This window comes from Lepus europaeus, chromosome 14 (genome assembly GCF_033115175.1).
Source record: "Lepus europaeus isolate LE1 chromosome 14, mLepTim1.pri, whole genome shotgun sequence".
NCBI classification, from domain to species: domain Eukaryota; kingdom Metazoa; phylum Chordata; class Mammalia; order Lagomorpha; family Leporidae; genus Lepus; species Lepus europaeus.
Window position 1 is genome coordinate 19,561,517 of NC_084840.1, and position 279,998 is coordinate 19,841,514.

Consider the following 279,998-nt stretch of genomic DNA (forward strand, 5'->3'; position numbering starts at 1 on the left):
CCCCGGCGGGCGGCGGGCGGAGGCCGCGCGGGCCGCAGGGCGAGCGCGGGGTGTTGCCCTCACCCGGCTCCGGCCCCGCACTGGAGCCGCCGCCGCCGCCGCCGCCGCCGGGAGGGCGGGGCCGGAGCCGCCCCGCGGCAGCGGTCAGCGACCGAACCAGGTTGTGCCCGGGGCGGCGGCTCCGGGCGGACGGAGGTCGGGGGCGCGCGAGGCCCGCGGGGTCTCGCTGGCCGAGATCACCCGGGGCAGCTTGGCCGAGCACCTCCTCCTGGAAGCCTGCCGTGACTAAGTAGAATCCCGGAGACCCCACCCCATTCCAGAAAGGAAAAGGAAGCGAATTTTACGGTAACCAAGACCCAGGAGGGCGTGTGTCCTGCGCGGTCCGCACTGGCTTGGCCGCCTTCTCAGGGTCTGAATCACTCCTGGGGTCTGCGCACTCCCCTCCTCTCCCCTCCCTGCTGCCCCTGGAGCTGCAGCTAGGTGCGCACGGCACCAGACTCCAGGGAATAGACAGCCAGGGCGACACCTGCCTCCGAAGGTGGCCAGTATCTGCTGAGGGCTTCCCAGGGATTTGACCCCCATTCCATCTAGGGAACTCCTGCTCAGCCCTCCAGAGCCCACCCCCTCCAGGAAGCTGCTGGTCATTCCTGCCCAGGTGTCCACACGTCCATCTTCCACGTGTCAGGATGGCTAGTGAATCACCCTCCAGGGGCGCTTAGCACACCTTAGTTACTCCATTGCTTCGCTGGGCCCTGTGTGGCTCAGGGCAGGGCCTCACCTTACTTCGTCTTTATGGCCCCACGCATACCTGGAGCACCAGGCCACTGATGACACCTGTGTGGTCGTCGCTGAGCCACAGAGCTGTGCTTTGGGACCTGGTTTGGGGGCACGTTAACTGGAACCCTTGGCAGCACCGGGGTGACTCCCCAGATAGCCCAGGTGCTCGGCCTGGCGCTTGTAAGGTGTTGCCCTCTCGCAGGTGGGGAAGCTGGGAGTATCTCCATCCTTGTGCTCAAATGCAGGAAACTGGGAGGGAGGGAGGGAGGGCTCACTGCATTCTTAGAATTGTACCTAGGAGCTACACTGAATCTGTTCTTTTTGAATCCCATTAACACGCGGATTGTGTTACAATAATTATGCATTTGCTGTGGCCCTGAGAATCTAATGTATTAATAAACTCCTTTAATTAAAAATAAATAAATAATGCTACCTCCAAGCAAACAAATGTGGGAAACTGAGGCGCGGACGAGGGGAGGGGTTGGTCGCCAAGGAAGGCTGTGGCTGGGAGAATCTGCCTTCCCACGTCCCAGGCCAGGGCACTCTCCATGACATCATCCCACCTCCAACGCCGGAAGTCAACTCTGCCAACACACACAGGTTGCTTCCTGGGTGCCAGGTGTGGGCGGAGCCCATCTGTAGATGCAGAAGAGAAGCAGGAACTCAGAAATCCCCGGCTCAGACCCCACAGATTCCGTGTCGAGAAAGTGAAATGAAGCAACCGGAAGTGGAGCCGAGGCTCCTGGGGTCCCTCGTTCCTGGTCTGGGGCAGCTGGGAGGAGGAGCGGGAAGCAGGCTCCTCCCCCGGCTCCAGCCCTGGGCTCCACCCCTTAGTCTTGTGAAACACCTGTAGCTCTAACCCTGCTGACGGAGCGCGGCCACCTGCCCAGCCCCTGCGCTATCCTAAGATCTGAATGCTGGAAGGCCTGCCAAGACGCCTCGAGGGAAAATACCAGCAGCCAGGGCCGCACTCCCAGTCCAACCTGAGCAGCCAGTGAGGGCGGCTGTTCGGGCTGCTTGTGGGTGCGAGGAGGGACAAACGGACGTGTGTCTGAGAGCATGTGTTACACCCCTGGCTTCTCTGAGGGGTGTGGGGCTCCTGTTACATCTCTAATCTGACACTTCTAGAACATTTATGTAGACAAGAACAGCGGTTGAGATTTTGAATGTGTTTTGTACTTGTTTGAAATAGGAAATCAGGTTTGAAAATAATCTTCTGTGGTATATTCTTCCGGGTTCTGTGTATACATTATAATCGGTACAATGGCATTTTAGCAAAAGAGCTAATGATATGCAAAACAGAGTAGGAAGCCCAAATAAAAACAGCTCAGCTATTCATTCAACAACTGCTGGTGAGAAGGAAGCAGGGTTGAAATATTAAAACCTGGAGCAGGTGCCGTGCCCACATCGGGGGCCTGGATCGGAGACCAGCAAGTCTGCTTCCAATCCTGCCTCCTGCTGATGCCCCTGAGGCCACACGTGCTGGCCAGAGTGCCTGGACGCCTGCTGCCCACGTGGAGAGCCAGGTGCAGCTCCCGGCTCCTGCTTCCTGCCTGGCCTAGCCCAGGCTGTTGCTGGCACTTGGGAAGTGAACCAGTAACAGAAGATCTCCCTCCCTCTCTCTGCCTTTCCACTAATTACATGATTTTTTTTCTGTTTCCCCTGCAGCAAGTTTTGCTTTACCAATTTACAAGGCAACAAGCCCCTGGAGAGAATATATCCCGAATATTCAACAATTGTTCTGATCCTCTCCCTCCTTTTGTTTCTTAGTCATTTAAATACTGTTTTGCTTCTCATTTGGTACCTAAGGGAGACTTCTCCAGAGCCAGCGACATCAAATCCCTGGAAACTATAAATGACGCCTTGTTGGGAGGAAAAAAAAAAAAAAGGCTTTTTCAGGTGTAATTAAGGATCTTGAGAGAAGGAAGTCAACCTGGATTAATAGGGTGGGCCCTAAATCGAATGACAAATGACCTCAGCAGAGATCCCTGGGTAGGAGTGGGGTCCTGGGCAGCGGTTAAGTCCTGACGTGAGAGCCCCACATTCCACACTGGAGAGCCCGGCTGTTTGGCTTCTGACCCAGCATCCTGCTAATGTGCATTGTAAGCAGCAGCAGACAATGGCTCAAACATGTGGGTCCCTGCTAGTCCCATGGGAGACCCAGATTGCGTTCCAGGATCCTGGCTTCCGCCTGGCCCAGCACTGGCTGTTTCAGGCACTCGGGCAGTGAACCAATGGATAAAAGATTCTCTCTTTCTCTCTCTCCCTCTCTTCCTTCAATCTAAAATGTTAATAAATAAATACAAATTTTCAAGAAGAGATGGGAAACTTCACAGAGAAAGGAGAGTGGCATTTGACCCGGCAGTGGCCACAGCTCAGAGACTGCTGGCCACTGCCCAGAACTGGAAGAGGCACAGAACGTCTTTCCCCCGGGGGGCTTCCAGGGGCTGCTGAGCCCTGACCACACCTGACTTCAGGCCCTGGCCTCCAGAACGGGAGAGCAGGAATCTCTGTGGTGATGTGTTACACAGGCGGGGAACGTGAGTGAGGACCGGAACAGGCGTCTGTTATGTTGACCTGTCCACTGTCCACACTCCCTTCTTGGTCCATGACCCCCTGTGGTGGTGTGTTACACAGGCGGGGAACGTGAGTGAGGACCGGAACAGGCGTCTGTTATGTTGACCTGTCCACTGTCCACACTCCCTTCTTGGTCCATGACCCCCTGTGGTGATGTGTTACACAGGCGGGGAACGTGAGTGAGGACCGGAACAGGCGTCTGTTATGTTGGCCTGTCCACTGTCCACACTCCCTTCTTGGTCCATGGCCCCCTGTGGTGATGTGTTACACAGGCGGGGAACGTGAGTGAGGACCGGAACAGGCGTCTGTTATGTTGGCCTGTCCACTGTCCACACTCCCTTCTTGGTCCATGGCCCCCTGTGGTGGTGTGTTACACAGGCGGGGAACGTGAGTGAGGACCGGAACAGGCGTCTGTTATGTTGGCCTGTCCACTGCCCACACTCCCTTCTTGGTCCATGGCCCCCTGAGTTTCCTTTGGACATCTACCCTTGGCCGTGCTCAGCTCACGTGTGTGTGTGTGTGTGTGTTGGGTGGGCTGGCCCATTGGCCCATGGGGAGGGGGGCTGTGACACAGACTTGGCCCCAGTGGCTGATCCAAGAAAGGACTAACACACAGCTCAGACCAGACCCACGGGTCTCTGGGAGGAAGCCCCTTCTTCTCACAGAGGTGAGAGTGAAGCCCGCAGGCAAGGACGGCCCTGAGCCCTGAGCCCTGCTTACAGCCCTTAGCCCTGGGTCCGGCTTGCTGAGGAGGCTCCGCCCTTGGCATGCCCACTTCTGGATGCCAAGAAGCACACCTCTTTGCTTTCACCAGCTTGGGTGCGGTTTCTGCCCCAACAACTCAGAAAGCCTCGACCACGACAAAGGTCACCGGTGCGGGAGTCACGTGCACGTCTAGTGACTCTGCAATGGGAATTTTCTCCCTCGGGAAAAACAGGCTTTAGGACAAGGAAGGGTCTTAGTGAGCACCTGGTGCAAAGCCCACATTTTTCCCATGGAGGACACCGGAGAGGTGGGGCCAGAACTCAGATCTTCTGAAAACCTGATCAGTGCAAGGCTCTGTGAGCAGACAGCTCTTCCAGCATTTCAACCCATTTGGCCAAGAGACTCACATGATAGCAGGATTGGAGCAGAGTCCTCAGCTAGCCTGCTACAGTCATGTGCACCTGCAGGCCAGGCCACCAGGCAGTCGTGACGTGCTTCCAGGAAGTAGGAAGCAAAGGAGAGGAAGCAGGCGTTAGAGATATGTTTGCATAAATATAGAAGTGCCCAGGCAGGCTAGTGGCTTAATCAAAGTTCCCTAAAGAGACAGGTTTGGGGGGCCAGCGCTGTGGCATAGCGGGTAAAGCTGCTGCCTGCAGTGCCAGCATCCCATATAGGTACCAGTTCAAGTCCCAGCTGCTCCACTTCCCATCCAGCTCTCTGCTATGGCCTGGGAAAGCAGTAGAAGATGGCCCAAGTCCTTGGGCCCCTGCACCTGCGTGGGAAGACCCGGAGGAAGCTCTTGGTTCCTGGCTTCAGATCAGCTCAGCTCTGGCCGTTGTGGACTTTTGGGGAGTGAAGCAGTAGATGGAAGGCCTCTCTCTCTGCCTCTGCCTCTCTGTAACTCTGCCTTTCAAATAAAATAAATAATAAAAAAGGCAGGTTTTGTTACAAAAACTGCTGCTCTGGGGTTGGCATGCAGAGAACTGTAGAATTCTGAGGTTTCCCGGCAGTGGAGGATGGCCCAAGTGCTTAGGCCCTGCACCCGCATGGGAGACCAGGAGAAGCACCCGGCTCCTGGCTTCAGATCGGCGCAGTGCCAGCCGTAGCAGCCATTTGGGGGGTGAACCAAAGGAAGGAAGACCTTTCTCTCTGTCTCTCTCTCTTTCACTGTCTAGCTCTATCTGTCAAATAAAAAAAAAAAAAAAAAAAGAATTCTGAGGTTTCCCTACAGCCTGGTACAGGTGCAGGGTGGCAGCACCACCACCCTCCTTCTATTCCCATCACTCTTCTCATTTCTCTCTCTCTCTTTTTAAATATTTTATTTATTTGTTTGAGAGGTAGAGTTATGGACAGTGAGAGGGAGAGGCAGACAGAAGGGTCTTCCATTCCGTGCACCTGTGCAGGCTGGCCAGGAAGGGCTTCACCGGGAACAATGACATTCGAACAGAGGCTTGAAGGAAGGGAGGAGCACAGTGTGTGCACCGGGGACAGCCAGGCCCGGGCGGTGGAAACAGCAAGCCCGTGGGTCTGCAGGCAGAAGCAGCTTGGCAACGTTCGAGAATTTCAAGGAGGCCAATGTGGCTGGAGCAGGGCCAGCAAGGCAAAGAACGGGAGGAGGTGACGACGCAGGGGTTGAGGGAGGCCGATCATTCCAGGCCTTTTATTCTAAATGAGGATACATGGTGGGCTTCGATTGTAGGCATGGCGCGATCTTTACATCTCCGAGTTTTTTAGAGGATCCTCTGGCTGCTGTTTGGAAGAGGGTAGAAGCAGGTTCGAGCTAGGAGTTTATAGAAGCAATGCAAGCGAGACGTGGTGGCTTGGTTCAGGATGCTAGGAGAAATGGTCAGACTCCAGGTGTCTTTTGAAGGACAAACTGATAGGATTTGCTGCTGGGGTGTAGTTGGGCTGTGAGAGGCAGGGAGGTGTCAGGGCACTTCCAAGGCACGTGGCCTGAGCCCGGGCAGGAGACAGCGGCCACGGGCCGAGATGGGCGCGTGCTGCAGGGAGAGCAGGCTTGGCAGGTGAAGTCGGAGATGCCTAGCAGATGGCCAAGTGGGGGATACCAAGGAGCACCAGGCTGCGTAAGACTGGAGACGACCTGCCGTGACAGCTGTGAGACCGGCTGAGATCACAAACTGTAGGCAGGAAGGGAGGCGGCCAAGATCCAGGGCTGAGCGCCGGGGCACTGCAGCTTCCAGAGGTCCCGTGGACGAGAAGGACCCTGCACAGGAACTGAATCACGGGCAGCCCAAGGAGCAGGGGTGGGGAGAGTAGGGGACACGAGAGCGAGCGGGCCCTGGAAGTGCGCCCTCGCAGGAGGAGGGGATGTGCGCGAACAGAGCTGAGTTCTAGAAGGGCCGGGGGTGACCGGGGGTTCTGTCTGAGCAGGAAGCGGCTTGCACTCCTGTGTGGGAGGGTGGGAGATGGCCCGGGCTGTTTTTAAGTGGGTCTGAGGACGGGCTGGGGAAGATGATGGCTTTGGCTAATGAGCCCTTGCTCACCAGGCATAGAGAGGAGAGCGCCTGAAATGTGCTTCCTTCAGCTCCAGCTCGCAGAGCCCCTGCTCGGCTTCTCCCGGGCCTGACGCCAGGCCAAGATGGCCGGCTGAGTTTTCCTGCCAGGACTGGGTCCCGGAGCAGGGAGCTGGCACAGGCAGCTCCCCTGGAGGCAGAGTGGGGAGGGGGCTGGAGGGGTGGGCCAGGCAGAGCCCTGAAGAATGGCCCCGTGGTCCACCTGCTGCTATTGCTCCTCTGAGTTTCCCCTTGGTCCTGTGGCTCCGGCAGGCAACACTCATCTGCACTGGTTTGGATGTCCTGGGTTTTGTTTTTTTTCTAGAAAATGGCAGCTGGTGCTGACTTTGGCATTTCCTGGAACCAACACAGCATTCGGTTCAGTTTAGTTCAATGAACTTGGACGGCACCGGTTTGCCCCCATTGCTATTCAGAAGCCGTTCCTGCCTTCAGCCAACCAGCATCTTTGCCTCGTGTCTCTGCCACCCACCAGCCTGAGAGCCGTCCCCCACACTCCAGCCCCCAGCTCCTGCATCTTCCTCTCCCTCCCGCACCTGCCCCTCCTTCCGGGGGGATTTCGGTGACAATGTGAATGGACCATCCAGTGTCCTAACCTCACAATACCGGAAGTCCTCAATTTCCTCAACTCCAGGGGTGCCCACTCCACTCCCATAAGCTGTTCATACCTGAGACTGTGCCTCGAACCTTCTCACCGCTAAATTTGCTCCAATGTTTCTCCCTAAACTCATGCAGATGTTTGAACCCCGGAATCTTCTGTTAAAAGTTAATGAATGGGCCGGCGCTGCGGCTCACTAGGCTAATCCTCCGCCTGCGGCCCCGGCACACCGGGTTCTAGTCCCGGTCGGGGCGCCGGATTCTGTCCCGGTTGCCCCTCTTCCAGGCCAGCTCTCTGCTATGGTCCGGGAGTGCAGTGGAGGATGGCCCAAGTGCTTGGGCCCTGCACCCGCAAGGGAGACCAGGAGAAGCACCTGGCTCCTGCCTTCGGATCAGCGCGGTGCGCCAGACGCAGTTCACCAGCCGCAGCGGCCATTGGAGGGTGAACCAACGGTAAAGGAAGACCTTTCTCTCTGTCTCTCTCTCTCACTGTCCACTCTGCCTGTCCAAAAAAAAAAAAAAAAAAAAAAGTTAATGAGTGAACTCTGATGGTTGATGGGTTAGGATGGAGGCTTGACCCAACAGTGGCATCTGAAGGTGGGGTCTTGGCTAAGTGATTGGGTTGGATTAGGTTGCTTGGGTGGAGCCCCATGATCCAATCGTGAAAAGGCGTGAAAAGGAGAGATCACATATAGGATAGAGGAAAGGCAAAAAGTGCCCCCTGCATCTCTGCTCCAGGCTGGCCGTGTGGCCACTCCCCTGCCACCGCCAGCTTCCACCAGGTGCCAGACCCACGGGGCGCCCAGTCTTACACAGCGAACCTCCAACTACAACCCAGCCTGAACCTTCCATCCGGAGCTGCTCCTCTCAAGGACGTTAACGTCAAAGGAAGCTGATGCAGGAGCATCTTTGGAAGCACAGCTTTGGTTCCTGTAACGCCCTCGTCCCTCTCTTCCTGCCCCTTTCACCCCTGGAATTTCCTCCTAATCCGTCAAGCAGACTTGCACTGCCTCCTGCGTGAATCAGCACAAACCCGTGGCCGACGCCACACCCCCTCCCCAGCCCACATCCTTGTCGCTCGTCCTCGGCTGTATCCCCACGGCAAAAACTGCACTTGTCATTTATCCGCATCTCTCAGATGCCAAGCCTTTGGAGGACGTAAATAAACCCACGCCCCCACACAGTCACACTCTCCAGCCTTCCGGGGCCTCTCGCCGTGCGTGCAGTCCTGGTCAGCCGCAGACCTGACCGTGACGCCAGGACACGATAACAGCGCTCAGACACAGACAGCCTGGCCAATAGCCACTTGCGCCGGCCTCTGGGCTCACTGCGACCATCTGCCCTGCACTCCCGCCCGTGTGTCTCCCTTTCCACAGCGGACCTCCCTGCCTGTCCTCAAGCCCCTAAGTGCCCACCCGTTGCCGGCCCCCCAGAAGCCTCACCGCACCCACTGCCTGGTCCCCGTCTCTGCTACTTCTGCAAGCCCTCCTCCACATCCAGTTCTTCCACTCAAGCCTGTAACTGGGCTCAGAATTTCCATCAGAAAAGCAACACAGGACACCCAACTCCATCAACCCCCGTCCCGGCTGCCTGTGCCCCGCTCTCCTTCCTTTCCCTTCCAGTTCCTCAAAGGAGTGGCCTGCATGCTTGGGGAGTCTCAGTCCTCACCAGTTACAGTCTGGTGTCTCCCCCAGCTCAAGCTATTCCAGCAAAGGAAAACACTTGCCTCTGAGTTCTAATCCCACCTCTCTGACGCGCGCGCCCGCTCTGGCCCTGCCCGCTCCCTGCACTGCAGGCCTCCTATGTGCCCCTGAACTCGGGAATCTGGCCTCCTGTCTTCTTTGTTAATGGTGTGAAGCGGGTGGGGACCTAACCCAGTGATGGTGTCGAGGTGGGGCTTTGGGAAGAGATGAGGCTGTGCTGGGCTGTGCGGATGCAACAGCTCACAGCAGCTCTGTAAGGAGACATGCACCCCACACCCCCCACACACACCCCTCCCCCGGGTTCCATCCCCTGAGACTCTGCTACCTGCCCTGCCGTGTCCCGTGAGCTCCACCACCCTCAGCAGACTCCAATGGAACTGCCTGACCCTGGACTTGAACCTCCGGACCTGAGCCAAAGCAAACCTCTTTCCTTCCTAAGTAGCTTGACTCCGGTGCTTGGTCATAGTAACGAGAAGCTGCCGGCACCGGCGCCCCAGCCCTCCTGAAGCGCTGGGATTCCGTGACGGTGCCTTTGCGCGCTGGCGTCCTCGGGTGGGAGGAGCCTTCTGCAACCACTTCCTCCTTCCAAACGCAGCCCGGGAAGAGCCTGGCAGACTCCTGCCACAGGGCAGCTCGCGGCGTTGACTGCCCCGTCCCAGTCCACACTGAAGCTCCTGGGGGCGGGGACTGTTGCATCATCAACATTGGGCGCCACCCTCGGCCACGCCCTCCCCTGGGTCTGCAGCACACCACCCTGCCCTGCCTGGATTCTCTCTATTCTGGTTATGCCCTTCTCTAGGCAACTCCCCGGCGCTTTAGAGACCACGTACGTGTCGCTGGCTTCCGATTTTCTACCTGAATCTGATCTCTCCCTAGGGCCTCGCAGGAGCCTACCCCGCCGCCTGCTCCGCGCCCATGTGCACATTCCGCAGACTCTAACTTCACGTGGCCGGAAGAGAACGCTTCCTCTGCACCTCCAAAGCTGCTCTCCGGTCCATCCTCACAGATGCCAGCAGCGATGCTCACCCCATCGCTCAGCCCTAGCGGAGCAGGGTGTGGCCGGCTGCCCTGGCTGGCCTGGGACTCGTTCTGTGTCCCAGGAAAACCCTTCATCTCAGGCAACCCAGGGTGCTCGGTTATCCTACCCGGGAGTCACCTCTGATTGCTTTCTATGCCTCACATCCCACACCCAATCAACTGAATTCCCCTCCAGATACCCAAATCTGCCCTCTCTCCACCTCCACTGCCACTGTCCAGGCTCCATCTCGTCCTACCTAGGCCACCCCAGCAGCCTCTCTTTAGTCTCCTGTCCTCTGTGCTTGGTCTGCTACATCTTTTTTTTTTTTTAAAAAAAGATTTATTTATTTATTTGAAAGGCAGAGCTATACAGAAAGGAGAGGCAGAGAGAGAGAGAGAGAGAGAGAGAGAGAGAGAGAGAGAGAGAGAGAGGTCTTCCATCTGTTGATTCACTTCCCAATTGGCCACAATGGCCAGAGCTACGCCGATCCAAAGCCAGGAGCCCGGAGCTTCCTCCAGGTCTCCCACACAGGTGCAGGGGCCCAATCACTTGGGCCATCTTCCACTGCTTTCCCAGGCACATAAGCAGGGAGCTGGATCGGAAGGGGATCAGCCGGGTCTCGAACCGGCGCCCACATGGGATGCTGGCACTGCAGGCCAGAGCGTTAACCCACTGCGCCACAGCGCCGGCCCCTCTGCTACATCTCTTACACATCAGCCAGAGGGCCTCTGTAAAGAGAAAATATAACGATAGCACCCCACACCCCCAGCAGTGACAGCTCGTCAAGGACACTGGGTAAATCTAAATTTCCCCCTGGAAGCCCCCTGTGATCTCGCCCCTGCTCACTCAACCACTGTCATCCCACCCCCTCCTCCCATCCACGGAGAGGTCAAAGTTCACCTCACCAGTGAGGCCTTCCCCAGTCACCGTACCCAAGGGTTTCTTGCTCATTCCATTGTATTCTGTGACTTCTCCACTTAAGATATGTGCTCCGTGAGAGCAGAGACCTTGACAGCCTTACTCCAATCTGTGTTCCCAGCGCTGGGCCCAGAGCCTGGCACACAACAACTGCTCGGTAAATATTTGCTGAGTAAATGAAAATTCAGCACGTGGGACAGGGCCTCTCATGGTAGTCAGAAATGATATCGCATCAACAAATTAATCAGCCAAGCTCTGCACTCGGCCTTGGGCCTATATAATCAATAGCATGTGCTTCTTCTGGAGTTTGTAGTCTACCAGGAAACAGATGTACACGCCCCTCACACTAAATGGGCGTCACAGCTAAGACTGTGCTGGGGAGTAACACGTGTCTGATTTTCTTTTTTTTTTTTTTTTTTTTAATTTTTTGACAGACAGAGTGGATAGTGAGAGAGACAGAGAGAAAGGTCTTCCTTTTTGCCGTTGGTTCAGCCTCCAATGGCCGCTGCGGCCGGCACATCTCGCTGATCTGAAGCCAGGAGCCAGGTGCTTCTCCTGGTCTCCCATGCAGGTGCAGGGCCCAAGCACTTGGGCCATCCTCCACTGCCTTCCCGGGCCATAGCAGAGAGCTGGCCTGGAAGAGGGGCAACTGGGACAGAATCCGGTGCCCCAACCGGGACTAGAACCTGGTGTGCCAGCGCCGCAAGGTGGAGGATTAGCCTGTTAAGCCACGGCGCCGGCCTTGATTTTCTTAAATTAAATGTGATCGGCTCCTCCCACTGGGGCGGTAGGAAAGTGTCCAAGTTGTCACTGAACTGTCACCACTGTCCCCAGTGTCTAAAACATCCAGGAAGGGCCCTTCCTCTTCAGCGCCCCGTGCTCCTGGCTCTGGCCTTCACGGGGCTCCGGAGGGCTGACTGCTTCCTGGACTTGGGGGGAGGTTTGAGATGGAGGGTTCTGGGCGAGCAAAGTATTGACCCTGGCGACTCCCAGCGAGCTCAGGGGAATGCGCCCAGCCTGCCTCTGCCCCGGGCCCCACCTCTCTTCACCTCAGCACCTCGTCCTGCCCTCCTCCTCATCCTGCAACATGCCCGCCTACCTCTCTGCCCGGGGAACGGAGACGTTCACGATGCTCAGCGACCCACGGGAGACCAACGCACCCCACTCTCAGATCTCCCTACTCAGTACCATTCCCTCCCTCCTCGTCACCGCTGATGGAGTCGATCCGCTGGGATTTCTTCTCTCCCTTGAGCCACCACACCCTGCCGAGGGTTCCACCTCCACGACTCCCGTTTCCAGTCTAGCCACCCCTTCAGTGGAGCCCTTTCCTCATACCTAAACTTGTACAACATCCAACTTCATGCTCTGGTTCCTCCCCCACACAGCCCATTGACCAAATGATCCGAGAGCTAATCCACAAGAACCAGTCACCCAAGTTACTCCGGTGGCTTGGCGCTCTGGGAACAACAGAGGACAAATCTGCTGGCGTGGCACTCAGACCCTGCCTGGCACACCTGACCTCCCCTCCCCTTCTCTGCACCCGAGGACCTACCCTCAACGCCGCCAGCCTCTTAGCTCTCCCACTACCTTCTTATCCTTACCTCTCCACTTCCCTCTACAGCTACCATTCCTTCTGGAAATGTCCCGTGTCTCCTTCTTCTTCCCCTGTCCCGTTTCCTCCACGTCCCCTGGAACAGAAGCCCTTGTATGTCAAAGTCCTGCTCAAACTCCATCAAACCCGAGCAGGAGGAATAAGCGCTCCCCAGGAAAAGGAGTGGAGCGCTGCGGTTAAAGGCACGGACCTCGGAGCTGCACCGAATTCAGCTGCCAGTTCGCTGCCATTCCCGAGCTGTATAACCTGGGTACGTGACGGTGCTTCAGGCCTTGTCCTTGTAATCTGGGGTCTATAAAATACTATGTGAGTGGTGTTTGTGCCAAACAAGTCCCAGGAATTTTTCATGTATCATCGAAATCTTCCCAGCTACGCTATGGGATATCATTACCCAAAGTTTACGGGTGGCCCCTGAGACTCGGGTAATGTACTCAAGGGCTTGCAGCTGGGGGAAGTGGAAAGCCGGGATTCAAGCCCTGGTGTGGATGGACCAAGGCGGACTTCTCTGTCCTAGGAAGGAAGCCAGAGAGGCCCCGTCTCTCAAACTCACTCTTGTAAAGTTGAACGTCACTCACCACTTGATCCAGCAATTCCACTCCCAGATTTATTTTTTAAAAGTGAAATCAGAGGTCCACACAAATGCTTGCATGCAGTTTTTCACAGCAGTTTTATTCATAATAGCCACAAACTGTAAACAAACCATTATCTATTGAATGAATACGTTGTGGTACAATCAGACGATGGAATACTACTCGGCAATAAAAAAGAATGAACCACTGAAACTCTCAACAATTCAGAGAATCTCAGAAGCATTGTTCTATGTTAAAGTAGACACAAGGGCTAGCGCTGTGGTGTAGTGGGTAAAGCTGCGGCACCAGCATCCCATATGGGCGTGGGTTTGAGTCCCAGCTGCTCCTCTTCCAACCCAGCTCTCTGCTATGGCCAGCAGAAGATGGCCCAAGCACTTGGGCCCCTGCACCCACGTGGGAGACTCAGAAGGAGCTCCTGGCTCTGGATCGGTCCAGCCTGGGCTGTTGCAGCCTTCTGGGGAGTGAACCAGCAGATAGAAGACTTTTCTGTCTCTCCCTCTCTATCTGTAACTCTACCTCTCAAATAAATAAAAAAAGAAAGTAGATGCAAAGGCTCCATACTGTGTGTATGGTTCCATTTTTATGAAACTCTAGAAAGGGCAGAATAGTGTTCAAAAGCAGATTAGCGGCTACCAAAGCTGGAAGTGGGCAAGGGCAGAGAGAGAGAGAGAGAGGTCTTCCATCTGCTGGTTCACTCCCCAGTTGGCTGCAACGGCCAGAGCTGTGCCGATCTGAAGCCAGGAACCAGAAGCCTCTTCCGGGTCTCCCACTGGATGCAGGGACCCAAGCAGTTGGGCCATCTTCCACTGCTTTCCCAGGCCATTAGCAGAGAGCTGGATCAGAAGAGGAGCAGCCAGGGCATGAACTACTGCCCATATGGGATGCCGGCACTGCAGGCCGGGGCTTAACCGGCTATGCCAGAGTGCCAGCACGTTACGTGGTGCAGGGAGGGAGGCAGTAGACTGAAGGAGGTTGTGGATGATGTCGCTTGGGTTAAAGAACAGCGCATCGTGCAACTCTTCCTGCTCTGTGCTGAGGGCCCGTGTGCCGGGCAGTCGCGGTCTGCGGGAGGAAGCGCAAGGGCAGACACGTGACAATTCCAGGGAAGAATTCTGCAGACACGGAGAGGCAGGCACCGCTGGGGGGCCTTTAGATGGAGAGGAAACCCGAGCAGGGGGCAATATCCCTGGGGGAGCCGGGGGGCAGGGGGGTCTGCGCTCAGTGGCAGGGAGAAGGGCTGCTGGCCCAACAGTCTATCCTCCCGTTGGAAGCAACCTCGGAAATTAAGTGCAAGCCCTCGCACCTGCTCCAGCCCTGGCCTTCCCAGCAGTCCCTCTCCTCCGTAATCCAACCCACGGCTCCTCCCCAACGGTCGCTCCCTCCGGCAGGACTGGTTCCACCCCGGGGCAGGCTGAACTGTGGCTTTCCGCACGTTGTCCTGGGGTGGGACTGTGTTCAGAGGTGAGTGTCCAGGAAATGCGTCCCTCAGAAGTAAGGCAAACACAAAACAACAACAACATCCCCAGGTCAGTCCTGGGGGCAGAAAGACAAACCTGATTACTCAATCAAATCAAGTAGAAACAAAAGGAACAGAGACCACGACAACACGCTTGAAAGCTGCCTCAGTCACAGCAGGACAGGGCAGTTAACACGCATGCCACACACACACACACACACACACAGCTTCAGAGCCGTGTACCTGCAAGGGGCTAGGGGACAGCCCCTCGCCTAGGTCCCTTCATGTCGGCCCTTTGGGAGCCAACACCAGCCTACCAGGGAGCAGGCTAGGGAGCTCTCTGCCTTGGCTGTTACTTCCAAGATAGCCACATCAGGGCGAGCCCCTGCCCAGGAGTTCTCGGGACTTTTTTTCCTCCTCCTGGGCGGGTCACGTGTACAACTCCTGTCACCACGCGCAGTGACTCTGCAGGCTGGGCGCAACACGACCTCCCTGACGCACAGGAATGGACTTCCAAGCCACGAGCTGAGCAAATAAGTTATTGAGATAAAGCGCTCACTGCACAGGCGCTCACCCACGTCCCCAGCCCGGATCCGGCCCGGCTCTCCCTCCCGTCTCCCGAGTCATCAGATTCACTTTATTTTCTCTCTGCTACAGAAGAGGAAAAATCCCTTCATTTGTTTGTGTTCACACACAAACTGGTTCTCCCATAAAGCACAGTTCTGGGGAGGGGAGTTCCCACAGAAAGGTGGAGTCCCAGCGGGCCTGGCAGGCCTGGGGTGGGCGGGGCAGGCGGCTAGCCAGCCCCAAGGGAGCAGCGGTTAGATCAGCAGTAACAGGCACCCGGCAGGCAGGCTCAGACGCTGAGCCACGCCATCTGGTGGAGTGAGCGGGGCACGGCTGGAAACCCAAGGCTAATCTTTGGCCAAAAAGCAGTGGAAACTAAGCCCCAGGTATGGTGGGCAGCACATTCTGCTGCTCGGATACAGTAAGTTAGTTCTAGAAAAGAAAGGTCCCAGGTGACTTGCTCACATATTAAATTCATAAATTAACATGCACCTTATTAATGACTCTCAAATTAATTGGCGTGGTATCCCCAGCCACATTGAATTCTGTAATTACATTCTACAAATTTAGTTAGCACTTACTGCGGCTTTTCTCTAAGGACCCGCACATTCTGCGACTCTACGTTATCTTCCACTGTGGCACATTTGCTTCTGATCAGACATCGCTGTTGAGGAAACTTTACTAACTAAAGTCTATAGGACACACTGGTTTTAAGAAAGACTGGCTGCTCCACTTCGGGTCCAGCTCCCTGCTTATGTCTCTGAGGAAGAAATGGCCCAAGTGCTTAGGCCCCCGCACCCACATGAGACCCGGATGGAGCTCCAGGCTCCTGACTTCTGCCTGGCCCAGCCCCCACCACTGCAGCCGTTGGAAGGGAGTGAACCAGTAGGTGGAAGATCTCTGTCTCTGTCCTCTCTCTCCCCGTGTGTCTCTGCCTTTCAAATACAATCTGTTGTGTTGTTTTGTTTTGTTTTGTTTTTTAAGATTTATTTATTTATTTGAGAGGTAGAGTTACAGAGAGATGGAGAGAGAGGGAGAGGTCTTCCATCTGCTGGTTCACTCCCCAAATGGCTGCAACGTTGGGAGCTAGACGGATGCAAAGCCAGGAGCCAGGAGCTTCTTCCAGGTCTCCCATGCAGGCGCGGGGGCCCAAGGACCTGAGCCATCTACTACTTTCCCAGGCCATAGCAGAGAGCTGGATTACAGGTGGAGCAGCCGGGACTCAAACCGGCGCCCATGTGGGATGCCAGCACTGCAGGCGGATGCTTAACCTACTATGTCACAGTGCTGGCCTGAAATACAATAATCTCAAAAAAAAAAAGAGTTGTTACTCATTCAACAAGTATTTACTGACCATAAAAACAAAGGTTCTAGGTTCAAGGTCGTAAACAGCAAGATCCCTGACGTCACGGAGTTTCGAGTAGCGAGGGTGGGGTGAAAAGTCGAAGTGCAAGTCGAAGTGCTCATAAGGGGCTCAGCACCCTGTCAGAGGCCGGGCTCAACACCCCGCTCTGCGCCTGCCTCCAGTTCCTGCTCATGCACACCCTGGGAGGCAGCTGCGATGGCTCAAACAGCTGGGATCCTGCCACACACAATGCCAAGTGAACCAGCAGACCGGAACTGTCTCTTTGAGCCTCTCAAGTGAATAAATAGGAACTATCAGTTTAAAAAATGTTAGCAAGATGAAGTCACTGTGAGTATAAGGTAAAAAACTAATGTGAGAGACAAGGGGAAGGGGCGGGGGGACAGGGCAGTCACTTGTCTGTTAGAAGTGACATTGGAGGGGCTGGTGCTGTGGCGCAGTGGGTAAAGCCGCCACCTGCAGTGCCAGCATCCCATATGGGTGCCAGTTCTGATCCTGGCTGCTCCTCTTCTGATCCAGCTTTCTGCTCTGGCCTGGGAAAGCAGTAGAAGATGGCCCAAGTGCTTGGGCCCCCTGCACCCATGTGGGAGACTTGAAAGAAACTCCTGGCTCCTGGCTTTGGATTGGGCCACTGGGGAGTGAACCAGCGGATGGAAGACCTCTCTCTCTTCTCTCTCTCTGCCTCTCCTCTCTGTGTAACTCTGACTTTCAAATAAATAAATTTTTCTCAAGTGCTTTATTTATTTGCCAGATATAGTTGGACAGTGAGAGAGAGAGAGAGAGAAAGGTCTTCCTTCTGTTGGTTCACCCCCCAAATGACCGCTACAGCTGGCACTGCGCCGACCTAAAGCCAGGAGCCAGGTGCTTCCTCCTGGTCTTCCATGCAGGTGCAGGGGCCCAAACACTTGGGCCATCCTCCACTGGACTTCCCGGGCTACAGCAGAGATCTGGACAGGAAGAGGAGCAACTGGGACTAGAACCCAGCGCCCATATGGGATGCCAGCGCCGCAGGCGGAGGATTAACCAAGTGAGCCATGGCACCAGCCCCAAATAAATCTTAAAAAAAAAAAAAAAAAAAGAGAGACCCTTCAACTAAATTGTCATTTTGTCCACTCACACAAAGTGAGCGGAGAACCACCGGAGGAGGAAGGTGGGTGGTGTCTGCTCCAGTGGTTAGGGTGCCTGCTGTACTGGGTTCCAGTTCCAGCTCTGCTCCATCCCGGCTTCCTGCTAACCACACCCCCCTGGGAGGCAACAGGTGACAGCTCTAAATAGTTGGGTCACTGCCACCTCCCTCCTAGGGTCCTGGCTTTGGTCTGGCCCAGCCTTTACTGTAGACACTTGGGAAGTAAATCAATGGATGGGACTCTCTTCCTCTTTTTCAAAGTAAGTGAAGTAAAAAGCAACAAAAGAAAAAAACCCAAAACCTTAAAAGTTGCTGCAAAGCTTCTTCCCTCACAGCTCAGCTGTGTCTAGGGTTCCCTTCTCACGGCAACCAAGCCCCTCTCCACACCTAGCTTCCCCTCTTCCACCGGAGACCAAGGGGTCTGCTCTGCTTCCGTGGTCACATACAACCCACCCTCACCCCCCATTGCCCGTACACAGTGACGTCTCTGAATTCCCCGACATCCAACCTCCCACTGAAACGTGCGAGCTGAAGGCTTCCTAGTCCTGCTTGATGGTCCGGAAGTGAACAGGGTCGGGGACAGCCTATGCATCGTACCTACTGTTTCGGATGTCAGGATCTGGCTGCCTCCGTATGCGGAAACCACAACCAACTGGCAACTCTACAAGTCTTGCTGGAGCAAATCCAGGAAGGATGCTTCGAGCTGATCACAAAGCAACTAAGTACACAAGAATCCTAATTACTGGTGTAGGATCTCAAACAGCTAACACTGGTGTCACCATCAGTTAGATGAATCACCAAAGCCTGCTTTATAGGTAAAAATTCCCTAAGCTTGTCACCTGAGCGGCACACTTTTTTTTTTTTTTTTTTTTGAAAGCCAGAGTTATACAGAAGGCAGAGTCCTCCATCCACTGGTTCACTCCCCAATTGGCAGCAACGGCTGCAGCTGGGCTGATATGAAGCCAGGAGCCAGCAGCTTCTTCCAGGTCTTCCATGCGGGTGCAGGGTCCAAGGACTTGGGCCATCTTCTACTGCTTTCCCAAGCCATAGCAGAGAGCTGGATGGGAAGCAGAGCAGCCAGGACTCAAACCGGCGCCCCTATGGGATGCTGGCACTGCAGGCAGCAGCTTTACCTGCTATACCACAGCGCCGGCCCCAGCACACTTACATTTTAAAATGTACTGAGAATAATATCTACCTATCACCATACTATTAGTTTTACAAACAGGTATGTTGTGTGAAAAAAAAAAGATATTTCCATCTTTACTTTTCAAAGGCACATAGTTGGGAATCCAAAGTCTTCAAATGAGAATACGTCAGATACCAAATTCCCAAGTCCATGTGTAACTATCAAAATTTTCAAGGTTAGCAATTGAATACTTGATTCGAACTTTCTAACAAAGTAGGCCGAGGGTAGGTACAACAAAGAATGTAGCCTCATGTGAATCTGAGTATTTTCACTTATCTTCCTGGGAAGAGCCAAAAGCACATGAATTAACCCAAAATGGAAATAAAATTATAACCTGTGGCTGTCATTTGTTTGCATTAAGCACGTTATTTGCATTTTCTTTCTGCAGCTAAGAATACGCGTGATTTCTCATTAGCCAGGGAGGTCCCAATGCCCTGAATTGTTACTGTCCTGTCATCTGTTCACACGCTTGCAATACTCCCATGTTTTGTTTTTTTCCCTTCAGGGTAGTTTTTGCTTTTACCATCACATTTTTTCAATTTTGCAAATGGGAGATCATGGTCTGCCCAACACGTGGATATCACTGCTTCTGTAAACACTATTTTACTATTTTTCTTTGCAGAACTGGAAAGCCAATTTTATTAAGCATTTATTTTCTTGAAAGGCACAGTGAGAGAAGAGAGTATCTTCCACCCACTGGTTCACCCCCTAAATGGCTCCAACAACTGGGGCTGGGCAAAGCTGCAGCCAAGAGCCAGGAGTCCATCGGGTCGCCCACGTGGGCGCAGGGACCCAAGTATTCGGGCCATCTTCCGCTGCCTCCCCAGGCACAACAGCAGGCAGCTGGGATTCTCACTGGTGCTCGGTATGGAACCTGCTGTGTCACATGGGCCTCAGCCAGGCCAATTTTACAATCACCAGTCTCAGACGGGCCGCTCATACTACAAGAGCCAAATTCTCCCTTCCATTACTAAAACGTGGCAGTGATAATACTCCCCCTACCATTTCGCTCCTTCACTAGCTAAGGCACACTTTACACATCACGTAACTTTTTTTTAATTATAAAAATTTATTTGGAAGAGTTACAGAGGGAGAGACAGAGAGCTCTTCCATCCGCTGGTTCACTCCCCAAATGGCTGTAACAGCCCAGGCTGGGCTAGGCAGAAGCCAGGAGCTTCTTCCAGGTCTGCCGTGTGGATGCAGGAACCCAAGCACTTGGGCCATCTTCTGCTGCTTTCCCAGGCACAACAGCAGGGAGCTGGATCAGGAGAGCAGCCGGGTCTCAAAATGGCACACATATGGGATGCCAGCTCTGCAAACAGCGGCTTAACCCACTGCGTCACAGGGCCGGCCCCATCACTAAGTCTCTTAAACCATAGAAATGTATCCTGCGTAGGCCGGCGCCATGGCTTAACAGGCTAATCCTCCGCCTTGCGACGCCGGCACACTGGGTTCTAGTCCCGGTCGGGGCACCGATCCTGTCCCGGTTGCCCCTCTTCCAGGCCAGCTCTCTGCTGTGGCCCAGGAGTGCAGTGGAGGATGGCCCAAGTGCTTGGGCCCTGCACCCCATGGGAGACCAGGAGAAGCACCTGGCTCCTGCCATTGGATCAGCGCGGTGCGCCGGCCACACCGCACCTACCGCGGCGGCCATTGGAGGGTGAACGAATGGCAAAAGGAAGACCTTTCTCTCTGTCTCCCTCTACTGTCCACTCTGCCTGTCAAAAATTAAACAAAACAAAACAAAAAAATGTATCCTGCGCCTCTGAGTGAACGGCACTGCTACAAGAACGCCTACGTAACCCTGAAAACCCTGCTGAGCAACTCCAAAACCGATACTACACAACATATATAAAGTCGAACCAAAATACCATGTAACACTTAATTGCAAATATATTTATTACCATTTACAGATTAGTTAAGTTATATACACAAATAGAACTTTAGCTACAAAATCCCAACTGGTTATGTGTAAATCACTGGATCTGAAGAAGCCGATTTAGAAGTCTCCTCATTGCCCAGCTTCACCTTCCTTAAATTATAAAAAAATACAATCTGACAGTTTGATTTCAAGTTAGAGATGAAGAGAGGTGTTCTCACACCTCAGCACTCCCAAGTGGACGTTCTGTCTGGACACAGCCTTTCACACGCTACAGTGACACTCAGAGCACCAGTACAAGACTTGAAACGTGGAAGGTTTAGTTAGGAGCCCCAGGATTTCCTTCTAGTGTTCCCACAACAGACGAGATTGGGACGGAACTGCCGAGAATTCTGATTTTCTGCTTCAGCCTAATTTTAAGATGGTCTTTCTCATCACCGTCTGCTCGCTTCCACGGGAGCGTGGGATACGCGAGAATGCTGAATGACGCCTGCACTCGCCGGGCTGCGAGGCTGCCGTCCCCAGGGAAGATGCCCCATCACCTTCAAACGTGCAGGGGGGCCACACTTCATAAACGCAAAAACAAAACCTGCGCCCCCGAAATAAAACAGCATGCTGCAGCCTGGTTTTACAACAGTGCCCACACGGTGCCAAAGGCTGCTGTCCACGTGGAGGCTGCTGCCTTCCAGGGGCCGCGGCCGGGCTTGACTCCGGCCTGCTCGCACGCTACGGCCGCAGGCCCTGCAGATTCCAACCGTGAGCGTGCTGTACTCCCAGCGTGCTCCACGTGAATCCACACATGAGCACCGGAGGCAGTCTTCAGGGTGAACCAGACAGGTAACGAAGACCAGGTAGATTACACACTGAGGTAGGAACCCCGCAAGCACCCAGAGGCAAACTTCACCCCCACCTAAGTTCGAGATGAAGAGCTCACCTATTCTGCTTGTTTTCTGGTATCCCTGGTAGACAGAAGCAGCCCCTTACAGCCGTGGCCAACACTCCCTGTCGGAGGGGCCCGCCGTGTAGCGCTCACTGCGCGGAGCAGGCACCCTGCAAACACTCTGGCCCAGAGCAGCCCTGGGCTAGAGGTGCCAGGCCTTTCTAGGTGGTAAATCCCTATCTCGGGAAATACAGGCTTGGCCATTATTTTTCTTTATTAACGTAGCAGAACACAATAAACCTGGATACTGATGGAAGTTTCTATTTTACATTTCGAATTTGAAAATTCAGAACTGCCCATTTCCAAGTTTAGTGTCACCTGACAGGTTCTAAAAGTGACAGTGCTGAGGCACGAAACTACTAACACTGGGTCCCTGCGGAGCGCAGACAACAAAACCAGAGGACGCGGAGATGCCGCCTCCCTGCTTCCCAGGAAGATGCTAGGCTGTGACATCTAGAAAATCAACGCCTACGACAGTCACCACTCTGAAGAGGCTGTACACTGCTACCTGCTGAAAGATACAAGGAGCCACATTCAACCGCGGCGCTCCCTCTCAGGGTCTGGGCAGAGCCACCGTCAGTGCTCACAATCTGGCAGAAAGCTACAGCCTCCCAGAGCAGAGGGGTCTGCAGAGCCGGGCTTAACAGAGACAAAGACACTGCCCACTTTGATCCAAAGCCAGTTTTAAAGAAAAACAGAAGTGATACAAGATCATGTCCTTTAAGCTGATAACATACACAAGATTATTTTAGCCTTAATATACACAGGCCGCATCACTGAAATTTTAAAAAGATACAAAAAGAAAAAAAGAAAAAAAAAAACCACACGTAAAAGTCCATAATTTCAGAATGTTGGGGAAAAAACAAACAAAACCAAAGTAATAGCAAGCTCAAAGTTCTTAGACAGGTATATGTAATTTAAATTAGAACCAAAAATGGGCTTTAAGCCCTATAAATATTATTTCCCTTGGAAATAAGTTCTGAAAGTGCAAAATTGTAACGCAAAAGGTCCCCTTTGTACTTCAAGCAAGCAAAGGAGAGGGCGGATTAAAAACTGTACTTCCTTTATTATTAGGGCTGAATTCAAACCTGGGTGTCTGACGGGATTTGCTGCAAAAAAATAACAATTAAACTAGATCACTGGATCCAAATTACATATCCTCTAAAGAATGTGGAAGGACAGCTGCCAATGTTTGTTTTAAAGAACCTCTGGAGTAAGAGGTAGAGAATGTTAGGCTCCAGGCTGTCAGCTCATCTCAGCACTGCCCAGAAACGTAAAGTCTTTCGAAGCATGTTTCCTGGAGCCTGTCAAAGACTCGCTGTCTGTGCTCCAACGTCAAGCAATAGCCAATAGCATCTTCTGTTTCTTGGATTCGTTTCTGGAATCTGCATCCATCCCTTGCGAATTCTTCCCATGGTCCTTTGCGATCCTCATCACCACTTATGTAATACTCAGTAACTTCTTCCAGGAAGGTCACCTATAAAGACAAAGACTAACTTTAACAATGCTCTAGAATCGCACAACAGGCACCGGGGTCAGCAACATCTCATGCCACCACGCACGTTACCAACGACATAGAGTTCTGAACACACGGAATTTGGACCGAAGAGTGACCGAATGCCACCTGAATCTTTCACACATACTCTCACGTATCTACCCTATCTCTGAACATTTCATCTGTCCATGTATCTATTTATCTATACACATACACAACAACAAAATGCCCAAATCACTTCTTGGGCTTTTTATTAATAAAAAAAACACAGATGGGAAACTGAAATTTTCCTATTATTAAGCCCTGCTAAGTGAAACCCTTAGGGAAATATAGTTCTCTGATATTCTTTCCCAAAAATGACAAAACATTTCAGCAATAACCGCTACATCTCTAGAAGTAACTGTTTTCATTGGAGCACAAAGGCGTTAAAATTTCACTGATTTCTATTCTTTTCTCCTTTTAAAAAAATTTGCATTTCTAGTTCTTCCAATTTTTGGATCAACAGTATATAGTTCTACTTTTATGACTTTTGTAATCAGAATATAGATGAGAAAGTTACTTAGTAACAAAGTTCAGCATATTTAAGGAGGTGTTACTAGAAAAAGGTCTGGATGAAGATGAAAACTCTGTATTCAGCACGTGAGCTCTACACTCTTGTACACAGACTGCACACCTCCCTGATCTGGGCTTGGGCCCATAAGTGTTTCAGGTTGGAATTTTCAGATTTGGGAATAGTTGTGTAGACTTTATTAGTTCAAAACCCTTAATCTGAAAATCCCAAATGTGAAACACTCCACAATCCAAAATCTTTAAAAAAAATTTATCTATGTATTTGAAAGGCAGAGTGACAGGGAGAGCAGGAGCAATCTTCCCTCTGTTGGTTTCACTCTCCAAACCGCCGCAATAGCCAAAGGTGAGCCAAGGGGAAGCCAGGAACTCCAACCAAGTCTCCCACGTGGCTGGCAGGGACCCAAGCACTCAGGCTGTCTTCGCTGTCTTCCCAGGCAAAAGAGCAGGAAGCTGGATTAGAAGTGGAGCAGCTGCCTGTGGCACAAATCCAAAGCCTGTTCAGTGTTACGTTGACACTCAAAAAGTTCAGATTTCAGAGCATTTCAAATTTCCGATTTTTGGATTAGGGAGGTTCAATCTGTACATGAAATTGTCACTATTATAATACATATGATGCCATGTAATGCGTAACAACCCCCACTCATTACTACTTAATTTCCAGTAACGAACCTTCTAAAATATCAAACTCCAAAAGTACTTGCTTTACAGTAAGTTCAACAGTTACATCAGCTAATCCCACGTGGCCAACGACTTTCATTCCCTTTACATCAGGCCCAGGAACGCCCCCGGGGACAATCAGCAGGTATGTAACATCTTACTAGATATTGCATTCTAGCCATGATTCATTCATCGGGCATTAAAATAAACAATACAAACAATGTCTACCACATGCCAAGCTCTTTGCAAAGTCTTACACTTATCTCATTTAAACCTCACTTCAACCTTAGGAGGCATGGGCCCTCTATCCCCTCGGTACAGCAGATAGGATCCAAACAGTCCGCTCTACTGTATTAGGCCATGACACACAGTATGCTGAATTCCTAGATCTGAAAAGCCTCCATCTAAGATTTAGATGCTCCCCATTACTGCCATATGCCTAAATAAGGGCAGGTGGTCAAAGCTGTCAAATGTTATCACATTTAGATACAAAATCAATAAATTTTGCTTCTTGTTCAAGTCCGGGATCTACTTCACCCATTTCACCTTACTCAATGAGCTAAAACAAGACACCAGACTGGCCTGGGCCATTTAAAGGCAACACAAGAAATCTAACTTATGTATCTCCATCTTGGAATACCCTGTACAAGAGATACTAGCATTACTGAACAAGTGACTGATCGAGGACATGGGAGTCCAGGTCCCCGGTCTGGCTGTCTCCACATCCCTTGGTCCTAGACACTCAGGAGTAAGGCAGACAGTCTCCAGCCGCCGTTCTCATTCACTGCCCCACTCTGGCTCTAACCAGGTCATTCTGTCAGGGGCCCTTAAAAGGATCAAGAAAGCTCATTTCTTACCAGGGCAGCTACAAAGTACATACTGAAATTCAATGTTTACACGACTCACCGCGTGTCCACAGCTAAGACCCGAGATTACACCCAGAGGTATGTTCTTCCCCAGGGATAGTTTCAAAGTTTGAAGCCGGGCAGCACTTGAAGCTACCTGATGCAGCAGATCCTGACAGCAACAGTCACTCTCCCACTCCTGTCGCTTTCCAAAGAAAAGGGCAGGAAAGTACAGGAACTTTTCCTCTACAATAAGACACCTCTGTGTTTGGGGGATTTTCAGTTCATTGCTTCAGCTGCAGGAACAATCTAAAGATTTCCAAAACAAAGCCAACCCACAGTGTGAGGGAAGGGTAACTCTCCAGGAGGCTTAAGATTAGCCCAGGACAGGAAGCAACTACTGAAGATAAGCGACCACGATTTACTATGATGAACTTGAGCTAGCCACTGCTAGCCAGTATGGCTACCAGCTCCTGTACCAACTATTAACCAAAACCCTGTACTGTCACCAGCTTCTGACACCGACATTAGTTACCCTCTTTCACAGAAAACCACCAGACAGACCTGACTTGCTACTTGGAACCACCACCCCCTGGGGTCTAAGGGTCAAGAATGAAGACAGGTGGTCACACAAACAAAACACTTAGGTGTTTGCAAACATTAGGCCCCATTTTAAAAACTGGTAAAACTCCATGGCAATCATACAGCCAGCCTCTGGAGAAGCTCTCCATCTCAGCCCCATGGGGGTACACGGTTTAATATTTCTGCTCCCCTAACACTAAGTGAGTAACGGAAGCTTCCAGGCAAACTGCCCCAACACCAACCCAAGTGGGAACGGCACTTGCCGGCTAACGTCAAGACACTGGCATCTCTGCTTCGGCAGGAACAATGCTCTACACGGAGGAATAAACAGGACTCATTCGCGAACTTCTCAACCCAAGTCTAAGCCCTCAGAGATCTTCCTCGAAAAATGCAGGATGAGGTCGCCCACCAGGGTCACGCTGCCTGCCCGCCCCCTCATCAGCATGTCACAGGGAAGAAACAAACCTTTTTCCTTTTGCTGTGTGCGTGCCTCTCTCCAGAAAGACTCCTGCGCTGTCCCAGGCCTGGACACTCACTTCCTGGGCTCCCTGCCTGGTGCACCCCACCAGAAAGCAAGGCGCGACCCCCAGCGATGGCCACCGTGGGCTCAGGCGGTCTCTTCAAGTCCTGACAGCCCTTCCCCTGTTTCCCTGACGTCTGGAAGGGAGCCCTAAAATTAAGCAGGTTGTAGGGGTCATCGGAATGACAGAAGGAGTTCCACAGTTTGAGGCTCTCGGCCTCATCTGCACTCGAGCCCCAGTCCTCCCAGTCCTCCTCCTCCTCCCCAGAGTGCGAGTCGGGGGTCTCGGGGGGGCCTCCCAGCTGGGGCGAACTCGCCCGATCCGACTCGTCCGCCGGATCCGGCTCGGAATCCGAAGGGGCCGCGGGGACCGCTCTGGCGGCAGTCTGAATCGTGGCCGTGAAGTTCTGCAGGCTGTAGGGATCTACGCTGAAGAAGGAGTTCCAGAGGTGAAGCCCCTCCGGGTCCTGCTCGAGGTCCGAGTCGGACAGCGAGCTGTCACTGTCAAAGCCATCGTCCTCGGCCTCCTCGTCCCAGCCCTCACCCTCCGAGTCAGAGCTCGTCTCCCCGTCGCTGGAGGCACCTCCCAAAATGTAATCTATCAGTTTGTTACTACAGGCCGGCCTGGCAGAGGGGGGCAGCTCCTCTCCGTCCGAGGAGTCGGCGGCGCCCGTGTGGGCCTCCCCCGGCACCTCCCGAGCGGGCCAGCTGCCCGGAGCCGCCGCGTCCCCGTCAGTCAGCAGTTCTACTTCTCCCTCGGCGGGCTCCTGGGAGGTCCCAGGGTCGGATCCCCCGGCAGGGGGGCCAGCGTCCTCTCTGCGGGGCTTCGGGTCCAGCCGCAGAAGGCTGTGCTCCTCCTCCAGGCTGTGGTAGCCGTGGTCTTGGTCGGGGGTGGGCAGCTCCTGCCCCTTGCCGGCCTGCTGCAGGAACTCCAGCCGCTTCATGCGAAGATGGTGGATCTCGGGCAGGCCTTCCGTGGACGGGGGCTCCGCACTCAGCGGCTGGGGCCGGCCCGGGTCCTCCGGAAGGCAGCCGCTCTCTGCAGCCAGGGTCTGGAAATCCACCAGCTCGCCACCTCCGCCGCTGCCCCGGCAGCCGACCTCTAGCAGGGGCAGGCAGTCCAGGCAGGAGGGGCTCACCACGTAGGAGACCACGCTGATATTGCCCAAGCGCTCGACGCTCAGCGGCCCGCAGGGCGAAGAGCCAAGATGCCGGTCAGCGAACACACGGGCCTGGAGGCCGCTGGGCAGCAGGTCGACGCCCCACAGCCGCTGCTCCAGGAGCAAGGTGTGCGCGCCGGGGTCCAACGCAGCGCCCTTGGCCTTGAGTTCCAAGTCTAGGGCAGAGGAGCACCGCCAGTGCAGCCCCTCCTCCAGCCAGTCCAGGGCGCTGGCGACCGCGCTCTCCGCCGGGGCCAAGGGCTTCTGCGCCGACGGGGCGGCCGGCTCCTCTCGCCCCCTCCAGGTTCTCAGGGCGCTGTAGCCGCCGGCCAGCCCCAGCCAGCGGGTCGGAATCAGAGCCCCGAAAAGCTGGCTCCAAAGCAGCAGTCGGTGAAGCAGGCCGGGCAGGGGCGCGAGCAGCTGGGCGAGCAGCTTGGCCCAGGTGCCGGGCGGCGGCGTGCGGTCCCCGCAGCCCTCGGGCGCGGGCGTCAGCGACTCGGACGGCGCCGGCCGCGGCCGCCACGGGAGGAGGGAGGGCAGCCGGAACCAGGCGCGCGCCCGAGGCCCGGGCCGCGGCCCCCGCTCCACCTCCATCTTCTCGGCACTCTCTCGGGCAGCTGCGCGGCTGGAGATCGACGCGAGTCGGGATCCGAAGAGGTCTACACAGGCCCGGCCTCGCCCCGAGGCGGAGTGGGTGGTCCAGGCCGAGCCCCGCGCCTGCAGAGGGGCCACAGAGGGCGGCGGCCTCGGCCGCGAGAGGCAGAGCACAGAGCCGGGCGGCCAGCGCAGGCGGGGGCGGCGGCCATGCTGGCGGGGACGAGGCGTCCTAGTGCGCGCGGGGCCTCGACAGCATAGGTAGGAGAGCTCCCACGGCGGCGGCGGCGATGACTCTTCCAAGAGACGGCCGGCTAAAAAAAAACCCCCGCACAGCGCGACACCGGAAGGGATAAGGAGGCGGCGGGCGCGGCTGGAAGCGAAGCTCAAAATGGCCGCAAGGCCGGCGCAGAGTCAGGACAACCCCCGGCCGCCGAGAGACGCAGGTAGGCGGGGCATCTACGCATCCGCCCCCGCGCCGCCCAATGCCATTGGCCGAGCCCTGGGAGGCGGGCCTTCTCGCACTTCCGTGTGGCCGCTGATTGGTCCCGCGCGATTTCCCTCCCGGCTTCCTTACTCTCCGCAGAGCCGTTCGCGAGCGGGAGGTTGCATCAGCCGGGCCCGGGCGCTGCGCGTGCGCAGTGAGTCAGCCGTGGGCTCCCGCGAGGCCGCGCCTCGGCGTGGGGAGGGCGAGGGTTCCGAAGCGGCGGAGGCGTCCCCCGCGCCGGTTCCGCGCCGGTTCCGGCGGAGTTCAGTGAGGGGCTTGTTTGTGGCGTGGAGCCGTGTCGCAGTCCGCGTAGGTGGTTGGTAGCGCGCGTTTCCCACGCGCAGACCCACGCAGGTGGAGCTGTGCGTGCCGCGGGCCGGGCCTCCCTGTGGGCGTGGCGGGGCGCACGAAGCCGCAGCGGGGACCCGCGACTTGGTCCCCCGGGCCTGGGCACCCTCCGGTGCGCCTCCCGGCTCGCCTGTGTGTCCCGAGCGGCCAGACCCACGGGTACAACACGTTATCCCGGGAAAAATGTGGCTGGCGGTTGCCGAGTCCGATTCCCTGTGGAGAGTTTGGCCGGAGTCCACGGCCCGACTTCTGCTCGCATCGTTCCCCGGGACCCACGCTTCAACGTTCAACTCAAATGTCAACGTCTCCTTCCAGCCTCAGCTGAGCCTCCCGGCCAGACTTGATCCCACCCAGCCAGGTTTTATTTTTTTCTAAGATTGATTTTTTTTTTTTTTTTAGATTTTATTTATTTATTTGAGAGGTGGAGTTACAGACAGTGAGAGGGAGAGACAGAGAGAGGTCTTCCATCCACTGGTTCACTCCCCAAATGGCCTCGACGGTTGGAGCTGCGCCGAGCTGAACCAAAGCCAGGAGCCAGGAGCTTCTTCTGGGTCTCCCATGTGGGTGCAGGGGCGCAAGGACTTGGGCCATCTTCCACTCCCCTCCCGGGCCACAGCAGAGAGCTGGATCAGGAGAGGAGCAACTGGGACTAGAACCGGCACCCATATGGGATGCCGGCACTGCAGGCGGAGGATTAACCTACTGTGCCTCAGCTACGCCCCGATTGATTTCAAAGGCAGAGAGAGGTCTCCCGTCAGCTGGTTCACTTCCCAGACGGCCGCAATGATACTGTCATCGCAGCTCCCTTATGCCCCAGCCTTTCAGTCCACTCCTTGCTTTGTCACTATGGACACCACATGACCCTGAAAACAATTTTGTTTAATAATTTTTACTTATTTGAAAGAGAGAACTTTCCACTGGTGGCTCACTCCTCAAATTCATGCAACTGCCAGGACTGAGCCAGGCTGAAGCCCGGAAGCCAGTACTCAGTCTGGGTCGCCGACGTGAGTGACAGGGACCCAAACACTGGAGCCATCACCTGCTGCCTCCCACAGGGCGCATTAGGAAGCTGAAAGCAGCAGCAGATCCGGGACTTGAACCCAGGCCCTCCAAGGTGGGGTGTGAGCACCCACCCCTGAAAACAGTTCCTCAGAGCGTGTGAGTGGGCCTCCCTCCCCCATCTGGCCGTCAGATGCATGGTTTCATTCTCCCTGACCTCGGAGGTTGTTCTAGGGGAACAAGTGCAATCAGAAAGCTTTGAAATCGTGAGAAGGTGTGACTTTGCCTTGGGGAGAGCGTGGGGGACCCAGCCTACCTGAGCCGGTGCCTCCAATGGCCACAGGCCAGCTGGCCTGGCAGGCTGACTGGCCCTGCAGGAGATGAAGGCCTCAGGCCTGCTGGCGGTAACCTGTGGACCAGGCCGGAGAGGGAGGGTTCTCGGCTCCTGCCTGTCTTTCAGAGGCAACACATCTCCAAGATCTGGTTCCCAAGTTTCCCACATTCTGCCTTCCACCTCCTGCCTGCAGCTCCCTGGCCCAGAGCCTTTCAGCCGCACAGTCTGGGAGACCGCAGACCTTGCCATTGCCACTGTTTTGGGATCCATCTCCCTCTCCCCTTCCTTCCTCCATCCAGTACTGAAACTGTCCCCTTGCCGGCGCTGTCGCGAAACAGGTAAAGCTGCTGCCTGCAGTGCCGGCATCCCACATGGGCGCCGGTTCTAGTCCTGGCTGCCCCACTTTCGATCCAGCTCTCTGCTATGTCCTGGGAAAGCAGTAGAAGATGGCCCAAGTCCTTGGGCCCCTGCACCTGTGTGGGAGACCCGGAGGAGGCTCCTGGCTCCTGGCTTTGGATCAGTGCAGCTCTGGCCGTTGCAGCCATTTGGGGAGTGAACCAGCAGATGGAAGACCTCTCTCTCTCTGCGCCTCTCTGTAACTTTGCCTTTCAAATAAATAAATCTTTAAAGAAAGAAAAAAAGGAACTGTCCCCTCATTAAGACCCTTTATTCTCTGGACCATCTACTCCAGGGTCTCTGGCAAATCCCTAACCTCGTGAAACCAGCTTCCGGCCTACACTGTCCACACCCTCTCCACCCATCAGTGCTGGGAACAAACCACTCAGCCGTGCCGTCCGCTTCACTTCCTGTGCCTGGCGACCGACAAGGAATCATAGCAGTGCCAGACCTCCCACCACAGATCCCAATAGCTTCGCTTGTCCTACCCCCGAGACGGCTCACAACACCTCTTTCCTCATTTCCTGCCTTCTCCGTAAGTACATGCTCTTGACCTGGAGCCATAGTTCATAACTTCATTGAGAAGAGCGAGACAATTTCTTTCTTTCTTTCTTTCTTTCTTTCTTTCTTTCTTTCTTTCTTTCTTTCTTTCTTTCTTTATTTTTACTTTTGACAGAGTGGACAGTGAGAGAGAGACAGAGAGAAAGGTCTTCTTTTGCCGTTGGTTCACCCTCCAATGGCCGCCGTGGTAGGCGCGCTGCAGCCAGCGCACCGCGCTGATCCGATGGCAGGAGCCAGGTGCTTCTCCTGGTCTCCCATGGGGTGCAGGGCCCAAGCGCTTGGGCCATCCTTCACTGCACTCCAGGGCCACAGCAGAGAGCTGACCTGGAAGAGGGGCAACCGGGACAGGATCGGTGCCCCGACCGGGACTAGAACCCGGTGTGCCGGCGCCGCAAGGCGGAGGATTAGCCTAGTGAGCCGCGGCGCCGGCCTTGAGCGAGACAATTTCTATAAACCACCTCAGCTTTCCCCACCCAGTCCACCTGCGTCGGGGCCTACCGTTCTGCTCTCATTCCCGCCACAGCCAAGGAGCCCCTGACCCCGTCCTCTCGCCCTCCAGGAACTCTGGCCGGGTCTTCTGTTCTTTCCTGTAACCTACAAGTTTTTCTCACTGGTACATTATTCACAGTAACACAGCTTCATATCTTTTTTTTTTTTTTTTTTTTTTAAGATTTACTTTGTTTCCTTGAAAGAGCTACAGAGAGAGAAAGGTCTTCGATCCGCTGGTTCACTCCCCAGTTGGCCGCAACAGCTGAAACTGCACTGATCCGAAGCCAGGAGCAGGAGCTTCTTCCGGTCTCCCACATGGGTACAGGGTCCCAAGGACTTGGGCCATCTTCTACTGCTTTCCCAGGCCATAGCAGAGAGCTGGATCAGAAGTGGAGCAGCCGGGACTCGAACCAGCACCCATATGGGATGCCGGCACTGCAGGCGGCGGCTTTATCCCACTACGCCACAGCACTGGCCCCATATCATCTATCTTAAGTATTAAAAAACCAAAAAACCCACTTGGGTTTGTGCTCCTCCGAGTTCCTGCACCACCACAGCTCAGTTTCTCGAGTTGCCTGTGGTCATGGCCTCTGCTTCCTTCCCACCTATTCTTTCTTCAACCAAATGTGGCCTTCATCCCCCCTTGTCTCCACTTGGTCTCATCGAGGCCACCAAGGGCACGATGCCACTTCCAGACTCTATTACGAGGGGTTGAACTGTGCCCCAGAAGGTGTTGGGGTCCTAACCTGCAGGGCCTGTGCAGGTGACCCTATGTGGAAGCAGATCCTTTGCAGGTGATCCCGTTAAGATGAGGTCATTAGGGTGGGCCCTAGTCCAGAATGACAGTGTCCCCCTCAAAGGGGGAAAGCTAGCCCCAGCCCCGCACGTGCACACAGGGAGGATGTGACGTGAACGAGACAGCAGAGGCCAGGGCGATGCATCCCTAAGCCAGGGAAAGCCCAAGATTGCTCACCCAGCACCAGAGGGTGGGAGGGGCGAGGAGCCGTCTCCCACACAGCCCGCATGCTGCTGCCTGTTCCTCTGGCACTCGCATCCCCAGAGCGCCGAGACGTGCGCGTCTGATGTTTAAGCCATGCGCTCTGTGATCCCGCTTCAGCAGCCCTGGGCGCCGAGCCTGTGTCTTTTCTGTATGGTCCCAGTTTCAGCGGTGGGTCCTGCTCCTCCTCTCCCTCTTCTGTGTTGGTCTCCTTCTGTCCCCGTCTTTTCTCCTAGCCTAGATGGTCTGGCCCAGCCCATGGAATGAAATGCCACCCAGAGGCTGAGGATTGCCATGATCCAAACCCAAATAGGCCTCCCCTTCAGGATTCAGATTCCACCCCACTACATCCCCACATGGATCTCTGTCAGCTGGCTCACATTTATCATGACCAGAACAAAAATCTTCTTAAAGACATATTCCTTTGAAAGTTAGTTACAGGGGCCGGCGCTGTGGCACAGCGGGTTAACGCCCTGGCCTGAGGCACCAGCATCCCATATGGGCGCCGGTTCAAGACCCAGCTGATCCAATTCCAATCCAGCTCTCTGCTATGGCCTGGGAAAGCAGTGGAAGATGGCTCAAGTCCTTGGACCCCTGCACCCAAGTGGGAGACCTGGAGGAGGCTCCTGGCTCTTGGCTTCAGATCGGCTCTTGGCTCCAGTATTGCGGCCAGTTGGGGAGTGGACTAGTGGATGGAAGACCTCTCTCTCTCTCTACTTCTCCTTTCTCTGTCTAACTCTTACTTTCAAATAAATAAATCTTAAAAAAAAAAATAAAAAGTCAGTTACAGAGGGACAGAGAGAGAGAAAGAAAGAGATCCTTCAGCTGGCTCACTTTCCTGAAGGCCACAAACAGCCAGGGCTGGGCCAGACTGAAGCCAGGAGCCTCCTCTGGGTCTCCCACATGGGAGCGGGGGCCCAAGCACTTGGGTCATCTTTTGCTGTTTTCCCAGGCTATCAGGAGGAAGCAGGATCGGAAGTGAAGCAACCAGGACATGAACAGGCACCCATGTTGGATGCAGGCGGCGGCCTTACCTGCTATGCCACAGCACTGACCCCTGAACAAAAATCTTGACTCAGCTCCACCCGGCCCCTTCCCCACCTCAATAATGCCTCCAGTGCACTCTTCACCCACCCGCTGAGTCCCACGCTTGGGAGACACACCTGCCCCCCAAGAAGCCCTCCAGGCTCTACCTTCACAGTCCAGTTTATTCAGAGTTTGAACATCTTCCACCATCTCCAGGCAATCATCATTATCCTGTTAGACTGTTACCATAGCCCTCCCTTCTACTTCCATTCTTGTTTCAAACAGCAACCAGAATGATCTTTTAAAACGGGGGCGGGGGGAGGGAGGGCCGGTGTGGTGCTATGCTGTGCTGTAGCAGGTAAAGCCCTGGCCTGCCATGCTGGCATCCCATATGGCACTGGTTCAAGTCCTGGCTGCTCCAGCTCTCTGCTAATGGCCTGGGAAAGCAGTAGAAGATGGCCCAAGTCCTTGGGTACCTGCACCCATGTGGGAGACCTAGAGGAAGCTCCTGGCTCCTGCCTTCGGATCAGCCCAGCTCTGGCCGTTGTGGCCATCTGGGGAGTGAACCAGCAGATGGAAGATCTCTGCCTGTACATCTCTTTCTAACTCTACCTTTCAAATAAATAAATCTTAAACAAACAAACAAAAAAAAATGGAGGGGGCCCAACATATGGCATAGTAGATACAGCAGCGGTGCTGGCATCCGTGTGGGTGCCTGTTTGTCTCTTGGCTGCTCCACTTCCAATCTGGTTCCCTGCTGGTGGCCTGGGAAATTCAGTGGAGGAAGAGGGCCCCTACCACCCATGTGGGAGACCCATTTCAGTCCTGGCTGTTGCAGCCATCTGGGGAGGGAACCAGTGGATGGAGAATCTCTCTGTGTAACTCCTTCAAATAAATCTTTTAAAAAAAAAGATAAATAGGGGCCAGTGCTATGGCTAAGCCTCTGCCTGCAGCGCTGGCATCCCATATGGGCTCCTCTTCTGATCCAGTTCCTGCTATGGCCTGGGATAGCAGTAGAAGATGGCCCAAGTGCTTGGGCCCCTGCACCTGCATGGGAGACCCGGAAGAAACTCCTGGCTCCTGATCCGCTTGGCCATTTGGGGAGTGAACCAGCAGATGGAGGACCTTTCTCTCTGCCTCTCAAATAAATAAGATCTAAAAAAAAAAAAAAAGAATAAAACAAAGTGGAGGGTGGCAGTGTGTTTCTCAAAACACTGGAATGGCAGCTCCATCACACTAAAAACCCAGAGTTCTGATTGACTAACACTCAAAAAATTCAGGGAAATTGCATACAAGAATTTCAAAATAATTGAACCAAAATAAACTTAACCTCTTAATTCCAGTTTTTCCCTGAACTTTTTGAAGCCCCAGTGTCCCACTCTGCCCCGCCCCCTGCGCTGTCACTGTCGGCCTCCCTGCACAGGACCCGCCTTCTGTTCCCAGCAAGCACAGCGCCTGAGCCTTTGTCTGGCCGGGGAGGCCAGCTGTGCTGTCTGCTGAATCGATCAGATGTGTCAGCCGAGTTCCAGCTACCAGAATTCCCTCTCCCCACCCCCACCCCAGAAAATGCTGCCTCATTTCTGACCTTTCAACTCCAAACTCATCCTCCCTGCCCCCACCCCTGTCCCAGCAGGTCGGGCTTTCATTTTTTTTTCCCTCCTCTCTTTGAACTCTGAAAACCCCTGGGCTTCTTTGGTTTCTCCTCTCCGGGGTAACCCCCCTTGCTTACTCCCTCAGCCGGGTTCAGAGTTCTACCCCATTTGGCCACGAACTATCCCTCACTAAGCCTCTCGCCAGATTCAAGTTCTAACTTTAGAGTGCTCCACAGGGACCTGCCTGGAATGGTGGTGCCTCACAGCCTCCTGGGAAGTCAGCAGGTGACCCCTCCTACCTGGACACCCCAGAAGACCTCCTGGCATGAAACCCGACTCCCCAGTAAGCACCTTGAAAGCTGCCAGTAAAACAGGGGTCACATCACCTCCATCCCCCAGCTGAGGCTCAGGTGCCAAGGTCAGAGATTGTAAATGGGGCTGGCAGGACATCACTAGGCGATAGGTACACTTAAGGGCAGAGAGGGTCTTTTTTCCCCTAAGCTTTATTTATTTGAAAGTTACAGTTACAGAGGGAGAGAGAGCAAGCGAGCTTTCATCCTCTGGTTTACTCTCTAAATGGTTGCAAGGGCTGGAGCTGGGCCCGTCCAAAGCCAGGAGCTTCTTGGTCTCCCTTGTGGGTGCAGGGACTCAAGCACTTGGGCCATCTTCCTCTGCTTTCCCAGGCACATTAGCAGGGAGCTGGATCGGAAGTGGAGCAGCTGGGGTTTGAACCAGCACTACGCCACAGTGCCAGCCCCAGAGGATGATCTTAATTTGCTGCTGTGACCCCCCAGCCTGGTACCTAGCACAGGGCCAGTACGGGACTCCAGGGGCGTCTTCCACGTTGCATTCTTTGTGAATGCAGGTGTGCCAACAGGTAGCACTGATCCACACTAACTGTTGGCAGAATTACTGACTGAGCCATATCTGCCTTCCGAAAAAAATGGCATCATGTGGATTAAGGCACTGAAAACCCTAAGACACTGCATCAGCACAGGGATCGCATGAAACATTGCCGACAGGGCCAGTGTGATGGTGCAGTGAGTTAAGCCGCCACTTGTAATGCTGGCATCCCATATTGGAGCTCCAGTTCAAGTCCTGGCTGCTCTGTTTCCCATCCAGCTCCCTGCTAATGCACTTGGAAAAGCAGCGGATGATGGCCCAAGTCCTTGGCTCCCTGCTACCCACATGGGAGACCCGGATGGAGCTCCTAGCTCCTGGCTGCAGCCTGGCCCAGCCCTGAGTGTTGTGAGCATTTGGGGAGTGAACCAGCAGATGGAGGATTGAGATCTCTGCCTTTCAAATCAATCAATCAATCAATCTTAAAGAAAAAAACAATTGTCCAGTGCAGTGCATTAGGGCCTATACCCATCCCCCACCTGTGAAACGCTGTACGAAGACGCTTTAGTCTGAACAGTTAAATGTCGACCAGTGTTGGAAGTGGTATTTGTTTTTCTCAAATGTCATTTATTAGAAAATACAATTCCAGACAAAGTAGGAGATACGAGGGGTCGGGAAGTGGGTACAGGACTGGGACGTCTTCAGCTCAGGAGCACAGAGGGCAGAATGAAACGCGCTACAGGCCAAAGAGCCAGTAACGCGGCTGTGGTCCACTGCTTTGGAAAAGCTCCCCCGACTGCCCGCTCCCCGGCCCCCAGCCCCAGCCCCGGCCCCGGCAGCCAGCCTCCCCCAGCACTCTTAGAAGGAAGGAGCTGCCCTGGCTTCCCAGGTACGGAATGAGTCAGCACGGAGGGAGCTGGGGGGGGGGGGGGGTCGGGTTTCAGAACACCCCTGTTTGACAACTCTCCCCAGATCACTCCTCTTTTAACAGTTAACATCAAGTTCAAAGTCTCTCCCTGCTTTTTTTTTTTTTTTTTTTTCCAAGCAAGACAACCCTTTGGAGTGAAACACAAGAGCAAATTTAAAACCCATCTGGTAGAGAGTGAAGAGACCCAGTCTCCCCCTTCCAGCTCCTGGCAAGGAGACCACCTGGGAAACTACAGGTGTGACAGAAGCCCCTCCCCGGCCTTGCCTCCAGGCTACATTGGTTTATGGCCCCACAGAAGGAGAGAAATCCTTATAAAAAGTGTGAGGAAAGGAGTTTGGGGGAAAGAAGGGGAGTGTGAGGAGGAGAACGTTCTAGAACTTTCTGGCCACGCTGGCACGATGCCCCGGGAGAGACTCCATCTGAGGGCTGAGGCGGTGTTCTGTCCCCGGGGAGAAAACGAGGGAGAGAGCTATGGGGGAGCACCCCAGCGTATCCGCAGGGACCAACGGCCCCCAGCAGGGGTTGGGGGAGAAGACAGCGTCCAGCGCGGGGTGGGGGACCCTAGGGGGAGGCCGCCCCCCCCCCCCCCCCCCGCGAGGAAGGCCCTCCCTCCCTTACACACAGGGATGGCACTGCTCTCCTTTGGAGGCAAAATCACAAAGGCCCAGCGACTGCCGGCGTCAGTCTGGCACGGGCAGCCCTCCCGCCCTCTGCGACCTGCCCTTGGAGACGGGAGGCTCCGGCTGAGGACCCACTGGGCCCCTCCCCACATCATTCCTGGAGCTAGAAAAACAGAAAGCAGAAACCTGGAGAAAAGTCCAGTAAGAACCTTAGCCATACAAAACGTCCAAAGGCCTTCCTCGCCTGCTGCCACGGACGGCCACGGACGGCCACGGCCCTTCCTGCGAGGCTTCCTGTCCCAGTCAGGACCACGTTACCATTTCATTCTTTAAAAATAAAAATAAAAGCTATTCACCCCTCCCTCCGCAAACGTGACGTCATCCAGCCCACCCGCACACACCCACACCAGGCATTGCTCCCTTGACACAAGGTAAACTTAAAACAACGCTGCCCCTCACTGCTGCACCCCGTGGGCTCTGCAGAGGTAGGGGCAGCAGAGCCGGGCCCTCCCTGGCCCAGGGCACACCAGCCCAGGGCCCCGCGCCCTCGTGGGGCGGGAGGAGGAGCTGCGCCGGGGAGTCTCCTGTCCCCCAGGCAGGGTGCCGGGCTCCTCAGGTCCCCGGGCTCCGAGATCCCAGCGCGAACCAGCCGGTCTTCTCCTGGGCCAGGTCGAGCTCCCGCAGGCGGATGTGCACCTCGCCGAGCAGCACGTTCTCCCAGAAGCCCTGCTCGCTCAGCACGCTCAGCTGGAGCTCCCGCTGCTGCAGGTCTCCCTTGGGGATCCCGTCGTACACCAGCTGCACAGGGCCGGGAGACAGGCTGTGGTGAGGGGGAAACAGGGCCAGGGCAGCGCGGACGCCCGCGGGTTCTGTCCCCCAACCCTGCAGAGTCCGGGGGAACACGCAAGGCCCCGAGGGGCCAAGAGTGGTCTTAAACTCCTTCTAGGCACAGAGTTCAAGCCGCTGAGGGCTTGTTATCGGGGCCACTGTTCGATTTCAGCACAGGGCCAGCAGGCTCCCAGGCCCAACTGTGCAGTCCCAACCCCCAGGGTCAGCCAGTTTTACGTTCAGGGGACAGGCAGTGACTACTCTGACACTTGGCAGCCGCGGGTGAGCGGTCGGTGAGCCTGGCCCTGTTCCTGGCCAACTTCACCTCCCAAGATGGGTGAGCTGGCTGGCCCGCCCCCACGCACCATCTCATTGTAGGTGGGGTTGCAGGTTTTCCGGGCCACTTTGGTTTTCCTCTTGGTGGTTTTCTGAGGGTCGGGAAGGAGGTATATCTTCACGTAGGGGTCAGGGTCATTCCCATCCTGGAGCAGTTGCTACAAGAGAAGTAAAGATGAAGATTCTCCTATCTCTGCCTCCACGTGCCTGTGAGCACCGTCACCCACGCTCGCTCCCACACCTGGCTTCCACCTGCTTCTCCACTGTCTCCAGGAGACCCGTCACGAGAAGGCAAGGGATCCCCATAAACTATCGGCTGAATGGCCTGTTGCAACAAGTCCGGGCTCTGGATCCGATGCCCTTTTTTTTTTTTTTTAAGATTTATTTATTTATTTGAAAGTCAGAGTTATACAGAGAAAGGAGAGGCAGAGAGAGAGGTCTTCCATCCAGTGGTTCACTCCCCAGTTGGCTGCAATGGCTAGAGCTGCACCAATCTGAAGCCAGAAGCCAGGAGCTTCCTCCGGGTCTCCCACACGGGTGCAGGAGCCCAAGACCTTGGGCCATCCTCCACTGCTTTCCCAGGCTGTAGCAGAGAGCTGGATCGGAAGTGGAGCAGCCGGGTCTTGAACCGGCGCCCATATGGGATACTGGCGCTTCAGGCCAGGGCGTTAACCTGCTGCACCACAGCCCTGGGGTTTTGAGTGAACCCTTGCGTCCCCGGGCATCTTCCTGCCAGCCCACCATCCTCTCCATCTCTTGTCATTGAGTCCCCTGAACCCTTAAGAGGTGGGGACATGAGTCAGAGGGATTCAGGTGCTTGCTCAAGGCCAGCCACCCATTAATTTTTTTTTTTTTTTTGACAGGCAGAGTGGACAGTGAGAGAGAGACAGAGAGAAAGGTCTTCCTTTTGCCGTTGGTTCACCCTCCAATGGCCGCCGCGGTAGGCGCGCTGCGGCCAGCACACCGCGCTGATCCGATGGCAGGAGCCAGGTGCCTATCCTGGTCTCCCATGGGGTGCAGGGCCCAAACACTTGGGCCATCCTCCACTGCACTCCCTGGCCACAGCAGAGAGCTGGCCTGGAAGAGGGGCAGCTGGGACAGAACCGGCGCCCCGACCGGGACTAGAACCCGGTGTGCCGGCGCCGCAAGGCGGAGGATTAGCCTAGTGAGCCGCGGCGCCGGCCAAGGCCAGCCACCCATGATTCACTCAGCCTGACGCCGTAACGCGTCAGAGCATGCCACACTCTGCGCAGAGCCCTCAGGGACTCCCGTGGCATCCAGGGGAGGAGCCAGGGTCTGCCCAGGCCTAAGCCCACCACGCCCTCCCCTACCTCGCCACCTGCTCCTGTCCCCTGGCTCCATCACCGGCTCCGGCCCCTGGGCCTTTGCAGATCCTGACGCTGGCCATGCAGGCACCATCCCCAGTGCTTCTGGGACGTCCCACTCGGTCTGCTCGGAACAGTCTTCTTCTCTCAGACGTACAGACACAGCCCCGCGACCCCCGGCCCTGCCTTGTTTGTGGCGCTCCCTGCGCACACTGCCCGACCTGCGTTCTGCCTGCAGCTCTCAGCACCGTCTGCCATGCTCCAGGTTTACTTCTCTGCCTTTCCTATCAGCATGTGAGCGCTCCAGGACAAGGGTTTTGTTTCGTTTTTCCCCACATCAGTGCCCAGCATAGAGCAAACACTCCGTGAAGCCAGCATCCCACATGGGCACCAGTTCAAGTCCTGGCTGCTCCACTTCTGATACAGCTCCCTGCTAATGCACCTGGGAAAGCAGCAGGAGATGGCCCAAGTGCTTGGGCCCCTGCACCCATGTGGGAGACCTGGAAGAAGCTCCTGGCTTCGAATTCACCCAGCACTGGCCGTTGCAGCCATTTGGGGAGTGAACCAGCAGATGGAAGACCTTTCTCTCTCTGTAACTCTGCCCCTCAAAAAAATAAGTCTTAAAAAAAAAAACCCTCAATGAACATTTGTTGAATGACTGAATGATGGTGTGAGTGAAATCAATGCTCTCTGACTCATGCTCCCCCTGCTGCATCCCACTGCCCCAGCCTGCACAAAATGCCCAACAAAGTGCCGTACTCAGTAACAGTTCCTCCTCCATTCACAGACTTTACCACTGACCCTACAAAGTTAGCAACTATGCTGGAAGGCTGTCATGTGGCTGCCTGGTCACTGTACCGGGCGGTAACTCCCTTGGGCCTCTCCCTCGTAACAAGAACCAGAATTGCCCCATAACACCAGGCATGACACGCGTCCCCCTCTTTAACCTCCGTACCAACCCTGAGAGGTAAGTCCTAGCGTCCACGTTATAACGAGGCTGGAATAACCGGATACTTGCCAAAGACCACCGCTAGTGAGAAGCGGTGTCTCGCATCGCCTGGCCTGGTGGCCTGACCCTCTGTGGCCTCTGTGGGGGAAGAGCTCTGGCCAAGGAGCAGCAGATGAGAGTGCAAGCGCGTGGGGCTGCAGGCGCACTCACCAGGCCACGAATGTGCATCACCATGATGAAGAGCTTGTTGTTTTTGTAGGAGATGGACAGCTTCACCTCTCCTCCCACCTTCCCGACGGGCCGGGCCCACGTGCCATCTGTAGAGTCACAGGAAATGAGGAGGGTCCGCAGTGAGGCGCCGGCCAGGGGTCTCTCCACGTCCAGCTGCCACCAGTGGAGTCTGGGTCATGGCTCCGGGTTGGCTGGGGCTGGCCAGCGTGAGGGTGGGACAGGCACCCTCTGCTGATGCCAGACAAGCAGCTGTGGACCCCAGGAAACCCCGCTCCCTGGACAGAATACAGGGGAGCCGGAGACCAGGCCAGGAGGGGGCAGGGGAGTGGCTCCGAGGAAGGCTGTACCTGAGGACTTGGGAGCCGCGCTGGTGCCTGCAGCCTTCTCATCCCGGGGCAGCGGGTGGAAGAAGGTGTAGACCAGATCACTCTGGGACGCAAGCACAAACAAGGCCACGCCTCAGTCCCACAGCGGCCCGATAACCAAAGGAAAACCTCGCTGCAGACTGAGAGGCTACGGGGGCGGGCGTCCGGCTCAGCGGCTAAGGCGCCAGTTACGATGTCCGCGTGCCCCCTCGGAGTGCCGGGTTCAACACCCAGCGCCAGCTCCTTCCTGCCAGTGCACACCCTGGGACCTGGACTGAGGTCCCGGCTCCTGGCTTTGAGGAGCAAACCAGCGAAAGGACGCTCTCCCCCTGCCTCTCAGATGTATTAACTTTAAGGGAAAGGAGGATTCTGTCCCAGCCTCAGAGCACGACGAAGCTGTAAAGCCCATGCTTGCGTATGGACAAACGGAGGGAACACGGAAGCTGGGGTCGAAGGTTTCTTGAAGTAAGGGATTCCTGACGACTCCCTTTGGGCCGCTGTAAGATTACTGCTATGATCGAGACAGAGCTAAGTGGCTGCACACACTCGGCCCTCACACATCTCTCCTTTCCTAGAGAAGAGCCCCTTCCTCAGGCTCCGATCGATCGCTGCCATCCCTGGGGTCGAGTTCCCGTGCCTGACCGCGCACTGCTTCCCACCTTCCTCCTCCCCAACCCTGCAGACCCAAGTCTTCCCTGCATCCCAGGCAGGCTCCAGACCCTTCCTCCCTCGCCGTGCCTCCCCCTCCGCTGCCAGCAGCCGGGCCGGCCAGGAACAGGGGAGCACCCACCCACCTCGGCCACCTCGGGGGCAGCGTGGATCAGGTGCCAGATGTAGCCGTTCAGCTCCTCCTTGCGCCGCTCGGCCACCGCCTCGCCCCGGGAGCGGCCAATCACGAAGCGGCTGGGGAAGCTGGCGTGGCAGGGTGGGCCGTGGGCGCAGGGGGCGACGGGGAGGAAGGAAACAAAGACAGCAGGCTTGACTCACACTCTGCTTAGGCGTCTATCCTGCAGCCCTGTGCCCCAGCAGCCTCCCTTCCCAGGGACTGTCCCTCGCCCCAGTGTCCCCTGGCTCCAACCTGCGCCCTGGGCTAACACTTCCTAGGACCCCAGACCAGAAAACGAACAGCTGAGTAGAGGCCTGTGGCTCCCCATAGGTGCCTTGGGGGCTCCCATCGATATAAAAACGTGAAAAATCCTTTAAAAAAAAAAAAAAAGATGGGAAAATACACAGAACAGTGCATCGGCCATGTTTGAGTGGCAGGCGCCAGCACACTCCCACTGCGCATCCTGCAAAACCACGACTCCACGTTCTAAACTCCCCTCGGCGTGGCAGCCACCATCTGTTCTCTGCCTCTATGCTGGGTAACCCAGATAAGTGGAATAATAGCGTCAGTCAGCTGTCCGTGGCGGGCTTGTCGAGCACAAGGTCTCAAGGCTCTTCCATGTTGGAGCAAGTGCCCGCATTTCCTTCTGTTTAATGCTAAATATTCTGCTGCATAGATCTTCCACGTTCTTGACTACCCATTTGAGAAACAGCTTTAAGTCTTTAAATGATCAGGAACACCTTCAGATCCAATCAACCCGCCCGCTTCCCTGCCCCAGCAGGTGGGCCCTTGTTGTCAAGGCTGGAGTCCGGAGAGTCTGGCCAGCAGGGGGAGCTCGTGCTACGGAATGCAGTACCAGGCCCAGTACAGCAGGTGCATCTTTATAGTCTAAAGGGGCCGCTGTGGCCCTGCTCAGAGCCCCACTCCTGCTTCCTCCCCAGAGTCACTCCGTGCTGAGTGGTGGGGACGGCTACCTGGGCAGGAGGGAAGAAGGAAAGAGCAGCCGCAGCTTGTTGTGCAGCTCCTGGAACTCCTCAAACGTGCGCTGGATGTAGGTGGCCTCGTGGGCGCTCTCTCGCATCACCTTCACCACGTATATCTGCAAAGGCCCAAACCTTGGAGGAAACCCACCAGACGCCCTGCACCCGGCGAAGGGGCAGGTGAGGGGGCACAGTGAGCGACTCCGGAAGGAAGAGGGCAGAGCGTCTCCAGCACAGATGGAGACAATGGCCGCACACAGGCAGGAATCTGAAAGGTTGGGCCTTTGCCCCAGAGGGAAGACCATGCAGCTCCACTCCCTGAGCTGGGCAGGGGAGAGGCAGGCGGCCCGGGCTGGCTCAGTCAGCCCCACTGGGCAGGTGAGGAACAGCCAGGACCCCCAGATCTGGGCCAGCGGGCAGCAGGAGGGTCAGGCGCGAGGAGACACTTACATAGCCCTTGTTGGGGTGGAAGACTTTCTCATGGCGACAGAGAAAAACGTCACTGATGCGGCCAGAGCTCTTGACGGTGTGTGTTCGGGGGGCAAAGGAAAGGGTCAGGCGGTCATCCGAGCCCGTGAACTTCATCTGAGCCAGGTTATGGATGAAAAAATTGAGCTTTGTGGCCACACTGCCCAGGCTCGACTCAATCAACCTGTTGGTGCCGGAGGACGGGTCAAAAGGATGAAGAACGGGGACCCCGACTCCCGCTGTTGGAAGGCACGGTCCCTGGCTCCCGAGACCGAGCGGCTCGGATCCCATCACTTCCCTGGGTGGGCCCTCACAGAGCGTGCGCCTGGCACACTCTTAGGTCATGGCATTTACTCCTGGGATTTCAGCTCCAAAGAGGAGGTGTATTAGAGCCGAGAAATTTACTTCTCCAAGCTCCCCAAAGAGTACACAGTAAAACGGAGACGTCGCCTATAAGGACAAGACTGTAGGCATCCGTACGCAGACATGTCCTTGGGCTCACAGCATGTGCCTTAGAACACGGTCCCCTACAGGGAAAGTGACGCGGACTCCTGTGTTTGCACAAGGGGGAGGGGCCTGACCCAGAGCACTGGAGACCATTACGGAACCCCTGTTCTGAGCTGCCCCGGAGACACAGCCTGTGCCCTGGTGAGAACAGGGGTGAGAGCGATGCTAACGCCTACCACCCCTATGCAAAAGCTTGGCACAGGTGCCGTGAGAAGCAAGGTGATCATGTAAGTCAGCAGCAAAGCCGGGGCGGCCAGCCAACGCTGCTGGGCGCAGGCTCCACCCCTGACTAAGCCTTGCCCGTTCCTCTCACCCTGCCCCTGCCAGCAGGGCGGCGCTGTTTCACCCACTGTTACCTGGTGAAGTAGGTCGTGGCGTTGGCCTCCGTGTCCTGAGGCCTCAGGGCGTCGTACACGTACTTGAGGTCCTCCAGGTCTGAGAGCTCAGGGATCCCACAGGACAACATCTGCAAGGAGAGGGAAGGGGGAATGAGGGTGCCTGTGACAACGGGCAATTCTTGCTGCTTCCCTACCTAAAGCCGGCTTCTCCAGCCCTTCTGGAGGGTAGAAGGCAGGCGCTGCAGGCCGTGGCTGGCAGGCCACAGAACTCCAGGGCCGGGAGCCGGGGTCAGACACCTACGCGGACACCACTGTCCCCAGGCAGGCAGGGTCCCTGCCTTCATCTGGGGCGGCAGGTGTTCCACCAAGAGGGGACCCCAGAAGTCGTCTGGAGCAGGGCACGGGGGCGCCAGGGGCCAAGACGAGAGGGGCGGGGCTCCTCACCAGGCCCAGCAGGTTGAGGAAGAGGTGGGTGTGCTTGCGGATGAGGTTGTAGGCTTGGCAGCAAAGGTCCACAAAATCGTGGAAGCGGCTGGAAGGCTTGTCACCCCCGTTGATGACATACGCCATGTCCGAAGTGAAGACAAAGGGGGCACGGTCCCTGGGCCAAGGGGAACACAGAGGTCAAAGGTCAGCGCAGAGGACGAGGCCCAGCTGTGGCTATGGCAGGGCGCGTCCTCCCTTCCAGCCCGCATGGTGCTGGACAGACGGGCGCTCTCTGACCTTCTCCTTCTCCTTCTCTCTCTCTCTCTTTTTTTTTTTTAAATTTATCTATTTATTTATCTGAAAGAGCTACAGGGAGGGAGAGGTCTTCCATCCGCTGGTTCACTCCCCAAATGGCTGCAACGGCCAGGCTGGGCCAGGCCAAAGCCAGGAGCCAGGAGCTTCTCCTGGGTCTCCCACGTGGGTGCGAGGGCCCATCTTCCTCTGCCCTTGCAGGTGCATTAGCAGGGAGCTGGATCGGAAGTGGAGCAGCTGGGACTTGAACCGGGGCCTGCGTGACCTTTTCTTCTTCTTTGCCTTGCCACCTTGAATCCTAACAGGTCCCAGGAGACGGACATCCCACGGACGTCCCACATCCGGCGCTGGCTGCTCCCCGGAGAGCCAGCAACCCCTGTTCCTGGAGAGCTCGGTAGTCCTGCTGCTGCAGCTGGGCTCACTTCCCTGCGCTCAGACCCCAGCGAGGAGGGAGAGCAGCTGGCCCCACTGGCCCCACTCGGCCCAGGGACCACGCTCTGAAGCCAGCCCCTGCTTGTGTCCCAGCGCTCGCCTGCCTCTGCCGACCTCCACGCTGCTTACCGCTTGATGTTGCCGAACATCTGGGCGTGGCCCAGGAAGCGGCCGAAGTCGATGTGGAACATGTGGCCCGTGGTCTTCAGCATGATGTTGTCGTTGTGTCGGTCACAGATGCCCAGGACGTAGGTGGCCACGCAGCAGCCGGCACAGGAGTAGATAAAGTTCTCCACGGCCTGGGAGGAGTGAAGGCGGACGGGCACGGACACGTAAGCCGGCACAGAGGGACTGTGGGAGCCACAGCCAGGCCCTCTGAGCCAGGCCCGGCCCCTCTGAGCCAGGCCCAGCCCCACCTCACATCCGCCTAGATACCCTACACCTCGCACTACGGATAAACATGTGTGCGCACGTGAGCATCCCACGAGCAGCTCGTGGAAAATGGAAGGAGCAGGTGAGCCTCTTATGGTGAGAATATTTTTGAAATCCATGCATTGGAACGGGTCTTCCAAAAGTTCATGAAAAAACTTTCACAGGGATTTTAAATATTTTTGTACCAATATAAACTTTAAAAAAAAAACAATAAAAAGGATTTAGTTATCTATTTACTTGAAAGAGTGACAGGGAGACAGAAGGAAGGAGAGGGAGAGAGAGAGACAGAGAGAGAGATCTTCCACCTGCTGGGTCACTCCTCAAATGACTGTGATGGCTGGAGCTGGGCTGGAAGGAAGCCAGGAGCCAGGAACCCGACCACTGGAGCCATCAGCGCTGCCTCCCAGGGTCTGCATTAGCAGGAAGCTGGAGCCGGGAGCTGGAGCTGGGGATTGAACTCCACCGCTCTGATACGGGACGCAGACCTTTTAACGGGCGTCCTAACTACCAGGTCCATCCCAAATGTATCCTTCACTCCCTTTTCCACAAACATTTTGAAAGACCCTTATAAAGCTGTCTCGCTGGGGCCAGCGCTATGGAGTAGCAGGTAATGCCACAGCCTGCGACCCCGGCATGCCGTATGGGAGCTGGTTCAAGTCCCAGCTGCTCCACTTCCAATCCCGCTCCCTGCTAATGGGCTGGGCCCAGCCCTGGCTATTGCAGCCATTTGGGGAGCAAACCAGCAGATGAAAGATGTCTGTCTCTCCTTCTCTCTCTGTAACTCTGCCTTTCAAATAAATAAATCTAAAATAAAAAAAAGAAAAAAGAAATCTCCCCTATCCCCTGGAGTAGGAGATGGGAGGTCATATGAACAGCCCCACCACTCCTGGGGAATGTCGCCTTTGCCCGCGCCTCTCCCTCTGCCAGGGAGGTTGGCTGGGGAGACCACGGGCCACTCGAAGAGCCCGGAGCCGCCCTGTCTGCACTGGGGAGACCTTCACAGACAGGAAGTCACCAGGACACCTGTTCCTGCAGCCGCAGAGACAGGCACGTGCCGGGTCCCTTCCCCACCCTGCTCAGTTCCTCCATCCTCCTCCTGGCCCCAAGCCAAACTCCCATTCCCGGGGTTGTTGGTCACAGGTAGGTGTTGATCTAATTAAAATCTCTGCACCTCAGAGAAGAGCTGAGGCGTGCGGACATCTGACACCCAGCTGCCACAACACCACAATGTGCTAGGGAAATTTCACATTCGGAGCAGGAGGGGCAGCGAGCATCGGGGTCCACGGCCTTTAGTCTGGCTGACATCTGCCCCGGGACTGGGAACACACGGAGTCAGCAGAGGCACATCTTTCACCTTCTTAATTCTCTCTGGGGAGCTGCTGTTTGGTGCATGGAATAAGACCCCGCTTAGGACACCTGCTCCGTGTATCAGAGTACCTGGGTTCGAGTCTCGGCTCCACTCCAGGCTCTGGCTCCTTGTTGATCTACACCTCTTCTTCCTCTTCTTCTTTTTTTTTTTTTTTTTTTTTTTTTTAAGAACACAGGTATCTTTTTGTTTTTATTAGGATTGATTTATTTGAAAAGCAGAGTTACAAAGAGGCAGAGGCAGAGAGAGAGAGAGGAGAGAGAGAAAGACAGAGAGGTCTTCTATCTGCTGGTTCACTCCCCAAATGGCCACAACGGCCTGAGCTGGGCCGACCCAAAGCCAGGAGCCAGGAGCTTCTTCCAGGTCTCTCACATGGCTGCAGGGGCCCAAGCACTTGGGCCATCTTCTGCTGCTTTCCCAGGCCATAGCAGAGAGCTGGATAGGAAGTGGAGCAGCTGGGACTCGAACCAGCACCCATATAGGATGCTGGCACTGCAGGCACTGGCCTTACCCTCTACGACACAGTGCCAGCCCCCACCCTTCCTGTGTCTCTCTGCCTTTCAAATAAAAACAACTCTAAATTCCCTCTGAGGTTTGTAGAGTTCCTAAGGACTCAGGAAAGACTGCCCAGGGCAATGCTAGGCTGTCAGAGCCTGCTAGGAACCACAAAACTGGGAAGGCAGAAAAGCTTGCCCTCCGTGGTCTCCCCCCACCTCTCGCAGCTCCTCGGGGCCCTGCAGGCTTCCCAGCACTCACTGGCACCTCCCTGGAGCGCATTTGCTCATCCACTCATTCCCTCCTCCCTCTGTCCCCCAGCCTTGGGGATCTTAGCTCCCAGTGCCTCCTTGGCCGCCTCACAGGGCCACTGCAAAACCAGCTACAGAGTACCCTCCCCATGCAGCTACTTGTCCAGTTACAACCAGATGCCTAACTCACTGGAAACTGGAAAGTTGGCACAGAAACCTCAGAGTTCACCTTCAGCAATGGCCGTTTCTGTTTCTGCGAGCTGACAAGGAGTAAAACCGGCAGCCCCCAGCCTTGAGCTGCGTCTCCCTCAGATCCTCTGTCCCTGATGACTGTTCCCACCTTAAACTGCTCCTGGACAGCTGGCTGCCTGGGGCAGGTGGCACTCCGTTCACAGATTCCTGCCGAGAAGGCTCAGGCATCAGAGAGGGGGCGGGGCGCTCTCCACTCCAGGGATCTCACTGCTGGGATGCAGGGTGCTCTGTTCGCTAAGTAGGTGGCCGAGAGCAAAGTCCTTCTGGTCCCTTTCTTCCTGGAGTCACGGTAAGAAAGCGCCGCACCCTGCGGGCAGGGAGGCTGCAGGAGCCAGCAGCTCTCTGGGAACCACCGAGATGAAGCCTCTGGTGGAGCCGGCCTCCCTCTGCGCGTTCTCCCTGCACACACCTCCATCACTTCACTAACTTTTTTTTTCTATTTATTTGGGGGGGGGGGGTACTGGCTCTCACCTATGGTTCACTCCCCAAAGAACTGCAGTGGTCTCGGCTGAGCTGAGGCCGGGAGCCAGGAGCTCAAACAGCTCTCCCACCTGGGTGGCAGGAACTCAAGTACTTGGGCCATCCCTGCTGCCTCCCGGGGTCTGCCTTAGCAGGAAGCTGGAGCCAGGAGCCAGGACTGAACCCAGGCATTGACTCTGGTATGTTACATTATAACATATGTCATATTGTATTATGTCATATTATATATTATACATTACAGAATATTATATGTTATATTATAACATGTATTATATATTAAAAGTATCTTAACCTCTAGGCCAGACACCTACCCCCATCACTTTTATTATGATTCTTTTTTTTTTTTTTTTTTGACAGGCAGAGTGGATAGTGAGAAAGAGAGACAAAGAGAAAGGTCTTCCTTTACCGTTGGTTCACCCTCCAATGGCCGCTGCGGCCGGCACATCGTGCTGATCTGAAGCCAGGAGCCAGGTGCTTCTCCTGGTCTCCCATGGGGTGCAGAGCCCAAGGACTTGGGCCATCCTCCACTGCCTTCCCGGGCCATAGCAGAGAGCTGGCCTGGAAGAGGAGCAACCGGGATAGAATCCGGCACCCCAACCGGGACTAGAACCCGGTGTGCTGGTGCTGCAAGGCGGAGGATTAGCCTGTTAAGCCACGGCGCCGGCCTATTATGATTCTATTACATCGGCAAGGACTAATCATAATTCCAGCACCTAGCACAGTACCTCATTAAGGGGGGTGTTTTTATTCCATTGATTTGAAATGCAGAGCTGGCCTGGGCCAGGCTGAAGCCAAGAGCCAGGAACTCCACCCATGGACCAAGTACCGGCTCCCAGGCTCCTTAGCAGGAGGCTGGATTGGAAGCAGAGGCAGGACTCAATCCCAGGCACTCCAATGGGGAGTGCGCTCCTAGCGGTGGCTTAACCACAACGGCTGCCGGCCGCCTCTCGGCGAGTGCGCACTGCTGAACAAGCACCTTAGCATGAACAGCGCAGGGGTGGGAGAGCGCGACTGTGACTGCTCTCCAAGGGCCGGGACCCTGAAGAGGACGGGGTGGGTTTTGAGGGTTGGGGAGAGGAAGAAACAGCCTTCAGGGCAAAGGGGGTGCTGTCTTCTACAGGTAGGGAGGGAACGCAAGCGGCCCCCTGCGTGGAGAACTCGGGGTGCAGGAGTGGAGACTGCAGGGGTAGATGGGGCTGGGCGCAAGGCCGTGAAGGTCGCACTTCCCTGCTGCGACACGGGGAGCCCCTGCAGACTGGGATTTAAGGACGTTGCAATGGTTTGCACTTGGGAACAAGAGTTGAAAATGCCTGAAGTCGAAAATGTAGCCCACACGTGCCTCCCACTGGACATCAGAGCTCAGCCTGGCCCTCTGACACGTGTCAGCACACTCACACATGGCTGGGCAAAACCAGTGAACACAAAGCCCATTTTACAGCTAGGTCCCGAACATCCCCAGTGACCGATGGAAGACATGGGATACGGAAACACGAAACACAGCGAGCACGGAGTACCCGCTGTTCCCACTTGTGATGGCGGGGCTGGCTGGGGCGTGCCCAGCACCATGGGGGTATCCTGCCACACATCGCCGGCCAGAGGAGAGACCCAAATTCAAAACTCAAAGTAGGGTTGCCACTGAGCATGTACGGCTTTTGCAGCACGGTGAAGTTGAGAAATCTTGAACTGAACCATCCTAATTTGGAGACCATCTGTACCGAGGCTGAGGTGTGGGACAAAGGCAGGGGTGGGGGAGACCAGCCAGCAGGTGGCTCCGGAGTCCAAAGCTTGGGGGAGGGAAGAGGGTAGGGGGAAAGGGATTTGGCAGTCATCAGCCTGCGAGTGTGGCTGAAGCAGCAGGAGGAGGGTGCAGGGCCCAGTGGGCCAGGAAGGGAACCCCAGGGAGACACAGAGCAAGGGGCCATTAAGATCACCTAATTACACATTCACCCAGACAGCTTTCTGCTCCTAAGCTGGCTGCCTCCGCAGGTCTTCCCCCAGGAATACAATGCATTGATCAAGGTCAGTTAGTAATAGCAGCCTCTTGAAATTAAGTTCATGTAAATTAGCATCAGTCTCACGTGAGCCTGATTATTGCACCTGTTCCCAAGGAACCCAGGCTCTGCAGTCAGGAAGCTGTGGACTGGCCACAGGCACAGCAGGACCCCCGGGCCTGGCCCCCCAGTAAGGCTGCTTTACCCTAACGCGATCAGGAGCCAGCGGCCCTCCGGCAGCCTCTGCCTCCCCGCTAACCCCAGTCCCAGCATCCAGCACAGCTTTACCACAAAGCAGCTCTGTGACTTAGAGCGAGTGAGTGAATCTTGCTTCACACGGATGCAAAGAAACTCACATGCTATCTAAAGTGTGTTCCTCCCCACGCCTGTCCCGTGAAATACCAGCAAACCCCTCTGAGAGCGCGAGGGCGGCGTCAACCAAGCCCCACCACTGGGACACCAGCTGGCCGGGGGGGGGGGGGCTGCAGGAAGCGGCCCCAAGCCACTGGCAGGGGACTCTCCAGGTCAGCTTCCAGCAGCCTCTGGACCCACCCCTGGAAAGCTGGAGGCACAGCTGTGCCCTCTGGCGTGTGCCGGCGGCAGAGCCAGGTGCCCGGCCGGGCGCCCCGTGGCCCGCCTCGCCCTCCGAGCCCCTCCGTCCATCCTACCTTCTCGTACTCGTCCTCCCCGGGGTTGTGCTTCTGCAGCCAGTCGGCCAGGGGCCGGTCCTTGAAGGAGCCGGTCACCCCGTGCTCCACCTGGATCTTCCGCAGGGTCTCGGCGTTGGGGATCATCTCCACCATCCCTGGGGAGCAGGCACCGGGTCAGGCTCCGGAGCAGAGGCAAGGGGGACTGCAGGGCTGGGCTGGGGGCTCCCCCAGAGGCAAAGGCCGGGGGCACTGGACAAAGTCTGATGATAATGGGGGATGGGGCAGAGTGGGGTGGCCAGGCCCATACCCCCTCCTCCAGGCTGGCTCTGGTCTCCCCACTTCACGGCCACTGCTCCTTTCCTGCTGCCAGCTTGGATCATGGGCATTTTCAAATGTATACAAGAATCAGAAGGGTGGTTCCATCAATTCTGGGGTGCCCATCACCCAGCTTCAAAACGGAGCCACCTTGCGCTAACGTCACTCCCCACAGCCCTGGCTGGAGGACTTTAAAGCAAATCCCAGACATGTTGCCTCCCCAGTGGGCATTTCAAGTGTAATTAACAAGGACATAACCACGACACCACTGTCCCATCAAAAAAAAAAAAAAAATCAGTGACCATGCCTTGAACGAGTCTAACCCACACTACATCCCAGTTCCCCACGGCTGTCTCAAAAACAGTTCTTTATAGGAGGTTTGTCTGAATTGGGTTCCAAAGCCTACCCTCCCCCCCCGCCCTCCCCCACCCCCAGGCCCGGCTCTCGGCTGACCTCTGCCCCGGCCGGTGGAGAAGCAGCGGAAGATGACCATGCGCATGTCCAGCCCCTCCTGCACCCAGATCTTGCTCATGATGCGGATCATCTGCAGGGTGAGCATGTCCTGGCGGAGGTCGTCCCCGCACTGCGAGGAGGGAGAGCGAGGTAGAGCGTGACCAGACCCCATCCCCCCGCCCGCCGCCTCCCACCTGCCCCCAGGAGAGTCTTCACCCCGCTCCCCCACAGAGCCAGGGGCAGAGTCGCCCTGGCTTTACACACGGCCCTGTGCTCCCCTCCATCTCTCTCCCATGTGTGGCCCCCCGACTCTCAGGCCTTGGAGAAAACTGATTGTGTGCACCCCGGCTTCGGCACATCCGCACAGCATAGACAGGCTACCACGGCGTCGGGTCGCCCCACTCCATGACGTGCTGAGACCAGCACATCTCAGAACCGGGGAGGTACCAGTTAGGAGGGAACTTAGGGCTCGCCAGCCCACCCAACACCAGGTGTGCCTTTTGGGTTTTGTTTGTTTGTTTATTTACTTACTTGAAAGGCAGAGTGACAGACTGAGAGAGACAGAGAGGATCTTCCTTCTGCTGGTTTACTCCCCAAATACCCGCAACAGCCACGGCTGAGCCAGACTGCAGCCAGCAGCTTGGAACTCCACCCAGGTCTCCCGTGTGGGCGCAGGGACCCAAGCACTTGAGCCATCACCTGCTGCCTCCCGGGATGCATTAGCAGGAAGCTGGACTGGAAGAAGAGGGGCTGGGACTTGACACGGGATGCGGGCTGCCCAAGCAGTGACTTAGCCCACTGCATCATAGTACCACCCCCCTAATTTCCTCCTTCTTGCCCCTGCCGCATGGTCTCTCAGTCTCCGCTTGAATACCCCAGGAGACAAGCAGGTCACTACCTCACCCACTGCACTGCTGGGTAGCTCCTAGAAAGCACTTCGGGGGTCAGGAGTGATGGTGCAGTGGGTTGAGCTGCCACCTGCGATGTCAGCATCCCATAGGACCAGCGCCCTGCTAACGGCTTGGGGAAGCAGCAGAAGATGGCCAAGCGCTTGGGCCCCTGCTGGCCATGTGGGAGACCCAGATAGAGCTCCCGACTCTTGGCTTTGACCACTGCAGCCATTTCCCCGGCCACTACGGCCATCTGGGGAGTGAACCAGAAGATGGAAGATCTCTCTCTCTCTCTCTCTCTCTCTCTCTCTCTCTCTCTGCCTTTCAAATAAATAATAAATCTTTAAACCAAGAGACAGCACTTCTGCACCCGGGCTGTCAGCTGCTCCCCTAACACACCGTGCTCAGCGCTCTGGAGCCACGCAGAGTTAGGGACCCCCCTCTCCTCCGCTGAGAGGCAGCCTGAAATGGCGGCACCAGAGCTGCCCTGGGCTCCTCCCCCTCCCCTCGGGCCCCCAGGCCCGGGCGCGCTCACCTTGAAGATGACACGGATGTTCTCACCCAGCGGATCCACATTCTGGAAGGAGAGCTTGAGGGGGACCGCGTTGGAGTTGAAGTAGGAGCAGTCCTGCAGGGCAGAGCACATCCTGCCGGGGTCAGCACGGCCATGCCCCGGCGGGATGCGGCCGAGACCCCGCCCCCCGGCCTTCCAGCTTTCCCAGGACCCCAGGCCCCTCCCCTGCCCTCTTCCTGCACCATCCGTTTGTTAAGACCTCAGCTCTGGCCCCGGAGCTCCCGTCCCTTCAGTTCACTGTGCCCACGACACATGGCCCCCTAAACCTCAGCTTGCCCCTCTGTAAAATGGGGCGACAATAGTACTGACTTCATAAGAGTTGTGAAGGCCCACGTGGAGCGCTTAGAACTTTGGCGGACAAAGTCTCCGTAATGAGTGTCGACCGTGCCACCATCCCCGGCATCCTCAGGGAGCGACGTGCCCAGCCAGGCCCTCCACCCTGCTCGGCTCGGGTGAAGTCCGTGCATGCCACCTCCAGGGCCACGTACACGCCCTTGTGCCTCTCCTCTCTCTACAGCTGGCTCAGCGGGGACCGCGCCTGCCCAGCCCTGCCCCCTCGAGGGCCCAGGTGCACCCGCCACTCACTCTGGGCACGATTCCCTTCACCAGCAGACTGGGGCTGAGCGGCAGGCGGCACGAGCCATTGAGGGCGAAGAACTGTCTCACCTCCTCCAGGCCGGTGCGGAGGATCCCCTGAGAGGGCGGGGGAGGGACAGCAGGGTGACCAGGCTTCCTGGGGAGGCGGGTCTCAGTCGTGGTTGCTAGGGAACCACCTCCAGGAGGCCCTGAAGTGGGAGAACCACACACACACACACACACACACACCGGTGTCCAGCCGCGAGCCTGATGGGACAGGGGAAGCTGGCCACACAACGGGCAGGGCAGGCTGTGTCTCCAGGGGTGAGTGTGGCTCAGCTTTGTACCAAGGAAAGCCATCACCAGGGACATTTCCCAGCTTTGGAATATAAGCAAGTAGGCCCCTGTTGGCCTCGTATAGGGCTCTGTACCCACAGACGAAGGGGTCTCCTCTGGGTGGCAGGGCTTACAGCTCAGTGACCAAAACATAAGTGGACTTCAACTCTCACTTGCCCCTCTGCGGGGTGTTCTCGAGCAGTGAACAACTTAAACAACCGAGCTGTGGTCTGCCTGTGACGGAGTCGCCTCCTCCTGGGCTCTCCCCCCACCAGGCTCGCTCACCTGCCGTGCGGACGGGGCGGTCTCCCGGATGTTCTGAGCCAGTTTAGCCAGGGTGTTGACGAGCCAGCACTGGCGGTTGAACTCCTCGCGTAGCCCTTTGCCACAGCAGCACAGCAAGGCTGCCAGCAGGTACTGGTACCGGATGCTGAACTGGGAGTCCTTGAGGCCGTCTTTCAGCAACCTGGCAGGCAGGGGGGCGTGGGGTCACCGCTCCTCCCGGATACCAGGCGGGGGTGCAGCTCCAACTCCCGGAAAACCCACCCCAAACTTGGGAGCAGAAATTCCTCTTTAAGCACAGCCCCTACACAGGCTGTCCCAGGCTGTGCCTTCTTTCTTTACTTTTATTTAAAATAATTTATTTAATAGGCAGAGACAGACACAGTTATAAAGAGAGAGCTTCCACCTGCTGGCTCACCCCCCGCCCCCAAATGCCTGCATCGGCCAAGGGGGCTGAAGCCAGGAGCCAGGAATTCAATCCGGGTCCCCAGCGTGGGCAGCAAGGACCCCACGACTGGGGCCATCGCCTGCTGTCTCCCGGGTTGCACATCTGCGGGAAGCTGGATTTGGGGGCGGGGCATTCCAATAAGGGACGCTGGCATCTTAACCAGGGTCTGAACGCCAGGCCAAGGCCCCCACCCGCCTTTTCCAGCAGCGCTCAAAGCCCTCTGTGTCTCGTCTCTGCTCCACGTCTCTGCCACGTGCAGGCGGCAGGGAGGGGCAGGGACGGCCCGCCCCATGTTCCCGGGGTGCACTGAGACCCCCAAGGAAAAGATGTGCCTCCACGGCCACAGGGAAAGGCAGCTGGGACAACTCTGCCGCTCGCCCCGCACGCCGAGGGGCACGCGCGGCTTTACCAGAAGAAGTAGTGAGTGACTCGCAGGTCCGACACGGCCCGTTTCAGGAGGAAGCGCACCAAGGGGCTGTCCAGGTAGCACTCGTACTTCAGGGCCTGGCCGGGGCAGAGGGAGAGGCGGCGTGAGGCTCTACCAGTCCCGCAGGGGACCCTGGGCTCTCAGAGGCAGAAGGCACGCTGACTTGGGTCGGGGCTGTGGGGCGGGGCAGCAGGTGCGGAGAGCCGGCCCACCCACCTGCACCAGCTGGGGCAAGTAGTCGAGCAGCTCGGCGTCGGCGAGCGAGCCGATCCACTGCACAGCCATGCGGCGTACCTCCTGGTCCGGAAAGCTGCAAAACAGGAGCCAGTGCCCTGACGCCCGGCCTGCCGGCTCTGAGGCCAGCAGGGAGCCAGGCCCCTCCACAGCGGGCTGCAGGAGCCCCTAGAGCCTGCAGGCCAGCACCCTGACACCCATGCTGCAGGCTCTGAGGCCAGCAGGGAGCCAGGCCCCTCCACAGCGGGCTGCAGGGGCCCCCAGAGCCTGCAGGCCAGCACCCTGATGCCCGGCCTGCAGGCTCTGAGGCCAGCAGGGAGCCAGGCCCCTCCACAGCGGGCTGCAGGGGCCCCCAGAGCCTGCAGGCCAGCACCCTGACACCCATGCTGCAGGCTCCGAGGCCAGCAGGGAGCCAGGCCCCTCCACAGCGGGCTGCAGGGGCCCCCCAGAGCCTGCAGGCCAGCGCCCTGACACCCATGCTGCAGGCTCTGAGGCCAGCAGGGAGCCAGGCCCCTCCACAGCGGGCTGCAGGGGCCCCCAGAGCCTGCAGGCCAGCGCCCTGACGCCCCGCCTGCAGGCTCTGAGGCCAGCAGGGAGCCAGGCCCCTCCACAGCGGGCTGCAGGGGCCCCCAGAGCCTGCAGGCCAGCACCCTGACACCCACGCTACAGGTTCTGAGGCCAGCAGGGAGCCAGGCCCCTCCACAGTGGGCCGCAGGGGCCCCCAGAGCCTGCAGGCCAGCGCCCTGACACCCACGCTACAGGTTCTGAGGCCAGCAGGGAGCCAGGCCCCTCCACAGCGGGCTGCAGGGACCCCCCAGAGCCTGCAGGCCAGCGCCCTGACACCCACGCTACAGGTTCTGAGGCCAGCAGGGAGCCAGACCCCTCCACAGCGGGCTGCAGGGGCCCCCAGAGCCTGCAGGCCAGCACCCTGACACCCACGCTACAGGTTCTGAGGCCAGCAGGGAGCCAGGCCCCTCCACAGCGGGCCGCAGGGGCCCCCAGAGCCTGCAGGCCAGCGCCCTGACACCCACGCTACAGGTTCTGAGGCCAGCAGGGAGCCAGGCCCCTCCACAGCGGGCTGCAGGGACCCCCCAGAGCCTGCAGGCCAGCGCCCTGACACCCACGCTACAGGTTCTGAGGCCAGCAGGGAGCCAGACCCCTCCACAGCGGGCTGCAGGGGCCCCCAGAGCCTGCAGGCCAGCACCCTGATGCCCGGCCTGCAGGCTCTGAGGCCAGCAGGGAGCCAGGCCCCTCCACAGCGGGCTGCAGGGACCCCCCAGAGCCTGCAGGCCAGCGCCCTGACACCCACGCTACAGGTTCTGAGGCCAGCAGGGAGCCAGGCCCCTCCACAGCGGGCTGCAGGGACCCCCCAGAGCCTGCAGGCCAGCGCCCTGACACCCACGCTACAGGTTCTGAGGCCAGCAGGGAGCCAGACCCCTCCACAGCGGGCTGCAGGGGCCCCCAGAGCCTGCAGGCCAGCACCCTGATGCCCGGCCTGCAGGCTCTGAGGCCAGCAGGGAGCCAGGCCCCTCCACAGCGGGCTGCAGGGACCCCCCAGAGCCTGCAGGCCAGCGCCCTGACACCCACGCTACAGGTTCTGAGGCCAGCAGGGAGCCAGGCCCCTCCACAGCGGGCTGCAGGGGCCCCCAGAGCCTGCAGGCCAGCACCCTGACACCCATGCTGCAGGCTCTGAGGCCAGCAGGGAGCCAGGCCCCTCCACAGTGGGCTGCAGGGGCCCCCAGAGCCTGCAGGCCAGCGCCCTGACACCCACGCTACAGGTTCTGAGGCCAGCAGGGAGCCAGGCCCCTCCACAGCGGGCTGCAGGGGCCCCCAGAGCCTGCAGGCCAGCACCCTGACACCCATGCTGCAGGCTCTGAGGCCAGCAGGGAGCCAGGCCCCTCCACAGCGGGCTGCAGGGGCCCCCAGAGCCTGCAGGCCAGCGCCCTGACACCCATGCTGCAGGCTCTGAGGCCAGCAGGGAGCCAGGCCCCTCCACAGCGGGCCGCAGGGGCCCCCAGAGCCTGCAGGCCAGCACCCTGACACCCATACTGCAGGCTCCGAGGCCAGCAGGGAGCCAGGCCCCTCCACAGCGGGCTGCAGGGGCCCCCAGAGCCTGCAGGCCAGCACCCTGACACCCATGCTGCAGGCTCTGAGGCCAGCAGGGAGCCAGACCCCTCCACAGCGGGCTGCAGGGGCCCCCAGAGCCTGCAGGCCAGCGCCCTGACACCCACGCTACAGGTTCTGAGGCCAGCAGGGAGCCAGGCCCCTCCACAGCGGGCTGCAGGGGCCCCCAGAGCCTGCAGGCCAGCGCCCTGACGCCCCGCCTGCAGGCTCTGAGGCCAGCAGGGAGCCAGACCCCTCCACAGCGGGCTGCAGGGGCCCCCAGAGCCTGCAGGCCAGCACCCTGACACCCATGCTGCAGGCTCTGAGGCCAGCAGGGAGCCAGGCCCCTCCACAGCGGGCTGCAGGGGCCCCCAGAGCCTGCAGGCCAGCACCCTGACACCCATGCTGCAGGCTCTGAGGCCAGCAGGGAGCCAGACCCCTCCACAGCGGGCTGCAGGGGCCCCCAGAGCCTGTCAAAGCCAGCTGAGGAGTCAGCACCCTTTCTGGATGGCACCCCCACCCCCTGCCACATCAGTCTACCCCAGGTCAGGGAGGATCAGCAGGGCGCCACGCCCTGGTCTGGGGGACATCCTTGGGTGCGGGGTTTTATAGGAGCCCACACTACTCCCCGACCTGCCCCGGCAGAATCGGTGTAGCAGAGACCGGCACCATGGCTGCTGTGAAAGTTCTGATTACAGAGAGGCAAGGAACCAAGCCGGGAATCCTGGTCCCATGGAGGAAAGGCAGCCTAGGGGGCCTTCTGGGGCCTGTGTCCCCGTGAACCCTTCGGGGGAAGAGGGAAGAAAGCGCTCTTCCAACAGAACCGAGTGGCAGGGGTTTGGCCTTCACAGGTTTATGTATCTGTCAAAACTCTTTCTCCAAAAGGAAAAAAAAAAATGAAATACTGAGCTCCAGTTAAGGAGGTGAGGGCTTTCTGCAATGTATTTCAAGATGCATAAAAAGCAAGATGGGTGATGGATGGGCAGAGGGGTGGAGGGACAGTCATGTGACACAGCAAGTCAGGCCATGGACAGCATTGTGTGCAGCAGGTTAAGCCGACACTTGCAACACGGGCGGGCGGCATCCCAGATGGGAGTGCTGGCCCAAGTCCCAGCTGCTCCACTTCCAATCCAGCTCCCTGCTGCTGTGCCTGGGAAGGCAGCAGAGGACACTCCCAAGGCTTGGGTTCCTGCCCCGACGTGGGAAACCTGGGTGGAGTTCCTGGCTCCTGGCTCCAGCTGGTTCCATTTTTCAATTTTATAACAATACTGGGAGGGAGGGGGCGGGGAAGGGGGAGGACAGACAGAGAGAAAGCAAAAAGGCAAAAGAGAAAAGCCCAGGATATTCACAGCCCCCTCCATTCTTCCCCCCCAACCGTGGGGCTGGCTGGGGCCAGGATGGGCAGTGCCAGGGAACCAGGCGGGAAAGGTGGGTGCCGGAACTCACGTGGCATGCAGGAGCCCCAGGGCATCCTGGTGGTTCATGGGCGTCCACTGCTTCAGGAGGGCATAGACGTCCGGCAGGCAGGCCCACTCCCAGCTGGGGGCGCTGGCGAGCACCAGGGGGAGGGAGCTCACCTCCGAGTGGCAGTAATAGCGCTTCTCCCACAAGCGCTTCCTGTCGGCCTCCGTGAGCCTGCAGGGCGGGGTGGGTGGGGTGAGAGGGCAAAGTCAGCCAGAGGGTGAGGCCCCCCAACTCCGTTGCAGGCCCCACCCTGGTTGCACCCACCACCTACTCTTTCTGAATGCCTGGGGAAGCCAGGTGATTCCTGGGCGGAGCCAGGCGTGGGAAGTAGGGGCCAAAACCTCGGACTGGATGCAAGGATGCTCAGAACCTATGGGCCTGGGGCACCCCCTCGGCTGCTCCTTCAGGGGATGCCCTTGGGGCACCAGGCCCACGTGGAACCACCAGGGGGCAGAGGTCCCCACAAGGTCTGAGCTGCTGAGTGCCTCCAGTGGCCACCTGTCAGGTTCCGTTTTTTTTTCAACCTTTATTGCACACTCAGTAGCATACAACTTCACCTTCCAGGACTACAGACACAACATGAGCATAAACACAATTTCACAGAAACACTAAAACAGAACGGTAACCTGGGTGAGAGAAAAGACACCAGAGGGTCTGGGAAGGTTCAGAGGCTTGAAAACGTCATCAAGGTAGGGACCGATGCTGTGGCATAGCGGGAGAGGATGCTGCCTGTGACCCCGGCATCCCATATGGGCGCCGGTTCGAGTCCCAGCTGCTCCACTTCCAATCCAGTTCCCTGCTAATGTACCTGGGAAAGCAGTAAAAGACGGCCCAAGTGCTTGGGCCCCTGCAACCACAGGGGAGACACAGATGAAGCTCCTGGCTCCTGGCTTCGGTCTGGTCCAGCTCTGGCTGTTGCAGTCATTTGAGGAGTGAACCAGCACACGGAAGATCCCTCTCTCTCTCTCTCTTTCAAATAAATATTTAAAATAAATATTTTTTAAAAAGAAAATATGATCAAACTAATAATTTAAAAAAAAATATTCATCTGAAAGAACTACAGAGAGAGAGGAAGAGACACCGAGAGAGCTGACTAGATCAAGCCAAAGCCAGGAGCTTCTTCCAGGTGCAGGGGCCCAAGCACCTGGACCATCAGCAGAGAGCTGGAGCGGAAGTGGAGCATCCGGGCCACAAACCGGTTCCCCTACAGGATGCTGGCTTCGCACGTGGCGGCTTCACCCGCCATGCCACAGTGCCAGCCCCAAACGAATCTCTTGTTTCATGTAATAACCATACCCCTCGGCCATCATGCCTTCAGTTCCCTTTTTATGTGCGCCTCTGTTTCTGTTTTTGTCACTGCATATCTGCACCTCTCAACACCCCTGCCGTGAGAGCTCGCTCCTGTGCTCTCTGGGAGAGCCTTTGAGCAATTTTCAAGTGCGGAAGTGCAGCTGGCAGCTGTGTAGGCCCCGAGCTCATCGGCCTTGCCTAGGATCAGGTGTCTGAGGGCCGAGGGAGGAGCTGATGAAGCGAGGGGTCAGCAGAGAAGAGGGGGCAGGAGCTCGGCAGTCGCTGGGCTCCCCGGGGTGGGACGGGAGGGAGGGAGAGGAACACAGCTGCCGGTGTTTCCCCCCACCCACACCCAGCAGGTGCACGGGGCTCTTCAGGGGCCAGCAAGGTGGACGCTGAATTTAGAGTGCAGGCTGGGCAGGGGCCTCGACCACACCCGCCCACGCGGCTCTCCCATCTCAGCCCTCCTTCTCCAATCCTGATGGAAGAATCCTGATGGAAGCAGCAGCCCTGAGGATGAGATCAGCCCTGGCTCACGCGAGAGCCGCCAGCTGGCCTTGACACCTGATCCTTTTTTGGAAAGTGACGGGGGACAGAAATATGCCAAGCCTGTCGGCGTGGAAGGGGCAGGACGTGGGGGCAGGGAGGTGAGGATGGCCAATGCAAGCCGTCGATGGCACATCTGGGGTGTGGGTCACAGCTCAGGTCCTCTGAGGTGGCTGTGCCTGGCTCAGGCCCCCCAGCGGGGGAAGGCGCATTCCCGGGTTTAATTTCCGGACCTGACCTCTCTACTTGTCCTAGTGTCAGCTCACTGAGAAAGGCCTGGGGCCGCACCACTTCCTGCCTAGGTGGTGATGCATCCCCCCTGCCCCCCCACCCCACCAATACCCAACTCGCACAGCAGGACAGGGGCCAGGCCTGGCAGGTGGAGGTCAGAAGAACCGACGCAGACTCCCCAGGCCTCACCAGTACAGGGACTCCTTGCGCATGATGTCCTGGAGCTTCCGCTGGTCTTCCTCCCGGAGGCTCCCAAACTCATAGCGGGGGCTGAACTCGTCTCCAGGGGGGCTGGTGAACTTGATGTCAAAGGCCGAGGTGGGGAAGTCAATCTGGGGGCAGGGGATAAGAGAGGGGAGAGAAGAGACGGCATGAACGGGGCCCCCACTGGCTGGCTGCCCACTTTCCTGCCTTGCTCCCACCTCCCTTCCCCTTGGGCTCTGCATAAAACACATGACCCAGGTGGACTTGGGGACCCCCGAAGTCCCTTCCAGCAGGAACTGGGAAGGAAGCAAAAGAGGGGGAAAGAACCAGGGAGGAAGCGGCTGGGTTGAGATAGAGCCAGGGGAAGGGATGGGCCCCAGCCCAGAACCGTGAGCAGCGGGGAGGAGGCGGGACCACGTGCTGGGTAAGGGCCCTACCAACCCTAGGGCCTGGGACACCAGATGTCCACCTTGCCACAGTGGGTTCAGAGCTCAGCGAGCCTCTTCTCCAAAGACGTCCTACTTTCCCTCCTTCTGGAATTGCTGGTTGAACCCTAGCTCATGCCGGGCATTGTTCTAGGCCCTGGGCACAGGGCAGTGAGGCAGACAGACAAGGCTCCTGCCTTGGGGCAGGCGTTTGACCTAAGAGTTAAGAGGGTGCTCGGGACACCTGCACCCCCCTCACAGTGCCTGTGCGAGTCCAGCTTCGTGGCTAACGTGCACCCTGGGAGGCAGCAGGTGATGGTTCTCAGCTCCTGGATCTGGCCTGGCCCGTTCCTAACCTTTGCGGGCATTTGGGTAGTGAGCCAGCAGACAGAAGCTCTCCTTGGCCGACTCTTAAATAAACTAACTAAATAAATAAAACGAAAAACAGAAACCCCGCCTAGGCAGCTCTCATTTGATGCCATTTCGATTTCATTCACTAAGGACTCTGATATTCCATGCTCCGTAGCAAAGACTCTCAGGACCACAGAAAGGGGAACCAGGAAGCAGGACCTAGACCTTGGACCTGGCCAGCTCTTCCTCCACCCCTAGGACAATGGGTCCACCCTACAAACGCGCAGAATGACTGGCCAGGGGGAGGGGACAGCTCAGCCTTGATCACAGGGGTGAGGGATCAACACAAAGGACTCCCCAGGATGGGGCAGGCCTCAGACCCTACATGCGGACTCCTTGAAACCAAAGGGAACCTGCAGGAGTTGGGAGCCAGGGACCCCCGAGCCTCTAACCACATTCACCCTGCGGCTCCCAGCACACCGTCCTCTCATGCCCAGAGTCCCAGGCCCCAGTGTAAGGGGGGGAAACCTGCAGCTGGCTCTGGTGGGGTCTTACCTGCAGGATGACGCTGTCCGGCTGGTGGAAGTTAGGAGCGCTCCAACGGGCGCTGGGGTTCTCCTGTGTCGCTGGCCACAAGCCCAGAAGCTTCCGGCCACAGGTCAGGACCCTGAGGAGGAAGGAGGGTGGCGCGTGCCAACAAACCCACCGGCTAAGCAGAGGGTCTCCCACCTGCTCCTCCAATCCCAAACCTGCTTCCTCTTTGGAAGCCACCACTGAACTCCCATCTCTCTCATTCGCCCCATAGACCACGGCCTCTGCCTTCTTCCAAGTCCTATGAAAGCCCCCCCCCCCGCCCCGCTCCGGGAGGCACCACACCTGCTCTGCAGGCTTGGGGGCAGGGATACTTCCTGAGACAGTGGGGTTGGGCTGGATGCCGGATGGCAAGGCCAGACAACCTGCTTCTGTGTGCCACCCAGCAGCCGTATGCTGCCAGCCCTGCCCGGGGCTCTTGATCTACACTGACAGTCCTGGTCACTAGCTCTGTGTTTCAGCCCACTCCACCAGGGCGGTGGCCCTCTGGACTTCACCAGGGAGCCCCACACGGCCAGCCCCCTGTCTCTCTTCCCAGCCCTCCCTCCCAAGCCCGGCTCGCAGCTGTGCTGGGGCTCACATACTGCCTGAAGTTGAAGAGCGGGGTGGTGACCCAGCCCAGGGCTTCGGGCACCCGTCGCTGCTTATTGGCCTCCGAGGAGCTCCCGGGTGGGGGGATGGGCAGTGCATAGAGAGTGGCACACAGCAGGGTCTCCCGAGGCAGCCGGTTCACCTGCACTGGGAAGCAGATCCTGGGGAGGACAGGATGTGAGTCAGGAGGGGGCACCCTCAAGTGCAGGGGGGGAGCTGGGCCTTCCTCTCTGAGACCAGGCCCCAAAGGGAACCTCCACGGGAGGCCTGGAAAGCACCTGCTGATGTCCTTGGAGCCCCTCGGGGTGAGGCAGGGGGTCCCTGCCTGCAGGCTGCACATGGTCAGAACAACAGCCCAGGTGGCAACTGTCCCACACGCCCCACACTGGAGCCAGGCTCTGCCTCTGGTGTCGGGACTGGGGGGAGGGGGGACGGGGAGTGTCCAAGGCTGCTCCCGTCCCCTATTCCATCCGCAGTTCCCATGCCTCCCCGACTTGAGGCTGCTGAGAGCCACCAGGAAGAAGCACCCCGTATGCCAGCCTTGCTCACCCCTACCCCGCTGCACCTCTCCCACCTGTCCTCAGGTCTGTGCTTGCCCCAAACACGCTCAAAGGCAAGGGGATAAGAAGAAGAGGTTTCGAAGGCTCTGGGCTGGGACAAGGCCAATTGGCAGAGCCCAGGAAACCAGATACAAAGCCCACCACTCCCCCTGAGTCACGCCCAGCCACACCCTTCAAGTTCAGGATAAGGAGCCTTGGAAACAGAGGGAGGACCCACAGTTACCTTTCTGGGAAGCCGGCCCCAGGCCAAAATCCACAGTCACACCCTCCTGGCCAGCCCCGGGTCCCAGAGGCAGGGCAGCGACCCCAAGGTCAGCAGCTTCGCCAGAAAGCAGCCTCCCTGCCCGCCGCCCTCGCTCCTCCGGGGACTCTGCCCCGGCGAGGCCCTCCCGCCCATCCGCCCGCCTGCCAGAGACTGGCATGGCCCTGCTCGGCCCCAGCTGCCTCGACCCTAAAATTAGGGCCCTCCAGCAGCCAGCGAGGCCGGGGCTGGGCTTGGCTGGAGGTGACCGGGCTGGCGGCTGGGCCTATTTTGAGATCTCGTTAGCTGATCCCTGATGCTGCAGTGTGAGGGGATCAGCTGACCCACAGCAGAGGGGACAGAGAGCGGGTCCCAAGCACCTTCCAGGAGCGTGTCCAGAGGGAAAGGGGCCCACGGCCAGCCCAGACCACTTCCCCTCAGTGCTCGGGCCTATCTGGAATTCTAGAACCTTCCCACAGACCTCCTCCTGGGTCCGTCAGGATAACCAGGCCTTGAACTTAACTGCCTGCTGGAGAAACCCCTCTGCTTCCTGCAATTCATTCCTCGGCGTCACATCACAGATGCCGCCTCCTACAGGAAGGAGTCCTGGAATGTGCTGGCTTCCTGGTGCCACCACTCACAACCCTGGGCAGCTTCACTCAGGCCTGTGCACCTCACTCTCATCAGGGAAGAGGGGAACACCCTGTGTGGGGTGTGCACACGGCGGGGCCTGCACAGGAGCTGGGCCACACACCCCGTGTTTTCATGTACATGGATCAGCCGCCCGGCCGTCACCTGGAACAGAGAAAGCGGCTCCCAGGACAACGATGAAGAAGGAAGCACCGTGCCAAGTACTTAACCCGCAGTGCCCTAAGTGTGCCTCACACAGCACTGGGGTAGACCTGCTGCCCTCGCCACTCCAGGCTGGGTGACCTCCAGTAAGGAGAGGGCGCCTGGCCCAGAGCCGCATGGAGGCCTCCTCCCAAGCGGCTTGGTCTTGACCATGAAGGACCAAGAGACCTCCCCGGGGCACCAGGATGTGCAGGGTGGAGATGGCGCCCTCTGCAGAACTCTAAGCGAGAAGGGACCACCTTCCAGGATCAAGGTGACATCTCCATGGGAGTGGAAGGAGACCACTGGGCGGGCCGGGCCGATGGGGGAAAAGACTCAAGGCCAAATTTTGGGTCCTCCCGAACACGGAACGGCACAACTTGATGGCGGCAACAACAGAGGCCCGCAGGGACCGTGAAACGCAGGAGCCACTGACTGCCTCCACGGGGAGTCTCTTGGCCCAGCTGTGGCTACACCCGAATGGCTGATGTGTGAGGAACAGGAGAGGCTCTGCGTGCCCCGACGTCCGCGTGCAAAGGGACCCAGCCCTGCCGGCACCACCTCGGCTCTTCCTCTACCTGTCTCGGAGGTGAGGTGGCTTGCTGACCGTCTCAGGGGAGGACAGAGCACCATAGACGGGGCACGGGGCCCGCAAACGCCCGCCACGCCACCCTCTGGGGCACCCTCTCCTCCACCCCCTTCCTGACACTCAATTATGGTTCAGAAACGGCGATTGCTGCCTCGCTGTGCTGTGGCCTCACACTGCCAATCACGACCTGCCTCTCTCGTGTCCGGACTGCAACCACCTCTGAGTTCAGCAGATGTACCGACTTGAGAGCCCGAGACCCAGAAAAGCCGGAGAGAACACGAGACGAGGGTCAGGACCTGCGGCTCCAAGCCCGTGCTCCCCCCGCTGCACAACTCCCCCCAACCCGAGCAGCCAAGAGCACCGGCTCCTCTCTGGGTTCTAAGGACACCCTGGGAGGAAGGGAGACGGGCGGCTTGCATTTACGTGGTCCTTCGCGGATCCTCACACAGCTCGGGCGTAGAAATACGCACCCCCAAAGCTGAATGGCTTGTTGGCTCAGGGCTAGCACCAGAGCCCCAGGTTTAATACAGGCTCATACCCACGGTCCTGGCCTGCTGATCTGACCCCCAGGGCCGCTCCTGAGGGTGAGCAGGTGGGCAGTGGCCTGGCCCCGCCCCGCCCTGCCCCGCCCCAGGGGAGGGCTTACTGCTGGTCCCAGACGATGAGGTGGAACAGGTACTTGGAGAAGTGAGCCCTTCGGGTCTGCAGCGGGCTGCACAGCTCCTTGCCGCCGTGGCTGAGGGAGCAGGAGAGGTAGAAATCTTCATAGCTACAGAGGAGAGGGAGCGGGTCAGCACAGCCAGCTCCCAACTCAGCCACCCAAACCTGTGTGTCCCCCGAAGGGCAAACCCCATGTGCCCCGCCAAGACCCCTCTCAGTCAGGGGACTGTAACGTGAGGTCAGGAGAGCGGGCAGCCCGGCTGATTTCCAGACACGTGCTCAGCGACCCGCAGCTCAACCTGGGTCCCTCGGCCCCGTCACACCCTCCGTGCTCAGCCATGGCTTCTTTTCCTTCCATGGAACTGGCCTTCCAGCCTCCTCCTTAGAGTCAGGGGCCTGTGTGTGCACATGTATGTGCGTGTGGGTGTGTACGTGTACGCAGGCGTGTGTGTGCATCCAAGTGTGTGTGTGTGCATACAAGCATGTGGGCACAGGCGTGTCGGTATGTGCACAGGCGTGTGTTGTGTGCATACATGGGTGGGGGAGGAAAGCAACATATGCCACCATGAATGCCAACACATGGGGGTCCCTGTGGCTCGTGACAGGTGCCTGACAGAAGAGGTCAGAGAAGGCCTGGGTTTCCCAGGCTGCCTCCTTTGTTCCCAGCCAACCGCCCAGAGGAATACATTAAGGAAGGAACAAAGAGATGAGGGGAAGAGGAGGGGAGGGGGGCAGGGGAGGGGGTGCAGAGGGCCTGTTCCCCCAGGCCGCGGACCCAGCAGAGGAGCTGAGGATTCCCAGCGATCTTGCTCCTCCACCCACCCCTGCAGCCCGGGGAACCCCAGACAAAGGGTCACCCCCACCTCCCCGCCCCGCCCATTGTGCACCCACAGGGGAGCGCAGTCACTCTCTGGGAACAGGCCATCTGTCGCCCGTCTCCCTCAGCTGGCCATGGACCTGGCGGGGGCAGGGACGCGGAGCCAGAGGGAATGGCAGCGGCTCGGCTCGGGGTCTCCTAGGGGACCCGCTCTCTCCTCTTCAGGGACGGCCTGGCCCAGGTGCCCCTCGGGCACTCGGCTCACCGCTCAGTCCCACAGAGCCAGGCATCCCAAGAGTGAGGCCGGCGAGGTCAGGTGTGGGCAAGGAGGGGGCACGGGAGTCCAGCTCAGCTGGCCCGGGGGGCCCCTCAGCCCGGCTCACCTGGCGACCCAGGTGATGGGGATGCGGTGGGTGGCGTAGACCGTGAAGGCCAGGGCCCCGGAGAAATGGCAGGCCTCCTGCACCAGGGCGTGCTTGCGGCTCCCGGGCGCCACCGTCTGGAAGTCCGCGTTGAACGTGTTGCAGTACAGCTCCACCAGGTCCAGGATGGCGGCCGTCAGGGCTTCCACGACCTTCTCTGTGGCAGGGAGACATCGGAAGGGACGCTCGTGAGGCCTCCACCGGCCCCATCTCGTTGCCATGGCACTGGCGAGGAGGGGCCAGCCTAGGACCGGGGGTCCCCCAAATACCAGACCGTCTCTAACAGCCACGACCAAGCTCCCCCATCTTTGGGGCCGTGAGCTTTTCAGAGTGATAACTGCTCAGTTTTAAACACGGTCTTCATTTTTATGCATTGTTACTCATTTAGTGCTAAGAGGTCCTGCCTTTTAGGAACTGACAATGATAACAACCGCGGAGTACTTCCAACGAGTGGATGCTGCCGATGACGCGCTGGTCCCAGGCCACGTGGTAGGCACTGTGAGGGCCACAGCAGGGATCCCAGCGAGAGGGGGCTTTGACAGCAAAGTCCTGCTTGAAGGGCTCAGTGGGAGAATCCTAGGGAAAAGTCCCTCCTCAACCCATTCCAGATTGGAATCACAGGGCTGTAGGCAGCCCAGTGGACACGTGCAGCCTCGCCCGCCCCCATGTCCATATTACGCCACCTTGTCACCCTCCCCTGGGGATATCACGGGCAATGACATGGAAGAAGGAGGAGAAAGCGCGTGGTGGGAAGGAGTGCACTCTCCAGCACACATGCGCACACGCATGCGCACACATGCGCGGTGAACTCAGACACGCAGGTGCAGAGGCCCGGGAGAAAGAAGCCTGCAGAGCCGCCGTCCGCGGCTGCCCCTGCTGGACACAGGTGGACAGGAGCCCCTCACCTCGGTTTTCCCGTACAGCCAAGACGCTGGGGTCCTGTAAGGGAAAAAGGAGAGGGAATGGGCTGCAGAGCCATAGCCTCTGGTGTCACAGCTGGGGCCGTAGGGGCCGGACTGGGCTGAAATGGGAGGCGCAGGGCTGCCCCAGGCTCTGTGATGGTCAGGATGAGGGGACGGAAGGCGGAAATGGTCAGTGTCCTGCCAGGTGAGAGGCCACTCAGCTGCCGATCGCCGTGGCCCCGGTGCTGGCATGGAGACCCCTCTCGGCGGGGATGTTCCCCCAGGCCTGGTTTGCACCCTGATGGATCCTCAAACTGTAGGCCCAAGCCCAGCAGGCCCAGGGGCAGGCCCTCACTGGTCCTCAGCCCCAGGAAGAGGGGCCACGCTCGGCAAACGTTTTGCTAGGGTCCAAGGGACTGAAGCACGCGGACATAAAAGGTGGAGGGTGGGGAGAGGCTGCGTAGCGAGCGCGCACGGGGACACGGAGCAGTGGGCAGCTCGGGTGGCCGGCAGGGCTGCTCCCCCTCGCCAGCCGGCGCCCGGCCCCTGTACCTTCTGGATCGTCGGCTGCATGCGGGAAGGGCAGGGGGGCAGCTGGTTGAGGGCGCTGGTGATCTCAGGCGTTTCCACGGCAGCCAGGGCGTTGCAGATGGCCTTGACGGACTGGACCACCCGGTCGGCCTTCAGCGGGAAGTCCCCCTGCAAGCGAGCAAGCGAGCAGCGGCCCAGTGAGGGCTCCTGGCCCCCAGCCCCCAAGGTCTAGAGAAATGAGTGGGGAAGAGTGGGGGGTCATGACCCTCCAAAATACCTAGCAGAACCCATGCTTTAGAGACCAGTATCCAACACCAGCAAATGCTCTGGCTGGCCTCCCTGCCAGCAACAGCCTACCACACTCAAACACACAATCAATGGGACTTGGCCCTCCATGCAAGACCCTGTCTGCCCACTGACTCACTTCTTATAACCTCACGTAGAATTCCCAAATGTCACCCCGGTCCTTAGACCCGACACCCCGCTTTGCCCTGCCCGTGGGCTCCTGCAGCTTCCTCACTCACGATTCCCGATGACCCGCATCCATCCCCTACCGGCTTCAAGGGGAGCCATCCCCACCATGTACCCTCCGAGTCTACTGCCGGGCAGCTCTGGCCATTTGCTTAGTTTTACGTGACTCTTCCATTTTGCCAACAAGAACACAAGCTTCCTGAGGGCCAGCACAGCCTCTAGCTCAGGGCCAGACCAGCGCTGGACAGGTGTTCAGAGAGCGCCCTCTCGTCACCCATGCATACCACCAGAGGCTGCTGGCGAAGGGACTTCGGCAGTGGGCAGAGGGCTGAACAGGACAGCGTGCCCAGCCCTGCCAATAACAACCATGAACTTGAAGATCATTGCCAGGCTTCCTTTAGTACCGAGGCTGCAGCCTCCACGTGAGTCCACGTGGGGAGGTCTCCAGCCCCGCCCACCCCACCGCACATCTGGGTCCTCCTGCCCCTGAGGGGTGTCCACCTGCGACACCTGCACAACAGACCTCTGAGGCCAGGGGTTGCTCAGAGCCTGCGCCCCTCACTGCACGCTCGGGGGCCGCAGCTGGGGCACAGCTCTGGGTCACTTAGCTCTGGACGAGCCCCACTGCAGAGAGCGGGACCAGGGCTCAGGTCCTGACCCAGCCCTTCTCCCAAAACCAGAACCCCTTTCGACCTATTTGCCAGCCGCTCGGCAGCCAGCAGTCTCGGTGCACCCACGAGCTGGGAAATAAACAGAAGTGTCTGAGCACGGATTTCTGGTGTCTCCCCAGAGCCCTCAGCGCCGGCTGATGCCAGGAGGATGGGAGAGGGGACGGGGGCAGGGGAGGGGGCGGGGAGCCGCACTCACATCAGCCAGCAGAAAAGCATCCACCTCGTTGTGGTAGGTGTCGAACAGAAGACTCAGGGCCTGCCTGGGGAGGTGGGGGCAGGGAGAAATCACAGGAGAGGTCACAGAAGACCCAGGGCCTGCCCAGGAGCCTCCCTCCTGCCCTCCTTCTCCTCCACTCGCAGATCAGACCCTGATTTAACGTGGTTCCCACCCTTTGCGTTCACCCTTGAAGACTGGAGGCACAGCCCCTCCCACTTGGCCATCTCTGGCCCAGAGTATGATGGCCGGGTACCGAGGCAAGCGAGGAAAGGGGAGTGGGCAGCTGGCCTAGTGGTTACAACGCCAGTGGAAATACTGCATCCCTCATGGGAGTGCTCTGGTTCAAGTTCAGCTCTGCTTCCAAATGCAGCTTCCTGCTAACGTGCACCCGGGAGGCAGCAGGTGATGGTTCAAGTAGCTGAGTCCCTGCCACCCACATGGGACACCAGGATGGAGTTCTTGGCTCCCAGCTTCAGGCTGGCCCAGCCCCGGCCATTGCAGGCACTTAGGGAGTGAACCGGCCCATAGGAGCTGTTTCTCTCTGACTCTCTCTCTGCCTCTCAAATTGAAAGGGAAAAAAAAAAAAAAAAGGAAAAAGAATGGATGTTGCCTGACAACTCTTAGACCCAAGCTCCTGCCACCTGCAAGGACCTCTTGGCTCTAACAGAAAAGCAAGCAGGCGAGTCTGCTGGCAGCCTCTCCCAGTGCCGTTCTGGACCACATCCAGGACCGTCCCCCACCCCCTCACCTGCTGATGGTCTGTTTGACTGGCCTCTCTTGTAGATGGACGAGGTAGTTCAAGGTGGATGGGCTCTGGTCATCGTTCACCTGTGTATGAACAGTGCCGTCCTCATTCCAGCCCAGTGCCCCTACCTCCTGCCTACCTGTTCACTGTTGCCCTCTGACGCCCCACCTTCCCAGCCCCCTGCAACCACCCGCCATGCCCCGCACGAACCGTCCGGGCCAGGTCGCTGCGTACGGCCTTCTGCTCCATCAGCTGTAACCGGATGTCAACGTCAAACTTGCGGCAGTACTGAATGTACTCATGGCTGCCCAGGGCATGCTTGCTGGTGCGGCAAGGGGACAAGACCGTTAGCATCCTGGGGGCTCAGCGGGAAGGGAGAGGCCCACCCGAGCCGTGGGGAGAGAGAATCGGGGGGAAGGTGGAGAAGCAGGGGGTGGCACCTGCTGTGGCTCCTGACATTAGGGTCGCGCCAGGGGAAGGGACGGAGGTCAGTCTGCACTGAAGCCACCGACACACTTAACCCTTGGTCTGTGCAAATATTGACTCGCCTGGGTTATTACCACCGGTGTCACCATCACTGGATCCCTGCAGAGTAGGAACTCCTGGGGACAGTGGGGACCAGCCAGACTAATAGGGGCAGCTGTTTAAACCCCATTCTCTTGGCTTCAGTAGAAGGAGCCAACGGGAGGGTCACTGCTCAGGCTCCGAGGCGGAAGCTCTGTGAGTGTCACCCTCGTCCCACATCACCAGCTCAGGCCCAAGGAAGCCAACCCAGCAGGAGCCTGGCCGGGATGTCCCCACTGAACTTCTGCGAGCCCTGCCTGATGGGGAGAACCCTCACAACTCTACAGACTTCCTGGAGACGCCCCTTACAGGCTGTTCCCACTACCCCAGCCCCAGCACTCACAACCCTGTTGCACAGCAAATTTAATTAATGCTTATACAATGACCTTGATTATAGTAACCTTGGAACTGAGGGGGTTAATGAAGGAAGCTTTTGCTATAACCCTATGACAGTGCACCTAAGAAGCTTACTTACCTTGATAATTAAAAACTTAAAAAATGTTTATTCAGATGAGAATCAGTCATTAACTTCAAAGAAAAAAAATCAAAGGTAAATAGGTATTCCCTGTTGGATTTAAACCTAAACAATGAGAGATTAGTTTTTTATTTGTGTATAACTTTCGAAAGACCTAACAGATTACTGTCTTTCTAATTCATTTGTTGTTCTTTGCTGTTTCTTTTCTTTCTTTCTTTCTTTCTTTCTTTCTTTCTTTCTTTCTTTTTTTGACAGGCAGAGTGAACAGTGAGAGAGAGAGACAAAGAGAAAGGTCTTCCTTTGCCGTTGGTTCACCCTCCAATGGCCGCCGCGGCCGGCGCACCGCGCTGATCCGAAGCCAGGAGCCAGGTGCTTCTCCTGGTCTCCCATGGGGTGCAGGGCCCAAGCACTTGGGCCATCCTCCACTGCACTCCCTGGGCCACAGCAGAGAGCTGGACAGGAAGAGGGGCAACCGGGACAGAATCCGGAGCCCCGACCGGGACTAGAACCCGGTGTGCCAGCACCGCCAAGGCGGAGGATTAGCCCACTGAGCCACGGCACCGGCCTCTTTGCTGTTTCTTAAACGTCAGACGGGAGCTAGTGCCATCATTTCTTGCTTCTCTGTGTAACTACAAATTTGAATGTGTGTGTGTGTGTGTGTCCTTGCATTGCTGTCTGTGTGGCCTTTCCACCAAGGAACATTTGTGACCTCTCTTATTCTGTACCTTGCACAGGAAAAAGGGTCCAAGGCCACATTTATTTCAATGTCCTCTTTTTTTTTCCTCCAATTTAACTTACAGGATTTCTCGCTTTTTGCTTTCTCCTTTAAGATGAGATGGAGATTGTTGTTTCTTGTTACTTTATTAGCCTTATTAATGTTGCCTTTCCATCAACTCAAAAAGTTGAGAGTTTTTAGGTTGACAGCCACTGTGGGGAGCCATGACCTCCATAGTGAAGTCGGTCGACAATACTTTCCTACAGGAATGATCTGTGCAGCTCAGATTTCAGGCACTCATAACAGTATCCTTTCTAAGTACATCGTATCCATACATCCCTGTGTCTGATATTTTGTGATGTTAAGGAAGTAGTAGGAAATTGTGACCTTCTTTTTTTTTTTTTTTTTTTTGACAGGCAGAGTGGATAGTGATAGTGAGAGAGAGAGACAGAGAGAAAGGTCCTCCTTTTGCCATTGGTTCACCCTCCAATGGCCGCTGCGGTCGGCTCATCGCGCTGATCTGAAGCCAGGAGCCAGGTGCTTCTCCCGGTCTCCCATGCGGGTGCAGGGCCCAAGCACTTGGGCCATCCTCCACTGCACTCCCGGGCCATAGCAGAGAGCTGGCCTGGAAGAGGGGCAACCGGGACAGAATCCGGCGCCCCAACCGGGACTAGAACCTGGTGTGCCGGCGCCGCAGGTGGAGGATTAGCCTGTTAAGCCACGGCGCGGGCCGTGACCTTTTCTGTTTGATGAATTTTCCCCAAATCAGAAATACCACAGTAAGGTTTATCATCATGCTTGTAACATTGCTCCATGAATGCAATCGATTGTTTTGTAAGTAAACATTGGGCTTATGACGTGAAAATGAGGTGTGCGTCTCTCACACCTGTCACACCGGCACTGCGGAAAACCAGCAGAGACTGCCGGCAGCCGGAGCAGGCAAGGACATCCTGAAGGACTGCAGTCCAAGAGGGGAGAAAGTCACTCTGCCTGCCAGACGAAGTATATTCTGAGGGCTGCCTGCTTGTGCCACTTGATCTCAGCTTTTGGGGGTCAGAAATGTGTAAAAGAATTAAATTGTAAGATGGTAAACGCTTTGGGTTTATTTTGAAACAGTCTGCTGCTGTAGAATAAAAATATCAGCGTTAACAGTAAAAGTCTGATGTAGCCTCCTTGTGAATTCCATCTACATCTAAAATATCTGGAAGAAAACCTACTGGTAGCTTTTTTTCCCTCTAACAAGAAGTTAGAATTTTCTTAATTATTTATTCATACTTGCACTTTTATTATTTTAACAAATTTTTAAATGACCACTATGATTATGAACTAGGTTTGTGTGATCGGCTTCTGCTCATTCATAAAACTTCAGGCAGGTAAATATCATTTTAATGATAACCAAAAAGTCTTTTAGAGGCCAGCGCTGTGGTGTAGTGGGTAAAGCCACTGTCCACAGTGCCGGCATCCCATATGGGCGCCAGTTCTAGTCCCAGCTGCTCCTCTCTGATCCAGCTCTCTGCTATGGCCTGGGAAAGCAGTAGAAGATGGCCCAAGTCCTTAGGCCCCTGCACCCATGTGGGAGACCCAGAGGAAGCTCCTGGCTCCTGGCTTCGGATGGGAGCAGCTCTGGCTGTTGCAGCCAATTGGGGAGTGAACCAGTGGATGGAAGACCTTTTTCTCTCTGCCTCTCCTTCTCTCTCTGTGTAACTCTGACTTTCAAATAAATAAATACATCTCTTTTTTTTTTTTTTGACAGGCAGAGTGGATAGTGAGAGAGAGAGAGACAGAGAGAAAGGTCTTCTTTTGCCGTTGGTTCACCCTCCAATGGCCGCTGCAGCTGGCGCATCTCGCTGATCCGAAGCCAGGAGCCAGGTGCTTCTCCTGGTCTCCCATGCGGGTGCAGGGCCCAAGGACTTGGGCCATCCTCCACTGCCTTCCCGGGCCATAGCAGAGAGCTGGCCTGGAAGAGGGGCAACCGGGATAGAATCTGGCGCCCCAACCGGGACTAGAACCTGGTGTACCGGCGCCGCAAGGCGGAGGATTAGCCTGTTGAGCCACGGCGCCAGCAAATACATCTTTTTTAAAAAGTCTTTTAAAAAATGGCAGGTGTTAATGCAAAAGCAGCATATACTAATTCAGTTTTGCTGTATGATGATGGTCTTATGGAAGTTACATAAGCTTTGTTTTATCTTAACTCAGAAAAATGTGTGTCAAGAGTTCTGGAATATGTCATAGCCAAGAATTTTTTCTACTTAAATATGTTTACAACTTGTATAAAGCAAAAAAGAATGTGTATCACTTTAGTGAGCAATATAGTTTTGCTCGTATTATCTGATGTTTGCCAAAAGAATAAAAGATAATTTGAGTTAAAAAAAAAAAAAACCCTGTTGCAGAGGAGGCTCAGGGAACACTGTGGCAACCCAGCCCCCTCCTCCCCACAAATCACCCCTGGACCAGGAAGGAACCCAGGCAAAGGCAGCAGTTACGCACAGCCCCCACCCCAGTGCCTACTTCCAGCCCTGGCTCCTGGGCTTTGCACCCAGCTTCCTGCCTGTGCACCCCAGGAGGCAGCAGGTGCCGGCCTCAGTACTGACGTTTCTGCCACCAGGTGAGACGCCTGGATGGAGTTCCGGGCTCCTGGCCTCAGCTTGGCCCAGCCCTGGCTGTTTCAGGCACGTGGGAGGTGAACCAGTGGATGGATGAGCTCTCTCTCTCTGCTTCTCTTTCTGTCACTCTACCTTTCAAGTACAATGAAGATAAATAAAAAATTAAGATCCCACATTCTTGCTAAAAAATCAAAGAAGAAAAGAAAGGGAGCTGGGAGAACGGGCAGTGGGAGTGCCACCTCCAGGCCTCCAACCCAGCAGCTGCGAAACAGAAGCCGGAAAGGGGCTTCCGGCCTCGGCAGAGCCGGGAACCTGGGCCAGAAACGGCAGGAGGAGCACAGGGGCGCTGTTTGCAGAAGCCAGGCCGGGTCTAGCTGACACCCAGCCGGCTCTCCACATCCCGAGGCGCCGGGGTGGTCTGGGCCCCGACAGGCTAAGCCTGAAGTGGGCCAGAACCCAAGGGCGGAGAGGCTGGGCTGTGGGGCTGGGCCTGGTGGGCAGGTCAGAGAGGAAGGAAGAGTGTGGTGGGGCGGGGGGGGCGGCGGCAGGAAACCCAGCCCTCTCCTGGGACGGCTCGAGGTTCTTATCTGAGAGCAGCCGGCATCCTGGACCAACACTCCCCTCGGTCAGCCCCTCCTTGAGTCGGGCAGGGCTCAGAAACCTGGGCTTCCTTGGAAATGAGATTTCTGCAACCCCCAGAGGGCCCTTCCCAGCCTGGCCCAGGGCAGCTGTCATGCGTCAGAGGCCCGGAGCTGTGCTCTTCTGTTGGGTGGGAGGGTCGTGGGCATCAGTCCCCTAGGAGGTCTGGCTGACCTTCTCTAGAAGGGGCAAGGCCTGAGAACCACAGACCCTGTGCCACCTCGCTGGGGCTCCTCCAACACAGGGCTTGCAACACTGTGGGGGCTCCAGGGTTGGGGGTCCTGCCAGCATGTGTCTGAGCCAGAGCCCCAAGACTCCCAGCTTTGGGCTGGTCCTCCCCTGCTGGAATGTGTCAACTGCCCATTGGGTCGATGCCACCTTTAACCCTCAACCTGCTGTACCCAGCCCCCAGAGACTCAGGCTTTGCAAGGGGATGTGGCAAGCCAGCATAATGATGTGACCAGGGCCCGGGGGCCTTCTTCACAGTGGCTGCCTGGGGCTCTCTGTGCCAGGAGACCCCGCATTGAGGACCCTCCTTATTCCTCCAGGGAAAATCAAGGACAAGAGCAAGCAGCACACGGAGATTTGAACGGCGTCCGGTGTCCCTGGAGTTCTGCCCTGTAGGGTCATGTGCCTTTCCCTGCCCCCATTGTCCAGATGAGGACCCAGAGGCCAGAGAGGGACCTCCAAAATCCCTAAGGTTGAAGAAGTCAGCCAAGAAGCGAACTTCAGGCCTGACCACTGGACAGCAACCCCGCATCCAGGCCCGGAGGCCAGACAGAGAAAAGGTTGGGGGGTGGCCCTGAGCTCGCACTCCTGAGAAGTGAGCCACGGGCAGGCCTCTCCTGGCCCGGTTCCCAAGACCTGCTTCCCACAAGGGGCCAGGGTCGGGGGCAGGAGCAACAAGGGGCCAGGGTGGGGGGCAAGAGCAACTCTGCAGCAATGGGGGGAGGAACGCAGAGCTCATCTGTCTGCTGCCGCCCAGCTATGCTCCCTGGGTGTGGGGACCTCGACCCGGCCTCCTCTGCGCCCCGCCTTCCAGAGCCACAGGGGTGCCCCAGCTGGCCCACGCCAGGCTTTCCAGGGAGCCTGCTCTCTGCAGAGAGCACTGGATGGCGAACAGTTGGAAGTGAGCCCCTGTGGGAGGATACCCAGGACAGCAGGGGAAGAGGGAAAGAGAGTAACTGTCACTTCTCCCCTGGGTCCCGCAGGGCACTTCTGCCCGGTCCTTCTGCTGCCCCGGGCCACAAAACTATCCCACGGACTCCAGCTCAGGAGACACAAGCCTGGCCCCATCCCCCAGATGCACATGTCCCTCTGCCAGTAGAAGCCCACAGAGAGGACCTACACGTTGCCTAACCCCAGCTCCAAGCTCTTTCCACAGCAGCTCGGGCGCAGGAAGCCAGCCAAGCCCGCTGGCAGCTGGAGCTCCTGGGGAAAGTGCGACGTGGCCGACAGTGTGCCCAGAAAGCAGGAGTCCTGGCCGTGGGGCTGGGGCAGAGCTGCCAGCCCTGCTCCCACACCACGCCCAGGAAGCCCCTCACCACCTTCCCAGGCAGAAAACCAGCGCTGCCCCCTGCGGGCGTGGCCCCAGCTGTCACTCACTTCTGCAGGAACTCCTCCAGCCCGCAGGGCTTCAGCACAAAGTCTCCCACGTCCACTTCCCTCAGCTCATCATGGGTGTAGCACAGGGTCTGGTAAATGAGCAGGTCCACGGTGGAGGAACCTGGGAGGCGTAGGCAGGGGGAGCCATGACGGGGGGCGCTAGGGGTAGGTGAGGTTCAGCTGCCCCACCCCAACCCGCCATCCCCAGCTAAGCATTCCCAGGTCTCACCACCCACCTGGCAGAGCAGACAAACAGGCTGGGCCTGGGAAGCTGGCTGCAGAGCCAGTCCCCCAGAAGAGCATCCCCACGGCCCCACAGCTGGGCCACCAGGGGGCGGGACTCAAGGGCGAAGGCTCCTCCGGTCCACACTTACAGTTGCAGGTGAAAGTGAGCGGCTCCCGAAGGCTGTCACACAGCACGGTCACCTTCAGGTTGACCTCGTCCCCCAGGTGCTCTGGGCTCGGGGTGACGGCACTCCAGACGTAGCCGGTGAGGGAGTAGTCCTGGATGTCGCAGCCGGACCGCAGGCTGTCCAGGAAGAGAGGGAAAGGACCCTCAGCTCACTATGCCTCGGACAGCAGCGGAGGAGGGGGCCCCTCTGTCCCCGCTCAGTCGGAAGACTCGGGTCTGCCGGCCAGGATGGGGATGGGGGAAACCGTGCTTCTCACATCGACCACAGTTGCAAAATGTTTCCCCCAGTGGAATGGCGGGGATGACTCCAAAGTGACAAAGTTTTCCATGCAAGTGTAACAGAGAACTGCTATGAATCCACTTCCTGGCCAGCTTAGTTCCAGATGACACGCTTAGCTCCATTTGGGAGCATTTACTCCAAAGGGCCACTGGGTCAGAGCCTCAGGTGATCGGGGTAACCGGACTGTGAGATGGAAGGCTCAGGATTTTGTTAAAAAGGTGGGATCTGGGGTCGGCGTTGTGGCACAGAGCTAAAACTGCCACCTGTGCCGCCAGCATTCTCCACCGGGTGCTCCACGCCTTCCCCATGCCAGTTGTCTGCTGATACAGACCTGGGGGGCAGCGATGATGGCGCACATAGAATCCCTGCCACCCATGTGGGAGACCTGGGTTGGGTTCCCTGCTCCCAGCGTCAGCTTGGCCCAGCCCTGGCTGTGGCAGGCATCTGGGGAGTGAACCAGCAGATGGGAGCTGTCTATATCTTTCCCTCTCAAATTTAAAAAAAAAAAATTTTAGGCTGCCACTGTGGCGTAGCCGGTAAAGCCGCCACCTGCAATGCCAGCATCCCATATGGGTGCCATTTTGAGACCTGGCTACTCCACTTCCAATCTAGCTCCCTGCTAATGCGCCTGGGAAAGCAATGGAGGACAGCCCAAGTCCTTGGACCCCTGCATCTACGTGGGAGACCTGGAGGAAGCTCTTGGCTCCTGGCTTCAGACTGGCCCAGCTTCAGCCCCATTGCAGCCATTTGGGGAGTGAACCAGCGGATGAAAGCTCCCTCTCCCTCCCCCCGCCCCCCTCTCTAACTCTGCCTTTTAAATAAATAAATAATTTTTTAAAAAATCAGTTGATGACACTTGTATGGGTTTATAAAAAATTTCTTTTAAATGTGGAACTTCTAAGATTTAAAAAGTCTTCAGACCTCTTTCTTAGGAATTCCCACAGCAATGAACTGAACTTTATTTACTATGGCTCTTCTTTCCTAAAGAAAGTTCTGGGATGGGTGACCCACCTCCCCAGCCTACACAACCCTCCCAAGCCCCATTCTTCAACTCTTACACATCCAGCATGTGGCAAAATGCGGCAACCTCCTCGTCTCTCTCCTCTGAGACCTCAAACAACTCGTGGCCATTGGCAACAGCGTGGGGCCGGGAGCCCACCTGCAAGAGAAGAGCAGCTGACTCAGTGCCCGCTCGCTCGTGGCACCCGCCCCGCCCCCCAGCAAGGTCCTCCCTGCTCTCCGTCCCAGCGAACAGACACCCAGACAATCCGGAAAATCCAGAAATACATCACCTGCTGTCCCAGGAGCCCCCAAAGCCAAGATGAGAAAGAGGACTGGAAGCCAAGGGTGTGGCCAGACCCCCAGGAAGAGAGAGCTGTGCTGATAAGCTCAGTGTGGCTGCGTGGGCGGTACACGGCATTGTTGGACCCAGCAGGCCAAGGGCTTTCTGGGGACTGCTCCCAGGGGCATGGCAAGGAGCTGAGCAGGCAGCTGCTTCTCCCAGCCCCTCCGCTGAGGCTGGGGCAGGTGGGGTACCCAGATGGATCCAGGGAGCCTTGGCCCTGGACAAAAGTCCAATATCCATAAGCCCCGGGGAGCCAAGCAGAGAGAGACTAAGCACCCGCACCGCACTGGAGGACATGACTCAGACGCGCATGCCTTCTCATTAAACGCTATTTGAGGAAGAAAGTGCCTGGGCAGGAGAGAACCTGCTAGAAGGCTCAGCTCCTCCCGGCTCCCGAGGCTCCTGGTTCTGACTGGCTGGAACGTTGGAGAGCTTGCACCGGGCCCACCCTGTCTCCTAGAACCCGTGGCTGGTAGGACTCCCACACAAGACCCCAAGCTGTCTCCATGCAAAGTTGCTCTCAGCCCCCAGGAGGGTCCCCAGGAAGCCTTCAGATAAGGAAGCTGGGGGCTGCTGGTGCCCGCCCGGGTGCCAGTGGGGTGAAGCCGCAGTTCTGACGTAGTCCCAGGCTGCATCCGGTACAGGCAGCGGCTTCCCCAGCTGTTTCCGGGGGGAGCCTGATGCCGGGGTCTGCGCTCACCGCAAGGCCAAGGCCGGGGCGCATCTCACCTCCGGGGCTGCGCTCTGTCTGCTCTGCCCCTGGGGGCAGGCGGGGCGCATCGCCACATCCTGCCTGCTTCCTCCAGTGACCCCTTCCCCTTCGTGTCAGCCTGGCTCCCCGGGGGCTGGGGAGGGTGCACGCAGAGGTGGGGGCAGTTGGCATGTGAGGCCTGGCTCTGCCAAGAGAATGCCTGTGTCCCAGTCAAAACAATAGTACCACTGTCAGCAATTAACCCACAAAAGACAGAGAGACAGCGAGAGAGAGGGGGAGGAGGCACAAGAGAGAGGCAGAGAGGGAGAGAACAGAACGGCTACTGGAAGCCATTTTTACACCGTTTCAGTACCACTCCTTGGCACTGTAAGGAAACAAAAGCCACTTACGTTTGCCCGGCTGGCAGGCGCTGGTGGCATCACCCGAAGCCGGCTGGGGGAGTCAGCCAGGGAGAGGCTGGCAGTGGGGGGACCAGGCTGGCATTTGGAGCCAACCGTTTCCAGGGCTGGCTCCACGGGCCCGGGGTAAGGAAGATCCCTCCGGCTGGCAGCCCGGCGGAGGCGGGGCGGCGGCACAGGCCGAGGGCGCAGGGGGTCCCCCCTCCAGGCAGGCTGGGGAGGGGAGGACCAAGGCCGCATTTCCCCTAAGCACTGCGAGAGCCTTTGCTTCACCCTCGGTTCCTCAGGAAGATTCTGAGCCTGCTCCCTCTCCGGGCAGGGGGCGGGGTGGGGGGGCTGCCGCAGAGGGACCACCAGCGGCTAGCCCGAGCTGGTGAGCAGGCCCAGCTCGGTGCGAGGAACTGGGAGCTGGGAAGAGTAATCTCCCAGTCCCTATAAATAGCAGGAGCGGCCCCACCTCCGAGAGCAGCCCTTTAAAAAGCCCCGAGCGCAGGGCCACGGCCTCTCCCAGGAGCCGAGTCTGCTGCTTTGGGGGGCATTGTTTCAGCCCAAGGCTGCACACGTGGCGCCAAAGCCCACTGCTCCTCGGACAACATCAAAGCCGGAGACGGGGATGGGACAAGGTGGAAGGCTTAGCTGCCATCAGCCACTGGCCATCTCTCCGCTCTGCCGCCAGCCCTTCCACGGGCCGGGGGTGAAACGGGAGCCGCAGCCTCCGAGTTCCCCCTGGGGAGGCGCTGCTGCCACCGCGCTGCTGTACCAGAACCGAGACCAGCGTGCGCTGGAGGCCACCGGGGCCGCCAAGCAGACACCGCCGTCTGACACCGTGTTTGGATACAGTCGAATCGTCACTGTCACGCCGCTTGTTTGTTCTAAATGCTTTCACTGGGAAAAGAGAGTGGCTGGAGATGGGGAGTGGTGACAGTTGTCCAGCAGTGTGAAGGGGGCTGATGCCACTGACCCGTCCACTGAGAAATGGCTGAGGTGGCCGGCTTGATGGTATGTATATTTGATGCTATGTATATATGAGAGAGAGTGAGTGAGCAAGAGAGCAAGTGTGTTCTTCGGATCAAGCGAGACCAGGGTTGAATGCCAGCTCCCCCATTTCTTGCTGGGGGGCTCTGGACTCCCAGGCAGGGTTGATGTGCAGAACCGGACCAGGGTCTGGCACGCAGCAAGCACTAAAGAAGCAGTTCCTATCATGAAAGATCTTCATCACCACACAGCGCTGTGGCAGAGCAGGGACTTGGTGAGTAGAAGCCACTTGTTCAGACCCACGGGGCCACTCAGCCACAGTTAACAAGATTCCCCAGGTGCAGGCGTGTGGCACAGCCGTCACGCTGCTGCTTGGGATGCTCACATCCTATAGAGTAGTGCCTGGGCTCGAGTTCTGGCTACTCCACTTCTGATCCAGTTCCCTGCTAAAGCACCCTGGGAGACAGTGGACGATGGCCCAAGTATTTGGGTCCCAGCCACCCATGTGGGAAACCCCAGTGGAGTTCTAGGTTCCCAGCTTCAGTCTGGCCCAGCACCGGGCTGTTGCAGACATGTGGGGAGTGAACCAGAGGATGGAAGATCTCCCTGTGTCTGTTTCTATCTGTCTGCCCTCTAGCTCTCTGCAATCCAAAGAAAATGAAAATAAATAAAATTTTTAATGGACCACCCAGCTCCTAACTCAGTCCTGATATGATGTAGTGCACACACACTAAGAACCAGGATTAGAATACACTAGAAAGGCCACTGTGGCCAAGATACACGAAACTCGGCCCTGAAGACAAGCCCTATCTCCCCTGGGTTCTCCGACCCCTCAATTAAGACTACTTGGGGGGCAGCATTATGGCACAACAGGTTAAAACGCCAGTCGCAATGCCCACATCCCATCCCAGAGTTCCTGGGATGGAATCCTGCCTCTGCTTCCAATCCAGCTTCCTGCTAACGCGCCAGGGCGGCAGCAGGCAATGGCTCAAGTGCTTGAGTTCCTGCCACTCTACGTGGGAGACCCAGCTGGAGCTCCTGACTCCTTGCTTCGGCTTGGCCCAGCCCTGGCTGTCACAGGCATTTGGGGAGGGAATCAGCAAATGGAAGACCTTTCTTTCTGTGTCTCTCCCTGTCACTCTGCCCTTCAAATAAAGAATAAACAAGCTTAAAAAAAAAATAAAATAAAAACTACCTTGGATCTCTCCCAGGCCAGGGCACGGGGACCCAGTGCCATAAGCAGAAGTGGTGGTGGGGGGGACTAAAGAGGTGAGGACTTGGATGTGGAGCAGCAAAGGAGAGAGGGGGGCTGGCCTCATCTCTGAGTGACAGGACAGGGGGCAGAAGAAACACGCTAGGAGCCTCACCGGAGCAGCGGAAATCCGGCGGTTCTTGCCAGGCGTGGCATTCTTTCGGTTGGCGTAGCGGGAGGCATAGGTACGTGGGGGCACCTGCGGGGGCATAGTCTTGCTCCGGGCCACGGGTTTCCCAGGGGTGTCCTTGCCAAAGTCCAGAGGCCCTCGGCCCTCCTTCCAGTCCCGGGTGGCATCGCGCAACAGCTCTGCGTCATAGGTTGACTTCAGGTTGAGCCTCGTAATGGCGTCATTGATGCCGTCATAGTCCACAGGCCCCAGGAGGCACCCCTGACCCCCGCCTGCTGGCGGCTCGTCCTCTTTCAGGATCTGAGGACCTAGCAGCTTGCCTGGCGGCTGTTCAACCAAGGAAAACGTGTTGATGTCATTGGGCTGGGAGGTCTTGGAGGGTGAAGGGGACCCCTTTCTGGGAGGCAGAGGAGGGGCGTCCCAGATAGAGACCCGGGGGGGCAGAGGGGGTGGGGACAGTTTCTTGCAGGAGCCATCTACGTCTGCTGGTCCTGGGGACAAGGAAAGGCCCCCATCAGAACCATCAAAAATATAGAGATAGTCTCCAGACAGGGAGCCCTTGGGCCAGGGATCCGGGCCAGGCTGGGGGCCCTGGGAGGCAGGGTGGCCAGGCAGCCCTTCCTGTGGGGAGAGCGAGTTGTAATTGAGGGTAGGATCAGAGCCAGAGAGACCGCGGAAGAGCTTGAGGTCACTGCGCCTTCCTGTGGGCTTACTGTAGAAGTCCAAGGCAGGCTCGTCCCAGCTGATGAGCGAGCGGTCTGCGCTCTGCTTGGCCTTGCTCTCCTCCTTGTCGTGCCGGAGCCGGGACAGGGCATCATACTCCATCTGCAGGGCTTCGGCCATCGCCAGCTCCTTCCGGCTGATGCCCACCGACTCCAGGGACTTCCAGTGCTCCCCATCGCCCTGAGTCGAAGACATGGTGAGGACGGGGGGCACAGGAGACGAGGACGCCTTCTACTTCCTGCCGGTGCCAGGTCTGCGGGGTTGTGGCATGGTGTCTGGGCACCTGCAGACAAGAGGGGAGTATAAGTCATTCAGTCAGAAGGAGAGACTTACCAATAATCTGGTGTTGATGACATAGCCTGGGGCCGCACCTGCTTCTTCGGTGCCCACAGCAGATGGAAAGAAACAGAAAGATCCCAAAACTGCTGTATCTATCAATCACACCCAGCCCCTCCCCCATCGGTGTACACGGGTCTGTGTCTACACATCCACATTACAGCGCCCATCCATCGACACGCATCTCCATCTCTGGTCCCTAGCCCACAAACGTCATCTCTCTCTTATGTGCCCTGAGAGAGACACACATGCACTTCCATCCACCTAGAGGAAAAGATGGGCAAGAGGCTCTTCGGTCTGTTTAAAGAGAGCTCCCACGCCTCCACGTGCTGCTGGTGGGGAACGCAAACACTTTGGAAAACAGGCAGCTTCCTAAAAAGGTAAACAGACACAGATACCTACCACATAACTCAACTAACCCACTCACGGTGGTCCAGGAGAATGAAGGCGTATGTCCACCAGAGGCACAGACCAGAGTGTTCGCAGCAGCTCTGTGTGTAACATCTGAAACTGCAAACAACCCGATGTCTGTCCACAGGCGAATGGATTTCTTAAATAAAATGTGATATGAATCGAACACCACTCGGCAATGAAAACCAGCGAATTATCGCTGCAATAGCATGGATGTATCGCAGATTAACCGTGCTGAGTAAAAGAAGCGGCCAGAGTGTGAGCACAGGTGAGTCCATCAAATTCTGGAAAACAAAGCTAATCGACAGGGACAAGAAGTAGGCTGGGGAAGGAGTGCAAAGAGATGCAGTGAGGGCCGGCGCTGTGGCGTAGCGGGTAAAGCTGCCGCCTGCAGTGCCACATGGACGCCGGCTCAAGTCCCGGCTGCTCCACTTCCGATCCAGCTCTCTACTGTGGTCTGGGAAAGCCCTTGGGCCCCTGCACCCGCATGGGAGACCTGGAAGAAGCTCCTGGCTTTGGATTGGCACAGTTCCAGCCTTGTGGCCATCTGGGGAGTGAACCAGCAGTTGGAAGACCTGTCTTTCTCTCTCTCTCCTTCTCTCTCTGCCTCTGCCTCTCTGTAACTCTGCCTTTCAAATAAATAAATAAATTTTTAAAAGAGAGAGAGAGAGAGAGAGAGATGCAGTGACCAAGTGGCATAACTTTCGGGGCCGAGGAGTATGTTCATGATTTTGATCATGGAGGAGCATCCACCAGTATGTTCAAGTGTCAAAACCTATCAAGCTGGACTTTGTGGATAGCGTATGGTAGGTCAATCACACCTCAATAAAGCTGTAAACGGAACGCACAGCAGGGCCCTATTAAACAGACTTCATAATTACTCAGACTGCACAGGCTCCTCCCAGAATACACCATTGCATGCAATAAAACAAAGCTTGCCAACAGGTGAGGGCCAGGGCCAGATGGATTACAGATGTGCCAAAATACTGACGGACGCTGGCCAGCTGCCTCCAGCCGCACGCAGGCCCTACACTTACTCGGGCACTGATATCCTTTTCTTTAGAAGCCACAACATGAAAACAGTGAAGAGGCACTGGACAGTTGGTCATAATGACAAGGTTAGTCTGCGCTGTGGTTCTCAATCCAGCCACACATGAAAACTCGGGGGACCTTTTTTTTTTTTTTAAGTTTTTAAACTTATTTATTTAGAAGGCGAGTAACAGAGAGGGAGAAATTGTCCATCCTCTGGCTCACTCTAAATGCCTACAACAGCAAGGGGTGGGCCAGGCAGAAATCAAGAGGCAAGAACTCCATCTTGGTCTCCCATGTGGGTGGCAAAGAACCAAGCACTTGAGCCATCACCTGCTGCCTTCCCAGGAAGCTGGGTCAGGAGCAGAACAGCCAAGACTTGAACCCATCGGGCAGTCCATCAGTCCCATATGTGACGCAGGTGTCCCACGCAACAGCTTTACCTACAGCCTACAATGCCAGCCTAGGGGGATTTTTTTTAGAGTACCGATTTTTTTAAAAGATTTATTTATTTACTTGAAAGTCAGAATTACACACAGAGAGGAGAGGCAGAGAGGTCTTCCATCCCTTGGTTCACTCCCCAATTGGCCACAACGGCCAGACCTGTGCCGATCCGAAGCCAGGAGCCAGGAGCTTCCTCTGGGTCTCCCACGTGGGTGCAGGGGCCCAAGGACTTGGGCCATCTTCTACTGCTATCCCAGGCCATAGCAGAGAGCTGGATCAGAAGAGGAGCAGCCAGGGCTCGAACCGGTATCCATATAGGATGCCGGCACTACAGGCCAGGATGTTAACCCACTGTGCCACAGCGCCGGCATCTAGAGTACTGATTCTAATACGAGGGGCCGGAGCTGTGGTTAGAAGGTTAGACCTTCACTTTCAGAGTCGGCATCCCACATGGGCACTGGTTCTAGTCCCGGCTGCTCCACTTCCGATCCAGTTCCCTGCTGGTGCACCTGGGAAAGCAGCAGAAGATGGCCCCAGTCCCTGGGCCCCTGCATCCATACAGGAGACCTGCAAGAAGCTCAGGGCTCCTGGTTTCAGACTGGCCCAGTCCCAGTGATTTCAGCCATCGGGGGAGGGAACCAACAGACAGAAGGTCGATTTCTCTCTCTGTCTCCTTATCTCTAACTTTCAAATAAATAAATAAATATTTTTTTTTTTAAAAAAAGAGATTCTAATTTGATTGGTCTGTGGCAGAGTAATGGTGTTTTTAAAAAACTCCCCCGGCCGGCGCCGCAGCTCACTAGGCTAATCCTCCGCCTTGCGGCGCCGGCACACCGGGTTCTAGTCCCGGTCGGGGCACCGATCCTGTCCCGGTTGCCCCTCTTCCAGGCCAGCTCTCTGCTGTGGCCAGGGAGTGCAGTGGAGGATGGCCCAAGTGCTTGGGCCCTGCACCCCATGGGAGACCAGGAGAAGCACCTGGCTCCTGCCATCGGATCAGCGCGGTACGCCGGCCGCAGCGCACCAGCCGCGGCGGCCATTGGAGGGTGAACCAATGGCAAAAGGAAGACCTTTCTCTCTGTCTCTCTCTCACTGTCCACTCTGCCTGTCAAAAAAAAAAAAAAAAAAAAAAAAAAAAACTCCCCCAAGAGACTCTAGTCTGTCGCTGAAGCTGAGCTGCATGGACACGGATGTGCACGTGTTGGGGGGGGGGGGCGGGGATTAGGTTGGGAGAGGTCAGTGTGAAGTGGTCACCACTGTCCCTGGGCACCAGCAGCCAAGAAGTTTACAATCTCGTCAAATTCTCAGACATGGTCATTGCACCATCCTGCTTTACCCACCAGGAAATAAACAGGAGAAGCACATCCCTCCTCCCGACTTGGAAGCTGGACATGTCAACAGGAACAAGGTTCAGCTAGATTCATATTGTTTGTTTTAGGATTCATTTACGTATTTGAAAGGCAGAATTAACAGAGAGAGATCGATCTTCCACTCATTGGTTCACTCCCCAAATGGCTACAACGGCCAGGACTGCGCTAGACCAAAGCCAGGAGCCTGGAGCTCCTCCCAGATCTGCCACACGGATGCAGGGGCCCAAGCACTCGGGCCGTTTTCCATTGCTTTCTCAGAAGCATCAGCAGACGGCTGGATCAGAAGTGGAGCGGTCAGGACGCAAACCCTCGCTCATATGGGATGCCGGTGTCACGGATGGTGGCTGAACCCACTGTGCCACAACACCGGCCCCTCAGCTAGATTCCAGAGTGGCAAGTTCTATTAGATTTAAAACAAGGCAGAACCGAGGGTGGGCTCCCAGGCGCCAGGCCTGAAGGGCCATGGCTGGCCCAGGACACCTGACAACAATGGCACTTCAGGGTCAGTTCCCTGAGACAGAAGGGACCAGGAGCAGCCTCCAGGGATCGGCGTGGTTATCTCATGAGCCCACGGCTTTTGAGGTTTCCGCACCCTTCCACAGCTGCTTGCAGACCCCTCCTCACCCTCAGCGGGCACCAGGGAGTCTTGCAACTTGGAATTCCAAGGAGCCGGATAGGCAGATGGTGAAGCCCAGAACCTGGCTGCTGGGGGCTGGGAAGGAGGTCCCAGGAAAAGAAGGCCCCAGCACGTCACAGACAGGAGCCACCAGATAAATGCTCAAAGCTGGACTGAGTTTAAGCCTTTTGATCCAGAAGACGATGTGCTCAGCCCCGAGCAAGGAGAAGCAGGGCACTGAGGTCGGCCTCAGCCGGGCACCACGCGAGGACAGCGGAGGCCCCTGGAGGTCATCCCTCTGCCTCCGGCCGCTCCTGCGGCACCAGCTTGTCCACACCTGCACTCAGCCTTGCCTCCTCCTGTGCGGTACCCAGGAAAGCAGGTCCCGCCTCGCAGGCAGGCACAACCCTGTCCTTGCCCCTCCCCTCAGAAATGCCCCATCGATCCACCTGCCCTCTCCCGGGTCTCCAACCCCTCCTCCTCATCTTGTTTCTTCACTTCTGTGCATAATTGTGCCTCTTCCTGTGGACGGGAGGACGGATGGACAGACGGACGGGAGTTAGAAAACTAACCCTAAATCCCTCCCCTGGACTCTCTGTTCTTCCTTCCCTTCTGAGCCAGCTCCAGAAGCGAGCGGGAGACACTTGATGTCTACACGTTCTCGCTTTTCATTTAATTGCTCTTTTCTTCAGATCTTTTTAAAAAATATTTATGTATTTGAAAGGCAGAAGTGACAGTGAGAGGGAGAGACAGAGACAGAGATCTTCTATCCGCTGGTTCACTCCCCAAATGGCCACAATGGCCGGGGCTGGGCCAGGCAGAAGCCAGGAGCCAGGAGCTCCACGCAGACCTCCCACACGGGTGGCAGGGACCCAACCACGTGAGCCATCGCCTGCTTCCTCCCACAGTGCACATTAGCAAGTAGCTGGGTCAGAAGTGGAGGTAGGACTGGGAGGTGGGTGTCCCAAGTGGCAGCTTCATGCCTGCAGAATTGTTTACCCTTGAACTCGCTGCAAGCCAGCACCTGCCCCAACAGGCCACCGACGGGCTCCAGCAACAGTGCCGGGTAGCACAGCGCAGAAGGCATTTATTCCCCCCTGCCCAGACACTGCGCTGCTCTGCTTCCTTTCGCACAGGCTGTCAGGGCACTGTGGCTTCCCCTGTTTCCCACTCTTTTCTGTCTCCCTCTTCCTTTGTCCTGGCTGACACCAGGACACCCTGGCTCAGACACCCCTGCCCTCACCATGTTCAGGCAACCTGCTCTCTCCTCGTTTCCCAGTCCTGCCACTCATAGGTGGGTGATCCCGTTCCCATGCGCTTGCCCACCCACATCTCAAAGTGCACGAGGTCCTTTCCTCCCAAGCCCTGCTCGGCCCTCCCGGTCCCCCGCTGCGATGAGCAGCGTCACCCAGTCCCTGGAGCCAGGAACCCTACAGTCCCTCTGCATTCCTCTCGGGCCCACTGACCAAGCCCTCCCATCCCCAGCCATTCGTTCCCAAGGACTGGAAACCTCTGTGACCTGCTTCAGCTTCTCCCTCCGGAGGCACGCCTATCCCAGCGCTAGCTGCCTGTGCAACTTGAGCTCAACCTTGACCTTGCTCGGACCAGAGTCTCCAGGAAGCGTTGCTAGAAACTCTCTGATGGGACTGCTTCCCTATCCTGCCAAGAGAGAGGTCCTGAAATAGTTCAAAGTCTCACATTTATGGATCTGCCACCTCCACTCACTCAAGTTCAAGATTCACTTCAGTCCCACTGAGAAAAACGAACCCATATGGAAGGAAGGGCAGTGGGGCTTTTCGGAGACAGTGACCGGCAGCCAGGTGGTGCCCTTCCTCAAGGTCCTTCAAGTACAGGCCAGGGTTTCTAGACTACCTGGGCTGGGCTTGGCACCTCTAAGCTGGTGCACAGGTGAACAAGGAAACCTCACCGAGTGACCTCCAGCTCTGGATTCTTTGAGGCAAGCCTACTGATCCTCTTCAGTCACATCTCTCAAGGGACTCCGAAGTCACAGGAAATAGAACGAAAGGTCCGAGGGCGATCCAAGCAGCCCTCAGTCCTGCGGGTCTTCCCACACTGGAATTCAGACCAAGGCAAGCCGAGCTACGCCACGGGAACCACCATCTTTCTAGCGCTGGGGCAGGACGCCACCTACAGCCTCACCACAGGGAGGCACGCCCAGCCCGCTAACAGGAGGCCACCCTGGCAGCCGCTCCTGCCCACAGGCTCAGCACTGGCTCACTCTGAGCCAACAGCATCCTCTAGGCTCTGGGAGGCCCCCCCAGGACTCCCCCCAGGGCAAGCAGAGGCTCAGCCAGGTACCAGGAAATCAGAGGGGGGACGGGTAGCAACCAGTCCCGACCACCCTGGGGCAGAGCCGGGGGCTTCCCCTAGGAGCTCAAGCCTCAGGGTGAAGAAATAGGAGAGTGCAAGCTGACAAGGAGGGGCGTGAACCAGCCCAGGTGAGCAGTCCACACCCACCTCTGACATCCGCATTGTCACATGATACTCCATAAACACGGACAAGTACTAGGGGTTGGTCAAGACTCCCCCCCGCCCCACTTTGGACAGGCAGAGTTAGACAGTGAGAGACAGAGAGAAAGGTCTTCCTTCTGTTGGTTCACCCCCCAAAAGGCCGCCACGGCCGGCGCACTGCACTGACACGAAGCCAGGAGCCAGGTGCTTCTCCTGGTCTCCCATGCGGGTGCAGGGCCCAAGCACATGGGCCATCCTCCACTGCACTCCCTGGCCACAGCAGAGAGCTGGACTGGAAGAGGAGCAACCAGGACAGAATCCGGCACCCCAACCGGGACTAGAACCTGGGGTGCCGGCGCCGCAGATGGAAGATTAGCCTAGTGAGCCGTGGCGCCGGCCAGTCAAGATTTTTTTTTTAAAGAAAAGTTTAAGGAGATGGAGATGCCGACCAAATTTTATCATCATACCCTGGATTATCACACTGTAGTCCATAAATATGCACGTTAAAAAAATAATGAGATGATGACTGGATAGAGGGAGGTATAGATAAGTGATAAATACAGCAAAACAGTAGTTCTTGGTTTTTTTTCTAAAATATTTATTTATTTGTTTGAAAGGCAGAGTCCCCGCTGCTCCACGTCCAATCCAGATCTCTGCTACTACATCTGGGAAGCGATGACGACTCGAGTATCTGAGTCCCTGCTGCCCACGCAGGAGAGCGGGATGGAGTTCCTGGCTCCTGGTTTAACCCTGGCCCAGCCTTGGCTGTTACAGCCATTTGGGGAGAGCCAGCAAACGGAAGATTCATTCTCTCCTCCCCCCTCTCTCTGTCACACTCTGCCTTTCAAATAAAGAAATAAATCTTTAAAAAGAGAGGGGGAGGGAGGGGAGGGAAGGAGAGAGGGAAGGAGGGAGGGAGGGAAGGAGGGAGGGAGGGAGAGGCCATGAATGGCCCCTCCTGGTGCTCTGCAGTCGCTGGCCATGGCTGTGTCCCTCCCAGGGTCTCTCTGACAGCAGCTGCAAATCGTCTCAAAGGCCAGCTAGGGCCAGCTTCCTTTCACCACCTGCGTGCACTAATTGTTAACATTTTTCCACATTTGCTCTCTTTCTGCTGAACCATTCGCAAGATGCAAATCCTTTGTCTTTAAATATTTCAGCCTGAATCTCCCAAGAACTAGGACATGTCTCCTACATAAACACAACACCGTTAGCACGCCCCCACATTCAACACTCACACGATACTACTAACTAATTCCAGTGACTGCACTCTCATCTCCGGTGGTCCTGACTCAGCGGAACGAGTCCCTGGACTCCGTGTATTTCAAAAGCCCCTCAGCAGTTGGGGGCTTTGATCCCACACCCTAGGGTCTCAGAATTCTCAGGATGACAAGAAGGGACTGGGTGAAGGGACCCCAAAAAGCACCAGGCAGTCAGATGGTAAGGGAAGAAGACAGCCTTTTGGCTGAGCTGGTCGGTGCCAGGGTCCCAGCATCACCAGGCACCAAACTCAGGCCCCACAGCTGCCCACAGATGGCCGGGGGCTGGCCAGGGAAGCAATGGGGTGAGGGCAGAGCCACACAATGGTTCAGAGTCAAAGGGTGCAGAGAAGGGGGGCATCCCCTCCAGTGGGGCTGGCTCTGTGCCAGGGCGGGTGCAGCCCTGAAGTCACTGGGGGGAGGGACGTCCTGCTGTCCCTCTGAAGCCGCTCTGCATGGGACTGAGAGAACCTCAGTGGGTGTGGGTCACCTCCTCATCCTGACCACAGGACTGGACCCCAGTGGGCGGGGAGTACCAGCCACGCGCCATGCCAGGCACCTGCACATCCGAACACTGGACATAGTCACAGGACGGTGGAGCAAGTCCAGGGGGCTTCCGACCTCACACTGGGGACCGACATACACAGATACCACAGGGCAGGCACTGCATGCCCTTCCCGTCTTCACCAGCAGAGACAACGGCCAGCTCTCAAGCTAGGGGGTGACAAACGATGGAGGGTCTCAAGCCCCCAGCACTGGCCAATCCGACTTCCAGGGGTTTGTTACTAAGGGAAGAGAACTTGTTCTAGGCATTTTAGTGCCTCCCCTTAGGGCAGGCAGGGCCCAGGAGTTGGAAGCCCTAAGAACTCAACCCCTCTGGCTTCCAGACATTTCCTTTCCTGCTTCTCTCTATTCCCCCAACACCCACACCCAAATTCCCACCGGCTTTGCAGCCGGGGACCCTGACCCCGCCTCGGCAGCCACACACCTGCTGCCTGGTCCCACGGGTCCCTCCCAGAGAGAGAGCACGCCCTGCGACTCCTCCAGCAGGACGCCTGCCAAGGTCAAGCAGGCCAGCTCCCTGCCTCCAGCAGATGTGTATGTGAGCCCTGCTTCCTTATTTAAAAGCCCCAGGTTTTACGCGGCCTAAGAAGCCCGTGCAATATCAGATCCATGGCTGAATCACGTGCGCCCACAGTGTCTCTCTCTTCTCCAGGCTGCTCCCTCAGCACCTCTCATCGAGTCCCAGATGTGGGGAGACAGAAGACAGCCACTGTGTTTTCTCCCGACTCATCGTCCCCCCTTCTAGCGTCCTCACGGCCAGGTCAAAGCGGCCCCGTGTGGCTCCGTGTTGCCCACCATGCCTCTCGTCCCGGGGTGCACCTTGCACTCGCAGTTTGAAGCCAAAGCAGATACTTAGTAAAGGGCTTCCTGGGTCCTAGACGAGCAGAGTGACAGGTTTTAGGAGCCTGGGGGACGTGGTTAGAGACCAGGTCTGCAGGCACTGCTGGCTTTAACTCAGAGCCCACGTGTACAGCCGGTGCCGGGCGCAAGCACACAGAATCCTTGCAGATCGGAGCTCCTGCCACGCTGGCTCCAGGTTCTGGGCTCCGAGCATGACGAGAAGCAGGGATGGAAGAGGTGAGGCAGCCGTGGCTCCTCTCTAAACTTTCCTTCCTCTACAGCCTGAGATTTGGATCGCGCGGCCGGGGAGCAGCAGCTGGCAATCAGCTGAATGGAACATTGGGCGGAGAGGGAAGAAAAGGCTTGGCAGCTTGGGTTTCCAAGCTAAGAATCATCCAGGCAGCCAGAGCTGCCACATCTCCTCTGTCTGCTCCCCACTTCCTGCCTTTGGCTTCCTCCCCGCTGTCGACACGGCCCCAGGTTCCCTCTAAGGAACAGAGTGGTTACGCTCCCTCGCCCTCCAGAGAAGGGTGCAGGGACAGGATGGGGGGGGGGGGTGTGCCTGGACGATGACCTCCCCTTACCGACCTTGGCCTCCAGTAAGGGACTCGTGAGGACATCTCTCTCCGTGCAAGTTTCGCACCAGCACACCCCAAATCAGAAAAACCATGGCCACATTTCCAAACTGCCACTACCTGCACACTGAAGACATGGCAGAGGGGCCACGGGAGCACACAGGAAGCTGCTCCCAGGGGGCTGGGACCCGGAAAACAGGCGCCCAGGGACACAGCCGCTCTCTCCAGTCCTGGTCCCCGGTCCGTCCTCCTCCTCCTCCTCCTCCTCCTCCTCACCTTCCACACACTATTTGCTGGTAGCCAGCTGAGGTCTCCTACAGGGCCCAGCCGGTCACCTCCTGCCCCAGTTCAGCTTCCCCAGCTCCTGTCCTTGGCAATCCAGTTCCCCAGGATTCCTGCTTGGGCGGGGACTTCTCCTGGGAGAAGGCCAGCCCACAGGACAGGGTCCACAAGGCAGGTGGCAGCGGCTGCCGCCCAGCCAGGGCACTAAGCAAGGGCAGATCAAGCAGGGAAGGCCCTGCTCCGCCCGGACAGCCCACCGAGGGCAGCAGTGCCCCCCAGCTGGGCCAGTGCGTGGGCGTCTGCAAACAGCAAGGAGGCGGTGCTGAGGGGTCCAACCCCCCCACCGCCCCCGGCCAGCAGGGGGACCCGTGTCAGGGCAGAGGCCATGGAATCCCGACATTGCGGCCACCCTCTGGGAGAAGGGCATCGCTGCCAGAGGCCAACACTTCCGGGAGCGCCTCCACCACACCCGCGTGTGACAACTCTGCGGTGTTTCGCAGCGGCGCCTTTCATCTGTTCCAGTGGAGGGCGGCGAGAGCCACTAGGCAGAAGTGGCTTGGCCCCGGGTCTGTCCCTGGGGCACTGCAGGGCTAGGAAGGACCCATACACCCGATGTGGGGAAGGGTCTCACAGTGGCGACACGAGGTACCGTCCGGGCCCTGGCACAAGCACACACTTGGCACTGACGTGCCAGGGCCTCGGTGCCCAGGTGATCACACACACGGAGCCCTGAGCGGGCCAGCAGCCCCATGCTGTGGTGCTACCTGAGGGAAGGGTGGGAGCCAGCGGGCTGGGACAGACGTGTGTGGGCTGACAGACACCTGCTGGGCTCCGAGGAGGGCCGAGGTCAGTGAGGCAGAAAAAGGCAAGCCAGTCACCCATGGGAAACCGGATGAGGCCCAACCAGGTCCTCACATCACTTCGGGGACAAGCTCCGTCCCTGCCTCTGGGGGGCGAGGGGAGGGCAGTTCAGTGTTGTCACGGTCCCCCAGCCACCACACATTCCAAACCAGCAAGCCAGGGCAGGTGTCGTCTCAGCGACCCAGCCATGGTAACCACGTCACTGCATTGCCCCCCCACACCCTGTCTGCACGCACCCCCTCACCCCTCCCCTGTACTGCACGCCACTCACCCCATCCCCCAAACACACCCTCCAGCCCCTACCTTCACCATGCTCACCTTATGCCCATCACACCTCCCCTTGACACCCCAAACCCCTGTGTCCCCTCAACTTCCGCACCCCTTCCACCTCCACCTTCCCACACACAACCCCCTCCCATCTCCAGTTCCCTGAGGACAAGAAGCTGACCTAGGCCCCATGACGTCACATTCCCAGTGTCAACGGGCAAAGAAGTCTGGGAAAAAGATGGAAAGTCAACCCTGGAAGAAAAGAGAAAACAGGTGCTGTCAGGTAGGGGGTGGCCCAGGCCTCTTGGGCCGCACTTCCTCCTTCACGTTCCATAAGCTAGCTGGGAAGTGAGTCCCAGGGAGACACGGCTAGGACAGGCTGCAGGTACTTGGCCAGGATAGGCTGCAGGTAGCTGGGAGGCAAGCCCCAGGGAGGCATGGCCAGGACAGGCTGCAGGCAGCTGGGAGGTGAGCCCCCGGGAGGCACGGCCAGGAAAAGGAGCTGCAGACAGAAGGGGTCAGTGAGGTGATGCCTGCCATTTCCTAAGTCAGGAAGGCATGGGGAAACTTCGGGATGCCCTGGAGGATGGGGAGCACAGGCTCTCCAGCAAAACCCTGTCCTTTGTCCCTCGGTCCAGAAGAAACCATAAAAAGCAAACAGCACCAAACAGTCACACAGGGGCGTGGCAGGCCAAGGTGCTGGCCCCTCCTGGGGACATCTGTATTTAAAAAGCCGAGTCTTTGTTTTGAGACGGCAGTGCCCACCCCAACAGGCCTTAGATGTGCCAAGAAGGTTCCCATTTTCGCTGGGAGCTACAGTCCTGTTGGGGCAGGCAGGGTGGGTCTCCAGGGCATGGCCTCCCCTGGTCTCAGCTCCTGAGCCCAGAAAATCTCTTATCCCCCCTAAACACAGTTCCCACCACGAGGCGACCTGTCCCTTTAAGTCGCTGACCCCCGCTGACCCCTGCCCTTGGCTATTGTTAGCCCAGCCCCATGCAGGTGGCTCCCAGGCTTCCCCCAGCTCCCAAGCTGGAAGCCCCCACTCTTCCCGGCACCAGGCTGGAAGGACATCCTGCCAGAGTCAGACAAGGACACTGACTCCGGGGTGAGGCTAAGGGTGAAAGGAGAAACCCACTCGGGATGCAGGACCCTAAGGAGACCTGAGAAGTTAGGCAGTCCCCGAGATAGCCTCTGAGGGTCCCAGGATCCCCAAACCTGAGTGGCAGTGACCCCGATGGTGCCAGGCAATGGGGGGTCTCGCCCAGGTCACCCCCTAGACCTGCCACGGCAGTAGCTCTCGGCGTTCCCTGAGCCCTGCTGGCCTGCTCGTGTGCAACCAGGGATGGGCTTCCCATGCCCCAGTTCCCAATCCCACGTGACTGTGAAGGCTGCAAAGCCCTGGCCAGGGCTGGGTGCACCTGCCCCTTCCTCCCGCCCCCTCCCAACTCAGCATGCTCAGAAGGCCGCCCTGGTTAGTCCTCCTCTTGCTCCTCACCCCTGACTCCCAGCGTGCTGGGTGATTACAGCACCAGCCTGGGCTCCGGGGAACAAGGCCAACACCTCTGCCTTTGTTGCTGATAAAACAAACCTGGGGCATCTTGGTGCGTGGAGGGTCACAGAGATTTTCAAAGGAGAAAGTGGCTTTGGTGGCACAGAGAGTGGAGCGGAAAGGACTCGCGTCAGTTAGTTTTGGTGTTGCTTTGTTGCCCTGACGCCTGTCTCTGATGGCCTCTCCGACCATGGCCACAGGGAGGGCCCGAGGGAGACAGACCTCATGTGTACCCTGGGCGAGGTCTGTACTGGAGCCCAGGCAGAGACGGGGCCCTGTGGCCCAGCACAGCATTCCTATTCCGTGAGCCCCTTCTTCACGGCTCGCTTGCCCGTGTGACCCTCTCCCAGGGTCTCCCGGGTAGCCACCATCAGAAGCTGCGGTATGACTGTCATGCAGGCCCCCTGGAGCCAACACGCCTACTTGTCGTCCTTGCAAAATGTGCCCCGTGAGTCCCTTGGGGGGCGGGGGGGAGACAGGCACGCAGCATGCCTGCAGTGAGGGTGTACGCTCTGAGCAGAAGGCAGGCAGGGAGGTGGGGAGGAGGGGAAGGCTAAATCAATGGGGCCATCTGAGAAACAGAGGAAGGAAGCAGGCTTTTTGCTCCCTCTCCCCCGCCCTCGTGACAGGTATTGTCTTATTTAATCCCCACTTCAGCCCTTAGATTATTATTCTTATTTTATGAATGAGGAAACAGGAAAAGGATTGAGTAATTTGCCCAAGGTCACGCAACATGTGAATTATAGAACCAAGAGCTAAACTGAAACTTGCGTGAGCTCCAGACTCATCGCCTTCTCGGCATCCTGCCCCAGAAACCCAGGCCCAGTGCACCTGACTGTGTTCACACCGATGCTAGCAACTCCCAGACGCCAGAACACCGCACTCCCCAGGCCGCTCCAATCACACACACAATGCACTGTTTTTGCAGCCAAGAGAACCGACAGCCACAGAGATGGCTCACAGATGTGAGCCGCAGAGGCGGGAGCAGAGCCCCCCACCCCAGCACTTTGCCCACCCCTCCCAGTCTGAACGTTCCCCACGGAAGGGGAGCCCAGCCTTCCGGTCCTGAGCCTGCTGAAATGGGTGCACCCCTTCTCAAGCCCCCCGTGAGCTCCCTTTCCCCAGCAAGCCTCCACCCTGCTGGTGCCTCCGGGGGAGTGAAGGCCACGGCAGGTGGAGACACTCCACGGGGTGACTCGAGGGCCCCCCGTGCTGCCCTCCAGGTTGGGGTCACCTGCATCAGCACGGCCCAGAGCACACTTCTGAGAAGTTGCCAGCTCTCTGGGTGCACTCTATTTCAGTCTGTTCTCAAGAAACCACATCCTCTCTTTCTCTTTAATGCAATTTATTTTAGGCTTTATTACTATTTTTAATTGATAAATCATAATTATATATATCTACGGGGTATCTATTCTCTAAATTTAAAAAAGGGGGGTGGGCCTTTGGCCTAGCCGTATCGGGGTGCCTGGGTTTGCTTCCGACTCCCCTTCCTGCTAGGCTCATCCAGGGAGCAGCAGGCGATCCCTCAAATGGTTGGGTTCCTGCCACCCACACAGGAGACCCAGACTGAATTCGCAGCTCCTGGCTCAGTCCCCTGGCTGTTGCACACATTTGGAGAGAAAACCAGCAGATTGGAGCTCTTTTTGTCCCTCTGTCTCTCTCAAATAAACTTTAAAAATAAAAAAAATTAAAAAAAACAAAAACAAAAAAAACACACACAAAACGCTGCTTCTGAAAGCCCAGAGTGGAGATCTGACGTCCTGGCTAGGACGCCGAGATAACAGAATCGCCTTCTCCCAGCTTCTTCCAGCACCCGGCTTGCAAACGATCTCTCCTTTCCCGGCCAGAATTCAATCCACTCTCAGGGTGCTCTGTCACTTCACCCCCCTTCCCCTCTGGAAGACAGGAACGCGACAGGGGCTGGGCCGTCAGGGAGGCGCCCACATGCAAAGGCTCCATCGCCACCACAGTATGGGCTCCAGGTCAGCTTGGGACTTGAGACAAGAAGAGCTTATGCCTACTTCCTCTACCTGGCAAGGAAAACTCGGGCACTCCCTCAAAATGGCAACCCCCTAACCCCCTGCCCCTTGCCCTAACGCACTCTGGTTTCTTCAAAGGACATCAGTGAATCAGAGCAGGGCTGGGGGTGGGATGGGCTGCAGACTGACTTGCCCTGGTCAAGCTTATTCCCGGCGGGCCTGGCCAAACCGGTGAGCAGTGTGGGGAGTGAACCACACGTGGGGAGCAGCTCTCACGCCTGGCACTCACCTCCATGTGTGAGGCCGCAGGAGAGGAGGGTGATGGAGCAGAACTGAATCTCCAGGGCCCACAGGGGCAAAAAGTGGGAAACACTTCCCAGAAGAGAAGAAACCCATGTGTAAGAGGAACCTGTGGCGTGCCATCATTAGCCTCACGGCGACGAGGGTCGGCTAGGGAGAGGAAGGCCCTGGAGGAGGGGATTGGGCAATATCCTGAGAGGAAGTAGCAGGAGGAGCGGTACAGCTGAAGTGGAAGGCAGTTTCCCCCTCCGCCCTCTCGGAGCCTCAGGTAGGGACTGACCTAGCAGTTAGAGAGAGAGAGAGGGAGAGAGAAAGAGATCTTCCATTTGCCGCTTCACTCCCCACATGGCCACAATGCCAGGGCTGGGCCAGGCTGAAGCCAGGAGCCAAGAGCTCCCATGCAGGTGCAGAGACCCAAGCACTTGGGCCGTCTTCCGTTGCTTTCTCAGCTGGATCAGCAGGGAGCTGGATCGGAAGTGGAGCAGCCGAGACTTGAACTGGCACCCGTATGGCATGCGGACATCACAGGCTGTGGCTTAACCTGCTATGCCACAGCGCCAGATTGTTAAAGATCCCTCCACACACGGCTTCTTATCTCAGCCTGGAGACCGTGGAGAACTTCTGTCCTCTTCCTTTTCCACACCCTGAGGGCCTCTGTTCCACCCCTCCAGTCTCCTTGGCCAGCATGGTCCCGGGGAGAGTGGGTCCCATTACCAATGTTCTCAGGAGAGAGAACTTCCCAACAATGAAGCCGCTGCCATGGTCAACACAAGACTCTAATGTGTGGAAGGCCATGTTGTGACCCGTGGGCGAACATCAGGTCCCAGCACTGCTGGTCACCGTGTGACCTTGGGAGAGTCGCTTCTCAGGCAAGGGACGGCCAAGGTGCTGTCCAGTGTACATGCTTTATGTGACCACAGGGAATGCAACAATAGTCCCTCCAAGGTCAGGGCGGGGGTGGGGTGGGGTGGAAACAGGTGCGCCTCAAGGCGGACAGGAAAAGACCAAACCCGAAATCTGCCGTAATTTTCCCAGGGCCAAGTCCCAGCCCTGCCGCGAGGGGCTGGCCTCATGGTTTGACCTCAATGTCTCAAGACTTCTCTATCCATGGAAGGGGAGAGACAGAAATGAAAACGTGTGGAAGAGCAGCTAAGGCTGGAAGGAAGCCAGGGAATTCAACCCCCAGACATGGGCTGGACGGGGGCTGGGGAGAGATTTATCCCCCAGGGTCCCTGTCCTTGCGAGGTTGCTGCCTTGTTCCCAGATCTCATGGGGACATTTTTTGGAGCCGATCAGGAATCCACTGCGGATGAATTATTCCACAACTCCACTGCCCCTTTCTGTTCTCCTGAGACCCGGTAAAACTCTCCGACGGTGGCACTGAAGCTCCGAGCACGCGTGTGCAGTGAGACTCCCTGCTTCAAAACCCGCCGCTGTCATGCGCCAGGGGCTGACCTCAGGAAGCAGTAGCTACTCCATGATTTGCCAGCTCAGCAGCAGCCGGCCTTCGGAAGGTGTCTGTCTCTCCCCAGTGCCACACAAATGGAGGAAGCTCTCCTTCTCTCCCATCCCTGCTGGATCGACCTCAAACAGCCAAAGAAGTTACCTTGGTATTGTCACATCACTCCCACCTTAGCCAGAAGGGAGAGGTTCCAGAACATTCCCTACTTCAATCCTCGGCAGCCCCCCTCCCCTGTGATGGACGCTAAGCCTGCCCAGGATGAAGAGGGGGCGTTCGCAGGGCACCCTGCAGCGTGCACACGTGCTATAGGCATCTCCTGGAGAGCAGGCCGTCTGACCCTTAAAACAACCCCGCAGGTCACAGACGCTCCCCCACTCACTTTACAAATCTGCAAGCCAAATCTTAGACACCCTCACACAGCCAGGCAGGAAGCCAGGCCGGGGGCTCCTGATGGTGTTTTCCCAACTATGATGTCCGAGCAAGTGCACGTCCTCAGAGCGGGAGGAGCCTGAAGTTTATGGCCAGTAACACACCCTCCAAAGGCACAGAGATCCCTTCATTTTTCTTCCTGCTGGCCTGGGCAGGATCACGGATATGACCTGCATAGCACCAGGCTGAGGCTGAGCGAGAACACCATAAAAGGGACCAAAGGCCCTCAAGGGTGTGGAGTCTTTATTAGAGCATAACTAGGTCACTGGGCGAGCCCGAAGCAGCACCCCAGGGGACAGCCAGGGCCCCTGAGACACTCACTCTTCTCACCCCCACCCCCGGCTTTCCCTCACCCATGCTTCCAGTGGAGAGGAAAACGGACAAGCTGCTCCCTGGCCAGCGCCGAGAGCTTGATCAGATTCAGACACACACACCCATGCACACTCAGCAGTAAGCTCAGAGCCATGGAAATCAAACCTTGGGCTCACCCAAAGGCCAAAGGAAAAGCAGCCACAGCCCGGGTCCAGGGCTCCAGCCCAGAGCCACCGTCTCGTCAGACGCTGGCTGCCAGGCAGAGCCATAAAATGTGCCTTCACTTCATTTTTCCATGGACACAATACCAGATGGGACCGCCAGGCTCTGGAGGAGCTGTGCTTCCAAAGGCTCATGGCCTCTCTGCTCTGGGATCCGCAGCTGGAGTTGGGAAGGGGGCGGGGGAGGATCTGAGGTCAGGCCCTCTGGGCTGTGGCTTCTCCCAATATCTCTGCAAAGCCTAATGCAGCGGAAGAGCGAGTCCCTTCAGGAACTGAATTCGGTGCAAATTGCTTACATGTGCTTGGCCCCACCCCAGACAGTCAGGTAGTTCAGACAGAGAACCAGGGCTGGTGCTGGCCCAATTCTAGGAGCCGGGGTCGCTGCGTGTGAACGAATCCGGGGCCCTGCTGGCATTGGCCAGCCCAGGGCACAAAACTCCCCAACAGAGTTGAGAAAAAAATATCAGGGCAGCCAGAGACAATAGAAATTCCATCCCAGGCGTGACCGGTGCAGGGAAGCCACAAAGACCCCACAAGGGGGTGGAAATAGATGGGGGAGGTTGGCTTGAAGGGGGAGGAGGGTAACAGATCCTTCTCTCTCTCCTCTCTCTCATACACACACTCCCTCCAACCCCAGCCAGCCAGGGTGTGTGCGCTAACCTCATACATTTGTTAACCTCTTCCCACAACCCAGGAGCCTGCCAAGCCCATCCCACCCCACCCCAGCTTGGCAGTGTACTCGGCTTCCCCCAGCATCAAAGCCACCGCTGTCGAGGGCTGAAAACGAGGGAGGAGGGCAGGCCAGGAGAGCAGCGCCTTCTCAGGGCGCAGGGACCTCGGGCGGAGGGTCCCTCTCCGGCTCCCTCTGCTGCAGTGCCCTTATATGGGAGAAGCCAGTTTTACCCTCCGCCTGGCGACTCCCCGGCCCAGATGCCGACTTGTCACACAGCGCACGGCTAGGCACCCCCTCTCAACCCCACACCCCACCCCGCCCCGCTCTGGGGCAGGTTTTTGCTTTTTAATCTCTCATCTTAAACCGACAAACAAACCTCCAAGCCATTGGTTGGCTGCGATCGCCCCGCGCCGGGCGCCAGGAAGCGTGTTTGGCGAGAACGGGGTGGGGATGGGGGTGTCCGGAGCTGCAGAGGCCCCGAAGCGGCGGGCGCGGGGCGCGCAACCTGCCGGGCGCTGCGGGCTGGAGCCGGGGCTCTCCCCGCGCCCCCCGCTCGGCCCGCGGCCGGCAGCCCTCGCCGCTTCCATTGTTGCACCTCGGCTGTTGCCATGTTGGAGCGAGCGACAGCCCCGGCCTCCGCCGCCTCCGCCGCCGCGGCTCCCGGGCGCTTTGCAGACCCGGGGCCGGCGCTCCCGGGCGGCTGCGCGTCCTACCTGCGCTCGGCGGCGGGCTCCGCGGCCAGACCCGACGGGTCGTGTGCTCGGCGACGTGGGCTCCGGGCGTCCCTTACAGCCGCGCGCCGCTTCCCGCCGGCTCCCCGGGCAGGGAGAGTGGCTTCGCGGGGCGCAGGGGCCGGCCGAGCGCGCGCGCGAGCCCGCCGTCAGGCTACTCCGGGCGAGACAATAGCGCGGGCGGCGGGCGAGCGGGGCGAAGCCATCTCCCGGACGCCCGGCGCACTGCACGGCGCCGCCAGGCCCGGCCAGCCCTGCCTGGACAGCAGCCGCCCGGCCGCCGGCCCCGCCGCAGCGCGAATCGGCCGCGAGCCGGAGGGCGGGGCGGCCGCGGGACCCGGGCCGCCGCCCCTCGGCCCGCCCTCCCCGCGGCTGGGGCGCGCGGAGCTCCGCAGGGCCAGGGGCCGCCGCGGCCGCGGGCGGGAGGGCTGTGCGGCGGGGCGCTGCTTCCCCCTGCCGGACCCCCTGGGCAGGGAAGCCAGATGGCTCTGCTAGAAGTGCCATGGGGGCAGGTCTGGGTGCCCAACCTGGAGGCAGGCGTGCGTCGGGGAAGCTTCCAGCAGCCGGCTCCGCGTGGGTCTCCCGCCTTGCGGCCCCGGGGACAGCGGCAGACACCCCGAGGGGCAGCACGGGCGACGACCCCCCGGCCCGGCCAGGGTAGGGGGACAAGCTGTCACCCGGCGTGTTTACGTTTAAAAGGTGCCCTCCCTTGCTTGGAGCGGTGGTCTGTAGAATTTTCCCGAAGGCTCCACCCAGAAGAAAACTGAGAGCTGGCCAACTCTTCTTTGCATTTGCTTTGCATAATACCCATGAAGTCTGATCTCACAGGACATTTCCCCCAGTGTCGACCTTGTCCCCACCCCAACCACCAGACACCTGGGTCTCTGCAGCCTCTTCAGGTACCCAGAGCTGGAGCCTGTGCAGCCCTCAGGTGCCCACTGGCCCTGCCAGGGTTCCCATGGAAACAGCTGCCCAGTTCCCCCTTCCCTCAACTCCAGGAAATATTTGTGAAGATGCTGCTATTCCGGTCTGTCTGGGGTTCACCAGAGTTTAAAAACAGAGAAGTCGCAGCAAGACCTTTAAAAAAAAAAAAAAAAGCACCTGGGGCCTTCCACATTCTCTTTGCTGATAGGGAACTCTGCGGCATACCCAGAGGTAACTCTCCAGGAGACACGGTCGTAAGTCATCCTAGCACACTGGAGTCATAGGACAGGAAGAGCCAGCACCCAGGAAGGGCAGGACTGGTAACCGGCAAGGAATCTGAGCAGCTAGAGGAAGTCCCGGCCAGGGCAGAGAGCCATACAGAAAGTGAGTTCTCTCTCAGGCTAGTGTTTGGTTCTCATGTGTAAGTTGAAATCTGGGCAAATAAAAAGGGACTGACAGCAGGTGACCCCGGGTGAGGCAGGAGGAGAAGCCGTAGGGAAGGGCCCTGGGGTTGAGTTTGTGTGCTTCTCCTCTGCCCGCCGCTGTGTGACCTGGGCTGGGCCACTTCACTCTCCCAGCACAGAGAGCACGCGGGCCTCAGCTCTCACCTACCACTCAGGGCTGCGGTGGAAATGAAAGTGCAGGACGCAGGTGCGAGGTTGGAGCCTAATGTGAGTGTCGGCCAAGGCCCAAGTGTTCGAGTCTCGATCCCCAGCGTCTTAGTGTGAATGGATTAACGGTGAAACTTAATGGAATTATGGTGTCTGAAGGTGGGGTCTTGGCAAGTGATTACAGCTGGATTAGGTCGCTAAGGTGAACCCTTGCGATCCAGTCTATGTGGCTGTAGAGACGCACAGTGGGCACTTGCATCTGTTAAGACAGCTGCACCCGTATCAGAGCACTTGGGTTTGAGTCCTGTCTGCTTCTGTTCCAGCTTCCTGGGAGGCAGCAAGTGATGGCTCAGGGACAGGGGTCCCTGCCACCCACGTGGGAGACCTGGATGAAGCTCCAGGCTTTGGGCTGGCCCAGCTCTGGCCATTGTGGCCATCTGGGGAATGAACCAGTAGGTGGAAGATCTCGCTCCCTCTCTCTCTGATACTCTGCTTTTCAAATAAATAAGCAAATCTGTTTTTTTTTTCCCCCCCAGTGGAAAAATACAGTTAGTGAAGCATTTTGATGACTGTAGTGGCCTGGCCTGCTCATGTACCCTCATGCTCTCCCTGCCCTGTCTGCTTACTCACGCTTGAACACATTTATGACAGCTTACTGTAACTGTCATCAGGCCCACCTCAGCAGCCAGAGGGAACACAGTGGTATAGGGGCCATGGGTGGGTCTTCATTGCTGGAGGAGGAGGCCTGTGGCCGAGAACTCCCAGGAGGTCAGCCCAGGGTGCTGCGGGAGGAGCAGGTCAAAGGCTTGGTAATGCAATTTGGTAAGAAGAAACATGTTATCAAGAGGAACCGGTGCATACCACAAAGTTGAGATTTCTGAAGGTGATGAAGCAGCCGGGTGTGGACAAATGGGGCCGGGCAGGGGCGTGAGCAGGGGGGACTTTTCTGGCGTGTCACAGAGGAGGATGTGAAAGTCACACCGCACACTTCAGCTCTGCCTCTTCAGGTCCTCTGGACCCCCTGGCTTCCTGGGAGCTGACCGGGGGGGGGGGGGGTATGGCATGAGATGGGGTGAGGAGGCCAAAGAAGGCTGCATATTTATTCTCAGGACCCTTCTCTGTGAAGTCACGTTGTGGGAGGGGCTGCCACTCAGCTACAGATCACAGCTCCCAGCAGGTGCACTGCCTCCCCCACTCCTCCTCCTCCTCTCTCTCTCAGTTCAGATCACCACTCCTTTCCTTAGCCTTTGAAGACTAGGGCTGGAAGTGCTGCCTTGCTGCTGGTCCCAGTGCACCGAGCACTCTTCCTTGTAGCTTTCCTCTCCCCTACCAACCCTTTATAAATTGTCTCTCTATTCTTTAAGCTCTCCTGAAATCACCCCACATTTTTCAATGTCCTGTTTGCTTCACACCAGGACCTGACTGATGCAGGTCAAAAGGTACAGGCTGGATTCTTGCTAATGCACCTGGGAGGCAGCAGATGGCCCCTGCCACCCATTACAGGAGACCCGGATGGAGCTCCTGGCTCCTGGCTTGGGCCTGACCCAGCCAGGCTGTTGCAGCCATTTTAGGAGTGAACCAGCAGATGGAAGGTCTCTTTTTCTGTCCTGTGCTCTGCCTCTCAAATAAATAAATAAATTTTAAAAAACAAACAAAACTCCCAAAGATCCAGTCTGGGGGCTCAACAAGGAGACCATGGCTACATTCTGGCTGGCAGAATCGAATCTGCCAGAACTGTGGTGGAGAGCCAACGAGACCGACAGAGATGAAAGACAGCAGAGAGGTCACATCTGGAGTATCTAACAAGGCGCTGAATGTAGGAACCCGCGGGGTTGTGGGGTTACTCCCCACTTGATGCTTAAGAATTGGTAGCTTGGGGCCGGTGCTGTGGCATAGTGGGTAAAGCTGCCTCCTGCAGTGCCAGCATCCCATATGAGCACCAGTTCAAGGCCCAGCTGCTCCACTTCTGATCTAGCTCTCTGTTATGGCCTGGGAAAGCAGTAGAAGATGGCCCAAGTCCTTGGGCCCCTGCATCTGTGTGGGAGACCCAGAAGAAGTTCCTGGCTCCTGGCTCCTGGCTCCTGGCTCAGCCGGAATCCGCAGTACCCATGGAGCGTGAGCAGTCCTAGCTAACACAGGCTCCAGGGAGTCCCAAAGAAAAGGAACGCATCCTTCCCAGAAGCATCTCAATTAAAAGGATAGAAGGCAGTGGGTGAAGGGGGAACGCAGCAGCAAATGGGGAGATTGATTTACTTATTTTAAAATGGGAAAGGCTTAAATACGTTCCTTTCTTGAGGTGCAAGACCAAGAAGACAGAGAGATGATGATGCTGACGAAGATGAAGAATGGAAAATGTCCCGGGGGAGATGGCAGGAGCGGGACCCATGCATGCAGGGTGGAGTTGCCTGGGCTGTATTGGAGAAGATCGGTAAACCTAGAGGCCAGAGGATGAGAGAATTGGTTGCCACCTGATGGTCTCCAAGCAGTCTGCTGAGATGGAAGAGGTCAGGAAGGAGTTGCAGACTTAAGGAAAGTGGTTAAGGGTCAGTTAGCCCCTGAAAGGAATGAGAACAGTAGCCCTTTAGAGAGAGAGTGAGTGGGTGGACGGCTGGCATCAGATGTCAGCTGGCATCGGGTGTTCTGTGTCATGGCTGCAATGAGAGAGCACCATCATTTTCTTCTGCAAGGCCTGCAGGCCCAGGGGTAGGAGGTGAAGTCAGGATTGGGGTTTGCACTATAGGGACAGTAGAAGGATAAAGGGGAAGGAGGATTCCTGCCTCCCGGCGGTCCGGGGAGGAAAGGACAGCCCCGAAGCAGCTGCCAATCTTGCAGGCAGAGTCCAGGGGCCTTGCTACGAGTTTCCCCACTGCCTGGAAACAGCCTCCTGTCCCAGCCCCCACCTCTGTCTCCTTTTGTGGCCATCTCTCCACTTGGCCTGCAGCAAAAAGAAATGTCCACTTCCCGCCCTCTGGAAGCTCTACATGTGTTACTTTACAAGGCAGGAGGAGTTTGAGGGTGTGATTCAATCCAGACCCCAGAGCTAGGAGAGGCGCCTGGGCCACTCAGGTGGACCCAGGGCAATCGCGCCGGCCCCGCTGCATCGAGGGCGATGCTCACAGACGATCAGGAGCACGCAGCAACACAACGCCGCCTGGGGACCGAGGCCCTGAGCCAAACGCTGGGAAGCTCCTGCAGGAACCGGAAAAGACAAGGGACAGACTCTCCCCTAGGGCTTCTGGGGAGGAGCGCAGCCCTACGGATGGCTTGATTTTAGCCCAGTGAAACCTGTGTTAGACTTTTGAACGAGATAAAAAAAAATGCACTTGTCATTAGTCTGCTAGGTTTGCGATTTGTGATGGCAGCCATAACAAGCGCTGCAGGTTCTCCAGGCTGCTCCCCTGGGGGCCTCAAAGAGCTCCAAACACACACAGCAGCCAGCTGACATTGCTGGTCTACTTTTTTTCCTGTCCTGGGGAGGGGACAGAGGAGGAAGGCAACTAGACTGTCAGCTTCTTTAGGCTAAGGAAATGTCCCGTGACTTCCTTGCCCTCATGAATTGCCTAGCCCCAAGCTTCTCCTTAGTGAGTATTTAGCAAATCAGTCACTGATGAAGACCTGGATCGAGTTCACGAGAAGATAGAGAGTGACGGAGCCAGGCCACGGAGAGCTGGGGAGTTTAAGGTTTCAATGCTAGTGAGAAAGGAACAAGGCCACTGGCCAGGGAGCAGGTGCCTGAAATCAGGGGGAGAAGAGGGGATGGCGCATGCTTACCTGAGCCCTATTCACTCTGGGGTAGGACTAATCCGTGAAACAACTTCAAGTGGACATTGAGAAAGGCAGTGTTGGTAGCATCTTACTTTTAAAACCCTTTAGTAGACTTTCTTTTAAAAGACTCAAATATCTCTGGGACCTGAATGGACCTTTGAGATCGGTGGAGGTGCTGCAGATATTCTGTGGATGGATTCACTTCTTTACTCCCTTAACATCTGCTGCTTTTGAGATCAGTCCCAGGGCCTTGGCCGTGGCATAGCAGGTAAAGCTGCTACCTGTGGCTACGGCATCCCATGGTTTGTGTTGGTTGTGTTGTGCTGGTTTGTGTCCCGACTGCTCCACTTCCCGTGCAGCTCCCTGCTGTGGCCTGGGAAAGTAGCGGAAGATGGCCCAAGTGCTTGGGCTCCTGCACCCACGTGGGGACCTGGAGGAAGCTCCCGGTTCCTGGCTTTGGATCGGCCCAGATCTCGGAGTTGCAGCCATTTGGGGAGTGAGGTAGTGAATGGAAGACCTCTCTCTGTAACTCTGCCCTTCACATAATAAATATATCAAAGAGAGAGAGAGAGAGAGAGAGAGAGAGAATGGGAGGGAGGGAGGGAGGGAGGGAGGGAGGAAGGAAGGAAGGAAGGAAGGAAGGAAGGAAGGAAGGAAGGAAGGAAGGAATCCCACATGTTCCCTACACCTTTTAAATGACCCACAACATTTGGGAATTACGCGTCCCAGTCTCTCAGCTCCTTAGGGGGTGCAAAGTCTCGGGCTGCTGGCTTCCTGGTAGTTACCGGGAGGGCAGGTTAGAGGTCTCACTAGGAACCCAGGCTAGTCTCAGTTTGGATTCATTAGGAGACTTTTTTTTTTTAAAGATTTATTTTATTCATTGGAAAAGCAGAATGACAAAAATAGAGAAAGATTTCCATCTACTGGCTCAGGCCCCAAGTGTCCACAACAGCCAGGGCTGGGCCAGGCTAAAGTCAGGAGCCTGGAACTCCATCTGGGTCTCCCATGTGAGTGCAGGGACCCAGACACTTGAACCATCTTCCTCTGCTTTCCCAGGTGCATCAACAGGAAGCTGAGTTGGAAGTGGAGCAGCCAGGACACAGGATGCCACAGGCGGTAGCTTAACCCGCTATGCCACAACACTGGCCCCATTAGGGGATTCCTTAGAGCAACTTCTCTGTACCATGCATCTTGTAGTGGTCTCGGCTCCAAAGACTTCACAGGGATGAGAGAACACTGGGTAGAGGATGGTGCTGTGGTGCCACAGGTAAAGCCATTGCCCAAGATGCCAGCATCCCATATGGACGCTGGTTCGTGTCTCCGCTGTTCCACTTCCGTTTCAGCATCCCTGATCCCTGACTCACCATCATGCTGATGGCCTGTAAAAAAGCAGCGAGGATGGCTCGAGTGTGTGGGCCCCTGCACCCACATGGCAGACCTGGAAGAAGCTCCGGGCTCCTGGCTTCAGCCTAGCCCAGCCCTGGCCATTGTGGCTGTCTGGGGAGTGAACCAGTGGCTGGAAGACCTCCCTCTCTCTCTCTTTCTCTCTCTCTCTCTCTGCCTCTCAAACGAATAGATGAAAAAAAAATGTTTAAAGAAATATTTTAAAACAGAAGCACGAGACTACTACGCCAACCTGTGAGGTTAGCCTGCCCTCTAGTGAGAAAATTAAGTTACACAGCCTGTGTAAAGTGAAGCTTGGGGAACGACAGCACCTGTAGGGGTGTTCGCGATGCAACGCAGGTGCAGCAGATTCTTTCCACTTTGCAAGGTGTGCAGGCCAAACTTGCAACTGCTGCCCGCTGCCCCCAAGGGAAATTATTCTCCTTCCCTGACGTGGGCCTGATGGGCTGCCCCGAGCCAGCCCTGCCTCCCGGCACCCCAGATTCAGTTGCTCACCGTCCCCCACATGCAGCTTACCCTCCCCACGTTCCTTCCACACTTACTGTTCCCGAGCCTGGCTGTGCCTCGCTCACTGCTGTGCAAACAGTAGGTGCTCAATGAACATGGGCCCACCCCATTCCACCTAGTTAGCTTCCAGCGGCTGGTTTCTCATCCTAAAGGAAGGGGTATACGTCGATGTCACGGCCTGCGGGCAGGGAAAAGCATGAGGGCCCCTTGTCCCTTCTCGCCCGCTCACCGAGGCCTGGGCACCCGCCATCTCTCTTCCCTCCAACGTTGCAGGAATAACTCGCGTCCACGTCTTACTCGTAGAAACCAGGCAAGGCGTTTTCCCTCATCTAACGAAGTGGGTGCCCGAGAAATATGTCTACACAGAAAATGTCTCTGGCCCTAGGGTTCCCTCCGACACCTCTGCCAGCGGGGAGTTTGGACTCCACTCCGATCATGTGGTTTCCTCGCTGAAAACAGAAGACCTCCCTCCACCCTCGCTCTGTAAGCCCTGTGTTTCTGTCCATCCTTAGCAGAGGGCTTGAAGCTGTTACTGCACTTGTCTCTTGGTGTTCAAGTTGCCCTTGTAGACCGTTAGCAGGATCCACGTGCATCTCTACTCCAGAGGTACCCGGCGACCACAGTTAGAGTGGGTGATCAACGAATGTTGTTTGAATGACATCACTCCAGCCTGGAGCTTGTTGAGTCGGGCTGTTCTAATCTGATTCACAGTGGAAAGGGGAACAGCGTGGTAAAACCCTAGATGAGGAAGATATCGGAGAAGTTATCGCATGAATTTCCCTCATTTTGTAGATGTGGAAGGCCAGGCCAGTTTAGGATCACACAGTTTGTGGCTGGCCTCTGTTCTGGAAGAATCGGACAATTGTAGGAAGACAAGCACTCCTCCAGCCGAGGCCGAGCTAGTTTGTCCATTGTGTTCAGAAAGCTCCAATTCCCAGAAACAAGAATGAATTCCCTTATCAGCCTTAAAATTTCATCACCCTGTGCTCCACGCCCTGTGCGTCAGGGTTGATGAAGCCGATTTTGAGAAACACGAGGCTGGTGGGGCGATTTTTATTTTTAGTCCTCCACCTGGTGCACAGTAACACCCCCTTGGGAGAGGGTTCATGGTGTGGAAACTGGAAGAAAGGTAGAAATCCCATCGAAGTCCAAATTAAAGGTCTGAGCCCCACTCGGTCTTGACCCAGGCTCAGCCTCCCGCCCCATTACCCTGCCCGTGTGAAGGGAGACCTAGCTGACGCCCACCTCATCCGGCGCTTGGAAATGGATTTGCCACGGACACTGTGTGATCTGGCCGGAGTGCAGAGGCCCGGGCAGCGGAGAGAGCCACGGGGGCAGGAGAGGGTGCAAGGCTGCCCGCGTTCCTGGAGGGTGCTACCGCTCAGGCCGCTCTGGAGTCACTTACCGAACTCGAAATAAGAAAAGAGCTTGGGGAACCCATGACTTACGTGCTCGGAGCCCCCCAAAAAGGAAAAGGCAAGTGTTTGTTTTGCATGAAAAAAAAAAAAAAAAAAAGCAAAACAGCACCACCCCCACAATCCGGGAAAACCTGCTCTTGTTGCGCGAGAGAAAACAACCTGTTAGAACTATATCAAGTAAACGCACGGAGACACCCGACGCAGAGCGCCCGGATAGCTCAGTCGGTAGAGCATCAGACTTTTAATCTGAGGGTCCAGGGTTCAAGTCCCTGTTCGGGCGTGCCTTTTTTTTCTTCCAAGCGCTGAGAAGTGACTTCCGCTCTCAGGTGGAATTCGTCCCTGCTCACCGAGCGTTCCCACGGTTACAACCTGAAGTGAATTCAGTTCGTTTTTCATTGATTTCCGCGTATGCAGGATAAGCGTCCTCGGGTCGCCGGCTGGTGTCGAGGGTTTACGCGGCGCGTTCCGGGCGAGGAGGCCGGCGCGGGGGTAAAATGGCACACGCAGGCTCTCCCCAGGACGGCGCCGGCTCCTTGTGGTCATCCTGGAACGCACTCGCGTCCCAGGAACCCAGCAAGCCACACACCTTTCAGTGTGAATTTAAAAACAGGAAAAAGTGGCAGCGCCCGAACAGGGACTTGAACCCTGGACCCTCAGATTAAAAGTCTGATGCTCTACCGACTGAGCTATCCGGGCTCTCGCGAGAAGCGCCACCTACCGCGCTCTCTTACATGGGAACGCGCCCGCGGACGCTCCGACTCGCGAGCCGCGGCTCCCGCCCCGAGCGGCCCCACCGCCCGCTGCCCCTGGCGGGGTTCCGGGGTGCAACCGAGGGCCGGGGCGACGGGCACGGTGGGATGCCGCTGTCGGAGCGCCCCGGCCCACGCGGGAACAGCCCGACGCGCTGCTCTGCACGCGTGCGGGGGGCGAGGGGCCCGGGGCCCGGTGGGGCGCAGACCCTCGCGGGGCTCCCCGAGGGGCACCCTGTCGGGCCTCTGTTACCCGGGCTCGCGTTCCCGGAGCTCAGTCCTCAGCCGCTTTTGCAGCGAGTCCTGCGCCCAGGGCGTGGACTTCGTCCTGCAGCCGTGGGTGAACAGACCCGCGTGCAGCGGAGCGCCGCGCGGAGGGACCCGGCCTCTGCAGCCTCCCCGGCGCGCGTGGCGAGACGCTGCCGTGGGCCGTGGGCCGTGGGCCGTGGGCCGGGCCAGCCCGGCCGCGCCCGGGGGTGTGGGCGTCCCCGCCGAGGTCTTAGCGCATCGCAGTGGGGACTGGCCGGCCCCACGGAGTCCGTGTGCGTGGGGGAGTGCACCCGCCTCCCACGCAGCACCCAGCAAGTGGCCCCCTCACGGCTGCGCTGTGCTGTTGCTTCCAGTGGCTTCGCCCACTCTGCCTTGGAGCCCTCATCCTTTCTAAAGACTTCACTCAAATGAAGCTTCTAGAAGCCTTCAGTGATTATGGTCTACGGGAAGGGAAGGGTGATTCAAGAGCCTAGGCTCCCATTTAGCTTACAGATTCCGTATCAGAGCCTCAACATCCATTGTTTCAATGGAAAAAGTAAGATTGGATCTCTGTGTTACAACAGGCACAAAGTAATTCTGAGTGGGCTAACGGCCCAGATACGAAAAGCAAATCTTTGAATTTCTGGAAAAAAAAAATTATGCATGAGACAGGGAATACTCTGCTAAATAACAATATACCAAAAAAAAAAAAAAAAAAAGCATGTAACATAAAGAAACTTACTGGTAAATTTCACTTCATTAAGAAAATTTGTTTATCAGAAGGCGACATTTAAAAAGTTTAAACAAGTTATAGTGTGAGGATGGTGTTTGTAATACACCGAATGAAGAAGGATTGGGATCCAGGTTCTGTAGAGAGCTGCTATAAACCAATAAGAAAAGGCAAACAAGCCAATAGAAGAATGGGAAAAATCTATGAACAGGCAATTCAGGGATGAGGAACCCTAAGTCAATAAATATGGAAAAATGTCCCTTATTAATAGTCATGGATATATACCCACCATAAGATGCTGTTTCACACCTACCCGTCTTTTTTTCTTTTAGTAATCTGAAAATGCCAACAATTGACACAGATGTGGAGCAACAGAATTCTGATGCCCTTGTGTCAGAAGTGCAAATCTCGACAGCCGCTTTGGAGAGCTCGTTGGCATGAGCCAGCAGGGTGGACATGCGTACGGCCATGACTCAGTCATTCCTCCTGAGTGCATGTGGAGACAAGCACAGGAAAGCTGAGATGCACTGTAACACTTATTAAATATGAACAAACACTTTAATATTTATTAAGCTTGAGACACTTAAATATTTATTAAGGAGGAGACGAATAAAAATCGTGGTACATAACAGAACTCTTAAGGGCTGAGTTGTGTGCCCCCCATCCCAAAGTTTGTGTTGAAGCCCTAACCCCCAGCACCTCAGAATGGGGCTGTATTAGGAGATGGGACCTTCAAAGAGGTGATTAAAGAAAGATGTGGTCTTGTGAGTGGGCCCTAAACAATAGGACCAGTATCCTTATAAAAAGAATAAGGCACATGTAACGTCACAGATGCACATTAGCAAGAGGCTGGATCAGCAGCAGGGTACGGCGCTGTGTCGTAGCAGGGAAAGTTGCTGCCTGCAGTGCCGGCATCCCATATGGGCATCAGTGCTTGGGCCTTGCACCCATGTGGGAAACCTGGAAGAAGGTCCTGGCTCCTAGCTTTAAATTAGTGCACCTCCAGCCATAGCAGCCATCTGGAGAGTGAACCAGCAGCGTAGCTGGAACTCAGACCAGGCACTCTGACATGGGGTGGGGGTCCCCAGGCAGCATCTTAAGCACTTCACCAAATGCCTGATCCCTAGAAAATGAACTCAATTACTATATAACAATTCATGACATGTTTTGCAATGCAATAGGCAATATATTACTATACAGCATTATAACGAATGACAAATGATTTCCTATAATTTTTAGCTTCAGTTAAAATTGTAGCATGGTGAAATTTATGCTGAGCAAGAATGCAAGTTGTAGAAGAACAGTTTGATGTCATTTTTAATACGTTTAAAAGCAGAGGTGAACAGCACACTGCTGGCCCCCTCCCCCATCAACTCTGTAAAGAACCAGTGGCGTCATCATTCTTCCACCCAAGCTTCACCAACCTGATATTCATTCTTGTTTCCACTTCAGAATCCATGATGCCCTTAGAGGGGAGCTTTTCAAAATGAGGTCCTACCCTTCTGTGCCTCAAACTAGATCCTGTTCAGATATAACACGTTCACACGTTTGTTTTGGTGCCAAAATATTGAGATCCACAGCTTTTAATAATATGCATTTTCCATGAACCTTTGGAAGACCCCTCATACTGTTCTTTAGGAAGAGTGGTGGGGAAAAGAACCATATATTCTTTGAATCTTCTTGTATGTATGAGGTAGCTCATTCATCTTTTTCTGTAAAAGCCATAGATCAGTAATATTGGCTTCTAATTCTCTCAAATACAGAATGAGCCACAGAAAAACTGCCTGACAGCTATTTCATTGTCAAGATTGGGAGACTGGGGACCTGAAGAATTGTGTAACTTTCAGGTTTCAATGACTGACAGACCATGGGGTGGGTGTGCAGTACAGCAGTTAAAGCCCCCCTTGGGCTACCAGCATTGCGGATCAGGTGCCTGGTTCCAATTCCAGCCACTCTGCTCCTGGTCCAGCTTCCTGCTACTGCACACCCTGAGATGGCTCAAGGACTTGCGTCTCTGTCCCCCAGGTGGGAGACCTGGTTGGAGTTCTGGGCTCCTGGCTTTGGTCACCTGAGCCTTGGTTGTTGTGGGCATTTGGGGGAGTGAATCAGTGGATTGAAGACCCCTCTCTTTCAAATAAAATGAAAACAAAAGAATTTTAAAAAATCCAAAAGAATAAAAAAAGAGAAATAGCTGGATTAGAACCCAGACTTCCTGTCTTTTTAATAAATCAGTGGTTTGGGGGCCACTGCCCTGGCGCAGTAGGTTAATCCTCCACTTGTGGTGCTGGCATCCCATATGGACACCGGATCTAGTCCCAGCTGCTCCTCTTCCAATCCAGCTCTCTGCTATGGCCTGGGAAAGCAGTGGAGGATGGCCCAAGTGCTTGGGCCCTGCACCCGCATGGGAGGCCAGGAGGAAGCAGCTAGCTCTTGGCTTCAGATCGGTGCAGCTCCAGCTGTTGCAGCCATTTGGGGGAGTGAACCAATGATGGAAGACCTTTCTGTCTGTCTCTCCATCTCACTGTAACTCTACATCTCAAATAAATAAATTTTTAAAAAAATCAATGGTTTGTAAGTGTAAGTCTTAAGGAAGTGATGATCACCAAGAGTTGCCTAGGAGTTTTAGGTTTGTTTGTTTATTTATTGGCAATGTTACTTGACTGTAACATTGATAGAAATACGATAGTTATGACTTATTGTTTATTATAGTCAGTCACAGGTGAAGTTTTATGAAATTCTTGGAAAAGGATGGAGAGATGTTGCCAAATGCTAACTGGGACCACTGATGGTTTAAGAGCAACCGTCAGGATGGATTAGCAGTCAGTGTCAATCCTACTAGGAAAAGCTCTATTCCTAATCATGTCCTGGTCAACACATTTATCAAGGCTTTAAGTGAAGACAAACATGTTGTCCTGGGCGGCACTGTGGATAGTGGGTTGAGCCTCCTCCTGAGGCAGATGGCATTCCATATTGGCAGCTGGTTCCAGTCCCGGCTGCTCCACTTCTGATCCAGCTCCCTGCTGATATGCCTGGGAAAGCAGAGGAGGATGGCTCAAGTGCTTGGGTCCCTGCATCCATTGTGTTGCTCTCTGTAACTTCACCTCTCAAGTAATTCTTTAAAAAAATTTTTTTAAAAAAACGTTGTTCAATATTTGGCAAAATGTAAAAATGAGAGCTGACCTCTCTTGACCCCAAGGGAGGCGGGTCATCAGTCACCGCACTAACCACACCATGTGGCCGGTCTGTCTCCTCTTCTAGACACCGCAGGTTTTACTTGCTTTGGCATCTTCTGGGTTAGTTCTTGTTGATCTTAAAAAACACTCTGAACTCCATGAGGTCATAATTTCAAAACTCCAGGAGATAGTACAAAGGGAACTTTTTTTTTTAAGTATGGAAGGCTTCACGAATTTGCGCGTTATGCGCACTCGGCGGCTGTGCTATTCTTCGTACGGTTCCAATTTTAGTGTACGTGTGAGCACCAAAGGGGACTTAACTGACCAGACGCTATTTCAAATTAAATTCCTGTTAGGACATTCTTAAAATGTACCTGCATGAGAGAAGAGGGGACTAGCTAACGGCGATTCACCCAAGAAGCCCCCACCCCCCATTTTAAAGATGCGGCTGTGCCGGAGGCGCGGACTCTGGGCTCCCCCGCCGTGCACGGCTGCGCGGGAGGCGCGGACTCTGGGCTCCCCAGGTGTGCATGGCTGTGCGGGAGGCGCGGACTCTGGGCTCCCCCGCCGTGCACGGCTGCGCGGGAGGCGCGGACTCTGGGCTCCCCAGGTGTGCATGGCTGTGCGGGAGGCGCGGACTCCGGGCTCCCCCGCTGTGCACGGCTGTGCGGGAGGCGCGGACTCCGGGCTCCCCCGCTGGGCACGGCTGTGCGGGAGGCGCGGACTCTGGGCTCCCCAGGTGTGCACGGCTGTGCGGGAGGCGCGGACTCTGGGCTCCTCTGCAGAACTCCGGAGGCTACGGAGGAGCGGAGCGAGGCGCCAAGTCGGATGAAGGCGGCCCTGCCCGGTTTTGCGCGGCGTGGGTCTGCACCGACGCACGTCTGGGAGCCAGATCTTCGAGAGGACGAGCAGGGGACGATGCCCGGCGCGGTGCCGGGGCTGGGGGTGGGAACCTGTCGTCCAGTGCACCGGGCAGCGGCCGCACTGGGGCGAGGAAGACTCGGCTCCCCGACGCGAACCGAGGCCGTCACACCCGGACGCAGCCTGGGAGAACGGCCCGAGGTGTCCGGGGCGGCGGCCCCGGCCCCGCGCAGGCTGAAGGGCGGCCACGCTCGGGGAGCGCCGTCCCCTCTTCGTCTTTCTCTAGGCGTGGACCACGGATCCCGACTCGTTCACGTCCACCCCCGGGGGCTCTGACAAGGCTGGGACGCCGCGGCGGAGCAGGGTCATCCCTGCACGAACGCCGAGCTACCGCGGCGAGGCCAGAGGAAGCCTAGTTTTCCCGAACAGTTGACGCCTGCCTCTGACTGTGCGCTCAGCGGGCTCACGCCCCAGTTTTCTGGCCTCCCAGGACCCCGAGAGCCCCCCGAACCTCACGCCTCCCGGCCGCCAGACTCGCGCGACTCTCTGCCCCGACGAGGGCCTACTCTATGGTAGAGCGCTCAGCCTCTCTAGCTCTCGGCCTGCTCCTCTATGGCTTCCTCACCGGAAGCTCCGGGGGGAGACGCGTGTGAGAGGCCGGAAGTGCGCCCTCCCTGCTCGCCGTTTGAAAATGCTGCCCAGGCAGTAGGACGTGCGGCTGCCACCCCTCCCCCCCGGGCTCGGAGGGGGAGCGACTCCATGGAGCGGCCGTGAGGTGTGGCTCTGGGGTTTTGTCGGCGGGGTGCCGGAGGCCGGGGGCAGGCCGGGCCGCGTGGGGAGGAGGCGGCGGTGCGGCCCGTGCTGCGGGACTCGGAGCGTTGGAGACAGCGGGAGGAGCTTCGGGCGTGGGTGGCGGCGTAGAGCGGATGGCGCCGGGCGGAAGGAGGGCTCGGGGTGGGGGAAAGGATTGTGGGACGAGGGCTGGCGGGAGGCGAACATGGAGGTGCTGTGACGCGGCGCGGTTTCGGCCGGCTGGTCGCCGGCCTGCGGAGGACGGAGTCGGGCGGGCGGGGGCTGGGGGGCTCGGGGCGTTGTGGCGGGGAGGGGCGGGGGCGCACCGGGCCGTGACGTCCTGGGGGGCCGTGGGCGTCGCGACGAGATGGCCCAGTCTGCGAAGCCCTCGCCTGCCCGCGGGCGCTGGGGGGGGTGTGTGTGACAAACGCTCCTTTTGGGGCCACACTGCGGACCTCCCGAAGCCCGCGGGGGCTGGCGCGCGGGGATGGGTCCCCCGGGAGCCCTTGCACCCCCACGAGATTGGCGGCTGTGAAGCGACACCCCGGGAAAACGCCGCTGCCTCCCTCGGGGCTCCCCGTGTGGAGCGGGGTCTGTCGGGGATGCCTGGAGCCTTGGGTGTTAACTGTTCCTGCGTGTAAGTTTCCCGGCAGCAAACGATGCTTTCGTTTAAAAGCGCTTCTTACACAGCATTCTGTGTCACAGTAGTGTCCGGATCACAACTTTTACTACTTTTTTTTTTTTTTTTTTTTTTATGATGCGAAATGCGCGAATGTGAGCTACACATCCCTACGCTGTCCCCGATGGTCTGTCCTCTCAGACTCGCCCGCGTTATTTAGTAAGGATTTTTAAAGAAAGGCAGAGAGCTCCGGCTGCTGGCTCGCTCCCCTGCTGGGGCTGGGTGCTCAGCCCTGGCCTCTCCCGTGGGTGGCGGCGACCCCGGTGCTGGAGCCGGCACCTGCTGCCCCCCAAGGGCCGCGTTCTCGGGCAGCTGCGGTGCGGAGGTGACGGAAGCATGTTACTAGCAGCTGCCAGACGCCCGCCCCCGCACTCACATTGTTAACAGGGGGGTGATTTATGATACCGCACGTTTTTCAGATAACACGGACAGCTTTTCAAAAGGCATACATACAAGTATAACACTTAAAAAAAAAAAAAGTAAAGGCTTGGGATAGTATTGGATTACAGGGTTGTACAACATTTTCTTGGTGGGTTTTTAGGTTATATCGGACTTGTTTTGCAAATTAAACATTGGAGTGCACCTTTGCTACACATTTCACCCTTTGACCTGTAGCAGTTCTGGTGAGAACCATATCAACATCTGAATAGTAGCTTCCTTTTTCAAAGAAAAAAGTTATTTTCCTTATTGTCATGTATCCAGTCGAAAGAATAGAACTGTAGTGTTTTAAGAGAAGTCCTTGGGCCTTTAAAAAATTGTTAAGAATGATCGGTTCTGCTAAATTCTGTTGAGAAGGTTTTATTTTAGTTTTAAAATCAGTTAAAGTTAAAGCCCCGGTCTGTAGTGCCGGCATCCCACATGGGCACCGGTTCGAGTCCCGGCTGCTCTACTTGCGATCCCGCTCTCTGCTGTGGCCTGGGAAAGCAGTAGAAGATGGCCCAAGTGCTTGGGCCCCTGCACCCACGTGGGAGACCTGGAAGAAGCTCCTGGCTCCTGATTTCGAATCAGTACAGCTCCAGCCGTTGCAGCCATTTGCGGAGTGAACCAGCAGATGGAGGACCTTTCCCTCCCTCTCTCTGCCTCTGCTTCTCTGTGGCTCTGCCTTTCAGATAAATAACTAAATCTTAGAAAAAAAAAATCACAGTTGTCTTCAAAGATGGAGATTTGAAGATGAGGTTTAGGGTAGAAATCGCCCTGGCCCAGAGCTTTAAGCCTACTTGAGATGCCTGCCTCCCAGACTAGGGCCTGGTTCTGGCTACTTGGCTTCCCATTCAGCCTCCCGCTGATGTGTCTTGGTGGGCAACAGAAGACGGCCCAATGGCTTGGATTCCTGCCACCCACATTGGAGAACAGGATGGAGTTCATGGCTCCTGGCTTGGTCCTGGCCCAGCCCTGGCGGTTGTGAGCATTTGGGGAGTGAACCAGTGGATAGAAGACTTCTTTTACCCTCTCCTTGCTTTTCTCTGTCACTATGCTTTAAATAAAAATATTTTAACAAAACCATTCATTATCTTTGAGAATTGAATAACTTTCTTCACTGATTTCATCCCACTATAGGATACTCATAAAAACAGGAATATAATGTAGTTTTTAAAATAAATTTTCAGAATTTTGAGAGGTAGAGATTTCTTTTATAGATGTAAATTTATTTTATAGAAGGATAGCTTTTCAGAGCTTTTTTTTTTTTTTTTTTTTTTTTAAGATTTATTTATTTGAAAGGCAGAGTTAAAGAGAGGCAGAGAGAGAGAGAGAGAGTCTTCCATCTGCTGGTTCACTTGGGCCATCTTCTACTGTTTTCCTAGGCCATAGCAGAGAGCTGGATGGGAAGTGGAGCAGCTGAGACTTAACCACCGCCCATATGGGATGCCAGCCCTGCAGGCGGCGGCTTTACCCTCTATGCCACAGCGCCAGCTCCCAGAACTGTTCTTACATCTGCAGTTTCTCAGAAAAACCAGCTCAAAAGAGGAGGGAGGGAGGAGGGAATATCATCATGTTCTCAGAATTGTATTTATAAGCCATACTGAACCATATTGAATGTGTTAGAAACGAATTAAAAAATAAAAAGCTTGGCCAAAAAAGTGTATTTTGGGATGGTGCATTCTGGTCTCCTCAGTCTTATCTCAGTCTTATTTGGGGTGATGTGTTCTGGGCCACCCCCCCCCCCATTCCTGAATCACCTCTGTTGGGCCGTGTAGGAGAGTCCTTTGTTCAAATGCCCTGAAAAGCCAGGGTATTTTGGCATGCACTGGGTATTCCTAGTTCTGTTATATTTTAGAAGGAGGGGTGGGATTGGCTTCTTTTTCATCCTTAGACTCTTACCAGAAAATACATCCGTATGAGAGCAAGCAAAGAAAGGTAAGAAGAGCTTAGAGGTTGGGTAGATTTGACTGGTTAGGACACCAGCATTCCATATCCCAGTGACAAGCAAGTCCCCTTTTCCCAGTTCCAGTTTCCTGCTAATTCACATCCTGAGCAGGTGATGGTTCATACTTGGATCCTTGCTACCGACGTGGCAGACTGAGTTGGAGTTCCTGACTCCTGGCTGTGTAGGCAATGGGGAGTGAACCTCTTCCAGTCCAGCTCTCTGCTGTGGCCAGGGAGTGCAGCGGAGGATGGCCCAAGTCCTTGGGCCCTGCACCCGCATGGGAGACCAGGAGAAGCACCTGACTCCTGGCTTCGGATCAGCGCGGTGCGTTGGCCGCAGCGCACCGCTGGTGAACCAACGGTAAAGGAAGACCTTTCTCTCTGTCTCTCTCTCTCACTGTCCACTCTGCCTGTCAAAAAAAAAAAAAAAAAAAAAAGATTTATTTATTTAAAAGGCAGAGTTAGAAAGGGAGGGAGAGTCTGCTTCCATCTGCTGGCTCACTCCCCAAATGGCCACAGTGGCTGGAGCTGGGCCAGGCCAGAGCCTGGAGCCTGGAGTCTGGAGCCTGGAGCCTGGAGCTTCTTCCAGGTCTCCCACGTGGTTGCAGGGGCCCAAGCATTGGAACATCTTCTACTGCTTTCCCAGGCATGTTAGTAGGGAGCCGGATTGGAAATGGAGCAGCCAGGTCTGGAACTGGCGCCTATATGGATGCCTGTGGCTTTTACCCACTGTACCACAACTCTGGCCCCTCCTTCAGGATTTTTTTTTAAGATTTTGTTTATTTGAAAGTCAATGTTACAGAGAGGCAAAGGCAGAGAGGTCTTCCATCAGCTGGCTCACTCTCCAAATGGCCGCAACTGGCCGGAGTTGTGCCAGCCCGAAGCCAGGAGCTTCTTCCTGGTTCTCCCAGATGGTGCAGAGGCCCAAGGACTCCGACCATCTTCCACTGCTTTCCCAGGCCATAGCAGAGAGCTGGATCAGAAGTGGAGCAGCCGGGAATCTAACTGGTGACCATGTAGGATGCTGGCACTTAAGGCAGCGGCTCTACCCACTAAGCTACAGTGCCAGCCCCAGGATTATATACATATATATTTTTTAAAGAACTTCATGCATTTAAAATCAGGCAAATTATTTTCAGCTGTCTATTCTCAGCCGTTGGCTTTGTTATTAACTGGAAAAAGAAATCTCCAGAAATCCAGAGCAATGAGTGATGATTGGTTTGATGTAACTGGGATATTTCAGGATCTATGAGATACAAATAGAATTTCTGTGTGATTTCTTCCAGATTTGTTGTGTGCCATTCAGTAAGGTAACTAAAATCTGTCTATTGCAAATTATAATATTTTAAAGCATTTTACAGATGTCATTTTACCTTTAAATCAATAAAAGGTTAAGAGACTTAAAAACTCAGTGATGTTTTTTAAGAATTACCACAATGCCTTTCTATGGCTATTAACAGTTTAGTAATTATCTAATATCTGGTACAGAACTCAATTTCTAAACTGTTGAAAAAAATGGCATTTCACAAATGGTTTGAATCAGGATTGAAATAATGTCTACATATTGTTTTCTTAGTCTTTAGAACAGTCCTACTTCATGTTGTAGAGTCTCCTACAGTCTGGATTTGGCTAATTGCCTTTGTTTATTTTTTATTTGAAAGGCAAACAGATCTTTCATCTGGTGGTTCACTCCCCAAATGCAAAAGCTAGGCTGGGCCAGATGGAAGCCAGGAGCCCAGGGCTCAATCCAGGAGTCCCAGGTGGGTGGCAAGGACCCGAGTACTTGAGCCATGTCCTGCTGCCTCCCAGGGTGCATGCAGGCACTTTGGTATGGGATGCAGGTGCCAAGCACCTGCCCTGTTGCCTCCTTTTAGTATCGTTTACTCATTCCCCTGCCCTCTCTTTCTCTGTACACGTGTCAGTAGTTAGATCCAGATTCATTCTTTTCAGTTTTTGGTCAAGAATACTTAATAGGTGCTGTTGGTTACTTCCTGTTGCTTCATATCAGGAAATACATGATTGTGAAACACAGTCTTTTGTTGACCGGGGCGGGTCAGGTGCTGTGCCTGCTCATGTATTTTAAACTCTTCCCCTGCCCCCAAGTTGATTCAGCTTCTGGTGAAGAAGTGACATTCACTTGGGACTTGAAGGTTTAGGATGGATCAGGGTTCTACGAAACTGACGGTGCTACAGATGGAGGCACAATGTGTGCAGAGACCCTGAAGCAGGAAGCAAAACCTCTGAGGCACCCGAAGAGCCAGGTGGCTGAGGCGCCGTGAGCTAGGAGAGCGGTGCAGGCTGGGCCGAGAGGCGTGCTGTCCTCGGAGCACAGGCAGCAGGCTGCTGAGCGAGGCTGCACACAGCTGTAGGCGTTTCTGTCTGTAATTCCTCTGGCTTTACTGTTGAGATTGGAGTGAGTTAGAAAGACCAGTTTAGAGTATGGTGCAGTGATCCAGGCAAGAAGTAACACTTTGGAGGGGAGGGGGTCCTAAGTGATTGAGGAGTTAAAATCTACAAGATTTGGTGATGAGAGTGATAACCTGGAAGAAAGAGATCACGGGCAGCTCCTGACTGGCTTGAGCGACTGAATGTCATCAGTGTGCAGCTCCCGGAAAAGAGCGTAGATTTGACGTGCTATTTGTTATTCCGTTTTCTCTTTTAAAAAGTGGGTAGCAATTCCCAACCCGGTTGTATTAAATGGGGTTCCACATGGAAAAGGGAGAAAGTGCTGCTTTAAATTCAAAGGCTGTCATACTTATCTTACAGATACCGTGGAACAGTGCCTTTGTTCATTCTTTCCTGTGTTTTCCCACTTAAAAATCTACACTGCTGTCCCCGCTCCCTCCCATTCCTCCTTTGCCTTGTATTCAAAAGTAATTTTTTCTTCTCTGAGCTTTCGTGGCCCTTAAATTACATCTTTTTAATGGCACAACACTTTCTACTTGGTGTTAAACCCGTATTGTGGTTTAAATTCTTCAAGCTGCAAATGGTCAGTTCTTATTCTTTTTTTTTTTTTTTTCCCGGACAGGCAGAGTGAATAGTGAGATAGAGAGAGAGAAAGGTCTTCCTTTTTGCCATTGGTTCATCCTCCAATGGCCGCTGCGGCCGGCGCATTGTGCTGAGCCGAAGGCAGGAGCCAGGTGCTTCTCCTGGTCTCCAATGCGGGTGCAGGGCCCAAGGACTTGGGCCATCCTCCACTGCCTTCCCGGGCCATAGCAGAGAGCTGGCCTGGAAGAGGGGCAACCGGGACTAGAACCCGGTGTGCCGGCACCGCAAGGTGGAGGATTGGCCTGTTAAGCCACGGCGCCAGCCCAGTTCTTATTCTTACCAAGATGCTGAACTACCATGACTGCTGGCTCCCTCCCCCAGAGTCATCCCTGGAGGAAGTACGGATGGAAAATACTGAGAGGAATAAATGGAGTGGTGGGGGGAGGCCGGCCCTGGAAGCAGAGTGGGCCAGGCAGAGCTGTAGAGGACGAAGGCGTGGGGGAAGGTAGCTGTGGGAATACTGTTTCTCCCGGTCTTTAATTACTCCAGAGTACCTGTGATACAGCGTCCTGGTCCACTCTCCGTAAGTGTAAGTCAGGGCATTACGGAAATCCATACTTGGGAGAAGTTGAGAAAAAAGCCGCTTCCATCCCTCAGGAACAAAGGGGAAAGCCCTGATCTGAGTAGAGTGTGGGTGGGACATGCTGGTGGTTTTTCCAGTGCTTGGGCATTCCGCTTTCATGCACATTTCCCACTTGACATCCCACTGGGGCTGATAGACGCTGGAGTCCGGAATTTCCTCCATGTGTTTTGATTGTCATGGCAGCTGTCTCTGGGGAAGATAAGTAGGAGAACTGAAGAGCACGGTATTTTAAGGGAAAAAATAAAATAAAGGCTTCATTGGAACAGAAGTGTTAGAGCAGATGGATCAAGAGTTTAAAGGTAGACTGATAATCAACCTAAAAGAAATGAGGGGAGGTGTTAGCAATTTGAAATAAGAATGAGCATGAGTGGAGGCTGAGAGAACCAGATATTAGGCATGAAAATACAGTCGTTGAAATAAAGAACCACACAGATGGGGTAAATAACAGAATGGATACAGCTGAGGAATCAGAAAAGCCTCCCAGAGCCAAGAAGGTACAAGAGTCAAGCCGAGAGCTAAGGAGAGGGCCTCACGTCTGAGTGAGGGAAGTCTTAGGAAAAGAAAAGTGCCAAGGGAGAAGTACTTGAAGAAATAGTGAAATGGTTCTCTCTTTTAGAATAAAAAAGGAAAAAATAGGTAAGACCTCAGATTGAAAGGATGCTTAGGAGTGCTGAAGATGAGATTAGGAAAACTAGGTCCATTCTAAAGGATGGATGGCAACGCAGAAGAAAATGGAGCCTCAGAAAAGCTCACCTACAAAGGAGCAAAACTGAATTGATAGGGCCAGCAATGTGGCTCAGTGGGCTAATCCCCTGCCTGTGATGTCATCATTTTATATGAGCATCTGGCTGTCCAGCTTCTGATCCTGCTCCCCGCTAAAGTGTCTGGAAAAGCAGAAGATGGCCAAGTGCTTGGGCCCCCACACGCAAATCCATGTGGGAGACCCGGATGAAGCTCCTGACTCCTGATTTCAGCCTGGCACAAACCAAGCTGTTGGGGCCAATTGGGGAGTGAACTAGTGGGTGGAAGATTGACCTCTGTATCTCCCTCTCTTTGTAACTCTGCCCTTCAAATAAATAAATCTTAAAAACAAACACAGACTGAATTGACATCACAGTTTTCGACAGCCTTACTAAATGGAAGAAAACTGTTTTCAGAGTATTGAAGGGCAACCCAGAATTGTATAGCCAACCACATGCATTTAAGTACAAGGGCGTGATAAAAATACTCAGGTACCTGGGGTTTTGGAAGCTTTGTAACAGGAAAGGTTACATTGAAGGCACTGCAAGATGAGGTACTTAAATCCAGTGATTTAAGTTAATTCAGTGATTAAAAGTTGCATGAAATAAAGGAGAATCAGTGTCCTTGATATTATTTATTCTCTTTTTATTTATTTATTTATTTTTTTTGACAGGCAGAGTGGACAGTGAGAGAGAGACAGAGAGAAAGGTCTTCCTTTTGCCGTTGGTTCACCCTCCAATGGCCGCCACAGTTGGCGCGCTGCGGCCGGCGCACCGCGCTGTTCCGATGGCAGGAGCCAGGTGCTTCTCCTGGTCTCCCATGGGGTGCAGGACCCAAGGACTTGGGCCATCCTCCACTACACTCCCTGGCCACAGCAGAGAGCTGGCCTGGAAGAGGGGCAACCGGGACAGGATCGGTGCCCCGACCGGGACTAGAACCCGGTGTGCCGGCGCCGCAAGGCGGAGGATTAACCTAGTGAGCCGCGGCGCCGGCCGATATTATTTATTCTCTTAAAGGCGAAGGCAAATTTAAAAAAAAGCAAGAAAAATCTAAGCGTTTAAAGCCCAGGTGGTGTGTGAAGGTCTTCATGGCAGGGTGATGGGTGTAGTTCCTTAAGAAAGTAATGACATTAAGATGAAGCCTAGGGGCTGGTGCTGTGCAATACCTGGTTACGTCGCAGCCTGCAGTGCTGGCATCCCATGTGGGGGCCGGTTCATGTCCCGCCTGCTCCTCTTCCAGTCAAGCTCCCTGCTAATGTCCCTAGCCTGGGAAAGCAGTAGAAGATGGCCCAAGTGCTTGGGCCCCTGAACCTGTGTGGTAGACCGAGAAGAAGCTCCTGGCTTCACATCAGCCCAAATCTGCCATTCAGGTACTTTTTTTTTTAAAAAAGATTTATTTATTTGGAAGTCAGAGTTACACAGAAGGAGAGACAGAAAAAGAGGTCTTCCATCTACTGGTTCACTCCCCAATTGGCCACAACGGTGAGAGCTGCACCGATCAGGAGCCAGGAGCTTCTTCCGGGTCTCCCACACGGGTACAGGGGCCCAAGGACCTGGGCCATCTTCTACTGCTTTCCCAGGTCACAGCAGAGAGCTGGATTGGAAGTGGGGCAGCCGGGACTTGAACCGGCACCTATATGAGATGCTGGCACTGCAGTTGGCAGCTTTCCCCACTACGCCACAGCACCAGCCCCAGGTACATGGTTTTTACGAGTGGTATATCACGTTTCTAGGGACATGGCAAGCTATGAAATGAAAATTTTGAGAGAAGACATCCTTGGAAACATGAATTCTATCCAAAGAAAACTTGTGGTCATACCAATGGAAAGTAAAATACGCTGCAGATAGACTGTCTTAACTGGGATGGGAAGTTACATGACAGTTTATGAAAGTACAGCAGTTGAAAGTATGAATAGCTCTAAAGGTCTTAAATATATGCAGCAAAATTGATAGGACTGCCCTGGGATAAGTAGACAAATTCACCATCTCTTGATTTAGGTCAAGCTGACAGATTAGCAAGGAAGTATTGGATTTTGAGGAACCAGCAGGCTCACATGGAGTTATTGCAGAATTGATCATCTGCTGGACTATGTGGAAAACCTTGTCAGTCTCTCAGATGAGGTTTCATGCAGAGGATGATCACACCACACTATAGCTAGGTCAGAAGTTAATCTCAGAAACAAGTTTCAAAAATACAGCATGTATGGGCATAGCCATTTAAGTTGTGCATTTCAAGAATTACGGAAATTTAAAAATGAACTATCAAAACCTGTGGGCTGAGTCAAAAATAGTTTTGGGGGATTTGTATCCTTAAATATTGTAAAAGAAGAATAAGCTAACTGTACAACTTAACAATGAGCAGAGTAAGTTTGAACAAAGAAGTAATAAACATGAGCAATCTTTTAAAAATATTTATTTGAAAGAAAGTTACAGAGAGAAAGAGAAAGAGGTCTTCCATCCACTGGTTCACTCCCCAGAAGGCCACAGTGGCTGGAGCTGAGCCAGTCCGAAGCCAGGAGCTTTTTCCGAGTCTCCCACGCAGGTGCAGGGGCCCAAGCACTTGGGCCATCTTTTACTGCTTTCCCAGGCCATAGCAGAGAGCTGGATCGGAAGTGGAGCAGCTGGGACTCCAGCCGGTTCTCATATGGGATGCTAGTGCTGCAGGCTGAGGCTTTAACCTGTTGTGCCACAGCACTGGCCCCAAAATAAGAGTAATTGTTAAAACAAAGGTACAGTAGAGAGAGAGAGTCAAAGCCACAAGTCTTTTTTTTTTTTTTTTGAAAAAGGTGGACAACCTCTAAAAAGTTGGTCAAGAGAGCAGAGAAGATAGAGTAAAGCAAATCATGAGTGAAAAGGAGGATGAATCTACACAAAGATAAGTAGAAGAAAAAATAAAAAGCTTGAATAATACCTAGTAAAGAAGTTGAAGGATGGTTAAAAATCTTCCCACAAAGAAAGCAGTAGGCTATAAATTTTACAGGTGAGTTCTACAGATATTTCAAAAACCAAAAATACTAAGTTTGTAGACTTTATTTTGTGCAATTAGGAAAATAAGGACCATTCCACAATTTCTTTTTTGAAGCCTATGTAACTTTAAGATCCTACCTAAATAAAAAAAGGGACACTGTAAATGAAGACCCTTTTTGCTTAATATAGATTTTTAAACCTTACACTAAGTACTAGCAAATCCAAAGTAACAGTGCTTAGAAAAAGATAATATATAAAAATCAGGGCCAGCTCTGTGGCGCAGTGGATTAATGCCCTGATCTGAAGTGCCAGCATCCCATATGGGCACTGGTTCTAGTCCCAGCGGCTCCTCTTCCGATCCAGCTCTCTGCTGTGGCCTAGGATAGCAGTAGAAGATGGCCCAAGTCTTTGGGCCCCTGCACCCGTTTGGGAGACCTGGAGCAGGCTCCTGTCTCCTGGCTTCGGATCGGCGCAGCTCTGGCCGTTGTGGCCGTCTGGGGATTGAACCATCGGATGGAAGACCTCTCTGTCTCGACCTCTCTGTAACTCTTTCAAATCAATAAAATAAATAAATATATATATATATATATAAAAATCAAGTTGGGTTTATCTGAGAAGTGTGCAAGTACTTAGAAGATTCAAAAGTGAAATTCAAGGTTTGTTACATTAATAAAGACAAGTGATTTATAAATCAATTTTTGCAGTTTACCTGTAGTAAGGAGATGGAACCTTTCTAAGCTGCTAGGGAATAGCTGTCAGAAAATAGAGCAGGACTAGGGATACAGCAGAGCAGTTGAGACCTCCACATTCTGCAGCAGTGCCCTGGTTCCACACTGATTCCAGTCCTGACTCCTGCTGTCAGCTGTGCAGACCCTGGAAGGCAGGTGAGGGCTTAAGAAACTGACTTCCTACTGCCCATGGGGGAGACCTGAGTTGAGTTCGTTGGGCCCTACTTTGGCTCAGCTGCAGACATTTGGTGAGTGACCCAACAGAGGGAAGCTCTTGCCCTCTGATTCTCAAACACACACACAAAAGCAAAAACAACAACAAAAAACCCTCCGCGTTATAAAGGGGTAACATTAGAAACCTTCCCTTTAAAGTGGAAGACAAAGATGGTGTATGTATTCAACATCGGATTGATAACTGACAAGAAGAACTTGTATCAGTAAGAAAAGTAGACAAATATTGAGACATAAGAATTGGAAAGGAGGAAATAAAATCTTGTTAAATATGACATGGTTATTTACGTGGAAAAGCCAGGATTACAATCCAATTATTAGAAATAACTGTGGGTTTAGCAAGGTGACCAGATGGAAGATTAATGAAAGTCATTTGTATTTCTCAACATCTGCGAAAACAGCTTAAAAACATAATTAAGTGGGTAGGCGTGGCACATAAGGTTAAACCACTGCTTAAGATGGCCACATCCCGTATCTTATCTGAGGGCTGATTTGAGTCCTAGCTGCCTGCTGATGGATGAGGCTCACGTATTTGGGTCCTTGCCATCTGTGTGGGAGACTTAGATGGAGCCTGTGGCTCCTGCTGTCACCGTGGCCCAGCCTGGCTGTTGGTGGGCTTTTGGGGAGTGAACCAGAGAATGGAAGATATTTCTGTCTCTCCTTCCTTCCTTCGCTCTGCCTTTCAAATGAATAAAAATAAACGTTTAAAGAGTTTACTGTGAAAAACGTCAAAAAATAATTGAAAGGTATTATAGCAGTATTAGAATATCAGCTTTAAATTAAATCTAGGGGCTAGCGTTGCTGTGCAGCAGGTTAACCTACCACTTGGGACACTGGCACATCATTTTGGAGTGCTGGTTTGAGTCCTGGCTGCTTTGTTTCTGATCCAGGTTCTTGTTAATGTGCCTGGGAAAGCAGTGGAAGATGTCCCAAGTGCTTGGGCTCCTGCCACTCACGTGGGAGACAGATGGAGTCAGATGGAGTTCCTGGCTCCTGGCTCCTGGCTTTGACTTGGCTGCTGTGGCCATGTTGGAGGTGAACCAGTTGATGGAAGCTCTCTCTCTGTCACTCTGCCTTTCAGAAAATAAATAAACAACCCCCCCCCCCCCCAAGAAACCTAGCACAGATGTGTGAGGACGTTGAAGGGAAAATGATTCTTTATTAAGAAAGTTCTCAATAAATAGAAGAATGTACCATGTATATGGATTAGAAAACAATTTGTGTATTTAGTTAATTTCATTGAAAATCCCAAGGAACATGCTTGTATGTAATGAAAATATGATCAGTGGGGAATGGGTGTTTGGCCTAGCAGTTGGGATGCTATTTGGGATATCTTTGTCCGTTATTGGAGTACCTGGGTTATAGTCCCAGCTCTTCCCGATTCCAGCGTCCTCCTAAAGCACACTTTCCCAAGGCAGTGGTGATGGTTCAGGTAGCTGGATCCTTGCAATCCACTTGGGAGACCTGGAGTGAGTTCCCAGCTTCCTGGTTGTATGCTTGCTGCTTTTTTTAAGTTACATGCAATTGAAAATACAGACTTTCTAGGAATCTGTTGTGATGCAGTAAAATGCAGAAAAGGAAAGCAAGGGAATGGAAATGTAAGATTCAGGTTGATCTAAGGAGGCAGGGGAATGAGTTGGGGGCGTTATGGTTAAATATAGATGATTTTAAGAGTCAGTTTGTGGATTCTTAAGTAGAAATGGGTCATGTGTGGATAAGCAGTGAGAATGTCTTTAATGAAAGTATTGTGATGAATTCTGTGCACTTGAGATCTAATGGGAAAAATGTTGCTAAATGGGGACTTCAGACTCTCGGTTTGAATCCTGACTCCAGCAATGTACTAACTGCATGATCTTGGGCAGATAACTTCTCTGGGCTTTGATATCATCTGTAAAATAAAGATGAGAATAGTAACTACATCCTAGGACTATTTGGTTATTAAATGGATTTGTCTATGTATGTGGTAGAGTGTGCTCTGTGCATCTTTACCACCTATTCTAGTTCATCTTTTTTTTTTTTTTAAGGTTTATTTTATTTATTTGAAAGAGTTACAGAGAGAGGTAGAGCCTCAGAGAGAGAGGTCTTCCATTCTGCTGGTTCACTCCCTGAATGACTACAACCACCAGACCTGAGCTGATCCGAAGCCAGGAGCCAGGAGCTGCTTCCGGGTCTCCCACACGGATTCAGGGGCCGGAGCACTTGGGCCAGTTTGTACTGTTTTCCCAGACCATAGCATAGAGCTGTATCTAAAGAGGAGCAGCTGGGACTCGAACTGGGACCCATTATGGGATGCTGGTGCTGTAGGCCAGGGCTTTAAACCAGTGCGCCACAGCACCAGCCGGCCCCAACATAAGGAAATTTATTTAAAAAAATTATTTTCCTCTCTGGAACTTTTTTTTTTGAGCCTTTTTTTTAAAAAGAAAGAAATGTTTTTACATGCTGTTATGGTTATTTTTTTTCCCAAAGAAACCTTTTATTTGGGGCAGGCGGCCTGCGATGCCGGCATCCCATATGGGCCAGGTTCGAGTCCTGGCTGCTCCATTTCTGATCCAGCTCTCTGCTATGGCCTGGGAAAGCAGTAGAAAATGGCCCAGGTCCTTGGGCCCCTCTCACGTGGGAGACCTGGAAAAAGCTCCTGGCTCCTGGCTTTGGATCGGCTCAGCTCTGGCCGTTGCGGCCAGTTGAGGAGTGAACCAGCGGATGGAAAACACTCTCTCTCTCTCCCTCCCTCTCTCTCTCTCTCTCTGTCTCTCTGCCTCTCTGCCTCTCTGCCTCTCTGCCTTTCCACCTCTCCTTCTGTCTCTGTGTAACTGACTTTCAAGTAAAGCAAATAAATCTTAAAAAAAGAAGCCTTTTATTTAAGGATTACAAACTTTATGCATTTCGTAAGCACAACTTAGGAATATAGTGATTCTTCCCACCCTCCCACCCATACTCCCACCTCTCCTCCTGCTCCCTCTCCCATTTCCAGTCCCATTCTCCACTAAGATCCATTTTCAATTAACTTTATGCACAGAAGACCAACTCTATACTAAGTAAAGAGTTCAACAATTTGCACACACACACAAATTGTTCCTCAACAGTCAGGACAAGGGCTGTTCAAAAGTCATTGCATCTTGAAGTTTAAAAGAAAAATTTTAAACATGTGTTTCAATTCAGGCTGCATCTTTATCCTGATGATATATAACCATCTCAGTTGGGCCTATTTGGCAGGTCTTTGGTCGCTCTGTTCCTTTTGGGGTTGGCACATTTTAAAGCTGTTGTAACTCCCAAGTGTGTTTCCCTTGTTCATTCTCCAGCCCTGCAGATGTCTTCTAGAGGGCGCTTGCAAGCACTGCTTCCCCCAGACAGGATGAGTGAGGGACTGATAGCCACTGGGAAGCACCGGCTGTAAATTTGACTTTCTGCAAAAACAGTTCACTCATTAGCATGAACATGCCCGAAAGCTGGAACATGCCCGAACCTGTTTCTCTTTTGGGCTTCACCTGAGAGAAGCATAGATGATTCTTTTAATTCAGCTTTTTGCAGGATCTGAACTATAGAGGGACAGGAGATATGAAGAAGTTTAGCATGAGTTTGTTGTATTTGTGTAGGGTACTTCAATCCATGTGTCTGTTTTTTCTTTAAGATTTATTTATGTATTTGAAAGGCAGAGTTGGAGAGAGAGATTGACTCCCCAAATGGCTACAACAGCTGGCGCTGGACCAGGCTGAAGCCAGGAGCTTCTTCCAGGTTTCCCACGTGGGTTCGGGGCCCCAGGTACTTGGAGCCATCCTCAGCTGCTTTCCCAGGCATATCAGCAAGGAGCTGGATCGGAAGTGGAGCAGCTGGGACTTGAACCATTGGCTATGGAGAACCAGCGCCCTTATTGGATGCCAGCACCGCAGCACTGGCCCTGTGTTTTTACTTCTGCTGGCTCTTACTTGTAAATGCTATAGGGAATTTTTCATTAAGAAAAGATTGTATGTATTTTTTTCCTTTTAGTTTTACACACAGGCTGCGATTTCTTCACTGCCAAAATGACATCACTTTCCACTTCTGCCCAGTGTTCAACATCCGAGAGTGCTTGCGGGATCTCTACAGAACGAATCAACCAGGTAAATCATTACTGGGCACTTCTGGTTTCTTTATTTTTGAATTGAATTGAGGCATGTAGCTGACTTCATTTACTTAGATTTTATACAAAACAAACATGACTATATGTTACTTTAGGGAAATGGGCAAATGGTACCAACACTTAGATATTTGAGTTGATCGTTGACTAAATATTTGGAGGTTTCAGACTGTCGAAAGTGGCATATCCTGCACAATGGCATGATTTTGGGTATAGGTGGCTAGCGGAGAGTTTGGGGCCAAGTTAGGTAAGTTTGTTTTGTATGTCCCTCACATTGTTATAGTTAGTTTGCTTGCTTTAAAAATCAATTTTAGGGCCGGCACCGCGGCTCACTAGGCTAATCCTCCGCCTTGCGGCGCCGGCACACCAGGTTCTAGTCCCGGTCTGGGCGCCGGATTCTGTCCCGGTTACCCCTCTTCCAGGCCAGCTCTCTGCTGTGGCCAGGGAGTGCAGTGGAGGATGGCCCAAGTGCTTGGGCCCTGCACCCATGGGAGACCAGGAGAAGCACCTGGCTCCTGCCATCGGATCTGCGTGGTGCACTGGCCGCAGCGCGCCAACTGTGGCGGCCATTGGAGGGTGAACCAACGGCAAAGGAAGACCTTTCTCTCTGTTTCTCTCTCTCACTGTCCACTCTGCCTGTCAAAAAAAAAAAAAATCAATTTTAGGGGCCGGTGCTGTGGCACAGTGGGTTAACGCCCTGGCCGAAGCGCCGGCATCCTATATGGGCACCGCTTTGAGACCTGGCTGCCCTACTACCGATCCAGCTCTCTGCTATGGCCTGGGAAAGCAGTAGAAGATGGCCCAAGTCTTTGGGCCCCTGCACCCATGTGGGAGACCCAGAAAAAGCTCCTGGCTCCTGGCTTTGGATTGGTGCAGCTCCAGCTGTTGTGGCCAATTGGGGAGTGAACCGTCGGGTGGAAGACCTCTCTCCCTTTTTCTCTGCCTCTCCTCTCTGTGTAACTCTGTCTTTCAAATTAATAAATAAATCTTTAAAAAAATCATTTTAAAATAAGCAATTGTATTCTTATAGAAAATTCAAACTATGATTATTTATCTTTCTGTATCTTTTTTTAATAAAGATTTATTTACTTACTTACTTGAAAAAGTTAAGGGAGAGAGAGAAAGATCTTCCATCTGCTGGTTTACTCTGTAAATGGCTGCAATGGCTAGGGCTGAACCAGGCCAAAGCCAGAAGCTTCTTCCAGGCCTCCCACGTGGGTGCAGGGGCCCAAGGACTTGAGGCATCTGCTGCCTTCCCAGGCCATTAGCAGGGAGCTGGATCGGAAGCAGAATAGCCAGGACTTGGACCTGGTGCCCATATGGGATCCTGGCACTGCACACAGCAGAGTCAAGGTGGCTAGCAGTTTATGTGTCTGTTACTGATGGACATGTAGGTTGTCCCCATCTTCTGGCTGTCTGTGAATAATGCAGCTATGAACATTGGTGTACAAATGCTTAGTTTGGTCCCAACCTTCAGTTCTTTTGGGTATGTTCCTTGAAACAGAATGACTGGGTCACAAGCCTTTATCAGGAGCTGCCAGACTGTTTCCACCACAGTGACACCACCTTACTTTCCCACCAGCAGGGAAGTACAGGGGTTCCAATTTCTGTGTCTTTACTAACGCTTATTTTACTTAAAAAAAATTTTTATTACTGCCACCCTAATAGGTGTGAAGCGCTCTTTGATAAATGATTTTTTCAGGAAGGCAGCAAGTAACACTTTGATCATTTGTAGTTATATTTTGCATTGGACAGTTATGCATAATTTGATGTTAAGTAATTCCAGGGATTTTTTTTTTAAGCATTTCAGGAGATTCTTGTTCCATAGGCTTTCAGAAACTAATTTAGTTGAAATGCAAATATCAGGCTTATTTTATGTTTACATCAGGTACGACCAAAACTGCCGCTTTTGAAGATCTTGCAGGCAGCAGGTGCACAAGGTGAAATGTTCACTGTTAAAGAGGTAAGGCATCAAGAAAAACTGTTTTGTTTTGCTTTTTAAAAGATTATGTATTTATTTATTTATTTATTTAAAAGAGTTACAGAGAGAAGGAGAGGCACAGAAAGATAGATCTCCTATCTCCTGGTTCACTCTCCAAATGGCTGCAACAGCTGGGGCTGAGCCAGGCTAAGGTCAGGAGCCTGGACCTCCATCCAGGTCTTCCACATGGGTGACAGGTCACAAGCACTTGGGCCATCTGCCACTGCTTTCCCAGGCAGATGAGCAGGGAGCTGGATAAGAAGTTTAGCAGCTGGCACTCAAACCAACACCCTTATAGGATGCTGGTGGTAGCTTAAGCCACTGTGCCACAACACCAGCTCCAAACTCTCAGTTTTAAGAACAGTTGAGAAATGGAAGCCAGCAAATAAGTAGTTCTGAAATCAGGCCTAAGAAAGGAAGTTTTAATGCTGAGAAGTACTAGAAGGGCAACTTCTGTTCTGTTTTAGACTGTCAAGTTGAACTTCCTGTTTCCTTTAGAGTTCCTTTCAAAGTAGTTATAAAAAAACACAATTAACCATGAATACATTGTTCTAGAGTTAAAATGCAAAACGTGTACAGATTAAAAAATGACATTGTGACTTAGAAGATATGCTGCCAGGCAAGAATTAAATGTAGTAGTTTTTCATTATAAATCTGTCAGATACTCTCTTCCAAGCACTGTGAGTTATTGTAAACACTTATGCATTTAAATAACTTACTTAGCTTCTGAAGTTTTTTTTAAGCAAAAACAAATTGAATTTTTAAGTGGAACAGACTAAGTATTAAAATGTTAATCTGTCTGAACTGTTTGCATTTAGTAGGGTAGTATCAAAGCCTTCCTAAACAGAGGAAACAAAATTATCAACCCCCTTTTTAAAAAAATTTTTCTTAAAAGCTTCATACCTATCGGCACTGCCTTATTTCTGAGCTATTAGACTTCTCAAGGGAACAAATTTGAAGGCATTTCAGATTTTTCTAGGAAATCTACATTTTTGTTATTTTAATTAATTAATTAAATTTATTTGAAAGAAAGAGACAGGGAGATCTTTCTGATCTGCAGATTTACTCCCCAAATGCCGCCGACAGCTGGGGCTGGACCAGTCCAAAGCTGGTGGCTGAGAACTCAGTCCCACAGGGGTCGGAGGGGTTGAGCTACTTGAGCCGTCGTCACCAAGGCTTCCTAGCGTTTGCACAGCAGGAAGATGGAATCAGGAATGAGAGCTGGGTGTCCGATGTTGCACATGGATATCCTAACTGGGGCTTAAGGAGTAGATTAAACTCCTACCCCATGGTAGATCATTTTCAAGTTTTGAATCATAAACTTGTTCATATTCTCTTCCATTTTGTGAACTCTATGAGAAAAACCAGATAGACTAAACTGTTACTTGATAAACACAGTTCTGTTTCTTGAACTTACAGCGATGATAGATTTTTAAACATTGTACAGGGGAAGGTGTTTGGCATGGCAGTTATGTTGCTGCTTGGTATGCCGGCATTCTCTATCAGAGTGCCTGATTCAAGTCCTGGCTACTCCTCTTCCCATGACGATTCCTGTTAATGCTCACCCTGAGAAGCAGCAGATGATGGTTCAAGTACTTTGGGGAGTGAAGTGGTGGGTAGAGGATTTCTCTCTGTTTTCTCCATCTCTCTTTCTGTCTTTCAAATAAAAAATGAAAATGAAAGTCTTTGGTAAATTGTTTATGTGCCCTTGGACTTGGGATTTTTTAAAAACTTTTAAAAAATTTATCTTCATTTTATTTGAAAGGTAGCAAGATAAAGAGGGAGGTCTTCTATCTGCTGGTTCATTCCCAGGAGCCCAGAACTCCATCTGTGTCTCCCGTGTGGGTGGCAGGAACCTGAGAACTTGAGCCATCATTTGCTACCTCCTAGGATGCTTATTAGCAAGAAGCTGAATCAGAGACAGAGCCATGACTTGAACCTAGGCACTCTTACAGGATGCCAGCATCCCAAGTGGTGTCTTAACTGCTGCATCAAACCCCTGCCCTGGAGAAATTCTTATGACCCAGACAGAGTATATCACTACTAGTAGAATATTTCCCTTCATTTGGACTGGTGAGAAGACTTTTAAGGGGATACTAGGTAAATTACCATTTTTTCTCATTGTCAGAGCAGTACATTTTTTTAAAAAAAGATTTTGTTTATTTATTTGAGAGGTAGAGTTACAGACAGAAAGACATCTTGCATCTGCTGATTCACTCCTCACATGGCTGCAGTGGGCCGATCCAAAGCCAGGAGCTTCTTCTGGGTCTCCCTTGCAGGTGCAGGGCATGCCCAAGCACTTAAGCTATCATCTGCTGCTTTCCCAGGCTATAGCAGAGAGCTGGATCAGAAGAGGAGCACCCGGGACCCGTACCAGCGGCCATATGGGATGCTGGTATCGCAGGTGGAGGCTTCACCCACTACGCCACAGTGCCAGCTCCAGATCAGTGCATGTCTGAGCTAGAATGTCTGGTCTGTTACTGGCCCAAAGATCCTAAGTGGGTGAACACTCGTTAGTCAGGAACAGCTTCTTTGTTGTAGGACCCCTTGCATAGCACTGACGACCTTCTAAGTGGTCTTTTTCTGCCATACCGATTTACTTCAGTTGCTGATAATTTGTGGTCTTGGTAACAGCTAGATAGATGGCTTCATGCAGTTTTGTTTCTATGCAGGTTATGCACTATCTAGGCCAGTATATAATGGTGAAGCAGCTTTATGATCAGCAGGAGCAGCATATGGTGTATTGTGGTGGAGATCTTTTGGGAGAGCTTCTAGGACGGCAGAGCTTCTCTGTGAAAGATCCAAGGTAAAAAGCAAGGCGTTGCTTACCTTCTTGGGTACTTATAGCTGTCCACTTCATCCCTCGAGGTTATTAATGGTGCTATCAGTCAACACATGTTTAAGAGCCGAGCTGATGTGAGGTAGCCTGTGATACAGCAGGAGTATTGTGAGCAACACAGCCTCTGGTTTTGTGGAGCTTACAGAGTAGATAAGATAGAAGATGACCTTCTCCATCTTAATCAAATCATCACACCAGAATGTGTGATCATTACCAGTATGTGGTAAAATTAGAGCGTAAGTGCTGCAGAAACGAGAGGTGCCTGGCACAGGGAGTGGGTGGGCTGGAGAGTGTGTGGGGCCAGGAAGGGCTCCTTGTGGAAGTAAAATTTGGACTGAAGGATGAAGGACACTGGATTAGAGGCATTAGTGGGAGGATAGCTTCAGTTTGAGGTCAAGGTAAGGAGGGAGCTTGATGTGGCTTGTTTGGAATTGTATGAAATAACTACTAGAGGGAGATTGAGCTGATGAGTGAAATGAAAAATTGCTAGGCAGTGTGAGGGTGATGATTAGCCTTGTAAGAATCACCAGAGCTAATCTGACCGATCTGTGGTGACTTTCATATCTTTTATACAGTTAAAAACTAATTAGAAATTCAGAAATCACACTGTGTGTTCTCTCTCTCTCTCTCTCTTGCTTTCCTTTATTTGAAAGGCAAAGTTATAGAGAGAGTGAGCAAGAGACAGAGATCTTCCATCCTCTGGTTATCTCCCCAAATGGTATCCATGACCGGGAGAGGCCAGGCTGAAGCTGGGAGCCTGGAACTCCATCTGAGCATCCCATGTGGCTGGCAGGGACCTAACCTGCTGCTTTCCCAGGCTGCATTAGCAGAGAGCTGGGTTGGAAGCTGGATTTGAACCAGTGCTCCCATATGGGATAGAGGCTCTGCAAGCAGCAGCTTGCCTTCTGTATCCAGTTAATAGTTTTTTTAACGGGGGCAAAGTAAGACAAGGGCCTATGCATTAAATGTCTTAATATTTGGCTAATTTTTAAAAAAATCTATTCTGGGAAAAAGATTCTCTCTCTTTTTACCTTATAGAAAAATTGGGGAGATAGCATTTTAAGAAATCCATGTAATATTTAATGGAAAATTATCAATATGGCTGATAACTTCAGAGTGGTATTTGAGATGAATTTTTTATGTTCTCTCTTTAACAGCCCCCTCTATGATATGCTAAGAAAGAATCTTGTCTCTTTAGCCACTGCTACTACAGGTATGTCACATCCTATTTCTTCAGTCTTTATCCCAGCGTTGGGGTCAAGGGGACAAATGATGGGAAAGCAAGGAGGATCAGAATGCTGTCATTAGCATGGCTGGGAGGCTGTGTGCTACCTGTCATACAGAACGTTTTTAGCATGTTAGATAACTTCTCATTGTGAAAAAATGTGAAACATACTGAGAATAGTGAGCTACCGTTCTTCTAGATTAAATAACTGCTGGTGTTTTGCCATTTTTGCTTCTTTTAGTCATACTTTGAGAAATTGCCAACAAAATAAGGCCTTTTTTCCTTCAAACATAACTGCAACATCATTATTATACCCAACAAAATGAATAACACAAAACTAATGATAATCCCATACTACTATTAATAGCCAGTTCATGTACCATTGCTCCCAGTTGTCTCAAAAGTATCTTGTTTTTGGTTTATTTGAATCAGGATTGGAACATAAGTCTCTGTGTTGCATTTGGCTGATACGTCTTGTGTCTTTAATCCAGAAAATTTAATCTTCCTCTTTTTGGACTTGTTTTTCGATTTGGTTTGACTTGGGTTTAATTAAATCATCTTTATTCAATAACAAATTTTATCTTTTTTTTTATTTAGTAAATATAAATTTCCAAAGTACAGTTTATGGATTACAATGGCTTTCCCCACCCCCCATAATTTCCCTCCCACTCGCACCCCTCCCATCTCCCACTCCTTCTCCCATTCCATTCACATCAAGATTCATTTTCAATTATCTTTATATACAGAAGATCAATTTAGTATATATTAAGTAAAGATTTCATCAGTTTGCACCCACACAGAAACACAAAGTGTAAAATACTGTTTCAGTACTAGTTATAGCATTACTTCACATTGGACAACACATTAAGGACAGATCCCACATGAGAAGTAAGTACACAGTGACTCCTGTTGTTGACTTAACAGTTTGACACTCTTGTTTATGGCATCAGTAATCTCCCTAGGCTCTAGTCATGAGTTGCCAAGGCTATGGAAGCCTTTTGAGTTCGCCGACTTCGATCTTATTCCGACAGGATCATAGTCAAAGTGGAAGTTCTCTCCTCCCTTCAGAGAAAGGTACCTCCTTCTTTGATGACCCGTTCTTTCCACTGTGATCTCACTCACAGAGATCTTTCATTTAGGTCTTCTTTTTTTTTTTTTTTTTTTCTTCAGAGTGTCTTGGCTTTCCATGCCTAAAATACTCTCATGGGCTCTTCAGCCATATCCAAATACCTTAAGGGCTGATTCTGAGGCCAGAGTGCTGTTTAGGACATCTGCCATTCTATGAGTCTGCTGTGTATCCCGCTTCCCGTGTTGGATCTTTTTCTCCCTTTTTGATTCTATCAGTTAGTATTAGCAGACACTAGTCTTGTTTTTATGGTCCCTTTGACTCTTAGACCTATCAGTGTGATCAATTGTGAACTGAAATTGATCACTTGGACTAGTGAGATGGCATTGGTACATGCCACCTTGATGGGATTGTATTGGAATCCCCTGGCACGTTTCTAACTCCACCATTTGGGGCAAGTCTGATTGAGCATGTCCCAAGTTGTACATCTCCTCCCTCTCTTATTCCCACTCTTATATTTAACAGGGATCACTTTTCAGTTAAAATTTAAACACCTAAGAATAATTGTGTGTTAATTGCAGAGTTCAATAGTACTAGAACAACAACAAAAAATACTAAAAGGGATAAAGTATTACATTGTACATCAACAGTCAGGACAAGGGCTGATCAAGTCACTGTTTCTCATATTGTCCATTTCACTTCAACAGGTTTCCCCCTTTGGAAATTGACATACAATTGTACTTATTAATGGAATATGGTGATATTTTAACATATATATAATACAGTGGTCCAGTCAGGGTTATTAGTAAATTCATCACTTCAAACATTCATCATTTCTGTGTTGGAACTATTAAAATACTCAACTGTTCTGAAATATGAGGGTACTTCAAATAATTTATGGTAAATTGGTGTTGAAAAATAAGTTTATTTTGGTGGAAAACAATTTTTTTTATAGTTTTTTTTGTATATCTATTTGAAAGGCAGAGTTGCAGGGAGAGAGAGAGAGAGAGAGAGAGAGAGAGAGATATCAGTCTTCCATCTACTGGTTCATTCCCCAAATGACTGCAGTGGCTGGGGCCAGGCTGAAGCCATGATCCAGGAACTTTATCCCCATTTCCCACGTGGGTGCAGGAGCCCAAGGACTTGGGCCATCCTCTGCTGCTTTCCCAGGTGCATTAGCAGGGAGCTGGATCAGAAGTGAAGCAGCTGCTCATGCGGGATGCTGGTGGCAGTCAGCAGCTTAACCTGCTACATCGTAACACCAGCCTTCGAATGATTGAAATTTAGACTTTTTGAAGACCCTTTGTAATACAGTAAATTAACTATGGTCACTCACCCCATTGTGCTATATAACACTCCTTTTACTTTCATGTCATTTATTTTTTGTAGAAATGGGTCATTGGTCCTGTAGGATTTCCCATATTCTTAAGTTGACAGATTGTATCCCTGTGGTGGTGTTTAATGTGTTTCTTTATCTCCCAGGTTTTTTTGTAAACTAGTAGTGCTTGAGTGGATTCAATTTTTTTTTTCCAATTTTTTTTTTTTTTTTGCCAAGAAAACTTCCTAGGTGGGCTCTCTGCTTCTGTGTCAGCACAACAGAGCCTGTAAGGTCTGCCCTTGCCTCCTGGGTCCAGGTCAGACTGTGGGCTCAGGTGTTGTCTGATCCAGCTTCTGTAAAGGGCTGCAGGAACCTCTCACCTGAGAGTTTTAGTTCTCTTACTTAACTGCCAACCCCCACTTTTAAAATATTACCCTGTGAGCATATTTACTAGATGCACATAGGAAGATGGCTGCTTTGGTGTCTGATGGCTTCCACATGGTGGTTTGTTAAGAGATAGGAGAATTAACTGGGTACAACTGAACTGTAACTCTCACTTGTTTGCGATGATGAAACTTCCCCCCCTTTAGTCCTTTGTGAAGCACTTCTCTGAGTTTCAAATTAGATTTTGAGTAACATTGTCCTTTGAAGAAAGTCCAAGTTTATAATCTCTCTTGATTGGCTATCTTTAGATAGTTTATGGAAATAAACAGATTGAAAAGGATCCATTCCTATTAAGGATTTATGCTTTAAAATTAGAGAAAGATATTTTGCTCTTATAGTGAAATGTGATTTTGAACTTGCCTTCACTTTGGAAGCCTGTTGTTTTCATTGAGCCTCTTGCCCCTTTCATCTGCTTCTTGTAGCTGTAAATTTCTGTTGGAGAGCAAGGGTCTGGCAGCTTCTTGAAATTCACTCGTTTCTGGAGGAGTGTGTTTTGGGATAGTCATTAATAGCTTGAAATACATGGAGGATTTTATAATCGCTGATCTGTTCTTTCAGTATGATTTGTTCTCTGTGTAGAGTAGGTGCAATTCTTTTTTTTTCCTGTCATTTTCTTTTACTTTCTCTGTGGAATTTAACATACACCTATTTATTTATTTATTTAAAAGATTGATTTTGAAAGTCACAGTTAACAGGGAGAGATCTTCCATCCTCCAGTTCACTCCCCAGATGGCCCCAACGGCCAGTCCTGGCCAGACCAAAGCCAAGAGCCTGGAACCTAATCTGGGCCTCCCACACGGGTGATAGGGGCCCCAACACTTAAGCCATTTTCCACTGCTTTCCCCAAGTCATTAGCAGGAAACTGGATGAGAAGTGGAGCAGCTGGAACACAAACCAGTGCTTATGTGGGACGTCATTGTCACAGGCAGTGGCTTATCTGCTACCCCAGATTACCAGCCCCCATACTCATATATTATTAAGAACAGTTATAATATCTGTATTATTTAGTTATTTTAAGGATTTATTTATTTGAAAGGAGAATTAGAAGGAGAGATAGAGATCTTCCATCCATTGTTTCACTTCCCAAATAGCCACAATGGCTGGAGCTGGGCCAGTCCAAGCCAGGAGCTAGGAGCTTCTTCGAGGTCTCTCACATGGGTTCAGGGGCTCAAGGACTTGGGCCATCTTCCTCTGCTTTCCCAGGCACGTTAGCAGGGAGCAAGATCAAAGTGGAGTAGCCAGGACTCGAACTGGTACCCATATGGGCTTTACCTGCTATGCCACACCACATTTATTGAAAGGCAGAGTGACACACTGGGGAGGAAGGGAGGGAAAGATTGAATACATACTAACATGCTGTCATCCACTGGTTCACTTCCCAAATGATTGATGTGACTAGGGCTGGGCCAGGCTGAAGCCAGGAGCCAAGAACTCCACTCAGGTCTCCCACTAGGTGGCAGAGACCTAAGCTTTTCCTAGGCACATTAGTAGGAAGCTTGATCAGAAATGGAGCAGCCAGGATTCCAACTAGTGCTCTAAAGTATGATGCTGGCATCACAGATGGTGGCTTAGTCCATTGTGCCTCAAAGCCGGCTCCAAGAACAGGTTTTTTGGGTGGAACGAGTGATTTGCTGAAGATGAGACATCTCTGATAGGTGGCAGAGCAGAGATCTCTGACTGGCTGGCCCTTGCTCTTCCTATTGCGCCATGCATGAACGTCTCTTTAACCCTTGGCTGTACCAGAATTTGCCTCCTCATTTTTTTGGGAAACATTTTTACCTTCTGAAGAGTAAATCTCTAAAACATTTATTCTTTAACTTGTCATTTAAAAAAATAGGATTTATGTATTTATTTGAAAGGCAGAGTGACAAGGAGAGAGAGAGAGACCGATCTGTCATCTCCTGGTTCACTCCCCAGTTGGCCTGCAGTAGCCGGAGGCTGGGCCAGGATGAAGTCAGGAACCAGGAATTCCATCTGGATCCCCCATGTGAGTGGCAGGAACTCAAGTACTTGGATCTTCACCTGTTACCTCTCGAGTGCATTAACACACATTCTGATGTGGGATGTGAGTGTCCCAAAGAGAACTTAATCCATTGTTCCACATTAGCTGTGCCTAACTTTTGTCATTTAAAAAAAATTTCAGACTTAGGAAAAAGCTGCAGAAGTATTATATAGCATTCCCACATACTCTTTACCAAAAATGGTAACATATTATATAGCCGTAGTACAATGATGTAGGCCCCAAAATTGCCCAGGTAATTTTGATTATCTGTTCTGACTTCTGCTTACATGGGTTCTTGTGTTGGCTAGATTTATTGATTTTCATAAATTGGTTTGCATGTGTTTTATTTAAAAGGACAAATGAGAAAAGTGTTTTTTGTGTAACTTATTTTATACCTTTGCAAATGAGTTAAACTTTTTTTTTTTTTTAACAAAGATTTATTTATTTGAAAGACAGATTTATAGAAAGACAGAGATCTTTCATTTGCTGGTTCACCCCAGATGACCACTATGGCCCCTGCTAGGCCAGGTGGAAGTCAGGAACTAGGATCTTCAGCTGGGTCTCCCACCTGGGTTGGAGAGAGTTAGGCCATGCTCTGCTGCTTTCCCAGACACAATAGCAGTGAGTTGGATCAAAAGTGGAGCAATTGCTCATATGAGTTGCAGGCATTGCAGGCAGTAGCTTAACCTGCTGTGCCGCAGCACTGACCCCAACTTGTTTTTGTTTGTTTTAAAATTTATGTATTTATTCAAGAGACACAGTGACAGAGATCTTCCATCTGCTGTTTTACTTCCTCAAATGGCTGCAACTGACCAGGGTTGGGCCAGGCTGAAGCCAGGAGCCTAAACTTCTGTCTGGTTCCTACACTGGTGGCAGGAACTCAAGTACTTGGACCATTTCTGCTGTTCTCAAAATGCATTGGCAGGGAGCCAGATTGGAAGCGGAGTAGCCAGGACTTGAATCAGCACTCCAGTATAGCATGTTGGCGTCGCAAGTGGTGGCACCCTCTTGGCCACAATGCCAATCTTTTAACCCTTTTTTTGATTATTGAATAAAATGAATTATTTAAAGATAGTTCTTTTTAAATAATTTCTTCCATTTTTCTGGCATATATCAATAAAGTGAAGTAGATATGACAACTTTATATTTAAGATTGCTTTTTATTTATTTTTTATTTTATTTTTGACAGGTAGAGTGGACAGTGAGAGAGAGAGACAGAGAGAAAGGTCTTCCTTTGCTGTTGGTTCACCCTCCAATGGCTGGTGCACCGCGCTGATCCGAAGGCAGGAGCCAGGTGCTTCTCCTGGTCTCCCATGCGGGTGCAAGGCCCAAGCACTAGGGCCATCCTCCACTGCACTCCCGGGCCACAGCAGAAAGCTGGCCTGGAAGAGGGGCAACCAGGACAGAATCTGGCGCTCCGACCCGGACTAGAACCTGGTGTGCCGGTGCCGCTAGGCGGAGGATTAGCCTGTTGAGCCACGGTGCCGGCCTAAGATTGCTTTTTACATTGTGGCTCTCTGAAATAATTTTTTTGCTTCAAATTCATTTAACTTGTGTTAGAAAGGCTTAGTAATATAAATGACAGTGATAGAATTGTTTCATTAAAGAACTACTTCACCTGTATTGTATGCCAACTTTGCTTTGTGGTCAGAAAATACTGTCTATTGAACTTTCCAGTATCTCCAGTTAGCTATAAAGATACTTCTTGAAACGATGTTCTTTATTATTATAATTTTGAAGATGTTTGCTTTGTGCAAAACCAGTGAATTGTCAGACCAGCTGTAGCATCTATATTGTTTCTCTTTCAGTCTTTATTAGACTAGGGTGAGGTTTTCCATAAGTGTCTCCTCTCTGGACCTGGTAGTGACTGATGAACCTGCTGCATGATCGATGTTCTTGGGTGCATCTCCATTGCATTCTGCGTCTGTCAGGAGTGCGCCAGGTTGTTACATTTTCTTCAGTTTGTTCTTTTCCTGCCGCCATGTTTTTACCTTCTCTTCTGTTTCAGAAATTTCTAAGTCCTTGGAATGTATTTTTCTCTTGGGCTAATGCTTATTGACTTTGAGAAAAACTATCTGCTTTTGTTCTTAAGAATTGTTTGTAGTAAGTGGGAAAACTAACACTTGATGAAAAATAATATGACTGTGTTCAGGTGATGGGAATTTTAAGTCATGAAATCATCATTAACATTTAGAATGGGGCTTTACATGAAGATACTATTGTTTTATGAGGCAAGTAGGGGAAATTCCAGATTTCAGATCTCATGGCCCTGTGTAACTTTCACACTTAAAAATAAAAATCAGACTTAAAGAGCCATACGTACTTTTTTTTATGGTGGTGGTGGTTGTTCATATGTTAGGAAAATTTGGTAATTTATCCTCTGCTTGTAACTACTTTTCCAAATTTGAAAGATTGCAGTGGAAGAATGTTTTTAGTTATTTTTCACTTTCCCCTCAATTATATTTTGGTGATATGGTTTGAATATGGCCTGTCTGGGTCTGTGTCATTTTTATCAATTTTGATTTTTCCCCTCTTGCAAATGAGAGCCTTGTCCAGCCCACATGGAGAAGTTCATCTCTAGGGACCAAACCTGGCTTCAGGGTTGTTTGCTGAGGTCCTTTTTGTGTGGAAAGAATGGTTATTACCAGGGAAGGTTTTCCTTTTGTTTTACTTGCTATCCAGATGCTGCTCAGACTCTCGCTCTCGCACAAGATCACAGTATGGATATTCCAAGTCAAGACCAACTGAAGGTAAAATCACCACATGGTGACTTCTTTTGTTGTACAGAGTGGCCCCTTCTCTGTACCTGTGGATCTTGGACTCCCAAGACCTTTCCCTGGATGTGGTAAGGACATAATAAGAAAGGTCCTTGGGAGTTCACAGACCAGGGACAGAGTGAACCTTCTCTGTTCTGCCCATAACAGAGTTCCAGTCTCTGCATCTTTATTGGGATGTAGCACTTCTGATCTTCAGTTCTTCCAGTTGCATTTTCCTTGGGTTTGTGTGTGCCTCTGTGTGTGTCTGTGTGTGCCTGTGTGTGTGTGAGAGAGAGCAAGAGAGAGTGCTTGTGTATATACACAGGTGTTTGAGAAACATTTATTACATTTTACAGGTTTGTTGCAGTTAAGTTCATATCAGGTCATTTCTTAAAGCTTTCCCAAACGTGGGTAATTTAGTGAACATCTTGGTACAGGATGAGGGTTTTACATGCTTTCTCAATTACACTTAATTTTGTAGTACATTAGAGGCTTTAGACAGCCTGTTTTTAACAGTGGATTTGGGCTTTTGTACAGTGATTTTTTTTTTTCCCCCTCAGGTTTGGGATTCTCCTAGTTCTGCTCATGTGGGTTAAGAGAGAGTTGTGTTGTTTTTACTTGCTGAGTGGCTTGAACTCCAGACTTCTCTTCTTTTCCTTGTGTGTAGCCCGTTGTGTTGCACACTAACTGGTGAGCTAGAATGGAACTGCTACATCCCCTGGTCTCAGTCATTTCTGCTGCCCTGATAGACACTGTTCCCTTCTTTCAGCCATGTGCGGAGGGGAGTTCCAGTTCCAGGAAAAGAGCCGAAGAAAACAATATTCCCACACGGCCTACCTCACAGCATAAACGCAGAAACTCTAGAGAAGGTGAGTCTTGACAAGGCGTTGTAGGTGTTTCTGTCTCTGTGTCGATTATTTCTAGGTGTGGCATCTATCCATATTAAGCACTGTCCGTAATTAAGATCGTTGTGGAAACTTTTGTATGGAGGACTCAAAATAGGTGCTGTCTGGGCATGTGAGTAGGAGGGCCATGTGTTGTACATACCTCTCTTTTTTCATAACTTTTTTTCAACCTAATGGTAACTTGCTAACTTGCAGAGAGAGGTGCTCTTTCAGCAGCATGTGGTCACTGGGAGGGGGCGAGGCTGTCCCAGGAGTGAGCAGGCTGATAGAGGGGCCACACAGTTACTAGTTGGCCACCTGCCAAATTTGCTATAAACATGAATTCAAATGCCTTCTGTGTGTATATGTGTTTATTTGATTTCATTGCAATTTTTATTTTGATTTACCTGCTTGAGTTAAAGGCCAGTTTTCATAGATTTTGACATTTGCAAAGATGACAAAATATCCTTTGTGTCACAAGACCAAGAGTGATACCTAAAAAGTCCAGTGGTTCCTTTATCCTTGGATGGCTGCGCCAGTAATTAGATATGGTGTGCTCAGGCTAAACGAGTTCACTGATTCCTTTGGAAGCCTTCCCCAAGACCCACTTGATAAGATATCTTCTAAATGTTTTCAGATATGTGTGAATATAAGAATCATAAATTTCCCCAAAGGTGTTTTATGATGTGCTGGATTCTAGTAGAGGTACTTGGCTCGCACTTGGACCAATGGCAGGTTGGGCCTCCAGCTCTGTCTCTGTCCCAGAATGTGATGCTACTGAAGTTGTTTCAGATGCTGAGAATCAGTTTTGTTTTTTCCTTCAAATTGCATTTGAACATAAGCTGAATTTTAGGGTACTTAGTTACCTTAGAATAATTTCAGCCTGTATGTAGTATATGTGTTACTAAATTTTAATGCGGTACCATCTAAATGCAAGTCCTTATTGCTACATAAAAGACTTTAAAATATAAGAATCATCCATTCAAGGGACTGTTTGTACCCTGTGGTGTAAATTTTGGGGACAGTTAAGTATTTTCAGGGTGGTCTACAGGCAGGAAGGGCAGGGTATTCTTTGTAGCAAGGACTCATTGTCCTCTTGTTCACCTAAGACAGTGCTGTAATAGCTGTGGATAGTTTTGTGATACCATCTCAGGATTGGATTTCTGCTAATTTCAACAATGAGTAAAAAGGAAGTTGAAATTTCCCTGGGCACATATACACCTTTTAATAGACCGTATCCACATGGTTTATAAGGAATTAGGGTGACCTTACATTCTGGCAGGGACCCATTTACTGCAGAAATTCCCTAGGCCTTGTACGTGTAAACACCTGATAGCCGCTGGCAGGCCTAGAGCACTGGGCAAAGGTAGAAGAGAATGAGAGAGCAAAGCACAACAAAAGAAAGTAGAGGATGGGAAAGAGAAGAATTTTGTGTGGTAGCAAACCCAAGTTAGTGATTGCCTTGAGTGTCGTGCACATGTGCAACACAGGTCATTTCCTTGGAATATGTGGGGGCCTTAATATTCATGATGTCACTGGATACGTAAGTCCAAAAGAAGCCATTGATCCAGAAAGGACATAGATATGTATTAATTTGGAAACCAGGAGTCCATTTTTTTTTATAAGATTGTTATATACCAAAATTGTTGAGAAATCTCTCAAAATATATAGTACCAATGAGGCTGCCTTGACAGCCGTGTGGTTGCTCAGATTATTAGGTGTGTATACCTTGCCTGTGGTCTCTAGGGTTAGGCCACTGTGCTGTCACCATTGCAGTTCAGTGGATTAAGCCATTATCCAGCCGTGTGTGCCAGAGTAGGTCCTTCTTTAGTTTCTACGGTGGTAAGAATGTTTAGAATGCAGTAAATGACCATTTACAAATGCTTTTTTTTTTTTTTTTTTTTTGACAGGCAGAGTGGATAGTGAGAGAGAGAGACAGAGAGAAAGGTCTTCCTTTTTGCCGTTGGTTCACCCTCCAATGGCCGCTGCGGCCGGCGCATCTCGCTGATCCGAAGGCAGGAGCCAGGTGCTTCTCCTGGTCTCCCATGCGGGTGCAGGGCCCAAGGACTTGGGCCATCCTCCACTGCCTTCCCGGGCCATAGCAGAGAGCTGGCCTGGAAGAGGGGCAACCGGGATAGAATCCGGCGCCCCAATTGGGACTAGAACCCGGTGTGCCGGCGCCGCAAGGCGGAGGATTAGCCTGTTAAGCCACGGCGCCGGCCTTACAAATCCTTTTGAACAGTTTCATTGTTCAGGTGCTTTCAGAGTTGAGACTCCTTAGTAACTGATCATCTACGTGTAGTGTTCTTACTCACTGGACAGCCTAACACCCAGGGCTTGATATGTGGGCCCTGCCACTAAGATGGATCCTGGGTTTCTGATTTTTTTCTTACTGGGAGTAGGAATTTTTTACTTGTCCACCAGAGAAGTTGTAAGTATTCTAAAGAAAGTCTTGGTGATTAAGTGTTGTGTATGTAGTTATCACCATTTTCATTTGACTCCTATAGATGAAGACTTGATAGAAAATTTAACCCAAGAGGAGACATCTAGGCTGGACCTTGGGTTTGAGGAGTGGGATGTAGCTGGCCTGCCTTGGTGGTTTTTAGGAAACTTGAGAAACAACTATACACCTAGAAGTAATGGCTCAACTGACTTACAGACCAATCAGGTAAATTTCACGTTTGAAGGGGAACTGTTTTTCCTTTTGAAAGAGCGGTAGCATTCTTGTTTACTCTTGACCACTGCACATTGTTTCCTTTAAGATTCTTATGCACTGCCGTGACTTTAAATACCATCCGGGGTGGTGATTTTGTGCAGCAGTTAAGATGCCATTGGGAATGCCCGCATCCCATAGTGAGGGCCTGGGTTGGAGCCTGGCTCAACGCTGACTGCGGCTTCCTGAGAGTGGCACCCTAGGAGGCAGCAGGTGATGGCTCACATAGTTGCGTCCCTGCCACCCGTGTTGGAGACTTGGATTGAATTCTTGGCTCCCAGGTTGTGGGCATTTGGAGAGTGGATTGGGAGATGGAAGGTCTCTCTTTCTGTCTCCTGAATAAATAAAAAATGTACAAACCCAAACTTACATGTATAACCCTGACCACTCTCCTGACTGCCCAGTTTCCACGTCAAGCTGCCTCAACACCTCCACTTTCAGAGGGTTTGACATTCAATTTGTTCAAAATAGAACTCTTGATTATTATTTTTTGGAGGGATGTAATCACTCCTTCCAGTCTTTTTCTTTTCATAAATGTGCTGTCTGCCGTAATGGTGTCTTTCTCTTGTCATATACGCATTCAGGTTCTCAGGTCTTTACCCAAAGCATATCCAGAATTTTTTTTTTTTAAAGATTGGTTAATTTTTTGAAAGCCAGAGTTACAGAGAGGCAGAGAAAGAAAGAGCTCCATTCTCTGTTTCACTCTCCAAATGCCCGCAACTGCCAGGGCTGCTCTGGGCTGGGCTGGGCTGAAGCCAGGAGCTAGGAGCTTCATCCAGGTCTCCTACATGGGTGCAGGGTCCCAAGTACTTAGGCCATCCTCTGCTGCTGTTGCAGCAGGGAGCTGGACTGAAAGTAAAGTTTGAACCAGCACCCATATGGGATGCCAGTGTCACAGGTGGCAGCTTAACCCACTGGGCCACAGCACCGGTCCTGTCCAGAACCTAACCACTACCTTCACTGTCGTACCCGGATTCAATCAAGCTGGCGTACTTTTTCATGCAGGTGTTGCAGTAGCCTTTTACTCAGCTGTTCTTGTTCAGTCTTTTCAGAGAGTATTGTCATATCACTGGCATTTTTTAATTTTCCAGTGATGGCTTAGAAAGCATTAGAATAAAATCTAGACCCCTTCACCATAGCCGCCATGACTGGTCTGGTCCCCTGCTACCTCACTTGCCTTTATTGTTCACTATGTGTGTCCCAGATACACCAGGCTTCTTCCTTCCTCAGGCACCTTAAGGTTGTTCTTTCCTGTTTCTGGAACATTTTGCCCCAGATTTAGAACTCAGCTCAAATGTAGTTTTCTCAGAGGCCACCAAAGCTTGTCACCTGCAGTTCGGGGCAGGGGGTGGGGGTCCACTCACTTTTGCTTGGGGGCTGTGCATTTTAAGTGGTGGCCCTCCAGAATTCACGCCTTGTTAATTTGGCGACCTCCCCAGTCCCTCTGCTGCTTTACCTGACCACACCTTCTTCACTGCACTTCATGTTGTAAAGCTGTCACTGTCTTTTTTTTTTTTTTTTTAAGATTTATTTATTTATTTGAAAGGCCGAGTTAACAGAGAGGCAGAGGCAGAGAGAGAGAGAGGTCTTCTATCCGCTGGTTCACACCCCAAATGGCTGCAATGGCTGAAACTGCACCAAACCAAAGCTAGGAGCCGGAGCTGCTTCTGGGTCTCCCACGTGGGTGCAAGGGCCCAAGGACTTGGGCCAACTTCCACTGCTTTCCCAGGCCATAGCAGAGAGCTGGATCGGAAGTGAGGCAGCCGGCTCTCAAACCAGCACCCATATGGGATGCCGACATTGCAGGCTGTGGCTTCACCTGCTACGCCACAGTGCTGGCCCCTATCACTGTCTTTTGTGTATATTTTTTGGTCTGTTTCCTCTCATTGAAAGTCAAGCCCCAGAGTCGACGCTGTGACGCAGTGAGTTAAAGCCCCGGCCTGAAGTGCTGGCATCCCATATGGGCACCAGTTTGAGTCCAGGCTGCTCCACTTCCGATCCAGCTCTCTGCTATGGCCTGGGAAGGCAGTGGAAGATAGCCCAAGTCCTTGGGTCCCTGCACCCACGTGGGAGACCTGGAAGAAGCTCCTGGCTCTCAACTTCGGAATGTTTCAGCTCTGGCCATTGCAGCCATTTGGGGAGTGGACCAGTGGATGGAAGACCTCTCTCTCTGTCTCTACCTCTCTCTGTAACTCTCTTTCAAGTATTGAAAAATAAATTAAAAAAAAAAAGAAAAGGCAAGCCCAGGGTTTTGTATTATTCACTGCTATATCCCATTACCTCGTACCTAGAACATATGTGACACATTGGAGACATTCAGTGAGTACTTGTTGAGTACGTGAAAGGGCATAGGACCCTGGCAAAATGAGGAATTGTCCCTTAGGATGTAGAAAAGCATGTCCTGGAATGTCCGTGGATGAATGCGGAAAGCTCTGTTTGTTTAAAGTTGTTTAGAATATCAGAAAGTGTCAGAGCAAAGGATTTCTCAGATTTCTCCGTAAGCAACTTGTTCATTAGCGAATGTCAGAGCTGGTGGGATGTTTTTTCTGACTTCTAGAGCGCCGCCCGTGCAAAGGAGTAGGGAGTGTGTTCTGTGTAGTTGAGCCCCTGGAGCCCCTTAGTACTGTTTCTCAGTGTTATTCCTGATTCACTGTTAAAATAGAAAACCCCTTGCCAGGCACCCGTATATCCATTCATTGGTTTAACCATTGTAGGTGTCAAGTTAGATACCTGTTAAATGACTTTTTGTCCATTGAAGAAAAATGAGATGCTCTTTGGAGAAGTAGTGTGAATACGTTGACTTTTGTTTCATTTATGTTGGTTTAGCATTCCTTTATAAGCCACTGACTACAGAAACTTGTTTGTTTTTTTCTGTTAGGATATAGGTACTGCCATTGTTTCAGACACTACAGATGACTTGTGGTTTTTGAATGAGTCAGTATCAGAGCAGTTAGGTGTTGGAATAAAAGGTGAAACTGCTCTTACTGATCAAGCAAGTGAAGAAGTAGGAAAAGTGGGTGACAAAAAGGTATGTTGTGTTTGTGTTCATAGTAATCTTGGTCTTTTGATATCTTTGTACAAAAAATTACTCAAATAATAATTTCCCATTTTAAAATTTTTAATATTTTCCTGTATTCAATTTTAAGTTTCATCAAGGCTGCCTTTAAAGTAAGATAAGATTTATAGTGCAGCTTCTGCCTCACTAGAAGCAATAAGCTCCCTTTTCACCTGCTTATATAGTGTTGTGAAGCTTTTTTCATCTATAATCTTTGATTGCTAACAAGGCGAAGTTCTGAATGGTCTCAACATCCTGGAGGAGAAAAATCCTTAACTGGTAGGAATCTCAATAGCTTTTATAACCACTTTATATCTAAATGAAATGCACATGGTTTCTTTCTACCTTGTAGTGTTATTGGAGGAAATGGGGGAGTTAGAACTATGAATCCATGGAGTGTAAGTGCACCCTGGGGAAGAGTGGCACAGGTGCAGATCTGGGGCCCAGCACTCAGTGCACTCTCTGTAGACATCTGTTGCATCTGCACCAGAACACCAGATCTACTTAGGCTGTCACAGTTGCTGAGTGAGCTACTTGATTGTCAGAGGAGTGGATGCCCTGGTATGCTTGCTGCAGGCAGACTTGGTCAGGGTCGCACTAGAAAGCTTGCGGGTAGCTACGGTGACATCCTGAAAACTCAGAGAGATGGACCTTGAGAAAGTTGCTGTTAGAGGTTCCTAATCGTTTCCTATTTTTATTCCATTTATTAGACCACGAAACTAGGGTTTTAAATTTTATAATTTTAAATTCTAAATTTTAAAACTTGGAAGACCCTCCCCAACCCTGGTATATGAGCAGGATTTTATAGGCCAGCCAAAGTATCGTCTAACTAGTTTTATTGAATGTGAAAAGTAAGATTTTGAAATGCTTTGTTTTCATTCCTCACTTCTACCTTCATCTGCAAGGTAAAATGTTTCTATATTAAATCATTTGCAGCTTTTCTACTCCTTACGTTATTTATAAGTTTGGACAGCTTTTCCTTTCGGAATGTGGGAGACACCTGGTAACACTTGTCGGTGCTTTTCCGTCGCTGGTCTGACTGAAGTGTCCACAGGGTGTGTACAGAGTCATGTATTTGGGCTCACATTTAAGCTCCCTTCTTTCTAAGTGCTAGTGGTGGAGATAGAATGTGAGTTAAGTTGAAGCTGTTCTTTCACCTGAGATGAAAGGCTCATCTCAGGGCAGTCTGCTGACGAGGTGTCTTTGCCTTTACAGGTGATTGAAGAGAGGAAAAGTGATGACCCTGAGGACTCGAAGTCCTTAAGTGATGACACTGATGTAGAAGTCACCTCTGAGGTACAAATCCTTCAGACGCGGGAACCCCAAAAGCTCCCCAGTGTGGCAGGAAGACCCTTTGCCTGTTGCTTCTGCCTTCCCTCACTGCTGAGAAGCACTGTTTTTTTTACATATTGTTAGAGGTTCTCTTGGAGTTGGAGGAGAGGAGAGACTCCGATCTGATCATCTCCTGCATTGTGAAAGGATGACTTCAGTGCCTGTGCGTGCCGCTGTCTGTGCCGACAGAACTCTGCACGCATGGTGCGCAGGAGACATGGTTTCACCAAGTGCCTGCACCACTGCCCCACTGCACGCCACGCTGTCATCTTAGAGATGCCTGTAGGCTCAGTGCATTTCTCTGTAGAGTATAAAAAATGATATTGTCAGTACTCTCTTAGGAAGAAGCACATAGAAAATGTCCTAGTTTCTACACAAGCTAATACGAAGGGAGGCTACTGATGAAGATTGGGTATCAAGCTCTTAGTAGATACGGATTCGTCACCAACTGACAGCTCGTTTCTAGATACAAATGTGTGTGTGTTATTTATTCATGCTCTTGCAGTGTTTCCTGCCGCTCACTCATCGTGGGAAGAGTCTAGTGTGGAAGCATAAAGAAGGGACTGTACATTTTGCTGCTTGGGCACAGAAGCGTCTTTAGGTGGTTTCTGGTGTTTCCTCCAGCCCCTAGCATACTGCTGCTGACCATTATGATAATTTATGGCAAATTATCTGTCTGCACATAGCTCGGTAGTACAACAGCACACATTGGCCCATCAGTGTTCTTTTTTTTTTTTTTTTTTTTTTTGACAGGCAGAGTGGATAGTGAGAGAGAGAGAGAGAGAAAGGTCTTCCTTTTTGCCGTTGGTTCACCCTCCAGTGGCCGCTGCGGCCGGCACGTTGTGCTGATCCGAAGGCAGGAGCCAGGTGCTTCTCCTGGTCTCCCATGCGGGTGCAGGGCCCAAGGACTTGGGCCATCCTCCACTGCCTTCCCGGGCCATAGCAGAGAGCTGGCCTGGAAGAGGGGCAACCGGGATAGAGTTGGCGCCCCAACCGGGACTAGAACCCGGTGTGCCGGCGCCGCAAGGCAGAGGATTAGCCTGTTAAGCCACGGCGTCGGCCCCATCAGTGTTCTTGATCACAATACATATGGTAAAGATGAATGTTTTCATCCTAATCAGACTTCCATGACTACTTGGGCCCAGAAAACATGTTAAACAGATAAGCTGTTTCATCAAGTCCAAGATGACACTGAACTTAATAAGCCCTATTATTTTATTTTCTGTACTATTTAAAGAAGAAAAAATGATGTCAGTTCAACTGTGCACACCGTCAGTAATGAATTCCAAAGCTTCATGAAGTTCTTTTTGAGTATTTATGTGGCATTTCACATGCAATTGGAAGATCTTAAACTGGCAAAAGTTTTAAGGCTCTCTGGGAAGTGTACCAGTCTAACACACAGGCATGACCTGTGTCTCAGCAGAGTTCCCACTCCCAGACTTGAAGTGCTCTGCCTCATCCCGAGGGCAGTCGAGTCGGCCTGTGTCAGACCAGTGTCCTGTCACAGCCAGCTATCCACAGTCAACACTCCTGCCTTCTTGCAGCTGGCTGCCTTTGAATTGAGCAAGGCATTTCACATTCATTGAGCTCTCGTTGAGCTCTCATGTCTTCCAATTTGAATATGGAGAAGTGGGGAGAAAATGACTTGGTGTTCAAGGACAAGAACACTGATGTTTCAGAGAGAGGTTTAGGCCTGTGATCCCAAGGACAGTGAAAGAGCATGAGTAAACTGAAGTTTTGTCTTCCTTTTTGTTAGATTTCATAACATCTGTTAATAGGAAAGAGTGACTGTATTATTGCTTCCTCATTTTTTAGCCTCTTGGCTGAAAAGGAACAAATATGCATAGAGGAATGGTCTAAAAGAGGGCAGTGAGGAAAAGGAAGACACATTTTACCAGACTGAATGGGAAGTTGAAATAGTTAATCTAACTTTCTTAGGAGATAGCAGTATCAAATTTTGGCTTGAAAATGGCAGTTGTGGCACTCTGACATTTCTTGCACATATCTGTAGAATTTGCCCCAGTCCTCCGCTAGCCCACTGATGTGGAATGTCCGAACTGTGCTTAGCGAGGTGGTGTGAGTCTGGCTGACCTCTCCTCCTGAGGGCTTTCTCACGACTTGCGTGGATGTTAACTGACTGCACTTGTCTTTGTAGGACGAGTGGCAGTGCACTGAGTGCAGGAAGTTTAACTCTCCAAGCAAGAGGTACTGTTTTCGATGCTGGGCCTTGAGGAAAGACTGGTATTCAGATTGTTCTAAGTTAACCCATTCTCTCTCCACGTCCGATATCACTGCCATACCTGAAAAGAAGGAAAATGAAGGAATTGACGTCCCTGATTGTCGAAGAACCATTTCGGCTCCGGTTGTTAGACCTAAAGATGTTTATAGAAAGGAAGAAAACTCCAAACTTTTTGATCCCTGCAGCTCGGTGGAATTCTTAGATTTGGCTCATAGTTCCGAAAGCCAAGAGACCGTCTCCAGCATGGGAGAACAAGCAGATAACCTTTTTGAGCAGAGGACAGATACAGAAAACATGGAGGACTGCCAGAACATCTTGAAGCCGTGCAGCTTATGTGAGAAAAGACCCCGAGACGGGAACATCATTCACGGGAGGACGAGCCACCTTACCACTTGTTTCCACTGTGCAAGAAGACTAAAGAAGGCTGGGGCTTCGTGCCCTATTTGCAAGAAAGAGATTCAGTTGGTCATTAAGGTTTTCATCGCATAGCTGAATCTGTGAGTTGCAGAGAAATAAGAGAGCCACGTCATATTGGAAACACCAGTATTGAGCACCTCTTTCTAGCTGAGCTATTGTTAACCCCTGTGTTCCCGGACATTGTTCCTCTGCACCTAAATGGAATTGAGCGTGAGTTCTTTAGAACTAGATAATCGATTTTTGGGGGCTCCATTAACATGAAAACAAATGCAAATAAATCACTTCATTCTCCCTCCAAAGAGTAGGACAGAACCTGCTACCAGGACAAACAGAAATGCATTTATTCATTCACTTACCAAACTGAGAATTAATCCTTCTTTAGTTGATTTTTATTCCCCACCCTTCTGTTAGGGAATGTTTTTCTGTTGTCATAATCCAAGGTTGTTATTAGAAAAATATTAGCGCTAATAATGAAAACATACATGATCTGGTTAGTCCAGTTAGGAGGACTGAGAGTCACTTTATGTTATAGTTAGGCTGCATGGTTCAGAGAAGCCAAAAGAGAAAGTATTGAAAAACAAGAGATTTCTTCCAGGGATGCCTAGTATAGTGGTTATAAGACATTCTTTCTAACATACCCCTAAAATAATTTCAAAGTATATATATAATCTTTTGCACATTTGAAAAATGAGGTATAGTTAGCATGTAATAAAGTATTCCCTTCATCTGAGTTGTAGAAACCTTGAGTAACCACCCTAAATAAGCCATAGAACCAGAACACTTCCTTTAGCCCCATTGCAGGCCATTCTTCAACCAGTTCATGGCTCTCACTCTATGTTCTCCTTTTGCACATCTTTAATTTGACATCTAAGTTCTTTAAAAATTTAAGTACTTAAAAAAGATATTATGCAATATAGTGTATATTATATACATGCTTTAAAGATACTTGTATCAAAGCCTTGGAGCTGTAGGCTTAGCTGATTAAATTTATAGAAAAAGTCCTCATAGAAACTGGCAAAGCCTGTCCTCATTTCAAAATGAATCAGCCAAATTAAAGTGTTAATTCTAATGACTACATAGGTCTCTGGCCCAGCCCTCCTACACTTGATCTTAGCCAAAAGGCCGAGAAGCAATGCCAGCCCTCCTGGTGGTGGTTCTGAACTAGAGAAGGCAGAGAAGTTTCAGCCAAAGCTGTCTCTGTCTGGCTTTCTCGCTCCTGGTTGTCTTGGGAGGCCTCTTTGGCACCTGTAGGATAGTTTACACCTGAAGCGGTGCCTCACCCAGTTCTGGGTGGGTCAGAGGCAGCCTTTCTTTCAAGAATAGGGAGTAAGGCAATTGTGACAAGGGAGATAATGAAAGAAAAGTGATAGACTGGGAGAAGCTTGGTCATGCCACGTCAATTTTAGGACAATACATACAGAAATGGAAAGTACCAATGTCTGTTCAACTCATGGAGAAATACCACCTGCGTTGCTTGAACGTGCCCAGCTCCCCAGGGATTGATCCCAAGGACCAGGCCATTTGAGCAGATGTGCCCAGAAGCTCTGATGCAGGTTTTCTACCGACTGCTTTTAGGTGCCTTGCCCTAAAAGGAAGGGCTTTGCCTCGCTGTTTGGTGCCAAACTAGAACATAGACCAGACAGGCTCCCTTTATTATTTTATTTAGTTTCCAGAGAGGAAATTTTCTTAATTTTAAGCCTTAATGTACTCATGTATTCAATGTCTCTTCTTTTGCACCTGAGGCTAGATGACGCAGTTAGTGCACAGCCAGAGTTCAGAGTTGTCGCTGGAATCTGAATCTGTTGACGCATAAATCTTCACACAATCCTTGTTAACTTTATCATTTGCTAAAAATGTTCAGTGGTGATGCATATGTAGGTCTTCTAAGTGATATTAGAGATTAGGGGTTTGCAGCCAGGATGGGACTTCAGAGCCTCTGAAAACAGCCCTGTAAGTGTCATGCTTTTGTAGCCAATTAGCAGATTCTCCCACTGAGGACAGGGAAAGGGGGCAGCGTTGCTCCTGTCTCAGAAATGAAGCTCACGTCTCTGGCTCTGCAGGCACTGGGAGGGCACCGGTTTTCACCCAGAAGCAGAACAGCCCTTTGAGTCAGGTGTTCTGTGAGACGCAGGTGAATGCTCTGAAAGCTGAGAGGTAGTTTTCTCCTTCCTCCTCCCGCCCCGTACTCTCCTCATGGTTTGATAGCCTCGGTCTTAAGTTTTTGCCAGTGTGCCTTTGAGGTGATTAAAATCAGAGTTGGGGATTTAGGGTCTGCAGTTGCATCCTGTGATACCATATATAAAGATGCAGCCTTTTAGATAAAACTTAGGTAAGAATCAAACGTTTTATTTATGTTTGTAGATGTTTAATGCTAATTTTGGTACATCCCTGCTCAGCGCAATCTGGCACTACCCAGCATCCCTTGCTTCCTGTCTGCTTCCCTGGGTTTCCCTGTCTCCAGTAGCGCTAAGTCCTTCGCTTGGCGCCGTCTGAGGGAAACCTCATCTTCAGCTGCAGGAGACGTTAAACCTCCTCGATTGGATTTTGTTCTTTTTTCATTGCCCCTGCGGTACAACTTCTTTCTCTGCCACAGAAGCAGGGTGTTGTTTCTGTGGAAGTCTTCAGGTTACTGTAAGATGCTGCCGTCCATCTTCAGCTGTGACGCGGCCCGCCATCCTGTCTGCTTTGTTGCCACCGCCTGTTCACTCTCAGATGTCTTCACTTGGTGGTAAATTCCGTGGCTGCCCTGGTTACAAGCAGGCCATGCCTGGGTGGAGACCTCGGCTGTGAGGAAGGCTCCAGAGCTGGTGGCAGTGCGGTCGGTGTTTGTGGTGCACAGCGCCGTGGACTGAATGGTGACCTCACACCACCTTAGCATTGGCTTCCTTATTCTAGTTGCCATTTACATTCATATTTATAATGATGCTATCTTGGACAGGAAGTTCGGAACAGAGATGATAAATTATTAGACAAATACTTTCTAAATGACAGCTGCAAAGATCTTTTCTCTCTTAATATCAGTTCACTTACCTTACAGTGTACCTGCCAGAAGTCAGTATGCTTTTGTATTTAATACTTAATCCAGACTTTGTAAAAGTTGAGACCAAGCCTTGAAACTGTTATTAACCATTTCTCCTCAGTCCACCTGGAGAGACCACGGGTTTCCAATCCTAGGCTTGAACAGTGGACCAGAGTCCAACCAGGCCAGCCTCCACACTGCCACAGACTGTGTAATACAAGACACTGCCAAGCATTTGAATATACAGTTGTTTTCATTATAATTTATGTATGTTTAGATGTATGTAATGCTTTGTGGATTATTTGCTTTGTAAAAATAATTTGTTTTTAAAGGTTAGGATCATTTGTAACTTTATTTGCATGTGTCAGTTCAATGCAATATTGGCTTTGAAAAGTCATTGATGAGAAACTGGTGGATGTTGTTGGGTTCTACAAAGCTATTGTAATGTTACCTCTTGATTCACTTTAGAAAGCAGAACGCCTGTTAACCAACTCGAGGGTTTTTTCTCTCTCACAGACTTACCTGGACTGAAAGTACATGGCTTCAGATACTGTGAATCTGCTCTTTCCCATTTTGCCGGTCAACTGCTTACGTTGTTTAGAGCCGCGTCCTGAAGCAGAACTCACTGTGCTGGTTCTCCCAGGCAGTGTGCATGTCCGCGCATGCGCACTGTCGAGATTGAGGCTGCCTTTGCTAAAGGGGCTGTGGATTAGGAACAAGCTGTGTGTAGAATCTGCACTTCCGTGGGTAAGGAGCCTGCAAGCTCTCCCCGGTGCCCAAGTGAAGATGTGTTTACAAATGTCTGGGGTGTGCACTGTCGTTGGGAATGCTGGAATTTCTCAGATTTACGAGTAGATGAGTTACAGTTTAGCGTAGAAGGACAGTTTGAGGACAAAAAGGCTAAATGGAAGTGAGCATCTGAGTAGTTAAAGTCGCTCCCCAGGCCTAATCTGGGGACAGTCTGAGGTGTCCTTTCTGTGGGCGGAGCTCTAGTTATGTCTGCCATTGCCTACCCTTCCTGTATAGGAGCCCCAGGCTCTTCTCTCCCATGGGAGAGTGTCCCATAAGCATGTTGAGATCTTTTGATGGAATGCTGTGAATTACGTGGTGAATATGGCGTTGCTCAACAAGGCCCACGCTTGAGTTCCTGCACCTTTCTCGTAGCCTTTTCAGTGACAGAACGTGGGCGGAGAGGATTCAGATCTGCAGAAAGTGGGACTCTCCTGGTGGCTCATCTGAAGTCCAGGCGCGGCTTCACGTGCGGGGGAGCTCTCCTCAGGACTCTTCCCCAGTGCCTCTGGGAGCGAGCACAGCTGGCAGAGCTCCCTGCTTCCCAGTGTGGCGGGGAGCATCCCAGATACCTGAAAAGGGCCGAGCAGTGCTGTGAGGGCAGTTCCTTCCAGAGCAGGCCTTGCACGTTGGCAGGTGCTTCTTTGAAAAGGCCATTATCGTTCTAACGCTTTGAGAGTATCAGCATCTCATTTCTCACCCGAGGCATTTGTTTTCTGAGCAGTAAGTACTTTGATGCAACAGGCACTTGCCCTCCGTTACTATTAGTCTTAGATCCTCTTGGTTCAGAGTTCTCTATTTCTGGGTATCGCCTCTATACCAAAGGCCTCTGGTCCCCTCTGGCGTGGCGGTGACTAGGACCATTCCTGTCTCCTGGTCGGTCGGCGGGAGCATTTCACCGCACAGTCAGGTGGTGGGTTCTCACAGTGAGGAAGGGACACTTCTGTCTCGAGGGTGGAGGCCTCTGTGGACGCGGTACAGGGGCGCTGCTGTCCCCGGCATCTGTGCCTGAAAAATCGAAGCCAGCCTTCCCTCTCGTCCAGGAGAAAGCATTTTTCCCTGTAGTTTGCCCCCTGTGTGCCCTGTTCCTCCCTTCTTCTAGAGCGAGCCCGTAGACAATGTTGTAGAGGGGGGTGACGTGTTGTTGGCCTCCCCAGCACTTGGCATGGCAGAAGTCATGAGCAGCTAACTCCTGAACAGGACCCTGGGCCTGCAGCTGTGCACTCTGAAGTGCCTCCGAGGTGGAGTAGGATTGTCCCACTGGCCCAGCTCCAGACTGGAACTTCTTAAGCCCGTTTTCTCTCATCTGAAAAGTGAGCACACAAACCCTACCCTTTCTACCTCATCGTTTGTTGTGGCGATTTAATCTGGATTGCCTGTGATTGCCTTGAAGATGATCGAAGAAGCTATCGCGCTGTTGGTAGCCTGAGCTCTGGGGTGTGCATGCGAGATACCTCACGGCCTGCAAGCTGAGCACGAGCGCTCCCATATGCCCACCGGGCAGGGCCCCTCTTAGCCACGCTGCGAGCGCGCATCCTTTCCTTGATGAGGGAAGCCTGGCCTTTGGCTTCTCTGAGAGCAGATTATGTCCTGGTGGAACTGCCTAGCTGTGGTCTTGAACGGAAATCCTACATACACTTGAGGAGGCGGCATAAAATGCACTGCCGGAATACAGACAACATGGGATTTCCCAGATCTCTTTCACGAGGAGTAGCAGATGTGGCTTCAGAAAATGAGAAGAAAAGCCAGTTTGAAGTGACTGGTGGCCAGCTTACTCACTAAATGAGGCCGGGGGAGGCACTGTCAGGCATTCTTGCCTGATTTTTACAAGCACTGCTAAGTTAACAGCTCCGTCTTGGTGTTTGCACTACGTCATGCTTGTAATACCTTTTGATTTTATTGCATTTTTTTGCTTATTAAATATTTTTCATTTTGTCATCATGTGTTGTCATATTGTCATTATTGAAGAAATGCTAATTTTTTTTTTTTTTTTTAAATTTACAGCCAAATCTCATTTTGTTCTCTTTGATCTGATTTGGGGAAGTTAGTGGACTTCACATCAGCAGCCACTGGGAGTATTTCCCCCATTTCCTTTTGGAGTAATTGTTACATTTCATTTTCAGGGTCCCAGTCTTGAAGGAAACCTTCCAGTCTTTCTTTCAGTGGTGTTTTTTTTTTTGTTTGTTTGTTTTGTTTTGTTTTGTTTTAGGTAGAGTTTTAGAGAGAAAGGTCTTCCTTCCGTTGGTTCACTCCCCAAATGGCCACTATGGCCGGTGCTGCGCTGATCCGAAACCAGGAGCCAGGTACTTCTTCCTGGCCTCCTATGCGGGTGCAGGGGCCCAAGCACTTGGGCCATTCTCCACTGCCCTCCCGGGGCAGTCCAGAGAGCTGGACTGGAAGAGGAGCAACCGGGACTAGAGCCTGGCACCCATATGGGATGCTGGCGCTGCAGGAGGAGGATTAGCCAAGTGAGCTGCGGCGCCAGCCCCAGCAGAGTGGTTTTTAACATTGAGCCTACTGTGGTTTTGAATTGGGGCTTGGTGCGTAATGTAGGGAGGGTTTGTTAGGGTCTGTCTTAAATTTCGGGGGATTGTAGTCCTTGCAAAGCTAATGGAATTTATAAAGCCTCTTCCTCTGAATGGCACAGTGTTTTAAGTTCAAAATCAGAGGCTTCATTGAAGCCACTGAGGCTCTGTTGCAGGGATATCAAAGCAGAGTGAACAGCCCACAGCGCCGTAGCATATACAGTTCAAGATCATCCCTTTGGGGCTGTCACTGTGGCTTAGTGGGTGAAGCCACCACCTGCAGTGCCGACATCCCATATAGGCATCATTTCATGTCCTGCCTATTTCACTTCTGATCCAGCTCCCTGCTAATGTACCTGGGAGAGCAGCGGAAGCTGGCCCAAGTGCTTGGGCCCCTGCCACCCATGTGAGAGACCAGGAAAAAGCTCCTATCTCTGGGCTGGAGCATGGCCCAGCCCCAGCTGTTGTGGCCATTTGGGGAGTTAGCTAGTGGATGGAAGATCTCTAACTCTGCCTTTTAAATAAGCAAATCTTCAAAAAAGCGTTCCCTTGTAGCCAAAGCCATTATGGTATGTGAAACAGGAGTGAATTCTGGGGAGGGGGCCATACAGTCAGTGCAGATGGTGTGCACGTGTACCTCTCTGGGGCACTGTTGACAGGCCAGCATGTTGGCAATAGCCCTAGAGCTAGGCAGGGTGCACTTGTGTGAGGAGGCCCTGGGCTGGGACAGACTGGAAATACCAGGCTCAGCATTTTACAGATAAAGCGAGGAAGGAGAAACACTGGAGGCCGGGATGAGGCAACTGTTTCTGCTAGGCAACCCCTTCCATGTTTGTTACCTTGAGGTACCTTTTCAGGTGGCTTTAATTGCATAGTATATTTTGTGTCCCATGTTTTTGCATCCTGCTCACCTTGAGTTCTTGGTGCAAGATTTACCATCTTTGTTGAAAATAGTCTTGAGGGACCAACACTGGTGTCGTGGGTAGGGCCGTCAGCTGAGATGCCAGCATCCCATATGGGTACCGTTCCAGCGAGTCCTATTTGCTCCACTTCCAATCCCCCTCCCTGCTAGTGGTCTGGGGAAAGCAGCGGAAGATGGCCCAAGTACTTCGGTCTCTGCGTACCTAAGTGGGACACCCAGATGAAGCTTCAGGCTCCTGGCTTATCCCTGGCTGCTCTGGCCACTTGGGGAGTGAACCAGTGGATGGAAGATCTCTCTGTGTCTCTTTCAAATAATTTTTTTTAAAAAAATTTATTTATGAAGTAGAGTTACAAAGAGGAGAAACAGAGAGAAAGGTCTTCCATTCAGCAGTTCAATTCCCAAATGGCTGCAATGGCTGGAGCTGTGCAGATCCGAAGCCAGGAGCTAGGAGCTTCTTTCAGGTCTCCCATGCAGGTGCAGGGGCCCAAGTACTTGGACCATCTTCTATTGCCTTCCCATGCCATAGCAGAGAGCTGGATTGGAAGATGAACAGCTGGGACTTGAACTGGGGCACATATGGGATGCTGGCACCACGGGCAGAGGATTAACCTGTACCACAGCACTGGCCCCATAAAAAATTTTTTTAAGTCTTGAGGCTAGAGGTGGGCAGGGCAACCTGGGACTAGTAACCAAGCTTACAAGCTGTCATTGGTAGATCAATTCCAAATCAGTGTCCCCCGTTCCCCGCGCCCCCCCCCCCCCCCGGCTCAGAATTTTACACATCTCATCTGCAGAGGTTAAAAAAAAACTTTGTTATTAGAAAAAATCCACGTTTTTACAGGTTTAGGGAATATATGGGGATAATGTTGCTGTGTACGCCTCCAACCCCCCTGAACTCAGCTGATTTAGCCCATTCAAAATAAAGGCGGGGAATGAAATTCATTCAATAAATAGTAAACATTACTGTGAGCCAGGGATTGCTTTGTACTGGGACTACAGCAATGAACAAGTAGTTGATCCTCAAATTGCCTACCCATGCAGCTTCCATGTGGGCCAGGGAAGCAGCAAATGAGGACTGGAGGTGAGGGAATGGCTTATTTAGGAAACTAAATTGTTCCACGTGACTTGGAGAAGTGATGAGAGGGGCTGGAGTGGCCATGGGTAGCATGTTGACCATGGTTTTGTGTTTTTAAAGATTATTAAAAAAAGAACGTAATGTATAGCTAAGTAGAAGAAGCTCAATAAATGCCAGTTGAACATTTAAAAAAAAAGATTATTTTATAAAGATGTATTTGTTTATTTGAAAGAGTTTCAGAGAGAGAGAGCTTCCATCCGCTGGTTTACTCCCTAAATGGCCACAATGCAGAGGTTGGGCCAGGCTGAAGCTAGGGGTTTCCTGTGGATTTTCCACGTGGGTGCAGGGTCCCAAGTATTTGGGCCATCTTCCACTGCTTCCCAGACACAGCAGCAGGGAGCTGGGTTGGAGAGCAGTCTGGACTTCAACCAGTGCTCATACAGGGTAACAGCATCACAGGCAGTGGCTTAACTTGCTGTACCACAATGCTGGCACCTGACCATGTCAACTCAGTGGAGAGCCATGAAAGGTTAGAAGGAGAGGTATCTCACTTGCATTTATGCACAGTCATTTGGGTTGCCTTGTTGAGGCCACTGGATTGCTGGTAGACCAGAAGCAGAACAACAGCTGTGGCAACAACCTGGGCTGGAAATGAAGCTACTCCTATTGAAGGCTGAGGGAGGTTAAATAACTTGCGTAAGGTAACCTAGAATTGCAGTCTATCATTAACCATCAGAGTGGTTAAACCCACTTCATGTGAGACAAAAACCTAAAAACAGAAAGTGGTTTGAGAAGTGAAGGAAGATATAAGGAGCGACAGACTTCATGAGTGGATGAATGTGGGGTGAAGGGGAAGGGAAGGTGGGTGCTATTTGTTGAGCTAAAGAATACGAGTGCAAGAGTAGGCTTTTGGTGGTGATGGTGAGGATACAGTGATACAGTGGTTAGTGTTGGCTGCATACGAGCACATCCAGATGACAGTGGAGCTCAGGAGAGATGTGGGCTGTGACTGAAGCACCTCTCATGTCCTGGGGGTGCCCTGGAGAAGATGATGAGCATGGCCCCTGCTCTCATGGTTTAGGGACACCAACGAGTTACATACATGGTATTAAAGCAAATGTTACTTATATACAGGTACTTCAAAAAATCCATTGAAAATAGAAATCAACAGTAAGCTTATTTTGATGCTGACGGTTTTTGAGATTCATGCAGTTTTTTCATAATTGCCTTTTCTATGAAGTTCCTGAAGGTCTCTTGTATTCGGAGATGACATACTACTCTTCGAGGAAGAGGCCAGCATTGTGACCCAGCAGTTAAGCTAGTACCTGTGACATCAGCATCCCCTGTCAGAATACTGGTCCGAGATCCAGCTGCTCTGCTTCCAGTCCAGCTTCCTGCTAATAATGCTCCTGGGAGGACAGTGGATGATGGCCCAATTGCTTGGGGCCCTTGGCTCCTGGCTTTGGTCTAGCCCAGCCCCAGCCCCACAATTTGGAGAGTGGACCAGTGGATGGGAGATCTCTGTCTCTCCCTCTCTGTCATTTTGCCTTTCAAATAAAGTGAATCTTAAGGGAGGAAAAAACAAAGACATAGAGAGGAAGGAGGTTTAGGTAGAGCCCTGCATTGCAGGGTTGTAGGATTTTTTTTTTTAAATGAGACATAATGCCCCCATTTAATACATTAGAAGAAAAAAATAAGTCCTTGAGAATAAGTTTTATCATTTTTTTTTTTTTTGGACAGGCAGAGTGGACAGTAGAGGGAGACAGAGAGAAAGGTCTTCCTTTTTGCCTTTGGTTCACCCTCCAATGGCCGCCGCGGTAGGCGCGCTGCGGCCGGCGCACCGCACTGTTCCGATGGCAGGAGCCAGGTGCTTCTCCTGGTCTCCCATGGGGTGCAGGGCCCAAGCACTTGGGCCATCCTCCACTGCACTCCCGGGCCACAGCAGAGAGCTGGCCTGGAAGAGGGGCAACCGGGACAGGATTGGTGCCCCGACCGGGACTAGAACCTAGTGTGCCGGCACCGCAAGGCGGAGGATTAGCCTGTTAAGCCACGGCACCGGCCAAGTTTTATCATTAATTAAGGAAGTACCTAAGAAAATAAGCAATGGAGTTGGACACTTAGCCATAACTACAACTTATGGGACATAAGAATATCTTCCACTTAATACACTAAAACAAAATAAGTCTTTAAGAACAAGTTTTACTGTTAACCCTCATAATACAGCTCATTGAGGACAGAGGTCTGCATGGGAGGTAAGTGCACAGTGACTCCTGTTAATTTAACAATTAGCACTCTTATGCATGATGTCAGTGATCACCTGAGGCTCTTGACATGAGCTGCCTAGGGTAGGGAAGGCTTTTAAATCCACAATCTCTCAGTATTTAGACAAGTCATAAGCAAAGTGGAAGTTCTTCCTCCCTTCAGAGAAAAGTACATCTTTCTTTGCTGGCCACTTCTTTCCGCTGGAGTCTCACTCACAGAGGTCCTTCATGTAGGACAATTTTTTGCTACAGTGTCTTGACTTTCCATGCATGAAATGCTCTCATGGGCTTTTCAGCCAGACCAGGATGTTTTAAGGGCTGGTTCTGAGGTCAGAGTGCTACTTAAAATTATCATTCTATGAGTCTGCTGTGTGGACTGCTTCCCATGTTGGAGTGCTCACTCCTTTTTAATTCTGTCTATTGTTACCAGGGCTTGTAGGATGTTGAGCAGCATTCCTAGCTTCTTCTGAGATGCCAGTGGCACTCTATCAGAAATGTCCCCAGATGTTGGCAGATGTCATTCAGAGAATTGTCCCTGGCTGAGTATGACTGGAGAAAATCCCTCGACTTGGAGGTTGGTGTCACTTCACATTCATGGCCCAGGGCTGTCCTGATTCTATCTCGTTCTTTTTCCCTGGTGGGTGAAGTGCTGCTTCTTACCTAGCGGGCATTGAAGAAGACAGAAGAGGTCCCTGCCCCGAGCCCCCAGCAACTCTGGCAGTAATGGGTGTCAAGTTGGCACCTGCTAAGTGTTGGCCAGAGGTTCTGTACCATCATCTCTACTGTGATCCCAAATAGTGATGCAAAAGCAGACCCATTCTGCTTGTCACTTTTAGTACAGTATTCAGTAAGTTATGTGAGATCTTCAACACTTTATTATAAAATAGGTGTTGTGTTAGGTGATTTTGTCCAACAGTAGGCAAATGTGACAAATTCTGAGCATTTATTAAGATAGTCTGGGCTAAGCTATGGTGTTAGATGGGCTAAGTGTATTAAACGCATTTTTCACTTACTACATTTTCTTTTTAAAAAAGTGTTAATTTTTTTTTTTGTTTATTTGAAAGGCAGAATGACAGATCTCCCATCTGCTCATTCACTCCCCAGATGCCTGCAACTGCCAGGGCTGTGTCAGGCAGAGTCCAGGAGCCTGGAACCCCCTCTGGGTCTCCCACATAGGTAGCAGGGAGTAAAGTACTTGGGCCATTGCCCACTGCCTCCCAGGAGGGGTTGGCAGGAAGCTGGATCAGAAGCAGAGTAGCCAGGACTTGAATTGTCACTCCGATGGATGTGGGTATGACAAGTGGTGGCTTAACCCACTGTGCCACAACGCCTCCCCCTCCCCCCATCTACCAAGTTTTCCCAACTGGTGTTTGTCCGCTACTGGGGAGGCCCTGGATCTTGTGCTGCAGATACCCGAGGTGTGGGAAAATGAACTCTCAAAGTGCTTGGGGGAAAAGCCAGCTCAAGGACTTGGACAGGAAGGGGCGGTTCACAACTTGTTCCAGGTCAAGGGTGACTGCTCTGAATGCTGTTGTGTGCGTGTGTGAAATTGTGTGTGCTGGCCCGGGAGCCTTTCGGGCCCCTGAAACCCAGCTCCAGGTTAGGGGCCTGTTCTCCAGCGGCAGCTGCAGTCTGAGCAGACGCTGGAATTGCCTGCTGGGCCCCACCCACGGGGTCCAGTCAAAAAGTAGATGTACTTCCTACCAAGTCCCCAGGCCAGGCTGCTGACACATTTTGGGAACCATTGCACCTGCTTTCTCCTGATTCCTTTGTGTGTGTGAGTTGTGTGTGTGTGTGACACTCTATCAGTATCTCAGTGTGTGTGTGTGTGTGTGTGTGAGAGAGAGAGAGAGAGACTCTATCAGTATCTCTATTCCTGGAATCCTTGGCCCTGAATTAGGATTGCCAGTTAGCTGCTGGCTGAGTGACCTTGGACTGTTTTCTTGGTGTCCCTAAGACTCAACTTCCTGATCAGGCGCTGTGGGTGGGGCAGTGCCTGGGAAGGGTCTAGTGCTGGTGTTTCCTCCTCTGGTATGTCGATCAAATCTCTGGCTGGAACCATCTGCTCAACTTTTGTTCTCCACCAGAGGGCACCAGTAACCTATGGAATCTAAGGGCAAGCTCTCTGCCCTTAAAACCACGTAGTGGTGAGGATAGCCGATTTTGATTCCTCTTTTTTTTTTTTTTTTAATTAATTTATTTATTTGAAAGAGTTACGCAGAGAGAGGTTTTCCATCTGCTGGTTCACTCCCCAGTTGGCTGCCATGGTTGCAGCCGCACTGATCCAAAGCCAGGAGCCAGGAGCTTCTTCTGAGTCTCGCGTGGGTGCAGGGGCCCAAACACTTGGGCCATCTTCTACTGCTATCCCAGGCCACAGCAGAGAGCTGGATCAGAAGTGGAGCAGCTGGGACTCGAACTGGCGCCCATATGGGATGCCAGCACAGCAGGCGGCGTCCTTACCCGCTACGCCACAGTGCCGGCCCCCCAGTTTTTGATCTTTAACATGGGATCATTAGTGAGCTTCCTCTTAGCTCCAGGAGGAAAGTCTGTTCTCTGACTCCACACTGGCCACAAAGACAGTTAGGTTTCCCTTTTGCATTTTGCCATTGCCCAATCCCATCTGCACCCCCTCAAGCCCGGCTACAGATCATCCTCTGTGTAGTAATGGAGTGCAGCTCCTTTCTCCCTGACTCGCTCAGACGATCTGAGCTGCTGACTTCCCCCCGTGTGCCCCTCTACCCTGGCCCAGCAGGCAGTGGGGCGGCATCTGGTGCTGAGCCCCTTCCTGGGGTCCCTGCGTGGGAGGGCTCAGGTAGCAGCAGGCCCCTGGCACAGGAGGGAAAAACGCAGGGCAGGGTGGGGGGTGCGTTCGGCGCAGGGGTTGAGGTGCACTTGACGCCCTCATCCCGAGTCAGACTGCCTGGGTTTCAATCCTGCCTCTACTTTTTTTTTTCTAAGATTTATTTTTTACTTATTTGAAAGAGAGAGAGAGAGAGAGAGACAGAAAGAGAGGTCTTCCAACTGCTAGTTCACTCTGCAAATGGCCACAATAGCTGGGGCGGGGCCAGGCCTAAGCCAGGAACCAGAAGCTGCTTCCAGGTCTTCCATGTGGGCGCCAGTTCAAGTCCCGGCTGCACCTCCTCCTCTTCTTTTTTAAATTAATTTACTTGAAAGGCAGAGTTACAGAGAGGCAGAGAGAGAGATCGATCGATCTTCCATCCACTGGTTTTCTTCCCAAATGGCTAAAATGGCTGGAGCTGAGCTGATCTGAAGCCAGGAGTCAGGAGCTTCTTCTGGGTCTCCCATGTGAGTGCAGGGGCCCAAGCACTTGGGCCATCTTCCACTGCTTTCTCAGGCCATAGCAGAGAGCTGGATTAGAAGTGGAGCAGCCAGGACTTGAACTGGTGCCCATATGGGATGCCAGTGTCACAGGCAGTGGCTTTACCCGCTACGCCACAATTCCAACCCCCTGCCTCCACTTCTGATCCATTTTCCTGCTAATGAGCACCTTGGAAAGCCACAGTTGATGGCTTAAGTATTTGGTCCCTGTCACCCACATGGGAGACTGGGATGGAGTTACGGACTTCTGGCTTCAGCCTGGCCTAGCCCTGGCTGTTATGGGCATTTGAGAAGCAAACCAGAGGATGGAAGATCTCTCTCTCTCTATCAAATAAAATGAAAATAAGTACATTTTTTTTTCAAGAGCTCTGAGGAAGGACTGCGACTGGAGGAGACAAGGCCACCAGTCACAGCCTTCCTCCAACACCACAGGCTCCTTGGCTCTGGCACTGTGGCACAGCGGGGGAAGCTGCCGCCAGCAGTGCCAACGTCCCCATGGCAGTGCCAGCTCCAGTCCCGACTGCTCTGCCTCCAGTCCGACTCCCCACTGGTGTGTCTCAGGAGGCAGTGGGCGACGGTCAAGGACTTGGGTCCTTGACACCCATGTGGGAGACCCGGATGTGGTTCTGGTTCCTGGCTTAGCCCTGGCCCTTGTGACCATTTGGGGGAGTGAATCAGTGGATGGCAAATCTCCCTCTTTATCTCTTTCTGTTGCTCTGCCTTTCAAATACATTAATAAATCTTCAAAAAAAAAAAAAAAAAAAAGAATCCCAGACTGCAGGGGAGGAGCCGTACCAGTGTGTGTCCGTCCTGTGTACAGAACGTGCTTCAGTCTGATGGGAGGAGGTGCAGCCCCAGGTCAGGTTTCAGCGTCATGCCTGGGAGTGCCGGCCCAGACCAGCAAAGCCAGGAAGACAATCAAAAGTGTTTGCCATGCACCTTGCTAGATTCACAGACCTGCGGATGCTGGAGATGGACAAGACCCTGGAGATACAGCACAGCCCTGCATGGTTGGGAGAGGAGGGACCCGTGACCCAGGCACACTGGCCCTTCCGGCCGAGGCAGAGCGCAGGGCTGTGGGTGGGCACAGTGGTTCCCGTCTTCCCTCCGTCTCCTAGGTCAGCACCACTGGGAACACTTGCTGTGAGCCGAGTGTGCGTATCTGCTTCCTCTCGACGCCCCTCACAGCAGCGCCGTGCAGGAAGCGCAGCGTTCTGTGACTGCAGTATGCTGTCCCCTTCTTGCCCAGGCGTGGAGAAGCTATGGGAGTGATCCAGGACACAGTCAGCTGGCATTGCGTCCCAGCCGTGTTCCTGCGGGAGGGTCGCCGGCACCCTGAGTGGGACACACTTGTTTTCGTGTGGGATGATGCCTTGCGTACTTATACCTACTACCTCCAGGTCCCAGGCATTAACTGTCGCTGTCATGATGACAAGAGTTTCCCAGAGCCCCTGTGGGGAGGGTAGAGGTGGGCCTGCCCTTGGCTAAGAGCCGCCGATTTAACTGCGTAGGCACAAGGAGAGCAGTGAAGACATTGCTGGCTTGGTGGTTGTCATATTAACAGCGGTCATGGGATGGGACAGGAGCAGAACAGGAGGAGGAAGTCCAGTGTGGCTCTGGAAGGGAAGAGGTTAACTGCCGAGGGAGGGGGTGAACACTGGGCTGAGGAGGGTCCTGGAAACAGGGGGGCGTGGGCAAGGCCCGGCCTCACAAACTCCCACCCACAGGGACCAGCGGGGGCTCAGAGACAAGGAAACATCTGTGTTGACAGCTTTGGGAAAGGGGTGACCCAGAGGGCCACGCCCACCTCAGGGACCACACCGCCCAGCGGCAGCCAGGGGTCTGGGTAAGGTGGGGTCGCTGTTGCCAGCCTTGCTAACAGACCAAGAAAATCTACAGGGCCAGATATTTCTAGGAAATGTTTGTTATAAATATTGGCTTACAATTCAACACACACACACATCAGGTAGGCCAGGAGAAAATACACTTGAAGGTGACTTTGGGCCGTCTGTGACTTGTGGGCCATTGGCTGAGGCCATTGCCATGTGAGGTGCTGTGGTGAGTGCCCCGGTGCTGGCTGGTGGGACCCAGCGGGGAGGAGCGGCCTGCAGCTCCAGGCTGCACAGGCCCGTGCCGAGCGTCCACCAGGGCACAGGGCCCTGCAGAGGCCAGCGGGCCACATGTCCATGGAGCTACATCAGCTGGGGTGCCCGAGCCACCTCGCGTCTCTTCCAGATCTGAGATCCTGGAATCGTGAGGGCAGAGCCCAGAACACAAAGCCCGGACAGCCCTGCCGTGGCGGTGGTGCCGGCACTCGGTCCCTGCTGGGCTCGGCCAGTCACTCCGCTGGGGCGGAGGACGCGGTGAGGAGGGCTGGAGAGGCCTTGCCTTAGTCGGAACGTCCACCACCCAGCAGTTCCCACGAGCCGGCTGCTGTGGCGCCGTCCCAGCCGCTGCGTCCCTGACCTGAGCCGCGGAGCTCAGCAACCCAACTCCTCAGCACCTCCCACCCCCCGCCCAGGTTACCTATCGGTGTGCTCTGCTCCAGAACCCACCAGCCCTGCCTGCTGCCTGCTGCCTGCTGCTTGCTTTCCATCCTGGTGAAGCAGGGGGTGGCTCCGCCGGAGTCACCTGCCTCCTCTCTGGGGCTGGGCTGGCACTCCTGGTTGTCTTCACCAAAACCTCGGACTCCAGTGTGTGCGCCCTCCCAGTCCCCCCAGAGAGACCTGCCAGGGCTGCTAGCTCTCCAGTCTGGGTGTTTGGGCTTTTTTAAGATTATTTTATTTATTTGAAAGGTAGAGTGAAACAGAAAGGAGAGAGAGACACACACACACACACACAGAGAGAGAGAATCTTCCATCCACTGGTTCACTCCCCAAACAGCCACTACAGCCAGGCCTAGGCCAGACTGAAGCCAGGAGCCAGGAGCTTATTCCAGGTCTCCCATGTAGGTACAGGGGCCCAAGGACTTGGGCCATCTTCTGCTGCATTCCCAGGCCATAGCAGAGAGCTGGATCGGAAGTGGAGCAGCCAGGACTTGAACCAGTGCCCATATGGGATGTGGGTGCTGCAGGCTGTGGCTTAACCCGCGGCCCCTGTTCTGTTCTTTAAAAACAGTACATTTATGGAGCGGGCAGTTAAGAATGGTCAAGACGTTGCTTTGGACATGTGCATCCCACATTGGAGTTACTGGTTCAAGCCCTGGCTCTTCAGCTTCTGGTTCAGCTTCCTGCCGCTGTGTATCCTGGGAGGCAGCAGGTGACGGCTCAGGGACTTGGGTCCCTGCCTCCCGCATGGAGACCTGGATGGAGCTCTGGGCTCCTGGCGTTGGCCTGGCCCAGCCATGGCTGTTGTAGGCATTTGGGGAGTGAACTAGCAGATGGAAGATATCTCTCTCTCTCTCTCTCTCTCTCTCTCTCTCTCTCTTATATAATGAAAAAAAGAATCTAGAAAGAAGAAAAAGAAAGTAGCGCTTTGATGGTTTCTGACCTTGAAGAGCAGGGTCGTTGGTGTGAGGGAGGCGGCTGGTGTGAAGGAAGGGAAACCCAGGCCGCAGCCCTCCAGATGCGGCTCGGCCTCTGCTGACGCGTGCAAACCCCTGCTCCCCGCCTTGCTTGCTTTCCTGGCCCGCGTGCCGGCTGAGGTCCAGGAACTTGTGTTCCAGACAGAGGGCTGCGCGGGGAAGGGCGTGGACACTGCTGTGTGACACAGCAGCCTCTCAGCCCCGGAGACTTCTCAGCGCCAGGCACGCGGAGCTCCCAGCTGAGGGGGAGAAAGTCAGGATGAGGCTGCTGGCAGTTGGCCTCTGTGTGACCTGCGGTACCAGGGCACACGGCTCCCGCCGGCCTCCGTACAAGGACCCGGTGCCCACTCACGCGCACCCTGCCCTCCAGCCCCAGCACCTCCCACAGGCCCACCTCCCAGCATCCCCAGCCTGGGGAGTTTTTCTCCCTCCTCCCTTCGGCCCCGGCACCCGGCAGCCCGGCCTGGCCAAGCCAGCTTCCCTTCCTTCTCTCGGACAGGGAGAACGTTCTACGGCGGGCAGCCTGCAGCCGGTCTATCTGTAACGCAGCTCTTCAGAGCTGTGAACGGAATCCCAGCGTGTCCAGACTCCTAGCTATCACAGGAGAGCGGAATCCCAAACACACACAACAACCATTGTATGTATTCTTATTTTTAAAATTTTAAATTATTTAGTTGAGAGGCGGGGAGACAGAGAGCACTGCCTTCTGCCATTTCACCACCTAAATGCGTGCCATGGCCAGGGGGCCGAAGCCGGAGGCCAGGAACTTTGTACAGGAGAAGGCTGGACTTGGGAGCCCGAGGTAGGCAGTGAGCCCGCTGTGGGATGTGGGTACCCCCGTCGGCAGCTGAATCGCTAGGCTGAATGCCCACCATATATATATATATATATATATATATATATATAACATATATGTATGTGTATATGTAATGGGGTGTGTATATATAGTAGGGTTGCCGGCCTTTATTTCATCAAAAAATTACATTGTTAGAAACAATGGCTGTTATGACCGTACATGACTGCCACCCTTCACAAAGGAAAGGCATTTTACTCCCACAAGTGTGGGATGGATATCATCGCCCATAAAGGGCCGTTCTCTGAAGGAAACCACTGAGTTTTGCAGAATAACTTACTTCGTCCTGGTGAGTGTTTTTCTAACTCCATCCCAGGCTCCTCGTGGATGTCTCCAGCCCCACGTGGGACCGGCGCTCAGGAATTGTTGTACTTGAGAGCTCTCCGGCTTCCACGTTGTTTCTGTTTTTTTTTTAAAGTAAAAAATTTGTTTATTTGAGAGGCACAGTTACAGAGGAAAGAGGGAGAGACAGAGAGGTCTTTCGTCTGCTGGTTCACTCCCCCAGGCTGCAATAGCTGGGGCTAGGCCTGGCCAAATCCAGGAGCCTGGAACTCCATTTGGGTCTCCCACGCGGGTGCAGGGGCCCCAGCTCTTGGACCATCTTCTGCTGCTTTCCCAGGTGCATCAGCAGGGAGCTGGGTCGGAAGAGGAGCGGCTGGGACTGGAACCGGTGCTTAAATGGGATGCCAGCATCTCAGGGGTGGCTTCACCTGCTGCGACGCCCGCCCCTCCTTCCTCTTCCCGTGTCAGTCTCTGTCCCCTCTCCTTTGTCAGGGAACGAGGATCCTTGCTATCAAAGGTGTTTATTGGGTATCCTGTCTAGTGTGCCTTTGGGTTATCTCCACCTTTCGTTGTTCTTGAGCTCCTTCACTCTCTGTGAATGGCAGGAAACTGCGTGTGATTTTGTGCACAGAAACACAAATTGTCTCCCTTTGGAGATGCAATTGATTATTGCCCTGTGGAGATTGATCAGCTTGGCATCTAGTAAGCAAATTGAGTTCTGCATTCCTGATGACTTTTGTATGTTTCTGTTCCGGATTCTGTAACATCTTACTAGTTTCCTCATTGATTGACAAGTTAAATTAAACCACTGCCAAGTATTATTTTATGCTTGCACCTTTAGGAAGTGATCCTTTAGCCATAAACACCTCTGGGGGTGTTGTGAGGGTGGAATGAGACCATGGGCTAGGGTGCCTGGCCCCAGGGCCGGACAGATCACGCGCCTTGTGTAGCTGGGCAATCCTTGTTTTCTTTCTTTCTTTCTTCTCCTTTTTTTTTTTTTTTAAGATTTATTTTATTTATTTGAGAGACAGAGTTACAGAGAGAGAGAGAGGTCTTCCATCTGCTGGTTCATTCTCCAAGAGGCTGGAGCTGAGCTGCTGAAGCCAGGAGCTTCCTCCAGGTCTCCCTCGTGGGTGCAGGGGCCCAAGGGCTCAGGCCATCCTCCCCTGCTTTCCCAGGTGCATCAACAGGGAGCTGGACTGGAAATGGAGCAGCCGGAGCCCGAACCGGCGCCCATGTGGGATGCGGGCACCGCAGGCCAGGGCCTTAACCCGCTGCGACACAGCGCCGGCCCCTCCTTGTTTTCTCCTGGCTTCTGCGCTCGTAGTCCTGCAAGCATTCTCATTAAACTTCTCACGCTCAGTGCTCCTGACTTTCACAGGGGTCTTTGCATTGCACACGCAATGCCTAGGGGGACCGAGAGTGTACCCCGGGGGTGACTGCAAGGCGGGAATCCAAGGTGCTGCAGGACTCTGGGGCCAGGTCCTTCAATCACTCTGCCCTGCTGGTTTCTGGCTGCCACTCAGCCTGTGCTCCCCCCCCCCCCCCATGCCGGAAGTGCCTTACTGTGCTAAGGAGAGTGGTTTCCATGTGGTGCCGGGATCTTAGGATACATACTTACAAAGTCTCCTCGGTTAGATCTGGGAGGCCATAGGTGTTTATCCCTGGTGTGGACCAGGAAGTCCAGTTCTGTAGTTGGGGAGTTGTTGAGCCGGCACTGAACCCAAAGCTGCCGCTCTCTCTCTGGGATCTGAGCCCTGGAATCATCCCCAAAACCTTTCTCCACCGCCAAAGTCCGCTGAATTGAACGGGAAACGACCAGGAGGACGTAGCACACAAAAATAAAGGGTGCAGGTCCTGGTCCGGGGGTTAGGGCACAGCCCCAAGGGGCCAGCAGCGGTCAGCTCTCCTGGCAGGGGCCTCTGTGCCAGCGGGGATGCAGGGGGCAAAGATCATCAGGGGCGGGACAAAGCTGGGGAGGCTCTGACCAGCCAGTGGAAGAGCCTGGAGCGTGTGTGCCTGTCTCCTGCGTGGCTCGTGGCTCCTGATAACGTGAAGACACAGGGCGTGGGAGGAGGCACTGGCAGCTCTCAGGTGGGGCACACCCTGTAAATGACTTCCTGAAAGTTAACTAGCCAAGGCCAGGAAGGGCAAGGCTGTGTCTGTGCCCAGCAGCGGCTGGATGAGTGTGAGGTCCTCGTGGCGAGTGGGAGCTCCCTGGCCAGGGCGACCCGTTCCCCCTGCCTCCTCCTGCTGGGCAGACCCAGTGGCCCCCGGGCCCCTTGTCTTCCGCGGATCGCCTTGTGTTGCTGGTTCCCACCTCGCTCCCTGGCAGACCCTTGCTCCTACGTGAATATCTCTGTGTTTTTGTCACCTGTGGGGTGTGGTCTCCGCCCTCCACTGCTCGGTCCTCCCGGGCAGGGGCTCCTTTACCCCTTTGCCCAGGGCACCTGGCAGAGCCTGGTGAAGATGAGCGTGTGGTTCATGAGTATCTGTGGGATAGCTCACTCCTCACGCTGTGCGAGAGACTCCACACGATTGTCTCACGCATCTGTTCACAGCCGCGTGCATGTGGTGCGTGCGCTACGATCCTGGGGGTGCAGACACGTGGGACTCCTGTCTGTGCCCGAGGAGCCCCTTGTGGGCGCTGGGAGCGAGGGAGCAGACACGGAGACACAGAGACCTGCAGTGCGTGTAGCCTGGAGGCCCCTCCCGGAGAGGGGAGCAGAGCAGGTGTGCCCCAGATGGCCGGGGAGCTTTGGGGGCCCTGTGGGGGCTTGTGTGTGTTGGAAGCACGGTCTGGCAGCAGCCTGGGGCCGGGGGCAGAGTTGTTTTCGAGAAATGAGGCAGGAAGAGGAAAGGTGGAACTTGTAGCTTGTGTTTGAACACCGGGCGCTTCGTGTTTCATCCCGGATCTCACAGTAGCCTCCAGACAACCAAGCACCGGCCTGCAGTCCCCAGGGTTCACCACTGCCCCGCGTCATGGGCAGCACCTCTTCTGCAGGGCGCAGCACACCGAGACCCTGAGAGAGCTGGGGGTGGAGGGCACGGTCACTCTCAGGTCCCCATGTGGGCGTGGGAGCTCAGGGGTGAGGTGACGCCCTGGGACACTCAGCAGACCCGGGCTCAGACTCGGGCCTTTGGACTCCTAGCCTGGTGCTGGCCCCTGGACATCACTGAACCAGGAAATGTCTGAGGGGCTGGCACTGTGCACAGCGGCTTAAAGCTCAGGTCTACAGCGCCAGCATCCCTTATGGGCACTGGTTTGAGTCCCGGCTGCTCCACTTCCAATCCAGCTCTCTGCTATGGCCTGGGAAAGCAGTAGAAGATGGTCCAAGTGCTTGGGCCCCTGACACCCACATAGAGACCCAAATGGAGCTACCTGGCCCAGCCTCGGCTGTTGTAGTCATTTGGGGAGTGAACCAGAGGATGGAAGACCTCCCTCTCTCTGTCTTGCCCTCTCCCTCTCTCTAACTCTGCCCCTATGCACAATGTCTGGCAAATAGGCCCTTAATGTATATATTTATTTTTGGATTCATCAAAAGATCAAGACTGTCCTCAATTCTAATATCAGGACTATTTTTAGCATGAAAATCTCTCTATTACAGTGTGGACATTGTGGTATAGCAGTCATGGGGACACCTGCCTCCCACAGCACAGTGTTGGGGTTCAGTCCTGGCCCCCATAGCAGAGTCTGGGTTCAGCCCTGGCCCCCATAGCACAGTGTCAGGGTTCAGATCTGGCCCCCATAGCACAGTGTTGGGGTTCGGTCCTGGCCCCCATAGCACAGTGTTGGGGTTCAGTCCTGGCCCCCATAGCACAGTGTCAGGGTTCAGATCTGGCCCCCATAGCACAGTGTCAGGGTTCAGTCCTGGCCCCCATAGCACAGTGTTGGAGTTCAGCCCTGGCCCCCATAGCAGAGTCGGGGTTCAGATCTGGCCCCCATAGCACAGTGTCAGGGTTCAGGTCTGGCCCCCATAGCACAGTGTTGGGGTTCAGTCCTGGCCCCCATAGCAGAGTCGGGGTTCAGTCCTGGCCCCATAGCACAGTGTCAGGGTTCAGATCTGGCCCCCATAGTACAGTGTTGGGGTTCGGTCCTGGCCCCCATAGCACAGTGTTGGGGTTCAGTCCTGGCCCCCATAGCACAGTGTCAGGGTTCAGCCCTGGCCCCCATAGCACAGTGTTGGGGTTCAGTCCTGGCCCCCATAGCAGAGTCTGGGGTCAGTCCTGGCTCCTGCTAATGCACACCTCGAGAGGCAGCAAATAACGGCTCGAGCAGTTGGCTCACTGCCTCCCACACAGGAAGCCTGGATCGCGTGGGTTCCTGGCCCCTGGCCTTGGCTTGGCCCAGCCTAACTGTTGTGGGCATTTGGGCAGTGAGCAGCAAATGGAAGATTCTCTCTTTCCCCTTCTCTGTGTCTCTGCCTTTCAAATAAAATATAAACAAATAAAGCTTTTCAACTTTCCTAGTGATGAGAGTTCTAGGAGAGTTCATTATTAAAAAATTTGATTTTTTTTTTAAATAGGAAAACAAAAACTAGCTGTGATCCTCCTCCTAAGACAGAGCCATGGCTCACATTTTGATGTTTCCCTGTGGCTTTTTTCTGTGCTGGGCGTATTCAAAAATTTTATATTCTGGCTCTTCAGTTACCATAATGAGCATTTCCCCGTGCCATTAATGATCTCCACAGACAGAATTCTAGGTATGATGTGAGTCCCTCTGCTCTGCATGTAGGCTGGCTGTGCCTGTCAGGGAGAAGGGCACACAGCCTCTGGGAGTGGCCGTGACTGGTAACGGTGTAACTAGGCAGTTGGTGAAAGTTTAGTTGAGCTGGAATTCTTTTCTTTTTTAAAGATTTATTTTTATTTAGGGCTGGGCCAGGCCAAAGCCGGAGCTTGGAACTGCATGCAGGTCTCCCATGTGGGTGCAGGGGCCCAAGCACTCGGGCCATCTTCTACTGCTTTCCTGGGCACATTAGCAGGGAGCTGGTTTGGAAGTAGAGTCACCAGAACTTGCACTGGTGCCTGTATACGATCTCGGTGTTGCAGGTGGCAGCTTAAGACACTACACCACAATGCTGCCCCAGAGCTGGAATTCTTGTACCCTTGCAAATTAATGTTTGTCTCTTTAACTGTCGGCTTGCTACACCCACCTTCCCAGGGTGCACCTGTCTCATCCAGGACCAGGAGGTGGCTAAGACTCCCCCTGGTGTGTGTATCCCATTAAAGCAGCACCCCTACCTCACGGAGGAGGCCAAGAGCAGGGGAGTGGGCTGTGTGCCAGGACCGCACTTACAGGTACCTCGCTTACAGCCCTGGCTCCGCTTTCCGGGGAACCCTCACACACGGCACCTCACGGCTAAGTCCAGCTCCTATTTGCTCCCACGCCTATGTCAGCTTAGGCTTTTTATCTCGGCGTGAGACAAGAACCTAGAGTGACACGGGAGGTGCTCAGGCCCACGTCACGGGCACCGGGCTGTGTGGCTTCCAGGAAAGGGGCAGCAGGACGCTGGTGTCCAGAGGCCCCGGACCCCCGGACATCTGGAGGGGCTTCATCAAGGGCACACTCGCGCGGTGGCAGACGTCAAACGGGACACTTGGCCTGGGAGGGCCGGGGCTGTCTGTCCCAGCTGCGCGCAGGCTCAGTGCCAGCCCTGCTTGGGGTTAGGGGTCCTTTACAGTGGGGGCCACTTCCTCTGTGACTGCTGACACAGTTTACTGAGGCAGGTGCGACCAGAGAGCTGGCGTCAGCCTGGCATTTGCAAGTCCCTGAGGGTGAGAGAGAAAAACGCGGCTGCGCAGTGGGCAGCCAGAGGTTCAGGAGCCCTGGCCGCGCCTGTTCAACTATTTTTTTTTAAAGTTTTATTTTATTTCATTTGAAAGGCAGAGTTACAGAGAGAGGGAGAGACAGAGAGAACACACACACACACACACTCACAGAGAGAGAGAGAGAGAGAGAGAGAGAGAGATCTTCCATCCACTGGTTCACTCCCCAAATAGCTGCAACAGTGGGGCCTGGGCCAGGCTGAAGCCAGGAGCCTGGAACTCAATCCGGGTCTCTCATGTGGGTGCAGGGGCCCCAGCACCCAGGCCATTCTCCACTGCCTTCCCAGGCGCATTAGCAGGGCGCTGAATCGGAAGCAGAGCAGCCGGGACTCGAACCAGCACTCACAGGAGATGTGGGTGCTGCAGGGGCGGCTTTGCTGCGCCACAGCGCCGGCCCCTCCTGCAGCACTCAGAGCCCGGACGTCAGCGGGCAGGCGGGGCAGGGTCATCGCCTCGGAGCCCCAGCCCCGGGGACAGAGCCTTCTGCCCCTGTGGATGCCCGGAGTGAGCTGCTGGGACGTGGCAGGAGGCCGGGGCTGCTCCTGGAGCGCGGGCTAAAGGCAGAATCCAGCCTGTTCTGAACGTCTGTCCAGCTCACAGGCGCACTTGCTGCCCCCGCCGTGTCCTCAGCCGACCCTGCCCCTGCCCCTGCCCCGGCCATTTCTCTGGGAGCTTTGTTCACAGCACCTAAACAGACGTCGGATGGGAAAGCGCTTGTGGACGTGCGGCAGAGGCAGTGCGTGTCTGGCTGTAACAAAGGTGCTGGTGCCCGCGACTGCACCTCGGGGAAGGTTCTACCCCCGGAGGCCACCTCGTGCTCCCCAGCAGGCCTGGGAGCCTCAGCGATCGCCGCCCCCCACTGTGACTTGGCTCTCTGCTCCAGAACCCCCCGCTCCACGACTCCAGGGCCGTCTCCCCCTGGGGACCTGCACAGGAGCCGGGCACCCATCGCCTGCACGGTCATGGCTGAATTCAGCCCGAGCGTCTGTGGAGTGGGCCGACGGGCGGCCTGCGTCACAGGTTACAGCTCGCCCAGGCGCCGCTGCCCACGTTTGCGTCTGAGTCACCTGTGATGTGCCAGGCGCCGGCCCTCCAGGTGCTACGGTTTTCCGGAGGAGGCGGCACCCTTGCGACTCAAATGGCAGGGCTGCCCCAGGGGTCGGGATCACTCAGGGCTCCCCTGGGGAGCAGAGGACACGGCCTGAGGCCCTACGGGCTCCCAGGCACCAGGGCAGTGCCCTCCTCCTCCTGGTGGGGCAGGGCAGCCACAGGGAACACTGGCAGGGGAAATCCTTCCCTTCTCATGTTTACAAACAAGGGTCCCCTCCATGCTTTCAACCCAGGACAACGGCGGGGGTGGCCTCCCCCTTCCCCCATCCCCAGCAGTGAGTGAAACGGACACGCGGGGTGGCCGGGCACAAGCACTTACTGTGCCTGGCAGAGTCCCTGGCCCTCGGCTCTCCCCCACTCAGGTCGGGAGGGAATTGCACGGATCACATGGAGCCAGGGAAGCAGGCTGGAGGGCCCTGTGCGTGGAAAAGGCCGAGACGCCAGGCCCGGGAGGGGAGAGCGCTCAGGAGGGGGGCAGGAGCGGCAGGCACTTGACCCAGCTGCCGCAGACTTCGCCAGTGAACTAACAGATGGGAGATCGCTGTCTGGCTCTGTCTCTCCCCGGTGGCCAAGGTAGGCGAGCGCGGAGGGGCTGCCTCTCGAGGGTGGTGGGGAGCAGAAATCCCCGTCTTCATCGAGGTCACAGTGAGGTCACGTGCGTGTGCACAGGGGCAGGGCCCGGAAGGCCCAGAAGCGGGACTGGGTTGGCCAGGGCAGAGCGAGCGCCGCCTGCTGCCGTCACGCCCTGCCCCCGCTCTCCTCACCGGGCACTGCTGCACCTGCCCGGGCTCCGTCTCGCCTTCCGTCCACGTCCACGTCCCAGGGCCCTGTGGCCACCCACAGTCACGCCAGGAGAATCTCAGGTAGCGACGAGGACAGCGCTGGCCTCTGGGGGACCTTTCTGGGGTGACGGGGACAGCCCGTGTCCTGGTTACCTGCATGCACACATTCGTCCGGGGATGTTGGAAATCTGTGCATTTTACTGCAAATACATAGGGTGAGCTTGCCCTCCTGTCCTTAGGGGAGGAGCCTCGCTCCCTCGGCTTCGCTGTGGAGGTGGCTGGCCAGGGCCCTGGGGGCAGTTCCTGGAACAGAACACACATTGGTTTCGGACTCCGTCGCTGGTTCTGATTCTGTTCTGCTATTCCTAGCGTGACCTTGGACAAAGCAATCTGAAATTTCCTACTCTTTAAAATGGGGGTGAGGCCGGCGCCGTGGCTCAACAGGCTAATCCTCCGCCTTGCGGCGCCGGCACACCGGGTTCTAGTCCCGGTCGGGGCACCGATCCTGTCCCGGTTGCCCCTCTTCCAGGCCAGCTCTCTGCTGTGGCCAGGGAGTGCAGTGGAGGATGGCCCAAGTCCTTGGGCCCTGCACCCCATGGGAGACCAGGATAAGCACCTGGCTCCTGCCATCGGAACAGCGCGGTGCGCCGGCCGCAGCGCGCTACCGCGGCGGCCATTGGAGGGTGAACCAACGGCAAAGGAAGACCTTTCTCTCTGTCTCTCTCTCACTGTCCACTCTGCCTGTCAAAAATTTAAAAAAAAAAAAAAGGGGGGTGAGGGTGTACAGCTGAATGAGCTAACACAGCAAACTGGCTGGCATATGCCTGGAGTGCATGCGCCTCCTCCTCCAGGAAGCCTTCCCTGACTTCTCCTTCATTTTCCCACAGCAGCCTCTGTGCTTGCACGATTCAAACCTGTGTGTCAACAGCAGTGTAAACCTCCAACAGCCGCAGACCTCGGTGAAGTTTTTATGGAGAGGCCAAACGGCAAATACAGAATCCGCCCCTCCCAGAGCCTACCGGATTGTGCTATTTGTATCTTTCTGGTCCCCTCACCCCAGCTTGTCAGAGCTCAGTCTCCATCCTCCTCCTAGGCTCACAGATCTCCAGGGCCAGGCCTGGGTCTTGCTCAGCCTTGGACCTCCCCAGCTGTGGGAAGTGCTCGATAAGCACTTGGCCAGTGACTGTGGAGCTGCTGATGAGAGCCTGCGCGAGTAATGGACTGAGCATGGGTGACCAGGGGAGAAGGGGCCCATGGATGGGCGGGGCCGATGGGTGGGCGGGGCAGTGAATGGCTGGGCAGTGAATGGCCGAGCACATGGGTGACCTCGGGAGGAAGGGGCCGATGGATGGGCGGGGCAGGGGAATGGCCAAGCTCAGGGACTGCGAGGCACAGCACAGGACAGGGGGCAGGGAGCTAAGTCCCCTCTCCTGCAATCCCCCTGCCCCAACCCGTGAGGCTCCCTGTCCCCCCGACCACATCCCCCGGCAGCTGTCTCTCCCGTCTTGTCCAGCACAGAGCACCTGTCAGGAGTGTGGTTACTTACCTGCTCTGTAACGTTTACCGGGGTTTAGTGTTTAATAACTGTCACTCCAATACACCTCTCCTTAATCCCCCAGATCTGCTGCTGTCGCGACTTTAAATATTTATCAACACTCTTCATGTGCTCACTGGTAGGCTTGTGATTTTCTTGTAATTAAAGATTTATAAGACACTGCTTGAGATTTACCCAGGCTTGGTAGAGATCAGAGGGGGAGGGGAGGGGAGAGGCAGCTTTGGAAGCCAAAGCTAGGAGTTGCCCTCCAGGGAAAGGAGGAAGCTCACTCACCGGTCCCTGGGAGCCTTCTGGGAGCAGGTGTCATGGTGCTGAGGCTAAGCCGCCACCCGGGATGCCTGCACACTGTATCAGAGGGATGGTGGCACCCCACCTGCTCTGCCTTCCTGCTAATGCACCTGGTAAGGCAACGGAGGATGGCTCAAGTGCTCCGGCCCCTGCACCCACGTGGGAGACCCGGATAGAGCTCCTGGCTCCTGGCTCCAGCTGGCCCCGCTGGCCTGTTGGCAGGCATTTGGAGAGTGAACCAGTAGATGGAAGATTCTCTCTCTCCCGCTTTTTCACTGTTGTTCTTTCAAATAAACGAATAAATCTTTATAAAAAAGGAGAAGAAGAAAATGATACCAATTACTTCTCTCCCTTCCCCTCCCACAGGTCTAGGGAGGGAGAGTAATCAGGTCTCCTGGGGAGACCCAGGCCACCGTGTGGTCCTTCCCGGTCCTGCCCTCCTCCAGGCCCCCTGGTCGGGCCACGTCTGGGAGAAAAGGCCCCTGCTGACATGGAGCTTATATGTAGTGGCAGGGACAGATACACTGTAAACAGATGAATTTTTCCAGCTCATTTCAGATGGCGGGAGGTGCTACAAAGGAGCAGACAGATACTGCCCGGGGACGACGCTGGTATCCGAGTGACTTGACGCTTGTATCCGAGTGACCGCCAGCATAGGAGCCGCGGCTGGGGGACTGAAGCAAAAGACAACTCTGCAAGCATAAGAGGGGTTCATAGGTGAAAGGAGAGGAGGAGAGAGAAAGGGAGTCAAGGCAGGCAGGGGCCTGGCTCACGTGGGGCTGTTGTGGCAAACACGCTCTCCCGCGACGGCCTTCTGTGTCTGCGGTGCTCTGCTCGCACTCACATCACTAGGACAGAGCGGGGTGCAGACTGAGAGTCTTGATTGGCAGCTTCACCAGGAGCGTGCTCCCCAGAGGAGGGGAAGTTAAGCCAAGCAAGGGCTGGTGATGGTACCCAGGGCAGGGCTTGGGGTACAGGTGTGCTGGAAGAACAGGTGCACGTCGTAGCATGGGCGTTCCGAGCCGAAACCGAGGCAGCTAGAGGAGCCAGACGTGGGGGGCTGAGGGGGGGAAGAGCTCCGTGGGTGTTCAGGGGTCAGGTGGCCGGGCTCCACCTTCCCTCACGGGTTGGGCATGAGAAATGGGCCCCTCTCCCTCCTCAGAGTCTCCTGGGCCATGGTAAGGGGCCGGAATCCAGAGGGCCTCCCCCTGGTTCCCACGACTGGGATACCAGTGAGGGCAGAGTTGTGGTCGAGCTGTGTCTGAAGCCTGCAGTGGACCAGGCCCTGAGCTGGTTTTGTGCACTGGGCACGGGTGATGGCGATCCAGGCACACAGTCCTCGGAGCACTCAGGTTCACGGAGGAGGGTCTCAGAGGTCCTTACGGGGTGGGGGGCAGTGATGGAAGAAAGCAGAGCGAGGACTTGCAATCGCTCCTCTCAAGTGGGTGTTGAGCGCTGTACTTTTCTCCCCAAGCACGGCTTCAGTGACACCTTGCAGGCTTTGATCTATGTTGTGTTTTTGCTCTCATTAAATTTGAATTATTTCCTAATTTGCCTTTTCTTTGACCCCCGGATTTTCTAAAAAGATTCATTCATTTATTTGAAAGGCAGAGTTACACACACACACACACAGAGAGAGAGAGAGAGAGAGAGAGAGAGAGAGAAGTGTTCCACCTGCCAGTTCACTCCCAAATGGCTGCAACAGCTGGGGTTGGGCCAGGCTGAAGCCAGGAGCCAGGAGCTTCTTTTGGGTCTCTCATTTGAGGGCAAGGGTCCAAGAACTTGGGCCGTCTTCCACTGCTTTCCCAGGCACATTAGCAAGGAGCTGAATCAGAAGTGGAGCAGCCAGGATTTGAACAGGCGCCCGCATGGGATGCTGGCGTGGTAGGCGGCAGCTTTGCCTGCTGTACCACAGTGCTGGCCCCGTTAAGTTTTATGACCCAGAATACGGTCTCTCTTGTTAAACATTTCATGCTTGAAAAGAATGTGTAATGGGTACCCCACTATTGTGTCGAATGTTCTGTACATGTTGATTAGGTCAAGTTGGTTGCTAACGTTGACATCTAATTCCTTGTTAATTTTCTGACTACCCCTATCAATAATTACTGAGAGAAGGGCATTAAAGTTTGTGACTGTAGTTGTGGATTTGTGCATTTTCCCTGTCATTCTGTTTTTCCTTTATGTGCCGTGACGATCTGTTGTAAGTATGTACATGTTGAGATTAGTCAGTGTACACTCCAGGATTATTTGGCCCAAAATATCAGTATCAACTCAGCCGCCCTGTACCCTCAGCTCAGGGACTTCAGTGGCTCCTCCCAGCTTCCCGCTCCTCACCACGCAGTCTGGAGCCCCAGTGAGGATGTGGGCAGGGCAACCACGACAGCTTTGTTCACCTCCCATCTCTCAGGGGTCGCCATCTTGTTCACCTCCCATCTCTGGGGGTCGCCATCTTGTTCTCCCACGTCTCTGGGGGTCGCCATCTTGTTCTCCCACGTCTCTGGGGGTCGCCATCTTGTTCTCCCACGTCTCTGGGGGTCGCCATCTTGTTCTCCCATGTCTCTCGGGGGTCGCCATCTTGCCGCACCTTACAAACCGTCGTTCAAATGCCCGGTTTCACGTTCTGCTGGGGTTGCGGCTGTGAGGTGGGAGAGTGAGCCCTGTCTCGTAGCCCTCTTGCCCACCGCGGGGTCTCTGTGTTTGTCAGAACAACTCTGAGGTGCTCCGTGGAACCGCGGTGGGGGAGTCCTAATGGAGGCGCAGAGGCTTTGGGAGCAAAGACGGGCTCTGCTCCGTGCGCTGACGCACTAAGCCTCCGACCGCTGGATACCGAGCCGTGGGGCGGGCACGCCCTTGCCCTCCGGAGCTGGGTGCGAGTGATGGACAGGGCCGCACAGATGCGGCGCCCCAGATACGTGCTGTGAGCAAGGGTCCCGAGCTCTGAGTCTCCGCTCCGGCCCTGCTGTCACCGCTTCTCCCACCCACACCAGGGCCCGTGGGGAGAAACAGCCGGACCCAGCGCCACGGCTCACTAGGTTAACCCACCGCCTGCGGCGCCGGTATCCCGTATGGACGCTGGATTCTGTCCCGGTTGCCCCCCTTCCAGTCCAGCTCTCTGCTGTGGCCCGGGAAGGCAGTGGAGGATGGCCCAAGTCCTTGGGCCCTGCACCCCATGGGAGACCAGGAGGAGCACCTGGCTCCTGGCTTCGGATCAGTGCGGTGCACTGGCTGTGGCAGCCATTTGGGGAGTGAACCAACGGAAGGAAGACCTTTCTCTCACTGTCAAATAACTCTACTTGTCAAATAAAGAAATTAAAAAAAAAAATTTTTTTTTAAAGAGGGAAACAACCACCACGACCGTGCAAAACTCTCTATGGCTTGTGGGTGTCCGCCCTAAGCAAACCAAGCCCAGCGAGGATCTGCATCCAGGACCGGTCCTCCTAGCCGTCAGCACCCTCAGTGGTGCAACCTGTGGACACCTTCCTTGAAAGGAGAGACAACTAGAGGCACGGCGCTCACTGATTCTTGTGTTTGCTCGTGGTTTGGCCTGATGGTCAAGGACTCGGATTTGGGGCCAGTGCTGTGGTGCAGCGGGTAAAGTTGCTGCCTCAGTGCCGGCATCCCATATGGCCACTGGTTCAAGACCCGGCTGCTCCACTTCCAATCCAGCTCCCTGCTAATGCTCCTGGGAAAGCAGTAGAAGATGGCCCAAGTCCCTGGGCCCTGCACCTGTGTAGGAGACCTGAAGAAGCTCCTGGCTCCTGGCTTCAATTCGGCCCAGTTCTGGCCATTGCAGCCATTTGGGAAGTAAAGCAGCAGATGGAAGACCTCTCTGTCTCTCTCTGTCTCTCTCTGTCTCTCTGTCTCTGCCTCTGTCTCTCTGTAACTCTGCCTTTCAAATAATAAATAAATAAATCTTTTAAAAAAATTCAACTTGGATTTGGGGTCAGCACTGTGGCATATCAGGTAAAGCCACCACGTACATCCCATATGGGTGCTAGTTTGGATCCTGGCTGCTCCACTTCCAATCCAGCTCTCTGCTATGGCCTGGGAAGGCACTGGAAGGTGGCCCAAGTCCTTGGGCCCCTGCACCTGCATGAGAGACCTGGAAGAAGCTCCTGGTTCATGGCTTCAATTCAGCGCAGCTCTGGCCATTGCAGCCATTTGGGGAGTGAAGCAGCAGATGGAAATCAATCTCTCTCTCTCTCTCTCTCTGCCTCTGTCTCTTTATAACTCTGCCTTTCAAATAAATAAATCTTTTTAAAAAACTTGGATTCAACTGACAAGGAAGTTTAGGGGGAAGAAAATACGTGGTTGAGCCTCTTGGAAGGGGCAGAGTGTGGGAATGTTTGTGTTCTGGAGGGATATTGATCAAGCGCCCTCTGGTACCCGGGTAGACCAGAAGGCCCCCTTGGTGGACAGTTATTAGCCTTCCTTCCCTGTGACCCAGGATGTGCCCAGGGGGCCACCAGCAGGGTGTCCTAGAGGTTATGTGTGAGGACCTGGCAGAGGCTTAACCGTGTGGCCGCACCGAGACTGACCCAGTAGCCGCCACTGTTGAATGCCCAATGTTTGAAAGGCAGACACGGTCGGGGAGCTGCTCCTCTGATGCCGTGCCCTGGCTGGGGGGCCGTCAGCTGCTCTCTGCCATGGGCAGCACCTCAGCTCTCCTCTGGAGGGTTTCTACTTCTCCTGGAGCACACCTTTCTAGCAGGATGAAAACCTGCCAGTGGTGACCTCTATAAGGATGGCGTCTCACACCTGTTTTGTTTGCTTGCTTGTTTTTCTGCCCACGGAACCTGGTGAACTGGGCTGGGCAGACATGTTTTCTAAGGTTTATTTATTTAAAGGCAGAGAGAGAGAGAGAGAGAGAGAGAGAATATGAATCTTTCATCTGCTGGTTCACTCCCAAGAACCACAACCAGGGCTGTGCCAGGCCATAGCCAGGAGCCAGGAGTGCACTCTGGTCTCTCCTATGGGTGATGGGGGCCCAAGCACATTGGGCATCACCCCCTGCCCTCCCAGGCACATTGGCAGGGAGCTCCTCTTGCTGTCCCACCATAGTGGTCTCCAGATGGATCTTGCTGCCGTGGATGGAGCACCCCATGTCCAGCAAGCCTGGGAGGTGGTTCATAGCCAGGGACAGTTTTGAGTCTTGACACATCCCGGCTCTGCGCAGGCTCAGTGCTTGCCCTGTGGATGAAGGCATGGTGGTGGGGCAGGGTGCGTGTGTGTGTGTGTGTGTGTGTCGCAGGCCAGCGCCCCACCTTTCTAGTCAGCTGGGGGCAGGGGGCTGGAGGGCAAGGAATGTAACGGAGGTGTCGGAGGGCGCAGGAGTGTGCGGGACCATCGGTGGCCCCTTGTTCAAGGGCCCCTCCCAAAGTTCATGGAGGCGAAAGGAAAGTTTATTTGGGTGCAAACTTTGCCTGAAATCCATGCACAGTTTTTCATAATAGACATTTCCACAGACCCCTCCCCTAGATTCAGGGGTGGCACAGTTAGTCCAGGGGTAGTTTCCTGTGTCCAATGAGAAAGGAAGGAAGGAGGGAGGGAGGAGCTGCATGGCCTTTGAGTAGGGATCAAGGAGTTTTTCTAGTCCCCTCCGAGCCCCTCCGAGCCAGCTACGAGAGTCCGCCGGTGACTGGCAGCCCCCACTTCTGCGCCCTGCTGTTGCTGGTAGCATCCTCACTAGCGCCTGGCAGGTGCTCTTCTTGCCGGGTGCCAACCTCACGGAGAGAAGGGTTCCAGGGAAGACACGACATGCTGTCTGTCTGTCCGAGGAAGGCCGTGACAGCATTCCCACCGCCTTGCCGGGTACCCTGCGTGCCGCCGTCTGCCAGCTCGGGCAGGCCGAGACTTTGCCCACACTGGGTGGAACCTGCCTCTGTGCGGGGTGTTGCCGGCAGTCACCTCGTCCCGAGCGGAACCGCAGAGGGGGTGTGAACATATGTGTGCATGTATGTGACGTGTGTGCACGCATGACGGAACAGGGCAGTCTTCCAGAACAGCCACTGAGCGCCTGTCTCGGCCTCATCCATCCGGGCGAACTCTGTTCTCACCTTGGCTGTGGCTGAATTGCATTTCCCTGGAAAAACCATTTTCCTGGCAGGTGAGCACTGCACAGAGATGGCTTCCAGAGCCCGCCCCTTGACTCCCACCCCAGGGCGAGGAGGCAGGTGAGGGGCTGCGCCTGTGCTGAAGCCCGGGAGGTCCACAGGCCGGTTCTGGCAGTGCCGTGGCAATCGCCTGAGCCATGGGCCTGCACTGCCTGTGCCCTGCGGAGCCTCCGTGAGCGCCGGTGATCCCTGGCCTCCAAGAATCCACTCCTCGCCCAAGGCCCATGCTCACTGCCGCAGACGTCTTCCTAAATCAGTCTGGCTCCTGATGGCCGGGAGCAGGATGAGGACGACAGGACCTGGTACTCTGTGGAGCCTTCCCACATCCCAGGCAGGAAGATGGAGTGGGGCTCAGGTCTGCCGCTCCCGCCATCTTGCTCTGCCAAGCCCAGGCTCTGGTGCTGCCGCCGCCGCCGCAAGGATACATGACCGCCACAGAGGGCGCCCCCCTCCCCGTGTGGGGCGTCGGCAGAGGGGGAGGCTGTGCGGGTGGGCGGGGGGACGAAGGGTATCTGGAAATCTCTGTACCTCTGCTCCATTTTGCCAAGTGCAGAGCATGGGACTGTGGGGCCGGCGCTGTGGTGTAGCAGGTTCAACCTCTGCCTGTGGTGCTGCCATCCCATATGGGCGCTGGTTTGAGTCCTGGCTGCTCCACTTCTGATCCAGCTCCCTGCTGATGAGCCTGGGAAAGCAGTGGAAGATGGCCCAAGCCCTTGGGCCCCTGCACTCACATAGGAGACCCGGAGGAAGCTCCTGGCTCCAGCCTGGCCGTCGCAGCCATCTGGGGAGTGAACCAGCAGATGGTCGACCTCTCATCCTCTCACCCCTATCCCCGGGGAACTCTGCCTTTCAAACAAGCAAAACAAATCTTTAAAAAAAACAAACCAAGAATGTGTGTGGTCATAGTGAGAGGAAGAACTTTTTATTTTTTTAAAGATTTTATTTATTTATTTGAGAGGCAGAGTTACAGAGAGAGGGAGAGAGGTCTTCCATCTGCTGGTTCACTCCCCAAATTGCCACAACAGCCAGAGCTAGGTGGATCCGAAGCCAGGAGCTTCTTCTGATCTCCCATGTGGGTGCAGGGGTGCAAAGAACTTGGGCCATCTTCTACTGCTTTCCCAGGTCATGGCAGAGAGCTGGATCGGAAGTGGAGCAGCCGGGATTCGAACCAGCAATCATATGGGATGTCGGCACTGCAGCTTTACCCTCTACACCACAGCGCTGACCCCGGAAGAACTTAACAAGTGAAGTGGTTAAGTGGAACGGGCCGCCTTGTGAGGTAATGAGCTTTCTGTCACTGATGGTATGCAAGCGGGGTGAGCTGCCAGGGAGGGTGGTGGGTGGGGCTGGTGAGTTGTCCAAGGCCCAGAGCCCAAACTCCCAGGCACAGGGCTGGGGTTTGCGCATGCCCGCCTCCCCAGGCCCTTGGGCTGGTGACGAATGAAATGAGTGAAGGCGGCTCTGAGTGAGGGGCAAAGCCGCTGAGCCAGTGAACCCGCCCTCATCTTCCACATGGGCCTCGGCACCCACTCCGGCAAACAAAGCCACGGTTAGGCTTTGCCTGGTCCTTCCCGAGGAGGAGCCGGGCCCCTGGGGAAAGCCGGGAGGGGCAGCTAAGTGGCCCCTGGAGGGTGTTCAGGTTTACCTCGTTCCTCTTAACCTTGGCTGCGCAGCTAAGCCACCCCGGGGCTTTTAAAAAGCAGACACGTGCGCGCCCCGCCTCCAGGGACTTGGATTTCATTGGCCCGTGGGGCTGGGCACGGGGAACTTGCCAGAGCTCCCCAGGTGATGCCAGTGCACAGCAGCTCCCTCCTGGCGCGCCTGGAGCTTCGCACCCATTTTTCTCATTTAGGCCCCACAACAAGCTCACGCGCCCGGTCTCGGCCCAGCAGCGCCGCGGGAACTTGTGGTAGAGACGCCGACTTCCAAGCCACGCTCCAGACGTGGAGCCATGGGGTTGAGGCCCAGCGACCTGCATCTTAAGCCCTGTCCAGGGGACTCGGATGCCGGCGACAGTGGGCGCACCACCGGGTCAGGTGCTGTCAGCCCCATCGGCTGGTGGCGGAGGAGGTGGAGCCGGCAGCCCAGGTAGGCAAGGGGCCGAGCAGGGACCTGAACCCAGGCCGCGCGGCCTCGCTTTGAGCTCTGCTTCCCCGCGGTGGAAGCCGAGGCCCGGGCACTGCTTGCTGGGTGCTCCTGGGGTCCCTTGCTGGACCTCAGAGGACCGTGTCACCTTCTCTTTGCCCGGTGGTGACATGTAGCTCCATCTGGAGTCCCTGGCTCTTGCCCTGGAGAGGCGAAGGGCAGAACACACCAGGATTTGTTTTAAAACTGCCTTATTAGGTGCCGAAAATAGCCCCCGGCAGACGGTGAGCCGAAGGGGGACAGGAGCTGCATCCCTCCTTCCCTGAGGGGTGGGGGGTGGTGTGTGTGCCTATTGAGGAATTGGGGAGGGGCTTAAAGACAAGGAATAGGTGGGTGATTCTAATCTACCCGTGTGTGTGTACATGCGCATTGAGGAATTGGGGGAGGGGCCTAAAGACAAGGAACAGGTGGGTGATTCTATCTGCGATAAAAGAGGCTTGAATTAGCTTTCTGTGGCACTGGGCTGCTGGTTGTCAGGCAGGTGGTGATCAGCTGTGTGAGCTCTGATGGGGGTCCCAGCAGTTGGGGAGCCAAGGAGCAGATGTGGGGGAGGGCAGTGGAGTTCCAGGAAGCATTATTTTTTTAAAAACTTAATTATTTGAAAGGAAGAGTGATAGAGAGCTGGAGGGAGGAGGGGAGAGAAAGAGTGAGCTAGGGGGCCCCTCCATCTGCTGGTTTACTCTAGAAATGGCTGCAACCATTGTGGCTGGGCCAGCGCAAAGCCATGAGCCCAGAACTCCATCTGACTGTCCCCTGTGGGTGGCAGGCACCCAAGCACAGGGGTCATCCTCTGCTGCCTTCCCAGGTACATTACTAGGGAGCTGGACCGGAAGCAGAGCGGCTGGGACCCAAACCAGCGCTCTGATAGGTGATGCCGGTGTTGCAGGTGGCAGCTTAGCCCACTGCTGTGCCACAACACTGGCCACCTGGGTGGGTCTTGATGGCTGGAAGCCTGCAGCTGTGAGTCAAGGTTATGACCCTTGCTTTGCAAATGAAAGTCCTGGGGAATAACTTGTCTCCCTCACTTTTTTTTTTTAAAGATTTATTTATTTGAAAGGCAGATTTTAGAAGGAGAGACAGAGATCTTCCATCCACTGGTTCACTCTCCACATGTCCACGAGGGTCCGGGGCTGGGCCTGGGAAGAACGGCTGCCCACTGTCCAGTGCCTCTCGGCCCACCCTGTCCTGAATTGGGGGAGCCGGGTCCTAGATGCCCCTCCACTGCTCACCGTTAACATGGATGCAGGTGATGGTACCTGGGCTGCTGGCACGCAGGGGCCTGAACCAGAGGGCCTCCTTGTGGCTGGCCTCCACTGTGACAGTGGGATTTTGCCTTTGAGCTCTGAAACAGGTGAGGGTGAAGTCCACGCTCCTCTGCCTTGTGGCTCCTGTGCCTCCGCTCCACGTCACACGTCCCGGGGATTAGCCCACCTCCTCGCATCCTACGAGGGATGCCCTGTGGCTAGTACCTAATTGTTTCTGTCTAGGGGGACTCCGCCCACTTCCACGGTCCACGTGTAGAAGGTTGTACGTGAAAGAGCTTGGGAACGCGGAGTTAGAACACCTGGTTCCCAGCTCCAGCTCCAGGAGATCGATGGTTGTGTGACCTTCGGTCAGGTGGTTACAGTTTCCAGGTGTAAGGGGGAAATGATAGTGACCCCTGTTCTGCGTAACTCCCTGAGACAAAGGGGCAGCCGACGTGTGCAGACCATGCGGCGTCCTTACCCCCTGGGCCGAGCCTGGGCTCGGCTCCCCTCCTCTGGGGCTGTGCCTGGTCCTCTGATGGCCAAGGGCACTGGGGAGGAGACCAGGGAGCGCTCCTCGGCACCGCCCCACCTCCCGGTGCTGCTGTTCTCAAACAATAACTGCATGAGCTCCAAGACCTGGGAGCCAGGACACGTGGGGTCTCCTGGTGGGCGGCACTGCTGCAGGTGGGGATGAGGGACCAGGGCCATTGAAATTTCTGCAAATGGGCCGGCGCCGCGGCTCAACAGGCTAATCTTCCACCTTGCGGCGCCGGCACATGGGGTTCTGGTCCCGGTTCTGGATTCTGTCCCGGTTGCCCCTCTTCCAGGCCAGCTCTCTGCTGTGGCCCGGGAGTGCAGTGGAGGATGGACCAGGATAAGCACCTGGCTCCTGCCATCGGAGCAGCGCGGTGCGCCGGCCGCAGCCCACCAGCTGCGGCGGCCATTGGAGGGTGAACCAACAGCAAAGGAAGACCTTTCTCTCTGTCTCTCTCTCTCACTGTCCACTCTGCCTGTCAAAAAAAATTTTTTTTTCTGCAAACGAGCAGAGGATGCATTGGGTTCTTCGGCCACGGACAGTGGAAAATGGAACCCATGGGAGTCCAGGAGTCAAGATGTGGAGTAGGAGGCGTTGGTCCGCGCCCTCGGGGTGATAGAAGGTCAGCAAGAGCAGGGCAGGTGGGGTGGGGGCTCAAGACGCTCAGGAGGGCACCACGTGTTCTATCTGCTGCTGTCAGAGAGGCCTGGGCAGCGGGCACAGGAGATGTCCACCACCTGTGGATACCTCCTGGTGCGTGGCCTGGCTCACGTGGAGCCTCTGCCGGGCTTTGCACCGGCCCAGCTGCCATCTGAGCTCTGAAGCGAGGGCGCCCTGGGCCAGCTTGACCAGCACGGCGGAGCTGACTGGTGGGGGAGCGACCAGAACTCCAGAGACGGACGCCAGCGCGATCTAGAGCTACTTGGACGGCCCGAGGCGGAGGCGCAAGTCAGGCTTCTGAGAGGCAAGCTTTGAAACGCCAGGGAAAAGGCACATCGGCGGAGGCTCTCAAGATAACACAGTTTGGGTTTTTTAAAAATAATTTTCTTCTTATCCTTTTATTTTTCTAGTTTTTAAAAAAGATTTATTTGTTTATTTGAAAGGCAGAGTTAGAGAGGCAGAGAGAGAGAGGTGTGCCTTCCATCTGCTGGTTCACTCCCTGAATGGCTATAACAGCCAGAACTGCTCCGATCCGAAGCCAGGAGCCAGGAGCTTCATCCAGATCTCCCACATGGGTGCAGGGGCCCAAGCACTTGGGCCATCTACTGCTTTCCCAGGCCATAGCAGAGAGCTGGATCAGAAGTGGAGCAGCTGAGACTCCAACCAGCATCCAATTGGGATGCTGGCACTGTAGGCACTGACTTTACACACTACGCCACTGCACCGGCCCCTGTAATATAAGTTTTAAAGTGAAGTCTTGGCCGGTGCTGCGGCTCAATAGGCTAATCCTCCACCTGCAGCGCTGGCACACCGGGTTCTAGTCCCGGTCGGGGCACCGGATTCTATCCTGGTTGCCCCTCTTCTGGGCCAGCTCTCTGCTGTGGCCCGGGAAGGCAGTGGAGGATGGCCCAAGTGCTTGGGCCCTGCACCCCATGGGAGACCAGGAGAAGCACCTGGCTCCTGCCATTGGATCAGCACAGTGCACCGGCCGCAGCGCGCCAGCCACGGTGGCCATTGGAGGGTGAACCAACGGCAAAGGAAGACCTTTCTATCTCTCTCTCTCTCTCTCTTTCACTGTCCACTCTGCCTGTCAAAAATAAAAAAAAAAAAAAAAAAAGGAAAAAAGGAGGGCAGCATCTAAAAGTAACAGTAACCATGAGGGAGCTCTGCAGTGCCCGAAGACTGAAGTTCTTGAGATCTCACAGAGCTCCTGCCGGGGAATTTGAATACAGCAGGGCGGGGGGTGGGGGATGGGGGGTGGGGGGTGGGTGGGGCGGGGGGGGGGCTGGTTAGGAGGGAGCATCCGCATCCGAGTCCTGACACACCTGCTAGTGTAGGAGCTGGAGTCTTCCGTACTCCGGCTGCTTGCTTGCCTGCTATGCTCCCCTGGAATTTATGACCCTCTGCCCCCCACCAGCGCCCCTGGGGTTTATGGCCAATGCGGCCTTCCTGCCACATAACGTATACAGCCTATACGTTTAAATGAACCAATGAACGTGTTAGGTCCCAATACCTTGCCATACAGAGAGTAAGAAGGTAACCTAGGTAGGAGATGGCCTGCACCCTTGTAAGTGTGAGGCTGTAAAACCTCTCTTGTGCAGACGAGAGGGCCTTTTGCCTGTGCACAGCTAAAGGGCTGTGTGTGGGTGGGGGTCCCAGCCCTGGTAACAAATAAACCTCTGCTTGTGCATCCGCGCCTGTGCCTTGTGCATTGATTGGGGAATTCGGACACAACATATGGGGCCCGTCCCGGGACTGCCCCAGTCAATGCACAATTCATAGAGTGGGAGGTTTATCTAACTTTCTACGGGGCTCCATCAGAGGTCAGAGGCGCCAGGTAGGTTGGCAGAGAACAAGGGAATGGGGCGAGGTAACAGGCAGACGGGCCGGAGAGCCCATCCCGATCGAGGGGGAGACGTCTCCGCCGAGCTGGTCCTCGGTGTAGATGGAAGGTGACCGAGGAAAATCTGTACTGGAAAGGAATTTTGTGCTCTCTAGGGTGAATCTTTTGGTACCAGTTTACGGGGGTCGCTCCCCCAAATCCGCGACTCTCGCTCGCGTGGCAGGTGAGAGTCGCTCCTCCTAGACCCGGTGCAGACCATCCGGGCATTTGTTATTTTTGTGGCCACAATGTCTGTGTCTGTGTGTCTTCCGTGTTGTGTGTTGATACTAACCTTTCCTAAAATGGGACAACAAGCACCCCTCTCTCCCTTGTTACCATTTTTCTGAGTTCCGATCTAGGGGGAATGACCTGTCTGTAGTGGTGAAGAAAGGTAAGTTAACAACTTCCTGTGGTGCGGAGTGGCTCGCCCTTGGCGTCGGATGGTCAGTTGAAGGGAGTTTCGATTTGATCTTGGTGACCAAAGTAAAAGAAAAGCTGCTGTCGGATGAGGGGAGGGGGAGTACGGACCAGCCTACCTATGTTCTGGTGTGGCAAGATCTGGTGCAGAAAACCACCAGTGTGGCTGAAGCACTTTGGGCTGTCGGGAGAAGAAACAAAAGTTTTGGTGGCACAGGAAGAGAGAAATAAGAAACAAGGGAATAAGAAACCTGAACGGGAAACAAGGGAAGCAGAGGTCTTACTGAACTCAAACTCGTATCCAAGTTGGATAGACCTGGACCTTGACAAAGGGCAGAATCCACCCCCTGGTAAGGTACCTGTCTGGTGTCTAATGGAAGAGAGTACTATGTGGTGTGACTGTCTCTGTGGCTCCACGGCCCCCTGCGGCTACGGAGCTTGACTGAGCCCTAACCTGGGGCTCCGTGTTCTCTGCCAGGAGAGCCGTCCAGTCCGGACCAGTGCCTGTTCCCAAGGTCTTTGTCTCTTGTTTTGCGTGACCGAGGGGGACCGATTATGGAAAAATTCCATTCGGAACCAACTGTTCTAAACTGTATGATAACAGCTTTAAAAGGGTTGCAAGCATAAAACTATGTTCTAAGTAAAAGAGGGACATTTTAGACTTTTAATTTTCTTTGGTTGGTGGTGTGCTAACGCCACCCCTTTGCTGGGGGGTGGGGGTGGGGGCAGTGATAGGCCGAATCAAGTTAACAGTCTCCAGTGAGCTTTTAACCCTTGACACCCCAGGCCCCTGGCCCACCCCTCTTGCTGCTGTCTGAACAATTTTTAGAGATGGAACCAAGTGCCTGACTGCTGACTGGGTACAGCTTGGGACACTTGGTTGGTGAAATTCTAGGCTCAGATTCAACTTATAGTCTAGGGAGACATATTTGATGAATAACAGTCTCATACATAAAATTGCTATAGTTATGGCTGTTATGAGAATTTGGTAAAATGTAACTAAATATCAAATGATAAATGTAAAATGGTAAAATGTAACTAAATATTTAAAGAAAATTAAATTCAAAACCAAGAGGGCCACTACTTTAAAAATTGTTTTTGCTGTGTAATCTGCCAGGCTTGTTTTGTTACTGTGTTTAGCAGGTCCCGCAAGGTAACAATCAGTCATCAGAGCTTTATTGTGGCCTTTAAGGTGGACCTTACAAAGTTAAAGTGAAAAATTTTTGGTTTAATTTAAAAGGAGTCCATAAAGTAAAGGGCCAACTTTTAATGTAAAATAACTGTCAGAGGCCACTTCGCATCTAAGATAAGGGCAGAGTCATCATTGTCATTGTCACTGCTGCTGTGGCTGCAGCTCTTTAGGGAAACCTGTGCAAGGCGCAGAGGAGAGAGTGGCCATGGGCCACTGGGCCTAGCCAATCAGATGGCCTGGGGGCCTAATGTGCTCAGTGTCAGGCATTGTGGAGGGCGGCAGGGTGCCTGTGATGTTCGCTGCCCCTCCCACTCACCAGGGAGCCTGAGCCACCTGCTGGCCCAGCAGAGGGAAAATGCCCAGGTCCTTACGGTTGCAGCTCTGCTGGGCGGCCAGGGTGCTGCAGCCCAGCACAGCAGCCCCGGAGGTCACTGAAGGTGTACCTGGTGATAACCAGATAGGCAGAGCACCCAGATGAGTTCCTATATAAATTCTCAGTTACAAATTGCGTTAAGTCAACCTCCTTGGATATAGTCCAGTGCTAACAGACAGGAACAGAGCAAAATTCTTGTGACTGGGACTCAGCCCTGAGTCTAAAGATCAAGGGCCCACCAGGACTTCCACAGCCTCTCCACCCCTTCTCCAGGGAGAGCCAGAAGAGGCCCCACTACTTTTTTTTTTAAAGGGCCCCTTGTGACTATCCTGTTTAAGCACCCATTCCTTATCCGCGTTCCTGACTTATTTTTTTCTCCATAGCACTCATTACCACCCAATATGCTATGCGAGGGGCCTTCAAACATTTTTATGGAGAGTGGAATGAAAAGATCAGCTGATTCTAGTACAAACATTTTGAAATCCATGTATACACCTGCTCTTCAAGGAGTTCATGGAAAGTGCCCATCGTGAAAGAACGATGCCTGGATTTCAAGTCCCCTGCACCCAAATCAACGCACCTTTCGGAAGCACCTGCAATAGCTCCCTTTATTCTCCGGCTCATGGGCTTCCTCCCTGCCCTTACTGCAAGGTCCTTGGCCTCAGGGACTTTTTTCCTGTTTCCTTTGAGTGGGCCCTCCACACAGTCCAGTTGGTTAAAGACTTGTTGATGGGGAGGGAGGGAGGGCGGAAGATGGCTTGGACTGACTCAGTTCACCAGACTGGAGTTTTCCCAGGACGGAGAGAATTCTTGAACAGGGACCTTGAGGGCTGGCTAACACCAGGAAAGGCCCCGTTGGTCCTCCTGGGCTGGACCAGCCAGTGTCACCTGCCTCTGAGACCCAGGAGCCGCTCAAACCCGGTGTCCTCGCTTCAGCGCAGCCACCGCCAGCATCCACTGTGACAGCGGCTCGCAGCCAGCTGAGCGGCCGCACCAGGCGTGATGGACGGGCTGGCGCCAGGCTGGTGGGCAGGCTGCAGTGGCGAGCCACGGCTCTTCTCCTGGCCCAGATCTGCCCCACAATCTGTCGGAGCTGTTGATGGGGACACAGCAGGCAGGATGAGTCGGCCAGTGGCAGGCTCTAGGGAGGGAAAATTAATACGCTCAACAATGGGCTGGGTTTTATAATCATCCCCGTGGATGGAAATGACAGGCCCCCAAGTAACAGCTGAAAACGGAAACAAGAATAGACATCGTCTCCTATTTAGCATTCAGAAAGAACAATCTTTGGGGTGGGCACTTGGCCCAGCGGTTACGATGCCTGTTAAGATGCCCGCGTTCTGTGTCGGAGTCCATGGCTCTGGCTCCTCAGCGCAGATTCCCGCTGGTGCAGACGCTGGGACACAGCAGTGCTGGCTCACCCGACTGGGCCCCTGACACCCGAGTGGGCGACTCGGATGGAGTTCCTGGCTCCGGGCTTTGGCCTGGCCCAGCCTGGGCCTTTGTGGGCATGAACCAGCGGATGGAAACTCTCGGTCTACAACTCAAAATAAGCAAAAAAAAGCCCCACTGATACTAAACCTACAGAAGACGGCAGCACTGCTGGCTGTTTGTCTCAAGCCCATCGTGCTAAGATGTCCGCACGCCTGGCTCATGTGACAGCTAAGACCGCGGCAGCCGCTCAGCAGGTGTTCATGGACCCTGTGACAGCAGGGCGGGCCCCACTGTCCTCACTTCTGGACAGCACTGCAGTTGGGAGCGCGTGTGTGTGTGTGTTTGGGGGGGGGGGCTGCTGTCATTCTCATGGGTCCAGCTTCTGGCTGGCCCAGGACACAGCCCCCCACCGAGTGCCTTTTCCTCCCTGTGCCCGGCTGTGTTCCTGCAGCGTCACCTGTTTTCCAGGAGAAAGGTCACTCGCCATGCTCCCCTCGCCCCTCGCCCCTCGCCTTACTTCCCTGGGGTAGCCAAGCGTACAGGACCTGAGGGCTCAGCGGGAGACAGACTAAGTCACAGGGTCTCATGCCAAGAAGGGATGCTCTTTTAAGGACCTGAGCAGCCCTGCACATGGCCTGGGGACCGGAGCTGCATCCTCACTGATGGGAGACTTCTGCCTCCTCCACCGCCCCCCCGGGGGGGGGGGTGCTCACAGCTGCCCATCCCCCTCTGTTTCCTGCCTGTGGCTGAGGAGTCTGCGGGAAGTGGGAGGTGGAGGTAGGAGGCATCAGGTGGTCCCAGGGGGCGGGGACATGCCCCCTCCCCCTTCCAGCTGCAGGCACCTTGACAGGTGTGTGCAGCTGCAGGGTCCACAGCCCTGGCTTGACATCTGCCGCGGCCACTTTGCTGGTTGCTGCTGACCAAGCTGAGGGCCGCAGGGGCAGTCTGGGGACGCTGTGGGTGGCAATGGGAGCCGTTACCTGGCTCGGGTGCTTCCTGAAAGGGACCAGCGCCTGCCTTTGCCACGTCCCGGGGGCAGCCAGGGAAGGAGGGCACTGCTTCCTCACTCGGCGCTCCCTGACCAGCCCGGGCTCTGCGCCGCCTCCTCGGGGATCACAGGGAATCCAGCTCCAACCGACTGCGCCCCCACCCCTGAGCCGGTGGGAAGGAGGCGGGGGCGGGGGGTGGCTGCTGTGGGCGCAAGTGCAGGCGGTTCCTCTGCTTCTCCTGGAAGGCGCTCACCGACCTCAGGCTGGGGCCGTCCTGCAGCAGGGGTGAGTGGGGAGGAGCGGGGGCCACCCTCCAGCCCCATCCCCAGCTCTCTTCCAGAGCCTTAACCTGCGTGGTCTACAAAAGTGTGGCTGCCGGGGCCCAGGTGTTGTCCCTGCAGCCGGCCACCCGGGGCTTCTTCAGGTGTTGTCCCCAGCCCCCCAGCATTGGTGGGGGCACCTGGACTGTTGTTTGTCATGCAGATTCTCAGGCGCCGCCTGGCTCTGGCAGATCAGAAACTCTGGGGGTGGGCCCATCTCACAAGCCCTCCAGTGGTTCTGATGGGAATCAAGTGGGTGAACTGCCAGGGGCTGGGCAGGTGCTCGGCTGCCTCTTGGCTGCTGGCCTACAGAGAGCACTGCCGTCCATGCCTGCTGAGATGGACACCAGCCTGAAGCCCTGTCACCAGCGTGGCAGCTGTCTGTGTGCACTGGCAGCCTCGATGGACCCTCTCCCAACAAGCCTGCCGAATGTGTTCTGTGACACGGGCCCCTCTGGCTCATGTGTGGCCTTTCAAAAACCCATTGGATTTCAGAGGCAGAGAAAGGCCTTCCATCCCCTGGTTCACTCCTCAAATGCCTGCAATGGCCAGGGCTGGGCCAGGCCAAAGCCGGGAGCCAGGGATGCACTCCGGGCCTCCCACGTGCACAGCAGGGACCTCAGTACTTGAGCCATCGCCGGCCACCTCCCCGAGTGCACATCAGCAGGAAGCTGGAATTGAGAGCGGAGCTTGGACTTGAACCCAAGCACTCTGATGGGAGGCAGGCATCCCACCGACAGCTGAACCACTGGGCTGTGGCTCCGTGTCAGGCCCAGGAGTCGCACTCCCTCTGGCAGCCCCAGACATGGCGCCTGGGCGGTGGCCTCCGCTGGCCCAGCACTGCCCACGCTCCCGACGTCCCTGACTGCTGAGTTTCCAACAGAGGTTCCTTCTCGCGCCTGGCTGTCAGAAGGCAATCCGTCTTTGTGATTTTTTAAGGCCACAGAAACAACCGCAAAAGCAGACCTGGCTCGTTGCAGATCACCCTGCAATGGAAAGAAACGGGCGACTTTCCGTCCCTCCTCGGCCCTCCCTCACCCCAGGCCCCTGCTGCCCCAGCCCAGAGTTCTTGCTGTCTTCCTGATTTGCAATTCTCTGCGTGCGCCTGCCCCTTGGGTTTGTTTAATGAGAAACAGGCCGGGACTTCTCCCATGCACCAGCATGTTAATTGCTTATCAGAGAAGAGGCAGGGGTGGCACTGTCTGAGGATGGAAATTTCCGCTCTCTCCATCTCCAGCTCTGTCTCCTGCTTCCTCTCCCACCCTCTCCTTGCTGTCTCTGGCCACCGCCCGCCTCTCCTGCTCACAGGAGACCCCTGGGGGCACTTCCAGAGGCACCTCGGAGGCCAGAATTCTAGCCAGAGGGAACCCACCACCTTCTCGCTCCCTTCTTCCTCCTGCAGAGCCCGGAGGGGGGCGCTCTGAGCCACACGTGCCATCCAAAGGGTTCTCCTTTCCCTTCTCGGATTATTGTTGTTGTTATTGTTTATTTTTATTTTTTACAAAATAGAAGAGAGCGAATGGGGCTGGGGTTGGGGACACATTTCTCCACAAAGGTACAAAATTGCCGAGAGAAAGTCAGCTCCAGGGAGCCCGGGCTGTCCCCAGGGGTCCTTCGGGTCTGTCTGGGGGTTGCGCTCGCTTTGAGGGTGGCCCCGAGCTGGGAAGGAGAGGCCCCCTTCAGCCCTTGCCCAGGAGGGGGAAGAGCAAGCAACCGAGACTGCACGAGAGCGAGGAAGGAAGGGAGGCAGCCTGTGGGCCAGGGGCCCCGGGGTCAGGCAGGGGACAGCCAAGCGGGGGGCCAGGATCCCTGGGCCCCCAGAGAAATGGGCAGGTGGGAGGCCCTGGCCAGGGTCCTTCCTGTCCTGGGCGAGGTTCCTGGGGCCGGCAGCAGGCCCTGGGGATGCCCCCTGGGGCCACAGAGCTCCGTCTGTCTCCGTCCAGCTGCCAGGCCGCAAGCCCACAGTTGCTTTCCCCGTGGGGCTTCCGGCCCGGGGTGCGTCCCTTTTCGGTACAGAGCGGTCCTAGTTGTTGCCCTGATGCCGAGAACAGCTGGGCTTTAGGAGTTCGGAGACAACGGTGGCGAAAGCGTGCCCCGCTCTGAGCATCCAGCCGGCTTCCTCCCGGGATTCCAGGGCAGGACCAGGGGCGCGGACACCACCCGGATGGACGGGGCTCCCCGGCCCCAGAAAGCCCAGGCTGGGAGGAGAGGCCGCACGGCCACCCCCGGCCTGGGCCGGCCTGCACTGACAACACGGGCGGCAAGCCCCGCTGCCAGCAGGAGGATGGCCAGGGCCAGGATGGCGACGAGCCCCAGCCGGTCCCCCAGGGCCCCGTGGCAAGGAGCGGCCTCTGTAGTCCTGGCCCACACACAAGCCGACTGGGTGTGGGCATCGGCGAAGGCCACGTGCAGGCAGGCCCAGTACTCGCTGGCCTGCAGGAGGCGGGTGATGTTGTAGCTGTGGGTGCCCCGGGGCAGGCGGGCCAGGGTGCGGGGCCCCCGGCCTCGGAAGGAGGTGGCGCTGGACCAGGTGAGGTTGGTGGAGACTGTGTTGGGCAGGGGGACCCAGGAGAGCAGGACGCGGTAGGGGTGGGTCTCCTGTACCCGGAGCTCCAGGTCCCGGCCACCACTGCCCCTGTCTGACTGGAAGGGTGCACGGCCAACCACCACACGGACTGTCTTGGTGTCGGCCCCCACCAGGTTCTGGGCCACGCAGGTGTACAGCCCGGCCTCATCTGCCGTCACCCTCCGCAGCTCCAGGGTTCCCTCCGGGTACACCCGGTACCTCCTGCCCGCATGGGCAGGCGTCAGGCGCACCCCGGCTGGAGTGACCCAGTAGATCTCGGGCTCTGGTTCCGCCATCGCCCGGCAGTGCAGCACCTTGCTCTCGCCGCTGGCCACCTGGAGGCTCGGGGGGAAGCTGCGGGGCGAGATGAGGGGCAGGCAGCGGTCCGTCATCTCCCGGAAGGGCACCTCGCGGACCGGGCGGCGCTGCAGGTCGGGCGGCTCCGCGCACAGGGTGGACTGCGGCTCGATGAAGCGCACGCGGGTGCCCGTGGCGTTGGCCCAGCGGATCACGCAGTCACAGCGGAGGGGGTTGCCGTGGAGCCCCACCTCCTGCAGGCTGGGCAGGGACTCCACCGTCTGCTGGTGCAAGGCACTGAGGGCATTGTTGTTGAGCATGAGCGTCTCCATGCGGGGCAGGTGGTGGAAGGCGCGGGGGTGGATGAAGGACAGGCGCGGGTTGTTGGTGATGTCCAGCTTGGTCAGCTCAGGGAGGTTGACCAGGGCGAACTTGTCGATGGAGACCAGCTCCTCCATGTTGTTCAGCCCCAGCTCCTTGAGGTGCAGCATGTTGGCGAAGTCCCCCGGCCCCACGCGCTGCAGCGGGTTCTTGTTCAGGTCCAGGAACTTGAGCCCGGGCACCTGCTCCAGCGCCCGCCTGGGCACGCGGGCCAGCAGGTTGTCGTAGAAGGAGAGGCTCTCCAGGCTCTGCAGCCCCTCCAGGGCGTAGTCGGAGATCTCCCGCAGGGTCATGCCCGCCAGCACCAGGCTGCGCAGGTTGGCCAGCGGCCGGAAGTTCATGTCCAGGATGGCGTCCACCGCGTTGCCGCCGATCATGAGGATCTCCAAGCTGGGCAGCATCTCGAACCAGCGGCTGTCAATGGCCCTGAGCAGGTTGGAGTTGAGGTGCAGCCGCAGCAGGCTGCTGAGGCCCGCGAAGGCCCGGGGGGCGATGCGGTACAGCTGGTTGTGGTTGAGATAGAGCTCCTGCAGGCCGGCCAGCCCCGCGAAGCTGTGGTCCTCCAGCCGCGTCAGCTGGTTCTCCTCCAGGTGCAGGCTCAGCAGCTGGGGCAGGGCCCGGAAGTCGCAGTCGCGGGCGTCCGAGAAGCTGTTCTGGGACAGGTCCAGCTCCGTGAGGTTGGCCAGGTAGGCGAGCTCACTCTGGTCCACGCGCACGATGCTGTTACTCTGCAGTAGCAGGGTCTGCGTCCCCGCGGGCAGCGCCGGGGGCACCGCCGTCAGGAACAGGTCGTTGCAGTCCACCGTGGCGGCCTCGCGGTAGGACGAGCGCGGCGTGTACCAGGGCCGGATCTGGCAGGCACACTGCGGGGGACAGGGCACACGCCAGGGCACCACGGGCACGGCGGCAGTGGCACCGGCCACCCAGGCTAGCAGGAGGGGCGCCACCAGGAGCCCCATGGTGGAGCTGCAGGGCAGGGGACCATCCACGGGACGAGCGCGGAGTCCTGCTCTTTGCCGTGCGCAGGTGAGCATCAGCAGCCCGGCCAGGGCCCGGGGAAGCACCTGCCCAGGGCAGCCATTCTCCGAGAGGACGGGGGCATCACTGCTGGCCCACCTGGGTGCGGCTCCTCGTCCTTGTCCACTGGCGCTGGGCCTTCCCACTCATCGCTACGCCACGTCGGGGGCGGGCGGCCCTGGAAGGAGAGGACCAGAGTTAAGGAGCTGCCAGAGAAGCCTAAGAAGCTGCAGGGAGCACAGCCAAGGCCAGGGCCAGGTCCTGCCCTGCAGTCCCTAAGGCTGCCGTGTTGCTTCCTATGACCTCAGGAGGGAGCCACTGGCAGTCGTCGGGGAAAGACCCGGGAGAACTCGGAGGAAGGTGTGTGTGTGCGGGCAGGAGAGCCAAGGGTCTGGGGCCCTTGTCACCTGCAGTTCTCCTCCCGAGCCCAGAGAGATGAGGCATAGGCACCCCCTAACCTTTCTGACCCCAGCCCTCCCCCCACCTTGGCTTGCTGGGTAAGATGATGACTAAGACCCCCCCCCCAGCAGGGTAGGTGGGGGTGGGCAGCAGCTGGTGGGTGCAAGCGCAGCTTCTAGCATCTGAGATGAGCACCAGAACTCCGGAGTTGACATCCACAGAGGCTGGGGAGGTGGCAGGTCCTGCCTGCCACCTGTTAGGAAAATGGCGCAGTCTTATCTATGGCGCAACCTACACCCTGACACCATCCTAGGCTCCAGCCCACGCCGCCATGGCTGGAAGCCAGGTGGCCACATGGCCCAACCACTGGTGTCAAGCTCCACCCTCATCCTAATAGATTCCCTGCTCCTACTTCCCTACCCAACCCTGGCAAAGTTTTAAAAGGGCCTGCTCCCGAACACGTGGCTCCCTCTCCTCTCTCGGCTCCTCTCTCCTCTTGCTCTCTCTCTTCTCTCCTTGCTATCTCTTCTCGCCTCTCTCTCACTCACTCACTCTCTCTTTCCTTTCTTGCCCCTTCCCTCCGGCCTGCTGGGTTTCCCCCAGTAAACCTTTTCCCTTACTCCGGTGTCTGGTGTGTTTTGTGGCGACCTTACACCACCTGCCTAGACTCTCCCAAGTGGGGGGTCCTGCAGGCAGAGCGCTCCCTCTCTCAGCAGCCTGGAGCTCGTGGGGCCCAGACACCCACATCTGCACTCCTCAGCCCCGTGGCTAAGACCCATGTGACAAGGTCTGGCCACTCCTGGCTTGTCTTGTGCACAGGCCACTGGGGCTGATGTCACCCTGACTCCTCCCTGGACAGTTCCAACTTGTCCTTCAAGACTCCAGTTCAGCCAGCGTCTCCAAGTATCAGGCCTGGCTGGCCCACGCTTCCTGCTGGCACGGCCCTGGCCACGCCACACGGGGAGACCGCTTCAACTACAGACCTGTCTCACTCACTGCCGCACCAGAGCCCAGGACACGTGCCACGTTTATTGTAGGAATCAACCTCTGTGGTCCCAGGGACCCTTCCCCCCGGAGACTAGACCGCCCCAACACCCACCCCCAATCCAGAATCAAGCCACTGCTCTTTCCTCCCTCCCCGGTGGGCGTCACCAATCCAGGCACACTGACACACCTGGTCCTACGGGCGCAGGTTCTCTCGGGTCCCAGGGCCAGGCTGTGCTGCACTGGAGGATGGTCCCGTGTCGGCCTTGACCCCAAGATGGAAGGAAAGGAGCCAGAGTCTGTGTTCCCCGCTGGGGCCTGTCCTGCGTCCCGAGTAAAGGCCCGAGTCTGCGCGGTTCTCAGGGAAACAGACGCCTGCTGAGGGCCCACCCCCCACCCAGGACCATCCGGAGACTCTGAACGTCTGACGTCATCTCAGCTGTTGCCTAGGAGACAAGAGTTCGTGTGCCCAGTTTGAAGATGCGGAAGCTGAGGTCCAGAAGACCTTGAACAGCTTGGCTCACAGAGCTGGAAAGCAGCAAGAGACAGGAGTCGCCCCAAGCCTGCCGGCTGTGCGCCTTCCACACCGCGCCTGCTGAGGCCTGGGGCGCACTGGCTCCTGCAGTCCCCAGGGGAGGGCTCCTTTCCAGGGGCTGCAGAGTGGGAGCCGTGTCTTGCAGCGCCATGCAGGCGGGTGCCTCTCGGCCAGCCCAGGGGCTCCGTGCCCAGCTCATCCCACGTCCAGGACGCTGGCGTGCGGGGCGGGGGCAGCTGGAGGCGGGCGCCCTCCCCTGAGCAGGAGAGTGCCTGTTTGCGTCTGACTACTCCCCACTTCCCCTGCAGCTATTTCTGAAGGTGGAAAAAACAACCGTGGCTTAAGAGACAGAGGTTTTGTGTAGGTGCGTGTGCGTGTGCGTGTGCGTGTGTGTGTGCACTGACACGCGCAACTCAGGGCAAACAAACACGTGCACACCTGCACACGTGGCCCAGGGCAGGCTCAGGGATGGGGGCGAGGGGAGGGACCGTGGTGCCGTGTGCGGGTGGGAGGAAGCAATGGATGAGCTCAGGCCCCGAGGGGTCCCCATCAGGGAACGGGATCCAAGGCTGGGGGTCCCCCACACTTACACCCCAGAGGCCACTGATTCCCACCCACCCCTGGCTCGAGCCTGCAACGGGCCTGGACCCACCTCTTGGCTCTGCCTCTCCCTGCCAGAGTTCCCTGGGGACAGTCACTTGCCTCTTCTGAGCACCTGTTACCCTCTGTGTAAAATGAGGAGTGAGTCACACACACACAGCTCCACCAGCGGTGGCTGCCTTCCAGCTCCGGGCAGCTCCCAGGGAGGGGGTCGGCAGGTGGGTGGTGGCTCACCAGCTCCGGGGCTTGTTAGGGGACAGTAGGACTCGGGCCTGGGGCTCCAGCAGCCTCCATAGAGCTCTACCCCTGCCTTCAGAAACAGGGGACACAGCCATGCCTTCAGAGCACCACTGTGGGGCTGGGTGTTTGGCACACACCTGCCTCGGGGGGTTGAGCTCCTCGCTTCAAGTCCTGGCTCTGCTCCTGACCCCAGCTCCCCGCTGACGCCCACCCTGGGAGGCAGCAGGGGGTGACTCAAATAGCTGGGCCCCTGCCACACACACGTGTGGGAGACCTGGGTGCGGTTCTCGGCTCCTGGCTTTGGCCTGGCCTAGCTCTGGGTGTTGTGGGCTTGGGGGAGTGAACCAGCAGGTAAGAGATCTCTGTCTATCTCTCTTAATAATAGTAAGTGCGTTCTGGCTGGGGAGGCAGGACCAAAAATGCAAAACCAATGTGGAGAGCCCAGGCAGTGAGCACAGTGAGGGGGGGCAAGGGTGCACTGGGCTCTCCAGCCGGGCCCCTCCCTGAACTCCTGCATCCCCCTCTCCCTCTCCAATTTGTTCTAAGAGCTGGATCAGTGCTCCACAGCACTGAATGGATCAGAAACCTTTTAAAACCAAATTGAGGGCCGGCGCCGTGGCTCACTTGGCTAATCCTCTGCCTGCGGCGTTGGCACCCTGGGTTCTAGTCCCAGTTGGGGCGCCGGATTCTGTCCTGGTTGCTCCTCTTCCAGGCCAGCTCTCTGCTGTGGCCGGAGAGTGCAGTGGAGGATGGCCCAAGTGCTTGGGCCCTGCACCCCATGGGAGAACAGGAGAAGCACCTGGCTCCTGGCTTTGGGGGAGTGAATCAATGGAAGGAAGACCTTTCTCTCTGTCTCTATAACTCTCTCTGTATCTCTCTCTCACTGTCTAACTCTGCCTGGCAAAACAAAACAAAACAAAACAAAACAAAAACTAATTGAGGCGCTGGCGTCGTGGCGTAGTGGGTAAAGCCACCACCTGTGACACCAGCATCCCATATAGGCACCAGTTCAAGTCCTGGCTGCTCCACTTCCGATCCAGCTCCCTGCTAATACTTCTGGGAAAGCAGCAGGGGATGGCCCTGGCCGTTGTGGCTATTTGGGGAGTGAATCAGCAGGTGGAAGAGTTCACTGTCTCTCCCTCTCTGTACTCTGCCTCTCAAATAAATCTTAAAAAGAAAAGAAAAACTGAATTGAGAGGCTTATGTTGCGGTGCAGCAGGTTAAGATGCCACTGGCAACGCTGGCATCCCAAACAGGCGCCAGTTTGAGTCTTGGCTGCTCCACTTCCGGTCCTGCTTCCTGCTAATGCACCTGGGAACCAGAGGATGGTGGGAGGCCCGGATGAAGCTCCAGGCTCCTGGCTTTGGCCTGGCCCTGTCCCAGCCATTGCAGCCATCTGGGGAGTAAACCAGCAGATGGAAGATCTGTCTCCCTCTCTCTCTGAAAGCCCTCCGGGGGCTCACTTTCCCAGCCAGCTCCAGCCAGCCCCAGCCAGCTCCAGCCAGCTCCATCCCCTTCACCCACCTGGGCTGGGCAGGGGGAGTGAGGCAGAGCCCAGCATTAGGCTTCGGGCTCCAGTGGGAGGGCACAGCTGATGGCACAAGTTCACCTCTGACCCCGAGGCCCGGGCGAGTCCTCCCCACTCTGCTCACACACAGCCCCTTGCTGGGGGGAGCCAGGCTCTCACCTGGCACGCGACGCCCTCATGCAGGCTGATGGACAGTTGCTAGAGGCGGCGGGGAGCTGTCTCTCATCTGCAGCCTGCCACGGGCATGTTTCCCCCATGGCGTCTCTGGCTCTCTGTGACAGGGACCATGTCTAACAGGCTTCCTGCGTCCCCAGAGCTCTGGGGTAGCACTGAGCACAGAGAGGGTCCCTGGGAGTGGGTGCTCCCCACCGAATCCTCCCCGTCCACCCAGGAGTGGGTGCTCCCCACGGAATCCTCCCCGTCCACCCCGCGTGCAGGCATCAGGGCTTGCTGGCTCTCAGCAGGGTGAAGACACCCACCTACCAGGCTGCACGGCTCCTACGGGGCAGGGCCGGGATGCAAATCCGGGGTCTCTGGCTCAGCCCAGCCGCTGCCGCTCAACACCTGCTACCCAGGAGCTGGCTCCCAGCACCCTGCAGCGAGGGACCAGGGTCCACCCGCTGGGCCCTTCAGACCCTGTTCCTCTCTGGGTGTGGCTGGGCCTGGAGACACGCACACCTGACCCAGTCTTCTGACTGGGGGCCGGGGACAGGAGACAGAAAGCCCCGGAGCCACAGTTTGGGAGACAGGTTTGGATGTCCCCTCCAAGAGCAAGGTTGTTTCTCGCAAGGACTGGCTCCGTGAAACCCACCGGACCTGCCTCCTCCAGGCAGTCTCCCTGGATTTGGTGGTAAGTGTGGGATTTATCCCCTAGGACCCCTGTTAAGCTGTGGGCTTTGGCAAGGCCCCCGGGAAGTGTTTGCGGGTTGCGTGGTTAGGAGCTGGAGCTGCTCTGCTCTCCCTGCCCTCTGCAGCCGGGTACTGAGACAGCGCGGATGCTGCTGGGGGACGCAGCACTGCCCTCCCCGCGGTGGCCGCAGCTGGCCCTGGCGATTCAGTGCCAGGTGGCCCCGGAGCTGCCGAGACGCCGCCGCCTACGCCCGCAGCCCAGTGCGCAAGCGGAGGAGCCGGACGCACGGTGCACAGTGCACGAGGCAGAGGCGGCCGGCAGCCTCCTCTCCCTCAGCCACACACCAGGCTGCACCTTCCAGAGTCTGATCGGAAAGCCCTCGGCCCAGGGGGAGTGGCGGGAGGGCCCCCGGCTGGCTCTGCTGAGCGCAGAGACCTTGGGCCCAGCGGGGCTTCTCCGCGGCTGCTGTGCCCAAGTGCGGCCGCTCCTCCCATTGACTCCGCATCTGTCCACGGCGCCGCACACGGGGTGCACTGCCCCCACCCCGCAGACGCGGGCACAGCCACCCCCGGCCCCCTGCCGGGCAGCGTCCCACTGCACACCCCGCCCCCACCGAGCTGACCGCAGGTGGCGTGGGAATCCGCAATCCTCCTCTCGTAGCCTCTGACTTCAGAGTGGCCTCTCAGGGGACCACGCGTAACCCGGGGCCCCCAGGCCGAGACACGGAGCGTGGGTGGGCACCGACCCGGGCAGGAGGACGCCTAGGTGACCGGCTTAGCTCCATAGGCCCGCACAGGGAGGCCTTCTCACCACACAGTCTGGGCCAGAGGATGCGGGGGAGAGGGGTCCCGCACCGCTGACCGCCTCACTCGCCGGCTCAAGGACTCCCTTGGGAGCGGAGCTTGTCCCCGCGCGACCTCCTCCTGCTCCCAAGTCTGCTGGTCAGCCCCGCCCCCTCCAGCGCCCAGCACACAGTGGTCATCTGCCCCTCTTCACACACACACACACACACAGCAGGGTCCCTCCCAGGCCCTGCACCCCAGGGGCCCTCTCACTGCCCCTGTACTGCCTCTTTCTCTCACACACCCACACTCCACTAAGCCAGGCTTCCTGTTTCCCCACGCACCCTCCCCCACTGCAACCATGCAACTCTTCTTCAGCCACAAAACCCCATCCCAAATGCCCTCCTTTCCCTGAGAAGCCTGGTTATAGCCCCGCTGGTCTCTGAACCGCCACATAGCACCTTCCTCCCCGATGGGCTCCGAGACTCCCTGCCCAGCCAGCGTGCGCCCCTCTGCCGACTTGGGGCCTCCTTCCGCGCGGGCAAGGCGCCCTGCCCTGAACTGGGAACATGGGCCACGACTGGGTCACGGACTGCGCGGTTTCACAGACGGAAGGCACCGGGAGGTACCAGCATGCACTGGGGGTGGCCAGGCTGAGCGCTGTTTAGGGAAGGCTCGCCCCTTTCACACACGCACAGCGGCACACGGAGACACGTCTGCCTTGTGTAAGTGGACATGATGCAGGAATGCACGTCAGTGTTCGTTCGTTTGCCTTGGGCCGCAGCTAAAAAAGCGCCAGGAGCAGCATTTAACAGAGCTCATCTCACTCGGAAGCTGAGTCCCTGCCCGCCAGCTGACCCCCAAGACGATGACGTGTGGCAGCGGCAGTGTCCCAGAGGACAGGCTGAGCGACAGAGGCCCCCCGACAGACCTGAGCAGCCCCAAATACCCCCACCTGGGGGTCTCTCCTCTCTTTGAGAGGCAGAGCGAGAGCGAGAGAGCGGGAGTCTATCAACTAGTTCACTCCCCAAATGCCCACCCAGTCAGGGCTGGGCCAGGCAGAAGCCCAGGAGCCAGGACCTCCATCCGGGCCTCCCAGGTGAGTGGCGGGGACCAGAGCACCTGCTGCCTTCCCAGGCGCATTAGCAGGGAGCTGGATGTGAAGTGGAGCAGCCGGGACTCCACGCAGGCACTCCAACATGGGAGACGGGATAAGAGGCAGGTTCACCTGTGTGCTACAATGCCTGCCCCACAGTGCGTGCTCTATAGACAGAGACTTGGGTTTAGGGAAGCTAAGGGTCCAGGGCCGGGGCCCGCCAGCCGGGGCAGGACTCCAGCTGTGAACATGGTGGGCACCCCGTGCCAGCCCGGCTCCGTCTGTGACTGTGCAGAGCACCTGTGGTCGGGTGGCCGGGTGGGCAGGGCTGGCGGGCACATCTTGGGCAGAGCGAGGGGTCCTTTGTCTACCCTTGCTCTCTGTCCCCTCTGGAACCAGGGAGGGTTCCAGTGAGCGCCACTGCCTGGGCCTGGGCGGGCGGGGCTGGCCTATGGGCAGTGCTCTGTTCTCCAGCCGGGCCCACAGAGGGTGGGAGAGGCGGGGGCCTAGGAGGGAGCCTGCCTGGGCCTCTCTTCGTAGGAGGGGAGGGCACCAGTGGGGAGTGGCCCAGAGAGGGGCCCAGGCCCAGCACCTGTCCACTTGCTGCCCGGGCCTCTGCTGGCCCTCAGGGATGCACCTCTAGATGCTGCAGCCCTTGCCCCGGGCTCCTCAGAGACTGGCTCACCTGTCTCCCTGGGGAACCCCTTGCTGGCCGAGTGAGCTGCAGGGCCCTCCCTCCAATGTGTCTCCATGGGAGGGGGGACCTGCTGCTCGGGGAACGTGTGCTGTGCCCGCCGGGAGCACCTTTTTCCCTTTCTCTCTCCCTAAAGTTGTCAGAGCCACATTTCCCCACCAGGCCACTCCTTGGCTTCCAGCACCCAGACGGCCCCATTGGGGCACAAGTGCGGGCAGGGCTCCAGTGCCCACCACAAGCACTTGGCGAGGGTCCTACTTCCAGCCTGGTCGGTTCCAGGACTGAGGTCATTTGTGCATCCCCAGCACTGGACACAACTGTGACCCAGAGGGAGCCAGCTCCAGCATCTCCTGGCTTGGGGGCAGCAGGTTTGCCCCTTTCCCAGATGCTGCCTGGAAGGGGTGGGAGAGCCCCTCCCAGAAGGGTCCTCCCTCTGCAGCCCGACGGGCAGCCCAATGTGGGTGCTGAGCAGGCTCTGAGACACAGGGGCCCCTGGGACTGGGGCCGGGGTGGAGGGGGAAGAGGGGACCTCAGAGAGGCCCAGGCATCACTCTTCCTGCCCCCAGGCCTTTGCACATCCAGGGTCCCTGCCCGGAAGTCCCTTTCCCCACGTGCACGTCTGGCAATTCCTCTCTGTCCCCAAGCCCTCTGCGATGTCTTCCCTGACCACCAGCACCCCTACACCTCCCAAATCATGAACCCCTCGCTCCTTCCTCCTCCCTGGAAGGATCCGTGCACGTGCCCTCCCAGCCCGGACGCTGCTCCAGGCAGGGCGGAGAGGGGCAGCGGGAAGGGAATTCAGGACTGCCTGCGTGGGGACGGGGACTTGGAGCCCGGGGCTGAGGCTTCCCACCCCCGGCGAGCATGGGGCCGTGGTGGGAAGGGAAGGGAGGCGGAGCCACAAGGGAGCAGAGCCCTTAAACTTGGGGGAGCAGGCCGAGCCCCTGCGGATGGAAAGGAAAATGAGATCAGAATGAGAGCTGATGAGGCGGAGAGGGAAGGTTCGGACAGAAATCACGCGCTGGTGCTGGCGGCGGAGCCGGGGCCTGGGCGCAGCACCTCAGGGCAGGCCCAGACACCTGGCTGTGGCTGAGGTTCCACCCGGCTTTCTCCCTTTGCTTTCTTCCCCTAAGAAGTGAAGGTGGCCTGACCGTCCCAGCCACCTCCTCTAGGCTGTCCAACAGAATGGCCTGACATCCCTGCCACCTCCTCCAGGCTGTCCAGCCCTTCTCCTGCATCCTGCCCACCCCCCAGGGCTCTCTCCAGGCCCAGGACGTGGAAGGCTTGGATCTGGGGTGTGGTCCTGGCTTGGGGAAGACTGGGCTGGGGCCTCCTGAGCCCCTTGGGTTCCCCGTCTGCGAGTGGGGGCGGGGGTGGCCCAGGACAGAGGCTCTCACACTGTGGTGCCCGGAGCAGCAGCACAAGCGCAGTCTGGGAACCGGTCAGAAATGCAGGTTCCCAGCCCCCCCCCCCCCCCCCGACCTCCCGAATCAGACACAGAGGGAGAGGCCTCGCACGCTGCGTCTGAACACACGCCTCCGACAGAGGCTCAAACCTGAGATCACCCTGGAGCCCAGGTTAGAATCCTACAGACCCGGAGCAGTGGCACCAGAGCGCTCGGTGAGCTGCTGACCGTGACCCTGGCAGACTGGACTCAAGTACTCCAGACCCCACCACCTCCTCTGACCCGGCCACAGGGAAACTGCACCCGGTGAGCATTAATAGAGCCCGCCTGTATGCACTGAGTGAGGACTTAGGGGAGCGCAGGGCAACCCTCGCGAGAGGAGGGCAAGGGGGGCCGCCCAGCCTCGGGGAGACAGCACCCCTGGGAAGCTGGGGCTGGGTCCCGGCCAGCAGCGGCTGCTGTGAGGCTCACAGGAGCACAGCTGTGGAGGGAGCAGCCCCCTACCGTGGATGGGAGAGGTGAGGAGCCCGCCCAGGAACGCAGAGCCAGACCAGCTGGGACACAGTGAGCTGATGCCTTAAAGCCCCTTCTCTGTACCCCAGCCCAGCCCCACCCACAACGCTCAATGTCTGGCTCCTGCTCTTCCTCCAGCCCAGCACGGGGCAGCAGCAAGATTTCCAGTGACTCCTCCTTAACCCCCCCCCCCCCCCCCCAGCCTGGGCCAACCCAGGAAAAAGAAACCGGCTCAGCAGCCCTGGAGGCAGGCCCTCTGCCGCCCAGCTCCTCCCCCACGCCTGCTGCGGCCGGGGGTGGGGGGACCGTGGCTCCCAGGGCCCCGAGCGCGGTGGAAGGAAAAGCTTCATCTGTGATCAATAAGAGGCATAATTCAGTGACTGCAGCAAGCACAAAGGAGGGTAGGTTAAATCAATATTTAGAGGCTGCAAAATTAAACTAATTAAGTGCTGGCTTTAATGATTTTTACTGTCTGGGAATAAAAAAGATAAAAAGCCCACCCATATTTCATGCTTCTACTTTAGTAGCCTGTAATACTTTGGGAAGAGCAGAGCCTGCAAAGTGCTCCCAGCCTTGCTCCCAGCCTTGCTCCCAGCCGGCCCCTCGCTCTGCAGGGCAGGAGATGCGGGGTGGGGGAGGGGCACCTCCTTGCTAACTGAGACGGGAGGAGAAAGCAGGTGTGATGCCGCACGGGACGCGTCCCATGTCCCACGTCCCTGAAGGCCGTCAGCTTGGCAGTCAGGACTGTGACGGCTGAACCGTGTCCCCTCCCACAGCTATATCCGACTCCTAACCCCGCGACCTGTGAACTTGACCTTACTTGGAAGTAGGGTCCTTGCACAGGTCATCAAGTGACAACAGGGAGGCAGCATGGCTGGTGTCCCCATACGAGGGAAATGCCCCATGAAGACAGGGACACACGGGGCGAGGGCGAGGGCGTGGGAGCTGTGAGCCCCTAACTCAGAAACTGGGAGAGGCAGGGGAGGGCGCCCTCTGCAGGCCTCAGAGGGAGGATGGCTCTGCAGATGCCGGGCTATGCACCTGGCCTGCTAACCCCAGACAAGAAGCACCTGTTGTTCGAGGCACCCAGGGTGGGGGACTTCCAGCCGGCAGCCCTGGGAAGCAACCACAGGGACCCTGGGTTCTGGGCTCCCTCTGCCATTCACTCTGCCCTCTGAGCCCCAAGGTGGGGATAAGACCGGCGCCTTCTACACTCCTTGCCGAGACGCTCGGGTCAAGCGTGCACTGAGACAGCGCTGCGGAGGTGCGCCGGGGCCGGTGGGTCCCAGGGGAGGCTCACTTGGCGTCGCCAGGGTTGTCAGCTGCCAGGAAGCTGTGATGTCGTCCTCCGCAGGGGTTCATCTGCAGCCCGCGCCACCCCAGTTCTCTCCTCCGTGAGATGCAAGCGTTGGGCGACGTTACTGTGAAGGCACCTTTTACATACGGGTATTTTAAAAAATGTAGCGTCTCAGCAGCTCCAACCTCGTCCTCATCCTTAAACCCCTCCCACAGAGGGAGTGGCCCTGGGGCCAGGGGCTTTGCTCCCCCCCCCCCCCCCCAGCTTGCAGCAGTGTCCCTGCCAAGCACGAAGGGGACAGGCAGCTGTGCAGGCTGCGAACAGTCTCCTCCTCCTCCTCCCTTTTTTTTTTTTTTAAAGATTTATTTATTCATTTGAAAGGCAGAGTTACAGAGAGGTCTTCCATCCATTGGTTCACTCCCCAGATGGCTGCACCAGCCAGAGCAGGCTGATCTGAAGCCAGGAGCCAGGAGCTTCTTCTGTGTCTCCCACATGGGTGCAGGGGCCCAAGGACATAGCAGAGAGCTGGATCAGAAGTGGAGCAGCCGGGACTCGAACCAGCGCCCAAATGGGATGATGGCGCTGCACGCTACGGTTTTACCCACTATGCCACAGCACTGGCCCCAGTGAACAGTCTCTTTCGATCACAGGAGGGCGGCATCTCTTGCCCAGCTGGCTCCCAGAGTGTTCATCTTCAATAACTGTTCTGATTCTAACATTCATATTGAACACTGGGGCCCAGGCTTAAAGGGCTGTGGCACAGAGCACGGAGCTGCCAGGCTCTGTCCCCTCCAGGGCTCCAGGGCAGTTCTTAGCTGGTCTCACAATTTCAGACAGAGCTGTACCTTGCAGTGGTGGGTGGTGCTGGGGGGGCATCTTCCCAACCTGTGACAACCAACGCTCTTCCGGGACAGGTATCACTGTGGCCAGTGAGCTACTGAGGGCACGTCACCCACACCACCAGGACAGCCACCGTCATCCACCCGCCTACAGCCCCACGGCCGCCACGTGCATCGTCCTTGGCCCTTGGTGCTCCTACCAGGAGCTTTACCACCTCCCCCATCCACCACCTCCATCTGGGTGGCCAGAAGTTCCCCGGGCACCGGGAGAAAGAACAGACATGGCTGTGGCATGTGCGGGGTCGGCATGGCTGTGGCATGTGCGCGGTCTGCAACAGACAGGGACTCTGCCACTGGAAAATACACACGGGACCGCGAGACACCCAGTGGCGCTACGGAGAGAACAAGTGGAAAGGAAGGGGCCTGGGGGTGGGAGGGGCAGGCCTGGACGTGGCCAGGACAGCTCTGAATTCTGCCTAGAGCCCAGGAAATTGATACTCATTTGCCTCCTCCTCTTATCTCGGTGTTTTTAAACCCTGGCTGTACCACAGACTCATCTGGGAATCTTTTTTTTTTTTTTTTTTTTTTTTGACAGAGAGAAAGGTCTTCCTTCTGTTGGTTCACCCCCCCAAAATGGCTGCTACGGCCAGAGCTATGCTGATCCGAATCCAGGAGCCAGGAGCTTTTTCCTGGTCTCCCATGCGGGTCCAGGGGCCCAAGCACTTGGGCCATCCTCCACTGCCTTTCTGGGCCACAGCAGAGAGCTGGACTGGAAGAGGAGCAACCAGGATTAGAACCCGGTGCCCATATGGGATGCTGGCGCCGCAGGCGGAGGATTAACCAAGTGAGCCACGGTGCCAGGGCCCCCGGGAATCTTTCAAAATATACTGAAGCCCACCATCTCCTGCAGGGCCATTACACCAGTCTCCGAGGCTAGAACCCAGGCACGGTATAATAAAGGTCCCAGGGCTTCCTCTGTGCATGAATTTTATAGCAAAAGACAAAAAAGCTGCAAAACATTGACCCCGGAGTTGTCGATACTCAAGTGTTTAGCAAGACGTCTACTGATGTTTGTCTGCAATTGACTCTGAACCGAACTAGTGATCACGTGGGTGATGGCAGACAGAGGAAGACGCGACCTCGCCCGCCTGGCGGAGGTCTGGGGGGCCCAGGGGGGCACGGCTGCTTGCTCACCATCAGATTCCACCCACTGTGCTGGGTGCTTGAAATTCCTCATCATAAAATAGTACGAGGAAAATCCCCAGCTGGTTTTAACGCGAAGCCAGGGCTAAGAGGCAGGGCCCCTGCAGGAGACATCCACCAGCAGTGAGTGTGCCTTCCTTGCACCCTGCAGGGGAGAAGGTACTCGCCACCCCCACCCCACCCCACCCCACGTGGCTGGCCCACGGCTTCCCCAACCTGCTCAAGCCGCAGCACACACAGACAGGGGCATTCGCAAGGCGCCAGGGGACATAGAAAGAGCAGCCGACAGGGATGCCTGGACCCCACAGGGTTGCCCTGGGGGCTGGGCCTGGAACCTGCTGCAGTCAGACCCTCAGCCAGCCCTGCTGTGCGCCAGCGCCTCCAAGTCTCTTATGCCTAAGGCCGCGGCTCAGCATCTGTAGCAAGGATTAGATGTTGGCCCCAGAGCCCAGTGACTGCAGGATGTGAGCCTGCGTGTGTGTGTGTGTGCATGTGTGTGCTGTGTGTGTGGAGCCCAGTGATTGCAGGATGTGAGACTGCGTGTATGCATGTGTGTGTGTATGTGTGTGTGTGTGTGGAGCCCAGTGACTGCAGGATGTGAGCCTGCGTGTATGCATGTGTGTGTGTGTGTGTGTGTGTGGAGCCCAGTGACTGCAGGATGTGAGCCTGCGTGTATGCATGTGTGTGTGTGTGTGTGTGTGGAGCCCAGTGATTGCAGGATGTGAGTCTGCATGTGTGTGCGTGTGTGTGTGCTGTGTGTGTGCTGTGTGTGTGGAGCCCAGTGATTGCAGGATGTGAGGCTGCGTGCGTGTGTGCGTGTATGTGTGTGTGTGTGTGCTGTGTGTGTGTGGAGCCCAGTGACTGCAGGATGTGAGCCTGCATGCGTGTCTGTGTGTGTGCTGTGTATATGTGTGCTGTGTGTATGTGTGGAGCCCAGTGATTGCAGGATGTGAGGCTGCGTGTGTGTGCGTGTACATGTGCGTGTGTGCTGTGTGTGTGTGCATGTACATGTGTGTGCTGTGTGTGTGGAGCCCAGTGATTGCAGGATGTGAGTCTGCATGTGTGTGTGTGTGTGTGTGCTGTGTGTGTGTGGAGCCCAGTGATTGCAGGATGTGAGGCTGTGTGCGTGTACATGTGTGTGCTGTGTGTGTACATGTGTGTGTGTGTGCTGGTGCAGGGAGGCGGGCTGGCCCCGGGGGTCTCATCGGGATGCTCCTCACGCCCGGCGCCCTGCCGGGGAAGTGCCATGGCAACAGTGTGCTCTTTAAGCGCCCGAGCTTGTGCTGCCACCGCAAAGCAGCATCAGGCAATTTAATTAAGGAGCTGGCAGCAGACAAACTTTGTGAGTTAAAGGCATTTTATTAAATCCCATTGTATTATGCAGCTCAGCTCCCCCAGGAGCCGCGGGGCTGGCAGAGCACGGGGGAGAACTTGCAGGGGGTTTCTTTGCCTTTCCTGTGTTTTCCGCTCTCCCTCCTGCTTCCTGAAGGCCACGGAGCACAGGGGCCCCTGGCGCTGACGTCTGGCTCCCCGCGGCCTGAGGCTCCCTGCACGAGGCCTGTGTGCTCGGCCGTGGGAAGGCCATGCCCGGCGCTGCCGCCACATGGCACTGATCACAGGGCCCAGTCACGCGCGGGCTCAGGGCCAGCATTGGCCCGGCCTCGGCGTTTGCAGCAGCGCCTTTCCCGTGGTGCTGCACTCACTCCGAGCCCAGCGCTTCCCTGCTGTCTCATCACGCGCCGCCACACCCCGGGAGTGCGCACTGCGGACACCCCATTTCTCAGAGGAGGAAGCTCAGGCACACAGAGGTTCAGGAACATGCCCCAGGTCTCGCACACGGCACAGAAGCCAGGCCTGACTTGCCAGGAGGCCACGGGAGCATTTCAGGCCCACGTGACACTGAATCTTGTCGAGGGTAGCAGCCTCGGCTCTCGCATCTGGAAGTCCTTGCTGTGTGCGCAAGCAAGGGGTACAGCCCCGCTCCCGGGGCAGTTCTGGGGGAGGCCCTCCTGGGCTCCTGGGCCTCAGGGCCCTGCTAGATGCCCTTCATCCTACAAACGCCCCCCAGCCTCTGCACGGCTCGCAGAGAGGAGTCCCACCTGGCGCCTGCCTCTAGCCCGGTACCTGGGGTGGCGTGCTGCACGCAGTCTCCTCCACTCTAACTCGGGGTCGTGACGCAGGCCTGCACTATGGCTGCCAGCACACAGGAGAAGGGGCCGGTGTCACTCAGGCCTGTGTCACACAGTCCATGATCTTTCTAATCCTCCTAACAAGTCTGTTATATCATTTCCACCGCATGGATGAGGAAACAGGAGTTAGAAAACACTGAGCCGCTCGCCCAAGCTCATACAGCCAGTAAGAGGCAAAGCCGGTGCTCCTTACAGTCCCATAAATGTGACACATACACGTACACACGGGTGTCCCCATGCACACACACACACACGTACACACATGCGGGCACTTCAAGAAGTTCATAGAAATGAGTATTATAAAAATTATTCATGGTTTCAAAAATTTTTAAAAAGATTTATTTATTTATTTGAAAGTCAGAGTTACATAGAGAGAAGGAGAGGCAGAGAAAGAGAGAGAGAGAGAGAGAGAAAGAGAGAGAGACAGAGATAGAGAGAGGGGTCTTCCATCTGCTGGTTCATTCCCCAATTCGCTGCAATGGCCGGAGCTGCACCGATCCGAAACCAAGAGCCAGGAGTTTCTTCCGGGTCTCCTACGCAGGAGCAGGGGCTGAAGGACTTGGGCCATCTTCCACTGCTTTCCCAGGCCACAGCAGAGAGCTGGATCAGAAGTGGAGCAGCTGGGACTCGAACCTGGGCCCCTATGGGATGCTGGCACAGCAGGCAGTGGCTTTACTTGCTGAGCCACAGCACTGGACCCTCAATTTTTCCACCAAAATAATCTTCTTTTAATTCCATTTTCCCATAGGCTTTTGGGATTACACATCCACATGTGTGTGTAGGCACACACGTGCAGGTGCACACATACATGCATGTACCTATGACTAGGTAATCACATAGTAATGACAGCTTTGAGATGCAATTCACATACCGTAAATTCATGATCACATTCTACTTTAAAAGTGAGCCTTGGGGCCAGCGCTGTGGCGTAGTGGGTAAAGCCACCGCCTTGCAGTGCCGGCATCCCATATGGGCATCAGTTTGAGTCCCGGCTGCTCCATTTCCGATCCAGCTCTCTGCTATGGCCTGGGAAGGCAGTGGAGGATGGCCCAAGTGCTTGGGCCTCTGAACCCATGTGGGAGACCCAGAAGAAGCTCCTGGCTCCTGGCTTCGGATTGGCACAACTCCAGCCATTGCAGCCATTTGGGGAATGAACCAGTGGGTGGAAGATTCTCTCTCTCTCTCTCTCTCTCTCTCTCTCTCTCTCTCCCGCCCTCCCTTCCTCTCTGCCTCTGCCTCTATGTAACTCTGCCTTTCAAGTAAATGAATAAATCTTAAAAACAAAACAGAACAAAGTGAGCCTCAGAGTGCAGTTGCCGCTGCCTTCACAACCCTAACCTTGACCCTGCACAAACCCCTACCTCCCAACACCCTCGCCTGGAGATCAAGTTCGGGCAGTTAATTCTGGTGGGGGAGCAGCACAAACATTCAGGCCACAGCACCCACCAGACTGCCGGCTGCGCCACCTTCACCTGACAGGAAGGGGCAGAACCAGCCAGGCTGTGCCTGGGGAGGCGGCTGTGAGGCCTGGGTCCCCACCCCTCCCCAGCTCTGTTCCAGACGCTCCTGGATCTTCCCTGCCTCTCCCCCCTCCCTGCTCTGCACCCACGGGAAGTCCTGAGGCTTCCACCCTGGGGCTGGGGGCTCCTCCACCTCCCTCACTTCCTCACCCTGAGACTGAGCCATAGGGAAGACCCGGATGGGCGGTCACATGTGCAGGGCAGGCCAGATCCCCCAGGGAACGGCAGCTGGTCTGGGGCCAGCGCTGTGGTGCAGCAGGTTAAGCCAGTTTGTGATGCTGGCATTCCCTAGCACAGCCCTGGTTTGAATCCTGGCTGCTCCACTTCCTATCCAGCACACTTTTTTTAAAAAAGATTTATTTATTTGAAAGGCAGAAACACGCAGAGAGAAGGAAACACACACACACACACACACACAGGTCTTCCATCAGCTGGCTGCAATGGCCAGAGGTGGGCCAGGCTGAAGCCAGGAGCCAGGATCTTCTTCTGGGTCTCCTACGTGGGTGCAGGGGCCCAAGGACTTGAGCAATCTTTTCTATTGCTGTTCAGGCGCATTAGCAGTGAGCTGGATCGCAAGTGGAGGCGCCGGGACTCGAACCGCCAGTTCACTTCTAATGCGCTGGGAAAGCAGTGGAGCATGAGTACATGGCCTCTGCCACCAAGCGGGAGACCTGGATGGGGTTCCAGGCTCCCGGCCCAGCCCTGGCTGTTGCGGGCATTTGGGGAGTGAACCAGAGGATGGAAGATCTGTCTCTGTCTTTCTCTGTTGCTCTTCCTTTCAAGCAAATAAAACAAATAAGCTTAAAAACAGAGAAAACCTACCTTGACCTTTAATAGGTACTATCTATTGAAGGCTGACTCCTGAGGGCCTTTCATGACATTTAGGAAAAAAACAGACAACTGGAGTCTGCACAGCTGCCCGTTCACTGGAGGGGACCTGGGGGCTCAGAGAAGTTAAGCAACTTCCCCAGGTCCACACAGCTTCCACGAGGCAGCCGCGCTCCAAGCTCAGCACCGTGCAATGCTGAAACCTTCACTTTTCGCCACCCCAACGAGCGCCTGGCTGTGAAGAAGCCAGGAATGAGGTGCACGGAAGTGGTTGCAAACAGAAGGTTCCAGAACCACTAAAGCGGGGTCTCCCCACCCCCACCCCTCCCTGGACTCTGCCGCAGCTCCACCAGGTTTTTTCCCCGTGAGACAGGAATGACAGTCGTGCTCCCTCCTCGTTGTGGGTGAACGCGCAGGTGTGTGTGGTTGTGCACACGTGTGCACACGTATGTGGGGGGCACTGTGCCTGCCCAGGTGCACCAGCTCCGGGGAGGGGCTGTAGAGCACACCTGCGCTGCTGGCTCTCCTGGCCTGGATGCTGCCAGCTTGTTTCCAGGGAATGAACAATGGGACCATTCTCCTCTGGAATAATGATTCAAATAACAACAATTAACACAGCTACAGCTTATACTTCCCCAGACCTCAAACCTTTGGGCCGACAGCAAACCTGCCGGCTTTAGAGCTGCTCGCAAGGGCTGGGAGTCCTTGGGTGTTGCTGCTTCATCTCCTCCAGCTGGCAGACGGGGCAGGTGCACAAGGGCCGGACCCTCCCCCTGCTGCCCTTTGGATGCCACTGGCATAGCTGGGGATGGACTGCAGGTGCTTCCGGCTCCGCACCACATTCCAGGAGCAGCAGGGCAGGTGAGGGAGGCGGGGGTCGGCTCTCCTTGCCCAGCTTACAAAGATCCTGCCTCCCCACCTCCCACTCACACCACACACCCAGCCAGCCCTGCCCTACTCCTGCACCAGTGGGCCCCATCTGGGCAGGACTGGGCGCCCGCAAGGGACAGCTGATGGCTTCCTGTGGTCCCGGCCAGGAGTCATTACCCACCAAATGTCGACTTTAAACAAGTGATTAGGCAGCTCTATTAGGAGCACACGTGCTCCTGCCAGGGAGGGCTGGGGACTCCCAGAGGCTGCTGAGGGGGAGGGGGAGGGGGAGGAGCACGCGGCGCCCCGCAGTGGCCAGTTCTCCTACACGGGTCCCAAGGGGCTTGGAACCAGACAGACTCCCAGACACGGAGCCAGCTCCCACTGTCAGGGCAGCCCTTCCAGACCACGCTGGACGGGAAGGACCTGGGACTATCTAAGCCCCCAGTGTGGCTTCAACCTCCCAGCAAGCTGCTGCCCACGCGCCCTGTAAACAGCAACCAGCTCTGAGCACCGCCACTCCCTTGCTTTTCCCAGCGGCTGCTGGGAAGGAGGGGGCCTGGAGCAGACACCACAGGAGCCACGTGTATTCTAACTGCTTCCCCGGCAACTTGGGAGGTTGGGAAAACCAATCTCTGGAGGCCTCACTTGAATGACCCGACATTGTATGTGAACACGTGTGTGCACGCGTGCCTGTGTGTGTGTGCAGGTGCATCTTCCTGGAGAGAGGGCCCACAGCTTCAAGCGGATCCTCCATGGGGCCGCCCAGCCTTGCTTGGTTCTAAAGATGTCCCACCCCAGAGTTTCCGGGTGCACCTGGCGGCCTGGATCCCACCGGTCTGGAAGGGGGGGGGGCACAGCCAGAGCTGAAGCACCACAGGGAGTCTCGCTCCAAGCAGGGCTGTGGGGCCTCCTCACCACCTCATTCCTCTCCCATGACGGTTCTGTATCTACTGCTCGCTGTCACTCAGGTGACAGCCCGTGAGTGACGAAGGCAGCATCCATGTCATAGATTCCCCCAGAGCCCTGGGAGCTAGGAGGAGGTGAGAGCCAGGGAGCTGAGAACCCATTGCTCTGCATGGCACGGGGAAACAGTAAACCTGCAGACCATGGGACCCGAGTTCAAATCCTGCCTCGACCCCTTCCCGCCTGGGTGACCGTGAACAAGTTATTTAACACTCTTGAGTGTCGGCTTCTATAAGGGTTCTCCTGGGCACTCAGCATGATAATGTGGACGGAGAATCTGGCATCGAGTCTGGCATACAGCAGGTGCTCAATAAACAGCCCCCTTTCCCGGCAGGTGCGTGTGGGGACGTGCACCCCCTGTACATCTGCTGTACACTGGGGGCACAGCTGCTCGGCAAGACGCAGGCAGCAGAGGCTGCTCCACTGCCGATCGGACTACGCGAGGCTCCGGACACTGGAGCTGCGGCCTGGGTGCCCGGTCTCTTTCCTGCTCTCAGGTCACTGAACCCAGGGCTCTGTGATGTCCTTCCATTCCCTGTGTGGGGAGCCCGTGATGCTCCTCCAGCTGCCGGCTGGACAGTCACCTCCTCCTGCTCCCGGGCACCCACCCTGGGTTAGCAGGAGCCAGGCCTCTCCAGAGCGGGGGCGGTGGCCTGTGCGCCATGCCCAGGGAATGGGGGTGAGGCAGGAGAACACTGGCGGTGCTCCCCACTGCTGCCGGGGTCCTGTGATGGCAGCAGTCCCTCCTCAAGGCGCCCAGCCGTGCGTGCAGACGAGGTGTGCAGGGCTGATGCGCTCGTCCCGCCCGGCTTCCGTGCCGGTCTACCTGAGCCACAGGGCAGGCACCTTCCTCAGGTCAGAGGAGGAGAGGAGGAGGACGGAGGGCGGAGGGGGATCGGGAACAGTGTTCGCAAGCGTGAGCACATGCGCTGTCAAACCCCGAGACCTGGACCCTGAATCCACGCTGCAGACTGGGAAACCAGGCGACGGACTCGCCAGCGCCGTGGGAGAAGACGCACCGAGCCGGCACTGGAGCCAGCTGGGCTTGGCCCGAGAGCCAGGTCCTTGTCTTCATAAGCTGCTGCCATCTGCAGGGGCACCCAGGGCACCCAGGCTGAGGAAGTGGGTGTGTGGGGACGTGTGTCACACTTCTCCTTCACAGACACACACAGTGGGTGCAGGATGGGTGCCACACTGGCACCGGGCACCTTCTTCCTAATGTGTGTGAGTGGGCCACTCTGCGGGTTAGGTGTGCGAGGTACTGCCCCCGAGTGCATACCTGTGTACCCACTGTGGCATCCTTCTGGAGCAACTGCCATGGCGACGGCCAGCCCAGCACAAGGATTCCTTTAAAAAAAAATCTATGGGGGCCACCGCCTGCAGTGCTGGCATCCCATATGGGCACCGGTTCAAGTTCTGGCTGCTCCACTTCTGATCCAGCTCTCTGCTATGGCCTGGGAAAACAGTGGAAGATGGCCCCAAGTCCTTGGGCCCCTGCACCTGCCAGGGATACCTGGAAGAAGCTCCTGGCTCCTGGCTTTGGATCAGTATAGTTCCGGCTACTGCAGACATCTGAGGAGTGAACCAGCGGATGGAAGACTCACTCTCTCCACCTCTGCCTCTAACTCTGCCTTTCAAATAATAAATAAATTTTAAAAAATCTATGGGGGCTGGTGCAGTGGTACAGCAGGTTCAGCTGCCATCTGCAGTGTTAGCATCTCATATGGGTGCCAGTTTGAGTCCCAGCTGCTCTACTTCCAATCCAGCTCCCTGCTAATGCACCTGGGAAAGCAGCGGAGGATGGCTCAAATATTTGGAAACCTGTCACCCACGTGGGAGACCCAGAAGAAGCTCCTGGCTTTGGGTCGGCTCAGCTCCAGCCATTGCAGCCTTCTGGGGAGTGAACCAGTGGATGGAAGACCTCTCTTTCTCTCTCTGTGTGTAACTCTCTGACTTTCAAATATATAAATAAACCTTAAAAAAGATTCTCCTTATTTGGAAGACACAGTGGGCAGGAGAGAGAGAGACAGAACAAAAGTCTCCCATCTACCGGTCTATTCTCCAAATGCCTACAAAGGCTGGGACCAGACTGGGTGGACGCTGGCAGCTGGACACCCAATCCAGATCTCTCGGTGGGTGGCAACACCGCTGACTCCCAGGTTGCCTTAGCAGGAGGGTGGAGTCGGGAGCGGGGCTTCCAGCCCAGGCACCCCGATGTGGGGCACTAACCACTGCATGGTGAATTCTTCCTCTGACTCAGTAGCAATCCAAGGCTTTCAGAGGTCTGCTGTACACCCGGCCAAAGTCCCAACCCCCAGAGAGCCTGTGGAGCAGGTGCAGAGGGAGAGGTGAGGCAGGGGGTCCTGCCTGGGGGGCTTCCGGGAGGCAGAGCTCCAGCCTGCACTGAAGGTGGGGGTGTGGCCTGGGCTGCTCAGCCGGCACCAGCTCATCTCATCACAGACTGACGGCCTTCTTCCAAAGATTGGAAATGGGTGACCTGAAAAAACCTGGCACCAGTTTCTATGCTTCCTGGTGAGTTTTTAAACTATGTGTTCTTATTTTTCTTTCGTTTTTAAGGAACATTTCTTTAAAAGAAAGTGATTGTCTCAGCTGAAATGGAGAGGAAACAGGGGCCCCAGGCACCTGGGTCAGCCCAGTGTGGGCGCAGGGGGAGCTGGGGGAACAGGTGCATCTGGGGACGACGGCCTTGTAGAAGTATGGCTTTTCCTCCCGGCGTGGGTGGGCTGCCGAAGGACCAGGAGCCAGGCCCAGGGCCCGGGCAGCCGACCTCCAGCGCCCTGACTCAGAGCCAGGGTCACCAGGTCCACACTTGCTGGGGTGGCCGGCTCGCCAGCGGCTACAGCGGAAGAGGAGGCGCCCGAGCTGCCCGCAGTGCCTGTGGCTCTGACTCCAGGGAGGGAAGGAGTAGGGAGACCAAGAAAAAAAAAAAAAAAGAAAGAAAGAAAAAGGCTAGAAAGTGAAGGGAAGCAAAGGCCCTAAGAGCTTGGTCTGGCAGGGTTAATAGCTTCTTTCCTTCAAGAGAGATTTCATGTGGCGCTGAACAAACAGAACACTATGCAATCACAAAGGTGCCTCCACAGTGTATTAGATCCCCCGCACCGCTGCGGCCTGCCAGCCCGCATCACCGTGACTGACGACGCACCAGAAGCCACCCTGACATTTCCAAATGAGATGTTTGGATGGAGGTGTCATTCAGCAGGGGCCGGCACCGCATGTAAATGAGCAACATCTGTCCCCTTTGTCTCACCCACTTAAAGGTCCCTTGTCCGACAACAAGGCCTTCTCCCAGCCTGGCTCAGGAGGGCCTGGGTACGTGTAGCACTAACCCTCCCCAGGGCCCAGAAGGGAAGGACTGGTTCCTGAGAGCAGCAGGAAGTCAGAGGCAGGCAGAGCCGGCTGAGAGCAGGCTCTGGTTTTTATGCTGAGTCACTCTATGACTCAGCTGAAAGGACCAGCAACCCGCTGAGCCGCCCAGTGTGGAAGCCCTTTTGTGGCCACTGAGCGCTGAAATGTGTCTGAGATGGGCTGTATGTGTAAAGACACATGGATTTTAAGACTTCGTATGAAAAAAAGTAAAACATCTGATTAATAAATTTGGTACCAGTTACATTTGGAAATATTTTTGATATATTAGGTCAATGTTAATTTCACAAGTTTCTGCCTTTTTTTAAGGTTTGCTTATTCTAATTAACTTGAAAGGCAGAGTGATAGAGCTAGAGAGAGGCAGAGAGAAATTTTGCATCTGCTGGTTCACTCATCAAATGCCTGCAACAGCTGGGGCTGGGCCAGGAACTCCATCCAGGTCTCCCACCTGGGTGGCAAGGACCCGGGTACTTGTGCCACATCCACTGCCTCCCAGGCGCATTAGCAGGAAGCCGGACCGGAAGCAGAGCTGGGAGTCTAGGCAGGCACTACGATCTCAGGGGAGGCTTCATCTGCCATGCCACAAAGCGTGTCCCTCTTTCTACTTTTTAATGTGGCTGCTCCAGTATTAAAATCACACACACGGCTTGCATTGTATTTCTAATTGGGCAGTGCTAGCATAGACCATAGGTTAGGAAGACTCGGGTTCAAATCCCACCTGCACCACTTACGTAGGGGCTCTTAGCCAGGCGAGCCCAGCTACAGCCACCGAAGGCAAGGTGAGCCGTAGGGCGGTACGCGGCACAGAGTGGGGGGCTGGCAGTGAGTGTGGGGCAGACAGTGGGGAGAAGAGAAGGTTGGGGAGGAGTAGGCTCCTGTGCCCTTCCTCAGGCCACAGCGAGGAAGGGCTGGGCCAGGACGCAGACCAAGCTGTGGCCTCCCGCAAGGCTGCCCTCACCACTAGAAAATCTCAATGCCGAATCTTGGCACGGAGTCAGAGCTGGGAGAAGCCAGAGAGAGGACTCCAGGAAAACAGGCCCCGAGCAGGGCAGTCTCTTCCTCTCCTGTTTGCTAGTGCAGGGGCTCCCAACCCTAGAGCCAGCAGCGCGACCCCTGAAGGGTCCAAGACGCGGCAGAGCCAGCTCCGGGGGCAAGGCCCTCTGTGCAGCACCAGCGGTCCTGTCCAGGGAGCCCTGACCTGCAGGGACTTGGCCACCACGCCGCTGTCACTGCCTTCCCCACTGCCGACGAGGAACCGACGCTGGCCCTGAGCAGCCCGCCGGCCTCCCTCGAGCAGGGGCCTGCTCCTGCCAGCACCACGGCCCGGGCTCCAGGAAGGTTGAAACCCGGTGCAGGGCGAGGTCAAAGCCAGGCCCCAGACGCCGGGAGTCCTGATTCCAAACTGACTCCTCTGACGGCGGCGACTCCAAGGCTGCTGCACCCAACAGCTCCCCATCCGGAAACCACATCCGGTGAGGCTCTTGGGGGCAGGGAGGGTCTTATTTAAAATCTACCCCCAGCCCCTGGTGTGCTCAGCACAGAGCTACACACTGACCCCGGCGGCTGGCGGCCACAGCCCCCTGAACCCGCTCCCTGCACAGCCTCCCCCCAGAAGGCAGTGGGCGGGGGAGGCGCAGACAGTCCAGGAAGCTGGGTCCCCGGGGCCTGCGCAGCCAGAGGTAACTGGCTGTGACAAGGAGTGAGCCAGTAGTCAATTCCATTCAATAAAACTCTGATTGCCTAGGAGTCTGGTAAACAGGCAGCTCCCCTGGGGGCTGGAGGTGCTAACTTCCTCCCTCCCTCCTCCTGCTGGGAGTCTGCCCTCCAGCGCCCCTGCCCGGGACCCGCGCCAGCCCCAGGCCTCTGCTGCAAGGTGGGTAGCCAAGGGTTAACTGCCCAGTGGCAGGTGAGGGCCCAGGGCCTGGGGCCCTCGGAGGAGGTGGAAGCCGGCATCACTTAGCCCTCATTAGTTCAAATTAAAATCAGGAGTGAGATGACAATTACAATTTGCAGTGGGCTAATTGTTTCCCCTCAGAAGCTGATCGGTTTGCAGATTGGGGAAATTAATTGTTTGAAGTCCCAGGTGGATTGGCTTTGAACCCAGAAAGGCAAGGCAGGCCCTGCCTCCACCTCTTCCCCACCCTCAGGGCAGCCACCAGCAAAGGCAAGGGGGGGGGGCGCCTTGGTGGCCTCAGCCCTGAGTGGGAGGAGGGGACAACACTGGCATAGGCAGGGCTGGAGGAGCCCTGCCCAGGACGTGGACGTCTTCCAGCCCAGCGTCCAAGAGGGGGCCCTGGCCTGGCCGGCGCCCCCAGCCCAGATGAAGGTGGGCTCTGGGAAACCGGCTGGGTCTGTGAGAAGCTCCCATTGCCACAAGAGCATTCAACAGTCGTAACCACCATTCACTCAGTCATTCAACAAACACCGGCAGCCTCCTGTGTGCCGAGGACTGCATAAGGCAGGCTGGGACACTGCGGTGAACCGTGCACAGTGCCTCCTCTGGTGGGGCTTCTGGGGAGCAGGTGCACCACAAGCATGGAGTGCTCAAGAGTGACAAGGCTCTGGAAGAACTGTGCTAGCCAGGAAGGCCCTCCAGGGACCAGCACAGCCCAGTCCCTGGAGCCTGCCAGGGTCTGTCACCGCCTGTGGCAGGAAGGTTGTGGACCTGGTGGGACGCGTCCACTGGGAGTCCTTACCTGCCCAGAACGCCCTTCAGCTGGAAGCCCAAGGGATCCCAGGCATGGAAGCAGTCAACGCCCCTTTGCTGGTTCTCAGCCGGAGCCCACAGTGCACCGGAACGAGAGAAAGGCCTTTAGGATCTGAGGACAGCCGGCTCGGGAGCAGGCAGGGATCTCCATCCTACAACCACAAAGACTGGATCCCATCCCCGACCTGGAGGAGCGCACAAGCGCCCCCGCCCCCGCCCCCACCCCCGTGCCAAGCCCGGCCGACATTCTGATTCTGCCCTCGTGGTGCCTGGAGCCGAGGAACCAGCCGAGCACAGCCAGCTGGGGGCCCGACCAACAGGGCCACGAAGGAACAAGTGCCAGTCACACAGAGCCGCTCTGTGTGGTCACGGGAGCAACAGGAAACGAATTGGGGACCAGACGGGGGACTTGGTGCTGTGTGCACCTGGTGGCCTGCCTGGGAACTGACACTTGGCTGATGGGGAAGTGGAGTGAGGAGACCAACCCTCGACTGTCTCCCAGGCGTGGGGCTCAAGTCCTGCACCCCAGGCAGCAAAGGCTCTCCAGTGGGGGCTCCCGGGTGAGTCACCCAGAAAAGCATCTGAGGGCTCACCCACCAGGCAGTGGTGCTGGAACTGCTGGGGGGGTTGGACCTCTCAAGCACGAAGATACGGGGAGGAGGGGCTTAACAGCTCTCTCGCTCAGGACAGGTGAGAACACCATCGCCCCCGGGAGGGCTTAGAATCCCACAGCCTGGCCCTGCATCCCTCATCTGCCTCCCTCCTCGGCTGGCCCTGCCCCTGCCCAGGTGTCTCCCTGTAGCAAGATAACAGGTGCCCACCGCTGCTGCTCCCCAGCGGGACGCCTGCGTGCAGTGCAGCAGGGGGCATTTCTCAAGATGTCTTTAATTAGTGAGACAATGGGAGGCTGGGAGAAGAGAAGAGAGGTTGTGGATGGCTCACACTCCGTCAAAGCAGCGCTGAGCCCTGCGGACAGGGAGAAGCACAGGAGACCCTCCCACGCCCAGGCTGCCACCGCCTTCACATCACCCACCCTTCCCAGGCCAGCCAGTCTCCTCCCAGAGCCGTGTGGAGCCAGGTAAGTGGCAGCTGCTTAGGTCTAGCTAAAGAGGCAGGGCTGTGTGGTGGGAAGAGCCGAGAGGTGGGATTTTGGCTCCTGGTCTTGTTATCCGAGTGAAGTTAATTGCTCTGAGTCTCAGCGTTCTCGTCTGTACAATTACAGTCATAATACCTACTTTGCAGGGCGGTTGTTGTAGAGATTAGAGATGTCCAAAAAACTGCCCCCGCAGAGCCCTGCTGGATACAGGGTGGCGATTTCCATTATGAGGGCGCACCTCCCACCCTGGCTCCCAGCCCCCAGCTCAGAATCACCTGGAGCACTTGGTAAGGTGCAAGTACCCATCCCACTCCTCCCTCCTGACCCTGCCGGTGTGGGGGTGGGGCCCAGGAAGTGGCAGAAGAGACCAGCTCTCCAAGGCCAGTGTCTGCACCCCCCACACACCCCAGGGGGAGAAGGGGCTGGCCCAAAGCAAGCCTGCACCTGCATCTCAGAAGGTACCCCCACAGATGGGGAGAGCTGACTGGGAGACGGAGACTTCCCTCTCCTGGGGGCTGCGCCTCAGGCAACCTCTACACCTGAGCCAGGTGAGGTGGCTCTCACAAGGCACAGCCTCAGAGGAAGGGGCCGGAGCATCCATCTCATTTTGCTTTCCTTGTCAAATGTGGACAAGCTGACCCCGACTGAACACCTAGTATATACCAGGAACTGTTCTACTCACTTCACATGTAGGAGGGTTATTTCAAAACAGTCCTTGGAAAATGGAAGAGAAGATACATTTATTGCAAAACAATATTGAAAATCATGCATACAAGGGATCTTTAAAAAGTTCATGGAGGGGGCTGGCATTGTAGTGTGGCAGGTAAAGCTACTACATTAAACTCCGGCATCCCCTGTGGGCGCTGGTTCGAATCCTGGCTGTTCTACTTCAGATCCAGCTCCCGCTAATGGCCTGGAAAAGGAAGTGGAAGATGACCCAAGTGTTTGGGCTACTGCTACCCTCATGGGAGACCCGGATGAAGCTCCTGGCTTTGGCTGGCTATTGCAGCCATCTGGGGGGTGAACCAGAGGATCAAAGATCTCTCCCCTCCAACTCTAACTTCCAAATAAATAAATAAATCTTTAGAAAGAAAGTTCATGGAAACTTGAGCCTTCATAGAAAATGCATATTGTGTAGAAAGTATGCAAGATTTCAACATTTTAACTTTGAGAGGGAGAACGAGAGAGACGGCTTCCATTTGCTGATTCGCTCCTCAGATGCCTGAAGCCCCTGGGGCTGGGCTGCCGTGGGGAGCCAGGACGGCTATCAGGTCTCCCATGTGGACGGCAGGGACCCCCCACTGGAGCCGGCACTGCTGCCTCCCAGGGTCTGCAGCAGCCAGGAACTGGAGTGGGATCTGAATGGCAGCAGCCGGCCCCAGAGCCCTGTGCTTAACCCCGTGTGGCCCTCATGCCTCACTCGTAGCCCAACGAATGTCAGCAGGGACCTGTGGAGATGGAGCGAGACGAACAACCCGGGGAGCGGCATGAGGAGGCTTTGGGGTGCTAGAATGTACTTTGGGGGCTGGTGTCATGGCACAACAGGTTAAGCCCCCGCTTGCGACACCAGCATCCCGTATTGGGGCGCCAGTTCAAGTCCTGGCTGTCCTGCTTCTGACCCAGCTCCCTGCTCATGCATTTGGGGAGGCAGTGAAGAGGGGTCAAGCACTTGGGAGACCCAGATGGAGTGCCTGGCCGCAGCCTGGCCCACACTTGGCTGCTTCCTGAGTTGATAATCAATGAGCAGGATCCACCCAGCTGCCTGCGTTCCTTCTGCAGCCCCACATCTAAAACTCCCCGCAGATCACAAACGCACCGCTTCTGGTTGCACTGGCCACACTGATGGTACCAGATGCCGCCTGCAGCCACGCCATCCTCCCCTGGGCTGGGAGCTCTTTGATTACCTGCAACCATCCAAGTTACGAAACCTGTGCTCCTGGGGGGTGGCCCTGGGCAGACACACCCATCACTGCCATTCAACCGGTGCTGGCCGCAGTTTACCCCAGCACAAGCGGACTGCACTCGCTGCCGTCCAACTCCACACTCAACACGTTATACATACGGTAGCTTGACATTGGCCGTGTCGACCATGCTCAAACCATGGAAATCAGCAAACCCTATAAATCAGCCCCCCTCCCCCAAGCTCCCCATTGCTGTTAACTCAAGGCCGGGTTCTCTGGCCAGCCCTGGAGGTTTACCCAGGAGCTGGGGAGCCGAGGCCTGGGCGCCACAGTCTCCATTCTCTCACCCCCATGGCCAATCCCAGCTCCCCCAGCCCTTGGCTAAAGAAGCAGCCAGGTAGGGGTGTGACACCAGTTTTGTGGCTGGCCTCCTGGAACCAGCTCCCACATTCAGCTATAAGACCTACATCACGACCCTACTCCGGGTCTCCTTCAGTTCATGGTCTACACTGGTGTGGGTGGGTGGGTTCCACTCTTTCCTTCTTCTCCACGCCCCGCCCCTCCATCCTCTCCCAGTCATGCGAGCACCTACTCTGTGCCCACATGGACGCAGACAGATACACACGACAAGGAAGACCAGGAATCACACACTGTCCATCGGCTGCCAAGCAGACGAAACACACACAGCATCTCAGTACAGTGCGATATGATTCAGCCACAAAAGAACAGCGCTCCCACGTGGGGGAGGCTCGAAGCCAGCATGTGAGCGAAAGAAGCTGCACACAAAAGGCCACCCACCAGACGATTCCACGGAGAGGAAACGCGTGGAGCAGGCACATCGGAGCCACCACTTACAGGTGCAGGGGTTACCACCAGCTAGCATCCGACGGCCGTGATGGCTGCAGTGCCCGGTGACTACTAAAGACACCAAGTCACAGACTCGGAGAGGGCGAGTTTCACTGTGTGTGAATTATGCCTCCATTTTCACAAAATAGGCTATTTTTATGGAAAGCTGTTTTGTGTTTGTTTATTTGCTCCCACTTTCAGGCTGTTGTTATTTTGGCTTGTGCTTTTCTCCCAAGCTGATGCATAATTTTGCATGCTGATGGCGTGCAGCGTATCCCAGCCCACGTACACAACGCGTAGTGACTACCAGGGTAACCGGCTCGGCCAGCACCTCCAGGACTTATCCTTCCTTGTGCCGGGAAGGTTCACAATCCTCTCTACTGGATGTCTGGAAATTCGCGCCTCGTTGCTGTCCGCCGCAGCTTCGCCACCACGCTGCAGAAGCTGGAGCTCCTCTGCTCCACCACGCCCCCTCCATCCTCCCTTCCCGGACCTGGAGACCACCATCCTACGCGACTGCCACGAGACCCACTTCTCACGCAGCCACGGTGAAGTGAGAACAGGAAGTTCTCTTTCATAGCAGATCCTTTCCTGAAGTCTGGTAATTCGGGCCGGCGCCGTGGCTCACTTGGTTAATCCTCCGCCTGCGGTGCTGGCATCCCATATGGGCGCCGGGTTCTAGTACTGGCTGCTTCTCTTCCAGTCCAGCTCTCTGCTGTGGCCTGGGAAGGCAGTGGAGGATGGCCCAAGTGCTTGGGCCCTGCACCTGCGTGGGAGACCAGGAAGAAGCACCTGGCTCCTGGCTTCGGATCAGCGCAGCGCTGGCTGTAGCGGCCATTTGGGGGGTGAACCAGCAGAAGGAAGACCTTTCTCTCTGTCTATAACTCTACCTATCCAAAAAAAAAAAAAAGTCTGGTAATCCTTGGCCAATGGCTCATGTTTTGGCATGAGGCATTAGAAGCTGATTGGAGGTTGTGTGGGAGGGGCGGAGCTTGTTAACAGGTAGGTGGCACGGGGAGGCCTCACTGCTGGTCCACTCACTCGCATTCCCAGGGTCCCCTGGAAGCAGATTCCACACTTGGCTTGCAAAACCCCATTTCTCAGCACACGGCCTTGCGTTCCTGCCCCGACTCGGCACATCCGGGGTTCTGACTCTGCCAAGTCCAGTTCTTTCCAGGGTAAGGCGGGGTGACACAGTGGCCTGGGGAGCACTGTCCTGTTTGGGGCCCTGCCCCAGTCCCTGCATCTCTCTGTGGTTCTCCAGCAGGAATCCGTCCGCCTCTCCTTGGCTTCTCCTTCACTTCTCAATGTCCCAGACGGGACCCGCACTGCTTACTGCTCCCTTGGGAGCAGAGACACACAGATGTGCTCCGTCCACCATCGTGTGGAGGCGCTCAGATTGACCACGGTCGTGGCCAGCCCCATCCGACTCGGAGTCGCACATAACGCTAACTTGTGAGAGCTGGGAAACGGATGCGGGAACGCTCGGGTTCCTTGGAGAGGCCCCAGAACGAGTTCTCCGGTGGCAATCAGCCTGTGCAGCATCCACACGGGCCTGACACACTGGCCTTCTGGGCAGGGGGCCGTCCCTGGAGAGAGGGCCACACTCACCCTCACCATCAGCCTAGGTCTCCAGCACCCGGCCTGGGCACCTTACCTGGAGGCTGGCCTGGAGCGCTTCGGCTCAGAGGGCGAGGGAGAGGGTGAGCCCGTTTGACCCCCTACGATCTGGACTCCTTCATGTGCTCCGAGAACTGCTCTCACACCCAGCCGCTGCCTACTACCCCGCCCTCAGCCTTCTGAGAGCTGGGGCGTCGGCTCAGAGCTCGGGCAGTGGTCGGCAGAGTACAACCAACTCGCAGGCTACACAGCACAGTTCAAAAGTTACTTGTGTGGGCTCTGAAATGCACGGTAGGATTTTGCCCCCAGCCAACTTACTATGCAAATGAGTTGATATGTGTGAAGTGCTCGGAACAGCCTGGCTCGTGCTAAGTGCATGATAAGCGCTTGCTATTATTATTACTAAAATTGTGTTTAACTTGGGTGCAATGGAAAAACAAATTTGCATTCCCTGCCCCTCTGCAACTCCCTGAACGAGGAAGTCAAGAGCTCCTGGGTCTCTGGCCCCTCCTTCCATAACCAGGAATAAGACGCCACCTACGCACGCCACTCGTGGGCTCGCCCTGTTCACCAAGTTGCTGACCTTGCTTCCTGCCAGCCCTGCCCCTGGACACTTCACCAGGAACCGGTGAGCTGAGGCCTGTAAAGGCGTGTGTGAGGTCCTCCAGGGCCCAAGGCTGCCCCTGTCGGGTCCAGAGCAGGACAGGCAGGTGCGGCTTCCCGGCCTCGTGGCTTTGCCTCCTGGGCAGGTCTCAGGCGCAGGTGCTGCTCCCGCCAGCCCTGCCCGCCCTCGCTGCTCCTCCCAGAGCTCCCTCTCCCTTTCACATTGAGTCTCCATGCTCCTTGCCGTCTCTGTCAACGCTGCGGTCCCTCTTTGCCTCCCCTGGGCTGGGACCTCCTGCAAGGGGTTCTGCTCACGTCGGGGCTGGCGTGCAGTGACTGCTCATCAGAGTTTGCTTTCTTTTTGGAATGATGGACTTCCCGTTCAGTCCGCCCTGCTTCTCTGCTCTGTTCCCTCCGTGTCCGGGAGCCAGCAGAGCCCTCTGACGTCACCGCAGGGCGCGGCCTGGCAGGGTCGCTCCAGCGCAGCGTCAGGACTGACACTTGCTGAGGGGAGCAGGCCTGTGAGTCTCCTCTCCTGAGTGTTTGCATTTAGAGCTTCAGTTGGTCACTTTCATCAGGTCCCCGACAGTCCACACACAGGGGTCCCCAGCAGCTGCCTGTGGAGGGACGGCCCGGGGTCACCATGGCAGCACTGGCCACAGCTCGCGGGCCTCTCACTGCAGGCCGGTGCCCGAGCATGGCCTCCATGGGGAGGCTGGAGGGCCCTGCAGGGAGGGGCTGGGGTGAGGCCCTGGAAAACCTGATCTAATCTTGACTTCCTACCCCTCTCTGTTTCTCTATCAGAGCACAAAGTCCATGAAAGAAGAAAAGTTGTTTACACTTAAAATCTTAATTTTCAGGTTTGGCGCTGGGGCACAGCAGGTTAAGCTGCGACCTGCAGTGCCGGCATCCCATACAGGCGCCAGTTCGAGTCCCGGCTGCTCCACTTTCAATCCAGCAGAAGATGGCCCAGGTGCCGGAGCCCCTGTAACTGCATGGGAGACCCAGAAGAAGCTCCTGCCTCCTGGCTTCAGCTTGGCCCAGCCCTGGCTGTTGTGACCATATGGGGAGTGAACCAGCAGATGGAAAACCTCTCCCTCTGTTTCTCCCTCTCTGTAACTCTTTCAAATAAATAAATCTTAAAATATTTTTTCATTTTTATTTTCTTTGAAAAGTAGAGAGAGACCAAGAGACACACAGAAAGAGAGTTGGTTCACTCCTCAAATATTTACAACAGCCAGAGCTGGGCCAAGCCAAGGCCAGGACCCCATAACTCCATCTGAGGCTCCCATGTGGGTGAAGGGACACATGTACTTGTGCCATCACCTACTGCTTCCCAGGCAGCTGGACTCAAAAGCCAGAGGCAGGTCTCAAACCTAGGCCCTCTGATCCAGGTTAAGCTACACACATTAGGCTAAATGCCAGCTCTGTTTGCACTTCTGAGGATAAGCACCACTGGGAGAAAGCAGCGAAATATTCCATTTCTGTGCCATGCACAAACAGGCAGGGAGAACCCATGTGGCTGCAACTCCCAACAGTGGTTACTCTCCGGGGGTCACCAAGGGGTGGAAATGTCCACTCCCCACCTGGGAGTGGCAATGTGAGGCATGTGGGACACTCGTGGACAGAGGACCTGTTTGCTCTCCTTAGTTCTACCTCAGTAAAGATGAGAAAAGTCACACCAGGGGTCCTCAGATTTTCCCATGTGTTAAGAACCCTGTGGGGGATGCCCTGGAAGCTACTTGGCGGCTGCCCGCAGGGCTGTCCCTGAAGCTGAATCTCCAACACCCTACCTTACCCACAAGCTCGTGATCTGGGGGCAGGAGGTCCACAGACCAGACTTCCAGGGGCACAGATGGCTGCGCAGGCGCTGTCCTGCTGGGAGCCGTGAGGGCAGCTGGGTGGGCGGGTTAGGGCTTCCATGTGCCCTTGGCCAGGAGGGTCAGAGGAGCACCGTCAGAGCAGCACATGTGCTGGCGGGGAACAAGGGGCTGCTCTCCAGGCGGGCGGTGTGGGGTCAGGATGGGTTGGTCCTCTCATCGGACTCTCCTGGCCCCTGGGCAGTGCCCCAGGCTGGCTGGGCCAACTTCAGGGAGTGACCCACAGCACAGTGGGGGTGTGGCAGCTGGGGACAGCGGATCCCAGGCACGGGGGCAGTGCCAGGGAATGGCCTAACACTCAGTAGGGGCAGGAGACTGATCGTAGTGCTTTCCCGGGTGCGGGGGGACCTGCTCAGAAGCCCAGACGGAAGACACATGGCTGAAGAGGAGACCCTGGGGCGAGTGGCTCAGCGATATGCCACTCAGGACACCCAAATCCTATATCCAAGTGGCTGAGTCTTGGCTCTGCGTCTGATTCTGCTAACACAACCCTGGAAGGTGGCAGGTGCTGGCTCAAGTGCTTGGGCCCCCTGCCACCCCACGTGAGACATCTGGATCGAGTTCCAGGCTTGTGGCATCAGCCTGGCTCAGCCCTGCCTATCACAGGCATCTGGGGAGTGAACCAGTGGGTGGGAGATCTCTCTGCCCCTCTGCCTTTCAAGTAAAGAAGGAAAACAAACAGAGGCACCCCTGGGAGGCTGCAATGTGGCGTTTCCAGACATAAATGCCAGGATAGGCGGAGCACCGGGAAACCCAGGCACACTGTGCCTCTGAGCCATGGCTGGCTTGCATGGTCAAGGCCATCATCCAAGGCCACATACTCACGGAGAGCAGGAATCTGAACCCCAGCCATGGCACTCAGGCCCTGGGCCCTTCCCACCCCCGGGCTCGCATGGTGCTAGCACACCGGAGTGCCTTCTCGCTCATTACTGGAGCTTCGTGAGCACCTGTGTGAGGCAGGGTCCGCGGATGAACCTGTCCCCAGTCAAAGAGCTTACGCTAAGTGGCTGGGATGGGGACTTGCCCACGAGTCAGCTGGCTGCAAATCCGCACAGCTCCTCGCCCAGCACTGAGAATCCTGCTCCAGGCTTGTCGTGAGCCCCGAGAACCAGGGCCGCCCCTCCTGAGGAGCGCAGCTGGTGCCAGGACTCCTGGAAGCTGCCTGCCGCTCTCAGGGTGGCTCCCGGGACCGAGCTGGGGACAATGGCCTCCCCAGGGCAGTGAAGGGCCCGCAGAGCCTCGGTGCACACGAGGCCGAGACCAGAACCGTGTCTCCTCGCATGCTTCACTTCCCCGAGCCCGGTAGGACACTGCCCAGTGTCCAGTCCCCTGCCTTGGCGCCTGCCTCCATCCTCCCTTGCAGCACAGAGGGTGCCAAAGGTGCAAAGAAGGTAGCCGCCAGAGCTGGGGGTGCAGAACGGGGCGTGGCGCCCCTGGGGGCCTCCACAGTTTCTCTGGCAAACAGCACTTGGGGGCATCGGCTCACGATCCCGGCTCAGGGGGTCGTGTCACATCGGATCACAGCCCTGAAAGCAGACCCAAGGAGCTCTGCCAGGCACTTCCCCCTGGTTAACCTGGCCCTCAGGGGTTCGCCCACATAGCACACGGGAGGAGGCCGACCTCAGGGTGTCCTGCTGGGATCTGTACCTGGTCCTCCCACAGGGCAGCCTGCTTGTGCAGGGCAGGTGGTGATGGCTCACCTGGGGGCCACCCCAGTTTCTCCTCGCTGCCTGCTCCATGTCCTCCGAGCATGACCCCATTAGCCTAGCAAATGGTGGCACTCGAGTCACCACGGCACACTCCACGCGCGAGTGGAGACCTCGGGAGCGGCGCGTGCGTGTGTGTGTGCACGCGTGTGTGCTTGCACGGCCACTCTCGCTCTGCCTTCCGTCACCTCCCTAATGGAGAGGCAGGGCACGGTGCCCCACCGGCTGGCATCCATCTTCCCCGCCGGGCCCCCAAAGGCTATTAAGCTGCTGTTGCAAGATTCAGGAGGGAGAAAAATGACAGCCATGCACCAGGAGCAGCAAGGGCGAATGGGACGCTTGTAGAATCAGATCCAGGGACAAGGCAGGCTTGAGAAATGGCCTCAAGCTTGGGGAACGGACAGGTCCCCGACAGCAGGGCAGGAGGACGGCTCCTGGGCCTGGCTGGGAAGGTCACTCCCAAACGCCGGGCAGCCTGGGCTCCAGGAAACACAGCAAAGCTTACTGGGGTCACTGCTACCTCTGAGGGTACTGAAACACGAGACCCGCTGCCCACCCGGCCCTGTCTCACTCCTCCCAAAGCACTGCACAGAAACCACAGAGGCCGCAGGGCGGCCCCGGCATCGACGCAAAGCTGCAGCCTGGCCCCATCCTCCGGGCCACCTCCGTTCTCCGGCCGCTGCCCCAGGAATGCTCCGCAGGGCCTTTTGCAGATCTGCCCCTCACTGTGTCCAACCTGCACCTGTGCCCTGAACACACCCCCTGCCCGACGTGCGGCGGCCTCCTCCACTCCTGGGCCCAGCCGGCCACTTTCCCCTACTCCCCGCTGACTTTAGGGACAAGGCCTCCTCCAAGTATGGACCTTCCTCATCCCTTCCCAGCCCTGGACGCGCAGCCGTTTATTTACCCTCCCTCTGCTTTTAAAAGCAGCGATACAGGGGCCCTGGGGCCAGCGCTGCAGCACACTGTGTCAAACTACTGCCTGCAGCACCGGCATCCCATATGGGCGCCGGTTCAAGTCCCAGCTGCTCCACTTCCAATCCAGCTCCCTGCTAATGCACCTGGGAAAGCAGAGCTTGGGCCCCTGCACCCACATGGGAGACCGTGATGAAGCTCTGGGCTTTGGCCTGGCCCAGCCCTGGCTGATGTAGCCATGTGGGGAGTGAACCAGTGGATAGAAGATCTCTCTCTCTCTCTGTCTCTTCCTCTCTCTCTCTGTAACTCTGCTTTTCAGATAAAATAAATAAATCTCAACACACACACATGCACACACACATGCACACTCACACACACTCACACACATGCACACACACTCACGCACACTCACACACAGACACACACATGCACACACTCACACACACTCACGCACTCACACACACACGCACTCATGCACTCACACATACACACACATATACACGCACGCACACTCACACACACACTCACGCACTCACACACATGCACACACTCACACTCACACACACAGACACACATGCACACACACTCACACCGCACACACTCACACACACTCACACACATACACACACACACTCACACACATACACTCACACACACACTCACGCACTCACACACACTCACACACATGCACACACACTCACACACGCACACTCACACACACATACTCTCACACACATACACTCACAAACATACACTCACACACATACACTCACACACACTCACACACACACTCACACACCCCAGCGATGGGCACTCCGGGACCCTGCCAGCGCAGCCTGACCCGGCGGTGGCAGCAAGAAGCCGCGACGGAAGGGCTGCTTTGCCCTCTGAGAAAATAAGCAGCCTAGAAGTTGGATGCATAACGCCATGCAAAACAAAAGTGACACATATTGGAACCAATAGCTGTGGGCATTGTAGGCAATAAAATGCCAGCCCCCAGGGTGACCTATTTACTGCCTTCATTCTCCTTTTCTGATATTGTTGTGATTGAAAATGCAGGGGCCAGCACTGCGGCACAGCAGGGTGGGCCACCGCCTGAGATGCCCCACATCTGTGCGAGAGCGCTGGTTCGAGTTCTGGCTGCTCCACTTCCAGCTCCCTGCTGATGCATCCTGGGAGACAGCAGAGAACCGACCAAGCACATGAGCCCCTGCCACCCACATGGGGGACCTGGACGCGGTTCTGGGTCCCTGGCTTCAGCCTGGCATAGCCCCAGCTGTTTGGTAGCATTTGGGGAGTGAATCAGCGAAGGGAAGATCGTTCTCAACTCCTCTGCCTTCCAGGTAGGAGAAAATCAATAAATAAACATTTTTTAAAATGCAGCTACCATGTAAAGTGAAGAGGGACATATTCCTCTCTTGCAAACGTCTGGGCACAGGGATAAGTTGGACACGACTGGTACCCACGTGAATACAGACGCCGTTCTGTCTACAGCCTCATAGGCTAACATTCATTGAGTACCTACTATGCGTAAAACACCAGGCTGGGTGCTCAGAGAACTTGGACAGTAGATGCCCTCATGCCAATCAACATCCATTGGGTGCTATTCCTAAACATTTATTCGGCGACACCTACTAGTCATGTGACCCTGGGCAAGTTTTCGCACGTGTAAAATGGGGTGATGCAGAGGTCCCCGAGCGAATGGTTAAACCACAGGCTATCACGACACGAAGGAGCAAACTACTGAAACAGGAAACAACGGGAGGGGCCTCCAGGAAATGATGCTGAGTGAGAAACACCAGCGGCGGGAGACGACACCTGCAGAAGATCGTCTACACCAGCGAATCACGAACTGGCAGGATTACAGAGACGGAGAGATTCGTGGTTTCGGGGGGCAGCACAGGGGGTCCTGTGAAGGCACAGGTGTCTTGACCACATGTGCAACCACTCAAAACCACACATGCACAGCAAGTGCACGCGTCGCTGGTGAACCCTGGATACACCCCATGCGTTACACCAGCATCACTTTCACAGCGAAGGGGCTCCATTGAAACAAAGGGTGATGTGCACTGGGGAGGGGACTTCTCAAAGCTCCCTCATGTTAGGCGAGACGGCCACGTCAGGGGAGGCTGGACAGAGGGCCTCAGACTTCCTGGTGCACTGCTTTGCTCATCAGTGAACTTGAACTCATACCCATCGCCTGCACCATCGCCTGGTTTGAGGATTCACTGAGTTAGTATAAAGCATGTTGACAGCAGCCAGCATGAAGCAAACCTTCACATATGTTGTCATTTAAAATATATTTTAAGGGGCCGGCACTGTGGTGTAGCAGGTAAAGCCATCGCCTGCAGTGCCAGCATCCCATATGAGTGCTGGTTCGAGTCCCAGCTGTTCTACTTCTGATCCATCTCTCTGCTATGGCCTGGGAAAGTGGTAGAAGATGGCCCAAGTGCTTGGGTCCCTGCACCTGCGTGGGAGACCTGGAAGAAGCTCCGGGCTCCTGGCTTCAAATCAGCGAAGCTCTGGCTGTTATAGCCAACTGAGGAGTGAACCAGCAGATGGAAGACCCCTCTCTTTTTCTCTCTCTCTGCCTCTCCTTCTCTCTGTGTAACTCTTTCAAATAAATAAGTCTTTAAAAAAAAACATAAATTATATTTTAAGTTTTTTGAGAGGCAGAGAAGCAGGTGGGGGGATTCCATCTGCTTGTTCACTGCTCAAAATGCCCACAACAGCCAGGGCTACACTGGGCCAAAGCCGGGAGCCAGGACCTCAATCCAGATTTCCCACCCAGGGGGTAGAAACCCGATTACTGAGCTATCGCCTCTGCCTCCCAGAGGCTGCGTTAGCAGGAAGCCGGAGTCAGGAGTGGAGTGGGGGGCTGAACCCAGTGTAGGAGGCAGGTGTCCCACCAGCATCCTCACCGCCAGGCCAAATGCCTACTCCCGAGCCAGGCACCGCCAGCGGACTACAAAGGACCCCAGGCGCAGGGAATGGTGCAGGCAAAGCTCGGAGATGAGAGGCAGCACGGGACGGCGGAGGAACCGGGGCATCTGGGAGACAACGAGGGCCGGGGAAAGGCTGGCAAAGCGGGCGGGGCACGGACATGTCAAGAGCTCGGGTGTGGCCCTGCAGGAGGCAAGGGCGAGTCCTCCCAGCAGCCTCAGCCACCCTCCTTCACTCCTTGCCCTGCACTGCACAAGGGACCAGAGGAGCCAAGAGCAGCAAGAGGCCCAGCTGGACGCACAGGGCCGGTGTGGACCGGCCTTAACCACACGCTGCACCCCAGGCCCCCCGCCCTCTGCCACCCGCGGCGGCTTTCCGTTTGGTTTTGGTGCCACTCCTCCTCCCACAGCTGAGGGTGACCTGGAATTTGAAGCAGCAGAGAGAGTAGAGAGAGCAGCCGCAAGCACCAGGCCCCGTCTACCTCTTGGTTATCGGCCGTGTGCCTGCGGGTGAGCCACCACCCTCTCAGGGCCAGCGTGGAGCCGTGGATCCCAACACACAGCTCTGCTTCCCTGGTTGCCTCGCAGGGCTGGCTGTGAGGACAGAAGATACCAAGCCCACGGCACACGGGAAAGGCTGGAGGGGCCTGTGTGGGGAACTACACCGCATCTGGGAGCCCAGCGACGGTGCTGGGTAGAGTGGACAGGAAGGGAAGGGCCGGGGGAGGGCAGGAGGCGCCCTTCAACCCTCCTGCCCTTTCATCTAAGATCTGTTTTATCTGAAAGGCAGAATGAGAGAGAGAAATTCTCCCACTTGCTGGGTTCATTAACCAAATGGCTGCAACACCTGGGGCTGGGCGAGGCTGACGCCAGAAGCCTGGAACTTCATCCCGGTCTCCCACGTGGGTACGGGGAATAACCACTTGAGCCATCCTCTGCTGCTTTACCAGGCCATTAGCAGGGAGCTGGACCAGAAGTGGAGCAGCTGGGACTTGAACCAGCACTCTGATATGGGCTGCAGGTGTCACACGTGTCTGCTTAACTCACTGGGCCACAATGCCAGCCCCAGTCCTCATTTCTGTAGCAGCCCACTGGCAAGGCACGGTCATCTGGTCTACCAACACCACACTCAGGGAGTGGCTTTCCCTACCCTCATGGGCTCACAGCCTAGTGGGTGGCAGAGACAGACATTTCTCTAACGAGCACACAATTATACCACGATGTGCTATGCAACTGGAGGTGGGGGAAGCCCCTCTAAGAGCTGAGATCTGAAGAATTCAGTTAGGGAGAGGTGTACAAGGGGAAGAGTGAGGATCCCATGGCCTAAGGAGCTCAGCAGCCGAGGAACGGGCGGAAGCCCAAGCGCGGCGCGTAGGGTGAGGGGACGCCGCGGGACAGGCTCGAGCCAGATCCTACAGCAGTGATCCCACTACCCACCCACAGGGCACTGCGGTCACCGGCGAGTTCAGAGCGTGGGAGAGCACAGGACGAGGGCAGAGCTGCGTCCTCCCAGGTCACCCTGGCAGCCTGCAGGTACAAGAGTGAACACTGACTTTGCAACCCCAGGGGTCCAGGACAGGGGCGAGGGCAGCCTGAGCCCAAGCGCAGCTGTCACGGGGGAGCGGGAGGGGTCACGGTGCCATCTGGGAGGTGGCCAGGAGCTGGTGATGGACTGGAGGAAGAGCCGAGGGACTCCCAGTGTACAGCACACAGGACTGTTCACAGCCATGGGCCGCAGCAGAGGGGGATCGGGCAGCTAGCAGAACTGCCACGGTTGCTCAAGACACGCCAGGGTTCCGGGACGCCCGTGCCAGCCAGCACCTGGGCAGGAAGACGCACACGGGGATCTGGGTGTCATCCACGTGACATCGGGAGCTGCTCGCCGGCTGGGGTGGCCCTGGGACACAGCACCCAGTGGGAAGACCTTGACCCAAAGCCCGAGCTACGGCACCACCTGAAGGCCGGCAGGGGAAGGACGAGTGGGCATAGAACTGCAGTAGAGGCCAAGGGACGGAAAATGTTGAAAAGCGGCAGGAAATGCTTGTTGGAGCTCAGAACTGTGCCTGCCTTTAACCCCGGGGAACTTCTCAGCAGGGAAGCAAGGCTGGGATGCAGGGGGCAGCAGGCACTGAGCGTGGGGCAGCGGCTCTCCCAGGCCTGGCTTGTCAGGACAGGCACCGGGCAGCGTGCGGGGAAGGCCCATCTCTTCGGAGATGGGAAGGCCAAGGGCAAGATCTTGGAGGGAGTGAGGTGGCGGGAGACCCAGCCTGTGACGCAACAGGTGCGGGGGCAGGCGTGGCTGAGGGCTTGTGGGGCGGAGTCTGCTGATGCCTTCTCTCCCTGGGGCGGAGGCGGGGACGGCCTCGGCTGACAGCAAGGGCGGAGGCAGCGGTGCGGGGAGGAAGGTGTGATGCGGCCATCCTGGAGCAGCGGAGGAACGTGGCAGGGACGCCTGGCGCTTTTGAAGAACGAGGAGTGGGGCGGTGGCAGGGAGTCTGCCTTGCGTCGTGTTCCCCCAGCCAGCTCGGCTGCCTCCGTGCGGGCGGAAGGCATCAGACAGAGCCGCCGGTCCAGAACGGGGACTCTGCCAGACGGGGCCACACCAAGACAGCGCCAAGAGGGCAGGAGACTGGCAGGAAGACCACGGGCTCTGTCTGACTCAGAGGCGCTGAACGGCCACAAAGCAGAGGTTAGAGAGCGGTGACGTGGGCGTCCGTGGTCAGGCAGGCCAGGAGTTCGGGAGGTGGTGACCGGAGAGCGGGGTGCTCCACTGGGTGATATCCAACTGATGCCCGGGACCTCGGGAGTGAGAGGCAGAGGCAGGGGAGCCAGGGAATGGGCTGCTGGTGTGGGGGTAGCTGGGTTGTCCGTGTAGTCACCAATCCCCTTGGGACGGTGGACGAACCTGGAGCCCGGAGCCTGGAGGCTGTCCGGGGCGGCTGCCCAAGGCTTTGTGGAAGGAAGAGGGTGGCTGGTGACGATGGGGACTGGGGCGCGGGAAACGCGGCCGGACTTCCTGACGTTAGACAACAATGGTCTCTTAGAGAAATCACATTCCTATGCACCTGCAGTAGGCTTTTCTGGAAAAACAGTGGGAGGACGCATCTTGAGGGGGCACCAGACAGGAGCCACGCGTGACCTCGGGCCAGGCCTTTCCCCTTCCCCCAGCTTAAGTTTCTCACAGGCAAAAACCAGGCTGGGGGCTGAGGCCAAGGGAGAGGGTCGCCGCCATGCCAGGGGCTGCCTGCAGGTCCCAGGTGTGCTGACGGTGGCCCCTGCCCCATCATCACAGTGCACGCATGCTCACATGTGAACCAGGAAGGAGGAGAGCAAGGGGCCCCAGGCCCCAGCCCTCTGAGATTCTGCGTCCCTAGAGAGGCATCTCAGGGGAGGCTGCAGGGGGCTGAGGAAGACCCGCCTACTGCTGGCAGAGACAGAAGGCGACTTTCCCACTCCCCTCCCTCCCTGCTCTTCTTCCATTCCCTTCCCACATGAGCCGGGGGTGCTGGGGTCTGCTCAGCTGCCCAGGTGAGAGCAGGTGCCAGCTTGCTCCTCTTACAGCTGGCGGCTCGAAGCCCCTGGTGGCTCCCCCGGACTCGGCAGCAGGCTGTGCACGTGGAGGAACAACCGCCCACCGGCTCCTTCATCCACTTCAATCAGCTCTCAAGTCAGACTTGCCATTTCGGCCAGGTGGGCCGCGTGTCTCGCTACTCCCACCCCAGAGCAGCCCGCTCCGAGAACCAGCCAGCCTCAGACATCCATGGAAGATCCAGTCACAGGCTCGACCTGGGCTGCTGCTAGCCCTCCTGTGCCTACAGGGCACACAGGCAACCTAATTTCACTCCAAGCACGAAACACCAGGAAAGACCCAGCCCCTGGCCCCATCCTTGGCACACAACAGATACTCAACAAACATCTGCTGGGGGCCAGTGCTGGTTAAAGCCCCAGCATCCCATGTGCACACCGGTTCGAGTCCTGGCTGCTCCACTTCCGATCCAGCTTCCTGCTAATGGCCTGGGAAGGCGGTGGAAGATGACCCAAGTGCTTGGGCCCCTACACCCACATGGGAGACCCAGAAGAAACTCCTGGCTTCTAATCAGTCCAGCTCCAGCCATTGAGGCAATTTGGGGGAGTGAACCAGCGGACAGAATCTCTCTAACTCAGCCTTTCAAACAAATAAAATAAAGTCTTTAAAAAAATATCTGCTGAATGGGCGCCGGATTCTGTCCCGGTTGCCCCTCTTCCACTCCAGCTCTCTGCTGTGGCCCGGGAGGGCAGTGGAGGATGGCCCAAGTGCTTGGGTCCCTGCACCTGCATGAGAGACTGGGAGGAAACACCTGGCTCCTGGCTTCGGATCGGCATAGCTCTGCCGTTTCGGCCATTTGGGAGGTGAACCAATGGAGGGAAGACCTTTCTCTCTGTCTCACTGTCTGTAACTCTACCTATCAAATAAATAAATAAAAACCTTTTAAAAAATCTGCTGAATAAATGAAGCTGATTCTCAAATGTTTAAAAAGGAAGAGACCACTAGAATTAGAGTATCAGGGTGTCAGTCCCATTGCTCGTATTCATTTGGGCAGATAATTCAAAAGTTACACACTTTTAACAAGTGGCTCAGGCATGCTGTGGGGAGAGCTGGGTAGACCAGAACACCTGGGGTGGGGAGTAAATGCACTATCAGGGTGCTGACTTCGGGCAGGGCACTGGGCTCCACAGCCCCTTCCTCCCCTCTCCCCAAGGCCCAACAAGTAAAAGTATGTATTGGTGCCTAGTACATGCTGAGTACTTTACAGCTGTGAGCTGGGTGTGTTAGCTCCATTTTACAGATAAGCAAACTGAGGTGCCAACAGCGGGTCAGAGACAGGTGCAGGTCACTGAGCTGGTAAACAGCGGCCGCAGGACGCTAACTCACACAGATCTAACTTTACACAAGGGGCCTCCCACAGCCACACAAACAGCGTGCGTGGAGAACCAGACCCCGGAGAGGCAGAGGTTGTGTGGGGACAGCAGCAGCACACGGGTCTGAGGCTCCCCGCCTTGTCCTGAGGCAGCAGCTCTGAGGTCAAGTGAGCTCTAGAGAAGCAGAGGGCTCGGCTCCGAGGGCGCGGCCGGGTCTCCCCTGCTCGCTGCCCTCCCCACCCACACAAGCGGGCTTCCCTCGGCTGCCCTGCTCTCTGGAAGCTGCGGGAGCTGCGGGAGCGGTCCGGCCTCTACTCGCACAGGGCTGAGCGACTCCCAGGCCAGGGGCAGGAGGGAGCGGCACAAGAGGCAGAGGGCCCCCACGCCTGCCGCGTCTGCCTGGCAGGTGAGCAGCCGTGCCCGCATCTGTCTGTCCGTCTGTCTCCCTCTCCGGGGCCTGGAGACAGCTGATGCTCTGCAGAGTGGAAGCCCTGGACCGGCTCCTTTACCTGGGTTATGGATCTGCCAAGCAGGGTGGGGGCAGGGAGGCAGGTGTCTCTGTCTCCATTGAAAACCCCAGCCCCTCAGCACCAGCTCCCCTTGGCTCTCTCTGCCAGGTGCTGCAAATTACCACACATGCCAATAAGTCATTAGGAACCAGGATGGCAAATATGGAGTTGCCATGGAGACCATGGGAGCTGGGCAGCCCTGGGGGCTGGCCAGTGGCTCAGGTATGCTGTGGGGAGAGCTGGGTGGACCGGAACACCTCAGGGCAGGGAGAAAAAAACACTATTGGGGTGCAGATTTCGGGCAGCCCCCTCCTCCTCTCTCCGCCAGGCTGAATAAGTTCGCCCCCCCCCCCCCCCCCCCCGCAGCTCATCAGGGCAGAGGCAGCCGGCACCAGGGGTGAGACCCCTTCCTTCCTAGAGAGCTGTCTGCACCTAGGGAGGAGGCTGAGATGAGCCCCCCCTGGGGACCATCCCAGGTCAAGGAGCGCTGTTGCCCTGAGCGACTAGGAGGGAGGGGCTGAGGGTAGAACGGGGCTCCAGCAGTGCTGCCCCCACCTTCCCTTGGCTTCCTGCTAAAACTATACTTGCTGAGAAGCCGATGGGAGAACCTGTGGGAGACTGGAGCCCGAGCTCACCCACTCTGTGGCCTCCGACAAAGCCACGCCTCGCCAGGGGCAGCTTCCACGGTCTGGAAAACAGAGGCTGTCTTTGCTTCCCATCCGGCTCCCTGCTAGTGGACCAGGGAAGGCAGCAGATGATGGCCCAAGTCCCTGGGCCCCTGCCATCCTTGTGGAAAACCTTAACAGAGTTCCTGGCTCCTGGCTTCGGCCTGGCCCAGCCCTGGCTACTGTGGCCATCCGGGGAGTGAACCAGCAGAGGGAAGATCCCTCTGCCTCTCTCCCTCTTTCTCTGTCACTCTGCCTTGCAAATAAGCCAGTCTTTTAAACGCACACACATTTCCTAGGGTTCAGGAGCCCAGAGGTCTGAGATGGGGTCACTGGATGACAGGCAAGTACTGGCAGGGCTCTGCAGGAGAGCCCGCGTCCTGCCTTTCCCACACTCCTCATCTGGCAGCCCCTTTCGCTTTCCTGCCCCTCCCAGGGCATCATGGACACTGGCTCCTCCCTCCCTCTTGCACTTGTAAAGGACCCGGCTGATTAGGCCGGGCCCACCACAGAGCCCTGTGGTCGTGTACGTGGAGGTCAGTTCGTAGCACGAATCCCCCCTCGCCAGGAGGCACATTCACAGCTTGCGGGGGACCAGGACGGGGGACCAGGACGTGGACAATGGAGGGGGTCAGGGAGGGAGTGATTCTTCCTGCCACACACTCCGGTTTTGTCTTGAAAAGAATGGACCGATTTCCATCAATGGCCGAAGCCATGTGACTTCAGGACTCAGCGCCGGCAGTCCTGAACCTGCCACAGCCGCCCAGCCACCTCCCTCTTCGCCGGGGGTCTTTGTGAGGGCCACCCATCGAGGGTGAAGGTGGGCAGGCTCAGGTGGTTGGTCCTGCGGGATGACGGAAGTCCTCAGCAGAGACGGCTTCTCTGTCCACCAGAAAAGGGATCTAAGGAGGAAAGAAGTCCATCTGGAGAACCCCCTGTCTAGTTCCCTTGCCTCCATTCCAGCTGCACCCCAAAACCCAGATTACCCGGGCATCACCTGTTCTTGTCTCCACAGAGGCCAGAAGGAGCCGCATGCATGGGGGGAGCCCAGGGCCGACCTAACAGCCATGCGGTCGACATACCATCCTTTCTTCCCGCACCCGAACCCTCAACAGCCTCCTCTCCCCAGGCCCACCCAGAGCAGCCCCAGAGGACCTGGGTGCGAAGCTGCACTCAGGGGCCGGAAGCATAGGTCTCCAGGAATTCCTGCCAGCACCTCCTGGGGGCAGGGGGACATGGTGGCCTCCCCTTCTCCTTCCCACAGCACGACTCCAGCAAGGCACCTGCTGTCCCCGGCAGGGACCCAGTGCAGCTGGATAACAAAACTCTGATGAGACAGACACCCCAGGCGTGCATCACGGCCCCGGGGTTCTACAGAAACACCTCGACCGCTCTCAGCCATCTAGGCCAGCAGCCCCTTTCCACTCCTGCCTCTGTGTCATGGGTCCCAGGGGAGCCCAGGGAGCTGAGCTGCAGACCTGGGGAGACTGAGAAGGGGAATGAGGGTTTATTGAGCTGCTACTTTGTAGCAGGCACCGATGAGCGAGCTGAGCACTCAGTGTGTGGCGGAGAAGCTGGGCTCTGGCTGCAGAAGATCTGCCTGTGGTCTATCGCAGCAGTCACAGCCCCGGGAAGTGGGGGTTGGATGAGCAAACTGAGCCTCTGAGAGGTGAAGGGGCAGGAGGGGGCTTGGTCAGGGGCCGTGGTCATGTGCCCTAACCCAGCTACAAGGGATTCTAACCCCCGAGTGTGAGCCATGAAGATGACAGCCCGAGATGCAGCCCCTGCTTCTCCAGGGTTGGAAGGGAGCACAAGCTGGGGTGGAGCCGGCTCCCGAGGGCCCTGGGCAGCAGACCACCTGCCCCGCGCCTCTGGGCTCCTGCTGCTTGGCTAGGAGACAGAGCGGGGGAGGGGCCGTGTTTGTCTGAGCCTCAGCATGGAATGGGAGGGACAAGGACAGCACCAGTGGGTCCCAGGCCAGGCCACTGCAGTGACGCCTCTGCACACAGCAGGTGCACTGTCCCACTACCCCCCCCCCCAGACCTGGGGAGAGGACACTGACCCCGCACAGGGGCAGAAGTCTGCCCAGGTAGGTGCAGTTTTGTAGAAATGACACCAGAATGTTGTAGGAGCCACCTAGCAAACAGGAGCCCAGGCCTCTGAGAGGAAGGAGAGGAGAAGCAGGAGAAAAACTGGGCCCCAGAGAACTCCAGAGAACTGGACCTCAGACTCGGGCAGGCACAGGTGGAGGGCAAGAGAGGATGACAGCGGATCTGTGAGACCAAGAGAACGGTCATGGAACCTCCTGGAAGCAAGAGGGCCGCCCAGGACAGGTCAGCCGAGGCAGGACACTGGCTCTGTGGAGGTGGCTGCCCCAGGGGATCCAGGAGCTGTGGCCTTACCGCCACCACGCCCTGCCCCGTGGGCTGGGAGGTTCTGCCCGCCGGCACCCTGCCCTCTGCACAGTGGAACTCCATGGTGTTCCCGGCCCAATCGAGCAGCACCTGCTGGCGGAAGTGCTCCCCCCTCCCCCAACTCCCACACGGCGCTCACAGTTCTGGAAACATTTCGAGTCCAAACCACACAGTTTAGCACTGGGTTTTAAATACTGTCTGGTATTTATTCCGTCATCATTTCTCGGATGAGTTCCCCCTCCTCTGCCGAAGTGTAGGCTTCCTTGCCGGGAAGGACCCCGTCTTCTGCCTCTCGCCCTCCTCCCCACCCCCATACTCCACTCCTCCCAGCCACTCAGCACAGCCCTGGGGAATGGCCGACCCCCAGGGGCTTAAAAATGCGATCAAGTCGCCCCACACTCTGCACCTGGTGGGCCTCTCCATCTTGCCCAGGAAAACCCAAACTCCGGCCTCATCTGCCATGCCTCTCCTCGCCCACAACAGCCATCCTGGCCTCCTCCGCACTCCTCCACCCCACCAGGCAGGCAGGCAGGCAGGCGGGCAGGCAGGCAGGCGGGCGGGCAGGTGGGCGTTTGGGTAGTGGATGCGATGCTGCGCAGGCTGCCTGCATCCCACTTCAGAGCGCCTGGGTTCCAGTCCTGGCTCTGCTCCCAACTCCAGCTTCCTGCTGATGCACACTCTGGGAGGCAGCAGGTGACAGCCCAAGCACTTGGGTCCCTGCCATCCCAGCGCCTGGCTTTGGCCTGACCTGGTGCCAGGCTATCATGGACATGTAGGGTGTGACCCAGTGGATGGGACTCTCCCTCAAATAAATAAGAAAATTAAGATTTTTAAAATACCCCCCAGGTGTGGCCCTGTCTCACAGCCCTTGCACCTGCTAGTGTGCCCTTGTGCCCCCTCACCTCTTAAATGTCATCCCAGCCACCCTGGACGAAACCACCCCCTCCCCTGCTCCCTGCCACACTCTGCTTTATCCCCTCGCGAGCTCTGACCGCATGCTGGCGTGCCCTTCATTCTCCAAGTTTACTGCGCCCCCCGATGAGAAAGGCCAAGCTCTGTCAGGGCAGAGGGGTCCAGCTGCTCCCTGCCGGGTGCACCCCACTGCCTGGCATGGATGCTTCATTAACACGGTTGAACGAAGGGGTTGGAGGCCCACGCTGTGTCGGGGATGGCTGAGCCCAGAGACGGGCAGTGCGCGGGACGGTGGGTACATGCCCTCCAGAGCGGGGAAGCCACCACGCTGCCCCCAGCGCAGCTCAGGGAAGCCCGGCTGCTGCCTGAACCCCAGGACCTCCTCTCCCTGGGAGGGCTGTCTGGAAGGAGAAGTGGGGAGGAAAGCCAGGCAGGGTTAAGGGCTAACTTCTCCTCTGCAGCCCCCTCTCTGACCCTGCACTGCCCCTGCGGTCACCCCTCTTCTGGGCATCACCACCTCTGTCCCGCCAGGCCAGAGACACGCACCTGCACCGGCCAGCCGCAGAGCTTATTTTGAGAACTTCCTACAGGGGAGCACAGCCTCTCCTCTCTCTCTCCTTCCGTCTTCTTTCCCCTGCAAGGGACTGGACGAGACAGACCCGCTTTCCTGGAGGACCCAAGCCAGCTGCTGAACACTTCCTCCCCTAAGGATCTGCCCTGCCAGACGCCCGTGAAGAGGAACCACAGGACCTGTTCTTCCCGAGACTTGCGGGAGGGCCCAGGTCCTGCCTTCACCCTTGGCCTTGGCTGGGGCCGGAGCCCGCTTCTCAAGGCTCCCGCGAGGCACCCTAGCACCTTAGGGTCCAGCCCTGTGAGGCCCTACGGCAGCGAGCTGAGGCCGAAGGAAACGTCCGATCTCAAACAGCACATTCCAGGGGTGCGGTGGGGGTATGTGTGTGTGTCAGGGAGACCCCAAAAGGGGAAAGGCGGCTGCAGGGGGAAGCTCTTACTGTAGGGAGAGAAGAAAGGCCCGGAGCACCCCCGAGTACCCGCCAGGCCCCAGCAGCCCTGGATTCCGGCGGCACCACAGCCGGAGCGAGGTCCACACTCTACTCAGCCTTTTCTCTCCTTTTCAGCTACAGGTCTTGCTGCGCTGGGAGTCTTGGTTTCCCCGTGTTTAAATTAGGAATAATAAGAGTACTTACCGACCTCATCGGGGGTTTCTGAGGGTCCGATGGGGAAACACAGGTAAAGCACCTGGTACAACGCCCGGCACATAGTAAGCCCTCAGCGAACACGCGCTGCGCTAATGAGGTCGTCACAAGGGGAGAAGTGGCAGCCGAGGGACGGCCACGGCCCCAGGAAGCCTCTGCCTGCCCCTCCTCTCGGAACGCACTCCAAACGCATCAGTGCTGAGCAGCAGGGAAGGTGTGGGCGGAAGAAAGGTACAGAGGAAATGGGAATTCTAAACCAAACTTGGTCCCACTCAGCTCCTGAAAGGTAACTCCTCAGGCCGAGGCATGTGCTGGGGCCCCGGGCAGAGCCAAAAGCCAGAGGACAAGCCAAGTGGCCAGGCCAGGGTCCAGGCTGCCTTGGGGGCCAAACCCAGCAGGGTGCACCAGGTCCAAGACTGTTCCAGGCAGCGGGCCAGCCCCACTGGCTGCCCTGGTCCCAGAGAGGCAGGGCTACCGATGTCCATGCAGGACGGCCCATGCTAGCCACAGTGTCTCTCCCTCCCCAGCCCCTGTGGCCCAAATACTCTCACAGCACCAGTGTGCCCTGGCCGGTGCCTGTCTGGTTACTCCTGCCAAAGTGGCTCAAGCACTCCATCCTTTGGCAACGCTTCCACAGGAGGGGCGACACAGGGCGGCACCTCTGCACCTGCTCAGCCCTCACGGCGGCACCCGTTTCCTCACGTCCACAGGACTAACCCTAAGACCAAGACTTCTGCAGCCCTGACCACACCCCAACACTGCTCCCAGCCTGCTGCAGGGATGGCTCCACTGAATGCTCACCACAGCCTGTCAGGGTGCTGCTGTCATCACCCCCCCTGCAGACGAGGAAACTGAGGCACAGGGCGCTTAGGCGACTTGGCCGATGCCACCCAGCTAGATGCGGAGCCAGGGGGAGCCAGGCGGCTCTCCAATCTATATTCTCACCGTGCGCTCCTTGAAGGCAGGGACAGCATCTGATTATTCCCAGCTCCCGGGACAGGGCCAAGGACACAGCAGGTGCTTAGAAAAGATGGGCTGGTGAAATAAGCTCGCTTGGGGGAAGTTCAGCTCTGAGCCACAGCCCTGCCCAGCCGGAAGGATCGGATAAAAACTTCCTACTAATTAGCCCTCTCTCAAACACGCTGCTGTCTGTCCTGACCCAGTGTCTGTTTTGTTTTGTTGTTTTTTTGTTTTTGAGAGGTAGAGCAGGAGAGAGAGGACAGACAGACAAGACAGAGCGCCTACTCACTGATTCACTCTCAAAATGCGTGCAATGGGCCGGCGCTGTGGCGTAGAGGGTAAAGCCACCACCTGCGATGCCAGCATCCCATATGGGTGCCAGTTTGAGTCCCGGCTGCTCCACTTCCAGCTCTCTGCTATGGCCTGGGAAAGCAGTGGAGGATGGCCAAGTGCTCGGGCCCCGAACCCATGTGGGAGACCCAGTCCTAGCCCTTGAGGCCATTTGGGGAGTAAACCAGTGGATGGAAGATCTCTCTTTCTCTCTCTTTGTGCCTTTCAAATAAATAAATTTCTAAAAAAAATGCATGCAACAGCTGGAGCTGAGCTAGCAGGGAGCCGGGATGGAGGGCAGAGCTGAGGCTGGGCCCTAGGCACTCTGATACAGGCTGCATCTCCACGGAAGCCTTAGCTGCTAGGCCAAATGCCCAACCCCACCTGCTCTCGGTCTCCTGCCCCTCTTCCCACTTCCTGCATTGTCCTTGTCCTGCCCTGCGGTTCTCACTGTGACTCCTCTGCCCGTCCTTGCCTGGGGGCTTTTACATAGGCAGTGACACTGACTCATCCGACTGGATACAGACCAAGCTCCTGCACCCTGACCCCAACAAAATAGCCACTGCCCATCAACCGGACCTGATGCAGATAGGGGGAGGCTGGGAAGAGGCGCTGCCTGCCTACAGCTTGTCACCCATCTGGGTAGGGCCAGGAAGATTCTCTGCCTCCTCTCCCAAGGACCCACCTCCTCCAGGAAGCCCTCCCTAATCACTTGAGAAAGCTTAGTCATGCAGTCATCCAGCAAGTGCTTACATATTCCAATAGTCTGACCAGGGAGAAAAGTTATGCTACAAACACAAGCTCCAGTCCCACCGTACAAGTCACCCCGGGTCACAGACATCACAGGGGCCAGACAACTGCAAAGAGCCAGCGCCTTCCAAGTGGAGAGCTCCGTGACACCTGGGATGGGTGGTTCCTCTTCCCAGGTCTCCACTGCCTGAGCCAGAACACAGGTGACGCTAACACAGACCTGAGAAGGCTGTCGGGAGAGCCGAACAGAATTTTTGTAAAGTTCCTGATGCAGACTAGCGCATAGCAGGTGCTCAATAAAACGGGTTTCTTTCTCCCTTCCAGGTCGGAAGCCTGGCCTCCCAGATGAATGGGGAAATGTACAGTGGTGCATCCTTTGAGGCCAGAAATGTCATAGACAGGATGACTTAGGTGGTGCCCGGCACATCACCAGGAGGTGGCCCTGGCAGGTCAGAGGTCAGTGTGCCGCAGACGTAAGTGCTGACACTCTCCCCTCCTCCCCCGACCCAAGCTGTGGGTCTTGAAGGAGCCTGGCGGGCGCAGAACTCAGCAGTCTCATCCAGGTTACAATGGTCTGTATACCGCTGCATCCTCACCTCCTTGCACAGTGCTGGGCACACAGCAGGTGCTCAATAAGTAGGTACTGGGTGAATGATATATTAAAAACTTGGTTTTCTTTTTCCTCTCAAATAAAGGAAAGGAGTGGGGAGGAGGAGGGCCAAGGGGGTGAACGGCTGGGTGCATGGGTGTGGGGGGGTGCAGTGGGTGGGGGGTGCAGTACCCGGGAAGATTCAACTGCCAGGCCCCAGGGCCCTGGGCTCCTCCACAAAGGAGCTGCTGTGAAGAGACCATGGGTGCGTGGCCCCCATCTTCAAGACATGCGGGAGCCCCCTGAGCTTAGCTAGTGATTTAGGCTGTAGTTTAGAGAGAGGGGCAAAGGCAGGGAGATGGGGGGGGTTGGGAGGGGGGAGCAGGGAGTCAGCTGGAGGACCTGCCGTGCAGCGGGGTGACTGGCTCAGCAAACAGCCGAGTTCCCACCGCCACTCTGCGTCTCCCTCGGGCGGCTGTGATGGGGGAGGTGTGGACTTGGTGCCAGGCTATGGGTAGGTGCCAGTCCACGAAGCACCGAGTCCTTTAATCCCACCCTTTCCAAATAATGAGCCCCCATTCCAGGTCCCGGGGGCCCCCGTGGCTGGAAGGTCAGTGAGCCTGTGTCCACCCAGGGGAAGGAGAGAGGCAGAGGCGGCGGCTCTGAGCCCTGGCCATGCCCTTGTCTTTCCAGCCTGTCCCCCACAGCAGCACCTGGCTGGGAAAGTGGGTCAGGGCAGCCACATCGGGGCTGCAGGCCAGGGTCCCTCAGTGCCTGGCGCACAGCCGGCCGGCCCAGAGCTTCATGCTCTTCCTTAGAGGCATCTTTGAGAAGAGGGGGCAGAGCCCAGGCCGCCCGGGAAGACAAACCTGGGTACCAGGCCTCCCCCAGGGACGGTGGCCAAGCTGGCCAGGGGCCAAGTCTGCTGCCCCTGCAGAGGGAGGCTGTTCCCTCGCCGCCCCACCCTGGGGGCTCCAGGCCGAGGGCTTGCCAGTCCATCTCTGCCAACTGAGCGCTGTGCCCAGCCCGCCCCCTCCAACCCTGCCTGTCGCCCAATTAGAGGCTGCGTTGGCTCCAACAGATGGGAGCTGCGGCAGCCTCAGAACAGAGCACAAAGCCCCGCTGACATTTTTCTCCGTTCTTTGGTGGGGGAGGAAGGGCAGGGACGCAGGGGGAGCCCAGGTCTACGGCGCCTCTTGGGCGACTCAGCCCAGCCCCAGACGTGGCTCAGCCCCTCCCGGCCCAGCGGCTCCACCTGCGCAGCCGGAGCCCGCACCGCCGGGTGCCAGCAGGACGCACGGCCCACCTGTGGCTGGCCAGGCCGCCGGTCTCCCGGGGTGCTGGGTGGGCTCAGGGCTACTCTTCCGTTTCCGGGGCTCCCCCTCCGCAGCCCCCAGGCTGAGCCCAAAGCCGGCCCATCCCCCACCCCAAATGTCCCATCTCGCGCTTCAGACCTCAGGCGAGGAGGAGACCCCCAGCCTCTGGTCCCCGACACTCGGGACAGACCCAAGGCCACCACGTCCCCCTGCACCGACAGTCGAGCTCCAAAAACGCGGACGTCCCGCGGCTCCGGGGCGCCTCACCCTGGCGCTGGGCAGCCCCGTCACACCCTCCCTGACCTCTCTGCCCCTCTCGGCTCCCGCACAACTCCAGGCCCGCAAGGCCAGCAGCAACAGTTCCGGGAGGCTCAGGGCCCCTCGGGGTGGAGGCCCGCACGCCCCCGCCCGCCGCCAGCTCCTTCGCGCCGCTCGGCCGCCGCCTCCTCCCGAGCCGCCGCCAACCCTGCGGGCACCGCGGGCGACGCCAGCGGCCGCCCCTCCCCCGGCGCCCACCCCGGCCAGGCCGAGCGCCCCGCGGCGGCTGCTCCGGCCGCGTCCCCGCAGCCTCTCCTGCGGCCTCGGGTCCACTACACTCCCGCCGCGGCGGCGCACGCCGGGCAGCCCCGGGGTCGCACACTCACCCTTGGGCGCCGTCCGGGCCGCTGCGCACCGCTCTCTCGCCGTCCGCCCGGGGCCGAGCTGGGGGCCGCCGGGGAGCGCGCGCCACCTGCGCAGGCCGGGGGAGGCACGCTGGGCGCCTTCCCCAACGTGGAGTTATCCTGGGAGTGGTTCTGGGGCCGAGCCCGCGAGGGCGCCGGTTAAATCGCCGCCGGTCTCCACCCGCTTCGCGCGCCCTCGGCGCGGCTTGGCCGGAGGCTGGCGAGCGGGCGCCGGGCGCTCCCTGTGCGCGCCGCGCGGCAAGTGCACAGAGCAGGCCCCGGGCGCCCGCGCCCCTCCGCGCGCTCCCCGCTCGCCCGCTCCGCCGCCGCCCTCCCCAGCCCACTCCGGTCGCCTCCTCCCAGTCTGCGCGCCGCGCCAACCCCCTCCAGAACCGCTGCCTGTTTAACTCCTGCGTAGCCGGAGGCCCCTCTCTGCCTGACACCCGCACACCGGGAGGAAGGGGGTGGGGTGGGGTCGATGCTACAGATGAGCTGTCCTGGCGCCCGGCCCTCGGACGCCGGGCTGGATGCTGGAGGAGGGGGGAAGGGATGAATTTTCTAAGACTGCCTGTGACCCTCCCACAAGAAGGCTGGGACACGCGGGAGATGCGGCCGCCGTTAGAGGACAGGTGCGGCTCATGGGCCAGGAAGGCATGCATCGGAGACCACAGCGCTCCCTCTCCAAGTGAGGGAGGGGCTGAGAATAGTGGTGCTGGACCCGGACGTGTCTGTGAGCACTGGCGCCCCTCACCCTGAAGGGGGGACTCCGGGTCTCCCTCCCCAGGATCTCAGCCTTCCCGGCGCTGCCTCCTGAGCTGGACAGCCCTGGCTTTGGGGGGCATCCGTCCTGGCTCTCCGTGACCAAGGTCAACCTCAGTAGGACTGAGCCAGGGGCAGTGGCAGACCCACCCTCAGGCTAGGCAGGGGTGAAGACAGGGGGAGCGAGAGCAGGAGGCAGCCAGAGAGAAGGTGGGTGCTGGGTTGCTGCCACCAGGAGAGGCTTGGGAGGGTGGGGCTCCTGCTGGGGTCAGACTTCGGCCCCCACCTTGGGGGGCCTTCGAGCCTGGGCCACTCAGAGTGGCCTGGGCAAGTGCAGCTCGTGACAGACCATGCTAGGTGATGGGCCCTGTTCAGAGCCTGTAGACACAAGAGGGGGTGGGCGCGAGGGGTCCAGAAAGGTGCCAGGGCTGCATCTCCGTACCCCTGGGAGCTGAGCTCCAGACAGAGCCTGGGCAGAGCTTTTGTGCCCAGCCTTCCGGGCGGTGCGCTCAGCGCTGACTGCCACGCCCGCAGGCGTCTGTGGCGTGGGCCGGCCGGGCTCACCTTCATATACCCAGTAAGCTCACCATACGTTCCCCGCACACCCCCACTCTGCACACCTGCCGTGGAGCAGCTCAGAGGGACGCGCTGGAGCTGTGGGAGCAGATTTGAGCATTGCAGGGCGATGGAAGTGCCGAGAGTACGGAAGGAGAATGCCGGGATGAGCTTGGGTTATTCATGGGAGGCTTTAGAGGAGTCGAGCTTCCAGCTGAGCCCAGCTGGAGAGAAAGGATATGAACTGGCAGTGAAAACGGGGACCAGCAGAGGCTGCTACACATAGAGAGCAAGCAGAGAGGGGTGTCTGGAAGGGAGGCTGTCCATGGAGCTGCTGCGAGATGCCAGGCCTCTCATCTCATCCTCTGAGGTGACCAACACCCCCATTTAACAGACGGGAGCATGGAGGCTGAGAGAGGTTCAGCCTCTGGGGCCTGGGGGCTGCAAGCCGCCTTTGAGAGCCTGTCTTCCCCGGGCTCTGGCTGGAGCGCCACGCTGGCTGTGCAGAGGGCAACAGCTGGATTGGCAGGCCCTGCCAGTGCACAAGTGGGCAGGGGTGAGAGAGGCAGGAAGCAGGGGGAGGGAGCAGTGACAGGAGGGCAAGCCTGTCGGCCGCCACAAAGGAAGCCTTGGCAGAGCCTGGACACTGAGTAGTGAGAGAAAGGGGTCCAGGCTTCCCTCAGAGCTGAGCCTGGGTGTTGGGGTCCTGTGTCGTGTCACCACGGCCATCTCTCCATTCAATGTCAAGGTGCTTGGGAAAGGGAGGGGATTTACCCAGGCCTTTAGCTGCTCCACCACCAGAGAGCGCACCGGCCAGCACCGGCCCCTAGTGCTTGTGCCTTTGTTCCCAGAGAGAAGCTTCCAGAAATGACGACTGCCCCACATGGCATCAGGAAGGGAGTAGCACCTTCCGGTAGCCACTCACTGACTGTTCTTGGAGAGAGAAAACCGAGCCAAGGAGAGCAGCATTCGCCCCAGGACTGCCCCCCCCCCCCCCCCCAGCGGCTGGCGCTGCAGGTCGGGGCTGGGCTTGAAACTCAGCTTAGGCCGGCGCCGTGGCTTAACAGGCTAATCCTCCGCCTTGCGGCGCCGGCACACCGGGTTCTAGTCCCGGTCGGGGTGCCGGATTCTATCCCGGTTGCCCCTCTTCCAGGCCAGCTCTCTGCTATGGCCCGGGAAGGCAGTGGAGGATGGCCCAAGTGCTTGGGCCCTGCACCTGCATGGGAGACCAGGAGAAGCACCTGGCTCCTGGCTTCGGATCGGCGAGATGTGCCAGCTGCAGCGGCCATTGGAGGGTGAACCAATGGCAAAAAGGAAGACCTTTCTCTCTGTCTCTGTCTCTCTCACTATCCACTCTGCCTGTCAAAAAAAAAAAAAAAAAAAAAAAAAAAAAACTCAGCTTATCCACTTTCTCCGTGATGCTTCAGGAAAAGCACTGACCGTCTCTGCGCTCTGATTCTCCATTGTGTGAAAATATGGATTCAAGTCACAGCAGCCAACACTCACCGAGCACCCGCCACATGCCCCGCAGGGCACTAAGTACCCTTGTGAATCATCTCGTCACAAACTCCACCAAGCTAGGTGTTGGAGGGACAAGAAAAGCAAGGCCAATGTTGGCATTGCCGGGAGGCCATAGGGCTCCGGTCTGAACTCGGGGCCCTTGGCTGGCGGAGCCGGGCACAAAACCAATTCCCTGCTGCATTTCTTCAGGATGAAGACAACTGAAGACTGGATAAAGAAATTGCGGGATATGTACACCATGGAGTACTACACAGCAGTAAAAAAAAATAAATCCTGTCATTTGCAACAAAATGCATGCAACTGGAAACCATTATACTTAGTGAAATAAGCCAGTCCCAAAGGACAAATACCATAGGTTCTCCCTGATCCATGGTAACTAATCTAGAAGGTAATCTATAGAAGTGAAATTGGCACTTTGAGATGTGATGACTTCGAACAGCCCTGGGTCAACTGTTGAGGGACAGTGTTTTTTTTCTTCATAGTATTTGTTGAACTCTTTACTTAGTGTAGGGATAATCTTATGAGTATAAAGTTAATTGAAAATAGACCTTAGTTTAAAAATAAGAATTGGAATAGGAGAGGGAGATAGAAGAAGAGGGAGTATGAGGGTGGGAGGGAGGGTAGGGTGAGAAGAATCACTGTGTTCCTAAATTTGTATCTATGAAACGCATGAGGGCCGGCGCTGTGGTATAGTGGATAAAGCCGCCGCCTGCAGTGCCGGCATCCCATATGGGCACCGGTTCGAGTCCCAGCTGCTCCACTTCTGATCCAGCTCTCTGCTTTGGCCTGGGAAGGCAGGCTTGGGACCCTGCACCTGCGTGGGAGACCTGGAGGAAGCTCCTGGCTCCTGGCTTTGGATCGGCACAGCTCTGGCCATTGCAGACATTTGGGGAGTGAACCAGCGGATGGAAGTCCTTTCTTTCTCTCTGCCTTCTGCGTCTGACCTTGCTTTTCAAATAAATAAATCTTTTTTAACAGGAAGGAAGGGAGGGAGGGAGGGAGGGAGGAAGGAAGGAAGGAAGGAAGGAAGCAAGGAAGGAAGGAAGGAAGGAAGGAAAACATGAAGTTTGTGTAACTTAAATAAAAGGTTTCTAGGTAATAAGTAGATAAGGGGAAAAAGACCGTCCTGGGGTATTCCTCCGCACTCACAGGGCTGTTGTGAGGGGTGACAGGCTGCACGTTGGGCACACACAGGGGTGCCAGTTCCCATGACTGCGATTCTGAGCCAGGAACTGCCCTGGGAATGCCTGGGACTCAATCCACAGTCTTGGAAGCTCGTAGGTGATTACCCAGAGGATTTAATGGCCTTGTTATTGACCTTTTGCCCTCCAAGTTTAATCTCTGGGCTTAACCAAGCATAATTTCCTGCCTGGGAGCCCAGGGCCTCTGTGACATCAGGGGCGTCAGGAGGGGGAGGATGGGATTACACACTCTGAGAAGGGATCCTTGGCCCCACTGCCCTCGGCCCTTCCGTGTCAGGCCCAGGAAACTGCCCTGGGAGCAGGCTGCTCCTGGAGCATGAGCCAGTCAGAGGAGGGAGGCTGGGGACATGCTGCCAGATCAGTGGACACAGCCCCTGCTGGCCCCCACCCCAGAGTCTCTGAACACTGGCGTCTCCGAACCGGGCGTCCGCTGGGTGGGGAGTGTGGCTCTGGACTCAAGGACCATCTGGAGGGTGCGTGCAAATGCATCCTCACCACCTTGGCCTTGGTCCGGTCCTGTAGTCCTGGGAATCTTCGTGCTGGGTCAGCTCTGGGTGGTTCTGATCCTGATGATTGGCTGGACCTTGCTTTGAGACACCCTGGCCTGAGGGCTCCCGGGGCCTCTATCTCTGCCTGAGCTCACTGTGCAAAGAGCTGGTGCTCTGGGCACTAGGGATTAGCACGGAAAGGTGCACCCAGGGCCTCTGGCGAGGTGCACGCGTGATGAAGCTAACGGAGCTCACACCTTGGGGTTCCTCACGTGTGGGGTGGCAGGGAGAAGGTTGGCTGTGAGAGCTGGGAGTCCCAGGGTATTCTAGGGGGACAGAGGCCCGTTTACAAACAGAAAGTGCTACGGTTTGATAACGGCTGTCTTGGAAACTCACGTTGCAATGTGATGGCTGTGGCAGCGGAGTTGGGAGGTGTTTGGGTGATGGGGGAGGAGCCATCCTGACCAATGCCTCTCCCTGGGGAATGGGTTTGCTGGTGTGGGAGCTCAGCCCCCCTCTGTCTTCTACCTGGGGCTGCTCGCCTTCTGCTTCCTGCTAGGAGAGGAAGCGGCCTGAAGCCCTCACCAGGAGCCACGCGGATGCTGACTCCACGCCCTTGGCCGGCCCAGCTTCCAGCACTTTGAGCCTACAGCAGGAAGCATTTTTCTTTGTTTCTGGTAAACTGAACCAAGAGATATCAGGAGCAGGGAACCTAAATTTCTAAGGCTCAGGTACATGTTAGGATTTCTTCCTCATTCTAAATAAATATCACCATAGGAACCTTTTCTAATTTTTTAATTTTGTGGGTTTTTCCCCCCTAATTTTGTGTTCTTTTCCGTAAGAGGTCTCCCAAACCCTGAAGGTCCCCTGGTGCGTAATCTCAGGGAGCTCCTAGGACCAGAGACTCCCTCAGAACAGAGAACAAGGCAGGCAAGAGGCTCGCACAGCAGACGGTGGAACTGCGTGGAGCCGCGGGGAGCCCTGAAATTTACCCTGGGTTATGTTCCTGGAAGAGGCACTGCAGGTAGAAAGGATGTGGGACGAATCCGAGTGTTTTGCCCAGAAACAATGTAATCATAGAAATTGCATTCCTCACCCAGGTCCCGGTGCCTGGCATTGCACAGGCATAAGCGTAAATGCCGTATTTCCCCGCAGCAAATGGTGCACCTGTACTTTCTGTTCCCTGGATTGAATCCTAGTGTCGGGCAGGAGGGTAGCAGGAGCCCATTGTGCTCAGTTCCACACACTCACAAGCTCCCTGGGGAGATGCAGTTTGGGGAGGAGAAAGCCCTCCCCCACCCCCACAGAGAACCTGTGCAGGCAGAGAGCCCGCAGAGGCCTGAAGCTGGGGACAAGGGTTTCGTGTCACACGGTAATCTGAAAACACATCCAACCCGGCAGCACCTTGTGGGAACTCCTGGCCAACACCCAGCCAATGCCGAAGGGCTGCCAGGACCGCGGAGGGACGTGGGGTATTGGAGAGGTTTGCAGTGCCTGAAGTTGGGGTGCCACTTAGCGTGCCAATCTAGAAAGGGTTTCTGGGGGAGAGAATGAATGGACTTTGAGAGCTCAGTCCCAGGACCCTCAAGGACCCTCTGACTCCCCTCACTGTCACCCACAGGCTGTCACAGAGGCCTCGTCCCTGCCTGCTTAGCCCCACCTCCTGTTGCCTCCGTGGTTCATAAACTGCAGGGGGACACACACACACACACACACCCCCCCCCCCGCTGCAACGGCGGCTGTGGCAAGCGCTGGAGAACCCACCAAAACCCGGGAAGCTCTCTCACGCACACTTCCTGTCCACATGGCTGCACACACGTGTGTGCCGAGTCCCGCTGCCCAGGGCCTTTCTCTCGCATCTGTGCTATTTTATTGCCAACGCCTGCAAATGGGACACACACCGGGTGTCCCCCCTGTGAAGGGTAAAATATTTACCCAGATCCGGCCTTTTTGCTTTGTGCTACGCCTGCTGATTGTCTCCCGTTCCAATCAGATGCTATTCATCTGGGAGCGCTTCATTTCCGACATGGCTCACGGGGCCCAGAAACTGGGACTCCGTGTCCGCTAATCCTGTCCTCTTCTCTTTGTAGCCTCTGACCCCTGTTGTTCCTTCTCATTTTCCTCTCGGACACGGAACTCTTTATGGTCTTCCTTCCAATATTTGAATTAATTCCAACACAGATCTTAGGGCTCCGAGGGATCTCGGATGATCATTCTAAGGTCTACCCTGGCAGCCACGGGCTGCCTCCGCTTCTGCTGTCTACACTAGTGCTTCCGGAACTGTGTGCAGGACAACCCCTGGGGAACTGGCTAAGAGGCAGATTCCTGGGCCCACCCAGGGGGGCCGAGGTGGGGCTCACACATGGCATTCAAAAAGATTGATTTTATTTGTTTGAAAGGCAGAGTGACAAGGGAAGAGAGAGAGACAGAGAGATTGTCCATCAGCCAGTTCACCGGTCACAGTAGCTGAGGCTAGGCCAGGCAGAAGCTAGGAGACAGGGACTCCATCGTGGTCTCCCGTATGGGTAAAGGGGCCCAAGGACTTGAGCCGTCTTCTGCTGCTTTCCCAGGCGCATGAGCAGGGTGCTGGATCAGAAGCTGAGCAGCAGGACTTGAACTGAGGCTATGATATGGGATGCCGGCATTGTAGGTGGCAGTTTAACCTGCTGGGCCACCATGCTGGCCCCATATAAAGCACTTTTGTCCAGCTCCCCAAGTGACCTGAAGGCCAAGGGCCCTCCTTTGAGGGGCACTTTCTATAAACCGCAGGGAGGGTTCAACTCCTTCCAGAAAGCTCACCCCATTGCCTCCCAGGCCGCTCCCTTCCGCAGGAACAGGCTCGGTTGGCGCCTTTGCACTTCGTGGAACTGATTTTCTTTCTCTGGGTGTCCCCTCGCAGACCAGCTCCCCGGGAGACTCCCCCAGGGAACTCCATCCCTCACTGCCACTTCCCCAGAGCACACGACCACCCAGGAGTGCCCAGGCTTTTCCCTGGGTGAAGCAGCATCGCCGGCCAGGCCCCTTTGGCTCTGTGTCACTTTGTCCCCTCATCGCACCTCCACAAGCTTGGGAGGACGAATGAGTAAAGAACAGATGACCTCTGGGACAGGAGCTTCCCGAAGGCTGCTCCTCCTTGCTGTCCACAAGGTGGCCACAGCAGGGGGCGGAGCAGCAGCACCGCGGGAGGTGCTTGCTCCCCGGAGGGAGGGCCTCCTTAGCTCTCGGCACCTCCCTGGCCTTGCTCTGGGGCAGCCAGGGGCCGTGCAGGGGATAGAGGGGCAGCGGAGGAACAGGTGTCTGGTCACGGTGCCCATCTGGGATGGAACTGCTCTTTAGGCAGTGGTCAGTGTGGTCTGCCGCCTGTCCCAGGAGCTGGCCTGCACGGTGGGCAACTTGGGTACCGCGACCAAGCTCCTGGTTCTGTGCCCAGAGCGTTCAGCGTGTTGCCCTGCTCCGTCCACCCTGGGAGGCTCATGGTGGCCTGATCCCTGTGACGAGGGTGTCAAACCGGACCCCCACTCCCGTGTTTTCTGACCCGAGTCCACTGGCTTGGGAATTGGCTTTATCCCTCCCACAACTCTCCTGTCGCTCGTGGAAAAGAGACTACGATCCCCAGGAGCCACTTGTGGGAGGATTAAAATCTTGACTGTTAGAAAGCTCATTCTTTAACATTACCCTCATGGCTCCTCCCGCTGTGAACCACGGTGCTTCTCTCTCATCTCAGGGGAGATGGCGGCTAGCCACCGCATCCGGGGGCCCCTGGGTTCAGGGAGCCTTTCCCGTCATCTTCAGAAGCCTTTAACCTAAATCCCTTGCTGGAAATGGCTCTCTTCTAGTAAAGGAAAAATTAAAAGGGAAGAGGAAAAAGGACGGTAGGAGGACAGAGAGGAGGAACTCCTGTCTCCCAGAGCTGAGGGAGACTCACAACCCCAAAGCCAAAAACAGGGACTGAGGGGTGACCCCTGTCCCCAGATGCTGAGCTGCCTCCTTGCAGGCCAGGGCCCTGTCGCCGTGCCCCTCTGCTTGAGTGACCAATTCCAAAAGTCCCATTCCGGCCCCTGCAGGTCCCCCCCTTGGAAGGCAAGACAGATGCAATGACCTCTGGACAGACCCCTCTTCCCACTGGGCTCACCTGGGCGCCCCATACCTCCTCCAGTGCAGAGCCATGGGTAGGGGGAGCAGGGAGCTGAGGGCCAGGAGCCCCGCCCCATGCCATTTCAGAGCTGGTGCCCCCCACGCGGAGCCGGGTGGCTGGGGTGAATGACTAATGCGTGTCATTTGCAAGCTGCTCTCTCCGCACAGGGAAGTACATTCCGACCCAGGTTTTAATTGTGTGTGGTTTTAGCTGAGATGGCGTTAATTTATTTCCTTTGCTACTTCAGCGCTTCCTCTTCTTTCATCACCGTGAAATTATCTGGAATGTATCTTTTTTTCCTTAAGGACAAAGAGAAGCAGCTGATCTTGCTCCTTTTCCGCATATTGAAGCTTAAGAACATTTTAGGGGTTGCCAGATGCTATTCAGTGGGTGCCCCCCCCCCCAGCCTCCCTGCCCTCCTGCCTACCACATGAGGACCCATCACGCTGCAGAACCACCCACCAATTCCCCGGCAGAGGGGATGGCCCCTGTGAGTTTCCAAAACGATGTGTGCAGCCTGACATGCACTGGGAGCACAGGGTTGAAGAGAGACGGGGCGGGAGGCATCCGGGGCCCCTGACCGCGTGTACAAGGTGGTCTTTCCGGCCTTGATGAGGTGGGGAGGGTCAGCGGACGTACTATAACCCCTCCGAGGGTGGTTTTACAAGGTTTTCTTTTCACTCACGCTGACTCTGGGGTACGCATAAACGCACCCCACATAGGAAGCGCTCTTCAAAAAAAATTCACGGAAAATGTGTATTATGGGAAAACACATGGATTTCAAAAATGCTTACACCAAATTGAACTTGCTCGTCAATCCCATTTTTCGTGAACTTGTTGAAGTGCCCTTGCCCTTTTGGGGTTCCGCTGCTGGGAGTCAGGGCTGTTCTGTGTATCGGCTCCAGCTCAGCCCACTCACTCAAGCCCGACTTGCTCTAGTGCTCATTATCAAAATCGAACACACACACACACAATGGTCTTCACTTTCCAGACAGAGATAAAGGATCATTTTTTTGAAGATTTATGTTATTTATTTGAAAGACAGAGTTACAGAGAGACACAGAGTCAGAGAGAGAGAGAGGTCTTCCACCCGCCGGTTCACTCCTCAAATGGCCCTGACAGCCGGAGCTGAGCTGATCTGAAGCCAGGAGCCAGGAGCTTCTTCTGGGTCTCCCACGCGGGTGCAGGGGCCCAAGCACTTGGGCCATCTTCTACTGCTTTCCCAGGCCATAGCAGAAAGCTGGATCGGAAGTGGAGCAGTTGGGACTCGAACTGATGCTGGCACTGCAGGTGGCGGCTTTACCCGCTACACCACAGCACCACCCCCTCAAACATTTTTCAAACATTTCCCACATTGGGGAGTAAGCTTCCTTCGCTGTCCCCGTCATTGCCCTCACATCCAGCACAGGAAATCAGAAAAGCTTTGACGGTGCTAGGCTGGGGCCTTTGATCTCCTGTCCAATCGCTCTGCCTTCTGGGAAATCAATGCCTTCTCTGTTCATTGTGGTACACAGCAGGAAATGCGGCAGACAGATGTCGCATGAATCTCACGGGAGTATGACAGACGCTCCATACCGTGCTGGCACCTGACCCCTGCCCGGGCCCCTCACCATGCCTTCCCCTATAGTCTGCCTTCTGTCAAGGAGTTCTAGGGGCAGGTGTTGTGGCACAGTGGGCTAAGCCACCACTCGAGACGTTTGCACCCCATATCTGAGCACCTGGGGTGGAGTCCTGGAGCCTCCACTTCCAACCCAGCTTCTTGCTAATGCGCACCCTGAGAGGCTGCAGGTGGTGGCCCAGGTGTTAGAGGCCCTGCTGTCCATGAGGGAGACCGGAATTGAGTTCCTGCTTCCAGCCTGACCCAGTCTTGGCTGGTGTAGGCATTTGTAGAGTGAACCAGTGGATGGAAGGTAGATCCTGTCCCCCTCTCTCTCTCTCTCTCTCTCTCCACCCCCCCGCCCCACTCTGCCTTTCAAAAAGCTAAATATAAACTTTAAAATAATTTATGTTAATTTTCTTAAGGTATAGGATTTGGCAAGGTCTTGGGCCTTGGCATGCTCTTGTTGGGTAGAGCTTAGGTTCACCTCCCAGTGTGACCAGCCATCAGGTCAGAAGCCTAGGGCAGTGCCATGCGCATAGTAGGGCTCAACAATTGTAAACTGAGGAAGGGAGTGAACGGTCTGAGCCCTCGAGGCCGAGCTGGGGAAGGCTGGGCGGACCCCACAACCCCTTGGTGAGCTGTTGCGTGTCTTCGCGCTTCCTCTGCACGCTCCCACATCCCACACGTTATCAGGGCCGGGCATCAGTCTGGGCAGCCCACACCTCCAGCGCGGCTCGGAGGCTGTAGCGTGTGTGTACGCTGTGTCTGAGCTCGCCCTGGGCTGCTCTGAATGGCTCCGGGGCTCTGGTCACTCTTCCTTCCAGTTGCGTCCGGTTGCCTCCCGGCTGTGTCGGCTGCAGTCCCAGGCTCTGAGGGCAGTGAGCACCTGTTCCTTTAGCGCAAGGCCCCTGCCTGGACGTAGGGGACATCTCGGGCCACGCAGAGGAGACCCCTGTGGTTCCCGGCTCTGCCTCTCTATTTCCTTCCAGCCGCACTTTCTTAAAAACTAAGTGTAGATTTACCATAGAGCCGGCAGTCACCTTCCCAGACATCAAATCCTGGATGAGAGTGTGGATGGTAGTTTTGTTTGTAAAGCCCCCAGCTGGAGACAATGCAAATGTCATCCATTCACCGGCTGAACAACTAGACCACTGCGGGGCATCCACACCACCAAATGCTACTCAGCAACAAAAGGGAATGAACTACGGATACACGCGGCAACCCAGACACATCTCAGGGGCGTTATGTTGAGCGGAAAAAGCTGATTCCCAAGGTCACGAATGCGTGATTCCATTCAGACGACATTCTCACAATGACAGCGTTCTACAGGTGAGAGCAGATTAGCGGGTGTCCCGACTTGAGGAGGAGGGGCACAGTGTGACTACACAGGGATGGCGCGAGGGACCCTAGTGGGTGGCACACTTCTGTGTCTTGTGTAACATGGCGGTCACGTGGCTCCACAGCCGGTGACATGGCACAGCACTGAACACACACCCCCCATGAGAGCATAGGACACTGGCAACATCTGAACAGGGTCTCTGGATTGTCCCAGTGCCAGGAGCCAGGAGCTTCTTCTGGGTCTCCAACACAGGTGCAGGGGCCCAAGCACTTGGACCATCTTCTGCTGCTTTCCCAGGCCATTAGCAGGGAGCTGGATCGGAAGTGGAGTAGTTGGTATCAAACCTACACCCATATGGGATGCCAGTGCTGCAGGCAGAGGTCTAACCCACTACACCACAACATAAGCCCCGAACTGTATTTTTTTTTTTTAAATCTTATTTTTAATTGGAGAGTGAGGGAAAGAGAGAGAGTATGTGTGCTAGCTCCCATCCAATGGTTCACACTCCAATGCCCTCGGGTCAGGCCCAGCCCAAGCTGGGAGCCAGGAACTCAATCCGGAACCCAGTTACTTGGGCTATTGCTGCTGTCTCCCAGGGTCCACATTAGCAGGAAGCTGGAGTCAGGAACCAGAGCTGGGAATCAAATCCCGGCACTCTTAGCTGGCATCTGCACTGCTGGGCCAAGCCTCTGACCACCCCCCCCCCCCCGCCGCCCGTCTCCTGACCTTGTAACACGGTTTACCGCTGGTGGGCAAAGCAGTGCACCAGGAAGTCTCTCTGTCCCCAGGGAGGTGAGGGAGGAGACAGCCTCGTGGAGGGGCTGGAGGTGGTTTTGGGAGCTGAGTCTGTCCTTCCTGTGCTCCCCAGGGGGTCGGTGCTGCTGGGAGCTTCCCCTCTTGTCCCAGGTAGACAGCAGCTTTGATTCCCCCCCACCGCCCCCCACGAGCTCCCGCTGTGTGTCTCCCAGCCCTCAGTCCCCAAGGGACTCACTTGGGAGGATCTGTCCCTGGGGATCTCAGTCCCTTGGGCGGGGGGGGGGGGGGGGGGGTGGTGGTGGGGGGTGGAGGCCAGGCCCCGCAGACAGGCTGGGAGGGCAGTGCTGGCTGGGAGACGGTGTGCCTCCGGCTACTTTATTTCCTTGGTTTGTGGCTGTTTGACAACAGCAGTAAAAACAGCTTATAAATTAGGTGCCCAGCGGCCGGGGTAGCGGCACTGCAGGGGTGAAGAGGGGCTGCCCTGCGCCCCGGCCTCCATCCCCTCCATGTACAGCCACTGCAGGGCTGGGGACCCTCCCCCGACCCACCCTCCCCAAGCCCCCAAGTGCAGCAGGGCCAGCAGGAGGCTGAGCTGTTCACATCTTCAGTGTGGCTGAGATGACAAGCAGGGACTGAGCCCAGGGAACAGAAACCAAGGACACAGGTGGAGATGGGCTGGTTTATTTTATTCTATTTTAAAGCTTGATTGAAATCAACCTCCAAAGGCCTCCAATGGGGTCGGTGGGGAGGGAGAGCTGCAGAAGAGCAGGCAGGCAGGCCCAGCTGTCAGGGGTCCACTGTGACCGCATGCCCGGCTCCTTTGTCCTCTGGCCTCAGTTTGCCCCAGGGGACCGTGGCCTTTCTCTCCAAGCTTCCTCAGGTGGCCAGTTGGGCTGATGGGGTGGGGGACAGGGCCAAGGTTCAGGGCCCTACAAGGTGGCGGGGACAATCTCTGGGGTCTCCTCCCACTTCACCCTCCTGCTGCAGGCCCCCCCCCCCCCCCCAGGAGCCTCAGGATCCCCATTGGTGCTCGAAGCCTCGGGGTACGTGCACAGCTAGCGCGTGCCCCCTGGAGCCCGCTTCCGGAACACGGAACACAGCTGCTTCGACTCGGCAGCCCCACTTGTCTCCCGCTCTCCCTCCGCCCCGGCTCGGCTGCGGGGAGCTCCCACAGCTGGCTGTGACTGTGCGTTTGTTTGCGTGTGTTTTCCTTCCCTGTGTTAAGTCATTGTGTGCGCATCCTGCCCACATGAGGAGAGCGTGGAGAGCAACGCTGGGCGACTCCCTCTTCCAGGTCTGAGATCCTGCTGCGGTGCAGGCCTGGTCCACCAGCGAGCCGACAGGGAGGGAGGGGACGCCCGGGGCCGTGTGTGTGTGTGTGTGTGTGTGTGTGTTTGAGAGAGAGAGAGAGAGAGACAGACAGACAGACAGACAGAGAGAGATGCACAGAAACTGATGTGCAGGTGCAGAACACAAATCTTGGCCTGGCTTTTCCCAAACAATTAAGTCTTTCCCTTATTCCCTTCTCCCACAGGCGGCTGCACGCACATCGCCCTGGCCCAAGCTCAGGAGGTCTCAGAGGGCAGGACCCGGCTACCAAGTTTATGGGAAAATTGAATGAAAATGTTTTGTTGCAAAATAGTTGAAATCCATGCATAGTTTTTTTTTTTTTTAAGATTTATTTATTTGAAAGGCAGAGTTACACAGAGAGAGAAGGAGAGGCAGAGAGAAAGAGAGAGGTCTTCCATCCCTGGTTCACTTCCCAGATATGGGCTGCAATGGCCAGAGCTGCTCCAATCCGAAGCCAGGAGCCAGGAGCTTCTTCCAGTCTCCCACATGGGTGCAAGGACTTGGGCCATCTTCCACTGCTTTCCCAGGCCATAGCAGAGAGCTGGATTGGAAATGGAGCAGCCAGGATTTGAACTGGCGCCCATATGGGATGCCGGCACTGCAGGCTTTACCCACTATACCACAGCACTGGCCCTCATGTATAGTTTTTTGATAATATACATTTTCCATGAACTTTTTGAAAACTACTTATATATTTTTTGAGGACTGATGGGGAGACAAAAAGTGCAGACTTCAAAGCCACCCGTGGAGGGGGCTCCTGGGTGCCAGCAGGTCCCTTTGAGGGGTGGCACACCCTCTGACCGGTTCAGGAAGTGCGTGTGGCTGTTAGGGACAGCCCCCCACCCCACCCCGTGGCTCCCCATGCAGAGAGTTTGTCCTCATCACAGCCTGTGTCTCTCCCTGGCCACCTGGCCAGCCCCAGACCCTCAGGCTGACCTGTGTGCTCCCTCCCAGTCCTGTTCCCAGCACACAGGCCTGGGCTCCATAGTCCAAGGTCTCTGGGTGCTGCCCACCCCCATGTTAGCCAGCGGGGGGCTGGTGACTCAACTTTGGCTTTGGCCAAATTGCCAAGGGCCCAGCAAACTCAGGGAGGTTCCTGTTCCCCAGCAGGCCTGGAATCAGAAGTGGCTGTCGGTGGCACAACGGGGGGCAAGGCCGGCCCCTCTCCCCCCTAACTTCTCCTCCTGCCGCCAGGCAGGGCTGGTGTTGGGTGGGGGGTGGGGCCCTCTCTCCGGCACCGCCCTGGCCCTGCCGCGGCAGGAGGCAGAGCCCAGGCCGGTGCTCCTCCCGCTGTCCCCAGCGTGGTATTTTTCCACCAACTCCTCTGGCTTTGGTATCGATTGCAATACAGAGAAGGGAGGTGGGGGAGGGAAGAGAGCCAAGAGGAAAGCAGGGAGGAGGAGGAGGACAGGGGAGCAGCGGGTGGGGCGGGAGAGGGAGTTGGAGAGACCGGATCCCCGAGAAGGGGGGGGGGGGATGGAAGAGGAGGAGGGCGAGACGCGGCGGGGAGTCAGCTCGCCGGTCTGGACCCTGTCTCCCTGGGGTGGTCCGAGCCCAGCACACCCACCCCGGGGAGAATGAGCAGCGGTGCCCCCCGCCACCCTCGGTGCCCCGCACGAGGGCGACCCGCCCCTCCCCCCGCCACGTGCGCACCCTGTAGAGGAGGCGGCTTCCGGCCCGGCCAGGACAGGCGCAGGCTCTCTGGGGTGATGCGCACTCCCGGTTCCCGCTGTCCTGGGCTTTGGTGTAGGAGGAAGCTCACCCACCGCGGAGCTTATGGCGGAGGTGGCTGTGTGTGTGTGTTGCCATGGCAACAGTGCAGGCTGCCCCGCGCTCCTCTCCCTTCACACCCTCTGTCCGTCTGTCCGTCTGCCCCTCTCTCTCTCCTCCCCTTTCATCCTTGTTCCTAATCCCAGTGGGATGCGAGCACCCCCCAGGTCTCTCTCTGCTCCCGGCTGCTGGGGGCGGGGAGTGTCCTGGGAGCACAGGGCTGGGTTTGGGGGAAGGCAGGGCCCTGTGCTCACCCTCTGTGGGAAATGGCCCTCTCTTTCCTCCGGGGACCCCCATACCACCCAGCTTGTCTGTCCCCAGCTACCTGTAAGGACCCTTTGCCTCCTCTCCCCAGATCTGTCGCCCTCTTCCTTCCAGCTCCTGGTCAGGACCCGGCCCGGTTTAACTCCCTGTGACCTCAGGGGCTAGGATCCTGCCAGTGCTTGCGTGGCCTCCGGAGCAGGGCTCTGCCCTTGTTGCTGTGGTGCCCGCCCAGCGTTGGCCATCAGTGCTGGACGTCTGTGTCCAGCCTTCTCAGCAGCCAGGGGCACGACTTGCTATCCCCGCTGCCCGTTCTGTGGCAGATCCTCCTCCCCACCAGCCCCACTGAGCTCGCACAAGGCCGGGCGGTGCCTTCTCTGAGATTTGGGGCTAGGATGTGAGAGTCACCTTTCTGATGGGAGCTGTAGGGCGATGCAGGCTTGGGCACACGAGAAGAAACCCCCGAACGGCGGGAGGCAGTGACTAATATCTTGTGTTCTCAGGACTCCCCGGGTGGGGGGAGGGGGCTGTTTGGTGCTGCCTTGGGCAGATGAAGTCCTAGAGGGCGGTGGTGACCTCCCGGGTGTTTGAAACTTGCCGCCCAGAGCTACACCCCTGCGTGGCTATCTTTATAAACATTTCACCTGAGCCTCCCGGGATTCACAGGCGGGCAGCAGAACCAGCGTGAAGCACCCGGGGGGCGGGACTGGCAGGACCAGCCCCCAACACGTGCAGAGCACAGATCCCAGGCCGAGTCCTGAAAGGTATGGCGTCTGTCCGTCGTCTGGACAAGGTGGAGAAGGGCAGGCGGAGGGGGCAGCAAGGGCGTGGGGAGCTGTGGGTGAGTGCAAGGGGCAGCCGGGCTGTTTCCTTTCACGGCCCCTTCCCCAGCCTTCCCCAGAATCATCCTCAGCTGGGACCGCCCGGCCCTCACCTGAGCGCTCCCGTTACTCAGTGTTTGCTCCTGCAGGTGCGCCATCCTTGGTAAGGGGTATCCATGGGGATTGATCCCAGGATCCCCAGACCCACGGATGCCCCTTAGATCAAAAGGTGTGGCATTCGTATTCAACTTACATCGGCCCATAAACTAAACCTTCTCTAAATGACTTACAATATCTAATACCGCATAAGGATACGCAGTTGTATTTTATTGTTCAGGGAATATTGACAAGGGAAAAGGGTCTGTATATGTTCAGTGCAGGTGCAATTGTTTTTCCAATTTTTTTTTTGGCAGAGTACACAGAGAGAAAGACAGAGAGAAAGGTCTTCCTTTACCGTTGGTTCACCCCCCAATGGCCACTGCAGCCGGCGCACCGCACTGCTCTGAGGCCAGGAGCCAGGTGCTTCTCCTGGCCTCCCATGCGGGTGCAGGGCCCAAGGACCTGGGCCATCCTCCACTGCCCTCCCAGGCCACAGTAGAGAGCTGGCCTGGAAGAGGGGCAACCGGGACAGAATCCAGCACCCCAACCAGGACTAGAACCTGGTGTGCCGGTGCCGCAGGCGGAGGATTAGCCTAGTGAGCCGCGGCACTGGCCTTTCCAAATATTTTTGATCTGCAGTGAAGACAGAACCCACAGACATGGCGGGGGTGGGGGTCGGTTGCACCAACAACCAGTTCTCTGTGAGGGGCACCAGTGGAAGATGACAAGTGTGGAAAGAGATCCAGTGTGATGTATTCCATCGGCTAGGATACAAAGGGTGCAGATCTTTAAACACCTGAGTGAATGCTTGTGAGCAGCCTCTACCGCGCTGGACAGGAAGACCAGCATCGACCAGCATCTATCCATCTTTTTCAACTTAATTATTTGAAAGACAGAGTGACAGAGACTGAGGAAAGACTCCTTCCCTCTGCTGGGTCACTT

General features: G+C 55.6%; 4 protein-coding genes, 1 long non-coding RNA gene and 3 other non-coding genes across 15 annotated transcripts; 3 read left to right on the plus strand and 5 right to left on the minus strand.

Moving 5' to 3' along the window:
- Positions 1–20,601: 20,601 nt before the first annotated feature.
- Positions 20,602–28,405, minus strand: PPP1R15B (protein phosphatase 1 regulatory subunit 15B). Of its 2 annotated transcripts, none has more exons than XM_062211656.1 (2): positions 26,160–28,400; positions 20,602–23,022 (listed from the first exon to the last, which is right to left on the minus strand). In XM_062211656.1, exons 1-2 carry the CDS (start codon positions 27,966–27,968, stop codon positions 22,801–22,803), a joined length of 2,031 nt encoding a protein of 676 aa, XP_062067640.1. In that variant the 5' UTR covers positions 27,969–28,400; the 3' UTR covers positions 20,602–22,800. The 2 variants fall into 2 exon arrangements, with proteins under 2 accessions (XP_062067640.1, XP_062067641.1); XM_062211657.1 differs by lacking the exon at positions 20,602–23,022 and adding an exon at positions 23,029–24,084 and having other exon boundaries at positions 26,160–28,405.
- A 463-nt stretch (positions 28,406–28,868) lies between these two features.
- Positions 28,869–46,118, plus strand: LOC133774012 (uncharacterized). 3 transcript variants are annotated; one of them, XR_009867995.1, is made up of 3 exons: positions 28,869–29,161; positions 30,828–31,067; positions 45,782–46,118. It is a non-coding gene; the product is annotated as an uncharacterized LOC133774012 (long non-coding RNA). The 3 variants fall into 3 exon arrangements; XR_009867994.1 differs by lacking the exon at positions 45,782–46,118 and adding an exon at positions 33,532–33,910; XR_009867996.1 differs by lacking the exon at positions 45,782–46,118 and adding an exon at positions 31,764–32,507.
- Positions 37,543–103,782, minus strand: PIK3C2B (phosphatidylinositol-4-phosphate 3-kinase catalytic subunit type 2 beta). Of its 2 annotated transcripts, none has more exons than XM_062211654.1 (33): positions 103,600–103,782; positions 83,904–84,924; positions 80,165–80,265; positions 78,789–78,943; positions 78,415–78,535; positions 72,024–72,135; positions 71,817–71,896; positions 71,048–71,111; positions 69,731–69,877; positions 69,182–69,215; positions 68,238–68,433; positions 67,024–67,146; positions 64,150–64,317; positions 63,530–63,641; positions 62,184–62,326; positions 59,910–60,098; positions 56,343–56,436; positions 56,109–56,203; positions 55,255–55,435; positions 54,643–54,750; positions 54,019–54,111; positions 52,594–52,723; positions 51,844–51,980; positions 46,038–46,207; positions 45,183–45,339; positions 44,757–44,866; positions 43,876–44,077; positions 43,420–43,544; positions 42,414–42,531; positions 41,602–41,683; positions 41,234–41,340; positions 38,779–38,907; positions 37,543–38,383 (listed from the first exon to the last, which is right to left on the minus strand). In XM_062211654.1, the coding sequence occupies exons 2-33, from the start codon at positions 84,834–84,836 to the stop codon at positions 38,198–38,200; spliced, it is 4,902 nt and encodes a 1,633-aa protein (XP_062067638.1). In that variant the 5' UTR covers positions 84,837–84,924; positions 103,600–103,782; the 3' UTR covers positions 37,543–38,197. The 2 variants fall into 2 exon arrangements, with proteins under 2 accessions (XP_062067638.1, XP_062067639.1); XM_062211655.1 differs by lacking the exon at positions 103,600–103,782 and adding an exon at positions 85,380–85,487.
- An 8,671-nt stretch (positions 103,783–112,453) lies between these two features.
- TRNAK-UUU (transfer RNA lysine (anticodon UUU)) lies at positions 112,454–112,526 on the plus strand. Its single transcript has one exon. It is a non-coding gene; the product is annotated as a tRNA-Lys (tRNA).
- Positions 112,527–112,869: 343 nt separating this feature from the next.
- TRNAK-UUU (transfer RNA lysine (anticodon UUU)) lies at positions 112,870–112,942 on the minus strand. The gene has a single exon. It is a non-coding gene; the product is annotated as a tRNA-Lys (tRNA).
- A 5,702-nt stretch (positions 112,943–118,644) lies between these two features.
- MDM4 (MDM4 regulator of p53) lies at positions 118,645–164,274 on the plus strand. Of its 4 annotated transcripts, XM_062211659.1 has the most exons (11): positions 118,657–118,783; positions 134,125–134,237; positions 136,143–136,217; positions 138,908–139,041; positions 140,232–140,287; positions 147,812–147,879; positions 148,655–148,754; positions 151,277–151,437; positions 154,361–154,510; positions 155,753–155,833; positions 158,025–164,274. In XM_062211659.1, the coding sequence occupies exons 2-11, from the start codon at positions 134,160–134,162 to the stop codon at positions 158,595–158,597; spliced, it is 1,476 nt and encodes a 491-aa protein (XP_062067643.1). In that variant the 5' UTR covers positions 118,657–118,783; positions 134,125–134,159; the 3' UTR covers positions 158,598–164,274. The 4 variants fall into 4 exon arrangements, with proteins under 4 accessions (XP_062067644.1, XP_062067646.1, XP_062067645.1 ...); XM_062211660.1 differs by lacking the exons at positions 151,277–151,437; positions 155,753–155,833; positions 158,025–164,274 and having other exon boundaries at positions 118,645–118,783; positions 154,361–154,486; XM_062211662.1 differs by lacking the exons at positions 147,812–147,879; positions 151,277–151,437; positions 155,753–155,833; positions 158,025–164,274 and having other exon boundaries at positions 118,650–118,783; positions 154,361–154,449.
- LOC133774082 (U2 spliceosomal RNA) lies at positions 159,463–159,659 on the minus strand. The gene has a single exon (XR_009868044.1). It is a non-coding gene; the product is annotated as a U2 spliceosomal RNA (small nuclear RNA).
- A 41,765-nt stretch (positions 164,275–206,039) lies between the features above and the next one.
- LRRN2 (leucine rich repeat neuronal 2) lies at positions 206,040–208,184 on the minus strand. Its single transcript, XM_062211340.1, has one exon. It carries the CDS (start codon positions 208,182–208,184, stop codon positions 206,040–206,042), a length of 2,145 nt encoding a protein of 714 aa, XP_062067324.1.
- Positions 208,185–279,998: the final 71,814 nt, after the last annotated feature.

Coding starts and splice junctions, on each gene's coding strand:
- MDM4 (XM_062211659.1), top strand. CDS start 134,160: ATGACATCACTTTCCACTTCTGCCCAGTGTTCAACATCCGAGAGTGCT. Junction 147,880..148,654: donor CAAGTCAAGACCAACTGAAG/GTAAAATCACCA, acceptor CCCTTCTTTCAG/CCATGTGCGGAGGGGAGTTC. Junction 151,438..154,360: donor CTGACTTACAGACCAATCAG/GTAAATTTCACG, acceptor TTTTTCTGTTAG/GATATAGGTACTGCCATTGT.
- LRRN2 (XM_062211340.1), bottom strand. CDS start 208,184: ATGGGGCTCCTGGTGGCGCCCCTCCTGCTAGCCTGGGTGGCCGGTGCC.
- PIK3C2B (XM_062211654.1), bottom strand. CDS start 84,836: ATGTCTTCGACTCAGGGCGATGGGGAGCACTGGAAGTCCCTGGAGTCG. Junction 72,136..78,414: donor CTGGAGGAGTTCCTGCAGAA/GTGAGTGACAGC, acceptor TTGCCGCACCAG/CAAGCATGCCCTGGGCAGCC. Junction 56,437..59,909: donor CTGGGGCTCCTGCATGCCAC/GTGAGTTCCGGC, acceptor CCTGTTTTGCAG/CTTTCCGGACCAGGAGGTAC.
- PPP1R15B (XM_062211656.1), bottom strand. CDS start 27,968: ATGGAGGTGGAGCGGGGGCCGCGGCCCGGGCCTCGGGCGCGCGCCTGG. Junction 23,023..26,159: donor CACACAGCAAAAGGAAAAAG/GTTTGTTTCTTC, acceptor TTGTCTTTATAG/GTGACCTTCCTGGAAGAAGT.